Raw genomic sequence first — 288,358 nt, forward strand, 5'->3', positions numbered from 1 at the left:
ATTATGAAGAGCAAAATACGACAGCAAAGACCCCTGACTGTTGAACAAATGAAGTCGTACATCAAGCAAGATTGGGAAAGAATTCCACCTACAAAGCTTCAACAATTAGTGTCCTCAGTTCACAAATGCTTGAGTGTTGTTAGAAGGAAAAGTGATGTAACACAGTGGAAAACATACCACTGTCACAGCTTTTTTGAAATGTGTTGCAGGCATCCATTTCAAAATGAGCAAATATTTGCACAAAAACAATAAAGTCTATCAGCTTGAACATTAAATATCTTGTCTTTGTGGTGTATTTAATTGAATATAGGTTGAAGAGGATTTGCAAATCATTGGATTCTGTTTTTATTTACATTTTACACAACATCCCAACTTCAGTGGAATTGGGGTTTATATATATAATTTGAGTTCAAATCTTCTGGACATTACCTAGTTAACAAAAGCACAAATATTTTAAAACACAAAGAGACCATTTCATACGATTGTTTCTGTGCGACATAAACCACACAGCATGATTTCGTGTTAAGGTTGTGTTATTGTCACTGTGTGTCCAAATGGTATAAAAGTAGATGCTGAGCTTCAGGAAGTCAAAGTCCAGCTGTTCATTGTCATGACAAAGCCAAGGTTCAGTACACTTTGCAACTAAATAATAAATAAGAGTAATAAGCTGCGACACATCCATTAAAACAAGTCTTAAAGTTAATGTCTATTTAACAATGATTGTTGCTACAGGTTACATGGACAGTTTTACATAAGTACACTATAAAAATCTGTATCAACAACCCACAATGCAACCTATAATTGTTTAAAATAAGTTTGCAGACACTGGCAGGTTTAAAAAAAAATTGCATTCAATACAAAATACATCTGAATATGCTTTACACAGTAGATAAGACACAAACATTTTATATGAGACGAGACTGAAATACAATCATAGTATTGTGATGATAAAGCCCATATGTCTCTGTTACCCACCTGACATGCCTTGTTCATGCTACAGAGATAAGTAATGTGTCCCGTGTTACACAATCAATGCCCACACTGTAAGGTGATGTTCCATTTGTTATACGAGATTGTCGAAAGTCATTTGTGTTTGTGGCTTGTTTATTGATCCCTAATCAACTTGCTGTGGAATACGAGTCCATCAGTTCCACAAATCATTGATGTAAAAAAAAAAAAAAAAAAAAAAGTGTTTACACAGACATTTATGCTTTTGGCAGATGCTTTTATCCAAAGCAACTTACATGTACATTTGCACATTAGTACCACAAGCTTCAATGGAAGGTGCTGACCTGACGCAATACTGCTTTAAACTCTTGCCGAAGGTACTACTCTGATACTTAAGCTATAGCCGTGTTGTATCCCTGGACCTTTCAATTAGGCAACTCGCGCTACTAACTGAGCTATGGCATTTTCATTGTTAAACTTTATTTTTCAACAGAGAACGCTTAATTAAAGACAAAATGTTTTGGCTGCACTTGAAAATGGCAAATCTTTAAATTACATAAAGTAAATGAGTGACTGCTGACAAGTTTAAATTCCAGGGCTACTGGTGGTGTTTCATGTAACTAAACGGTTACAGGTCACTGCAAGTTCTCTCTTTCAGTTCTCTGAGAAATAGCTGATCGATTTCCTCTCAGCCCTTCACCCAATTCACTCAAGCTGACACGCATGAATCACAGTTACCGCAGCATCAACTTCGCATCTTATGACCCAAAGGGAAGTGATAATTTGAGACTTTAAAGCTGATGCCATGTTTTTTTTTTTTTTTTACATTATAAATAAATAAATGCCTTTGCAAAATATCCCAGGTTATAAATCCAAGTGTCATCAGCAAAGCAACAAAGCACCAAAATAAAGGCAAAATGAGGTCCAGAAATATCGGAAATTATAGCTCATTCTACAACCCCTGGCAAAAATTATGGAATCACCGACCTCGGAGGATGTTCATTCAGTTGTTTAATTTTGTAGAAAAAAAGCAGATCACAGACATGACACAAAACTAAAGTAATTTCAAATGGCAACTTTCTGGCTTTAAGAAACACTATAAGAAATCAGGAAAAAAAATTGTGGCAGTCAGTAACGGTTACTTTTTTAGACCAAGCAGAGGGAAAAAAAAATATGGAATCACTCAATTCTGAGGAAAAAATTATGGAATCACCCTGTAAATTTTCATCCCCAAAACTAACACCTGCATCAAATTAGATCTGCTCGTTAGTCTGCATCTAAAAAAAGGAGTGATCACACCTTGGAGAGCTGTTGCACCAAGTGGACTGACATGAATCATGGCTCCAACACGAGAGATGTCAATTGAAACAAAGGAGAGGATTATCAAACTCTTAAAAGAGGGGGTAAATCATCACGCAATGTTGCAAAAGACGTTGGTTGTTCACAGTCAGCTGTGTCTAAACTCTGGACCAAATACAAACAACATGGGAAGGTTGTTAAAGGCAAACATACTGGTAGACCAAGGAAGACATCAAAGCGTCAAGACAGAAAACTTAAAGCAATATGTCTCAAAAATCGAAAATGCACAACAAAACAAATGAGGAACGAATGGGAGGAAACTGGAGTCAACGTCTGTGACCGAACTGTAAGAAACCGCCTAAAGGAAATGGGATTTACATACAGAAAAGCTAAACGAAAGCCATCATTAACACCTAAACAGAAAAAAAACAAGGTTACAGTGGGCTAAGGAAAAGCAATCGTGGACTGTGGATGACTGGATGAAAGTCATATTCAGTGATGAATCTCGAATCTGCATTGGGCAAGGTGATGATGCTGGAACCTTTGTTTGGTGCCGTTCCAATGAGATTTATAAAGATGACTGCCTGAAGAGAACATGTAAATTTCCACAGTCATTGATGATATGGGGCTGCATGTCAGGTAAAGGCACTGGGGAGATGGCTGTCATTACATCATCAATAAATGCACAAGTTTATGTTGATATTTTGGACACTTTTCTTATCCCGTTCACATCTCTAACCGTTTTTCCCCACTCGACGACACACCCGCCGAGGATCAAACTCTGGTTATTGGCGACTCTGTTTTGAGAAATGTGAAGTTAGCGACACCAGCAACCATAGTCAATTGTCTTCCGGGGGGCCAGAGCAGGCGACATTGAAGGAAATTTGAAACTGCTGGCTAAGGCTAAGCGTAAATTTGGTAAGATTGTAATTCACGTCGGCAGTAATGACACCCGGTTACGCCAATCGGAGGTCACTAAAATTAACATTGAATCGGTGTGTAACTTTGCAAAAACAATGTCGGACTCTGTAGTTTTCTCTGGGCCCCTCCCCAATCGGACCGGGAGTGACATGTTTAGCCGCATGTTCTCCTTGAATTACTGGCTGTCTGAGTGGTGTCCAAAAAATGAGGTGGGCTTCATAGATAATTGGCAAAGCTTCTGGGGAAAACCTGGTCTTGTTAGGAGAGACGGCATCCATCCCACGTTGGATGGAGCAGCTCTCATTTCTAGAAATCTGGCCAATTTTCTTAAATCCTCCAAACCGTGACTATTCAGGGTTGGGACCAGGAAGCAGAGTTGTAGTCTTACACACCTCTCTGCAGCTTCTCTCCCCCTGCCATCCCCTCATTACCCCATCCCCGTAGAGACGGTGCTTGCTCCCAGACCACCAATAACCAGCAAAAATCTATTTAAGCATAAAAATTCAAAAAGAAAAAATAATATAGCACCTTCAACTGCACCACAGTCTAAAACAGTTAAATGTAGTCTATTAAACATTAGGTCTCTCTCTTCTAAGTACCTGTTAGTAAATGATATAATAATTGATCAACATATTGATTTATTCTGCCTTATAGAAACCTGGTTACAGCAGGATGAATATGTTAGTTTAAATGAGTCAACACCCCCGAGTCACACTAACTGCCAGAATGCTCGTAGCACGGGCCGAGGCGGAGGATTAGCAGCAATCTTCCATTCCAGCTTATTAATTAATCAAAAACCCAGACAGAGCTTTAATTCATTTGAAAGCTTGACTCTTAGTCTTGTCCATCCAAATTGGAAGTCCCAAAAACCAGTTTTATTTATTTGTTGTTATCTATCGTCCACCTGGTCGTTACTGTGAGTTTCTCTGTGAATTTTCAGACCTTTTGTCTGACTTAGTGCTTAGCTCAGATAATTATAGTGGGCGATTTTAACATCCACACAGATGCTGAGAATGACAGCCTCAACACTGCATTTAATCTATTATTAGACTCAATTGGCTTTGCTCAAAATGTAAATGAGTCCACCCACCACTTTAATCATATCTTAGATCTTGTTCTGACTTATGGTATGGAAATTGAAGACTTAACAGTCTGTGAGGCTTCATCACAGAGGCACTTTTGCTGCGCCATCAACTTCGTGCCAATGAATTTCGCCGCCGCCCTCCGTAAAGCTAGGACATCTTACTACTCATCACTAATTGAAGAAAATAAGAACAACCCCAGGTTTCTTTTCAGCACTGTAGCCAGGCTGACAAAGAGTCAGAGCTCTATTGAGCCGAGTATTCCTTTAACTTTAACTAGTAATGACTTCATGACTTTCTTTGCTAATAAAATTTTAACTATTAGAGAAAAAATTACTCATAACCATCCCAAAGACATATCATTCTCTTTGGCTGCTTTCAGTGATGCCGGTATTTGGTTAGACTCTTTCTCTCAGATTGTTCTGTTTGAGTTATTTTCATTAGTTACTTCCTCCAAACCATCAACATGTCTATTAGACCCCATTCCTACCAGGCTGCTCAAGGAAGCCCTACCATTAATTAATGCTTTGATCTTAAATATGATCAATCTATCTTTATTAGTTGGCTATGTACCACAGGCTTTTAAGGTGGCAGTAATTAAACCATTACTTAAAAAGCCATCACTTGACCCAGCTATCTTAGCTAATTATAGGCCAATCTCCAACCTTCCTTGTCTCTCAAAAATTCTTGACAGGGTAGTTGTAAAACAGCTAACTGATCATCTGCAGAGGAATGGTCTATTTGAAGAGTTTCAGTCAGGTTTTAGAATTCATCATAGTACAGAAACAGCATTAGTGAAGGTTACAAATGATCTTCTTATGGCCTCAGACAGTGGACTCATCTCTGTGCTTGTTCTGTTAGACCTCAGTGCTGCTTTTGATACTGTTGACCATAAAATTTTATTACAGAGATTAGAGCATGCCATAGGTATTAAAGGCACTGCGCTGCGGTGGTTTGAATCATATTTATCTAATAGATTACAATTTGTTCATGTAAATGGGGCATCTTCTTCACAGACTAAGGTTAATTATGGAGTTCCACAAGGTTCTGTGCTAGGACCAATTTTATTCACTTTATACATGCTTCCCTTAGGCAGTATTATTAGATGGCATTGCTTAAATTTTCATTGTTACGCAGATGATACCCAGCTTTATCTATCCATGAAGCCAGAGGACACACACCAATTAGCTAAACTGCAGGATTGTCTTACAGACATAAAGACATGGATGACCTCTAATTTCCTGCTTTTAAACTCAGATAAAACTGAAGTTATTGTACTTGGCCCCACAAATCTTAGAAACATGGTGTCTAACCAGATCCTTACTCTGGATGGCATTACCCTGACCTCTAGTAATACTGTGAGAAATCTTGGAGTCATTTTTTATCAGGATATGTCATTCAAAGTGCATATTAAACAAATATGTAGGACTGCTTTTTTGCATTTATGCAATATCTCTAAAATTAGAAAGGTCTTGTCTCAGAGTGATGCTGAAAAACTAATTCATGCATTTATTTCCTCTAGGCTGGACTATTGTAATTCATTATTATCAGGTTGTCCTAAAAGTTCCCTGAAAAGCCTTCAGTTAATTCAAAATGCTGCAGCTAGAGTACTAACGGGGACTAGAAGGAGCGCGCATCTCTCACCCATATTGGCCTCTCTTCATTGGCTTCCTGTTAATTCTAGAACAGAATTTAAAATTCTTCTTCTTACTTATAAGGTTTTGAATAATCAGGTCCCATCTTATCTTAGGGACCTCATAGTACCATATCACCCAAACAGAGCGCTTCGCTCTCAGACTGCAGGCTTACTTGTAGTTCCTAGGGTTTGTAAGAGTAGAATGGGAGGCAGAGCCTTCAGCTTTCAGGCTCCTCTCCTGTGGAACCAGCTCCCAATTCAGATCAGGGAGACAGACACCCTCTCTACTTTTAAGATTAGGCTTAAAACTTTCCTTTTTGCTAAAGCTTATAGTTAGGGCTGGATCAGGTGACCCTGAACCATCCCTTAGTTATGCTGCTATAGACTTAGACTGCTGGGGGGTTCCCATGATGCACTGAGTGTTTCTTTCTCTTTTTGCTCTGTATGCACCACTCTGCATTTAATCATTAGTGATTGATCTCTGCTCCCCTCCACAGCATGTCTTTTTCTTGGTTCTCTCCCTCAGCCCCAACCAGTCCCAGCAGAAGACTGCCCCTCCCTGAGCCTGGTTCTGCTGGAGGTTTCTTCCCGTTAAAAGGGAGTTTTTCCTTCCCACTGTCGCCAAGTGCTTGCTCACAGGGGGTCGTTTTGACCGTTGGGGTTTTTACGTAATTATTGTATGGCCTTGCCTTACAATATAGCGCCTTGGGGCAACTGTTTGTTGTGATTTGGCACTATATAAATAAAATTGATGATGATGATCAATTGAAAGGATGTTTGGGGATGATGAAATCATTTTTCAAGATGATAATGCATCTTGCCATAGAGCAAAAACTGTGAAAACATTCCTTGCAAAAAGACACATAGGGTCAATGTCATGGCCTGCAAACAGCCCGGATCTTAATCCAATTGAAAATCTTTGGTGGAAGTTGAAGAAAATGGTCCATGACAAGGCTCCAACCTGCAAAGCTGATCTGGCAACAGCAATCAGAGAAAGTTGGAGCCAGATTGATGAAGAGTACTGTTTGTCACTCATTAAGTCCATGCCTCAGAGACCGCAAGCTGTTATAAAAGCCAGAGGTGGTGCAACAAAATACTAGTGATGTGTTGGAGCGTTCTTTTGTTTTTCATGATTCCATAATTTATTCCTCAGAATTCAGTGATTCCATATTTTTTCCCTCTGCTTGGTCTAAAAAAGTAACCGTTACTGACTGCCACAATTTTTTTTTCCTGATTTCTTATAGTGTTTCTTAAAGCCAGAAAGTTGCCATTTGAAATGACTTTAGTTTTGTGTCATTTCTGTGATCTGCTTTTTTTCTACAAAATTAAACAACTGAATGAACATCCTCCGAGGCCGGTGATTCCATAATTTTTGCCAGGGGTTGTACATGTTCTCTTCAGGCAGTCATCTTTATAAATCTCATTGGAACGGCACCAAACAAAAGTCCCAGCATCATCACCTTGCCCAATGCAGATTCCAGATTCATCAATGAATATGACTTTCATCCAGTCATCCAGTCCACGCTTGCTTTTCCTTAGCCCATTGTAACCTTGTTTTTCTGTTTAGGTGTTAATGATGGCTTTTGTTTAGCTTTTCTGTATGTAAATCCCATTTCCTTTAGGCAGTTTCTTACAGTTCGGTCACAGACGTTGACTCCAGTTTCCTCCCATCCGTTCCTCATTTGTTTTGTTGTGCATTTTCAATTTTTGAGACATATTGCTTTAAGTTTTCTGTCTTGACGCTTTGATGTCTTCCTTGGTCTACCAGTATGTTTGCCTTTAACAACCTTCCCATGTTGTTTGTATTTGGTCCAGAGTTTAGACACAGCTGACTGTGAACAACCAACATCTTTTGCAACATTGCGTGATGATTTACCCCCTCTTTTAAGAGTCTGATAATCCTCTCCTTTGTTTCAATTGACATCTCTCGTGTTGGAGCCATGATTTATGTCAGTCCACTTGGTGCAACAGCGCTCCAAGGTGTGATCACTCCTTTTTAGATGCAGACTAAGGAGCAGATCTGATTTGATGCAGGTGTTAGTTTTGGGGATGAAAATTTACAGGGTGATTCCATAAATTATTCCTCAGAATTGAGTGAGTCCATATTTTTTTTTTCCCTCTGCTTGGTCTAAAAAAGTAACCGTTACTGACTGCCACAATTTTTTTTCCTGATTTCTTAGTGTTTCTTAAAGCCAGAAAGTTGCCATTTGAAATTACTTTAGTTTTGTGTCATGTCTGTGATCTGCTTTTTTCTACAAAATTAAACAACTGAATGAACATCCTCCGAGGCCGGTGATTCCATAATTTTTGCCAGGGGTTGTAGATGTAGGCTGACTTTAGCAGCGCTGAAAAACAGCCAAGATACACAGCAGACAGAGTAATGGTGCATTTGGTACTGAGTGTTCACATTCCTGTGGCGCTCTCCAAACTCAACAGCATTGGTTACAGCGTCTCTACTTAGAATCCATTTGGTTACAGAGCTTCTTCATTTGCAGCTTGTTCCCATGTTTATATTGGGTGAAAGGGTACAATGTGTCTCAAGGGAATTCACTGTGTTCAATTCAGTTTATTTTTTTACAGCACCAAATCACAACATAAGTTGCCCCAAGGTGCCTCAAGAGGATAAAGTCTAACCTTACTAACCCCCCTGAGAAGTGGGTCACCCCTCTTCAGTGTTTTGCTTAAAGACAATTTAATCCAGTGACAATCTGGGATTAAATCCACTGTCCCTTTGGTGAGTGGTCAACCCTCTCTGTATCTGTTAGTAGGGGGGCAATGTGCCCAAAACAAAATGTTTGCTCAAGAGCACTTCATTCCAGTCAATCTGGGACTGAACACACCAACCCTTTGGTTAGTTGACAAGCCTAGTTCATTCTTTTTTTTTTTTTTAGTCCAATCAATGTGCCCAAAAAGTTTTCTTTGTCTAACTCAAGGACACTTTAGCCCTTATTTTGATGATTTTTGGTAAATGGTCTAAAGTGCATCTTGATGATGCATGTGGGGTGTATCCAGCTCTACTTTGCTATGGACAGGGCGAGTAAGCTAAAGGCACAGGGTGCAAAGGGGTTGTATTAAAGTCACTTAATTAGTTACGAAATAAATGAATCGGACTGTCAACAGTCTGAACCTGTGCTGCTATCTTAACAATGCACCCAAATGAATGTGGTCTTCTGCGGAGTTAATGGAGCTGCATGTAACGTCCCAAAGCATGCAAGCTGAGAGCAGCTACCAAAGTTCCCTGAAGTGAAGCAGTAAGGTTAATTTTTTATATTTTTCTGTACTTGCTTAGTTTTATTTCATTTATGCGAGTCGTGAGCCCACCTATGTTCAGCATGTATAAATATTGCAAGTATAAATAATGTAGAAGAAAAACTGCTTGATTTTATAAGTTTTTTTTTTTTTTTGGTGGTCCATGGCACCACTTTCTGCTGCTTCATGACAGCAACATTTTAAGACCAACACATGACACCCATGTGTCATGGGTGAAACCGGCTCTGGGTGGAATGCAAGGCTCTTTGACTCTCTGTGGCAATAAGGGCTCAAACTGTCAAGCTTATGCTTAATTAACCCACACTAGAACATGTCCCATAACTACGCCTACACTATAGGCAGGAGTGGAATTAAGCACTGAGTAACAATGTCATTCTTTTAAGTCACACACTCAAGCCGGCAAGAATTTTACAAACTCTTAACTGCTCTTTAGACTGACATCATCCAAAAGGTCAACAGTGTCTGTATTCACAGGCCTTCATGGAAAAACAGGTTTCTGCTCCCATTTGTACCTACAATAATATATCCAGCGCCACAGCCCACATGACATGGAGGATGTGGCTTTTTCTCCTCTGACAACAGTTTATGCATTTAATAATTGTAATAAATTCTGGAAAAGTGAAATATGTCCGCTTCATTCTGGTCCCGTTTCTCCGTCTTTAACCACAGATTCTGACTGGCTTCTTAATCAACACAGAGGTCTGTGTACCAGAACACAAATGTATCTTAAGACCGAGCCGGAGGAGCCAGAAGTGGCTAATCTCTGAAAGGTCATTTGGCTAAAGTCAATCCCTCAAGTGAAACAAAGGTTGCCACAAACAAAAGGTTGAAATCATAAAGCTTCCCTCAATTCTATATTAAAAAATAAATAAAAACAAAACAATAATAATAAAGTTGCAAACAATCAAAGAGCACATACTTTAAGGCATTTACAAAAAAAAAAAAAAGCATTTATGAGCAACATCAAATCAAATAAATGTCATGACTGTATTAACAACATATACCTGTATTTCCTCCAAATGACACCAACAAAAGTGTTAATAATAAGAAAGGTGTTCAACCAGACAAGGTGTCACACTTTAATTTGTTTGTTTTAATCAAACATTCTACAAAGTGTCTGGGTAAATATATTTCTTTAGATCTTACAAAGGTAATTTGCTTCATGCAGAAATTCCAGTTTGCCCATCATTTGCTCTGAAAGAAGACTACTGAAAATGGGGCAAACAAATCTTGCATACAAACAGTAGGCACTTGATTCACTGGCACTTCTCTGATGGGCACTACATGGCAGCTAATGAAGAAAAACAATCATCACTTGGCAGGATTTCATTCCATCATAGGAGCATTACTGATTAAAAGCTCCTAAAGTTCAAAACTATTCAAAGGTCTCTCAGGTTTCTTGCATGATTAACTTTGAGTGAGTTTGCTTATGTTTAATAAAGTTTGTTCATCTATAACATAAACAGTAAAATCCACCATGGCACAAGGTACTTACTTGCCAGTGAAGGCGACATTGTACAGTTAGTGAAGAATCTGTGAAGCAAACCGGTCCTGAAAGTCCTTTGAATACATTTATCCTTACATTTCCCATGTTAAATAAACAGGGTAAAAACAAATCCACACCGAGACTGCAGGACCCAATGAATTTTTGTACATGCAATCAAAACCTGAAGAGTCCAAGAAATATGGTGCTTTTTCCTACCATACTTAAAAACTGTCAGTCACACGAGTTGTCAATAACAAATTTGTCACAGCACTGTGATCTTTATTCTCACCTCCTTCCACTGATTGACAATTGCTCTTTCAAGCTGACAAGTTAAAGCGGTGAGATCACTTATAGAACATTCTGTTGACTTTCATTACAGTAAATTTTAAGAAAGATTTTTAGATTTTACAAAAACGTTACAAAAAGTTCAATATGGACAATCTCCGCTGCTAGCCAACAAGAGGTCAGCTGACATTCCATGAGCCAATCATCTGTTGGATGCTGCTGTTGGGACGCTGCCATTGCTTACGTCTGCAAGTCTTCTTCCATCTTAATGCTCAAAGAGTTTGGGCTGAATCACTTAAAAAGTTTAAATTTCCAACTTCTGGTGTCATTTCAGTTGACATGGAATCTTGTATTATTATTATCTGTTGTGCACTTAAATTTAATCAAAAGGCCAAATGTGAAGAGAGGACATTCTACAAGAGGACATGGCTAAAGATACAAAATCCATACCAAAAGCGGTAGTGGTGGCAGGTACAAGACATTTCCGTGAACAGGGCAGCGCAGTCTTGTTTTAACCCCTGTGTGATATAATGATGATCATTATCATTTATACTTATTACACTTAGAAGTGCCACAAAATTATCTTCACACCCATTTACCTCAGACAAAATACAACAATTAATCCACAATTATTACTAGTTGAACGTAATAATAGGACACATTAGAATTAAAACAACTGCACATATACATTTGATATTGTTTTTGCGCGCTAAACTTTGGAGCAGTCCGTCATCCGAATTGAGGCAAGGTGAGTGTAGGCCACAGCAGAGTCTCGCTCAGCTGAGCTTGGGGGGGTGCTGGAGCTTGTGTCGCGCGGCCTCCCGGGAGTGGCAGAGTGGAGGCCGGGGTGTGGGTGGGGGGCGTGCGTCATGCGTGCAAATGAATTCGTATCAGTCTCTGTCCGTATATGCATAAAGTACGGCGTTGCTTTGACAACAGCAGTCTGTAAGGGAGGGAGATAAGAGGAGAGCTGAATGCTTCAAGACGGCTGAAAATCCTTCTGGAGGAAAACAAGTGGGGCGTTTTGACCTTCGGTAGCTGATAAGGCTGCCATGTTTTGGTTTAGGCAGAGAGACAAAGAAATTCCATTTGTGGCTCCTCTGACCGCCACAATCCAATTTATGAATATTCCTTGGTCTCCAACATCTTCTCTTGCAAGGCAGATATTTGCTCCGAGATGTTTTCCAACTTGCGTTTGAGTTCAAAAGTTAACGCAGTCTGAGATTGTACCGCCTTGCCCACTTCATTAATCATGATGGACAGATGTGGGGTTGTGGTTCTGGTAGCAGTCATCTTGCCAATTTTCTGGTAGGTCAGGGCAGCGCATAACCCACTCAGCCCCAGCCCTCCTACCATAAAAGCACATAAGAATAAGTCTTCAAAGTCTTCCACGGAGCGCGGTGCCAAGCATGCAACATGCCACTTCTCCCAGGCGTCGAGAACATAGCTCGCAGGATAGGTTTCATCTGGGCACGCAGGGTCCCCCAGCCCCGATTTCCTTGTTGAAAAAAATGGTGTCAATAGCATTGAGAGACCAGCTGATCAATTCCATGGTTATTCCAAATCTAGCTTGAAGAATTCAGTCTGGTGAAGTTGGGACTTTTGAAGGTTGGATCAGAGATAGGAAAACACAGAGGAGGTGACATTGCCGGATTTGACCATATCTGGAGACAGCTGGCACAAATACTGCAGCTAATGGTCTCTCCCGACAAATAGCGTCACTTCCAATGGAAAAATTGTGTACCATTTTGTTTTCAGCTGCAATCACCGAAGCAATCGCGAGAGGTCCAGTTTTTTTTGGTTCCCAGTTGAGAAGGGAAGACGAGGCAAATGGGAGAGGTTGTGTCGTTAAGTGTTAGCGAACACAAATAACCAGAGTACCTGACTATGATTTTGTAACTGCATACAGCTATAAGAAAAAAGGCTGGAAGGCATTTTTAACATGCACAGAGCAGCCAGCAGAACAACGGGCAGAGAGAATAGCAGTTGCTCCTTAATCCCTCCAATAAACTCTGCATTTAAGATTTTCACTATTACGACTGTGATGCGATTACTTGTGCAGCCCTAGTCACCGATATCTCCATTTAGCAGTCTTGCAATTCAATATTCTTACTCTCTGCAGTTCTCCAGGTGGGGCTCAAGTTTGCTCCTTATCGGCCTTCCAAAGCTGCTCTTTGACTTCTAGCGGCAGTGCGTTGAAAAGATGCTCCTCCACAACCAGACTGCTGAACTTCAACAGCCGGCACTCAGCAAGCTCCACTGGTAGACTCTCCAAACGGTTACTCCTCAGCTCCAGCTGGGTCAAGCTAGTGAGTTCTCCCAAACAGGACGGTAGCGATTGCAGGCAGTTGTTCCCCAGATTCAGAGTACGCAGCTTCTTACACTGGAACAATTCTGGGGGTAAAGTCTTAATCTGGAATGGACAGGACAGGAAAAAGAAAGAAGGAATGAATTTGCAACAAAACAGCAACACTATGTTGTTGAATTTTTAATCCACAGATTTGATTTTGATTCTATAAAACAAAGAAGAAGAATGCACAAAAAATGAAGAAGATTGCAGCCTAAATATTCCCTGCACTGGTAACAGCATGGGGCTTGCACAACAGCAAAAAAAAAAAAAGTTTATTAGTTAGTGGGCAACTCTGGTACACCAGATCAATCCCAAAAGCAACTTTATTTTGCCTGTGTAATATCCTATAAGTGTGTCTGCTCAGTCCTTCATGTCAGCATCAAATAATCTCAATTAAAAATAGTGGATTGCATTAGGGGTGGGTGATACACCAGTGCGATAATACTCTCAAAACTGACAATATAGAACACACACTGGGCGAATTTTTATTTTTCATTTTTAAGTACGCTGAGGAAAAATAACAGATGAAATAATGAAAAATAATAATAAAAATAATACATCAATTAATTTTGAGACCAATAAACATTTTGGTGCAGCTCTGATCAGAACTGTGGTGCTGCTGAAATCAGAGCCACAGACTATCATGGTCTGAGCACCCACTAAAATACTTTTCTTATACAAAACTCATTGTAAAGTAATTTAACACATGCACATAACTACAACACCAGTGCATGCGCAGGCTAAAAATAAATGTTGCGCAGCATTAGGTTTTGCACAAAACACCAGCTATGTGCAACATGGAAATGGTTAAAACTGAACCAGCAGACTTTTTGTGCTGCTGAATTATTAAAATCTTAATTGTTAATTAACTCGGGCACAGACATTTTAAATGTAAATCTGTAATTAAAAAAAGTATCAATTCATGAAGTTTTTCACGCAGATTTTAATTTGAAAGGAGTAAATTTTAAAATGAAAATAGTCCAGGTTAAACCTTTGCACACAAAAAAACAATTATTAAAAGGAGTGATATAATGCAAAACTAATAATACCATGATTATAATACCATCACCATGCAAAAAGTGAAAAATACTGTGGTATTAATTTTAGGTCACATCACCCACTTCTAGATTGTATAATTACTCAGTTCTTTATAATAGAACATAATCTATAGGCAAGTTATAGAAAGGATTTATCAATTATGTATGAAGAAGTCTGGACTGTTAATTTTCTTTTTTGGATGCCATAAAACAAGAAAATATTTAAACCCCCAGGGAAGTGAGCAGTTTTTCTATGCACTGAAAATGACGTTAAAAAAAAATCTTTGGATACTCATGTATATTATTAGCCCTCATCCTACTTGGAAGGCTTCACAGTAATAATCAACAAAAAGCTGATTCTATTAATACAGCTCTGGACACAATGTTTACAAACAACAGAATAAAATGAAAAATAAAAAACAATACTGAATCTTTTTTTGTAGCCTGAACTCCAAACATATCCTGAACCTTAAACATTTTAAAATGCTGGGATTTCAAAAAGCCAAAATAGCAACAATGTTTAAACCCTAGTCTTACGTTTATCTTTAAACCACTCCACCTCTGTTCTCATTTTACGCGTACAACACAGAAGGTTTGAGCTGACAAGAAAGAGAAGAGGGATAACAGAAACAAAGAGTGAAGAGGATGGTTTATCTCACTTCCAGTGTTGTCAGAAGGAAACTGTCACTATAATGAAAAGTGAACTGAGAATTAAAAAAAAAAAAAGGTACTTCTCACCCTGTTTGCTGTCACGGCGAAATACTGCAGGTTCTCGAGGAAGCCCACACCAGGGTGGATGCTGGTCAAATTGTTGTGACTGAGGTCTAAGAAGCGCAGCTTACGGCATAAAAACAGCTGGCTGGGGATTTTCTCGATCTTGTTCCTATTCAAATAAAGCTTTTCCAAGTTGGTAAGCTTTCCAATCTGGAAGGGGATGTAGGCAATCTGGTTGTACCACAGCTTCAGGCACACAAGTCGGTGAAGGTGCTGGAAGCTGATGATCTCCTCAACTGTCTTTAGATTGTTGTCCTTCAGGTCAATCTCCTGCAGATTGTGCAAACTAAAGATGGAGTGTGGAATTCGATCAAGATCGCAGCAAATAAGCTCAAGCTCTGTTAAATTTACCATTTTCTTCAGACTATTGAGCACAATCAGACGAGTGCCCTTGTTATTAATGAAGAGCTTTTGGAGATGGATGCCAACATCTGTCACCACCTGAGGCAGCTTGGTCAGGTTGCTCTTTAGGCGTAAAATTTTGAGGCTTTTGAATTCCCGGAGGCCATCCATAACAATGTACCCGTTGTTCTCATCACTGAGATCCCCAGTAAGGTGCAGCTCGCGGAGGTTCTTCAGACTATAGATCCACAGCGGTACTTCTTTGACATCATTGAACTTGATGTGGAGAGACTTTAATTTTTCCCTCAGGAAAGCCAGAGCTGGAGCCTCAATCTTGGCTGGCATATGGTAGAGCCACAACTCTCTCAGGTTGGAAAGCTGGGCAATTATTGGGGGGAAGGTCACGTCAGGCATACACTCCAGCTTGAGCACTTCCAGCTCCAGCAGATCAAATACAGTGTCGGGGATCCCACTGAGCATGGACAGATGCAGTTCCACTTTGTCCTGGGAGTTCCTGGTGATGTGCTGCCTCAATTTCTCCACCGTCCACACATTGTTCAGGTTCAGCTGCATTAGCTTGTGCTCGCTCACCTCTGACAGAAATACAGCAAAGCGCTTGGAGTAGAGCGGGTCATACTGATCAATCATGTGCATCATGAAGGCAAAGTCATTCTCCACATCAGGGATGTCGCTATAGCTGCTTTCCTCGTGAATTGATCCAAAGGAGTATCGTTTGAGTGAGCTCTTGAGCATCCAGTATAGGGTGTACATGCAGATGAGTCCATAAACTGCCACCAAGAAGATGTAGAAACAAGCTAAAATCTTGAAAAGAGTTGCCAATGGGTGCACACAGCGATACCTGCTGTACCCTGTTAGCTTCTCACTGCTCACAATGCACAATACACTGAACTGAATATAGTGTACATAGTACACCGTGTAGGAAATTATCAATAAAAACTTGATCACTTTGATGATAGCCTGGCGTATGTAAAGACGGTAGACTATATCCCCTTTTTCTACATGGATCCTGAACTTCTTCACCTTCTCAAAAAGGGCCTTGGCTTGTTCTCCTTCCTTTTTGTCTAAAAGCCCATTGTCAGTGCGATCTACAATTCCTTGCTCAAGTCTGGATTTTGTCCTTTGAAGCATGGGAATACTAGCTTCAACATCCTCATGTATACTTGAAGTCTTCTTGTCCATAACACCGTTCATTTTACCAGGAGGCTTCGGGTCGCTCTCCTCCACCATGGTCTCAGACAAAGCCCTCGTTGTCCACGGAGAGTCAAAGCACTTCAAGAGAATGGAGACAAAGTGCTCTAGTTTCGAACTTGTGTGTGGGAACTTGAACCAGAAGTTACTGCAGGCCAGAAATATGAGAGTATGGACTAGCACCAGATATGGGAAGTATTTGGCAAACCAGTGCAGTTTAGTCTCATAACAGACAGCATCGACATAGTTATACTGATGACGGTCAAGGTTGTACTGAATGCCCTTATGCTCCAGTGCATTGCGATTGGTCCCATTCGACATGGGGATTGTCTCACATGTGACGTTGACCACCCATTTGCAGGGCAGGCAGACCATCTTGTCCTGTGTGACCTGCAGTGTGCCGCCAAACACAGCAATCATCAGCATGATGATTGAGATGTAATCGGTGAAAACGTCCCACCATGGCTTCAGGATGCGATAAGCTGGCTGGGAGTCAGCAAAATACCGGAGCTCTGTGATGGGAATCATAATGCTTTACCTAAAAAGACAAAGACAACACAGATAAATGTCATATTTGAAACATTATGGATGGCATTGTCATTAGAGCCAACATATGCCTTAAAGTACATGGAGTAAATATTAGGCTATCAAAATACTTTTCAAAAATATGTAGAATTGATATTTGTGATCAGCCTTCTTTGAGCAGCCTCCTCCGAACTAAACTTCATAAACCACACAGGTCACCCCCGACCTTTCTTCCCTGCGCTGATAACAACACATGATGTAGACAGCAAAAATGTAGACGAGTGAGTGGGTCAGTCCATCCCAGTTACCTTGTGTAAACAGTAATTAAAAAAAAATGCTATCATCTTCTACTATCACACCAAATTAAAAGATATGAGGATAAACCCCATAGACACCCGGCCGTCCCAATACTGTGTCTTTGCATGACCTATAAAAAGGGTGGGCATGATTTTTGTATATTTGGTAGAGAATACAACAAGAAATGTTTAGTTACTTTTCACACGCAATATCTGGGTACATTAATGAGTAAAGTTTCAGTTTTTAATTCATTGTTTACATGTTAAAAAGTCCCTTTAAGCCTTGAGTGGAACTAACCAGTCGTTCCATTGATTATGAGCAATTGGCTTATGTCAGTCGTCGTACCGCAGCAGTTTTGTGACGCGTGGTGACAAAATGGCTGCCGACAGTAAAGCGGATGCATCGTCTTTGGATGAAGAAAAAGTGTATTTTATGTCTGTGTTCCCATCCAAAGTGCAAAGTTGCACAATTTTCAGAGAAAACATACATCTTTTTTTGAAGAATACATTCCAAAATAGAAGACTTTGGAAGGTGCGCGAACAGAAATTGAAAGGAGTTATGTCACTCAACACCTGGCCATGATGACAGATTTCATTAATAACGGTAAAACTACAATCTCCGATGCTACTTGCTTTACAGACTCAGAAAGGGTTGAAAGAACTACAAAGAGCATCAAAAGTAAAGCAGAAGCTACAGCTTCTATACGTAGGTAAAGTTAATATTTCATATGTAAGCTTAAATTTTATATATGATGACTCAAATGCTATGACTCACTTTTGCACATGGGTGGCTGTTTTTGATGATTGTGAAGTATCATTGTAATGTGTTTGTCATGGTGATACAAAACAATGAAGATTGTTATGCTGTCTTTTTGTCTGCATAAATTCTGTTGTTGGTTATGCATGACCCATTGATATTCAAACAAATTATAATTGATCAGGGGTTTTCAAAGTGTGGGACAGTGAGCCCCCCTCAGAGAATAAATGAGTAGCTGCAAACCCGCCCCCCCCCCAACTCTCTCTCACACACACACACAATTCCAACATCTTCATGTGTTTCTTTTTATTCTTTTACACATCTTAAACACATTTTAAAAGCATCTGTCCGTTTTTAAGGAGCCGTCTATGCATCTACACATTTTATAGCCTTTGTAAACATTTGAAACATGTTTTTAAAAAAACTTGCTATTCTTCTGTTTTTACCTTTTGTCATAATTTAAAAAATGTTTATTTTGTTTAAACATTTAAACATTGTGTGTTTTTAATTGTCTTTGGCATAACTAACACATTTTAACATAAATAATATTAATTCAACTTCAGGGATAGAGAATAAGATTTTAATCGATATGCCATTATCGATTCCGCTTATCAGATTCCTTATCGATTCCCATATCAATATCTCCTGTGAATTTTCTGTGTACTAAAAGTAGGCTTTACAGGTTTTCTACGTCAACAACATTTTATTGAGTCTTAAAGTAAATAAATATGAAAATGGTCACTGGATCCTTGATCACTGGACATAAATAAAAATAAAATATGTAGTCTTTCCTCAAAAGCATTTCCTTTCAGACATTAATGGCACAAAATTAACTCCATACCTCTGAGCTGAGCTCTTGCAGCCGACTGTGCTGCAAGTCAACATCAATTCATAAAGAACGCAGGACATCTCATTTTAGTCTGTTGTCTGTGACTACGTTTACATGCAGCCAATAACCCTTTCATAACCGGAATATTACCAATAACCCGGTTGCGCACGGCCATGTAAACACCCGCAAAAACCTGAATATGCTCATATTACAGTTTTTAAAAACCCGAATAAGACCCCTGGGTTACTCCTTTTCTAACCCGAATATCAGGTCATATAAACGCGCATCGGGATCTTGGTCTTTTGAGTACGGCAACTACTTGTATGCGGTGCGTGCAGCCCATCGGACACCACAGAAGCAGAGATAAACAGCGCATTGTGTTCTGCATCCTTATCAGGCGGGCTGGTCGCGGCACCGGTCGGCATATCACCGCGATTGCTCTGCCTCCGATGCGCTTACCGTGTCTGTGGGCTCGGTAAACGCCGCAGCGGACCACTCTCACCGCCCCCCTCTCTTCTGTGCGTAGCTGCGCCAAATCTGGCAACAGGTCCAGAGACTATGCTCGCTGTTTTGATGCGGAGGCAGCCCGCAGGAGAGAAACATGAGAAAATGCTAATGCCTGTTTGAGAAAAGTGTGTAGTGAGGGGTTTTACACAAAGCAGGATTTGCACGAACGACAGACCAAATCAAGCACCGGTGGAAGACGTGCGTTGCTGTTTAGATGGGGATATTCCAAATGATACCACTAACCATGTATACAGGAGTAACTCTGCCTGCTTAAGCATGTAAACGGGTTATTCCTAATGATTTAGAAACCGTAATATTGACCTTAACCCAAATATTAACAGCATGTAAATGTAGTCTGTGTTACCACGTTTGGAAAGAGGTGTCATTTGATTTAAACGGTGATTCACTTTGAAGTTATTAATTCCGACCAGACTCTGTCTCAGCAGAGAGTGGCGCAGTGTTTGGAGCTGTGGGAACGGAGAAGAGGACAATTCTCATTTCTTTCCTGCAACAAAACAAGAGTCCCAGATAGTGACTTTAATCCGTACAAAATGACTTGCGACTGACAGTTTTAAATGGCTTTTGAGAGGGGTTAAGAAGCGGACTTGTCGCTTCTGAAAAGCAGCGAAGCAATGAACCAATGAAGCAGTGGATCGGAGCACTGCTTTTTTGTTTCAAATTTCAAAGCGGAGCTGTTACAGAAGCGGTTGATTACAGATCCGCTGCAGGGTCTGTAATCAAAGTAAAGAAATTATCATTTTCCCAATAAAACACCCTCAAAAACAACGGCTGCTCTGAAGGACCGAAAAGGGAATTGTTAAGCAAAAAGGCTATTATATCAGTGGATCAAATAATTTCTTAATGATTCTCGAAAAGAACTGGCTCATGATACCCATCCCTGGTGCCCTGCCTGAAGAACTCTGGCGCCCCCCAGGGGGGGCGTGCCTCACAGTTTGAAAACCACTGCGATAGACCAATTACTTGATGCATCGATCAACATCATGAAAAACATGCTCACACACAGTCTTATTATTTCTCATGAGCTGACAATTCTAATTCATAAATATACCACAGTGAGTTTTTTATGCTTTACTGCTAGACATGTAGGAGAATCTCTGGCCTTTATTATTTATTCATACATTTATTCATGTGTTCAGTTATTTATATGTACTTATTCTCCAGCAACTACATGATTATTATACCATATCTCATGGCCATTCTAATTCATAGTAATACTACAGTGATTTTTTTTAAGCTTTACTTCTAGACATGTAGGAGAACCTCTGGCCTTTATTTATTCATTCATTCATTCATTCATTCATTCAGTAAGTTATTTATATATACTTATTCTCCACCAAATACATGATTGGAATACCATATCTCATGGCCATTCAAATTCATGGTAATTGTTACTTCACCACACTGGGAACCTGTGTTTTTTTTGTTTTTTTTACTGCTCAGCAATTGCGTAAATGAAATACCGCTCTCATGGCTAATTGATTTCATGGTAATTGTGATTTTATGCAGTTACGTGATTGTGTAATAGAACTTGCATATTGCACTAGTAATTGTAAAAACAACAAACAACAACAAAAAAGTAAATGCGGAGGTGCAGACATTTGTACACGTCTGCAGAACAATACTCTATGCACAGATCTGTGCAAATGTGCCAGAAATGATTGTCATAACATCACTGGATGCAATACTTGAGATAATGATGACAGTGAAGACAATTCTGATGAGGATGGCAGGGACTGAGAAATGGAGTAACTGTTCACCTTTTTTTTTTGCTTATTAGGAGGTTATGTTTTCAGTCGCGTTTGTTTGTCTGTCTGTCAGCAGGATAACTCAAAAAGTTTTGAACGGTGGAAGTGGAGTGGTTGGAAATGACAAGAGGAACAAGTGATTAAATTTTAGTGGTGATCCGGATCCTGATGCTAATGCGTTAGCATGTCTATGGCATTTTCAATGTTAAAAGTTAGCATTAAGCATTTGCAGCTGTCATCACATTCGGGTGCATTTGTTTTCAAATTGTAATATTTCTTAAATTTATTTTTGTTGACATTTTGTGGAGTGGTTGGAAATGACAAGAGGAACAAGTGATTAAATTTTAGTGGATCACGATGCTAAAGCGTTAGCATATCTATGGCATTTTCAATGTTAAAAGTTAGCATTAAACAGTTGCAGCTGTCATCACGTTCGGGTGCATTTGTTGTCAAATTGTAATATTTCATAAATTTATTTCTGTTTACATATTAATAATGTAATGATTATTATATACAATTTTAGAGAAAGAGACAAAAAGAAATAGATCACTGTGCCAAGGAGGGAATCTCTTTAGGGTCAGTGACCCTATGGCCTTGTTTAGAGAAGTGTTTCATAAATGTTAAAAAATTAATATATTTGCAGTTTAGTTGAATAATAAATTGAAATTTGTCTCTTAATTGTTTTTGTCTATAAGCACATGCAATATCAATATCAGGGCTCAGATGACAGTAGCTGCTGGGAAAGGTGCAAGTTGCAATAAACTGTGATGCCAAGCGCTAAGGATACATGCTATCCAGTCACAGCAGATTAAACATTTTTTACTACTGAGCAACATCATTGTTAGACTTTTTTAGGTTCAATGATTCGACGGCGTGTAGATGTTATGGCGTCAGTGACCCCATGGCCTTGGTGGAGGTTTGCACTCTCTGAGTGCTTCTAGTTTGATAATAAAATCCAGACATACTGATGAAAGTATTTTTAAGTCAACTGCATGCTTTCTGTGTTATTTTTTTCCTTGAAAATAACATATGCTTGAAGAATGCTGGCATTTTGGGCCATCGGTTCTAACTAATGCTCAAAATTCATGTTTGTGAAAAAAAGTATTTTGTTTTGGGCACCACAGGCTTTCATTTGGCAACATTTTCACACCAACCCCAGATGTAGGTCATCGTCTTAAAAATCCAAAGGGATATTGATTACACGACCCATGGTCAACCGATGCATCTGGTGAACTATGAGGCACCACATCAATTAAATAAGCAACTTTTACGTAATATTCCATAGACATGTCTGCCACCTGCAGGATGGTTGGTGGACACTGGATAAATGATCTAAACCAACCAACCAAAAAACTCCTGAACAATGAGCATGTGATTGCATGTCTCCCAACTAACAATTTAAGCTAGCAGCAGCAGGAACTGTATGTGCAAATACAGGATGACGTAAACAACAGAATGGCAAAGCAAAACTGGAATTAAAGAATGGGTAGAACATGTGTCTGGCATGGTATCAAAGCTGTTAATTGATAGTACAACTTGGCGACTGCTCCGGAAGGTTTCTAATCCTTTGCAATGGCTGTGTTTGAAAACGGTTTCGTTCTGGAGTCTGTGTCAAGAGGAAGACAAATGGGACCTTAATACATCACCAACCATTTCAAAACAAACGTTTTGAAATGTTCCAGATGACTGTCCCCTCTGGTGTTGAAATACAATAAAACGTGAATGAACTATGTGAATCTGTACATGGAACAGCATGTATATCGTTTGTGTTACACAATCATTTGTATGCATTTGTGCACTGATTGTGTTCATAGATTTAAGCAGTGCCTTCAGCACAATCCAACCCCACCAGATGGTACAGTTTTTGATCTTTGACTTTTTCAATTTCAATTAGACGTCTGTAGGAGCTGTAGGATCGATAAAACTCCAACCAGTATAAGCCCCGTGGTGCACTCTCAAAAAACCAATCAGATGCCTTCATGTCTAGTTCTTCCTGCTAGAGTCACCAGGCTAAACGCCCCACTCTGTCCCTCCCTCCTCCGCGCGTGCACACTCATCTCGTTTCACCGAAGAAGTTCACTTCGGTACAATGGCAGAGGGAATACAGCCGAAACTACCACTTCCACCGTTACGTTTAACGGCTCACCCCAATAGAAAGCCAAGGAAAAGAAAGCCGGAGGCAGAAAAGGCTGCAATGAAAAAGGCTCGGGATAAAGCAAGAGGTCAAATGAAAGTCAAAGCGGGATTTTCTCGGTGGAACTGAGGCATCTGAAGAGCCTGAAAAGTGACACAGAAGTTGCTCTCTTTCTGTTGGACAGGTAATTACTTTTGCTTTGGGGGGATCTGTTATTTTCATATAAGATTTGCCAACTTGGCTACTTTTGTAGCTCGTATTAGCCCAAAAGCTAGTTTGGTCGATGGTGAAATGGCTAAATCGGCTCTCCTCTGACCCGCTGAGTTCCACAGTCAGATGCGCATTCAAGTTTGTGGGGGTGTGGCTTTGGACAGAGAACTGACAAGGTAGGGGGTGGAACCTAGAGGAGGTGCTACTTTCAAATCATCCTAGCCCTCTTGCTAGCTCTCCAGGACTACCAACTCTAGCTTTAATTTCAATTATGTGGTAGGGATTTTTTAACATTCACATTAAAATGATCATTTTAATTTTTTTTTTTTTTGTTTTTTAGAAAACATATACAATTCCATAAATGCATTCATTATAAGAATACGAATTATTATTAATTATTATTCACTGTTCCATTCATTTTGTCAGGGGCATGAATTTAAATAAAAACAAGTCACAAAATGCAAATTTTGGTTAAATATGACAACGTCAGCAAAATGGAAGTGGCATCAACAGCCAGAATAGAATTTAAAATTCTTCTTCTTACTTAGAAAGGTTTTGAATAATCAGGTCCCATCTTATCTTAGGGACCTCATAGTACCATATCACCCCAATAGAGTGCTTCATTCTCAGACTGCAGGCTTACTTGTAGTTCCTAGGGTTTGTAAGAGTAGAATGGGAGGCAGAGCCTTTAGCTTTCAGGCTCCTCTCCTCTGGAACCACTGGAACTACTGGCTCCCTTGTAAATACATACATACATACATACACACACATATATATATATATATATATACATATATACACACACACACTTTTACACCTTTGCACTATGGGAGTTGTCTTTAATTTCATTGTACCTTGTGTATAATGACAATAAAAAGCATTCTATGCTATTCTATATCCACAGCTAAGCTCGTCCATGCATGGAAAATATCCAAGACGTGGAAGAAACACAAAAGGAAAAAAAAAAATGAATATTTTCAATTAAAGTTAACCATTACTCACTCTCAAAAATTATCAGAGTTTGTCCTTGGTGGTCTATAAAAGAGAAAAGATGGGAGGAGTCACTTTTAAAGCCTCCAAAAACTGTATCTGGCTGAGCAGCCTTACCCCTTACAGGAAAGGGTGAAAGCAGACAGCTGGCCAGGAGTCACAAAAAAGCCTTGTTTTATCCAGTTCAGCTCTGCCTCCTGTGCCAGGTCACACTTCAGCGCTACTCACACTCTAACAGAGTAAACACTTCTAATGGTCATCATCATGGTGCAATTCTTCTGATATTAAAAGCAATATCAATGCCAATCAGAAAGACATTAGCTGATTATGTGATTAACAGGGTGAATCAACATTTCAGATTCTGAATTAATTATTTTATTGATTAAACAACTGAAATGTCATTAGCCAGATCCTGCTTCTCAAATGTCAGGGTTAAGTGCTTTTATTCATTGGACATGTTGCCCCCTCCCAATTTTTTCAAATCTCCTCCTCATCCCCTTCTTAGGTTGTTCTTGTCCTCCCCTCCCTGTGTAGCCAAAGTTATTTCCATGCCCTTCTGCATTCCTCAATCTCCTTTAACAACAAGCACATTCAAAGAGTGCAGCACTCCATAACAGTCCAACAATCCTCCATTTGTCTGTTCTGAACTGTGTTGAAGTACCAGAAGAGGCAATCGGCGTGGAAAACAATAGGAGACATAATTCAAACATGTTCCTAAAAGTCCACATCTAGATCAGAATCCAGCTCCGTATCTTAATTAACTTCTTTGACCAAAGGTCTACCTGTACTCTATGTTGTCCACAAATATTTCCTCTTTGCCAAATGCAAGCTAATATCATTTTCATGCTGACCTTATCAAGGAAAAGACAACCAAACTGATTCTTACTCAAAAGAAACTGGATGATTAGGCCTAGTCCTCATGTGGGTGGGTACTGCAGAAAATGTAATATTTCTTATGTATTTTGGCTTTTCTTCCACATGAAAACTCTGTGCTAGGTCACTGAAAATGGAGCTTTTGCAAAACTCCAGCCAAGGAAAAGATTTTAGAAAAGGCTGGTTTCAGTGTGGGCAGCACAGTGCCTTAGTGGTTAGCACTGTTGCCTCACAGCAAAAAGGTCATGGGATCGATTCCCACCTGTGGCCTTTCTGTGTGGAGTTTGCATGTTCTCCCCATGTTTGAGTGGGTTCCTTCCCGGTGCTCCGGCTTCCTCCCACATTGAAAGACATGTGAGTTAGGTGGATTGGAAACTTGTCTGTAGGTGTGCGTGCAGGTGTGAATGTGTTTGTCTGTCTGTATGTGGCCCTGCAACAGACTGATGTCTTGTCGAGGGTGTACCGCTTCTCATCCCCTATGACTGCTGGGATAGACTCCAGCACCTCCCCCTGTGACCCTTAATTGGAGTAAGTGGTTCAAGATGAGTGAGTGAGTGATTTCAGTGTTTACATGTAAACAAGGAAAACAGCATTTCTCTCATTTTTCTCGGAATCCGAATGACCAACATGGCTATACGGTAATCCTTCATTCACATATTTCCTGTAGAAAACATGTCATGTCATCTCAGTCAATCATCATAGCATAATCACTGTCATCTACAGAGGCAGACTGCAGGTGATGCTGTCATTTTTCACTGGCAATGACACTGAAAGTAATATTCTTCATTAAAAGATACAACATCCTCATTTTAGCGTTTTGCACAGCATTATATTTAATCAGTAAGCCCCTGGCACAGATGGTTTTTGATTTTCAGTTTAATTTCAATATATTTTCATTTATATAGTGCCAAATCACAACAAAGCTGCCTCAAGGCGCTTCACACAAGTAAGGTCTAACCTTAACAACCCCCAGAACAAGCACAGAGTGGTAAGGAGAAACTCCCTCTTGTGATTTGAGGAAGAAACCTCAAGCAGACCAGACTCAAAGGGGTGACCCTCTGCTTGGGCCATGATACCGACACAATTGACAAAACAATGTACGAAACAAATATACAGGAAATTTTGCCAGCGCACAGGATGGGAGGGTTGCAGAAGTAGACAAGAGGTGAAAAAACATCCTGAAGAATAAGAATTCCAGGGTGACACTGGAGAAGAAAATGATTTTGGGCATTGAAAAAGCAAGACTCCATCATTAAGTACCACATTACAACTGAAAACAACTCCTCTAATGCCGATAGATTTTATTGAAGTGTTTATCATACAACTGCATCCCTGTTTCTGCACTGTCTTCTGATGGCCACAATCAAAAGACACACTAGTCTTGTGTCCGAAACCTGCGGAAAAGGTTCCACAGAACAGAGAGGGTCCAATTGTGTGGATGGATTGAACTCTCCACATTGCATATTACCAAAATAAACCCAGAACATACTGTATCATCAACATCTGGGATTTTTAGCAGTCAGCTGAACAAGTGAACGCTTTCACTGCAGAGCATCTGGCAGCTATGCTTTAGTTCTACATGTATTACACCAGCAAATTTTACGTTATCACAACATCACTTTTTAGTAATAATGTCACTGGAAACTGATGTTACCACAAAGTAATCTTGTGGAGCAACATTGCTACCACAGTGTAGAATGACTATGTGGAACCAATATTTTACAGGAAAATATTTGGTAGGTTTTACTCAAATAATATTGAAATCCGCTTATTTACCTTGAAAGTCATAGGAAACTTTCTATGTCCCCACCAAGGACTGAACCTAGCATTGCTCATACAACAGTCTGACTTCCTACCACTATACCACATTGGCTATCACTGAGGCAGAGGTGGTACAAAGTCACTGTCAAGTCATCAATGCAGACATCCCAAGTCAAGTCTCAAGTCAGCTTGCAAACAACTGGTGGTCATCATGACTTGAGACTTGACTTGGGACTTGCTGAATCATGACTTGAGAGTGACTTCGTCCCACCTCTGCACTGAGGTGACCTTCAATGTTCAAGCAACATTGCTGACAGTCTACAGAATGATACAGCGACATTAAACCTCAACCAAAATACAACGTTGCATTCACACAGTGTGTTTCCAGAAGTAACAGACCCCTGCATATCCATCTACAATATTTCTGTAAATATTTTCCTCCCACAGGAATGATGCACTGTAGACTACAGTTCCCCATGCCCTATCCTTTCATTCATTCATTTTCTATACCTGTTTACACCAATCAAGGGTCACAGGGGCTAGAGCCTATCCAAGCAGCCACATGCACACAGACAAACTCATTCACACCTACAATCACTTTAAAGTTTACCTGCATGTCTCTGGAAGTGGGAGGAAGCCAGAACACCCGATAGAACCCCACGCAAACACTGGGAAAACATGCAAACTCCACACTGAAAGAACCAAGCAGGAAGCAACCCCAGGACCTTCTTGCTGTGAGGCAACAGTGCTAACGACGAAGCCAAATACAAGACAACCAATCAATCTTGTAACATCTGGATGTTATGTATAGATATCACAGCATGACATCATATCATAATGTCACTAGGCCTAGAATGTCATTATCTGACAATTTGTGATGCCTACACATCATGATTACTGACATAACTAAATCATGATCAAAACCTGACATCATCTGACCATCATGCACTTGCTGGGACCTTATGACCATGATACTGTAATTCTCATGTGCTTTATTTAAAAAAACAAAGTTTCAGGAAAAGGACAGTGCCACAACTGAAAAAAATGAATGAACACCACAAGTGTGCATGCGCTAATATTCCCTTTCTGACCACAGCAAGGGTTACAATGCAACTGAATGTGGAAGTACAGCTGACTGTATAGTGTGCCCCTACATTGGTTTATAGGTAATTATATAATGGCTGAGTGGATCCTTGTCATTTGATTGGTGGCTTGTATGTCACGTGACATGGATTATTCATACCATATGCCATTGTGTTTCATTGACCATGCAATAGTTCTTTTTAAGCGTGCAATTTGGTGCTATATGAACTGTGCCATTGTACGCCCCGACCATCGCACATGCTCACATTACCAGAGGTGGTAGTGTCAGCATAGCGGAGTTTGTTTTGCAGACGGACAACAATTTGGAGCAGCTAATTGACAATGCAAATTCTTCTAACACACACACACACACACACACACACACACACACACACACACACACACACACACACACACACACACACACACACACACACACACACACACACACACACACACACACAAATCCATCACACTGTAAGCCATCTGGAGGCATGAAGAGCTGTTAGGATGAAAAGCTGGGCAAATTTCTGACACGATTTTTTGCTGGAGTGAGGAAAGCAGAAAGGAGTCTGTACATGAAGTCAGTAGACGCCATCACGGACTACTGAGAACAATTTTGGACTCCTATTTAAAGTTCGTGTTGGACTGTTAAGCGCCAGTGAGGAGCACCAAAATGTAAGTCCCTTTTCTGTTGTTTATAAATTAATAAAATATCAAATGATAAGGATCTATTTTCACCATTATATAAAACAAATAATGAATGTTTTCCATTCTTTCAGTGGAATGAATAATTCTGTGAAAGATGGAATGTACCATTCAACTCAGCTTAACCTTGTTGAATGGTTGGTTCCATCGTTCACCTCATGAAATATTTGTTCCATGTGCTACAACCCCTGGCAAAAATTATGGAATCACCGGCCTCGGAGGATGTTCATTCAGTTGTTTAATTTTGTAGAAAAAAAGCAGATCACAGATATGACACAAAACTAAAGTAATTTCAAATGGCAACTTTCTGGCTTTAAGAAACACTATAAGAAATCAAGAAAAATAATTGTGGCAGTCAGTAATGGTTACTTTTTTAGACCAAGCAGAGGGAAAAAATATGGACTCACTCAATTCTGAGGAATAAATTATGGAATCACCCTGTAAATTTTCATCCCCAAAACTAACACCTGCATCAAATCAGATCTGCTCGTTAGTCTGCATCTAAAAAGGAGTGATCACACCTTGGAGAGCTGTTGCACCAAGTGGACTGACATGAATCATGGCTCCAACACAAGAGATGTCAATTGAAACAAAGGAGAGGATTATCAAACTCTTAAAAGAGGGTAAATCATCAGGCAATGTTGCAAAAGTGTTGGTTGTTCACAGTCAGCTGTGTCTAAACTCTGGACCAAATACAAACAACATGGGAAGGTTGTTAAAGGCAAACATACTGGTAGACCAAGGAAGACATCAAAACGTCAAGACAGAAAACTTAAAGCAATATGTCTCAAAAATCGAAAATGCACAACAAAACAAACGAGGAACGAATGGGAGGAAACTGGAGTCAACGTCTGTGACCGAACTGTAAGAAACTGCCTAAAGGAAATGGGATTTACATACAGAAAAGCTAAATGAAAGCCATCATTAACACCTAAACAGAAAAAAACAAGGTTACAATGGGCTAAGGAAAAGCAATCGTGGACTGTGGATGACTGAATGAAAGTCATATTCAGTGATGAATCTCGAATCTGCATTGGGCAAGTTGATGATGCTCGAACTTTTGTTTGGTGCCGTTCCAATGAGATTTATAAAGATGACTGCCTGAAGAGAACATGTAAATTTCCACAGTCACTGATGATATGGGGCTGCATGTCAGGTAAAGGCACTGGGGAGATGGCTGTCATTACATCATCAATAAATGCACAAGTTTACGTTGATATTTTGGACACTTTTCTTATCCCATCAATTGAAAGGATGTTTGGGGATGATGAAATCATTTTACAAGATGATAATGCATCTTGCCATAGAGCAAAAACTGTGAAAACATTCCTTGCAAAAAGACACATAGGGTCAATGTCATGGCCTGCAAATGGTCCGGATCTTAATCCAACTGAAAATCTTTGGTGGAAGTCAAAGAAAATGGTCCATGACAAGGCTCCAACCTGCAAAGCTGATCTGGCAACAGCAATCAGAGAAAGTTGGAGCTAGATTGTTGAAGAGTACTGTTTGTCACTCATTAAGTCCATACCTCAGAGACTGCAAGCTGTTATAAAAGCCAGAGGTGGTGCAACAAAATAATAGTGATGTGTTGGAGCGTTCTTTTGTTTTTCATGATTCCATAATTTTTTCCTCAGAATTGAGTGATTCCATATTTTTTCCCTCTGCTTGGTCTAAAAAAGTAACCGTTACTGACTGCCACAATTTTTTTTCCTGATTTCTTATAGTGTTTCTTAAAGCCAGAAAGTTGCCATTTGAAATAACTTTAGTTTTGTGTCATGTCTGTGATCTGCTTTTTTTCTACAAAATTAAACAACTGAATGAACATCCTCTGAGGCCGGTGATTCCATAATTTTTGCCAGGGGTTGTACATGGAGAATTAACTGTGCTTGAAACGGAAGTCTGACTGGCCAATAACCTGTGTGGCACTTGACCCACTGTTCATACACAACTGGAAATGCCAGAACAACAGCTGGTATATAATACCTCCAGGCCCGAACTGATAACAACAAAAAAATCCAGCAACAGAATTTTCACAGGTTCCATCTGGCTGTTAGAGGTGGGAATGAAAGGTTTTTTTTTTTTCAACCTTATCCAGATCGAATCAGTTCTTTCAGTCAAAAGACCTTTCTCTTCTTTTTTGTAAAGGCAACATATCTGTAACAGGGGTGGTGGTCAAGTAGTTCGAGCACTTGGTTTCAGTGCGAAAGGTTCAAACTCCACCCCTGCCGGTTTCTCCATGTAATGTGGAGTTACGTCAGGAAAAGCATTCGGCGTAAAACCTGTGCCAAGTCAACATGCAAATCCACATCGGATTTTATGTGGCGACTCCGACTGAAAAACAAGAGAACAGTCGAAGGGACTTTCAAAAGGCAGCATATCTGAGCCAAGAGCCAAAACGCAAAGCCAATTTTGTGGTACATCTAGTAAAACTATGACAAGCAATACCAAAGAACAGTAGCATATGACAAATACCACACCTACACTGTAACGACACTACAAACTTTGTATTAAATATAAAAACTGAACCAGCGGACGGTTGCTGTGTGTTTCCACGGGTGTTATTTACAGTTTCAAGGTAAAAGCTCATTAGTCCTCATGTGTTTACAGCTGCTACGCCAAATTAGTGGCAGAAAGCAAGACATTTACCTGAGATTTAAATGTCGGACTTGAGCACAGACTGGCAAAATAATCTATGTGGTTTTAGGTGTTAAAGAACCTTAAATGTTCTCCACTTAAACCTGCTCAGTACGGACAAGAACCCACGCCTGTTAAATTAGCACGCAGCGGCTAAGCTAACTACCGTAGCTAGTCTAAATTAACTACCCACATTAAAAAGAAAACAATAAAAGACTCACCGCTGTCAGCTGCTCTCTGTGGTCGTTTGCAGGCACATTTCAGAACTCTCTGAGCGGCCCAGTCTTGCCGCAAACCACCGGACTGAAACTCAACACCTGAACCTCTCCCCAGAAACGAGCCATTAATGCGCCGCCTGTAGGGGGCAGTATTCACCCACTTCAACTCCAATGCAAGATGTTCTTAAATAAATGTAACTTTATTCCAGTTTTCAATCATGAACAACCATACAAATATTTACCAGGGGTAAATATATAGAGAAATAGGTAAAATAGAAAAAGTGCTTCAACAGTTCTGACATATATTAATTTTTAACTCGTTTATTTATTTATTTTTAAAGCTTTAGGGTTTGTATAGTATGGAACCGTTTGGAGATATTTTCGCATTACATAAAAAATAAAAAAATAAAAAAATCAATGGTTTTCTGTTGTAAAATGCACTTAGATAAGAAATCGATTTCTGATATGAGACTGTTTTTGGTGAAGAAATGTTAGAATGAATATGATAGATAAATTCTTTCCAGAAAATAACAGTGGGGACAGGACCAAAACAAATGCATGGCTGTTTCACTATCAAGTTCAGTTAAAATCCATGTCCTTTCTTGTTTTTGCAAATGATGTTTGTTTTTACAGGTAGCATCTGTGGAGGGGTTAGTAATAGACAGCTCTGGGTTTCTTTGTAATCAAGTATCTCAAAGATAACATCCAGATTGTTTTCCATGGGATAGTTGAAGCTACTCTTCTCCAATCGATTACATATGATGTAGTAATGTCTTTCTGAAAGTGGCATTGGATTAATAACTTTAAAACGACAATTCTGGCCAACCTTCATTGATGAATAAGCTTGGTAGAAATCAGCAAAAGGATCTGGGAGGAGAAGGCCAGTGAACATACAGGCAGATGTGGGCTTGACCCCAATGATTGGTTTTTGGCAAATTTGACCTTGCTGGGAAATTCCAGAACACACTTCCATATTGGTGCAAAAAAAAAAAAAAACCTTAAATTTTGACCTTTGATTATAATTACCTTGAACCCAATGACTGACCTTGATTACCGGGCCAAATCCAGAGCCCACCTACATATATGTACCATGTTTGGTGGACATCAGAGTATAGTACGTCCCTTCGGTTGCTCCCATGTTTTCACTCAGGGTCGTCACAGCAGACTCAAAGTGGACATGCATATTGATTTGCCATAGGTTTTACACCATATGCCCTTCAAGACAACTCCAGATTACATGGGTAGGGGTGGTTTTGAAACCACGAACCTTCTACACTGGAAACAAGCACACTTAAGGACACCAGGGACAGGAAGAAACCTGTTAAAAGGGAGTTTTTCCTTCCCACTGTAGCCAAGTGCTTGCTCACAGGGGGTCGTTTTGACCGTTGGGGTTTTACATAATTATTGTATGGCCTTGCCTTACAATATAAAGCGCCTTGGGGCAACTGTTTGTTGTGATTTGGCGCTATATAAAAAAAAATTGATTGATTGATTGATTGATTGACTTAACTGTTTGGCCACCACCACAGTGAAAATTTACAATTTTGGCTTTTGACACAATGATACTGATCTTTTCCGAAACAAACCCATTCAGGGTGTGGCACGGTAGTGTAGTGGTTAGCCTTGATGCCTCACAGCAAGAAGGTCGTGGGATTGCTTCTCACCTGGTCCTTTCTGTGTGGAGTTTGCATGTTCTCCCTGTGTTCATGTGGGTTCACTCTGGGTGCTCCAGCTTCCTCCCACTTCCAAAGATATAGAGATTATCTGAACTGGAAACTTTGGAATTGACCGTAGGTCTGCCTGCAAGTGCGGATGGGTTTGTCAGTCTACTTGTGGCCCTGCTATAGACTGGTGTCCTGTCCAGGGTATACCCTTTCTCTAGCCCTATGACTGCTGGGATAGGCTGCAGCCTGCAGTGACCCTTAAATGGAGTAAGCAGCTGAAGAAAATGAATGATTGAAACTCATTTAGGGAAATTCTGACATTGACCATCATCACATGAAGTTTGGTGGAAATTGGCTAAAGGACCTAGAAGGAATAGGGGAAGGGGTCACTTTAGACAATGTACTCTGGTTTTTAATTGCACTCCTCCCACTGCACTGTTGTTCTGTTTGTGTCATTGTACATAGCCTTTCATATTTCTATTTCATATTTTATCTTATTTTAGCACATATTTTATCTTAGCATTTTATATTGCTCTCTGTTTAATGTTGCACCATTATACCAAAGCAAATTCCTAGTCTGTGAATCCTGTTCATTGGCAGTGGCAATAAACTTCTGAGTTCTGAAAAGAAGCAGACAAACTGTTCTCAAATTAGTACGATTATATAACAAAATCATAGTTTGATTTGATTTTTTTAATGGAGTTGTTAAAATAATCATCAGGGCATATACATACACACACACACACACATATATATATATATATATATATATATATATATACACACTCAACAAAAATATAAATGCAACACTTTTGGTTTTGCTCCCATTTTGTATGAGATGAACTCAAAGATCTAAAACTTTTTCCACATACACAATATCACCATTTCCCTCAAATATTGTTCACAAACCAGTCTAAATCTGTGATAGTGAGCACTTCTCCTTTGCTGAGATAATCCATTCCACCTCACATGTGTGCCATATCAAGATGCTGATTAGACACCATGATTAGTGCACAGGTGTGCCTTAGACTGTCCACAATAAAAGGCCACTCTGAAAGGTGCAGTTTTATCACACAGCACAATGCCACAGATGTCGCAAGATTTGAGGGAGCGTGCAATTGGCATGCTGACAGCAGGAATGTCAACCAGAGCTGTTGCTCGTGTATTGAATGTTCATTTCTCTACCATAAGCTGTCTCCAAAGGCGTTTCAGAGAATTTGGCAGTACATCCAACCAGCCTCACAACCGCAGACCATGTGTAACCACACCAGCCCAGGACCTCCACATCCAGCATGTTCACCTCCAAGATCATCTGAGACCAGCCACTCGGACAGCTGCTGAAACAATCGGTTTGCATAGCCAAAGAATTTCTGCACAAACTTTCAGAAACCGTCTCAGGGAAGCTCATCTGCATGCTCGTCGTCCTCATCGGGGTCTCGACCTGACTCCAGTTCGTCGTTGTAACCGACTTGAGTGGGCAAATGCTCACACTCGCTGGCGTTTGGCACGTTGGAGAGGTGTTCTCTTCACGGATGAATCCCGGTTCACACTGTTCAGGCCAGATGGCAGACAGCGTGTGTGGCGTCATGTGGGTGAGCGGTTTTCTGATGTCAATGTTGTGGATCGAGTGGCCCATGGTGGCGGTGGGGTTATGGTATGGGCAGGCGTCTGTTATGGACGAAGAACACAGGTGCATTTTATTGATGGCATTTTGAATGCACAGAGATACTGTGACGAGATCCTGAGGCCCATTGTTGTGCCATACATCCAAGAACATCACCTCATGTTGCAGCAGGATAATGCACGGCCCCATGTTGCAAGGATCTGTACACAATTCTTGGAAGCTGAAAATGTCCCAGTTCTTGCATGGCCGGCATACTCACCGGACATGTCACCCATTGAGCATGTTTGGGATGCTCTGGACCGGCGTATACGACAGCGTGTTCCAGTTCCTGCCAATATCCAGCAACTTCGCACAGCCATTGAAGAGGAGTGGACCAACATTCCACAGGCCACAATTGACAACCTGATCAACTCTATGCGAAGGAGATGTGTTGCACTGCATGAGGCAAATGGTGGTCACACCAGATACTGACTGGTATCCCCCCAATAAAACAAAACTGCACCTTTCAGAGTGGCCTTTTATTGTGGACAGTCTAAGGCACACCTGTGCACTAATCATGGTGTCTAATCAGCATCTTGATATGGCACACCTGTGAGGTGGGATGGATTACCTCAGCAAAGGAGAAGTGCTCACTATCACAGATTTAGACTGGTTTGTGAACAATATTTGAGGGAAATGGTGATATTGTGTATGTGGAAAAAGTTTTAGATCTTTGAGTTCATCTCATACAAAATGGGAGCAAAACCAAAAGTGTTGCATTTATATTTTTGTTGAGTGTATGTATATATATATATATATATATATATATATATATATATATATATATAGGCAGCCTGGTGGCTTAGTGGTTAGCACTGTTGCCTCACAGCGAGAAGGTCATGGGTTCAGTTCCTGCCTGTGGCCTTTCTGTGTGGAGTTTGCATGTTCTCCCTGTGTTTGCGTGGGTTTCCTCCCACATCCAAAGACATGCAGGTTAGGTGGATTGGGATCTTTAAATTGTCCATAGGTATGCAAGTGGGTATGAGTTTGTTTGTCTGTTTGTGGCCCTGCAACAGACTGGCACCCTGTCCTGGGTGTACACCGCCTCGCGCTCTATGATTGCTGGGATAGGCTCCAGCCCCCCACGGCCCTTGATTGGATTAAGCGGTTGAAGATGAGTGAGTGTGTGTGTATGTATATATATATATATATATACACACACACACACACACACACACACACACACACACACACACACACACACACACACACAGTGAGGAAAATAAGTATTTGAACACCCTGCAGTTTTGCAAGTTCTCCCACTTAGAAATCATGGAGGGGTCTGAAATTTTCATCTTAGGTGCATGTCCACTGTGAGAGACAATCTAAAAAATAAAAAAAAATCCAGAAATCACAATGATGTTTTTAATGATTTATTTGTATGTTACTGCTGCAAATAAGTATTTGAACACCTGTGAAAATCAATGTTAAGTAGCCTTTGTTTGCAATTACAGAGGTCAAAGGTTTCCTGTAGTTTTTCACCAGGTTTGCACACACTGCAGCAGGGATTTTGCAAAACCACAGGGTGTTCAAATACTTATTTTCCTCACTGTGTGTGTATATATATATATATATATATATATATATATATATATATATATATAGATAGATAGATAGATAGATAGAGAGAGAGACTACTTCCTCTTTTAAAAAATTGCACAGTAAATAATAATAATAAACACATTGTGTATGATTTTATCAGGTATTTATTAAACATGCCGCAGTTAACTTAAACATTATCAGTGAGACCTGGAGACATGCTGTACAAGAATGTGGTGGAATTTGCTCACAATTAGATTGTTTTTAATGGACTTTTTGTAAAATGGCCATAGAGAAACATACATATCGTGTATGATTTTAGCATTGAATTAATAAAAATGTGGCAGGCGATACAACACTACCACATAGCTGGTGTGAGCCTAGGTTAAGACCCTGAGAAAAACATAATAATACAAAAAAAAAATACATACAGAATAAGGATTTCCACAACAGCAGCGCCCCTCAGTGTCAAAAGCCAACCCCTGTGACATCTTGGGTAATGGATCAAGTAGGGGATTGCCTGTTGGAGTGAAATACAGTTGGAACCTTGGGTACCCTGTGCCCGCTACAGTAACTATGAAGGCCCAGCAGGAATCCTGAACAGGAAACACGAAATCCTCAACGGTGGATCAGGTGGAGGTGATGGCTCGTAACCCAACAACTATGAAGGTGGATGAAGGCTGCAGCAGGTCCTCAGACCCTTATCGCCTGGGATTTCCCAGCCATCCGACCAGACTAGGGATCTACCAATGACTGTATTTTTGTCTGCATGCAACAACATTCCCACATTAAAAGAACCCAAGCACAGTCATCTCTTGGTTGACCCTGAATGTAGATATCCTGTTCGGGAATTGATCAAGAGATGATCTTCCTTACCACTGAGGGAATGCCATGACTATATGGTAAAATGTTTTTATTCTACTTGACATCACATGAATTTAAGACACAAGATCCAAATGACATGAAATGGTAATCTATCTGCTGTGCTATTAGTACTGACATGTTAATACTATTCTTTATAAGTAGTGCAACACATCAAGGTATACAACTGCATTTATACACGTCAACCCAAAACAGCATTGACACTGCATATGCAGTTCTTTTAAATGAGCGAAGGGCAAACGTGTGTCTATAGGACAACAATGCACGTTATGGGACATAATACCTCATTCCTAACTAGTAGCTAACTGAGCAGGAAATGAGACTGACGTTTATAACCTTAAGTGCAAATCTTGACATTTCATTTCACCTAATACCTAGCTTCCAGGATTCAACACAATACCTCATTTATTTATTTTGTAGTAGTAGTAGTGACTTTGACTTCTTTGATGCCAAAAGCACCAAGCAACATTTACTTTCGTAGATATGCTTCCTAAACTGACTCTCATCACAATATATCATACATAAATAAAAAGATTTACCTGCAACCTTATTTCTATTTTAGGAACAGTGACCTTGATCTATTGGCCCAAGTGATGCAACCTTTCTTATCAACATAAGCATCCTGGAAACCACGTTTCATCACAAATATGACATCTTTAAGAACGCCATTACACTAGAGCAGGAATGAGCCCGAATGCCGTATGAACAGCCCGGAAGGGAACAACAGCCAGAATTCAAGCCGCATTCGTATGGGACAGACATTCACACAGCCATGTATGAATGCCCTACCCAGAATGTGTTTCGAAGCCACCTTGAATGATTCGCGCATATTCAGAGTGCAGCAGCTCCTGAATCCAGGTCGACTACCCAGAGTGCAGGTCAAACGCAGACAACACAGCACACACACACACACACAAAAACAAAAACAAAGAATAAAAAGAAAACTGCACAAAACCCCACAATGCCGGAAGAATGCAGCAGGAATATGCAGAATGCCCCTTCAACGCCGTACATGCCACCCGATGTCTGGGTGGAAGGCAAGCAAGGGGAGGGGCGTGGCAGAGCAAATGCTATGGTCCACACTTCTGAGGCCCTGCTGTGTCCCACTGCTGGATGTCAAATGACATCCAACCCAAGAAATGATTAGATGTCGGTTCATGGGTTGGATGTCGTCCCCCCCCCCCCGTGCACTCACTCCCTCTCTGGACGTTAGCTATTTAGTGGACAAGCGGATGCCCTATTGACCACATGGGTTCACGCACGAGCGGTAAAGCGATCAGATGCGCGCGCGCACACACACACACACACACACACACACACACAGTGGGGTGTGTGGATGATCCAATCCGATGCACGCGCAGCGCTCTGACCAGCTGTTATTCCAGTCGGACTGAAAGCCACAGGAGACCATGAGATCACGGAAGCATTTCCTCGCTTTGAATGCAGCTTGACAGTGGTGTGCACGTGCTCTACATTCGGGCTGGCCACACGAATGTGCACGACTGTGTGGCGTGCACTCAAGAATGCTGTACAAGGTTTTTGAATGCAGCTCGGATTTGCCCGACTGTACTTTGAATGTCCATTCGTGCAGCATTCATGCTCACTCATGCTCCAGTGTGATGGGGAGGAGTGTGCAGGCAAAGTCAGGACATTCGGCCAGGATTCTACATGCTTGATCAATTCAAACAGCCCCTCAAATGCTTCAAATTGTGTATGAATTGCCATACAAATATTACGACTGCAGTTAACTTGTGGTACGGCTGTACCTCGACCGCCATTCGATTGTTGTGCAACACAAGTGTAGAGTGCATGTGCTCTGACTGCACGAATGTGCTGACTGCTGTAAGAATGCTGTATGAAGAGGTTGAATGCGGCTCGAACTTGCCCAATGAATTCGTGAATTCTTGAATTCGTATGGGGTGTATCACTGATGTTACAGAACAGAAATTGTTTTTCTATTTTTAGTCCTTGACCGCAGCGAACCCAAATGCCAATCCTAACCTACATTTTCACTTTTTCAGAATCGGACTTTGAAAATTTATGAGGTATGCACAAACTGTGAAACTCTGTTCTGCCAAATGCTCCACGGACACGCTGCGACTCTCTCCATCAAGCATGTGAAAGGTCTTAAACCATTGTAAAATTCTTTCCACATGAATTCTGGCCTTTGGACAGTTGGCAGACACAGTGACCTCCTTCTCAGTCCGTTGGCATCTTTCGGTTCCTTTGAAGACTGACGTGATAAGCTCGGTGCCTAAAGGCGTCATTTTGTACATGCCTGAGAAATAAAGATGTCACAGTTCACCATTAGTGAAGCGGGAATTGAAATCAGTGGATACTGTGAGTTTTGAAACTGGCATTCAAATTTAAAAATCACAATTTACCTGTGAAACCTGTCTGCCATCACCTTCCCACCGACAGCCCGAGATGCTGCCAAGACGTCGTGTACATCACATGCATGCCCACCGAACACATTAGAGACATGGAAAACTGCAGGATGTGCACTGAGTGCAACAAGGAACTTGAATGTTTCATAATGTTTGTCATCAGAATAAGAGTGCTTCTTCTCTTTAAAGTGTCCAGGTGTTTCACAAAAGAGTTCAGCGCAGTCAATGATCACACGTGCATTAGGGAAGTCAGAGGCTTGTGATTTGTTTGGATCGGGGAGTTGGAACCATTCTCGCAGCTCAAAGTACATCAAGTTGATCCACGTGGTGAAGATAGACCTTACTGATGATTCACTTACACCAAACCTTTGTGCCAAATCTCTCAGTACAAAGCCTGTTTTGAGTCTGACCATTGTCAAAAAGAACTCTTCTTGCAACGTCAGACACCATTCGACATTCCTGCCGTTCCTTCTTGGCGTTTTCTCTGCCATTTGTGTACCCATCCAATAGGTCATTGTGCTTGCTTTGTAAGAAAGCCAGCTGAACACAGCCATGAACATCAAGTGGTTTGGAAACCCAGTCCAAAACATGCACACACAGGGGTCCTTCTCGATGGTCTTTACACTGAGAATGTGGCTCTCAGCATTAAACTTCTGTTCCCTGAGTTGCTCCAGTTCCCTCATAGATGCAAGCACTCCAGGCATCAGCTTCTCTGCCTCCGCAATTTTCTCGAGGTCGTTAGGCTCCTCAGTAGTCTTGAGATAGTCATGAAGCCCAGGAGGAACTAGAGGCGTCGTACACTGTTTAACTGAAGAAGGGCGACCTGGAGGGGGTAATGGAGTGAACACGGCTGTTGCAGTACTCTTTGGAACCTTTGCACTGCTGAAAGCAAAGATTGCAGGCACATAGCTGAGTGAAAGAATGTGAAAGAAAATTTTGTGAATGATGTTTGAAAAGAACTGCTTACAGTTTAACTTTTAAAAAAGCAACATCTGTCTGGGTAAACTTTATGCTCTCTCTTTAAAGTAGGCCTATATTGGATTATCACTAAGAACCAATCCAGCATACCAAGACTAGTGTTTTTTATGTATCATAAATAACACCAAGTTAGCTGAATTATACTTACATTTGTAAGTCATTGAACATGTCTTGGACTTTATTTACATCAATCATTAAGAAATACCAACAATATGGCAAATCTTTGTCAAATAGGCAGTTTACAAAAACTGATTCTAATCCAATTACATTTGTTCCGCAAATCTGATTGGTTAATCATGTGAGATTTCAGACCATAAAATATAGCTTTGGCAAAATAATCGACTGTTTAACATCTGATATATTACTCCGCGACCTGACCGCTTGCATTGCTACACAGATGTCAAAAATAGCCCTGTCAGCTGAGAGCGAGAGGTTTCCAACTGCCATTAAACACAAAGAAGAAGAAGATGAAGAAGAGAGCGAGAGAAACTGGCGGAGCGACGACGACGCTGTTGCTACGGTAAGCTTCGCCGACTGAATTACTTACAGAAAAATAAACCGTGCAAACAATGGAATTGGATTAGAATGGGAATAATCCCTTTGTGTCTGATCATTTGTAGACGTCAATGCTGGATTACGGTCGCAAATATACATTTTACTGGCTCTGCTAATGTGTCGCCGGTAAAATTCAACTTGCGACCGTAAAATCCAGCATTAACGTCCGCAAATCAGACACAACAGGGTTATTGCCTAAGTGACCACGCTGGATTTAGACTTGTGAGGAAAACCACCAAGACACCCATGAAAGCTCTGAAAGAACAACATACTTCTGTGGATGTGAGGAGTGGTGCCACATTTGTCTGTTGCATCCCTATTCACAGCTTGAGCACATCTTATTCCTCCAAAAGGTTCACTAGACCGAAGGTTCAGGTCAATAAATGAAGATATTTTGATCCCATGTTTCAGTAGGCTACACTATTGACTCTATACTTACATGTGCTTTTTGTTTCAATTAAAAATATTTCTTTCATCTGTGATGTCAGAGTGAATGTTACTTTAAAATCCTGCAGGACAGCAAGGTCCCTCTGCTCAAGCCAGCACATGTCCAGGCCTGTTTGAAGTTCACCAGTGACCATCTGGATGGTCCAGAGGAGGCGTGCAAGAAGGTCAGTAGTCAGATGAGACCAGAACAGAGCTTTTTGGAATCAACTCCACTTACCATGTTTAGAGGATGAGAACAACCCCAAGAAAACCATCCCAACCGTGAAGCATGGGGGTGGAAACATCTTCTGCAAAGGGGACAGGACAACTGCACCGTATTGAAGGGAGGATGGATGGGGTCATGTATTGTGAGATTTTGGCAAACAACCTCCTTCCCTCAGTAAGAGCATTGAAGATGGGTCATGGCTGGGTCTTCCAGCATGACAATTACCCCAAACACACAGCCAGGCCAACTAAGGAGGGGCTCCGTAAGAGGTATTTCAAGGTCCTGGAGTGGCCTGGCCAGTCTCCAGACCTGAACTCAATAGAAAATCTTTGGAGGGAGCTGAAACTCCAAACCTGAAAGATCTGGAGAAGATCTGTAAGGAGGAGTGGACCAAAATCCCTGCTGCAGTGTGTGCAAACCTGGTGAAAAACTACAGGAAACGTTTGACCTCTGTAATTGCAAACAAAGACTACTTTACCAAATATTAACATTGATTTTCACAGGTGGTGAAATACTTATATGCAGCAGTAACATACAAAAAATTATAATCATACATTGGGCCTCATGTATCAATGTTGCGCACTTGTGGCGTAAATTTACGGCGTAAACTTGAAATACACCAATGTCGCCGTGACATGTATCAAGCAGTGCGCACCTGCCCATTTCTGGCGTACACCTGACGTGATCTTGATAAATGCGGTGGGTGGAAACGATCGTAATTATAATAAACACGCCCATAAATATTCAGACTCCGCTTCAGACACACCCTCATTTTACGACATGGAAGCCGGGAAGACGGCAATGAAAAAGAACTTCACCAATCACGACGCGTGCCAACAGAGCGTCAAAAGCAGCCGTCATATCAATTGTTTTGTAGTATATAATCAATAAAGTGTTACAGTGGTCCCTCATTAATCACTGGAGTTACGTTCTAAAAAAAATAGCCCGAAATACACGAAACCGCGACGTAGTCAGCGTTATTTTTTTACAATTATTATAGACGTTTCAAAGGTGCAAAACTCCTCACTACACAGTTTATACACTTTCTCAATCAGGCATGAACATTTTCTCACTTTTCTCTCGTGTGTAAACACTCTCAAAGTTCAAACCTTAGTAGGAAAATAATACCAAACTGTTTCAGGCCCAAACATTTGTTTGAGAAATAAAAATAGAAAGTTTTCCTATAAATAATTATGATGGCATTTAGAACTAACGAATTAATTTTAACAATCAACGAACAAGGTCGGACACATAAGAAATTATTAATAGTGACTGACCAGTATTTCACAGATCGCTCCTCTGCGTCCTGGCGCTGCGCCTTTTCCCACTCACACCTGGCTGCAGCAGGTGTTTGTTTCCGTGTAACAAACACAGTTATGAGTAGTTGTTGGCGCTCTTTTTTCCTCTGGGCGACAAGATTGTTATAAACAGATACGCAGAACACAGAACACTGTAAAAAAAAAAAAAAGGCATGCAAAATTGGACTAAATACTCCGCGAGACTCCGAGGCCACGACAGGTGAACGGCGTTATAGCGAGGGACCACTGTATTCTCTTTTCACATGTCAATAATTCTGGACATGTGGATATTTGCTCGCTCAATTAACAAGACACGCCTAATCTGTCAGATTTCTTTATTTTTTAAATGTATTTCTGTATTTATTTTATTGTGACAACCGAATGGAGATGACAAAACCTGGTTGCAGCACGGGCGAATTAAGGGAATGACGAAACTACAGTTGTTATTATCAATTTCATTGTCTAAAACGATCACACCACATAAAGTTAAGCTCAGCGCTGCTCTGGCTCCAGGCTCGAAGTCTGGAGAAAAAGGCGAGCAGCGTTTTCTTTGCAGTCAGCGCTGTAGCCATGGATCGTGCTCATAATCCCGCAAAAGCGGGATTTGTATTGATTATTATGTAGTATAATCAGGAAAGTGTTATTTATCTAACATATGCATTGATTTGTATAATGGCACTGTTTATCATGTTGATCATCTTCATTTTTATGTGGATTCCAGCGCTGGTTCATTTTGGTGTATAATTTACGCCACCTCTCGACCTGGTGTATATTTTCAGCGCAGCGTACGCCAACGACCACATTGATAAATGCCAAGTAGCGCAGCCGTTTTGGCGTACACCCCATATACGCTCAAATATCGCCGTACGCAACGTTGATACATGAGGCCCATTGTGATTTCTGGATTTTTTTTTTTAGATTATGTCTCTCACAGTGGACAGGCACCTAAGATGAAAATTTCAGACCCTCCACGATTTCTAAGTGGGAGAACTTGCAAAATCGCAGGGTGTTCAAATACTTATTTTCCTCACTATAACTCCTTCAGAGTTGTCTGGGTGATGTGGTGGCTTCCCTCACTAGTCATCTTCCAGCAGGGTCACTCACTTTTGTAAGCTGCCTACTTGACATAATTGTACTGCACTGTCTGGTAAAATTATTGTTTTTACACTACATATATACATATATATAGATATAAAAATGTTGTTGTAAAAATGATGATTTAATCCTTATACTTAGAATTTCAATTCAGTTAATTTATATAGTGCCAAATCACAACAAAGCTGCCTCAAGGTGCTTCACACAAGTAAGGTCTAACCTTACCAACCCCAACAAGAATAAACTGCCCCAGTTCCAACTTTTTTTGGAATATGTTGCAGGACATAAATACAAGAATAGATGCATTTTAACAAATTAAATGAAGCTGATGACACAAAACATGAAATATCTTGGATTCATACCGTCTATAATGAAATAGAAGTCAAAGTAAATGCAAGGACCACTAGTGATCTGCGCTTTTTTTTTTTTTTTTGCACTTACCAAATTTTCTGGAAAAAATAGTGAAAACTAGAATAGAAATAAAATGAATCTTCCAAAAAACCACTGACAAAGTGTTCACCGCAGATCCTTGAATGCTTTTAGGGAATCCAAGGTGTTCCATCTGAGTCATTCCTGTGAATTGCTTGAAGTCAAAGTCTGTTTTGGTGCTTATTCTCCAATTTCCCAACCCAAACCACATGCCGCGCAAGATTTCTCCCAGACAGGCCCTGGTTTCTCCGACGCCACTTCAACATCTCCGTTTGCCATCGCTTGTTTACTTTGTGATTTCTCTCATATTTCTTTGAAGGTGAGTATGAAACTTGTGTGTAATATAAAGTTCTATGTGTATTTTCATTTGCGCTGGTTTTTGTTAGCAATCATGTTTTCATAACGCAGTAAATTTTGAAAATTACCCTATTATTGCCCGCTGCGAAAGAACCAGTAGTCGCTTTTGCTACTGTACATTGGTCCTACAACATAGTACGAGTATGTGATTGTGCACATAGGGAAAACTGAGGTACAATTCAAGAGTCGGGTTGTCAATTTTTGCTGGTTGGTGTACACAGGAGTTTCATTTTAAGAACCAGGGGCTAATTCTGACATGAGAGGAGGCATCTTTGCATGAAAATCATCTAACATTTACTGTATCTTTTTGTAGCTCTGATTACAGAATGTAAAGGCCTCTGATTGGCCTCGAGGTCACAGTAACAGGAGGTAAAATTTACCACTTACTGGCTGATTTTGAAAATTCTGGGTGTGTCTTTGGTCACTGGTTTTGTTTTGTTTTTGGTCACTGCCTTTACACGCTGTTGATTATGACTTTGTGATAGTCACAAGCCATGATTAATGTTATTTTTGTTACATCATTGTCTCTTTTAAATTTCAGATGCCCAAACAGAAGACTAAGACTTCAGATGCAACTCCAGGCACTTCCAAAGAGCATAACAGAGGTCAAGGGATTGAATCGTCAGAGACTCAAACAACTCTGTCACCAGCACAGTACTGACACGCTAAACCTTCTGTGTCTGTCTTGTACACAAGTGGACCTGCTTCATTTGCCGACCCCTTTTTGCCAAAGAAGAGGGACTCACTCACAAATCAAGCATAAAATATATCTTTATTTGGGAGACCAGTCCAAACTCTAATATCGGGGACAGGATTCTGGCTTTAGCAGACTCCAACTCTATCTTAAATTGCCGTCTTTCCTGCTCCAGAAGAGTTTCCAAATGTTCAGTATACAACAGAACATAGTGTAAAGATTTTGTTTGTTTTTTTTGTAGTCGTGATCCATTGTTTTCCAATCTGAAGCAGAATCATCTCTCCTGTCATCCCTACCTTTAAGGATTTTGGGTCGTCCCGGTGTGTCCGGTAGCATATCGTCAAATTCTTGAAGTTTACGCTTCACAGACATCTTTTTGGGGGTTGTTTTTGGGTGGACAAAGTCATTTGTTCTCAAAGAAGTCTTTGACGCCCTTTTCTTGGGGCTTCTCTTCTCTCTGGCTTTGTCTGCCTTCCTGAAAATAGTTGGGACATATCCCAGACTTCCTGGTACATCATCTTTTTTCCCTGCAACACACGAGTCATATTTTAAATTTCACTCAAACACATGTAATTTAGGCCAAAACACCCATTTTCCCACACCGATTGTTACGGTGTACACATCAGCACTGTTCTAAATTTTGTCTGTTTTTAACTTGTATTGCACCGATATTAATAACTCTCCCCCCCATTTAAAAAGCACAGAAAATACCAGTGGTGGGCACATTTCCGCTAATCCACTAACCACTAATTAGCAAAGCTAACATTTTTGTCAGAAGATTAGCTTCCGCTAAATTTAGTTCCACTAACTTTCGATGCGCTAACATTTTTTTCCCTGGCATAGTTAGAAAAGCTTAACAGTCAGAAACATCTGTAAAACCTAAAATCCTACATGTTAATTCCTGTCATGTGTTTTGCAATAAACAGACCGCCGTGAGAAGCTCAGTCCTCCCCCAGTAGAAGGGAGCAGATCAGCTGCTCGCTACTATTGCAAAAAGGGGGGGGGGGCATTTACTTTCAACATGCCGATACTCAGACAGTGGGCAGGAGACATGAAGCGCAAAGCACCTTTCACTCATGGTTTCATTTAAAACCAACTAATTCAGGACAGTTTATTGTAATTAACAGCAACTCTGTCATTTTTATACAGTGAAAATATGATATTGCGCTTAATGCACTAATTCCTTAAGGTTTGAGTGTTAAACAGACACATGTGCCGAAAGGCATTATGGGAAAATTCAAATGATCTGCTCTCATCACTTCCATCCCCTCCAATCCCTGCCTCCGTGAAAATGCAGAGAACACTTCCATCTGCTGGATGGGAGTGTAAACAGACCAACATATTTGTAAATCTCAAACACAGTTTCACGCTCAGAACGTCTCAATATAAGTGGATCACTGATCACACGCATTGTAAAAACCAACACACAAGTTACAGTAACTTTACAGGGGGTGCCAAAATTGGCATGTTTTTTTTGTTGTTGTTTATTTCAGTTTCACGAAAGTATATCATTTTAAAGTACCACAATTTGCCCCACTGAGATATCCCATAATCCCTTGAACACCAGAGAGTTGCTGCAGTCAAAATAACACTAAGAAACTACACGATGACAATTCCAAATGAACATTATAACACCAAAATGTAACTTTTATGCCTTTCATAACATTTTTAAGAGACTGCTGCATGTGACCCTGAAAACGTGCTAAAACAAATATTCCAAATAATCCGCATCTGCTACGTTTAACCTGCATGGAATACAATAAATGCAAAATGTATTTCAGACATTTTTTATATATATATATTACTCTGGAGCAAACAGGACAAACAGTGTTGTAAAGGACAATAAGCAGGGTGTTAAAGAGCAAACTTCACTTTCCCCCAGAACGACACGAACAGGAAGCGATCACAGCTGACAGCAATTCCCATTAAAAATAACGGAGAAACACACTGAGCTTCTTGCATGATTACATAAAACTCACCAGAGTTTTAGGCACAATATACAAAGAGTTTTATGTTGCGATGTTAATGCTGTTGTCCGTGTGCAGCGGTTGCAGCCTGATCAGAGTCTTTCAATGCATTTCTCAATGTAACTGACATCTCGCAGAACGGCGAAGGGGGGACAGGAGTGTTGAGAGCAGATCATTTGAATTTTCCAATAATGCCTTTCGGCACGTGTCTGTTTAACATTCAAACCTTCAGGAAGTGCTTCATGTCTTGTGTCCACTGACTGAGTATCAGCATGTTGAAAGTAAATGTTTTGTTTTGTTTTTTGTAGTGGTGAGCCAGTTGCACAAAGACAAAGCTCTGGCTTTTTGTTTTTGTTTTTTTTTGGTTTGTGATCGCCTTTGAATTTACCCAGCAGCACTTGTGGCACTTAAACTAGAAATTGGCTTAGCTGACTGCATACTGAGTCAATACTAAAAGTTAGTGGTTAGCTGTAACTTCCGCAATTTTTTTTTAGGGGTTTATCGGTTTAACGTTATAAAATTTAACTTTTCAGTTAGCAGATTAGCGGCTATTAAAGCTAACTTCTTGGTTAGCTGTGCCCACCACTGAAAAATACCCTTTAAAAATAAAATATGTAAATATGATATACCATGACAAAAAGGATAACACCAACTACATCATAATGTGTTATGACACCAGTGACATACACAAAAATGGGCAAGTTCCACCTGCAGTAGAAATCGCCTAAGTCAGATCCACTCGAAGGTCAGTACAAAATTATTCTGTTGCCACAGAAATGGCAGCACTAAGTGAAATGTTACATTGGTGACGCTTTGGGTAAAAAGGCATGACTGTATAAGATATATAATTACCTCCTACAAAGTGATCTGAGCAGATACAACTGCAGGGCCCAGGCTCCCATTTCTCTCGGGGTATGGCTTTCAACCAAAGCTTCCTCCTTGCAATGTTCTTGGCATCATTTTTAGGGAAAAGGTAGTAGCTTCTCTTGATCCCTAGCTCCTTGCTCTGCCTGACTGGTTCTCACAGCCAGGGGCTTTGCACCAGTTTCCACTATAGCCTCCTTTATTACAACGGATCTTTGGTGAGCCCTTTGAATGTGATGAACTGCTGGTGCCACTGGCTTCAGACCTAAGAAAAAATAGAAACAAGTATGCACATGATGGTTATTTAACAGACTAGCTTTTGCAGGGATGGTAAACTGTCCCCATCTATGTTGCCAAGATTGGCGATATGAAATTTCAGTTTAATTCTTTGAGTATTATAACATAAATCAATTTTAACTCCAAGGGACAAAAATAGATCATCACACCTATCTGTAAACTGAGAATACTAAAACCATACTGCTAAAAAACAGTCTGCTAGGCCTCAATTTTGTCATTTAAATTCATGGCATGGCTGAAAAAAAAAAAAAAATCGGCTAGAGAGAGATATTGGGCAGTGATGGGTGAGTTATTGTGCAAGCCTCAGCAGTTCTTATGGAGTACAGTGCTAAAAACTCCTTTGGGACTTTGACCGAAAAATTTTGATAACCCTACCCTAATTAAAAAAAGTTCTCATTTAGTAATAAAAATAATAATAGAACGGAAACTCTCCTTGAGCCTTCTCCTCTCCATCCTCCTTCCTTTTTCTGAAATATGTCAGCAAGGTCATCTACAGGCTTGTGAGTGGCAAAGAAAGAAAAATGCTCAAATTGGCTAGGGGTCAAGACGGCCCTGGTTGGGGAGTTTGGGGGCAAAGGCCCTCAGGAGCTGAAGGGTTTTAGTCATGCTAATGCTTCCCAGAACCATTTTCTGTAATGAATTTGCAAGGAGAGACAGGAAGGATGGAGGCAGCTGTTTTCCAACTCCTCACAAGTTGGACAAAATCTATCTTCATATGCCAGCAACTCCTGTGCAGTGTAAGTCTTCTCTAAAATTAGAGAGGAGGAACAGACTCAAGCTGCTGAACAAACAAAACAAAACAAACAAAAGCCTTCTGAAGCCCCAAATCTCTATTACATACACTATTTTATGATGACACAATCAAATTATAACAAGTATATTTCTAATGTCTTTAACAAAAATAGTCAAAAATTTCAAGATGCACATAGAACCTTTAATATTTAACATACATTAACAGTGCCGGACTGTTTCATTGTTCCATGCAAGTGCTATGTTAAAAACTGGCCAGCAGATGTCGCCATACTTAATTGTATCAAATGCTTCGAAACACTGAACCATTTCAACACAATTGGTTCAGTGGTTCAAAACGCTTCGGTTTCTCCGCACTTTTTTTAGCGCATGTAAACGGATAGACATAAAAACAGAAATACTTGCTAACTAGGAAATTAACGTACGACATGTGTTTTAAATTACATAGTTTGCAACCAGTTGAAATCTGTAGTCAAAAAAGAGACCGACTCAGAAACAAGCTTCGAAACTATGCTCGAATTCTCTGAACTCCTCAGTCGCAGCTGACTGATCAGCTGCAAAGTTTTCGGTGAATCGGCAGTCAGAATGTTGTCAGCAGATGTTAACAGCTGTTTTGTGTTCCTTTCATTAAGAAACAATGCGCTGTGGTCTGGTCTAATGTAGTCATCAACAGAAAATTAACGGGAGCAATTTTTATTTGGGCATGACATTTTTTGCTTGTGCGTGAGATTGATGATGAAAGCATGTCACACCAGATGCGTGATAGTTAGCAACCCATCTTCTGCGAAGCCCCCTGATTTGCCAATTTTTGAATCATCTCTGTGCAAAATATGTTTTTCTTCCAGCCCTTCCATGAGAAACAAACAAACAAACAAACAAAGATCTTTATTCCAGAAAAACAATGCTACTATTCCTTATGTTATTCATTATTGGAAGCAGTTTGTGCCTGATATTAACTGGACTACTGTATGGACTTCATCTCATAAATACTTTATTACAAACAAAGGTTGAGATGTGTGCTTCAAACTTCTCCACAGATGCTACCATGCAAAAAAGTCTCTTCACAAGGACATGGACTGCAGCTGCTCTTTTTGTTCTCAGGCCAATGAAACTGTCATCCATCTCTTTTGGACATGCCCTCTAACTGCTGCATCTTGGAAAGATGTCATTCACTTTATACAGTCTAATATTCTTGGTAGCTTCTGTCTAATGTACTCTGATGTGCTCTTTGGTTTCTATAATGTATGTAACTCTAAAAAGAAAGAATTTTATCTCATAAATTTCTTAATTATATTTGCTAAATTTCATATTCAGAAATGTAAATTTTCAGGAAAAAAGCCCCTGTTCAAAATGTACTTGCTTGAATTACAACATTACAATGTCTCAATTCAGTCTTCATCGAACCCCAAAGCTATGAAGACTCTTGATACTCTAAAATACTTTAAGTGCTGACAGGTTATCTTTTTATATTTATTTATTTTATGTTTTTCTTTATTCGTTGACCCCTGGCATACCTTGTACTTTGTGTGTTTATCGTTAATCTTAAAAAAATGCACTGTGTTGCACAACTTCTCAATAAAAAAAAGTTACAAATGTAAAGAAAGTGTGAAGTGAAAACGAACTATTTTGTTTAACACAGAAAAAATGTTACCTCCATAAGGATCTTGAACTTTTTTTTATTTTTCTTGTATATCTCTTTGCCCTTGTAACTCAGCCACATGGGGTGTACAGCCAGTACATTCTGAGTGCCGGTCCCAAGCCCGGATAAATGAGGAGGGTTGCATCAGGAAGGGCATCCGGCGTAAAACAAGCAAACCCAACTATGCAGACTCAGAATCGAATTCCCATACCAGATTGGTCGCGGCCCGGGTTAACAACGTCCGCCACTGGTGCTATTGCCCAACAGGGTGCCAGTGGAAATTGGGCTACTGCTGGGCGAAGACGACGAAGAAGAGGAGGAAAACGTTGCCACGAACAGCAGGAGAAGAAGAAAACTAGAAGGGTGGAAATGAGAGTGGGGACTTTGAATGGTGGTAGTATGACTGGTAAAGGGAGAGAGCTGGCTTATATGATGGAGAGGAGAAAGGTAGACATATTGTGTGTGCAAGAGACCAAGTGGAAGGGAAGTAAGAGCAGGAGCATCGGTGGTGGGTACAAGTTGTTGTACCATGGTGAGGACAGGAAGAGAAATGGTGTTGGGGTCATTTTAAAGGAAGAGTATGTTAAAAGTGTGTTGGAGGTTAAGCGAGTGTCTGACAGGGAGATGAGTGTGAAGTTGGAAATTGAAGGGGTGATGATGAATATCATCAGTGCATATGCCCCACAGGTAGGTTGTGAGATGAAGGAGAAAGAAGATTTCTGGAGTGTGTTAGATGAGGTGGTGGAGAGTGTGCCCAAGCATGAAAGAGTGGTGAAAGGAGCAGACTTCAATGGGCATGTTGGTGAAGGGAACAGAGGTGATGAGGAAGTAATGGGTAGATATGGTATCAAGGATAGGAATGGGGAAGGACAGATGGTAGTTGATTTTGCAAAAAGGATGGAAATGGCTGTGGTGAATACCTACTTTAAGAAAAGGGAGGAGCACAGGGTAACATATAAGAGTGGAGGAAGGTGCACACAGGTGGACTACATTTTTTATAGGAGATGCAAGCTAAAAGAAATCACAGACTGTAAGGTGGTAGCAGGAGAGAGTGTCACTAGACAGCATAGGATGGTTGTTTGTAGGATGACTTTAGAGGTAAAGAAGAAGAAGAGAGTGAGAGCTCAACAAAGGATCAGATGGAGGAAGCTGAAGGAGGACGACTGTTGTGTGAAATTTAGTGAGCAGGTGAGAGAAGCACTAGTTGGAGGGGAAGCAATTTTGGACAAATGGAAAAGTACTGCAGATGTGGTGAGGGAGACAGCTAGGGCAGTACTGGGTATGACATCTGGACAGTGGAAGGAAGACAAGGAGACTTGGTGGTGGAATGAAGAAGTCCAGGAAAGCATAAGGAGAAAGAGGTTGGCGAAAAAGTTTTGGGATAGTCGGAGAGATGAAGAAAGTAGACAGGAGTACAAGGAGATGCGGCGTAAGGCGAGAAGAGAAGTGGCAAAAGCAAAGGAAAAGGCATATTGCGAGCTGTACAAGAAGTTGAATAGTAAGGAAGGAGAAAAGGACTTGTACCGATTGGCCAGACAAGGGGACAGAGCTGGAAAGGATGTGCAGCAGGTTAGGGTGGTAAAAGATGCACATGGTAATGTGCTGACAAGTGAGGAGTGTGTGCTGAGAAGGTGGAGGGAATATTTTTGAAGAGTTGATGAATAAAGAAAATGAGCGAGAGAAAAGGCTGGATGATGTAGTGAGAGTAAATCAGGAAGTAAAAGAGATTAGCAAGGAAGAAGTGAGGGCTGCTATGAAGAGGATGAAGAGTGGAAAGGCAGTTGGTCCAGATGACATTCCAATGGAGGCATGGAAATGTCTAGGAGAGATGGCAGTAGAGTTTCTAAACAGATTGTTTAATAAAATCTTGGAAAGTGAGAGGATGCCTGAGGAGTGGAGACGAAGTGTGCTGGTTCCTATTTTCAAGAACAAGGGTGATGTGCAGAGCTGCAGTAACTACAGAGGCATAAAGCTGATCAGCCACAGCATGAAGTTATGGGAAAGAGTAGTAGAAGCTAGGCTTAGAAAACAGGTGAAGATCTGTGAGCAGCAATATGGTTTCATGCCGAGAAAGAGCACTACAGATGCAATGTTTGCTCTGAGAATACTGTTGGAAAAGTACAGAGAAGGACAGAAAGAGTTACATTGTGTGTTTGTGGACTTAGAAAAAGCTTATGATAGGGTGCCAAGAGAAGAGTTGTGGCATTGTATGAGGAAGTCTGGAGTGGCAGAGAAGTATGTTAGGGTAGTGCAGGACATGTACAAGAATAGTGTGACAGCGGTGAGATGCGCAGTCGGAATGACAGACTCATTCAAGGTGGAGGTGGGATTACACCAAGGATCAGCTCTGAGTCCTTTCTTGTTTGCAGTGGTGATGGACAGGTTGACAGATGAGATCAGACAGGAGTCCCCATGGACTATGATGTTTGCAGATGACATTGTGATCTGTAGTGAGAGTAGAGAGCAAGTTGAGTCTAGTCTGGAGAAGTGGAGATATGCTTTGGACAGAAGGGGAATGAAAGTCAGTAGAAGCAATACTGAGTACATGTGTGTGAATGAGAGGGAGCCCAGTGGAATAGTGCAGTTACAAGGAGTAGAAGTGGTGAAAGTAGATGAGTTTAAATATTTGGGGTCAACTGTTCAAAGTAATGGAGAGTGTGGTAGAGAGGTGAAGAAGAGAGTGCAGGCAGGGTGGAGAAAGGTGGCAGGAGTAATTTGTGACTGAAGAATATCAGCAAGAGTGAAGGGGAAAGTTTACAAAACAGTAGTGAGACCAGCTATGTTGTATGGTTTAGAGACAGTGGCACTAACAAAAAGACAGGAGGCAGAGCTGGAGGTGGCAGAGCTGAAGATGTTGAGATTCTCTTTGGGAGTGACAAGAATGGACAAGATTAGGAATGAACATATCAGAGGGACAGCTCAGGTGGGACGGTTTGGAGACAAAGTCAGAGAGGCGAGATTGAGATGGTTTGGACATGTGCAGAGGAGGGACCCAGGGTATATAGGGAGAAGGATGCTGAGGATGGAGCCACCAGGCAGGAGGAGAAGAGGGAGACCAAAGAGGAGGTTCATGGATGTGCTGAGAGAGGACGTGCAGGTGGTTGGTGAGACAGAGGAAGATACAGAGGACAGGGTGAGATGGAAACGATTGATCTGCTGTGGCGACCCCTAACGGGAACAGCCGAAAGACAAAGAAGAATATCTCTTTGCCCTTGTGTTTTGTTCGATTGTTATTGTATTTGTTGAAATAAAGTTTTGGGGGAAAAAAAGTTAGCAACCAATCGACCATGTAAACACACCTTTCCGTGACGCTTTTTTGTCCATTTCGTACGAACATAAACAGTTTTAAAATACATAAAAGGAGAAGAAAAGATACTACTTACATTTCCTAACTTCTGGCACTATTTTTCTTGCTAAAAGATGAATTGATGAGCAAAAACGTCCACAGCTGAGTCGGCGGCTGACGGGGAAAAAAAAAAACCTGTCTGACGGCGCTATGGATTCTGGGATATCTGTAAAACGTTACCTTCTTTCCTTGTGCCAAACATTTCAGTCGTGAATTATTACATTGAGGAACAGAACAAAAATCACCTTTTCTTCTTGCAATTTATTGGCGGTTGGCATCCAGAATGTTGCATTACCGCCACCAACTGTACAATTGTGAAACCACAGATGTGGAGCATCGACGAAGGAGTGACTAACTAACTAACTAAATAAATAAATAAATAAAAATGTTAACTAAATCCTATCAAAAAGCCCTGTGTTCTTAAGGAACTTAAACACAAATCTAAAAATCACCTCCTGAGACCTTTGGGCACTTTATTTGAGCCTGCACAAGGCATTGTGGGATGTTGCGAAAATCAAAACAATATGTGACGTCATCAAAGCGCGCTGACAACCCTGCGCTGTGTGTTAATGACGTTGTGGAAGATGTACGCTGTCAGACGGATGTGTTTGTGTTTTCAGAACCGGTTTTTGGCAACCAGGTTATGTTCTGGATTTCATTTTCCTCCTACAGGACCACCGGCGACCACAGTCCGAAAGTTAGGAGCAGTCACTCACGACCAACGCACTTTTTCGTTCCGTAATGGCACAGGAAGTAGAAAATTTACAAGCACTTCAAGCATCAGAAGCGACGCTGTAGGGAAGATAGAATCATCACGTTATCAACTTATTTACACATGCAAGGTACCGGTATGACAATAATATTCATAAGTTGTTATCACTCACTCACTCACTCACTCACTCATCTTCAACTGCTTATCCTGCATCGGGTTGCGGGGGCAACATCTCCAGCAGGAGACCCCAACAGGACCGCATCATCTGGAAAAAGCATTGACCCTCCTCCCCCGACTACGCCTCGATATCCTGTCCATGAATATCACAAACAGGATTAGTGACAACCTGCAGGGCCAATCCCCCCCAGAGACGAGTCCGAGTTACTGCCAAGCACCCAGATTGGATGGCTCTGAGAAGGGACCCCCTCACTCCATACTCCTGCAGCACCTCCCACAGTATCTCCCGGGGTACACAATCATACGCCTTCTCCAAGTCCGTAAAATACATGTACACTGGATGGGCATACTTCCAGGCACCCTCCAGGATCCTTTTGACAGTGAAGAGCTGGTCGGTTGTTCCACGACCAGGATGGAACCCGCATTGTCCCTCTTCAATCTGAGGTTCGATTATCAGCCGAACCCTCCTTTCAGAAATATTCCAATATTGGACCATGACCATATCGGAATTGTGGTACATTGTTAAAAAAAAGTGTACACTGGTGACTTCAGGAACACCAAAAAAAAAGTGTGGGAAAAAGTGTACTGGATGAAAACAGGCTGAATCATAAACACAAAGATTTTGTTATAGCTAATATTTTTGTGCTTTCAGGTTTGCTCCACCAGGTCCATGCAGAGTATCTCCAAACTGGCATACCACAAAGGTGTGGTGATCGTGACGTGTCCGGGATGTGAGAATCACCACATCATCGCTGATAATCTCGGCTGGTTCTCAGATCTCCAAGGGAAAAGGTGAGTGGGCAAATTTCACAATGTAACCTGCAACATATCACTGTGACACTATACAGACTCTGACTGGTGATGGTCTTCCTGTTTGTGATGACTCCTGTCATTTTATTCTTGAGTCTGTTCTTGGAGCAGTATATTTGGGTTTACATTGTTTTCAGTTATTATTTATGCCTGTGTAAGTCAAGTAAAGTGCATCTGTGTTTGGGTGATTCTTAGACTACGGGCACTTACTCGTATTATGTCCTTTGATCATATTGTATGAAAAACAGAAAAAAGGGGAAATTTCACACTTTTATAGTTATCTTTACAATGAAAGTGTGTTAAGAAATTTGTTCTAGTAGTCTATGATGACTTTTTCACCTTTTTTAAGCATCATTATATGCAAATATTGCCGTTTTGTGCTTGTCCCACACCCAGACTTTTGATCTTCAATGATAAAAATGAATGGTAAAGAAACGTTTTTTCTAATCTTTTAAAATATCTCTGAATAAAATATCAGTAAAATAATCAAAACATAATTGGGGTATTCAATGTCATACAACTGTTGTGATTTTTTTTTAAACAAAATGTAGTTGTCCCACACTATTGCCGTAATTTCCACCACAACACTGTAATGTCCCTAAACAGTTTGTATGAAAGATTGTTTGGGTAGTTTCTATGGAGATAAACAGTGACATCAGAGCACATGTATATAGCGCCAAATCACAACAAACAATTGCTCCAAGGCTCTTTATATTGTAAGGCAATGGTGTGGTGGAAATTACATTTACAACGCCAATAGTGCCCGTAGTTAAAGAATCACCCGTTTGTCTGAACACATTCTTGGGTCGTGTTGGAAATAACAAAATAAATGAAGCTTTAACCCTCTGAAATAGGCACAGATAGAAAACTTTCAACTAGTTTTGAGAAGATTTAAATTAAACTTGTATTGTAACTTGTCTGTCTCTTACCGACACACTTTTCACGCTGTGGCTTGCTCCACCATCGCCTTTGTTTTCTTTATAAATTAATCAAAAATCCTTCCTGCAGGGTTGTGTGGATGCATGAGCAATGATTTACAATATAAACACTGTTTATATTGAGAATATAATATTGATAATATATACTATTGATAATATAATTTATACTGAGAATAACAGTTTTCTGATATATTTTTCTGTGGAAATGGTGTCTCTCATTGAAAAGCACACTTACTCCTAATTTCCGTCATCTATCCAGCATTTACTAAGCATACAGCAGGTGGCATGCGGTGTCAAGAAAGTATTTTTTTAATTGATCTGGTGCATCAAAGTTCACCAGATTTTAATCGGTTTGTTGTCATTACTTGTCCTTTTAATTTGGACAGATACAAGGTGATAGAATTTATTGTTTTTGAATTATCACATTAACAAACTGGAGAGGTTGGCCACGTCTTCATTCATTCACTCACTGAACTTTACAGGGTACATGTCAGCTTTTCCAGAGCCTAGAAACTTCCAAGCTTTACCAGCTGATAATACTTGCCTTGATGATGTACTGTCCCTTCCAAAAGTATTGGAACGACATGGCCAGTCCATTTGGCTTTTTCTATACAATGAACATGTTTGTGTTTGAGATCAAAGGTGAATATAAGATAAGTTTAGAGAGATTTTATTTTGTGACTTTTACATCCAGGTGTGTGAAACAACATGGAATATGTCATCTTTTGTGTCAAACTCGAAGACCATACAAAACGGACTTACATGTAATTTCTGTCTGAAATTCAACTGCACACCAGAAATTACAGTATGGTTTCATATACTGAGTTGCATTTGAGTTAATTTGACAATCTTAGGAATACAGGATTCATATTTGTTTTGCAAATTTGTGTTACACATTTTTTGAATCGTAAAGCACAACCAAAAATCGATTGCAGGAAAACAAAAAACTGAGTCTCACTCAAAGGGTTTGAGTTCAATTTTAGCTAACTAACACTAACTGTTGTGAGGTGAGACAGTCCCCAAACCTTGGTTCTGAAAAAAAGAATGAAACTAACTTTCCATGAAAATGGAACTAAATGTCAAACCTGGTTCAATTGAATAAACACATTGTAATTGCTTCTCTGCAAACTGACCTATTTATTAGAGAAATTCATACAAGTGATTAAGCAAAAGCTGTGCAGAATAATCTGAACTACTCCTGCAGTGTGCTACTTTGATCTTTAGAAACATTGAAGAAATCCTTGCAACTAAAGGAGAGACTGTGAAGAAGATTGAAGGAAGTACAGCGCTGGAGATTGTGGCAGAAAAATCGCACGAAGACACGTCGCAACCTGACGAAGACACTGAAAGAAAGGACAGTGATACAGACAAACTGTAACTCTGTTTCTGCACTATGTGTATACTGTAAAAGGTTTCCATGTAATGTTTAAATAAATACAAGTACTTTTCTGATTGTCCTTTTGTTAAAAATTCCCCATGGATAGCGAACTGCAATTACGCCTACTAGCTGTAAATAAATGACAAAATTGACTTGGCTTGTATTTGCATTACCAGGCTAAGGGCATTACATAATCAGGAAACAATATCTGAATATGAATCTATCTGCTACAGAGGGAAAAAATGCAATCTGATTACATATGCATACACCAAATTGTGGAATATTGTGTGGATTACATGATAATGTGCATGTAACCAAAAATGAAGTGATGCTCAGTTTTCCATCAGGGATGGAACAGTCACTGGAACAGTTTGCAGCACTGCTTGTCCTCAAGTTGCTTCAACAGATGAAATGTAATTATCAAACATAGATTCTGTGAAACTAAATCATACTTTTTGGAGACTTTTTTGCGGTAAATGATTGCAATGCAGCTGAATGTAAAATTGTTCCATTTCAGTTTATTTCATTTATATAGCACCAAATTATAACAAAGCTGCCTCAAGGGGCTTCAAGTAAGTTCAGAGAATTCACAAGTAAGGTCTAACCTTAGCAACCCCTAGAGCAAACACACAGGCGACAGTGGTAAGGAAAAACGCCCTCTGATGATTTGAGGAAGAAACCTCAAGCAGACCAGACTCAGAGGGGTGACCCTCTGCTTGGGCCATGCTGTCGACACACCTGACAATACAAATATACAGGAAAATTTGGGAGTCCATGCTGGTGTTCAGGATGGGAGGCCCGGTCCACAGGTCCTGTCTATTTCATGACCATTGCAGAAGAAGACACTCACTCCCACTTCTGGATGGAGCTGCACCTCTGAAAGAGAGAGAGAGAAAAAAAAAAACAATCAGGTGGCAGAAAGACTATAAATAAAGGTATAATTTGTTAGCATTAAGCAACAAGAAAAACAAAAATACTAATTGTTTTGTCCAACTTTTCCAGCAGTACTAAATGCAGCAGTGCAACACTTCACTGCATGTTGTTTGACACTTTTCACTGTAAAAAGTAGCTAAATGTGTGGATTTAAAACTCCATGGTTACCCACAAAGTTTACAATTTTGAATAGTCAACAGCAAATTGATTTTAATCGTAAGTTGGAATTACCCATATTTACAGTTTGTTCAGTTTTACAGTGCAAAGAAATAGTGTGTAAAGTACTTGAATATTTTTGGCTCACAAAAATTGAAAAGGCACTAATTTTGAACATTTTTCATACATAAAATGCATGAAGCTACTTGTATGCGTGCATATACACACATGCATATTTTATGCTTCAAATTTTAAAAACGAGATAAAATGATTATTTAGCACAACAGCGCCATCTGCCGGTCGTATCAATAACGGATTATTATGTTTTGTTAATTTTTTGCATTATTGGACGATGAACAGCAATTTCAATAATCAGTTTTTTTTTTTTTTTTTTTTGTTTAAAAAGCAGATTTTTTTTATTTGTACGCATGTTTAGTTCTTTATACCGTACGATTTTTTTTTTTTTTTACACAAACATGTGCACCCAGATAAAACTCAAAGGTATTTTACGACGTAAAATGTGGCTGTTTTACATAGGTATTTTATTTTAGTTACATTAATGATTAAAAAAAAAAAAATCTTACTTTGCCTGTCAAAGGTCACTCGTGAGTGGAAATCTCGCGATAATTTAGTTGTGTTACTTCTGATAGGATAGTAACGTAAAGCTATTCGGCTTGACCCCTTTTTTGCACAGTTTTCTCTTTTGGGGGCAGTTTTTCATGGCTGCCGTCGGAGCACTAGATGATGCGGAGAAGCCACGGCATCGGCCCTTTCTGATCGGTGTTAGCGGCGGGACTGCCAGCGGAAAGGTTAGTTCTTTTTCTACCCGAGGTGCTGGCGCGTTAGCTATCAGTTGCTAGCTGTCACATTCCCTTACAAAATGCACAAATATTATTTTCTGTCCTAATTAGTACACAGACACACAGGAGGAGACATTACGGTCCCAGTTTTCGTGAGCTGCTGTGGCGCCACAGTCAGCTGATATGATTAATCGAGAAAAGAAATATTAATCGATTGTCCATAAAATGTTAGAATTTGTGGAAAATGTGTTCTCCAGAGGCCAAGACGATGGTTACCTCCGCCATGGAGGTTATGTTTTCGGTCGCGTTTGTTTGTTTGTTTGTTTGTTTGTTTGTTTGTCTGTCTGTCAGCAGGATAACTCAAAGTTTTGAACGGATTTTGATGAAATTTTGTGGAGTGGTTGGAAATGACAAGAGGAACAAGTGATTAAATTTTAGTGGTGATTCGGCTCCAGGAAATTTTTTTAAAGGATAGGGGGAATTTTGACATTCTAGTTTCTAATTCCACAAAAACAAGGCAGAAAGGCTTGAAAAAAAATTAGGATGTAACATAGTCAAGTGTTCTATCAAACAACAAAGTTTGGTGATGATCGGAACCGGATTCCGGATCTGGTGATCCAGAATATGCAAAAATATAGGGAAAATAGAAAATGTGTCAGTGTGAGGTGACAAATGAAGCTAGAGATGCACAACTAACACCAAATTGTAACTGAATCTGTACTGATTCAGTAAGGTGTCATCAGATTTGATGTAGCTTCAAATGTTATGGAGCTAGATCCAGAAGAAAACCGCCATTACCGAAAAATCGTTTTTATACAATGTTTGAACTAATAAAGACATAAAAGTGATTCCAAGTTCTAGTGGTATGTTTTCATGGTCAAGGATGTCAAATATAAAAGAAAGAAAAGTGTATGTATCACTTTAGGGTCAGTGACCCTATGGCCTTGTTTAGAGAAGTGTTTCATAAATGTTAAAAAATTCATATATTTGCAGTTTAGTTGAATAATAAATTGAATTTTGTCTCTTATTTGTTTTTGTGTATAAGCACATGCAATATCAATATCAGTGCTCAGATGACAGTAGCTTCTGGGAAAGGTGCAAGTTGCAATAAATTGTGATGCCAAGCGCTAAGGATACATGCTATCCAGTCACAGCAGATGAAACTTTTTTTTTTTACTACTGAGCAAACATCGTTAGACTTTTTTAGGTTCATTGATTCCACGGCGTGTAGATGTTATGGCGTCAGTGACCCCATGGCCTTGGCGGAGGTTTGCACTCTGAGTGCTTCTAGTTTCAAATGTTTTGTCCACCAGTCAAAGATATTCAGTTTATAAACTGAATATCTGCTAGAGAAGTTGGTCAGTCTCTCTCATTTGTCCATATAGGTCACGTGACGATGATAGCTCGCACTAGTACCTGTCAACTATGGTAACCACAACAATAACACCTAACAAGGCTGCACTACGTACAAATAGCCACTTCCAATGATATTTTAGGACCACTTGTCAGTATCTTACATTGTGTACTGGTTCCCTGGGTCAATCAGAAAGGAATGGTGGTACTACTAATTAGTGTAGTACTCACCCAGTTACTGTATGAATGCTCCCTGTTTAACAGTTTTGTTTTTGAAAATTTTCTGCAGTCTACTGTTTGTGCCAAGATCATGGAGCTCCTGGGTCAGAACAAGGTGGACCACTGGCAGAGGAAGGTGGCCATAATCAGCCAAGACAGCTTCTACAGAGTGCTGACCCCAGATCAGAAGGCCAAAGCACTGAAGGGCCAATACAACTTTGACCATCCTGGTAGGATTTAACTCATCCCCATCAAACAAATGGATCACCAAACATTCAGTACCACTGTGTGGCCTCAACAGTCACTACTCGACAAGGCTGCACTGATTATACGAGTGTTTGACATCACTCACCTGCCTGTACAGTCCTTATATGGACTTTTTTAAAATTTTAAATCAGTTTTCCACTCACCTGTTAAATTGCTCATTGAAATGTTATTTTACTGTGTATCACATGCTGTTAGATTGCTAAGTATTTGAACAGTGACAGTTTTTTTTTTTCTGACATCAGTGTGAATGTGAGGCATAATTGTAAAGCGCTTTGAGGTTCTGATGCAGATGATAGTGTGCATATGTACCACTACACAATGGAGCTGAAATGAAACTATCAAGGTGTGACTCTAGTGCAGACTTTCAGCTTTATTTCATGAGGTTTAGCAAAAATGTTGCATGAACCATTTAGGAACTAAAGCTATTTTTGTATGCAGTACTTCTGTTCTGCACAGTTATTTGTTTAACTTGTGAATATGACCTCCATTTCTGGAAGCACCACCCAGCAACTTTGCAAAGGACTTTGTCCTGAAAGGGTCGAATCTGATTCATAGTATCATATTTGCAAAATACATAAAACATTGCGGCCGTGAGGGACACTGCTGCCTACCCCCCACATTCACATTGCCTCAATTCACCTTATTAAGGTTTCAAATCCCGCAAAACTTTGAAGAGGTCGCCGCGCTGCAAGGTCTCAGTAACATCACGCTGCACTTTAACTGCTGCACACGGACAACACGATTAACATTGAAACATAAAACTATTTTTATATTGTGCCTAAAACTCTCATAAATATATTCTCTGGGTTTATAGACGTTATTGTGCTTGTTTTATGTAAACATGCAAGAATCACAGGCTGTCTCTCTGTTATTTTCAATGGGAGCTGCTGTGAGCTACACACTTCCTGATCATGTCGGTCTGGGGAAAAGTGAAGTTTGCTCTTTAACGTCTTGATTATTGTCCTTTACAACACTGTTTGTCCTCCTTGTTCCAGACTAATATATATGTCTGAAATTCGATTTGCTTTTATTAAATTCCACGCAGATTAAATGTAGCAGACACGGATTATTTGTTATAATTGTTTTAGCAAGTTTTCAGGGCATCATGCATGCAGTCTCTTATTAATGTGATGAAAAGCATAACAAAATTACATTTTTGTAGTATAATATTCATTTACAATTGTATTGTATGGGATACATCAATAGGGTGAATTCTGAGGTCATTGTCTAGGAAGAAATTTTGTTGCACTTGTAATGACAAATCTATCATTTGGAAATTTGAACAATAATGGTGGTGCTCTGGGAGTCTTGTCTTTCAGCACAATTACAATATGGTCTGTGTCCTAGTTGGGGATAGTTGAGGTTTTCAAAATGCGTGGAACACCTCCATATTTAGATTCCAATGGGGCAGCTTCATACAAACCATCACTTTCAGTCAAAGAATGTAAAAGGATTTTCTTAAAAGAAAATAGATCAGCTCTCGGCTGGGGTCTCTTATGACCTTCTGGCCAACTGTGGCTAAAATTTCACACCTTGTTAGGAAAATACTTCTCCGTACCACTCCACTGTGAAGCTCTTTAACTGGTGATTTATTCATCTGATGACTTGGTGAAAGAAAACGTAATTTAAAATGATTTAATCCATGGATTTGGAATTGGTAGTCTGCTTTTGGGCTCTGAAAATGGAGGGACTGTTTGTAAATGAGAGTAATTCCTGAATAGTTAATGCAGTATCTGAATTAAAGCACACAAGGGTGAAAATCACTGATTAATAATGGTGTGTAGAGCTTCTGATTTATTGAGTTTTTCACTTAGACTCGACTGCTTAATGCTACATGTGCTGCGTCTCCTCTGACTTGACGTTCCCGTGTTACAGAGGCTTTCGACAATGACTTGATGTACAAAACGCTGAAGGATATTGTGGAGGGGAGGGTTGTTGAGGTTCCAACGTATGACTTCATCACTCATTCCAGGTAATAAAGAAACTGTGTCTCAGTCAGCCCATGTGATAAATAGTTGATCAGCTTATAGAACAGTCACCCTCATCCTATGCGTGTTTCACCAGACTGGAAGACACGATCACTTTTTACCCAGCAGATGTTGTCCTCTTTGAGGGGATTCTCGTCTTCTATCCTCACAAAGTGCGCGATATGTTTCACATGAAGCTGTTTGTGGACACAGATTCAGACGTTCGACTGTCTCGCCGAGGTATTCGTCTCAGCTGCACACATTATTCCAGAGGGATGTACCGTGCATCCAGAAAGTATTCACAGCGCTGCACTTTTTCCACATTTTACGTTACAGCCTTATTCCAAAAATGGATTAAATTGATTTATTTTTTCCCCTCAAAATTCTACTCACAACACCCCACTTTTGACAACAATTACAGCCTCGAGTCTTCTTGAATATGATGCCACATCTTTGGGCAGTTTTGTCCATTCGTCTTTGCAGCAGCTCTCAAGCTCCATCAGGTTGGATGGGGAGGGTCGGTGCACAGTTATTTTCAGATCTCTCCAAAGATGTTCAATCAGATTCAGGTTTGGGCTCTGGCTGGACCACTCAAGGACATTCACAGTTGTCCTGAAGCCACTCCTTTGATATCTCAGCTGTGTGCACACTTTACCCTCCTTATGGGAATGAGTGCAGAGCTCGAAGCAGAAAGCCTAGTTTAACAAAATCACAATTTCTTTTTATGACTTTAGGGTTTGTGGAGGTAGCTCACACAAAGAAAGCCTGGATATGTTGATCCTGCTTCATAGCGCAGCCCTTAGATGTGGTTGCGGTACATTACTGGTTTGACTAAACTGCTGTGTTTGGCTTTGCTGTAGTTTTGCGGGACATGAACAGAGGGCGAGACCTGGAGCAGATACTCAGTCAGTACACAACGTTTGTCAAACCTGCGTTTGAAGAGTTTTGTTTGCCGGTAAGTCAACAGAGTTCTGACAGAAAGCATTTGCACAATCAGAACTAATGTTTTATCTTCTACCACAACACTTTGTTGGGGTTTGGTTTTTTAAAACTGCATTTTGAACAGTGCGCAGAAGTAATTTTTTGGATGTCTAGCTCATGAGTTACTGGGGTCAACTACAGGATGTAAAATGAAAGTTATTCCTTATGCTATACTTTTAGCAAGCAACACAGAACATCTTTTACTATCAAGCACCACCTCCCATCATGTCTAACGAGATTTGTTTCCCCTCAGACTAAGAAGTATGCAGATGTCATCATTCCAAGGGGCGTTGACAATATGGGTAAGCCCCCCCCACTTTGGTACCCACTTTGTAAATACATTCAGTTCACACTCAGTTTGTCTCACCAGTGGCCATCAACCTCATTGTGCAGCACATCCAGGACATTCTGAACGGTGACATCTGTAAATGGCAGCGTGGATCTCTTACCAGCCAGGGGCAGAGCCTCAAACGGTCTTCTTCTGACCAGGGAGACCTACAGACAGGAACCTGTAATTCAACAGGAAAGAAGGTTCTGCTGGAGCCCAGTAGTCGCCCGCACTGACACTTCTGCAGATGAGTGAATGAAATGGTGTGAAAACGTGCAGTGAGCTGGGAATCTCTGCTACAGATAGAAAAACAAAGCTACCGATCGCACCCACTGCAGCCTTTTTTCTTTTTTCAAATAATCCACAGTCCTATTGTTGGCGATTAGCACTTTTGCATTTTAATGTTAATAAATAACCACAGAGGTGGAAAACCACAGCTTCAGTGTGTAAAAGTCTCCCACATATTTGTTTAGTCCTCCCGCTAAAACATTGTCATTTTATGCCACTTATCCAGGTTGTGGTAGCAGAACAGCGAGCAGGTCCTCCCACACTTCCCAATCGTCAGATAAATCCTCTAACACTTCCTGGGAGATCCTGAGGCATTCCCAGGTCAGCTAGGAAATATAATCCCTCCAGTATGTCCGTGTTTTCACTGCGCCTTGAAATCCTGTCCATGAACATCAGGACCGGGATTGGTAATATGGGGCAGCCCTGGTGTCGAACCAGCTGAACTGAAATGGATAAACTGTTCAGGCAGAAAGATGAGCTTAGCAGTGAAATCACCTGTTTTAGGTGCACAGATGGAAGCAATGAAGCCAGCATTTTCCACCTCTGAATAACCAGTATCGTAATAGATTGTAAACACTTAGTGTTCTGCTCTTGTTGTTTTGGTGTTACTTTTGTCACACCTGTAATTTCTTAAATTAATGGAAATTTCTATATATTTCTGCGCCCTGCCTTGTGATCTGTGGTCCACCTTATATTCACATTTGGATTGTAAATGTATTGAGGCAAACCAAACATACAATATTTTGGCCACTGGGGACACACCTAAAACACACGACCTTTGTTTTAGGGTCCAACAGCACAGCTAAAAATAACATTCTTCAGTTTAGTCAAAATGAACCAAATCTGGCATGCATGTAGACTTATGTTCTAAGCAATTCTAGGTAAGTCCTCTGGAATTTTAAGTAAAATCCCAGTGTTCTCCCTTTGCCCTACACCATCAGTTTCCCTTCATTTTGCACATCCGTGTGAAAAGTGCACAGTACGAGTATTGAGATTTGGCTATATTATCCAGGAGAGCCATAGTAAATATTTTCCAAAATGGCCATCATTCATTGTTTTTGTCATATAGGGTGCCTAAACTAGGTATCTTACCAAGACTAGTTGTTTGCGCTAAACTATTGGTCGAGGATTTATAACTGAGTGTTCATGACAGTTTAGTCTCAAACAATATTTTTGCCAAAATGGCCACCATTTTGAAAAACATGACCATAATTTTCATTTGTTGTAGAGTTTATCAGTACTATTGATGGTATCAAGACAGCTTAATTGAAATACTATGTAATACATTGGGAACAGAGCAGTAAATGCTTGAAAGCAGTTTTTGGCATTCATTGTCATCCTCAGTTATTTTTGTGGTTGGCCATGTATGGAATATACTACAGCTTCTGTTGTATGATTGTACTAATTTACAAAAGGACAAATAACCTTTTGGGAAAAACTTTTTGTGGGGGGTGGAGATTTTACTTTCTCATATCTCTAAAAACATTTTAAATTATTCCTAAATATTTTGTATGCGTGTATCCAAAATACTGTAGTTTTCCAAATTGGTTGCCAAAATGGCCACCATATTGAATATTTTGGATAAAATGACTATCGCAGAATTGAGTAGCAGTTTTATCACAGCATTAGATGAGACTGGTCCTTCTTGCTAGAACTAGACTGCCAAGGGCCCTGTGGGTTCCCAACTCAATTAAAGGCCAAGAAAAAAAAGGCCATTTCTAAAGGAACGAATCTGCCCAAATAATTTTAGGGATTGGAACGATGTCAATGAATATGTGCCTATCTGACAGTTTTTGAGAAAATTGGCTCCAAATACCCAAACTGGCTGTTTTTGGCATAAAAATGGCCACCATTTCCAAGTGAAAGAATCTGACTATAATTTTTTGACATGAAATATGTCACCCTTGACAAACTAGGAAATACAGTTTTTCATAAAATTGCCCTTAAATGGCTATTTCGGCATAAAAATGGGTGTCATTTCCAAATGAACAAATATACAAATGTGATTTTTAGACAGGGACATTGTCACTGACCCATATTATGCTCTTGACACATTTGAAAAAAGTTATTATACAGTTTTTAAAATATGACAAACGGCCGACGCCGCACTACAACATAGGTTTAACAGCCTATTGGCTGGTAATGCAAAGGGGGAAAAAATATCTACACTTGCTCTCCTGGGTGCAAAACATCTGAATATCAATATCTAGATTTGCTTAGATATCCACCTACGTGCGCCAAACTTAGTGCTTTTAGACAAAACGTAGTTTCTTCATGCCGCTGGACTAAAACATCTCTGAAAGCTTGTTTAAAGGTTTGCTTTCAGTTACACTTTACCTCACGTTTATCTCGTCTTCTGTTGCTTCATCAATTGAATAATTAACTTGTTGGTATTCTGCTTTTTTTTAATTTAAATTTTTGTACATAAAACCAGGACTGTGAATTTTAGTCATGTGGTACTTAAAATGCTACCTTGATTATTTTGGGTAACATCACAGCTTAAACGTTGGTCAGTGATTAATATCCAGTACCACCTTAAATATTAAAAAAAAATATATTTCTGCCCGTACGTGTAGAAACAGAGCTGCTTATTTATTGGAGTTTGAGAGCACAGTGTGATGTGTTGGTTTTAACCATTTATCCCCCCCAAAAAAAGGAAATCAATGATTTACTACAGCACATTTTGGAATGACAACCACACACAGACATATACGTCACTAAGGACTTCAGACACGCACGCACACACACAGACACACACACGACTGCCTTATGGTTCTCTACATTTGAACATGGCACACAATGATTCAGTATGACTTACATAGATCACAGCCTCTTTAGTAATTATAATTTTATGTTTTTTGCTTGCTTTTTTTAGTGCACATATGTATGGCACTTAGGAGAAGCTAAGCTCTTCTCAGAAGCATAAACATCCTTTTTGAGAACAAAAGGAGCACTGTATATAATACATATCATAACCGTACATGATCCTTAAGCAACATGTTTCAAAACAAACTCAAAGTTTCCATCGTCTCTTCAAGTTCAGATCCCCCCCCACGCTCCCAGCAGTTTATCATGGTCCAAAGCCTGCCAGTGCAGCTCACTGTGGACCGCCCGAGAGGTTCTGCATTTTTAGGGGAGGTTCAGGAATCGGGGGAGAAGGAGACAGAAGATGACCTACAAATGGCACGTACATAAAATAAGAGGAAGGAGCGACTCGGAGAGTGACGGATTGTTCACCTCAATGTCACACACAACACAACAGCTCCACTCTAAACCAGCGAGCCCAGGGAGCAGACATTGGTTATTTCTGTGGCGTCTCCCCGTCTGCTGGTTGATTCTTCAGCCCTCTTGGCACCAGGCGTCCTGTTTCTCCAGTCACAGAATCTCTCTGTGCTGTAATAATCCCAATTATAATCTCCCGGAGTGGCGGAGCTCGTCGTAAACCTCGATCACACTAGTTTGTTCTGAGTCTCTCGTCAGCTCCGGCAAACAACTTCCGTTGGCGTCTCAGTCTGTAGTAAAGTGGAGTTGGTGTCATGAAGCACAGCTGGAGGTCAGTCTTGGAGCAGGGGCCAGTAGACCCTAGGTCTTCTCTTCACGTTCAGTCTTACGCCTGCCGATGTTCTTGGGCCTGATTTTCACTGATAGTTCCCACAGCGCTTCCTCTGCCAGGTGGTCGCTGAAGTCATTGAAGAAAGACACAATGTCTTCGTTGCGCTTCAGCTCATAATGCCTGCATGGGGAGGGTGAAGTTTAAATAATTAAACCATTCCTGGAGAAACTTTGTCCTTAAGCAATTGCAGCATTATTTTTGCAAATCACAACAAATGTCAGCTTTCCACTACTCTGTTCAGGTCTTCTGTCCATCATGCAAAGGTTGACCTCTGAATTGACACTTGATGGGTTATTTTCTGAAGGTCACTGAGGAGAAATTCCACCCCAAAAAGGGATTTAACCTGATTTGTAACAATGCCCTCCCTTTTCTGAGTTGTGAGCAAATGAAGCAGTGGTTCTATAATACGCACCACCTTTTCTCAGCCACTCAGAAGTAAGAATTTTTAATTCAGAATTTGAATTGGCTACATTTACCCTTAACTCCATTCTTACTTGGGCCCTATCTTGACAATCAATGGCGGAGCCTCTATACCACACAGCGCGAGTGCATTTGGAGCATGCACAACTATACTTTGCTATTTATTTGCATAATAGGTCTGCAAAGTAAGGTGCAAAAGGGTTGCACTTACTCATTTAATTAGTCATGGGAACATTTGGGATGCAGTACGAAATAAACCAATTGGAGTCTGTCACTGCTCTTAAGAGACAGGTGCACCAGCAACTGGCATGATGCTCATTAGATGTGAACATCAAAGTGAGGGGTGTTCTGACAAGGACACACTTCTGTGTGCAAATCCATCAAAGCATTTAATCGCGAGCAACAGTTCCGTTGCAGCTCCGAGGTGTAACATTTACACCATGTCTTCTATGTCCTGCCACGTGCAGATGGAGGAGGACATGTCCACTTGTTATTTAAATAATGTGGAAGCTGTGTAGGGTGGAAAGTAGCCGTAGCAGGGTTTCTATCACAGATTTGCAGAAAAGTGAAGCTATTTTCAGAATGCTGACAACAAAATAATTCCAAAATGAGTTTCCATTGAGTGGCTGAATGCCACTGCTGGATTTTGTATTCTCCTGACAGATCGCTGACTTATCGAGGTTCTTGCAAGAAGTGTAATTCCAAAAGTCATGGTGACAGGTCGGCAAGTCCCGCTAAATATTGTCATTTTATTTATTTTTTTTCTAATTCAATATTGCTGTACTGTCATCTATTAGTGTTTAACAAGTGTTTAGTGTTTAACAAGCTCTCATGTGCCTCTTTCTGTACATCATGTGAGCTATAATAAAATCTTTTGTTTTTCCAAAATGGGACTTTTTTTTTTTAAATCACCTGAAAAAAACCTCATCTGAGTTTTTTTGCAATATGAGGTCCCCCCCCCCCCCCCCCCCCCAAAAAACAAAAACATGTTTCCATTAAGAACATTTTCTATTTGCTGCTTCAAATTGTGCAATATGGAGAGTAACTGAAACCTGCCAGGATTCTCCCCAGAAAGTTGCGAGTCATTTTGACCGGTTTTAGATGCACTGAAAGCAATAATAATAGACAAAAAAAAAAGACATTTATGTTATAATATCAAAGTTCTTTTTGCATGTTCCTGTCCAAGTTAATAAAATAAGTAACATTGAAAAGTTTAAAAACATGTGTGATGGACATAACATTTGCTCTCCTCTTCAAAAATGACACTGTACCTTTAATCTAGTAAGCCAGGCAGAGTTTTTCTGTCATGTTGACAGTTTAGTTTTTTCTTTTTAACATTTCTGAGTGGGATTGCATACTTTTAAAAACAATATAACCCCTAATTGTCTTGTTTGAACAACTGCTAAACCTGGACTGATTTGATTGTCAAAACAGAATCAAATTTATTGCCAAATAAGTTCTCACATACAAGTAATTCGATCTGGTGTCATTGGTGCATAAACAACAATAATAAAAAGAAAAAAAAATACTGCTGTAACAAGTAAAGAAGTAAATCTGCTTTTTAAAAGATGAAACCCTGGATGAAAAACTCAATCACTGAATCGGTTTTTCACACTTTACTGTTTTACTGACACTGTGTGGTGAAGATAATTGTTTATTAAAATTGCTTTGCTGCCTTTTTTTTTTTTTTTTTACAGTATGTAGCGTCTGCGGTTCACACTTTTTCCTCCTCCCTCCCTCCCTCCCTCTCCTCTCTGGCTCCTCCTCTCTCTGTGAGGGAACAAGAGACTCATCACTCTCACACCGTCTTTGCGGCTTATTTGAGCAAATTTTGGAAACATGAAGGCTTTTGTTTCTAAATGATTGTTTCTTTTCTTTCTTTTCTTTTGTTTCTTTAATGATTGGCAGAGATTTTTGTTTCTTTACTCTGGATGGCATTTCCCTGACCTCTAGTAATACTGTGAGAAATCTTGGAGTCATTTTTGATCAGGATATGTCATTCAAAGCGCATATTAAACAAATATGTAGGACTGCCTTTTTGCATTTACGCAATATCTCTAAAATCAGAAAGGTCTTGTCTCAGAGTGATGCTGAAAAACTAATTCATGCATTTATTTCCTCTAGGCTGGACTATTGTAATTCATTATTATCAGGTTGTCCTAAAAGTTCCCTAAAAAGCCTTCAGTTAATTCAAAATGCTGCAGCTAGAGTACTGATGGGGACTAGCAGGAGAGAGCATATTTCACCCGTGTTGGCCTCTCTTCATTGGCTTCCTGTTAATTCTAGAATAGAATTTAAAATTCTTCTTCTTACTTATAAGGTTTTGAATAATCAGGTCCCATCTTATCTTAGGGACCTCGTAGTACCATATTACCCCATTAGAGCGCTTCGCTCTCAGACTGCAGGCTTACTTGTAGTTCCTAGGGTCCTCTCCTGTGGAACCAGCTCCCAATTCAGATCAGGGAGACAGATACCCTCTCTACTTTTAAGATTAGGCTTAAACTTTCCTTTTCGCTAAGGCTTATAGTTAGGGCTGGATCAGGTGACCCTGGACCATCCCTTGGTTATGCTGCTTTAGACGTAGACTGTGGGGGGGTTCCCATGATGCACTGTTTCTCTTTTTGCTCTGTATGCATCACTCTGCATTTAATCATTAGTGATCGATCTCTGCCCCCCTCCACAGCATGTCTTTTTCCTGGTTCTTTCCCTCAGCCCCAACCAGTCTCAGCAGAAGACTGCCCCTCCCTGAGCCTGGTTCTGCTGGAGGTTTCTTCCTGTTAAAAGGGAGTTTTTCCTTCCCACTGTAGCCAAGTGCTTGCTCACAGGGGGTCGTTTTGACCGTTGGGGTTTTTCATAATTATTGTATGGCCTTGCCTTACAATATAAAGCGCCTTGGGGCAACTGTTTGTTGTGATTTGGCGCTATATAAAAAAAAAGTTGATTGATTGATTGAAAATAAAGCCTTAATGTGTCACCAGCTACGCAGGCAGAAGGAGCTCTTTTTATCGGAAGACTTTGACAGAGTTTTTGTTCTTTCACTTAGAGACGCTCTCACTCTGAGCTGCGGCACTGTGGCTCTGCTGGCTTCCGGCGGGGGAGGAGCGAGCAGGCAGCAGTCCGTTCAGCACAAACAGCCTGGCTGGATTAAAAAAAATATCAGAGCACAGCACAGTATAATGGCGCTACGCTGTTGTTCCATTGTCTGGGGAGAACCCTGCCTGCCTACTGACACTTGCACTGCTTTTGTAAGCCATAGCCTCTTAATCCCAGTTGACTAAAATCGATGCATGCACACCCGCTATACTGCCACACAGTGCGACATTAAAAGTCGAGGCCATCAACTATAAGTCTGCCACAATATTATTCATCTTATTCTCACCAAATTACTTGTCATGCACTGTGTATAATGTCTCACATTTCTACAATGTTTCTGTGAATTCATGATTTGTTCTACATAAATAAAAGTACATGAAAATACTTTTAACCCTCTGGGGCCGACGGCGTCGTATACTACGGCTGGGACCAAGTTTTACTAAATTATAAATAACTTTTTAATGATATGAGATAGAAACATACTTTTTTTTTTGCTGAAAAGTTAACTCCGCGGACTTTCAATCCACCATCGGCTATCTTTGTACTCCTCATAGAAGCTGTGTGATGACGTGCGCAATGTGAGTGTCCAATCAGAATTAGTTCACCGTCACATGGTTTTCCAAAATCCAATCATAGGGCAGATTTACCTCACGTGATAAACCAAAGATTGTTTTCAAGAGTGATATCTTACTAGTTGACCCGTTTGAATAGCCCCCTCACTCCTCCAATGTGCCCTGGGCCATTACGCACAGCAAAAGTGAAAGCAGACGGAGAGCCTCGCATGACAATTTCACATGCTCAAACAAAGAGTATGTAACTATCAGGAATGCTCCACTAGTTTTGCATTTGGATGTTACTGGATTACTCTGTAGCTCTCTCCCTCTGGCGTAAAGCACTGTTTATCATATCAATGCGTTGAGGGAGAGGGGCCACTCCTCAGACTGGAGCATAAACACATAGACCATTTTGTGCAGTCTTTCACACAAGACCTCAAATTACCTTTATAAAGTGTCAAAATAGTTGTTTATTATAGTTTGATGTGTGTTTTGAATAAATGTGTGTGGAAAGTTATTTTTCGCTTTACTTTTCCTTTGTTATTTTTGATTGTAAACCTTTATTACACTTATAAAACACAACAAAAGCATATATATTATGAAAGAACAGGTTGTCCTGAAAAAAGAGAGATAAAACTTGATTGTGGGATGCAGGGAGAACTCTTAACAACAATAATAAAATATTTATGCCAGGCGAGTGAACTGTCCAAAAAATGCCCTCGGACCCCAGAGGGTTAACAAACCAACTCTGTGTAAAGGCAAAGCTGTTTGAGGTTGTATTCCTTCATTCTACCTGCAGGAAATACCTGCAGTGAAAATGAAAGCAATGATCTATCCCGTTGATATTTAATGAAGTCATAATGAAGCACGATTCCATCTTTAACTTACACTTGCTGGAAGCGCCGCATGCTGTCTAGAATGTTGAACTGCTGCCAGCGTTTGGAGAAGTTGACCTTCCCGTCGATGAGGTCGGGGTTGCCGAGGTGGACAAAGGTCAGGTCCTGGAGAATTAGACCCCTGGTGGGCAGAGGACAACAAAAACTAAAGTGGACCAGCACAAACCGTGTACAGTGTGTTTAAACCAGTGCAGCTACTCGTTTCCGTACAGGTACGGGATGCACGGGGGTTCCACTTCAGCCAGAGCTGCTCTGTATGCTCTGAAGGACGAGGAGCTGTCGATCAATGTGCAATATTCCTCCAATCCCTGAAAAAGAGAAGAAGTCCTTCACATCATTTGAATTTGAATTTTGAATTTAACATCTTTGAAGCTGATCCAGTTGTATTTTTTTATTCTCTACATGAGTGGATGTGTTGAGTCAGTGAATTCTTGTATTTTTTTTTTTTTATTTTAATCCATCTGACACAAAACCTCAGTCTCAGCTTTTGTCCCACCTCTGAGGTCTGCTTCTGCCACTCCAGTCTCCGGATGGGGGCCGAGTCCAGGGCGGACAGTATTGCCAAGTAGGAGTTGAAATTATTCAACTTTCGTAAGTGCTGCAATAAGAATGTAATGCAGTATTATAGCACTAAAGTGTTTTAGGATTATTTACTATTAGCATTTTTAACAGTGAGGTGACCAACCTTCATAATCTTAATGAACTTCAGGAGCAGCTTCTCTCTGTCTTGGGCTTTCTCCTGCTGTATTATCAAAGAGCGCACCCTGGGGGATTAAATACAAACGTCAGCAAACAAACCTGTGTGACTGAGTGTCATTGCTGACGAACTCGTGGCCACAAAGGTGCTGGCTTCAGCTCTTTTACCAATAGCTCATGTTGTTAAAGTGCTCTGTGAACTGAGTTAAGTTTGGACTCTTCTCCTCATTCTGCTCCTTGGCCCAGAGCAGCACCTCAGGAATCTGAGGGAAAAGAGGATGAGCAGAGCTGTGATGGCACGCACTCAGAGGATTAACAAATACTGGGACACATAGAAAAGAAAAAGAAAGTGCCATACCTCAATTTTATAGAAGAGTTCAGCATCAAGTAGAGTGAGCTGATCTGCAATTTCATGACTGCGGAAGTCATGAAGCGTTCCAGGCCTGAGGGGAAACAGACACACACTCACTGAGGTCTTCAACAAAAGTAGAAAAAAAAATAAAAAATAAATTAATGCTGTATTAGGGCTCCAACAATTAATTATTAAATTAATCACCAACTTTTCTGATAATCGATTAATCAGTTTGTCTCCTCCCAAAGCCCATATTTTCTGATTTCAGCTTCTGAAGTTATTAGCAGAATTTATAGTTATGATTTACTGGAATAACTGACTAATAACACTGGTCAACACAATTTTTCTTGCAGGGAGGTTTTTTCTACGGATCTTGGGTACTTTGGGAGCATTGAATCCGAATCTGGTGTTAGTTTTTGCCAATCACATCACGCTTTTGAGATATGAAAACATATTTATCATATCAAGCACTGAAACATAAGCTGTAGTCCCACACACCTCTTTGGTGCCATAAACAATATTACGGCTCTTGTTCACATTTCATGAGCCTGCTTTAAAAACTATGGTTTTGAAGCTGCTTTTGTGCAGGATTAGTGGCATCAAACTCGCAAGTGAACATGCAACTTTTGGGTAATCCATCAATACGGAACATGCAGATTGCAAAAAAAAATGTGATGTGATAGAGGAAATCTGAGCTCAGGTTTGGATTCAGCACCCCAAAATGATTCTAAATCAGTTCTCAAAGTCCATGCAAGAAAAATGTATTTTTTATTTTGTTGTTGACCAGTGTAATAAAAGAATTACACATGCGGTGCCGCATGGCGCAAAGCAATGCCGTGATGAAGCCTCACAGGACATGTTCTGGCATGTCCAGGCACATCCACAATTTCTCGGATAATCACTCGATGGAAAAACCACAGACAGCTGTCTGAATGCCATCTCAAAGCCGTCCTGTGAGACCAAAACGGAGGTGGTTTTGTCTCGCTCCAGTAGCAAATCCATCGTGATGCGCGAAGCCTCCGCTCGGCTTTCCATGACAAAATCTCTTGTTAAAAGTGAAATCTGCCAGAAAATGGTTGATGTCCAGCTCTTGTGATAACCAGAGAAATTGCACACGATGGTCACGGATCCATACAGCCATCCCTTTAGAAATGAAATGGTCGCTCAGCCTGGCTTCGGAGCGCGGCGCACCACCAGTCGCTCTGGGCCGTCCTTAAAGCAACAGTAACACTCCGTAATCTCTTTGAAGCCCATAAAATTTTCACCAAAAACCATCTGAATTTCTCGAATGGTGTCCACTTTGATGTCCCTCACAGTTTCTGAAAAAACTTTGATCAAGCAAAGCGGCAGTCTCTGAGCCATTCCTAAACAATGAAAAAAACGACGAAAGGGGTGGACCACTCCTCACTCAAAGCCTGCTCACAGGCGAATGATGCAATCGACAGGCGTGAAAAAACTCACGCATGCGCACGAAGGTTCAAGCTTGGCTGACGCAATCACACGTGATTCAAATCCATATGGTTTTTGAAAAAATAATAAGGTCGGATACTTTTCTAATAGACCTCGTACGAGCACAACAATTTATTTCTTTTAAATGTCCAGTCAAAGACTGACTGCTGACACCTTATTTACAGCGAGCTGCAAATGTGGCAATATGGACAACGCATTCCACAGGGTTCAACATTCAACCCCTGACAGTACCTGGCTGAGACCCCGCGGGCAGCAAGTGGCTTCAGGGAGTTGGTGTAACGCAGCAGCTTCTTCTGCTCCACCTTATCCAGGATGTTCTTGCGGAGCACACGGGCGAGGCTGAGCTCGCCGTTGCACACCAGCGTGAACACCAGCTCCATCAGCTGCTTCAGAATGTCTTCAGTCAGCTCAACCAGGCTGCAGGACGAGCAAAAACAAAGGAAACAAACATCCCAGTAATTAGAAATTGATCCTTTGATGGAAAAACTGAGTGAAAAACATTTTCTTTAATGGAGCTCATTTCACACTGGAAGAAAAAGATGATTAATGTTCAGCTTTTGGGAAATTACAAACATGTTCAGGGTTTTTTTTGTTGTCAAAGTTTCTGCCATCGTCAATAATGTCACACTTAATCTTATACCGTGATTGAAAAATACTTTTCAAAAATTGAAAATGCGGCTTTAGACATGCTTTAAAAAGTGTCTAATTACCAATCATCAAATAGGGCACTGCAGTCTTGTTTGAACCCTGAGTGATATCGCAGGATTTGACCACTTATGAGGACCTCCGCTCTCGTTGCGCAATATATACACAGCATAACTTCACACGGAAAAATGGTGTACTGTTTTATTTTCGGCTGCAATCACCGAAGCAGTCGCGAAAAGTGGGTTTTTTTTCTGTTCCCAGTGGAGAAGGGAAGACGACGCGAGTAGGAGACCTCATGTCGGTAAGTGTTAGCCTACACAGCTAACCAGAGTAGCTACATTGTCTCACCTGCAAAACCGCCTCGACATGTTTGAGCTCCAGTTCATAAACAAACCGTAACACGTCCACTTTCCACCGCATCATCACTTTTTTTTTTTTGCATTTTCACTTTGCATGTAATGTGCCCAAAAACTCTGAGAAAATGCTGCGTTTTCCGTCCCTGGAAGTAGAGAAATTACATCATATGCGTCATATTTGTCATATTTTACCCCTTTAGCACCCGCCCTAAAAAGAGAATGTGTTGCCCAATTGGTCATTTACTTATAAAACTAACACACTGTAAATTCATTTTGAGATGTCATTTGTTGGCACCTCGTAGATTCTACTGTATATGTGCATGATACACATATACTGTACATTATCCAAATCACAAGCAGTCAATAGACAGATTAAAAGTTTAATGAGTATACTGTATTTGCTCTGCAGTGATAAATGCAGCAAATGGTGTCTTAAAGTGCGTATTACTAGTAAATAAAACGTCAAATGAGCTGACTAGTCTAAATAAATAATTATGAAAATATTGATGTACTGCATTTTATTTTTGGTGCCACGTGCCCTGTGAAATTATGTCACAAACATGGGGTATTTAGCCTGATTTTACCTGCTGCTGATAAACGCTCAGAAACATGAAACTATGAGGTATGTGACTTTGTGGTGGGCACACTTCCGATAATCTGATAACATAATTATCGAAGATAATGTTTTCATTACCGGATTATCTTTTTAGATAACTTTAAAAACCATTATTGGACTAATTATCTTCCGATGAACTGTCGTCCGATAACTTTTAGACCGATAACGTAGTAAACCAAGCTGAACAGCAGCAAACATTTTTAAAATTTAAAGTCAGTTGAGACCTACCTGTTGAAAGTTTAAGAGATGTATAGTTCTACCCTCTGCAAACAGAAGCGAGCTAGTTTCAGGAGAAACCACTCTACCCTCTGCAGGCAAAGAAGAACTGGTCACAAAAAAAAAGTCATTTTCTTTAACACCATACCATTACGCTGGCAATATCACCCAAGTCATCCAGAGGCATACATTTTTAACTTATGGTTCAAATTTTAACCAAACTAATTTTGGACAAGTTATTTAAAATTACTGTCATGCCTGAAGTTTTATAAAGTTACTGTCATGCCTGAAGTTTTATAAAGTGAAAACATCAGATATATGTTTTAGTTTTAAAGTAATGTGCTAATTTTTAAGGTTTTGTGAGCACATGCTGTGCTCAGCAGTGCATTATGGGTAATCTCAGTACATTCACGGCAGGACAAATGCATTTCAGACACTCTGTTCAGGCTCCACGGACAGCATTAAACTCTAGTGCCTAAAACTCTCGTGAATATATTCTCTGTGTTTATAGACGTTATTGTATTTGCGTTTGTTAAATTCCACGCATCTTAAATCAATGTAGCAGACACGGATTATCTGGAATTTTGTTTTGGCAAGTTTTCAAGGCCTCTACTGCCATCTACTGGCCATTAGTGTTCATGGCAGTATTCGCCCTAAGTACTAAGCCTCTGGGCACCAGTAGATGGCAGTGTTCTATTTATTTTGACCCTGGTTATATTAGATGGTTGTCAAATCAACATTTTGGCTTTGCAAATGGCTTTTTTTTTTTTTTTTTTTTTACAAATTAAGTTTAAAAACAACAACAACAGCAAAAAACATTACAAGACAGCTCTGCCGTGTTTGCACAGGCACAGTGCGAGCAGTTGGATGCTTGTAGCTCTTCAGCAGCAGGATGCACTCATGACGGCCAATCAGAATAATATCAAACAGGTTTGATTTTCATTTGACCATACGATCAGCGATCAGGAGGTGGTCGTGAGATGTTGAACGCAGCTTGTTACTCCATGTACACTACATGATGCAGGACATGTGATTAACCTGAAACTCGGTCCAAAAATTTCTCACACAAATGAAAAATTATCTGAAAAAAACGCCAAAACTCGCACAGTGTAAAGCCAACATTTATGTGTCAACACAATATTGAGTGCAGGTTTTACAACATCATAAAACGTGCGCACGGCACTAATAAAATCAGAGCACATTCTCTCCACATGCAAAACATTTTGCGATAACACTTCCAGGGCTCCATAAAAATGCCTGTTTTTACAAATAAAAAATTGAGTATTTTACAAAAGCACATTTATCTGTAAACACCAACACACGACACGTCACATTAACGTGTTGGTTTACATAATGAATGACTGAACCAATCAGTGTTTAGCAGAGGCACTTTTACCCAGAATCCTTTGTGATCTGTCTGTGTTTGTTACAAAACAAAGAATTAGTGCATTATTCAACATTAAAAGATATATGTTATATTTTAACTTTGTACAAATGACAGAATTGACATTAATGGAGTTATTCTATCAGTATTCACACAAAACCATAAGTCAGGATGCCTTTATTTTTCAAGACCTCCGCCTGACCGGAGTATTGTGATTGGTAGAGAGCTGGCTTTGTGGCTGCTCTCAGGGTGCTTCAGTGTTGTAGCCGTGTAGCTTCCAGAAGGGGGCAGCATGTTCAAACATAGAAGTGCTGACTCATTGTTTGGGTCTTTTGTTGCTTTTTATGCTTCCAAAAGAGATCGTGGTGTTTAAACTCAAATTCAGCTTGCTAGCAGTTGCAAATGTACCAGAGACAATACTGGAATTTATCGGTTATCTGTAACCTCCGATACATTTTTGGGTGGTTCATCGGTTTATCTTTATCAAAGATAACATTTCAGTTATCTGATTATCTGTTATCAAAGTTCATTTTTTGGTTATCTGTGCCCACCAATGTGTATTTGAAATTTTTTAGTAATTTTTATTTATTTATTCAAATTTTATGTTGACTTGTGTGAGGCGCCTTGAGCCGGCTTTTGCTGTGATTTGGTGCATTATAAGCTAATTAAATTGAAATGGCTGCCAATCTGTTCAGATGCACTCTGGTTTATTACTCGAGGCCAAGATATGGCCATCAGGTAGTGTGAGGACCTTGTGTCCATCTGTCTGTGCTCAGCACAAGTCCAGTCCTATTACTGCCAGGGTCTTCAAATTCACAGGGAATAACGTTCTTGGCACACAAACCTTGGACAAGTCCAAAGATGGCTAATGCTGACCTATTTTAAGGGGTCAAAAGGTTTTTACTCGAGGCCAAAACATGGCCATCGGGTATTGCGAAGGCTTTGCGTGTGTGCATGCGTCAGTCCGTAGCATAACTCCAGTCCTATTTACTGCCAAGGTCTTCAAATTCACAGGGAACATTTTTGAAACACAGACCTTGGACAAGCTCAAAGATAGCTAACCTTGACCTATTTTAAGGGGTCAAAAGGTCACATTCTGTTTCCTATTTTTATGCTTATAGGGTTGAGGGTATTTTAGCATTGTTATATTTACTTTTATCAACTTTATCAAGACTCACACACGATAAAGAGTAGGAAGCAATGATTTATAATCTAGTATATATTTTTTTAAAAGACAGTGTTGACTGGAGTGAGATATGCCCTTTAAATCTACAGTGTGCAGGATTTAGTGTCATCTTGTGGTAAGGTTGCAGATTGCACTATGCCATCGCCGGTCACAGTTTTGTTTCCCTTCATGTTTTCACTGCTTTGTCAACAGGAATTGGACATTTACATACTAATAAACAGATGGTTATGAATGCTATATTCTATTTCTGCTAATAAACACCCCTAAATCTTTCACACTGTTGCTTTAGGTCAGATTTTTTTTTTTTAACAATCTCATAGTTGGACTTACTGATGGCAAAAGCATCAAGAACATGTTTATTTTAATACATTCTTAAAATGCCAAACGTGCATAAACACTTGTTATCAGAGGAAAAACAAAAATATCATGTCGTACTCACCACAGCTCGTCCACCACTCGAACCAGCACAAAGAACGTGTTTTTGCTGACTCGCTTTTTAAAAGTATCCGGACTGTGGCAGAAACTAGTATATGTGCACTGTGGTTAAAGACAATAAACATGCTAGAAAGTGGGAGGACAGAGTACACACAAAATGCAAACATATGAAAACATGCTGTGGAAGGGGCGTGGCTTGTTGGTGTCTGTGTGGCGATGACGGGAAATTTCATAATGGATATTTTATTTTCCTTTTAACACTGTCTTCAGGAGGACGTGCATGTGTGCATGCATGACGTTTTCAAATTACCGGAAATGACCTCTGACCTCACGTGATGCACATGCACGCTAACATCCATAAGATGTCTTGTACATCACTTCAGAGGTGTTATTTGGTCTCAAAAACAGCATTTTTAGATTTAGATGTGTTTATTTCTTGCTAACCTTTACAAAATACATGAGAAACAGATTTATGGAGAAATAAGTTGTTTTCCAGCATCTTCCACCATCTTGGTTTATTTTGCTTGAGCGAATAAGCAGCTGACATCGCCGTGTCTCTCTACTCTGATTGGCTGTCACCATGTGCTTCCCAGCGATCCCTCTTGCAAGTTGGGGGAAGCCCCCACTTGATCTAGGTCGTTATGGTCACCATCATACACAGAATAGGTCACTACCATAAATAGTTCAAGGTAGAGTATGGTAGAGTCACCAGATGGAAGCCACTCCTTAGTAAAAGGCACTTGGCAGCCCGAGAGGCTGCAAAAAAAGTCACCTGAAGGACTCTCAGACCATGAGAAACAAAATTCTCTGGTCTCATTAATAAAAGATTGAACTCTTTGGTGTGAATACCAGGCATCATGTTTGGAGGAAACCAGGCACCATCCCGACTGTGAAGCGTGGTGGTGGCAGCATCATGCTGTGGGGTGTTTTTCAGCGGCAGGAACTGGGAGACTAGTCAGGATTGAGGGAAATACAGCTAAGACATTGATATTGAACATCTCTGGAGAGATCTGAAAATGGCTGTGCACTGATGCACCCCATCCAACCTGATGGAGCTTGAGAGGTGCTGCAAAGAGGAATGGGCAAAACGTCTCAAAGATAGGTGTGCCAAGCTTGTGGCATCATATTCAAGAAGACTTGAGGCTGTAATTACTGCCAAAGGTGCATCAACAAAATATTGAGCAAAGGGTATGAATACTTCTTAATTTCTTATTTATTTTTTTATTTTTAATATATTTGCAAACATTAAAAAAAAACTTTTTCATGTAGTCATTATGGGGTGTTGTGAGTAGAATTTTGAGGGGAAAAATGAATATACTCCATTTTGGAATAAGGCTGTAACATAGTAAAATGTGGAAAAAGTGAAGCTATGTGAATACTTTTCAGATGCACTGTAGTATGATGGTGCAACCACTTCCCAATGAGAGCATCCCAAATGGGGCATCAAATATGTGCCAAATTCAATTAACATGCAGACCCCCACCAGTTGCTGTGAGGACGCTGACCAACACAAGAGAAACCAACAGAAATTATTAATGTAAATACTGTATCATGCGGTGTATTAAACAAAACTAATTACAATAGTTTGAACTTTAACACTAAACACGTGCTTGACATTTCTTCTATATAGTGTAAGTGCAGCTACCTTGATGTTTAACTTAAACCTTAAGTCAAAATGGGAGTACCATCGTCATTAGTGTTCAAGACTTTTCACAGACACATGTTATAATTAAACAGTATACTTGTACACTTGAAAGTGTAACTTGATTTTTTTGGTTAGGTGACAGTGAGGAAACAAATGTAGATGTAGGGGTGAGTGATACATTTGTCTTATAGTCATCAAGAGTGTGATTGTGTGCCAAGATATGGATTGCAGAATGTCATCAGCACCATGAGAAATCAGTTTCCCCCATAATAGTACAGAACCTGTGTCAGGCCAGAATATTTTTTTAATAACTCTGTTTAAAAATAATGAAAAATAATGCCAAATATCCATTAATCTGGATATCAGTAATTATTCTGGCACATCTGCAGATCAGATCAGCCCTGCAGTGCTGAGGCTGTGATGATTAGAACCACAGACTGTGCTGGTCTGTGTGCCCATTAACTTTGTCCCCCTTGTTTTGCTGAGCTGAAAACGTGAGTCAAAATGCCTGTTAAATACTTTTCTTACAGATATAACTGGCTATAAAGTCATTTTCACATGAAGACATAACAGTTAAGGAAATGGTTTCACTGTGCTGCTGTTGTGTGAACCAGTGGACATTTGCGCTGGGTGCGCTCATTTAAGCCTGAATGATGTTAATTAAACACAGCCAGGAATTTGTTAAATGTAAAACTGTTTGATTCATGAAGTTTTTCCATCTAGAGTTGATCTTTGAAGGACTAGATTTGGAAATTAAAATAGTCCAGATTAAACGCTTGTTCATTGAAGATTACTAAAGGGCCCATATAGTGCACAACTAGCAATACTGTGATATAATACCATCACTGTCCAAATAGTGAAAACCAGTGTGATATTAATTTTATGTCATATGGCCCACTCCTAGCAGACAGCCCTGCAGGGTACAAAAGAAGAAAGAAGCTTCTTATTAGAGGGTACGGTTCTCTTTCACACAAATCTCACTATTATAATTGCAGTCAATACTGCGTTTGCGCATTAATCCAACAAATTAAACCACAGAGGATAAGCAATATTAGCTTGTCACTGAGCTTTAATTGGAATCCCCGTCACACAGTTTGCATCAGTAGAACTGAGTTGCTATCTTAAAAAAGAAAAGATGACACAGGATAAACAAGTCTTGAAGAGAAATAATTTCCATTTATCAAACAGTGTTAAAACGAAGAGCGCCATGAGTTATTTGAAAAGGATATCTGTAGTGCAGCTTCTTAATGAGGTCCTCGGGGGTTATAAATGTCCTATATGTAGTCAGGAAGGCTTCACAGTACAAAACAAGATCTGTCAACAGAAAAAAAGGGGAGAAGAGCAACAGATTTTACTTGCCTCAAAAACAAATCACCAATTACTCAAGTAAAGCTGAAACGCATCATCAAATGTGAAGTCTGACGGACAGATGACACATCCAGAATGACATACTGACTACCCAGCTGAAATTAAAATAACCCTTCAAATTAAATCATATTCAGCACACAAGTTAAATTAGAACTTTAACATAAATGACTGAAAACCTGTCAAGTAGCATAAAGCTGGAAAACATGTACATCTCAGCAAGTGTAATAGTCTTTCATTTAGATTCTTCTTTTTCAGTATTAATGGGTTATCTAGTGCTTTCTAAGGGACATCCATTGACTTAATGCAAGCAAATGTCACATGCTTCATCTTGATGAGAAGCTTTGTCTTATTTTTAGCGAAACAGGGACATATCCATAAAACATCCACTTGAATCTGCACGGACACATTTCTGCAATAAAGTGCACGGTTCAAACACGTGGGTGCTCAGCGTTCGGCATGAATAAGGAATGAGCCTCCAGAGCTGGAGATTATGGGTTCAAGTCCCATTTGGTCATAATTGTTAAAGAGGATTAAAAATGAAATCGAAAGACAAAGTATGGGACACACATCTTTTTTTTTTTTTTTTTAATTCTCCCAGTGGCCACGTTCAGAAAATTAATGAATGAACTTTGGTGGAGCAAATCTGAGGTTAGATCATGTCTGAAAGCATGTACTGGTACTGTACATCCCCACCTCTTGAAAGTCAGGTGAAACGTGTCACCTTGGGCACAAAGAGGAATGTGACACATGGCCAAAATGTCCTAGCTGAAGTTTCCTCACAATACAAGTCTCCCTATGTAATCGTACCCAAGTACTCTCCAAAAAGACTAACTACCCAAGACACTCAGTCACCACCTGAGGATACTGGTTACTTGTCCATGTCTCAAAAACACACAGTAAGACAGGAAGTACCAAGACCCCAAACACTTGGACATCAGTATCGCCAAACACCTCTATCCAGTGAGGTCATGACTCCATAAGCTCTTCCCAGGCTTGATCTCATAGGCTGAGGAGCCAGAAATGTGAATGTCACTGCTGAGGTAAGTGACCAAGTCCAGGTAGTCATTAAAACCCTGGATCTTAGTCTTAATCCAGGACAATCACAAACTCAAGACACTACGATTCCTCACTCAGCTTGTCAAGTACTGCAATCAGGGTATCCACCGATTCTACCAAGATCACAGCATTGTCCACAAAGTCACGGTCAGTAAATCTTTTGTCAACAAAAGCACATAAACCACTGGTTCCCCCAACCTTTCCAACACCTAGCCCTACAAGCATCAAAAATAGCAGGAGCCCAGACCAAACCCCTGACAAACACCAATGGATGATGTTCACGTTACCACTACGGTAGCAGAAATGCACATGTGCTATCACGTCATATCTATATCCGGTTAGGGAAACTCGCATGTTTGACATGTTCAATAACAGGAGCTGCCAAGCAAATTTCTCACGTGTGGTCGCCATTTGGAGCTGTAAGAATTGCTTTTCAAATGTTTGCATTATGATGTTCATCATAATGCACTGTATCACGTATCGCGCTCCCTAAGCAGAAGTCTTGGTTTCAAGATGGTGGCGCATTTTGAAAATCAAGCATTTTCAATGGCAAAGATTCAGAGTTTCTGCCCCCACTCCGTACAGCACTCATAGCACCTCTGTACTCGTATATGCTGACTATGATGTCCAGCAACTTCCTGGAAGTCCCACAAATTCTCAAGCTGGACCAGAAAGTAGGCTGAACAACTGAATCAAAGGCTTTGTGCAAAATCCATATAGGCTGCTAAGAAGTACTTCCAATATTCAAACATTTTTCTAATTATTCATCAGAGCTGATTTATTTCTGCACAGCAACCAGCTATTTTAACATTTCTCGTCAGATCAAATGATCTTGCAGCACTGAATAGATCATTTGAGCAATAGTACATCATTTTCTCCTCATATTCAGTGTTTATTCCTTGTATTTTAACATAGAATTTCTCTGTTGCATTAAATGTGAGAGTAGTTAGTGCTGTACCTTTGCGGTCTGTTTCTGTGGCATGGACTAAAAGAATATCTCCTGATCCAGCACGAACGTCAGGGCCATCGTCATTCTGGAATAAGAAGAGTAAGAGGAAAGAGAGACACCAATGGTTAGGAAAAAAAAAAATCAAACAGAAATATGGAGGGAAAGGAATGAGATGAAAAGAACATTTCTGATGATCACGCAGGGATGATGAGAAATGATGCTACTTTCAGTTTTCCTCTCTCCTTCCATCACCCTCACGAAATGCCCCTACCACTCCGTCCTGCACCACTTCCTCTGATGTCAGCGAAAGTCAGGCGTGCATGATAAAACCTTTCCAGTGTCTTCATCCACAGCTCCAAATATCACTGGGGCCAGGAACTTTTCCTCTTTTCATTTCCAGTCTTTTCATATCTCTGTTTTCGTCTCTGCTGTTCCACTGCCTCCGCCTCTGCGGAGTGGAGTGCAGCGCTGCAACACATCTGTCTAGAAGACTGCACCAAGCCGAGGAGGAGTGTTGACGGTGTGTGTGTGTGTGTGTGTGTGTGTGTGTGTGTGCAGTTTCCTCTCTGCAATTTTACAAAGTCAACTCCAGAGGGCAGTGTTTACCATCTGTGGCGAGGCTCATAATTTGCTTTTGCACCCTGTTAGCATCTAATAGACAAACCAAATATCCTGCTGCTAATCCAAAGTACTACAAAACCAGTACTCTGCAACAGGAACACCTTACTTCTTGCTTTAGTGTTATCCTGCTCATGATCTCCTTGTGGTCTATGAGGGACAGCTCGTCTATGTCCTCTTCGTCACTCTCAGCCGCCTCTGCTGATTTCTTCCTCCTAATAGACAAACGTACTGTCAGCACAGGTGTAATTGTCACACCAATGACACACAATCTCTTACACAGAAATGATTTTGCACAACTTCATGCCAGACTGACTTGATCGGATGATCTGAAAAGTGTTTGTGAGCTGAAAGCCACGTTGACAACATTGCAATCTTGCACAAGTACACCCAGATATAAATCAACCCAGAACTGTCCGTAGCACAATACCTTCCTAATGCTAAATATGGCTATTATTAGCCATGTCATTCAGCTGAATACATGAAGTGCATTTATTTCAGACTTCATGCCGATGGCCCCCTATGCTGATGATTTCTTTTCTTAGCGATTAGAGTTAAGATTTTTCATTGTCACCTGTACAGTAAAAACAGGCAGTTATACCACACAATAAAATTCTTACTTTCATTCTCCCTAAAATATCTGCATGGAGAAAGTTCACATCAGATGATTTAAAAAAAAAGTCCCACATTAAAAAATACAAATTATTAGACTAAAGAATATGTTATATACATTATTCAAAGGATGTGCAGTTTATGCAGCATTGGCACTTTTGGGCTATACTGTGCAGTATTTAAGCAGCATTCCTGCAGTGCAGGAGTCGTAAAGTGCATGGATGCACAAGTAATGAACAGAGCTATTATAATAAATACGTAGAGAATAATAATAATAATGATGAGGAGAAGAATGACAGTGAAATGACAGTCACCCAGGTGGTGAAGGAGTCAGTGTGTAAGGGAGTTACTGAGAAGCCAAATGGCCTGTGGTTCGAAGCTGTTCTCCAGCCTAGTAGTCCTGAGGCCTCATGTACAAACGTTGCATATGAACAAAAACGTGGCGTATGTCCTTCTCCATGCTAACATCCAGATGTATCAAAAGTGAAATGACCATGGAACTGCATGGAGCCAACTCCAACTTCATGGCTGGTGTACGCATGTTTCTACACCTATTGTTTCTTCAGCAACATTTAAAGAGGTGAGGCTGGGAAACTGTTAATAATGTGAAAATAAGTCATCAGAGTGTTGTGCACATCAGTGAGTAAATAGTTTATTTGTTTAATTGTCTCTAATGAAAACCAGTTCAATGCACATTTGGGCATGGGCGCAGTCAAATATTTAAATATTTTTTGTTTTTCTTTTTTGTGTTTTGCTGATAAGCCCTGATTGTCTCCCTGTGTTCAGTATTTGTCAGTAAATGCGTGCGTGAAGTTGTGAATGCCACACACTATCAGCCATGGTGCACCTCTGCATTCATTAACAGTGTGGTTCATTTAAGTGGTGTATTGTATTCTGCCTTCATCTGACCCCAGGAGACCGTGGCTACCCGTTAAGAATGTGGCTGATGACCCCTCTAACAAAACCCAATACTGACCAAGAGAGGCGGTACAATGAACTCCATTCCCACACACGGACTGTAGTGGAGAGGGCATTTGGTCTGCTGAAGGGATGATGACGCTGCCTGGACAGGTCGGGGGTGGGGGTGCCGCTGTATCGACCCGCACTGTGATGGCCTGTGGCATCCTCTACACCGCCACAGCATACCACTGCCAGAGCAAAACATCCCCCCTACCAGAGGAAATGGATGCCTGGACCAGTCAAATTCAACCCACCCCTGGAAACCATACGGGCCCGGCAGCATGTGATTTCAATGATGTAAAGAGGCAAGGACAGAATTCACTTATTCACACGTGCAATTATTGCTTTACTGATATCACTAAGGACATTAATCATTTGATCCAGATGATCTTTGATGCCACCGATTGCTCTCACAATTTCCTCTTGTGATTTCAGCACAGCACACATAAAATATCCCTGTGTCTCCACCTTCATTTACGAATATCTCTAGCTCACACTCTGTAAAATTTCTTTCCTTTGTTCATGCTGAATGATCAGACAGAGAGGGGAATCCCAGGTCCCAGGGCCTGTTTAAATACATTTGCATATTTAAAAGGGGCGTGGAAAGGGAGGACTTTGGTACTACTGCATGTGCGCTCAATTCCATGTTATTTGGAATGTACAAACAGAACGTACTTGGATCTATGCGTACGCACACTTTGATACATCTGACTTTTTTGTGCGTATGACAGTTTCTGGGTTTTAGCGTACGCCATGTTTCAGTAGGAAATCCATGCAAGTCTTTGTACATGAGGCCCCTGGACTTCAGACTCCTGTACCGTCTGCTTGATGGTACGAGTGGGAAGAGTGAGTGCTGGGGGTGTGTACTGTCCCTGATGAGGTTGTGTGTCATCTGTAAAACTCTGGTTTGGTAAATGCCCTGCTGTGAGGGGAAGGCTGCTCCAAGATGTACTGTGAGGTCTTAATCACACGCTGGAGAGCCTTCCTGTCTTGGACTGTGCCATTATTACCATACCAGACTGTGATGTCAATTGTACACCTGTTGAAGTTGTTGAGAATTTTGGCTGACATACCAAATTTTTTCAGTCTACATAAGTACATAATTTAGTACATAATTTTGGCATTTCCAACACATATATTTGAGCTTCTTCTCTATTTTAAGCACAGTGGTTTCATGCAGAAATGTCAGCGAGGTCAAAATACCACTAACTTAAAACTTGCAACGGCAGTGCACCTCTGTGTTGCATGTTGCCTTCCTCTGCGCAAAAAACTGTCGCAATGCGCAACAGACACAAAAATAGGGAACAGTTTTAGAGTAGATCTTTCAACTTCCTCTTCCACATGAGGAAAATCAGACAGACACTTCAAATCACACTACACAATGCCCACAGCTGTTTGGTTACAAAGAAATAACCATTCTTCCAGAGCAATGCTTATCAGCTTGTTACAAAATCAGAGATTTAATTTCATCATGTATATGAGGGCTGTCTGTAAAGTATAGGTCCTTTTTATTTTTTTCAAAAACTATATGGATTTCGTTCATATGTTTTTACGTCAGACATGCTTGAACCCTCGTGCGCATGCGTGAGTTTTTCCACGCCTGTCGGTGACGTCATTCGCCTGTGAGCACTCCTTGTGGGAGGAGTCGTCCAGCCCCTCGTCGGAATTCCTTTGTCTGAGAAGTTGCTGAGAGACTGGCGCTTTGTTTGATCAAAATTTTTTCTAAACCTGTGAGACACATCGAAGTGGACATGGTTCGAAAAATTAAGCTGGTCTTCAGTGAAAATTTTAATAGCTGATGAGAGATTTTGAGGTGATTCTGTCGCTTTAAGGACTTTTCACGGTGCGAGACGTCGCGCAGCGCTCTCAGGCGGCGTCATCAGCCTGTTTCAAGCTTTAAAACCTCCACATTTCAGGCTTTATTGATCCAGGACGTCGTGAGAGAACAGAGAAGTTTCAGAAGAAGTCGGTTTTCAGCATTTTATCCGGATATTCCACTGTTAAAGGAGATTTTTTTTAATGAAAGACGTGCGGACGGATTGCAGCGTCGGCTCGCAGCCGCCGCGACGCTCCGCCACAGGAAAAACACCTCTGTTGGAAGCCTTGAGGACAAGTTGGAACATCTCCAGCTGATAAACAATTTCTCATATACTCACTCCACTGAAAGCCATCAAAAGCCGCCTGGATTTTACAAATGGTTATCAACACGGAGGTGTTTTTCCTGTGCCGCCGCGCCGCGTCGGCTGCGTCCCGACGCGCGGACCCGTCCGCACGTCTTTCATTAAAAAAATCTCCTTTAACAGTGGAATATCCGGATAAAATGCTGAAACCGACTTCTTCTGAAACTTCTCTGTTCTCTCACGACGTCCTGGATCAATAGAGCCTGAAATGTGGAGGTTTTAAGCTTGAAACAGGCTGATGACGCTGCCTGGGAGCGCTGAGCGACGTCTCGCACCGTGAAAAGTCCTTAAAGCGACAGAATCACCTCAAAATCTCTCATCAGCTGTTAAAATTTTCACTGAAAACCAGCTTAATTTTTCGAACCATGTCCACTTCGATGTGTCTCACAGGTTTAGAAAAAATTTTGATCAAACAAAGCGCCAGTCTCTCAGCAACTTCTCAGACAAAGGAATTCCGACGAGGGGCTGGACGACTCCTCCCACAAGGAGTGCTCACAGGCGAATGACGTCACCGACAGGCATGGAAAAACTCACGCATGCGCACGAGGGTGCAAGCATGTCTGACGTAAAAACATATGAATGAAATCCATATAGTTTTTGAAAAAAATAAAAAGGACCTATACTTTACGGACAGCCCTCGTATACCCGTGAGGACTGTTTACGGTTTTTCATAAGGAGATAATCATTTCAGTGTAAAGTTTTCATTTCACTGTAATTTTAACCCTCTGGAGTTGTTTCACGTGGAGAGATGTCAAAAGTCACATGACCTAATTAAGCAGTCCTCCCATCAAATCCACAACACACTGAGTTTCCATTTGAATGTGTGTTGAAAGTGTGGACTTCAAACTATATACTAGTTTTAAAATTTTGTGGATAGGCCCAGTAAAATTTGAATCATGATTAAGAATTTTCAACAGGCTTTTTCCTCAATATTATGGGAATGTGAGGAGCGGTGCTTCATCCAGCATGCGTGCAAATGGGAGTTGTCTTCCTCATTTCTCCTGTCTGACTGGAGAAATTATCTATTTTTTAACCTTCATTTAACCAGGTTAGTCCCACTGAGATCAAGATCTCTTTTACAAGGGAGACCTGGACATTTATAAAGTTTCCAATCCACGTAACCTGCATGTCTTTGGTTGTGGGAGGAAGCCGGAGCACCCGGAGAGAACCCACGCAAACATGGGGAGAACATGCAAAAGCCACAGGTGGAAACTGATCCCATGACCTTCTTGCTGTGAGGGAACAGTGCTAACCACTAATCCACTGTGCAAAAAAACATGACTTTCTCTTTATAATTTGGTGGAAAATGCATGACCTAAACCAATCAAAAATAATCATCAACCCACATATTTGGTTGTGGAGGCGCTTTGTGCAGCACATACACAAACGCATTCCTTTTTTCTCCTCTTTAGCCAGAGGAAAAAAACACGACTTTATCATTGGTGGAAAAATGCATGACCTAAACCACAAAACCACCAATCCCACGCAGCCTGATCAACAACCCCATGTGGGGGTGTTGCTGAGGGGGAAAAAAAAGCCACCAAAGACAAACTGAAGTGCCAATGCTGCCTCCAGGTGGACAACGGGAGGAATGACAGGCCTGTGACAGGAACTGTTTTTCTGAGTGGCACAAATCATTTGTGTGGCATCTTATTGTTTTGTAAATAGTTGTACAAAAATGCCTGAAGCATTTCCTGCATTTTAATGTAAATAGTTGTATATAACTTTGCTGTTTGCTACATTTGTACATATGTTTTTGAAATTCACAATTTATATTTGCATTCTGTTATAAAAATGGTCTGTTAAGCATTTTTGTGGTTTTCAAATTAAGAAAAACTTTTCTATTCAGATTTTATGTTTTTGTGTGAAGTTAGGTTTATTGTGTTAATACAGTATGTCAGAATGAAAGAAAAACTGTAATGCCACAAAGATGAGGTTGTGCTGAAAAAAATGACATCAAACAAGGCAAACTGTTTTTTTTTTTTTTTTAAGGTAAATTATGAAGGTAAAACCAAAAGTAGTCAAAACGGCCAATTATACCCTGGACTCCAGAGGGTTAAACTAGCTGGCACTTGCATATTAACAGCACAATCCTTACCTTTCCTTATCCATACCCTCCTTCCTGTTGGACGATGGTATCTGAGGGGTGGGGTCTTGAATTACATCATCAGCTGTGATAGTTTCCTATTCAACAGCAAAAATACATAAAAATACATATAGAAAGACAATGAAATAAAATAAAATAATCCACTTTTTCCTGCAGGTGACATGAAACAGGAGTGAGTGGGTTCATGGATTGACAAAAAGTCTGATGAGTGTGCACAGTGGTAATACAAACACACATTGTTAATGGCATTACATCAGATTTTGTTGTGCAAAAACATATTTAAAAGGGATCTCTAGTCTTACCATTAAACAAATATCTACAATAGGAACTAAATTATCTATGTTTAAAAAAAACAACATAATGCACGAGTATTTCTTTTTCCACAATAAGGTTTCAAAGCAAATGAACATTTCTTGAAGTTAATTTGAATCAATTAATAATAAATCAAAAACAGTATAGTATAGTAGTGTGCTGTACGGTAAATCTATCAACATCAGGGCATTTTTAAAAACTGAGTGATTACACAAGAAGAAGATAAGTGAGGGAAGCCACCAAGACACACAGAACAACTCTAAAGACCTACAACCTTCAGTGGCTGTACGCACTTGGAGATTGTGCGTAACAGGGCTTTTTCTAAACCGGGAATTAGGTTTGCTTTGGTTGTGTGTCCAAGCCGAAATGCTGATTTATTCATTTTCTTATGCACTATTCCTAGCATACAGCCTTCCCCTTAGCGATCGATTCTTCAGTAAATTGATGCCAGGAAATAATAAGCTTGTTAGTAATATACAGTGTATTTTTCCAAAATACTAAAACTGTGGCAAAATGACAGTAAGAATGTGTAAACATGTCCTATTTCACGCACCTCCCATGCTGTCTTGTCTGGCCTGTAGCCAGTGGGGTTCGATCAAACCACCCACTTCGCCCACTTTTGCCACGATTTTTGTACTTGTACCTGTTCGGGGTCTCTACCAGATCAAAGTATTATTGAAGTACCAGTATAACACGTTCGGCACATGCACCTGTAATCCCTCCCTGCGTTTACATCAGCGTTTGATGCTGTGAGCTGTCAGTCTGCTGTGAGCACATTACGCCTGTACTTTACTCACTCCACTGCCTTCCAGTTCATTTTAGAATTGATTTTATGATTTTAATGTTCATTTTTTTTAAGCTATCAATGGCATTGCACCATGTTACTTGTTTCAAATTCTAATTCTCCGCACTTACAGTGGGACATTACAGGTGTCTGGTCAACTTTACTTACGTAGATGTTCTGGGGTCACAATATAAACTTTGGGGTGAACGTGTTTTTGTGGTAGCTGAACCCAGATTGTGGAATAAGTTTCCTCCTGATTTACACAATATTTCTGACCCAGAACTTTTTAAATCAAAGCTGAAGAATAATTTATTTAAACTTGCTTTTAACACCTGGTAATGTTGTGGCATGTTTTGTTTGTATGTATCTTTCTAATTCTATTGTACGTTTATTTTATTGTTGTGAATTCTTCTTCCAGGATTTTATAGTAAAACACTTTAGACACCATCTAGCTACTGTAAAGGGCTACAGAAATAAATGTTAATTGATTAACTGATGGATTGATAGTATTGATGTTACGGTCCGTAGAATGCATGCCTCATTTTGACCTCAAATTTTCCACCACTCCACACCATCCCCCACCTGCTAAATTTTCCTCAAAAAACCCCTGTATACTGTAACTTTTGTTGCACCAACAGTCAAAGCTTCTTGGTAGACTGGCACACAGAAGCACTTTGTCAAAAAGAACACATGAAATCATAGCTATATTTTGCTAAAGGTACATCAGATAATCAAGCCTAGATTTGATCTTTTTTCTTTTAACAAAGTCCTTCTTTGTTCCACTCTGCTATTAAACGATAACTGTTGAAACAACAGACAAAAATTACTCTATGCACCATCCCTCCAATCACAAGCACAGAAACTGTCAGGGGTGTCTTGGTCGCTTCCCTCACTACTCTCCTTTGTGTATGCTCACTGAGATTTTCCATATAATACAATATGGTTTATATTTCTTAATGCTTGTTTTAAATAAGCTTCAAGAGACAGTTACAGACCTGGAAAGGTCTTTGTATTCATCAACTGACTAATCAAAACAAAACTGGCTTTAAGTGGTTACTGCATTTTCTAGACTACAAGTCTTTTTTTTTTTTTTCCTTTATTTTTTTTTAGTAGTTTGTAGGGTCCTTTGACTTATTCCCAAAGCAACTTAAATATGAAACATTCTGCACCATCATCTACATGCATGACAAGGTGCCTCTGTATACTGAATGAGGTACATACTCCAGACCAGAAGGTGGTGATAACACATCATTAAGCTAGATCGGAACCACTGTAAAACAATAAGTTCTGAATGCAAGATATGTTCTTTGTTTTTGAGAACGAGTAAATGTAAAGCCACCTTGACACTTGCATGAATTTGATCCCTGCATTGCCGTGCAATTCGTCATGCCAATGAGACCCGCTTTGTCCTGCTGGATTCCGTGCTTTGTCCTGTTTGATGCTACGCTATATAAAATAATCATTTTGTAGCTGATGGCGCATTTGCTCTCAGAACTTGGTTGATGAAACCATCTCTCATCGCTCCCAGAACCACGAGAAATTATATAGCAACAGCTGCAGCTGTGTGACTTGTGCTATGGAGAATGCATTTGGAATAGTCTCAAAGGTAATTATTTATATTGTAATGGCTTGGTAAAACAGTTGCATTTTCATTCCTTCATATGAGTTAGATAATGTATCTGTAAAATTATGTTTCTTATAGATGTAACATCTCCTCATAATCCTTCAGATGCCCTGCGAGCAATGAAATGCATTGACACGCAGTGTTTTTGAATAGGTTGCACAACATTCATGATTAGTTCACAAAATGAATGCATGCCATAATTTTGAACATTTCACTTTTTTTGTGCACTGGCACGCAGCTGCGCACAGTTCACACACAGTTTATGGCAAGTTTACCACGGGAATCACATTTGTGCAAGTGTCAAGGCACCTTAAGAAATCAAACTCTCAAACAAAAGACCATCCTCTGAAATATATCTTTCATACTACTTGTTAGGACTGTGTGAGACAACAAGAACAACAATGCCAGGTCACCTAGGCTAAGCTGGTAAGGTAAGGCTATTATTTCTTCATTCTTCATTTCTTCAAATGCATCTTAAAACATTTAATGACACTGCACACTGACCTTACCTATGATCTCTGTTCAGTGGCAACAAGAAGTAGTTTACTTGGGTTTTATGCCTTGTACAGTAACATTAATTGTATCATTAGCTTTTGCTTGCTAACACCATGTTTGCATTATCAATAAATAATGTGGCAATTAAATTAATTTTGCTTCCTGTTGCATGAAGCAATGGCATGACGTTTCAACAATAACTGTGACTTATAGACCACTGTGACATAGACATTTTTATCCTTCATGACACATTGTTGGACAGATGCATCTAATACTCTGGTGTGATTATAGTCTGGAAAATACTATATATATATATATATATATATATATTTGTATCATACAATTCAGTACATTGGTGTTTATAGTTTTATTTAAATTAGATAACGCTGTAGAGTTGTATTATTACTGCATGTTTAAAAAGCATAATTTTCAGGAAAATTTGCATGCTAAAGCCTAAATTGTCTTTTTAATTACTTTATGAAAAAAACATAAAAAAAACCAATGTGCAAAAGCCCAAGTGCCCAGGAATATCTCATACACCATTTGGCAGATGGGAAAATGTGTAGAAATGTGACATTTTATTCAGAAAAGACCTTATACGTGTAGGTTAGAAAGTTTGTTGGGGAAAAGCAGCTTTACCTTGATATAAGCAAAGATAAATAACAAACAGAAGTGAGCCAATCCACAAAGGTACACACACACTGATGGGTAGAACTCCAAACGTAAAACTCCAAATGCATTCAGCCACACGTTCCCTCGATTTATTTTTCCATTCCGTCTCACATTTGCATACACACGCAAAAACAAAACAAACAAAAAAAAAACCCCGAATGCCCACACCCGTCAAAGGACATACAAACACAACTAAACAATCATACATGCACAGGGGCACAGCAGAGGTTATAAGGATGTTATGGAAAACTGAATACCAGTGAAACACCAAGAATCCCTTTCATAGCAGCATTTTGTCAGATGTTAGCTCAGAAGCTGAAGCGCTGTCAGAGGCAGTAATCACACCAGCCAGATGGACACCAGACACCAACCACAACACTAGTCCCTCACAGGCAAACCTGAAGTCATGCTCAGTCAGGTTTGGCTACATTCATGTTCCATTTCAGCGCGATCAATTCAAGAGATGAATCATTAAGAGCTGCGTGTTCCCAAATGATTGGGAATACGACCGGTGCAACGTGAATCAGCCCTCATGTCAAAATTTAACGTGGCATTCGGATTGATTCATATCCTGAAGTGATGGGACATGTGAATGGAACTGACCTTTCACCCTTGGTGGTGAGCTACTTACTCTGAGGGAGAGAGGCAGTTCCCCATTGGCATGGCTGGATGAGTACAAGTTGACGTACTCCCCCTCCCCACCCTCATCATTCGCGCTCTCGCTCTACAGGAAAAGAGGAGGGACACAAACCACATGTAAGGGAGTGGCGAGGGGCACAAAGTGTTGTTTAGGATGGGTCACATGTCAAGTAAGAAAATATGGCTAATGGCAGAGAGATAGCCAAGGTACGGCGCAATGCAGTGCTTACTAGCTCCATATCGTCCTGACCACCAGGTGGCACTGGTGTGCATCACTTTACCTACTGAATAAAGATCGTGCAGTGCAACATGCTCTACGAGAATTCTTTAAAGAGCAATCATCAGACAGCAGACAGTTTGTGGGCAGTGATGATGACAAGATCATGCCCTAAATAAGTGAGTCTCTATGACATCATCAGAGCAACAGTAATCTACCATAGAGGAAGAGTACAGCATCATATTTTACTATCCCTTTTTTATCTGATTTTTATGATTTCCTTATCTAGTGCAGTGCCATGGTGCCTCACTTGTCTTTCCATCTCGTTTGTAAGCTCACCGCTGAGGTGTGGAGAGAGTCAGTTAGAGAAGACTCAGAAGGAAGACAGATAGCCACACAGCCCAACGAACCAGCCAGGGAACCGTTGGGCCCACCCCCGCTGCCATCCAGAATGGTGGCATTAGTCAAGACAACCTGGTCCAAGCTCTGTGATTGGTGGGAAGGGGGGAATAAACAAAAACAAAACAAAACAGGAAGGCAGGGGGGAGGAAAAAATTAAAGACAAGGCTCGGGGAAGAGAGAAATGAAGAAAGAGTAGATAGAAAACAAGTGTCATCTCATTCTCCACACCTTCATCAAAGCCTGAATGGAACAATGTGCCTGAACATGAAATGTAATGCACACATACATATACCAAAAAGCAAAGCTGCAACCAGTGCCGCCAACAACAACAAAACTGCTGAAATAACAGTGGAAGTTGTCAACAAGAACAACAAAAACATGGACAATCCTGCATCACCGCCGACGTTGTATAAGCTGAGACAAAAGATGCGTCAATTAACTGTGTGCGTCTGAGGAGGCATCTGTCAGCAGGGCGGGATTTGCAACCTGTTTTAACATGCTGCACATACCAGCGCTGTGTCAGCATACCAGCATTGAGTGGCGATCACTCAAACAGTGCACACGCATGCACAAACTCATGCACACGTGCACATGTTCATGCACAGACTCGCAGAATCATCCGGTAATTAAAGCCACACAGTTACTCCCTTCTTTCCTAAGAGCAGTCGGAATAATGGTGTCAAAATTGGGAAATACTATCTGTACTTGTGGTAGCAAACACACAGAAATGGGGGCATTTCCACACGAAAAAAAAAAGAGAAGCACGAGTATTTCCATCTCTTTGAATCAAACATATGCAAAGCTCCTTTCCTTGCTTGGCTTCCCTCCCCCCATGACATCCCCCCCAAAATATCATGCCCTGCCTGAGGAGTTGAGGAATGCAAACATTCCACTGGATCAGACAAAGCGAAGGTGAAGAAGTTTGTGCGTTTGAGAAAGAGCTGGTGTGATTCATGGTAGTGAAGACCACAGAGACCAAAGCCATATAAAGTGGACAGTGAGTGATGCAGCAGGATGAAGATGACGACGACGATGATGATGAGGAGGAGGACAAGGAGGAAGATGATGCACAAAAGAGAGCAAGGAATGTGTAGTGAGAAACATCTGGTGCTGCATTCCACCGGAGATGTCCTGAGCAAGTCTATGCCGTGTCTTAGCACATACTGCTGGGTCATTACAAGTCAAACCTCACAAAAAGCCTGACAACACCAGTGCTACACACAGTAAGGGGTCCGCTACAATGACTTTGGCCCCACAGTAGGGTTGGGATGGTACACTTATCTCCTGATACAATACACTTGCGTGCAACTTCCATATGTACCAAGGTTTTTAAGAAGTGTGATTATACAAGTTTAGCCATTTGATATGATGATATATTGTGATTTTAGTTTGCTTTTGTTGTTTAGTTTGCTACTACACCATGGGAAAAGCTGAGTGAAACAAAGACTATATCAAAAGTCATATCTACAAAAAAAATACACAACACATTGCCATTGTTCACAACCATCACTGCATACAAACTGTCTACTTAACTAGCATATCACAATGCATCAGCATCATGATGCAACAGCCACTGTGCATCTGGTAGGTGAACTGTTCTTGATATCTCTGATTACCTTTTACCAACAGGACACAGTGTTGCATCCCTTTGCCAACTCTGCACTGTGCTCAGTCTCTTCCAACCCTCAACCCAGCTCACATTTGGCTCTTGAATAGCTGGTGCAACTCAGCTCTATCAGGTACAAATAAAAAGTTGCTCCATTCTTCATCTTGCACATTCTACCAAACTCTACTTAAAATGCATATTCTTCTGTGCTCAATTTGGTGTCCAAGGAAATCCCAGATGCAATCTATCGTTATTTTTTTGTCATGCCTGCTTGTAAAGAAGATGCTGTCACGTAAAACTTAGATTAGGGCTACAACAAATGCATTGCTCACTCTGCTGAATAAAGGTGGTTCTACATCCTTTCTACCTCACCAATAAGTAACTGAAGGCCTAGTTCAAAAATAATGAAGCCAAAGTGTGACATAACCATCAAAATTTAAAAGTGGTCTTTTTTGTGAAATGTTATCATTTAAGGTATGAGTTTCAATATTTCTATTGGTCTCGGTTCAGTCATTGCTAGAAATTATCAGTGCATATATACTATAATGTGCTAGAGCATAACGCTTGCGACAACAGTTGGAGGTATCTTCTTTAGTCTGCAGAAGCCTGAAACAAAGAAATTCTGTCCATTAGTTCCTGGTATTATTGAACAAGTAATATAATTATTCTATTGAAGCAGAGTAAGAGATATAACTAAGGTTCTGACACACATAAATCAAAGACTTATTCTCAGCGTTACACTTGCGACAGTTTTACCTTGCTTTAGAAACATGTTTTTTCTAGGAAATGACATTTCTACCTTTACAAAAATGTATTACTGTGTGTCAGTATGAAGCACAAACAAACCAACTGTCAAAATACAAGGTTATTTCTTTAACATTCAACTTTAAATGATAATGCTAAATATCAATGTCATACAAAATTGTTGGAAAAAAGTGCTATTTTTGGGGTAAATTTCATGCATATCTCTGGAACCGTGCAGAATTTTTCCATGAAATTTTCAGTACCTGTCAAAGAGACTAGAGACAACTCACAGATAAATCTGGATGGTGCTAAATAAAATAATGGCTTGTTCATGACAAATGCAATACAAATCAGCAGTTAGGCTTCATTATTTTTAAACTAGGCCTGAAGTTGAATTATAGCAACTGTGGACTTATAAGATTTTCATGTCATAAAAAAATTGATATTGTATCCATTTTTTTAACCACCTCTTCTACAAAGTGTTGCATTAATATGGACCTGTTAATGGTTGAAAATTTTACAAAGTCCAAAAGGGTGAATTAAAAGCTCCACGCAGAGTCTTGACAACACGGTATGATCGTTTATGAACCACAGTTAGAAACAAGCAACTGCACACATTCATGGCCACACAGTCAAATAAGCACACACGAGTCATTCCATATAAAAAGGCTAAAAAAAAAAAAGCATACATGGATCAGCAGATGGACAAAATTCAAAATTACACTTCAAACCCATCACCACCCTGAGGGCAGCGATAAATGAAAATGAAATGAAATGAATGACACTGTTTCACGAATGGAACACACACAGGTCAAGCCGCTCCTGGACCAGTCCAGGACCACACAGCACCCAGGCTGGAGTGGAGGTACATGTGTGGGGAGGACTCACCGTGGGTGTAGTCAAGGATGCTTGGCCAATCAGGTAGGAATTAGAGACGGATATGCTCAGGCCCAGCCCAGAGCCCGCCTCCTCCATGGCCGCTACAGACGGCTGGAGGTGGCAGGAGAGGGAGGAAGAGGAGGAAGAAGAAGGGGAGGAAGAGTGGGAGGCCTGAGAAGAAAACAGAAAGGAGAAAGAAAGAAACCAGAAGAATTGTCAGAAAAGAAACAAGTAATGAGAGTTGAAGGTGGAAAGACAAGATGTTAAGGTGGGAAGAAGAAAATGGGAACAGTTGATTATACTAGTAAGCAAGACTTAATTAGAGCAACTTTAAACAAAGGTCAGCAGTCGAGGAATAAAGTCAAAGTCGTGAAAGGTGAAGGTGGCCCTGGTAGTTCAGCTCAAGCCCGTTTATTCCAGACATGAGGAAATACCACAGATGACTTATCAATATGTCTGAAATAATTCATTCATGGAATCCCTGGTTCTCAAGACCAGGCACCTAAGTGGCTCTACTGTACTCTTTTCTACTCTTCTATTTTACTCTTCCTTTTTAGATATACCTTAGTATACTAGCATAGTTTCACCTTAGAACTGGAATATAATATATAAGATATACCTTACTGAATTTTCATGGAATATTATAGACTAGAGCAGTACATAAACAATTGACCAAGAAATGTTTCTTGGCAAATCTGACCATACTGGAAGAAGGAAGAAAATGGGATCAGACTGCTTCATGTGCCATAACATTTTGATCTACAACCCCTGGCAAAAATTATGGAATCACCGGCCTCGGAGGATGTTCATTCAGTTGTTTAATTTTGTAGAAAAAAGCAGATCACAGACATGACACAAAACTAAAGTCATTTCAAATGGCAACTTTCTGGCTTTAAGAAACACTATAAGAAATCAGGAAAAAAAATTGTGGCAGTCAGTAACGGTTACTTTTTTAGACCAAGCAGAGGGAAAAAAATATGGACTCACTCAATTCTGAGGAATAAATTATGGAATCACCCTGTAAATTTCCATCCCCAAAACTAACACCTGCATCAAATCACATCTGTTGCCAGATCAGCTTTGCAGGTTGGAGCCTTGTCATGGACCATTTTCTTCAACTTCCACCAAAGATTTTCAATTGGATTAAGATCCGGACTATTTGCAGGCCATGACATTGACCCTATGTGTCTTTTTGGCATCTATGGCAAGATGCATTATCATCTTGAAAAATGATTTCATCATCCCCAAACATCCTTTCAATTGATGGGATAAGAAAAGTGTCCAAAATATCAACGTAAACTTGTGCATTTATTGATGATGTAATCACAGCCATCTCCCCAGTGCCTTTACCTGACATGCAGCCCCATATCATCAATGACTGTGGAAATTTACATGTTCTCTTCAGGCAGTCATCTTCATAAATCTCATTGGAACAGCACCAAACAAAGGTTCCAGCATCATCACCTTGCCCAATGCAGATTTGAGATTCATCACTGAATATGACTTTCATCCAGTCATCCACAGTCCACGACTGCTTTTCCTTAGCCCATTGTAACCTTGTTTTTTTCTGTTTAGGTGTTAATGATGGCTTTCGCTTAGCTTTTCTGTATGTAAATCCCATTTCCTTTAGGCGGTTTCTTACAGTTCGGTCACAGACGTTGACTCATTTCCTCCCATTCGTTCCTCATTTGTTTTGTTGTGCATTTTCGATTTTTGAGACATATTGCTTTAAGTTTTCTGTCTTGACGCTTTGATGTCTTCCTTGGTCTACCAGTATGTTTGCCTTTAACAACCTTCCCATGTTGTTTGTATTTGGTCCAGAGTTTAGACACAGCTGACTGTGAACAACCAACACTTTTGCAACATTGCGTGATAATTTACCCTCTTTGAAGAGTTTGATAATCCTCTCCTTTGTTTCAATTGACATCTCTCGTATTGGAGCCATGATTCATGTTAGTCCACTTAGTGCAACAGCTCTCCAAGGTGTGATCACTCCTTTTTAGATGCAGACTAACGAGCAGATCTGATTTGATGCAGGTGTTAGTTTTGGGGATGAAAATTTACAGGGTGAATCCATAATTTATTCCTCAGAATTGAGTGATTCCATATTTTTTTCCCTCTGCTTGGTCTAAAAAAGTAACCGTTACTGACTGCCACAATTTTTTTTTCTTGATTTCGTATAGTGTTTCTTAAAGCCAGAAAGTTGCCATTTGAAATGACTTTAGTTTTGTGTCATGTCTGTGATCTGCTTTTTTTCTACAAAATTAAACAACTGAATGAACATCCTCCGAGGCCGGTGATTCCATAATTATTGCCAGGGCTTTATTGTGCATTGGCACTCAGTATAAAAAAAATACTTTCAATAAAATATGGCTTCCTTAAATGAGGCAGCCAGTGGTAGCACTACCAAGCTCCAGTTTACAGTTAGCTAACACACAATCACTGTATTTTTGTATATTTACACATAATTCATGAAATACAGTACTATGTCAAAGCTTTAAACATGCTATATTTTTAATGATATTGTGATTTTTTTGCATTATATTACAAGCCTCATTTTCAAATTAAAAGGAAAATATTTTAGCAACAAAAATACTGATTTCTTTGAAAGTGCACCGCCTGGTACATGACAACAGAAAGACAGCAGGCAATGAGGACTTAGAAAAATGACTGTAAATTGTGGTCTTCTAAATTGCAGAAGACCACCTAAAAGAATTATAGTGGTTTATTTTCTAAAAAATTAGGTGTAGTTCGTGTAGGTGCTCCTGTTTAGCTTGGAGTTGCCACATCAGATCTAATATGGATCCAGATGTTGATTTGCCGTAAGTTTTAGGCCAGATGGCCTTTTCTGATGCAACTTCAGATGTACATATACTCAACAAAATATAAACGCAACACTTTTGGTTTTGCTCCCATTTTGTATGAGATGAACTCAAAGATCTAAAACTTTTTCCACATACACAATATCATCATTTCCCTCAAATATTGTTCACAAACCAGTCTAAATCTGTGATAGTGAGCACTTCTCCTTTGCTGAGATAATCCATCCCACCTCACAGGTGTGCCATATCAAGATGCTGATTAGACACCATGATTAGTGCACAGGTGTGCCTTAGACTGCCCACAATAAAAGGCCACTCTGAAAGGTGCAGTTTTGTTTTATTGGGGGGGGGATACCAGTCAGTAACTGGTGTCACCACCATTTGCCTCATGCAGTGCAACACATCTCCTTCGCATCATCCGTGAAGAGAACGCCTCTCCAACGTGCCAAACACAAGCGAATGTGAGCATTTGCCCACTCAAGTCGGTTACGACGACAAACTGGAGTCAGGTCGAGACCCCGATGAGGACGACGAGCATGCAGATGAGCTTCCCTGAGACGGTTTCTGACAGTTTGTGCAGAAATTCTTTGGTTATGCAAACCGATTGTTCCAGCAGCTGTCCGAGTGACTGGTCTCAGACGATCTTGGAGGTGGAACATGCTGTATGTGGAGGTCCTGGGCTGGTGAGGTTACACGTGGTCTGCGGTTGTGAGGCTGGTTGGATGTACTGCCAAATTCTCTGAAACGCCTTTGGAGACGGCTTATGGTAGAGAAATGAACATTCAATACACGAGCAATAGCTCTGGTTGACATTCCTGCTGTCAGCATGCCAATTGCACTCTCCCTCAAATCTTGCGACATCTGTGGCATTGTGCTGTGTGATAAAACTGCACCTTTCAGAGTGGCCTTTTATTGTGGGCAGTCTAAGGCACACCTGTGCACTAATCATGGTGTCTAATCAGCATCTTGATATGGCACAACTGTGAGGTGGGATGGATTATCTCAGCAAAGGAGAAGTGCTCACTATCACAGATTTAGACTGGTTTGTGAACAATATTTGAGAGAAATGGTGATATTGTGTATGTGGAAAAAGTTTTAGATCTTTGAGTTCATCTCATACAAAATGGGAGCAAAACCAAAAGTGTTGCGTTTATATTTTTGTTGAGTGTATAAAGAGATAACTAATAAAAAGAATATTTAAATATGACCAGTCAATTTATACATTATTTATAAATGTTACATAGTAGGTTTTGAATAAAAAAAAAGTTTCAGGGACAGTAAATTGATTTTTTTTTTCTATTAAAGTTGTGAAATATCAGCTTACATGAGCCAGAAGGCACATGCGAGATGCGAGCCTAGACTTGACCAGTTCTCATGTGTTAATAATAATAATAATACTAAGTCCACCACGAAGCTGCATAACCTGTGATGCAACAAACAAAAGTTCTACTATGCACAATTTCCCCAATCACATTCACTGAAGCCCATAACTCCTTCAGAGTTGTCTCTGTGGCTTCTCCTTCTTGCATGGTCACTCCATTTATGAGAACTATCAATTCCTTACACTGCTGTTTGTATTTATTGCTGACTGATGTAAATGAATGTTCATGCATCAATGCCCTGGCTTGTGGAAAGAAAATTAACTGTGAAAGTGATGAGCTGCTGTAAATTCATCAGTATGTGCTAATAACTGTCATATGTACATGCTATGCCTGTATTTTTTTTTTTTTATTTGACTATTTGGAAATATTTTCTTTTGCAATTCTTGTTCAATAACTTTTGACATTTTGTTAATAAATGTCTGATTATACAAAAACTGGTTCGTTTGCATTTATTTGTGAACATATTTTTAACTACAGGGTGGCAATAATTCTGACCAGTTCTGAAATAATACCATATCCTGTGTTATTTTCCAATAATCTTTTTTTTAATTCCCTGAGCTTGAAGGGCTTTAGAAACAACAGAAATATTATATTCTAAACGGAGCCAATATGACCTACTCTACTGGGGTTTCTTTCACCCTTTTTCTTGTCCACATCAGAGCTGAAATTAGTTTTTTTTCTTTGCAAAGCTACACAAAATCCTCAAAGCATGTAAGCCTGGAACACGGATTTATCGAGGAGGCAAACAGGCTTATTCCACTGGGCAAGTAGCTCATCAAGTCCAAAACATGAGGGCAGATTAGGTCTTGCAGCAGGAGCAGAGATGAGTGCAGTCTGACTACACGCCTACACAGAAAAATGGCTGAAATAAAAGCTGGGCACATGGCTCCAAATACTTTCATGGTGGTAGAAAGAGGACAAAAGAGAAAAGGGAAAGTGTAAAGTAGCATTTGTCAACTTCCACACCACAACAAAGTCTATAGTTTTGACCAAGCATTTGGGTACCCCTGGACAAATAAACACGCATTTTTCATTTTTATTTTAATAATTCACACTTCTTTATACAATGTTTTTTTTTTAAATAAATTATACTCAAGTAAAATGTGAAAAGAAATCTGTGCAATAAGATCTAAATTAATAACAATAAAAAAAAAAACACTGTACCATTCTATACAATTCTTCCTCATCAATTTAACTAAACGCCAAAAAAAAATCTAATAATTTGAAAATACTGTTGAATCCACCTCCAGCCACAGCAATCTGGCTGTAAAAGTAATGCTTTAGTTGTGTCACATGAGGGTGCAGGTATAAATACAATCAATTATCTTATGTTAAAAATTTATATTTATTTTAGAACCATGTTGCAACTTTAACTTGGCCATCTCTGTAAATGAGACTGTGAATGTATGACAGCTGTGATAGGCTCCAGGCACCCCCAGGTAACCCTTGTCTGGAATAAACAGCTATAGAAAATGAATGAACAAATCATGTTGCAGAATTAGATTTTTTTTTTTCGGGTCCCCTATTATAAGGATTCTTCTTCCTAATATTGTTCTTGGTGCAAAGGACTCGTGTTATAGTTGTATGGATTCTACTTCTTCTTTTACTACCCCAAAAGTATTTGGTGCCAAGAAATCACAAAAGCAGCATACAAACTTAGCAAATAGGTCCAAAATCACCACTACTGCTCAAATTCCAAAAAATACACTGATTGACTTGATGGTAGCACTATAATAACTAAGTTCACCTTTTTGCTAATAACGTCTGAATTGAGAGTCTTGCAATCAAAATTGTTTCTTTCCTGGATTCCTTTGGTGCTTCTGCATCTATCCACAAAGGCCACACTCATTTCAACATGAAAATTTTTCAAGCCATTTTGAATTTTGAGAAAAACAGATTTGTTTTGTTTGGTACTTCTCTGACAATTTTTCCTCAAACTTTACCAAATGCTGCATGTACTTGAACTAGAAGTGGAACAATATTTCGTGTATTGTGACATTTGTATAGTTGAGCCTGCATTGAATTTTGTAGTTTTTTTAAATGAGCATCATGATACCATCAAAACTCAGCTACTGCATGGCAGAAATAATGACCTCTTGCAGAAAATTCATAAAGGACTTCTTAAATATACAAACAGGAAACACATAACATCAAGCATTACAATGGGAGAGCGCAGTCTCGTTTGAACCCTGCGTGATATCGTGGGTTTTGACCACTTGTGGGGACAGCTGTTCCTGTTGTGCAATATATACACAGCATAACTTCACATGGGAAAATGGTGTACTGTTTTGTTTTCGCGAAAAGTGCAGGTTTTTTTCGGTTGTCAGTAGAGAACGGAAGACGAGGCAAATATGAGAGGTCGTGTCGGTAAGTGTTAGCCTACACAGCTAACCAGAGTAGCTGTGTTCTTTCGCCTGCACAGTCACCTCGACACGTCTGAGCTCCGGGTCATAAACAAACTGCAACGCATGTCCACTTTCCATCGCATCGTCACTTTTTCTTTGCATTTTCACTTTGTTTGCGTGTAACTTGCCCCAAAACTCAGAGGTGTCATGTTTCTGTCCCCGGAAGTAGAGAAATATTTTACCCCTTTAGCGCCGGCCCTCAAACGAGACTGCAGTGCCCAATTTATACTTCAGAATAATTAACATCAAGGATTCCAATTTATACTTCAGAATAATGTTGTTCCTTAAAGTTTAACGTTTACCAGAGATTACTATTTATATAATTAGTGTGAACAGCGATATAATATAATTATGTATCAAATTGTGATAGGTATATCGTGATATGTTATCATATTATCGAGCTAGTATATTGTTCCACCCATAACTTGAACCAATTCAAACAAAAATTAACTAATAGATTTTTTTTCCTCTGTTTTGTTACAATTGCCTACCATAGTTAGGTGGGTGTGGCTTATTTCACTACATCTGCTATAGCTCAGTAATTCCACTTTTTACATCAAACTTTGTGATCAATATAGATGTATGCAAAACCTGACACACAAACTGAGCTGATGGTGGGAGGGCTATAAGCACCACAATATATGTTTGGCAATAACTACTGTATGGAAACACTAGCCAGGAAGAGAACAGGAGAGCAGGTTTATGAATGTTGTGAGGTAGGACATACAGGTAGTCAAAATGCCAGAGGAAGATGCAGTGAGAGGGCGAGATTATTGACTATGGCAAACCCTAATAAAAACATGCAAACTTTTATTGCGCTTGTTCGATTTTCATGCGTTTGATACACCCTTGTTGGCCACTGGTAAAGTTGCACAAAAGGTGTGCTGGCAGCTTTATTTATTTTTGCTATTTTTAAAAATTTCTATTGCAAAAACTGATTACTTAAAATTGTAAAAAAATTAAAGATGGACCACTTACCCTGAGATACACAAATTTCTGCCAGACGTTTGACATGAAGCAGAAGATTTGAATATATCACACCCATCTTTACACTGGCTCCCTGTCTCTGTGAGAGCAGATTTTAAGGTTTTGTTATTGGCTTATAATTTTGTTCATGGACTGGCACTAAATCTGGCCAGTCTGGTGGAACCCTACGTGCCGGCCTGCGCTTTGTGGTCGCAGGACGCGGGACTTCTCTGTGTTCCAAGGGTGAAGAAGAAGTCAGCGGGTCAAAGAGCTTTTTCTTATCATGCACCCGCTCTGTGGAACGGTCTTCCTGCGACCGTGAAGTAGTCGGAGTCTGTGGACATTTTTAAGTCAAGACTTAAAACTTATTTTTATTCTCTTTCTGATGAATAGTTTTTATTTTTTATCTGTTTTATTCTTGTACTTCTGTTTTTAATTATGTATTAGATTTTTATTTTTATATATTTTTTTTTATTTTTATGTTGAATTGTTCTGTGTGAGGTGCCTTGAGACGGCTTTTGTTGTAATCTGGCACTTTATAAACTGATTAAATTGAACTGAAATTAAATTGTTTCCGACAACTGTATTTTCTATTGTATGCTGCAATGCCCATAGTTATGTTGTGGAGAACAATGTCATCTATTTCCAGTTTACAACTGTGTCATCTTTCTTCTGTAAAATTATTCCAAAGCTTTAGACCAGGTAGAGTATTTCAATGAGGTCTAACCTCTGAGTTAACAGGCCAAATCCATTTGTAGGATTCCATTCTGTAAAAATACCAACTTATTCTACTGTAAAAACTATGATGATTCTGCAGCTCCACTCGTACTTGACTTGTTTCCAAATATACCTGTGTTGATCTGTGGGTGAGATGATTAGATGATCCGTTCTTGTCACAGTGTGCCCCCCCCCCCCCATTCTATGGGAAAGCTGACTATCAATCTTTATTTCTCAGTGTGATGGTTGTCGCAATTAACCTAGACACTGACCCAGATTAAGATAAGTGGGCTGAATCTGATACGAGGCTGATAAATGCTCTTCTTATCTTTTGGTAGTGACCAAACAGTTCCACACAAGAAGATATCAGCTCAGTTACAAAAACAGCAAAGGACGTTAGAAGAGGGGGGCTGAACAGGTGAGGGAGATAACAAGATAAGAGGAGGCTCGAGAAAATTGATGAGCATCACCACTAGAATGTATGTAAGCACAAGAATGCAATCGGCACTCTTCACTCTTTACAGCCAGTATAAAGCAAGACAAAACGGGGATCAGCACCAAGCTAGGCCCCAGAGGGATGTTTATATTGTTCGTAACTGTCCATTACAACAATGAAATTGCACTGTGGCCAGTTAACATCTTAACAGCAGTCTGTTGCACAATTCTATGTACACTATTGGATATATGGTACTATCAAAGATGGTATCTCTGTTCTGGGTTAAATTGAGGGAGGCGAGCTTCTCCAGGAATCTCAGGAATTTATGCTGCACAGTTCCTTACACAGTTCCCATTATTTAATTCAGCAATTTATTTCTATCGACTCTCACAACACCTTAATTTACTTCTGATCAATACTAACCTCACTACTTTGCAAAATACAGTGTGATGTAATAGTAATTAGCTTGTGGTTTTTTTTTCACATTTTCTGTCATTTATCACACTTGTGCGAAGGGAACAGCTTTCTTACCAGCTGCCTTTGTTTTGGGGGCAAGGCTGGGGGCTGTAGAGGCTCATGGACTGAGTCAGTGCTGCTGAAGGAGTCATTGAAGCCGTAAACCTCCTGAAAGCGCTTATTGCGCTGCTCATAGATGCTCTCGCTCTGTGGCATCTGGTAGAACACGGAGGGCTGCGGCTCGGAGTAGTCTTCCACAAACTGCATGTACTGCAAGACTGAAGGGGAGAGACAGATTTATTACAAAACCATCACAGTTTGTCAGGATTAGCGTTAAACATGGTAATGGGCAAACACACAATCTAAAAACATGGCTTCAAAAGTTTCCTTTTGACTGACTGCAGCTCCCGATTCCCACTGATTTTGCCATTATCTCCCCCTGCAATTTTATTTCAACAATCAATCCACATTATTTTTGCTGCTCAAACTACACCAGGAGACATTTTATCTTAATAATGAGAGCAGCAGAATCACACCATGTCATGTGTACTTACTCTTATCATCATCATCACAAAATACTCCTTCTACAGAGTTGATGCACACAATGTAACAACAAGTCATTAGGGTATGAGCATCCCATGATAGGGTTGGGACGACCTTATTGTATTTGTTCTGATTTTTCAGTTTGTTTCTGGCCATAAAACAGTTAAAAACTCTAAATATTAAAAAAAAAAACCTCAAACTCTCCATAGTTGCTTTCCTTGTCTCTTTGGGGAATCTCTGAAGAGGTTCTGGAGATTTACTCACCTGAAAAGTCCTGCATACAAAGAAAGCATGTGCAGAAACTCCTGCCTGTGGAGAACTGAATGATTGGCATGATGATCTGAGGAGAGATTATTGAGCCACTGTTTCACAGTAATGCTGCTTTATGCTATTTAATCTCTTTTTCTCTTTTAATGTGCTTTTACTTCCAAAATAAAATAAAATAAAATAAAATCTTCTGTTTCAAAAACTGGACTTAAAACATGCGCCTTTTTTTTTTTTTACTAATAGCCCAATTTCAAAGCCTTAAGAGTGTGCATATCATGAATGCTTGGTCTTGTTGGATTTGTGAGAATCTACTGTTACCTTGTTTCCCATGTAACAATAAGAAATATATTCAAAACCTGGATTAATCTTTTTAGTCACATAGCACTACTATTATTCTGAACACTACTGTACATGTTGGTGTCTATGTTTGTTTGACATCTTAGCTGAAAGATTCTCCAAGACTTGACATAAGCAGACCAGTACTCACAAACAGAGGCGAGGCAGCATTTGACATCTAGAGGTATGTTTATAAGATGTGCTGAACTGCAGCTTCACTATACTTGGTATCTAATTAGCCATGTTGTTAACTGTGTTAGACGTGTACTTTCCAATGGTTAAAAAAAGTGAGTCATACAGTAGCTTGGTTAGCAGCCAAGAGGCAAGACAATTATGTGTGTTGATGTGGATGAGATATAAGCCAGAAATCTAACATGACTTGAAATTCCAACTCCAAGCTCCTGCAGAAGACTGCAGTCCGATTGTTGGCATCACTGACAGGAACAGCATATGCTGACTGATGTCAAAAGTATTATATATCTGTCATTAAGGTGCTAAATCGGTCAAACATGGGAAATAAACAAATCCATGGTTATATTTCACATTTCACTCTAGTTCCAGTTTGGTATAGCCCAGACATGCCATTTACAGGACAGTGTTGAGTTATAGGCAAAATCAAAAAGCCATTTCATTTCATCAAGTGAAATTCTTAAAATGGGTGGCAATTTGACTTTTTTAAGTTCTTTTTCTCCCAGGACTCATTCCCAATATTGAATCAGCAGACAAAGTCATTCCCCTACAGGCCCTGAGGCCCATCACGGATGTCCACGGATGGGATCCCAATTCATCGTAGGTTATTTCCCCAGCTGAGGTTAGTGCCCATTTACAGCACAGGACAACGTGGCTGAAGTGTCTTGTTCAAGGACACAAACAGGTAGCTTCAGCTGACATAATACAGTAGCATGAAAGGAAGCAGCGTAGCAGATGACCAAATATTACCCCCTGTGCCCCTCGGGTCGGACCCATTGTAGCACATCTTGGTATTCATTTCCTGCTTGTACTCACAGTGGAATATTTCCTTGATAGAAGCCATGATTCAGTGAACTGAGTACAAGGTTCAGCCAGCATTCCACTATCAGTTCCTAAATCAGCGTCATCCCATTTTCCCTTTCATTAGTCTCTTTGTTCTTCATTTTTGTTGCCTCTAACCACTCATCCTACCTAAAGAAAAAAAAAAAAATCCTTTGCCTAGCCCCCTACTGCTCCCTCATTTTACACACATTCCTCTCCTTCAATCACTTACTGTGTCTACTTTTCTTTTCTGGTAGAGGCGGTGGACTGGCTGGGACATCTGCATTCTCACCGGACATGTACTGGGAAACGTACACGCCCCCATTAGTCTGGGGCATGGGCGAGATTGGTGTAAATAGGGGGAATGGTGGCGTCGGATGCAGCTCTTCTTCTGACAAGTTGTCATATTGGGAGGGGTAGCGCTCATATAGCACCCTTGACCCTCCGTCAGGAAATGGTGGTGTTTGAGTGCTACGTCGCTTTTTCTGTGGAAGGGCAGGGGGTGCACTAATGCGCAATGAATGTAAGGGATTGGTTTGATTAGGCTGAGGTGTCCAATATCCTGGTGGATGTTGAGGAGCAGTGAAACGGGGATGTGAAGAATACTGTCCGGGAACGGGGGAAGAGGACTCGCTGTGAGACTCCGGCAGGGGGCTCAGACATCCTCCTACTGGAACTGGCAGCAGATTATCCCCAGCTGATAAGTCCTCATGGAGGAAGTCATAATCCGGGTCGCGACTTTCTGGGTTGTCTGAAAAGATAAAGACGGAATAGCAATTATATTTCCATCATCATACAGTCAAACTGTAAACTTAACTGTTGATGCTTTAGCAAATCTGTAATAAGTGACATAAGCTAATACAATAAGTAGGCAAACTTTAGTACATTCATAACATGAGTGAAGTTGGGGCCGCAAATTGGCCAAAACAATGTTCGCACTTAAGTCGTATGAAACCTATAGAGTATGCAACTCAAATTTCATGGTCAAGTAGAAGCAGGAACTGGAAGTGAAACTTATTTCTAGGTCTCTGCTTGTGCTAGAGTTACAACTTGGAATGCCTTACGGCACTTGGCCACCCTGGAGCATCATCCTGGAATGTAAGAAAAATGGCCGAGCAGTTCAGAGTGACCTTGTGTGGCCGTTTCTGGCTTCATTCCCCAGGTTGTGTCAGATCAGCATCGTCTGCTGATGAACATGTGTGCAACGTCTTAAGATATGTGGCGAAGTCTTTCACAAATGTCACAATTTGTTGTAATTCAGGTTTTTCATCGACTGGTTTTCATGTTTTAAAATTCTCTGATTAGCTGCACAGGTGGCATGATGGTGAAGTGGTTAGCACTGTTGCCTCACAGCAAGAAGGTCACGGATTTGTTTCCAGATCTGCACCTTTCTGTGTTGAGTTTGCATGTTTTCCCGGTGTTCACATGGGTTCTCTCCAGGTGCTCTGACTTCCTTCCACTTCCAAAGTCACGCAGGTTAGGTGAATTGGAAACTAAATTGACTGTAGGTGTGTGTGGTTGTGTTTGTCCGTCTATATGTGGTCCTGCAAATAGACTGGAAGCCTGTCCAGGGTGTACACCGCCTTTTGCCCAATGAATGTTGGAATAGGCTCTGGCTTTACCCTCCCGTGGCCGTTAATTGGAATAAGCTTAGTCTAGAAAATGAATGAATGAATGATTCGCTGCATACCAGAAGGCCATTTATTAATGCAGATGAAGCTAATTGCCAACCCATAATCCAAATCCGAATGCTATTTCACATTACACTGTGTTGGTTTTGCTGTACCAGGTTGGACTAACATTTGTGGCTGGGGCCTTGATCGTAAAATTCTATGATTAGCTGCATAACAGAAGGGAGAACTTTATGCTCCAAATCTTGGTCCCACCTGGTACAGCAAAACCAACACAGTGGAATGTGAAAAATGCCATAAGGATTTGGATTATAGCCTGGCAATAGCTTTATCTAAATTAATAAATACACAGGTCTGCATGTTAAAAAATTCTTTGATCGAGCTTATGTCTACTAGTAGGGCCACTAAGCTTTTGAAGATTTCAGGCATGAAAAGGATTTTCTATGACACCGCTATAATTTTATTTATAAACATTTAAATAAGGGCTTCATAATACGACATTACCAATAAAACCAAAATTCAAGCTGTCTAGAAAAAAATTAATAAAAAGTTCCCCTTAAGGGTAAATTTGCAAAAGAACAGATGACCTTGAACTGGTTACGGCAGCGACAGTTGAGACCAATACAGTCCAGGACAGTGACATCACAGATCACGTGGGGGCTTCCTCAGTCTTGTGTGAGGGATTCTGGGAAGGGCATGGTGATAGCCAATCAAAGTAGAGAGTCACCGTGATGTCACTGTTTGGGTCTCTCTCTGGCTGCTAATCCAACATGGGGGGAAAATGCTCCAAAACCTCTGCATTTCTGTGTACAGTGGGGTAAAAAAGTATTTAGTCAGTCCCTGATTGTGCAAGTTCTCCTACTTAGAAGGTCTTAGAAGAGAGGTCTGTAATCTTCAACATAGGTACACTTCAATTATGAGAGACAAAATGAGAAAGAAAAAAAAAAAAAAATCAAGAAAATCACATTGTAGGATTTTTAAAGAATTTATTTGTAAATTATGATGGAAAATAAGTATTTGGTCAATAATAAACAAGCAAAATTTCTGGCTCTCACAGACCTGTAACAACTTCTTTAAGAGGCTCTTCTGTCCTCCACCTGTTACCTGCATTAATGGCATCTGTTTGAACTCATTATCTGTATAAAAGACACCTGTCCATAGCCTCAAACAGTCAGACTCCAAACTCAACCGTGGCCAAGACCAATGAGCTGCCGAAGGACACCAGGAAGAAAATTGTAGCCCTGCACCAGACTGGGAAGAGTGAGTCTACAATAGTCACGCAGGTTGGTGTGAATAAATCAACTGTGGGAGCAATTGTAAGAAAATGGAAGACATACAAGACCATTGATAATCTCCCTTGATCTGGGGCTCCACGCAAGATCTCATCCAGTGGGATCAAAATGATCATGAGAACAGTGAACAAAAATCCCAGAACTATACGGAGGGACCTGATGAATGAGCTGCATAGAGCTGGGACCAAAGTTAACAGGTTACACACTACGCACAGAGGGACTCAAATCCTGCAGTGCCAGGCGTGTCCCCCTGCTTAAGCCAGTATATGTCCAGGCCCATCTGAAGTTTGCCAGAGAGCATATGGATGATCCAGAAGAGGATTGGGAGAATATCATGTGGTCAGATGAAACCAAAATAGAACATGTTGGTAAAAACTCAACTCGTCATGTTTGGAGGAAGAAGAATGCTGAGTTGCATTCCAAGAACACCATATCTACTGTGAAGTATGGGGGTGGAAACATCATGCTTTGGGGCTGTTTTTCTGCAAAGGGAACAGGACGACTGATCCGTGTTAAGGGAAGAATGAACGGGGCCATGTATCATGAGATTTTAAGCCAAGACCACCTTCCTTCAGTGAGAGCATTAAAGATCCAACGTGGCTAGGTCTTCCAGCATGACAATGATCCCAAACACACCACCTGGCCAACGAAGGAATGGCTCCGTAAAAAGCATTTCAAGGTCTGGAGTGGCCAAGCCAGTCACCAGACCTCAACCCCATAGAAAATTTGTTGAGGGAGATGAAAGTCCATGTTGCCCAGCGACAGCCCCAAATCATCACTGCTCTAGAGGAGATCCGCATGGAGGAATGGGCCAAAATACCAGCTACAGTGTGTGCAAACCCGGTGAAGACTTACAGGAAATGTTTGACCTCTGTCATTGCCAACAAAGATTATGCTACAAAGTACTGAGTTGACCTTTTGTTATTGACCAAATACTTATTTTCCACTCTAATTTACAAATAATTTTTTTTTTAAATCCTACAATGTGATTTTCTGGATTTTTTTTTTTCTCATCGTGTCTCTCATAGTTGAAGTGTACCTATGATGAAAATTACAGACCTCTCTCATCTTTCTAAGTAGGAGAACTTGCACAATCAGGGACTGACTAAATACTTTTTTACCCCACTGTAAATCTAATTTGTTTCTCATATATTATATAAAGCTAACAAGAAATAAACACTTCTAAAACTAAAAACACCATTATTATAACCAGATAATACCTCTGAAATAATTTACAAGACATCTCATGGATGTCAACGTGCACGCTACGTGTGCACACATCACCCATGGTCAAATGTGACATCTGGTCTTTTCAAAAGCTCATGCATGTGCAAATGCACACCCTCCTGCAAATAGTGTTAAAAAGAAGAGAAAATATTCTCTTCCTTAAAATGAGCTGTATTACAAGACATTTCTAAAATAAACAGACATTATAATGCTTGGATTTCAGTAGAAACTAAATTTTTTGGTGGCCCTATACTTTTAATTCCTGACCCAAAATTTCACTTATAATCTAGGACATGCCTATTCATATTCAGGAAAATATTATGATATATGTGCAAGACCCAGAAAATAAGCAATTAAAATTTGTCTTTGAAGTCTTACCAAGTGTCTCACAGCTGGTATTACGAGAGCACTGACCGCTGTCCTGTTCCATGGAGGACAGCTGTTCATCTGACTTGCTCAGTTTCTCCATGCTACTGCATGGAGACAGGCGTGGAGAGTCACCGCCGTATGACTGGCTCCCACCAGAGAAACGCCTCTGCAGGAATTCCTGCTCATATTCCTGTCAATGCACAGGCACACGCAGACACAAATAAACTATTTTTACTTGCCGAACTTACTGACAGATTCATTTCCAAGCAAGTTTCATCTAGTAAGTGTAAATGACACTTTTACCCAAATTTAACTACGTCACTATGAGTTGATGTTACCTGTCTGTGAACAGTGCAGGGCAAGCTGGAGCCACGGCTCATTGGGGCAACTACTGCCACCCGTGTAGGCGAAGGGGCTGACTGCCGTTTCTTAGGGGGCAGAGCTGGTGGAGGACTACAGAGAGAGATAAACAAAAATAGCATATTAATAACATTACTAAAAGTTTTACCCATCACAAAGCTTCAGTCATGACAATCAGGCAAGCACACAAATAACTGGGCAGCGCAGTCTCGTTTGAGGGCGGGCGCTAAAGGGGTAAACTATGACGCATATGACGCAATTTTTCTACTTCCGAGGACAGAAACACAGCACTTTCTCTGAGTTTTTGAGCAAATTACATGCAAACAAAGTGAAAATGTGGTGGAAAGTGGACATGTGGTGCGGTCTGTTTATGACCCGGAGCTCAAACGTGTCGAGGCGGTTGTGTAGGCGAGAGAACACAGCTACTCTAGCTAGCTGTGCAGGCTAACACGACGTCTCCCACTTGCTTGGACTTTGCTTCTCCATTGGGAACCAGGAAAAAAAACCAAAAAAAAAACAGACTGCTTCGATGATTGCAGCCGAAAACAAAACAGTACACCATTTTCCCTTGTGAAGTTATGCTGTGTACATATTGTGCAATGGAAGCAGCTGTCCCCGTGAGTGGTCAAATCCCGCGATATCACGCAGGGTTCAAACAAGACTGCGCTGCCCTATTATTCTCAGACAAGTATGCACACACAAATCAACATCTAAATACGAGGTATCTTATAAAACTAACTGGCAGTTTTATATAAAAAAAAAACTATATGGATTTGAATGACATACGATTACACCAATCATGCTTGAACCCTCGTGCGCATGCGTGAGTTTTTTCCACGCGTGTCGGTGACGTCATTTCCCTGTGGGCAGGCCTTGAGTGAGATGTGGTCCCGCCCTCTCGGCTGAATTCCTTTGTTTCACACGCTGCTCGAGACGGCGCGCGTTGCTTTATCAAACTTTTTTCTGGACCTGTGAGGAATATCCGAGTGGACACTATTCGAGAAATTCAGCTGGTTTTCGGTGAAAAGTTTAACGGCTGATGAGAGATTATGGGGTGTTTCTGTCGCTGTAAGGACTTCCCATGGAGTGGGACGTCATGCAGCGCTTCCAGGCGCCGTCGTCGGCCTGTTTCGACCTAAAAACATCCTAATTTAAGGCTCTGTTGACCCAGGATGTCGTGAGAGAACAGACAAGATTCAGAAGAGGCCGGCATGAGGACTTTATGCGGACATTCCACTGTTTAAGGACATTTTTTAATGAAAGACGTGTGCGCAAATTCGCCGAGTTGTTTCCGTGACGACTCGGTGAATCTGTGTGCACCGCGACAGGAAAAACACCTCCGTGTTGAAAACCATTTGTAAAATTCAGGCGGCCTTTGATGGCTTTCAACAAGAAATTGTTTAACAGCTTGGGCATGTTCCAACTTGCCCGTTAAGGTTTCCAACGGAGGTGTTTTTCCTGTCGCGACCCCCCGCGGTCGGTCCGGCCCGGCATGCGACTCTGCCCGCACGTTCTTTCATTACAAAATGTCTGTTAACAATGGAATGTCCGAATAAACTCCTCATGCCGACTTCTTCTGAAAGTTCTCTGTTCTCTGACGACTTACTGGGTCAACAGAGCCTGAAATGTGGAAGTTTTCAACTTGAAACAGCGAGACGCTGCCGCCTCGAAGCGCAGATCGCCATCAGGCGCCGTGGGCCGTCCTTACAGCGACACTACCAGACCAAAATCTCTCATCAACCGTTAAAATTTTTACCGAAAACCAGCTGAATTTATCGAATGGTGTCCACTCAGTTGTGCCTTACAGTTTTGAAAAAATTTTGATCAAACAAAACAGCAGTCTCTGAGCCATTCCTAAACAATGAAAAAATCGACGAGAGGGTGGACGACTCCTCACTCAAAGACTGCCCACAGGCGAATGACGTAACCGACAGGCGTGAAACAACTCTCGCATGCCCATGAGGGTTTAAGAATGTCTGATGTAATCACATGTGATTCAAATCCATATGGTTTTTGAAAAAAATAATAAGGTCGGATACTTTTCTAATAGACCTCGTATATGAGCACGTGTCATAATCCCTCCTGGAGGTAATCACGAGATGAACATGAGGATGTTTCATGTTAGGATCTTTTTTTCTTTTTAATTCTAAGCCATGAAGCTGTTCTGATGGCTGCACCTTAAATCACAGTGTGAGTTAATGCCAGGTAAAAATGCGATAAGGAGTAGAACACTACGCAAAACAAGGCAACATAACAGAAGTGAGTTACACACATTCATGCATACAACAGTCTTTTGGTTGGATGATAACATTTTCAGGGAACGCCTTGATGACACAAACGTTGGGATAATGCAACCATGCAACTCAAAAGCGCTTTCATCCAATCCAGAAGCTTTATGGGGGTCTAGGGTGGGGTGTAAAAATGGAGACAGATGTTCCTCTGAGCTAACGTACTTCTGGGAAGTTCTCCTTTGGCCATCGTCAGCACTCAACTGTGCTCTGTTCTCAGAATCCAAAGAGAAACCAGATATAAAACAAGCAGCAAAGACAGCAGAAACCAGTAAGAAAGGAAAAGTCAAACAAAGTAGTAGTCAAAAGATTTTATAGCGTTAGGAATTTGAAGGTTTTGAATAAGCAGTTGGTCACATGAGACCATTAAAATACATCAGAATATACACTGTGCACATAGCTTTTTATCAAAATGTCAGTGAAAATTAAAAAGGAAATTCCCATTAGATACCCACATCCTTAAAGCATTCTTTATTCCTCATTATGTGAAATGTATTCAGAAATAGTTTTATAGGAAAAAGAGCTTATGAAACAGCTGAGATGAATATATGCAAAAGAGGCAACTCTATTTCTGTGAATACAGTAAAAAAGGGAATGTCTGAGGCCACAGAGAGCTTTTTTGGAAATGCACAAAACATTAAAAAGAAACCTTGAACTGAGAGGCAACCTCACACACTGAATCAGGAGCTTTGCAAACATGAGGAAACGCTTGAAAACCTTCAGATTTTAGCAAACGGGGCAGTTCATTAAAGATTCCCGCTGACCAGTGGTGGGCACCATTAAGCTAATCCGATAACCGATGATTATCAAAGCTAATGTTTTTGTTAGCGGATCAGCTTTTCAGATAAGTTTAAAAACCATCAACAGAGCAATTATCTTCCGATAAATTTAATCCCGATAACTTTCAGTCCGCTAACTTTTTTTGTTTTTTTTTTTCCTGCTAAAGTGAGCAAAGTTTAACGGTCAAAAACGTTTGTAAACCCTAAAATCAAACATTTTAGTCCCTGTCGTGTTGTTTTGTGGCAGACTGGCTGTTGCTTGCTGATGGCGTCATCATTAAGCGCAAAACGTGATTGGCCGGTCGGCGCAGGGAGCATTGTGGGTAGTGTAGTTCAGTTTCACTTTGGACGTTACATTGTTACCATCTGCTCGACACAAACAAAACGTACTAATTTTAACATTATTTTATTTTATTTCTTTGTGGCTGACTGGATAATTTAATCGCCAAGACTCGGTGGGAGAGAGGAGCTCTCACGGCACAGCTGTGTTACAGCTAGGGATTGGATAATTAATCAGGGCGTTTTATATGGATTATTTCTTCAGATGAATCCCACTGAAACTAACAGGTAAGAATTTATATTATTCCGCATCTTTTACTCTGCTGATCAATGCATTAACGAACGTATTTCGGTTGTTTAAGCCGCAGAGTTCAAAGCGTGTGAAAAAAGCAGCAGCTTTTAGTTTGTAAATGACGTGTATATAATACAGAGATAAACTGTGACTTCTAATACTGTGTTTTACTGCTTTTGAAAGATGATGACAGTGTTTGGGGTTTAAATTTTTTTTATTCATTCATTTTCATGCATTCTTTTTGTGTTTCTGATTCTTGAATTTACCCAGCAGCCCCTGTGGCGCTTAAAGTGAAACTGGTTTATCAGAAGCCGACAGTGTAATCTGATGTGGCCATCCAAATCAATACAAAATGTTATCTGTTATCTGTAATAAAGATTCATTTTTTAGCAGCTTAACGGTTTAGCATCAAAAAAGATAATTTGGTTAATGTGGTTATATATTTATTTCTATTTATTTTACATCAATGTTCCTCATGGGCTCAAATAAGACGTTTATATTTTTACTTTGATTCGGTTGACTGGGCTGAGATCTGGGTCATCTTGAGATTTTATTTTATTGGATTCCTAAGAAGTTACTGGACATCATAGGCAATAGCTCAGTTGATAGAGTCAATTGTTTTATGACCGAAGTGTTGGCGGTTCAAATCTGGCTCCCAACCAGATCTGCATATTGCCATTGTGTCCTTGGGCAAGACACTTAACCCACCTTGCCTGTGTATGAATGAGGTGGTGGTTGGAGGGGCCGTAGGCGTAGAATGGCTGCTACGTTTCCGTCTAACATTCCGTCAGTTTGCCCCAGGGCAGCTGTGGCTACACCAGGAGCTTACCACCACCAATGTGTGAATGCGCGAGTGAATGACTAATGCAACTTGTAAAGCACTTTGGGTGTCTTGAAAAGCGCTCTATAAATCCAAGTCATTATGACTATGAGTGCTGTGAGGGGGGGTAGAAACTGATTTTTTTTTTTCCGGTGCATACTACCATTCATCTGGGATTCATCTGGTTCCTACACTGTTCATGGCCTGGGTGTTGGTAGGGTTGTGGTAAACCAGCTGTTTAGGTGGCTTTGTGGATGACACTGGGATGTTTGTGGAATCGGTGGATGCCCAGATTGGAGGAATTGAGAAGCTGACTGAGGAATCGGAGTGTCTGGGTTTGTGTTCGTTCTGGATCAAGACAGCTTTCCAGGATTCAGAAATCAGAAGTGTATCTGTATGTGGTGAAAGTGTGGAACTTGTGAAGACATTCATGTATCTTGGCAATGACATTCATGTGTCTGGGATCTCCGCCTTTGAGATTGAGAGATGTCTGGGAAGAGCTTATGGAGTCTTGAGGTCGATGCACAGAGGTGTTTGACGATGCGAATATCGCTCAAGAGAACAAAGGTCCAAGTCTTTGGGGTCCTGATACTTCCCGTCTTAGTGTATGTTTGTGAGACAAAGGTGATAACTAGATGTCTTTGGTACTAGGTCTCTTTGGAGGAGCCTTGAGTACTGCTGAAGTGACTTTCTGTCAAACGAGCGGTTACTTTGGGGGACTAAGATGAGGAGTGTCAATAGGGTTGTGAGAGAGTGCCACCTGTGACATTTTGACCATGTGGAATGTTTATCTGTGTATGTGCCTCACTGTCGAGGACCCCAGTGCCTGGAAAAGGCCAAGGGGACACCCAAGCTTCACCCAGCTGTGGCAGATATATGGTTACTTTCGAGAGGTGGGGATGGACTGGTTGTATGCCTGAGTGACTGCCATCCAGGACCCTAGGTGGCTCCGTGGTGTGGTGGATTCAGCGACATGCAACACCAGCAGATGCTCCCAGACTTGCCTTGACCTTTGTAGCAAATAGGAAAGTGTCCATATACTAATGCTACACCCAGTAATCAATTAGACATGTCAATTCTGAAAAAGACTCAAGTTGTCCTGGAGGAATAAATTAAGTCTTCTTTTGGCTGCTCACGTTTTCCTCTGGGTTGCCTCATCCGGTATGGTTAAATTGTTAAACTTAGAAAATTAGCAACTCTGATGCTGTAGCGTGCACAGGAGCTTTCCCTCACCTGAGTTCAGCCATCTTGGCTTCAGGAAGAGGTGGTTTGGGAGGGGCTATGTCTTCCTCTGTTATGTCATAGGCAGCCTCAACAGGAGGCGCTATTGATGGTATCGTTTTATTCAAGACCTCCTGCTCCCGATCGACCATGGGCATCTCTGATGACATACTGCCATAGAGATAAAAGGGATCTGAATTAATGAACAACAATAGAGTGTGTCTTTTCTGTACAGCAGGTTTTTATACTCACCTCTCTGTTGTTGTAGCAGCAGGTGGTGCTGGTTTGTTCGGGGTGGTGGGTGATGGCTGCTCCTGTTTCTCTATGGTAAGTTTTACCAATTCCTGTTCAGAGAACCAACACAATGGCTACATCTGAATACTCATACAAGCTTATCTATAGTAGGCAAAAAGCAGTACACCACACTCTATATAGAGTATCCCAGTAGGAATTCAGCAGTAGTCACAGTATGCATTTAGTAATAGTCAAATGGTACCCAAATGATGTACTACCTCAATAGTGTGCAAACACACTATATATCCCCATGAGGCAGATGGATTCTGGCAAAGGGCCTGTCACAGTGGCGTATTCGTAGAGCTGCTCATTACAGCGTATCGTCTATCCGCCCACTTCACGAGGAGTTTTTTCTCAATGCACAGCAGTATGTTGAGGGCTACGCACGTAGGATGGAAGAAATTAAAGATGTTTAATTTTCTTTGGCGTACAGCACAGCGAGTACACGTAGCGCCGTGCTACTGTGCGCCATTTCACATCACCCACTCTCTCTCTCTCTCTCTCTCTCTCTCTCTCTCTCTCTCTCTCTAATCAGAGCTGTGACTCTTTAAATAAACGCGCACTCGCTGCATGTCAGTGCACTCATCGAACGCCCTGATCGATCAGTCTGATCAAAGCTGAAAAAAGCTGTGACTCTAAAATAAATGCGCACTCGCTGCATAAAAAAGAAAAATAATAATAATAATAATAATAAAAATGTTAAATGACTCTGTTTTTGAGCCGCACCACACCATGCAGTAGAGAACAGAGCGCACTTCCACAGAGGCAGAAAATAACACTGAAACTGGTGCGGCATGGCACACGCAACTGTGTGCGCACATTAAAATGCAAACACACGCAGCTGCAAGTACGAACGAACACTGTTAAAGGCTGAGTACGCGCGTATTTCGGGCGTATTTAAATGAAACAATGCCGCAATGAGCAGCTCTACGAATACGCCACTGTGACAGGCCCTTAACTGATGAAGAACATTCTGGGAATGAGGATAACAGCATCCAAGGGGCCATGGCATAGTACAAATATACATTTATCATTTAAAAACGGTTGCCATTGCAAGACAGAATTTTTTGCCACATATTGTGCAAATGCTTTGTCACTCGATTAAAGGACATGTCGCACAGAAATCATAACAATTTAGATTTAGGCTGTTAGTGGAGAAACAGTGACAAATGCTGTGTAAGACGCTTTCTGGAAATGAACCTGCTGAATTGCCAAGCAGAAGAGATAATTATCAATAAAATACGTCAGCGGCCACTAATTATTACCGGATGTGAGCGGACAGACTCACAATCATGAATACTTTTGCTGTGTTGCTAACCGGGATGTTGAATTACCTGCGACATGTTCTTTAAATCGGCAGCACGGTGGCTTAGTGGTTAGCACTTTTGCCTCACAGCGAGAACGTCGTGGGTTCAATTCCCGTGGCCTTTCTGTGTGGATTTTGCATGTTTTCCCCCTGTTTGCGTGGGTTTCCTCCGGGTGCTCCGGATGTCCAAAGACATGCGGGTTAGGTGGATTGGACTCTTTAAAATTGTCCGTAGGTGTGTGTGTGTGGGTGTGTCTGTGTTTGTTTGTCTATTTGTGGCCCTGCGACAGACTGGTGTCCTTTCTTGGGTGTACCCCGCCTCGCGCTCTATGACTGCTGGGATAAGCTCCAGCCCCCTGCGACCTGTAATTGGACTAAGCAGTAGAAGATGAATGAACGAATGAATGTTCTTTAAATCCCACTGCCTGATGCAAGCTTCTATGCTGGCCCACAAGACAGACACATGAAATTTCTGCTGAAAATTTCTAGTGTGACCAGGGATTTATGCTGTCTGGTTACATTTAATGATGAGGATTCAGTTTTTTTCAGATTCAGATTCACACATTTGCTCTCTCTGTTGACACAGTGGCCTACCTTTACACCATCCAGCACTGCTTTGATGACACTGGTGACTGCTGCCACATTTTCCTTGTCCTCCAAGTCAATGCCATCCAGCATCACCTGGTCTGCCCAACGGATGAGGTTGGCTAAACTCTGATACACACGATTATGACAGGAAGACAGCGCTGAGCTGTTTAATGAGGTGTGAGAGAAAAGGGATGGGAAGAGTAGAAGAAAGAGTTGGAGAGGAATGAAAGCAAAATTCAGGATAGGGGGAAAAATGAGACACGCACAACACATTTGATTTCAGGTGAGAATAATCATATAGTTACAGTATTTCAGTGCAAAGGCATATGTAGGCATAACCCTCTGTTTTTGAGGAACTATAGTAATCACTGGCAGGAAGCTTGGTGGTGGTGGGGGGACTGCTGGTTTGTGGCAATGTTGATAAAAATGAATACCCACACGGGGAAGCAGGGTATTACGGTTGCCTGTAGTAGGTGATGCATTCAGAATCAACACTAGGGTGTGGTACAGGCCTGTCCCAACATGCTGCAGTTTATTTACACAGCCAGAATGATCCATCCTCTGTCTCTATGCAGATTAACACCATGAAAAGTGCAGAAGACTCTAGCTATAGTTGGCAGAAGGGAGGGATCCAATGGATAGTGAAAGAATAGGAAGTAAGAAAAGACGGGACCATAAAGACAATTCAAGCTAAGTCCTGTTGCTTACACTTGTTGAGTGGGATACAATCTGTCTGTTACTAATCAGTAAGTACCACTGAAAAGATAAGAATGTGTTAACATGATACACTGACCTTAGGGCCCTTTCACACATAATGCAAATACGCACAACTTCAGGGCGACTCACGCCGGTCAAGCTCGTATGAGCGCACCATAAAACGCTGTGCCGATGGGCAGGTGTGCATGATGCCGGTGCGCATGATGCCGGTGCGACAGTTCGTGCACACGACGGTGTCTTTCGAGCAGGAACACAGTGCAAACAGCTGCAGCTGCTCACATTGTGTTCCATGGGATGAGGTGCACCACATCGTGCCTCTGATGTGGAGGAAAATAAAATAAAAACCAGCTGTTAGTGAATATCACTGGGTTGATATAAATAATACATAAAAGGGGACGCAATACAGAACACCGCGGTTAAATAACCCTGGTTTAAAAAAATGCCACTCACGGGATTTGAACCTGCACACTCTGATTACCAGATGGAAACTTTACCACTGCACTACAATCACTGTCTTGTAGCAGGAGTGTGAAATGGCTAAAATCAACAACCAGACAAACGTATTTTCTAATAAAAAGAAGCGCTGTGATAACTGACCAACCGTGTTGTGGGGGGAGCCTGACACTCTGGCACACCACATGTGCAACTTCACAGTCGTGGGGCACTTAGACAAATTTCACTGCCAGGTCCACAGTGATTGTCTGCTGACTGTTGTAGTGTTAATAGTAGGAATGGCCACACATTTTCTAAGTGGCAAACGAGCTTTGTTAGATGTTCGTGTGCGTCACCTGGAATTTGACCGACACCTGCCGCAAGAGGGATCGATGGGCTTGCACAGCGCACACTCTGTCTTTCAGCCGCTGGTGTGTGCAAATAGTTGTAGCAACAGGTGTATGAGGCAGCTACGATTTTAGACGTTTTGCACAGGATTCCTGCTTCATGCGCACTTTATGTGTAAATCGACCAAATTTGCACTATGTGTGAAGGGACCCTTAATTTTGTCTAATATGACCGATTTTGCTTTGCTTTTCAGAACAATCTAACATGTCCTGAGTGAGTTTTGCCACATGATCCATGGTTTTCACAACATGAAATGTGCCTTAGATATATGAGCACATAAGTGAATCTTTTCATCCATTAGCTGTTAGACAACAATAATTAAAGCAGCTTATTTGTTAAAAACACAAGAGCTTCTTTTGGCAATAGCAGGAAAATTCCCTGCATCATGGCAGCAATGGCTACATCTAGACTACAGCTAAAGCTAAACACGAGACCTCTACTGGGTTCGACTGAGGTGAAAGCCCACAGATTCAAAACACAAGAATGAAACACACAATCTGTCACCTCTGACCTCTGTACCTTCATGTGTTGTGATGCGACATCCAAAAGCAAAAAGACCAAGTAAGAGAGGTTTGAATATCTCTTACTATTCCAACAAAATTAAGGTTACTTTTACTTTAACATTTTACGATGAGAATAATTAATACCAAATAGTACAACAGATAACTGTAAGAATCGTTCAAATCTGGTTACAAGCACCGAAATTTGACTGTGTATACCTTTTTTCTACATATTGTAGAAAAATAACTTTAGCCATTTGAATTTTCAATAGGGGGTGAGTAGGGGTCAATTGAAGAATTGCACGGGGTCAAAAAAAAAGTTCCAATCATATTGAAAGTGATACCACATTATGTATATGATGACAATGATTCCAAAAAGGTATAGTTTGGATTATCTATAACTGAATGTTCTGGAGTTATGGGGTAAAAACAGCAAGAATGGTGACAAAGGTCAGTTTCAGTTTGTACAGGGGTAAAAAGTTAAAGTTTCTCCAGTTTTGGTAAAACGTGGTGCAAATTATTGGTTGAACTAATAGGATTAACAAATGGAATAGCTCTGACTGTGTTGAATGTTTGGTCTCCAAAGTAAAGGTCAAATAATGTCGGCATCCATTGAATTCTATGACATACGCGTATGTTACCCTGTAACATGATAACTAAGCATGATACATGGTGCAAACAATTCCTTTTTAAAATCCTACTAACTCAACCAATAATTTGCATCATGTTTTACCATAATTGGAGCAACTTTAACTTTTGACCCCTGTACAAACTGAAAGTGACCTTTGTCACCATGCTTGCTGTTTTTACCCCATAACTCCAGAACATTCAGTCACAGACGGTCCAAACTATACCTTTTTGGAATCCTTGTGATCAGACACATAATATGGTATAGCTTTCAATATGATTGGAACATTTTTTTTATCCCTATGCAGTTCTTCAATTGACCCCTACTTGGCCCCTATTGAAAATTCAAATGGCTAACGTTATATTTCTAAAATATGTACCAAAAGGTATACACAGTCAAACTTTGGTGCTTGTAACCAGATCTGAAGGATTCCTCTGCAAATATTCTGTTATCTGTTGCACTAAAATGACTCGTTCTGTTAACATAACTAACAGGTGATTTCACATCCTTTGGTTAAAGGTAACATTAATTACAAAACACATGATGCAGAAGACTACAGTAAGAAAGGCTCAATACTTTTAAGAAGGTTGTGATGAGTGATGGAAGTGTGAGCATGTTGTGCATGCGTACCACCATCATATATCACATTGTAAGACAGCAATTATGAATATTAATCAATAAATAGTACATTAGAAATTACTACACGAATGGGGAACGGATAATAATTAAGAATGCAAAGGTAAATTCTAATGTGTTGCCAAAAACAGATTCTGGAATTCATCAACAACTTTGAACAGACTTTTAAAATTTAAATTTTATCATTTCAAACAAGAACTCTGCTGATTCACTTTTTTTTGGGGGGGGGGGGGGGGGGGGGGGGACTGTTTTTTTTAAATGTACAAAATATTTCAGTTGTAGAAATCAGTAAAGACAAACATTCAGACTCACCTGTGTTGTATCCTGGCCTCCACCTGAACCAGAGGCAGGATGGCTTCAAGCACTTTGCTGGCAGAGCCTGGAAGCATCTCCAGCACTTTCTTCTCAACAACCATTTTGTCCACAATTGTCTTGAAGTAGCGCAGAGCACTGACCACCTCCTTCTCCTGCTCCTCCAACCGATTTACCTTCTACACAAAACAAACCACAGAGGAAACACAAAGAATTTCTCATCATTAATGGACAAAAGTAGCTAATTATACTGTACTGTATGTGGCTGAAGAATTTCATCACTTTCCCATCTATTGTCTTTGGTCAGCTTTCTTTTTTACCAATGATAATGCTGCGTTATGACACGCTGTCCCCGAGTCCACTGTATGCACTCATGAGATACTACAACGTGCCAGTTTCATGACACACTTGGGCTCAACACAAGCAAGACTCAACCACTGTACAGTGTTTCATGTTGAAGTCGGGCTGCCAGAATGAGCTAAATCTGATGTGCAACTGCAAAATGGAAATATTTATATCAAATACAAACATTATATTATGATTATAGGACAGACAACGGTCAGGACAGCACTATAAGCCACGGCTCTCCCTAAACAATGGAAGCGTGGTACAGCGCTAGGTAGCTACATTCTCAGTGCCATCATACCGACTTTCAAGTTTAGGGTGTTCACTCTGTTTTCTCTGATAATTCTGCTTAAATTTATTGAAATTTGTTGGTTTGTAGCCATACAGAGTGATTTCTCTTGTCTCCATTGATTTTCTATGTAATCTTGTGAAGCAGGCACCTCCCGATGATTCGACATGCAACAAACACAAACACCTCCAGCTGACTCTCTGCTCGTGTGAATCATCAGGAAGCACAAGCGGGAAACACAGCCTGTGGATCAGAGGACTATTTTATTGTTTTTTGTCCCATTTCTGGTGGCACCCACCAACCGTGAAACAGAGAACTGTCGGAACCTCCAGGATGCTGCGTTCAGCGACCGCGGGGGGGGGGGGGGGTGGGGGGGTGGGGGGGTGGGGTCAGAGCAGAAAGAAGGGCAGGACAGTGGCTTAGTGGTTAGTATTCTTGCTTCACAGCGAAAAGGTCATGGGATCACTTCCCACCTGTGGCCTTTCTGGATGGAGTTTGCATGTTCTCTTCCCACATCCAAAGACATGCAGGTTAGTTGGAAACTTTAAATTGTCCCGTAGGTGTGCGTGTGGGTGTGTATGTGTTTGTTTGTCTACATGTTGCCCTGCAACAGACTGGTGTCCTGTCCAGGGTGTACCCTGCCTCACACCCTATGACTGCTGAGATAAGCTCTAGCTTCCCGTGACCCTTAATTGGAGTAAATGGTTAAAGATGAATGAGTAGGGATGGGTATCAAGAACCGGTTCTTTTCGAGAATCGTTAAGAAATTATTCGATCCACCGACAGTCTTTTTGCTTAATGACTCCCTTATCTGTCCTTCAGAGTGGCCATTAGAAAAATGATCATTTGTCTATGTTGATTGCAGACCCTGCAGCGGGTCTGTAATCAACTGCTTCTGTAACGGCTTCGCTTTGAAGCTTGAACCAACAAAGCAGTGCTCTGACCTGCTGCTTCGTTCGTTCTCTGCTTCGCTGCTTTTCAGAAACAACAAGTCCGCTTCTTAACCCCTCTCAAAGCCATTTAAAAATGTCAATCATGAGTCACTTTCGTGTGGATTAAAGTCACTAACTGGGACTCTTGCCTTGTTGCGGGCAAGAAAAGAGAACTGTCCTCTGTTCCGTTCACACAGCTCCCAACGCTGCGCCGCTCTCTGCCGAGCCAAGTTAGAGTTCGGCCGGAATTAATAACTTCAAAGTGAATCACCATTTTAAATCAAATGACACCTCTTTCCAAATGTTGTAATACAAACTACAATCAACCAAAATATTTTTTTTTCCTCCCAAAATGAGACGTCCTGCGTTCTTTATGAATTACATTGATGCTGACGTGCAGCGCAGCCGGCTGGCCTCAGCTCAGAGGTATGGAGTGACATTTATGCCATTAATGTTTGAAAGGAAATGCTTTTGACTAAAATTTTGTTTATTCTATTTATGCCCAGAGATCAAGGATCCAGTGATCAATTACATATTTATTTATTTTAAGACTCAATGAAATGTTGTTGACATAGAAAACCTGTAAAGCCTACTTTTAGTACACAGAAAATTTACAGGAGGTACTGATAAGGGGATTGATAAGCGGAATCGATATCAATAAAATCTTATCAATACCTATCCCTATGAGTGAGTGAGTGAGTGTATCTGTTCAGATGAAAAGCCAGAAAACTTCCAGTGTTATTAAGCATGCTCAGCAGCACAGAAATCTCAGTACTCTGTGGTTCTATTAATCCTACGGCCTGGTCACAGTCAACTTGGGGGACAAAGCACATGATCAAATGAAATGGCTCAGAGCCATCCAGGTACTACGGCAACAGGATCTTTCATTTTCTCTTGTCTTTCACAGCAGGACTGTTGGGGAATAAACACATTACACTAAAACCCTTGAAGAGGGAGCTGAGGACTTCATTCAGGAAACTTCACAATCACATTCATGTCTTTACAGCTGCAGACACCTGCTGTACTGCAATCAACCGCTGCGGCGGCTGGGAAGCTGTGGGAACTGGTGGGGCAACCCGTACATGCAGACACAATGGAATACAAAAGCGAAAGACAGGAAAACAACAGTCATTCAGGCAGGTCGGAAACTGATGAATTTCCCACAATATATATTTTACTGGACACAACTCTAGACACACCTTGTTGACTGGTTTCTCTGTACTCTTGGCTGCTGGTTCAGGCTGCAGTTGCTTGCCCTTCTTTGATGGAGTCCTCTTGATCTTGGGAGAGTGGAACTTGTCCATTAGCTTCATAGTGAAAGAGGACAGATGGGACCGTTGCGAATCTATGGGACCAGGATAAAAAAAAACAACAAAAAAAAACAACTCAGTCAATTTTGCTCACTCACAAATAAGACGAAAACCTTTTAAAGCCATCATCTTAGTGTTCTATCTCTAGTGAAGTGAAAAGTATTCATCTTCTAAATTTTGGATCCAGTTTATTTATTAATACATTCACACTTTAGGATGTTTTGTTGACAGTGTTGTATGTTATTTTTGTTTTCCTCTGAGCCCAATTATAGTTCTAACATAAGAGTTACTGTACTTTTAACGTCTATACATTAGAGTGTTAGGTTTTTGACTTGACAGCTTCATACCTTCTGCAAACAGTATAAGATGTATTTAAAATTCAGCTTTATACCTGTGGGTATTTTCTGTTGGCTGTGAGAATTGGTGTCTTGTATTAAGTAGGCCTGGGCGATATATCGATTTTATTGATTCGAGTTTTTAGTTGCGATTTAAAAAATAAAAATGTTAGTTTTTCTCCTCTTGTTACGGCGCACCTTTTTGTCCCCAGCACCTTCCATAGCTCCCCCCTCCCTGTCCCGTTTCTTTCACACAACAACAACAACAACATGGCTAACCGCTACTGGAGAGCGAGTTTCGTCAGTGGTTTGGGATCGCTGCAACAGATGTGGAACATGTGACTGCATGCTACAAAGTTTTTCTAAAGCCCATTGCAACACAATGCAGTCGCACAACAAACTGAATCCAGCATCTAAAACAGAGGCATCCAGCCGCGTGTGAGAAATGCCACACTTTACGAGGGGAACAAGAGCGCAAACTCCCGCTAAAAAGCAGCTTACTCTGGTGGAATCATTTACCCAAGTGTATTTTTTAAAACAAAAGAACAGTTGGAGCTTCAACGCCAGGAGGCAAGTAGGGGTTAGTTTTGTTAGGTTTTTGATCAAATACACTCAACAAAAATATAAACGCAACACTTTTGGTTTTGCTCCCATTTTGTATGAGATGAACTCAAAGATCTAAAACTTTTTCCACATACACAATATCACCATTTCCCTCAAATATTGTTCACAAACCAGTCTAAATCTGTGTTAGTGAGCACTTCTTTGCTGAGATAATCCATCCCACCTCACAGGTGTGCTATATCAAGATGCTGATTAGACACCATGATTAGTGCACAGGTGTGCCTTAGACTGCCCACAATAAAAGGCCACTCTGAAAGGTGCAGTTTTGTTTTACTTGGGGGGGGGGGGGGGGGGGATACCAGTCAGTATCTGGTGTGACCACCATTTGCCTCATGCAGTGCAACACATCTCCTTCGCATAGAGTTGATCAGGTTGTCAATTGTGGCCTGTGGAATGTTGGTCCACTCCTCTTCAATGGCTGTGCGAAGTTGCTGGATATTGGCAGGAACTGGTACACGCTGTCGTATACGCCGGTCCAGAGCATCCCAAACGTGTTCAATGGGTGACATGTCTGGTGAGTATGCTGGCCATGCAAGAAGTGGGACATTTTCAGCTTCCAAGAATTGTGTACAGATCCTTGCAACATGGGGCCGTGCATTATCCTGCTGCAACATGAGGTGATGTTCTTGGATGTATGGCACAACAGTGGGCCTCAGGATCTCGTCACGGTATCTCTGTGCATTGAAAATGCCATCAATAAAATGCACCTGTGTTCTTCGTCCATAACAGACGCCTGCCCATACCATAACCCCACCGCCACCATGGGCCACTCGATCCACAACACTGACATCAGAAAACCGCTCACCCACACGACACCACACACGCTGTCTGCCATCTGCCCTGAACAGTGTGAACCGGGATTCATCCGTGAAGAGAACACCTCTCCAAAGTGCCAAACGCCAGCGAATGTGAGCATTTGCCCACTCAAGTTGGTTACGACGACAAACTGGAGTCAGGTCGAGACCCCGATGAGGACGACGAGCATGCAGATGAGCTTCCCTGAGACGGTTTCTGACAGTTTGTGCAGAAATTCTTTGGTTATGCAAACCGATTGTTTCAGCAGCTGTCCGAGTGGCTGGTCTCAGATGATCTTGGAGGTGAACATGCTGGATGTGGAGGTCCTGGACTGGTGTGGTTACACGTGGTCTGCGGTTGTGAGGCTGGTTGGATGTACTGCCAAATTCTCTGAAACGCCTTTGGAGACGGCTTATGGTAGAGAAATGAACATTCAATACACGAGCAACAGCTCTGGTTGACATTCCTGCTGTCAGCATGCCAATTGCACGCTCCCTCAAATCTTGCGACATCTGTGGCATTGTGCTGTGTGATAAAACTGCACCTTTCAGAGTGGCCTTTTATTGTGGGCAGTCTAAGGCACACCTGTGCACTAATCATGGTGTCTAATCAGCATCTTGATATGGCACACCTGTGAGGTGGGATGGATTATCTCAGCAAAGGAGAAGTGCTCACTATCACAGATTTAGACTTGTTTGTGAACAATATTTGAGGGAAATGGTGATATTGTGTATGTGGAAAAAGTTTTAGATCTTTGACTTCATCTCATACAAAATGGGAGCAAAACCAAAAGTGTTGTGTTTATATTTTTGTTGAGTGTAAAAGCAAAACTTGTTTTGAGTTATCTCTGTCATTTGTACTAAATGTTTTTTTAAAGTGGGAAAAAAATCTGAGATTTTACTTTTAGGCCAAATCGCCCAGCCCTAGTACTAAGTATATCAAAGAAACAACAAAAAGTGGATTATTACTGTTGTCCTAAAATACTCTAAACACCCCAGGAACTCTTAATGCTGTCAGGATAGACATACAGTAATTTTGGATTATAACCCAACAGCAGGAGAGATAACTGACATACTACAACAAACAGAAATGACATATAAGTAAATATCTTAGGCACAGTGATAATGTTGATATTGTTATCTCACAATGAAGGGACCAACACAGTTAATCTACGGGGATACCAGACCAGATTGGTGGTATTCTCCAAGGAGAACTGTAGAGACTTTTTTTTTTAAATCACAGATTTGTTAAATCTACATTTCCTCCATGCTGTTAGTCTCAAAAAAATAAATTTACTGGAGAGACAAAATTGCTAGCACAAATGTGTGGACACTTGACAGACAAGGACAGAGTAGAAGAGTGTGGCTGTAATAAAGTACTCTTGTTTGTGCTGAGATTAAAAAGGGTTTATAACTGAGTGAGCACAGCCTCATAACAGTGATTAAACAGAATTCTCTACTTTCATTGATAAAGGATGCTACAAGCTATCCGAGCAGCATCATAACAGTGACAAAATTACACTTTTCTGTGCTGTGATATCCCCTCAAAATTAACAGTGGCAGGATTTGGCCCGAAAGAGCAATAAACAGCAGGAAAATACCAAAAACTCATCATCTACATTGTTTCATCTGCGCCATCAATCCAAATGCCACCTATATCCAAGCTACTGTCCTCTCCAGCTCTAATCCTCATCATCCCTTAATCAAAGCAAAAGCCAACATTTACTAAGGCAGCCAAGGATGACAGTGTTTCATTAAAATTGTTGACCTTACTTGTGTGAAGTGTCTTGAGGCAACTTTGTTGTGATTTGGCACTATATAAATGAAAACAAATTGAAATAAAAAAAACAAACCCGATGTCAATCGGCATGGTTCAGTCAGTGAACTCTGCAGTTAAAACCTGCATGTCAAGTCTAAATGAGTGTTGGAATATTTCAGTTATCAGAAAAAAATAATGACCACAGCTGAGGAGGAAAACCACCTAACATGGAAAGTGTGCTTTTGACGAGTAAGAGGAAGAAAAAGACAGACAAGATGAAAAATAAAAAAATCTCAACACCTGACTTCAGGAGAATATTTAGAAATTAATTCAGTAAGAATCAGGTACAGAGATGTCATATTAATGAAATAAACACTCTAACATCACTAAAGAGGCGGATTACATGGGTAATTAGCAAGCTAGCAGTGAGTTTTATCCACCCCTGTCACATTAATGTGGTCAGAATTCAAAGTGAAAACCCACAGGGTCAGAAAACTACCCAACAAAATGCAATACACTTTTGAATAATGAATGACTTCCCTTGTAAAACCCTTTGGCTTCTCCCTTTTTGCTCGAGGTCATCACAGAGGATCTGATATGGATTTGCTTGCTGCTGACGGAAATTAATGTCTGTCTGACATGCAGCAATTGAAATGAAACTGTGTATTATTTAAGTGACAACTGAAAAATGTGCTGCTCTGTGGCACTGATTTTAACTCCAACAACCTTGCAGTTTTTAGCAGTGCGACTCGATATAATCAATTAAAAAAAGTTTGCATAAGTGATACAAACTATGGATATGTGAAGAAACAGATGAAGAGCATGCACATGAACACTGAAACTTGCAATACTGTTAACAATGTATATAACCCCTGGCAAAAATGATAGGATCACCGGCCTCGGAGGATGTTCATTTAGTTGTTTAATTTTGTAGAAACAAAGCAGATCACAGACATGACACAAAAGTAAAGTCATTTCAAATGGCAACTTTCTGGCTTTAAGAAACACTATAAGAAATCAAGAAAAAAAAATTGTGGCAGTCAGTAACGGTTACTTTTTTAGACCAAGCAGAGGGAAAAAAATATGGACTCACTCAAATCTGAGGAATAAATTATGGAATCACCCTGTAAATTTTCATCCCCAAAACTAACACCTGCATCAAATCAGATCTGCTCGTTAGTCTGCATCTAAAAAGGAGTGATCACACCTTGGAGAGCTGTTGCACCAAGTGGACTGACATGAATCATGGCTCCAACACGAGAGATGTCAATTGAAACAAAGGAGAGGATTATCAAACTCTTAAAAGAGGGCAAATCATCACGCAATGTTGCAAAAGATGTTGGTTGTTCACAGTCAGCTGTGTCTAAACTCTGGACCAAATACAAACAACATGGGAAGGTTGTTAAAGGCAAACATACTGGTAGACCAAGGAAGACAGCAAAGCGTTAAGACAGAAAACTTAAAGCAGTATGTCTCAAAAATCGAAAATGCACAACAAAACAAATGAGGAACGAATGGGAGGAAACTGGAGTCAACGTCTGTGACCGAACTGTAAGAAACCGCCTAAAGGAAATGGGATTTACATACAGAAAAGCTAAATGAAAGCCATCATTAACACCTAAACAGAAAAAAACAAGGTTACAATGGGCTAAGGAAAAGCAATTGTGGACTGTGGATGAGTGGATGAAAGTCATATTCAGTGATGAATCTTGAATCTGCACTGGGCAAGGTGATGATGCTGGAACTTTTGTTTGGTGCCGTTCCAATGAGCTTTATAAAGATGACTGCCTGAAGAGAACATGTAAATTTCCACAGTCATTGATGATACGGGGCTGCATGTCAGGTAAAGGCACTGGTGAGATGGCTGTCATTACATCATCAATAAATCCACAAGTGTACGTTGATATTTTGGACACTTTTCTTATCCCATCAATTGAAAGGATGTTTGGGGATGATGAAATCATTTTTCAAGATGATAATGCATGTTGCCATAGAGCAAAAACTGTGAAAACATTCCTTGCAAAAAGACACAAAGGGTTAATGTCATGGCCTGCAAATAGCCCGGATCTTAATCCAATTGAAAATCTTTGGTAGAAGTTGAAGAAAATGGTCCATGACAAGGCTCCAACCTGCAAAGCTGATCTGGCAACAGCAATCAGAGAAAGTTGGAGCCAGATTGATGAAGAGTACTGTTTGTCACTCATTAAGTCCATGCCTCAGAGATTGCAAGCTGTTATAAAAGCCAGAGGTGGTGCAACAAAATACTAGTGATGTGTTGGAGCGTTCTTTTGTTTTTCATGATGCCATAATTTTTTCCTCAGAATTGAGTGATTCCATATTTTTTCCCTCTGCTTGGTCTAAAAAAGTAACCGTTACTGACTGCCACAATTTTTTTTCTTGATTTCTTATAGTGTTTCTTAAAGCCAGAAAGTTGCCATTTCAAATGACTTTAGTTTTGTGTCATGTCTGTGACCTGCTTTTTTTCTACAAAATTAAACAACTGAATGAACATCCTCTGAGGCCGGTGATTCCATAATTTTTTACCAGGGGTTGTAATGTGGTATTTTTTTTTTGCCGAAAGTTATCACACTTTCAAAAATCTCATTTTGCCTAGTTTACCAGAAAGTTTTCCATACATGTTGTCAATTCCATGTGGATAAGCAGCTTGAGGGTGTTAACATTTGCTTTCTGTCTCTTTATAACAGCAGTAGAATAAACAAAATGTTAACCATTCATTCAGGCAGGATTGAGGCAGAGAGGGTGGAGACACAGAACTGATCAGAGAGCCAGTCTAGTGACTAGAAACAGCAAAAACCACACACAAGAGGACAATCACCCTCATCCACAGCAGCAACACCTTCATTAAGTATGTGGATGACACCACATTGGTAGGCTGTATCACTGGAGGAGATGAGTTCGCCTACCAGGATGAGGTGGAACAGGTGACAGTGTGGTGTAGAGAAAATAACCTGCTCCTAAATACATCCAAATCCAAGGAGCTAATTATAGACTTCAGGAGAAATAAAACAGACCTTCACCCCATTCTCAGTGGTGGGACCTGTGTGGAAATGGTCAGGGACTTCCATTTTCCAGGATTCCACATAGAAGAGAAACTGACCTGGGACAGGAACACCACACACTTGGTAAAGCAAAGACAGCAAAGACTCCACTTTCTGAGAATCCTCAGGAAAAATAACATAAACCAGATACTGTTTGTGTCTTTTTACTGCTTTACCATGGAGAGCATCTTCACATACTGGTTTGTTGGTATGTGGTTTGCCAGCTGCACGGTGGCAAACAGGAAAGAGCTCCAGAGGATGACTAAAATGGCACAGAAGATCACTAGGTGCCCTCTACCCACACTGGGGGACCTTCATGGCTCTTACTGTCTCAGAAGAGTCAACACCATCCCAAAGGACTCATCCCACCCTGGACACTCTCTGTTTGAGCTACTGCTGTCAGGCAGATGGTTCCGGGCTATTAAAGCAAGAACAAATAGACTGAAAAACAGTTTCTACCCAACTGCTGTTACAGCTGTGAATGCCACTGAAATAAAAGTCATTTCCTATTCCACACTGAAATAAGTGCAATATCCACTGCCACTGTGACATATCCACGGTTTTATACTTTTCTAATTTTTAGATATATTTTTTGCTACTATGTACTTATTTTTTAACTTACACTTCGCACATACCTTTTTTATTCTGTTAAATTTTATATTTATTTTCAGACTTTGTAAGTCTGCAATGTTGTTTATTTATAGGTTTATATTTGTACTAAATGGCTTGCACCTTACTTTTAATTGTACTTGTTACAATGACAATAAAGAACCTGAATTTGCTCATTTAACAAACTGTGTGGATCAATAAGCCACAGGGATGGGACACTACTCTGAATCTAAACAGGATCTGCTGAATCTAAACAGGATCTGAATGGCATAGTTAATGATGAAAGCTATGTTTTTTTTTCACTCCGAGGTGACAGATTTCCCACAAGCTGCAGGGCTATCGTGGCTAGGCCTCAAGTATGATCCATGTATGATCACATATGATCCACTCTATGCTACCAGTGCATAGAGTGGATCATATGTTTTTGATTACACACAAGCCTCCATATGAATTTAATGGCAGCTAATCCGGTCTGTTGGACCTTGTTGTGCATGGACTCTGGCGAACATCACCAATATACTGGACCGTTTCGCTCGATCGCTGATTGAAAAATGCCCGAAAGCTGAGTGAAGATGCAGCTGCAACACATTGTCCCAGCCCAGTTTTGAGAAACAGTGACATCAGCACCATGAGTCATCGGTCGATACAGCTGGCCCTCTGACTACATCACAGCCCTCGCGGCTCAGCTGTTTATCACAGCCACGTACACGTAGCTGGTTGCCCGTTTCCTCTGCAACCGACTCAGTTCTGCACTACCTCCCACCCTCTTCTGTTCTGAGAACAGAAACCTCTTCCTCTTGAACTTGCTGCAAGTCTGGCTGAGCCTGGAAATGACATCATCAACAGAGAGGGAGTGACAGAGAGACAAACTGAGAATGAGAGAAAGAAATTCTTTATTGTAATGCAAGCCTCTCCTGATCCATCCTCCACAGCTCAGTTATTTTTCCTGTTCTCTCCAGTTGTCTGCTAGTTGCAAGGTCATGATGTCATTGGCTGTAATGTCTCAAAAACTCAGTCCAGTCATTGACAGTCTATAATACTGAAAGAAACCACACCATATAAACATATTTCTTCCGGCATCTGGAGGCGCGGTCACACGGCACTTAAAGGGCAACGAAGCCCAAAACGAAACAAGAAATCTGGACTTTCATTGGCATCGTTTAACCTTTGTGCATCTTTGTTCCTGTAGCTGGTGCTTCGGCAGGATTTTTTAACTGTTGAAAAATTTGAACGAATGCTGCCGAAAACCTCAATTCGTCCGTATTTCGTTTTGCTGTCGTTCTTGGCATTCTTTTTTTTATAGTTTGCTTAGTTTTTGTAACGTTAATGTTTAGTTTGACTTCATTCGACCAGCTGAATGTATTCATACAGTACAGAAGTCGGTTTGTGAGCGCTCCTGCTGCCACTGTGTTCACGTACCATCGGAAACTACAGGGCAAACTCTGCCTGTTTGCTTGGATTTTTTTATCTGGGTGGGGGGTCAACTTTACTGGGCTCAGGCACCTTATATAGGCCAGAATTAATCTTTTGTGTAGATACAATAAATTATTTTACCAAAAATAAAAAGGAAAACCACGCTCCTGCTACAACTGTTGAATTTGAAACAACAAAAAAAGTAATGTAATTTCTGATGGTACTTGAACGCAGCATCAGCAGCAGCCATCGCCTCCTGCGTGCGCTTATTATTTTTTATTAAATATAACAATATGAGTGTAGGAATGACAATCCAGCCCCTTCTGTACATGTGGCAACAGGTAGATGATTCAGAAGATTATATAAGAGCTGTTCTGGAAGGAAGAATTCACGTGGATCTGTGGCAGCTGGAGGAAATAACCGCACATGGGCAGTCAATGTGAGGCGTTCACATGGACTGACCAATTTCCTGCTCTGATACATTCAATAACCTTCACATATATTTATTTCCCCATTTTGACAGTTTTCTATTTAACTCAGTATATATGGCTTAGTAACATAATACAGCGAAATAGCAGCCACCATGGCAAACCAGCGTTTTTTTATTTTTATTTTTTTTTTAATTGAAGCAAGACTGAGCACACAGCATGTCGTTAATCTGAACCAGACCGTGAGGATTCTCATGAGGAGATGATCCCTCTTTTGTTCTGGACGAGGAACCAAAGCAGGTGGATCCACTGATGTGCGCACAGATCTCCACAGTACGTCGGATCACGCACTTCTGTTTGCGGTTTTTCCAGGACTTAGGCGCTATGAGCTCTGTCCCAGTGCTGAGTCCTGGAATGCAGAGATGCAGACACACAGTGCTCCAGCAGTGGCTCGTTTAAAGCATCAAGATCAACGTTAGCTTCAGTTTTGTTTTGTTCCTCTTTCGTTCCTTTTGCGCTCTTGATACACAGGCTATTCAGTGATAAAGTTGTCCGTCAACCTTTTCTCAAGGATTTGTGACTTTTTTACTTTTTTCCCTTCATTCAGGAATCGTATGACGTGTGACTGAGCCATAGGCTACATCATGCCTTTTGCACTAATATACCAAATCCACATTTTCAAAAAATTTTTTTGTTCATAAATGTTTTTGACTGCCTCAAGGCTATAGACAATAAATTGTTCACAGACAATGGTTGAGAACTAACAGGTATCCTTTACATGCACATTTGTTTCCATAAATCACCAACATTTCAGTGAGTTATGCTGCTCATGTCCCTCTCATCTCCTGCCTTCTGCAGGAGGCAGAGTCAGCCTGCTCTCTGTGTGTGAAGCGACCAGATGGACCGGCCAATCTAACTCCATGGTGCCAGCCAGTGAGCATAGGGCCCACTGCAGGATTCCGGGCCCTGAGGCCACCCTCATGAAGTTTCTGATTCTGAACTTTTTCTTTCTAATTGTTTGGTCAGAGACCTTCACACCAGTGGCCTGCTGGAGGTCATTTTGTAGAGCTCTGACAGCACTCATCTGTTTCCTCCTTGAACAAAGGAGCAGATACTGGTCCTGCTGATGGGTTAGGGACCTTCTTTGGCCCTGTCCAGCGCTCCTAAAGTAAATGTCTGTCTCCTAGAATCTCCTCCATGTTCTTGAGACTGTGCTGTGAGACACAGCAAACCTTATGGCAATCGTACATATTGATGAGCCATCCTCGAGAAGTTGGGACAACTTGTGCAACCTCTGTAGGGTCCAGATACCGCACCATGCTACCAGTAGTGACACTGACCCTCATCAAATGCAAAAGTAGTGAAAAATCAGTCAGAAAAGAAGAGTAGAAAAATGTCAGTGGTTTCCTTCTGTAAAGCCATTCCTGTTTTGGATGCCACCTCGCTATTGCCCTTCTAGTGCACCTGTTGTTAATGTCATTAACACCAAAGCAGCTGAAACTGATTAACCCCTAAAAAGTACATTTTTTGAGCACCGTATTAACATCAAATTTTGCAATCACAAATGAAAGTCGTTTTTGCTTTGTTTTGTATAGTTTTTTTTTCCACATACTGCCAAAGGATTTAGTACTTGAATACCTAATGGATCATTTGTGGCAGTAAATGTTCTTTTTGGTATTTACTACAAACACTCATGCCAAAGCAATTCTGGGAGTATTTTCATACAAAGAGTCCCCAGAAACCCTCCAGTACCTCAATGTTTCAAGCCACATTACAAAAATACAATTCACACTCTAGGAAAATAAACTAAGTTCCACATAACACATTATTCAAAACAGCAATGCTGGCTGTTGGTGGTGGTGTGGTACCAAGCTATCAACGTACACATAAAGTGTGGAAATGCACTATAGGTCACCGCAGTCTCATTTGAACCCTGCGTGATATTGTGGGATTTTACCACTTATGGGGACAGCTGCTGCCGTGGTGCAATATATACGTACACAGCATAATTTCACATGGAAAAATGGTGTACTGTTTTGTTTTCGGCTGCAATCACCGAAGCAGTCGCGAAAACTGATTTTTTTTTTTTTCCAGTTCCCAGTGGAGAAGGGAAGACAAGGCAAATGGGAGACGCCATGTTGGTAAGTGTTAGCCGACATAGTGTTAGCCGTTCTCTCGCCTGCAAAACCGCCTCAACATGTTTGTGTTCCAGGTTAAACAGCCTGCAAAACCGTCTCGACATGTTTGAGGTCCGGGTCATAAACAAACCGCAACACATGTCAATTTTCCCACCGCATCACTTTTTCTTTGCATTTTCACTTTGCTTGCATGTAATTTGCCCAAGAACTCAGAAAATGCTGTGTTTTTGGTCCCTGGAAGTAAAGAAATTACATCATATTTTACCCCTTTAGCTCCCGCCCTCAAGCGAGACTGTGCTGCTAATTTGTGTCGAAAGGGAACTAGGCAAGGAAGACTTACATCCCCTTCTTATTTAACCTTCTTTATCAAGAGATGATCTCAACCTGAGGAGGTGATGATCTTGTGGTTAAGCGTTGAGCTTCAGACCAGAGGATCCTCGGTTCAAACCCAGCCAGACCGGGAAATCGCTTGGGCAAGGTCCTTAATCCCCTAATTGCTCTCAGTGTGTAGTGAGTGCCTTGCATGGCAGTACCCTGACATTGGTGTGTGAGCGTGTCTGTGTGAATGGGTGAATGTAAGGCATCACTGTAAAGCCCTTTGGGCTTCTGATGCAGATGGAAAAGTGATATATAAATGCAGTTGATTAACCATTTCCCAACCTTAGCCAACTCCTATGACGGTAAATGTATTTATAAATGATGTGAACTTTAATGTGTTCTGCTATACGTATGACATGTTACTAGTGGCAGCCCCTGGCCTACAGAGAGTCATAGGTACAAGACATTCAGTCTTAGAGGGATTGAACTTCAATCCACGTGCTGTGATGACTGTGATGACTGACTGAATGAATATTTGGCAAGTGTTACTTGGAACCAAAGCCTACATACACAGCTCAATGAGGTAGACAGTGTCAAGTATCTGGGCGTGAGACTCTCTTGTAATGATCCACATGACCATGTGGAAGACAGGATAACCGCATGTTGATGTGCTTTCTTCTTACTTCAGGCTGTAGGTTTAAGCAACAGAAACATGCTTGTCTATGTATGGAATGTACCAGTGAGACCAATCCTCACCTATGGCCTGAACACAATCAATCTCAATTAAACTTGCTTGTTAAATAAAGGAAAAAAAAAAAAAATATATATATATATATATATGTTCTCCACTCAGATTGCAATAGCCAATCACAGCTTAGCCTTTCAGTCCATTATTTACCTGTATTTTGGCATGCTTGGAGCCAGAAAGTTATGTTGGATCCAAAAAGGATCCAAAAAGGCTAGGACCAAAAATTATACTGGATCGGTTCCCACTGACCAATAGCGTTAGAGCTTGCTGCCAACAGCTAGCCAATCAGAGTGTGGCATACAGAGGTCAGGAACTAGGACAGTCACAATTATTACAATATTTGCGCTTATTTTTCATATTCGAGATTACCATGAATTATTTATTTTATCCACAAAGCATAAAACGACTCAGAATCTGACGTCATTGTGCTGCAGCCTCGCGCACTCTGTTTCGCTCTCGTCTTAAGTCAGGACAATAACATGGAGGATGAGGAGCGATCCGTCCTGCCGTTTGGATAAGACGGGCGATTAAAACAGTGACTGTCTTCTTAAAAAGCCGTCTAAAATGCGGAGTTTACTGAAGGAGCTGTCGGTGTGTGTGTGCGCGCGCGGAGTCAACAGGCTGTGAGGGAGGGGATGGGCACGACACATTACAGTCCGAGAACCATCAGTACACGCAGCAAGCGCGGAGCAGAGAGAGGATTTTAACCCGAGTGAACATGTTAAAAAACCAAAACCAAAACCTGGAGCTTCCTTTACTTCTCTCTGAACTTTCTCTCCCAGAGTGATTCTGCCACTAAGAAGGTAGACAAACATGCTACTGACGTTTTAAAAGCATTTATTGCATCAGAATCAATCATATGCTGTTCACAACAAAATTAATTGATCTAATTTACCTGACTCTTTGTTGTTTGCTTAATTTAGGAGGGGAGTGGAGAACATAACAATTGATGGATGGCAAGTCGTCCAACATAGAGAAATATTGGATTTAGAAAAGTTATATTGGACTCGGCTACGCCTCGTCCAACTTTTCTTCATCCAATATTTCTCTATGTTGGACTCCTTACCATCCATTATTTGTATAATATATATATATATATATATATATATATATATATATATATATATACACACACACACACACACACACACACACACACACACACACACACACACACACAAAACAAAAATGTAAACGCAACACTTTTGGTTTTGCTCCCATTTTGTATGAGATGAACTCAAAGATCTAAAACTTTTTCCACATACACAATATCACCATTTCCCTCAAATATTGTTCACAAACCAGTCTAAATCTGTGATAGTGAGCACTTCTTTGCTGAGATAATCCATCCCACTTCACAGGTGTGCCATACCAAGATGCTGATTAGACACCATGATTAGTGCACAGGTGTGCCTTAGACTGTCCACAATAAAAGGCCACTCTGAAAGGTGCAGTTTTGTTTTATTGGGGGGGGATACCAGTCAGTATCTGGTGTGACCACCATTTGCCTCATGCTGTGCAACACATCTCCTTCGCATAGAGTTGATCAGGTTGTCAATTGTGGCCTGTGGAATGCTGGTCCACTCCTCTTCAATGGCTGTGCGAAGTTGCTGGATATTGGCAGGAACTGGTACACACTGTCGTATACGCCGGTCCAAAGCATCCCAAACATGCTCAATGGGTGACATGTCCGGTGAGTATGCCGGCCATGCAAGAACTGGGACATTTTCAGCTTCCACGAATTGTGTACTATTCCTTGCAACATGGGACCGTGCATTATCCTGCTGCAACATGAGGTGATGTTCTTGGATGTATGGCACAACAATGGGCCTCAGGATCTCGTCACGGTATCTCTGTGCATTGAAAATGCCATCAATAAAATGCACCTGTGTTCTTCATCCATAACAGACGCCTGCCCATACCATAACCCCACCGCCACCATGGGCCACTCGATCCACAACATTGACATCAGAAAACCGCTCACCCACACGACGCCACACACGCTGTCTGCCATCTGCCCTGGACAGTGTGAACCGGGATTCATCGGTGAAGACAACACCTCTCCAACATGCCAAACGCCAGCAAATGTGAGCATTTGCCCACTCAAGTCGGTTACAACGACGAACTGGAGTCAGGTCGAGACCCCGATGAGGACGACGAGCATGCAGATGAGCTTCCCTGAGACGCTTTCTGACAGTTTGTGCAGAAATTCTTTGGTTATGCAAACCGATTGTTTCAGCAGCTGTCCGAGTGGCTGGTCTCAGATGATCTTGGAGGTGAACATGCTGGATGTGGAGGTCCTGGACTGGTGTGGTTACACGTGGTCTGCGGTTGTGAGGCTGGTTGGATGTACTGCCAAATTCTCTGAAACGCCTTTGGAGATGGCTTATGGTAGAGAAATGAACATTTAATACATGAGCAACAGCTCTGGTTGACTACATCAGTCAGTGTGGTACTGTTTGTAACAGTTTCTGTCTGGCTGAAGACAGAGGCCAATTTTACAAAGTTTGCACATCCAGTAGGTTGACCTCTTGCACACCTTGCAAGAACGCCGCCCCTTTGTGGATCGCTGGCAAGGTGGGTTTCTGCATGTTGGCACCGGGCAGTGGCTTGTGGCTGATGGAGCATTCACACCCACACAAACACGCACCCACACCTTCACAAATGACACTAACACCCTGCCTTTTCCTCAAAAATTACTACATTTATGTTTGCTGTCTATCTCTGTACTTTTCTGTCACTTTTGCGCTCTTTTTCATACTTTTCCCTCGTTTCAAAAGTCACCGAACGCACTTTACCATAATATATGCAACATATATCATACTGTTGGAAAGCATGGGTTCTTGGCTTGCTGTCAGTGTTGAAATTTTTCAGATTGAGGGCTTACATGAGAACTTACAGTAATGAGAATTAGCGGCGCACTAGTGCGAAACTTCCGTGTTTTTCCTCTGCGTTATGATGTCACAGGCATACGTTTACCGTAATACACCATATATCATTGGAAAGCCCTTGGTGTTAGCTTAACAATGCACTTTGAATCATTCAGATTGGACAAACTATGGCGGAGTTACGGTAAAAAAAAATACGCATATGGAAAATATGGCGTGGGCGCCATCACCGTAGATAAAGGGTTAATACACAAGATTGTCCCCCATTTTACAATCACTGAAAATTCATTCGATAGAGGCGACTAAAAACAAGAACACTCTGCTTCTGTTTAAATCATGTTCAGTAACTCCAGGGTGAGACCTTTCTACCTTCAACTGATCATGTGTATGAGTTATTGTGATGTCACAAAGGTCACAGAGTGCTCATGTGTGAAGATGTTCAAATCCAGAGACCTTGTGCATCAGATATGAAATTGATATCTGAAAACACTGTGCTATAGGCAACTGTAGTCTCATTTGAAGGTGGGCGCTAAATGGTTAAAATGAAAGAGCATAAGATGCAGTAATCCAGGGACAGTTCCATTATTGCCCACTCACTCATCTGTCCCCATCAGAAACCTGGCACTTCATCTGAGTTTCTGGGCAAATTACACAGCAAACAAAGCGAAAATACAAAGAAATTACATTCCTGCAAAACGTTTGGGCCACGGCCAGACTGACACGGCATGGTCTGTGTGTGCACTTTTTAGTCCAACTTCAGGTCCTCATTAAATCTCGTTAAAACTAGGGATGCATCGATCCACAATTTTTCACTTCTGATCCGATCCCGATACCTGAATTTGGATATTTGCCGATACCAATACTTTTCCGATCTGATATCAGAGCTCTGTTTGCTTTAATATTATTATAATTGTTGATTTTATATGAGGATTTTCTTAAAAAGGAGACCAGAAAGTTGAGCTACAATTTACCAGAAGGTGCATCTAAGATGAAAGCCTAGATTTGATGGTTTGGTGAAAGAATTAAGTACTTTTATTTTTTATAGACTTTTATAACTTCTAAGCCTAACCCTTTTTATAGCCTTATTTTTATGGACATAAACAGACAGCACTCTCTCTTCCCTTGTCTCCCTCTCTGTCTGTCTCCCTCCCTTTCTCTCTCTGCTGCCTGCCTGTGTCCTTCTCTCGCTTCCTCTCTCCCTCTGTCTCTCTCTCTCGTTTTTTCTTCCTCTCTCGCCGTTTAAGTGCTGTGCAAACTTTGAACTTTTGGTAAACACGAAGCCTTTCAACTGTAAAATAAATATCATTGACGCTCACGATTTTAATGGATTAAAGAATTTTTTATGTCCTCCTTATGCTGTCCTCCTCGGCTGCACGCTGAACTGGTGTTGTACAGCCTTGGGACAATTTAGTGGCTAACGTTTTAGCACACATTTTCAGCAACAATTCAGTTTTTTTGGAAAATCCATGCTCGAAGAAACAGACAATTTGAAGCCGAGAGCCGGGCAGAAATTTGCCGCTAACCGCCACTAGAACACTGTGGAAGAAAGCTCTCTTGAACAGCCCGGCTTCAGACAACCTTCCCTCCTCTCCTCCTCCCGCTGGGCAGTAAAGAAGCAGATAGCAAACAACAGCAGTTGAGAGGATTCACAGTGGCTCTTCTCCGGTATCGGAAAATGTCGCAGGATGGATCGGTATTTTCCTGTACATGAATTATGGCGGTATCGGAACCCGGTCCCATCCCTAGTTAAAACTTACTGGCACAACCTCTCCCATTTGCCTCATCTTCCCTTCTCCACTGGGAACCAGAAAAAACTGCATTTTTCTTGACTGCTTCTGTGATTGCACCTGAAAACAAAACAGTACACCATTTTTCTGTCAGAGGTGATGCTGTGTTTCTGAAGGCTGTCCCCGGAAGTGGTCAAATACCGCGATATTACGAGACTGCACTGACCCATTAAGGCAGCCAGGTTTTAACTGTGACCCACCTTTAACTGGTCACAAGTGTCACAAAGGTCCAAGGGCTAGAAATCTCTCATGCATGAAGTAGGGGAACAAGGGGTGGAAAGGATGCGGGCACACACCCATGTATGTAACCCATTGAATGCCCCCTTCAGGAGGACAGGAGAAAGTAAATTACAAGGCAAGACAAATTGTTTTGGAAAGGCAAATAAACCATGTTTACACCGCTACATGTTTATATGAAAATTTAGTAAGGTATGTCTTCTATAATACATTCCAATTCTAAGGTAGAACTCTACTAGTGTGTACTAAGGTATAGCTAAATATCTAAAAAAAAAGAATAGAAGAGTAGAATAGAATAGAGCCACTTAGTTGCCTTGTCTTGAGAACCAGGGAAGGTAGGTTGAAAAGCTTTTTTATCCCATGGGAACTCTCCATTCTATATGCTATCTAATGGAAACCCCAAACTAGGTACTATATATACATATCTATTAAAGAACCCATAAACTGAAAAATCATTAAAAATCTACACCATATAAAAAGGTAAATCACGAAAATAAGCTAACTATAGCTAGATGAGTTACCGTTAAACAGCCGTTAATAAGCCAACTGTACCTACTAGCCAACAAGGTAAACAAGGCTGGTAACTAGTGTATAAAGTACAATAGCGTAGTTTAACCCTACACTAATGGTAATAATAATTACATATAACAACAAATGTAAACTGTGTATTAACGTTAGCTTTTCAAAAAGAAAAGAACCGACTATATTATTTATATTATATATATCCTCGAGTTTGTTCAGGTTTTGATCACTGTACACTTCAAACTGGCAGAATTATTCAATTATATCGACATAGAGAAATATGACAAAAAGATTTTTACTGCCATATCATCCTAACATAAAGCATAACAAACAGACAGTGAAATATTGCATTACTTATAAATAACTGCATACAATGAGGAACTATATTTTCATAAAACTGAGAACATGTTGCATACATTCATGTCAGCTACACTGGGGGGGCAACAACTCCAAGAATCCGATCTCCGGAGGCAAGATCTGACTTGGAGTAAGAGAATGGTATGCAAAAACCTGAGGCACATGATGGCGGGGGTGGGAGAGAAGGAGAGAAAAAGAAAGAATTCAACAGGAAATAGTTAAGAGCTGAGTGAATTATTTATTTTCTCCTTTGTTGTGGTTAATTTCCTGCTGCCTCTGTTCTATTTTTACTAGAAATCCTCTATATGTCTCTACACTCCCCAGCCTCTTTTTTTAAAATCAGCACACAACACTGTAGGTTACAGGGCTCTGTGTGTGTGTGTGTGTGTGTGTGTGTGTGTGTGTGTGTGTGTGTGTGTGTGTGTGTGTGTGTGTGTGTGTGTATACATGCAATACACGCATGTGCGCACAAACATGTAGATGTCAATTTACTCTCCATGGATATGACAAAAGAATGCATGCCCCAGTTAATGGTCAAGTTAAGATGTCATGGAGGAAGAAGTGCAGCCATGGGTTTCACAGTTTTCCAGCTGTGCTCTTGGAGTGCGTTGGTCAACAAAGCCACAGGAAGAGGCAGTAAGAAAGAGCAAGAGTCTCCTCACTGAGTAGTAAGTGCAATAATCAAATGATAAATGTGCACTATTTACAAGCCATTATATTTCATTTACCAAATGAGTAAAGGAGAAGAAGACCGCACTCATATTGGCAATCAAATTTTCAGTGGGAAGTGACACATTCAACAACCTGCAATTATTCACCCCTTCACTTCCCAGTTACTTCCAAAGTCTTAAAATAGACACAATGAGCAAATTATTTTGACTTGTTTGACAATTAAATCGGGGAACACTGTCATGTATTAATGCACTAACGTTCTTCAGAAGATAGAATGAAATGATAGAATAACACGTGGGTAAACATGTTTTAATGTGTGTTTGCTGGCTTCATACCTGGATTACTCAAAATGCAGTTCAGGATAACAATGACCACAAACATGTTTTGTTCACACTACTGAATGTATACTAACAATGCGCTGATTACATGCTCTAACTACTGAAGTATGTTACTGAAATGGACAGATGTAAATTTCAGGCATGCAACTGGGGTGCCATTGCTAGGTACCAAACAAGAGACCAGGAAGGAAGGAAGCATATCCAGTTCCGTGTGAAACTGGGCATCACAGTCTCGTTTCAGAGTGGGCAGTAAAGGATTAAAATATGACGCAATAATCCTACATCCGGAGACAGCCCTCTCTGAGTTTTTGGGCAAATTACACTGCAAACAAAGTGAAAATGCAAAGGAAAAAGTGACGCGGTAGAAGTGGACGTGCTACAGGAGCACAAACATGTCGAGGCGGTTTTGCAGGCGAGAGAACACAGCTACTCTGGCGAGCTTTGTTGGCTAACACTTACCGACACGACCTCTCCTATTCGCCTCATCTTCTCTTCTCCACTGGGAACCGAAAACAAAACAGTACACCATTTAATTGTGCGAAGTTATGCTGTGTTTGTATTGCACAATGGGAGACTGTTCCCAGAAGTGGTTAAATCCTGCGATATCACGCAGAGATCATCAAGACGGTGCTGCCCTATTGATCTGGTTAAAGCATAATGTGCACTACATCAATGATTTTTTTTAGCATCTGTTTCCTGGTTAATATCACAGGTGTGTGGTTGAAAGAGAAAGTGATGAATTAATCAAGGTGGCTAAGGCATTTTTGGGGTCAACAGTGAGCACAGATTAATAAATTAACTCTCAGAAAATGTAGAATTCAAAAACATTTAGAACTGAAGCCAATATTCATATTTCAACGCTTTCTTATTTTTATTTTTTAAAATATTACATGAACATAACATAAAGTTTTTATATATATATATATATATATATATATATATATATATATATATATATATATATAAAACACAGAAACACTCCAAATGCATCCTTAAACACAATACCAGATCCCCCTCCCCCCCAATCATGACATACCTTTTCCTTCTGAAATATTTACAAGCCACATTTTTATGGAGCCGCTGTCCCTGTAGATATCAGTCCACTGCATAAGAGTTTAAGCAACAAGAGTTACAAAAGTTGGGGTTTTACATAAATTATTAAGATTTCACAGATGGTGTGTCTGTCAAATAGTGACACTACCTACAATGATTTAAAATCTGTACAGAGTGATGTTTTATGAGATGCAGCCGTTGTTTTTACAAAATTAATGGTGACAAAATATTGAAGGCTGTCTCATTTTTAGGTAATTATTCTAATTAAAGGCATTCCATGCATTATTTCTTTTCTAGTTTCCAAATCAGCATTCTAGAAAAAAATTACAGCACGCAAACCTAATAATGTGCGATATCTAGGCATCATATTCTACCACAATTAAGCTGAGCATAGTACCATCAGTGACATTAACTGGTGGGAATTAATTTCAACTGATCAGAGTACCTTGATTAGTAAGCCCCTTTGGCTGCTTCCTTGTTTGCACTCAGGGTCGCCACAACAAATCTGAGGTGGATCTGCATATTGAATTGGCACAGGTTTTACGCCGGATGCCCTTCCTGATGTCTTCTGACTAAAGCCCCTTTCACACCGGAGCTGCTTCAAGTTGCTTCCTATGATGTCATGGCGTCGCATGAATGGTTGCATCAGGTGCGAGCAGCAGGGGGCAGAGAGGAGGTGAGAACGCAGCCTGTAGGATCTCTGCACAGAGGAATCAGAGTGCACAGTTTGGCTGCAGCCAGACTGTGCACTCTGATTTCTCTTCTAGTTTATATTTGTTCTTGTGCTGAGCTGCAGGTATGCGCTCTGAGTTCTTTTATAGTTTATCTTTCTTTCTTTGACCGCACGTGAACGTTCGTGAGTAAATGTGGAGATGTCTGGAGTTATACTTGATGTGGACATGTCCTGTCTCTGGCATTCAGTCTGTGAGCAGGACTTATGTCCTTTTTTGTTCTTTTATTTAACACAGTGATGAGAGAGTTTGAGGGGAGAGCGAGGAGCGCAACCATCCATTTCTTTTATCTTTTAATTGTTCACACGAGCGCGCGAATCATCCGCTAGTGGACTGGAGATGTCCGGACTTTTTAATGGATGTGGACATGTCCTGTCTCTGGCAATTAGTCTGTGAGCAGGACTTTTATGGACTTTATTTAAACACAGTTGTGAGAGAATTTAAGAGGAAGAGCTGCAGCAACAGTCAGGCTGCAAAAAGCATTTTTTTTTCTGTGCTCTTTGAGCGTGTAGTTTCACTGCATTGTGTACACGGTATAAAAACAATCCTGCGTGATTTATACTGCAGGAACAATGGAACACAGCAGGAATCATAAATTGGCGTCGGGTAACGTATTGTGAGTGTGTGGCTTCCAGTCACGTTGAGTGCTGTCCTGTTGCTCTGACGCGTTGAAACCACTTAATTTCAACATCGAGCACAGGATGCAAAAAAAAATTAAACAATTTTAATTTTTGGTGTCCGATGTGCTTCGTCCTTTACGCCCCTCGTGCTGTTGTGGCATCGAGCTACATCGTCTCAGCACTAGGTTGCTTCCATGCGGCGTCATCATGACAATGCCCAATGCAACTCGAAGCAGTCCTGGCGTGAAAGGGGCTTAAAGTAAAGTCCTTCCTCAGTAGACATAATCTTGAGACGGCCATTCATGCTTTCATCAGCTCCCGACTTAATTACTGTAACACACTTCATGCTGGTGTTAACGACTCTTCTCTTACACACATCCAACTTGTGCACAATGCCGCTGCTTGTCATTTAAAGAACACTTCCAGAAGAGAGCATATTCCACCTGTACTTTACTCACTCCACTGGCTTCCAGTTTGTTTAAGAATTGATTTTAAGATTTGAATGTTCATTTTTAAAGCTATCAATGGCCTTGCACCATCTTATTTGTCTGAAATTGTAACTCTCTACACTTTAAAATAAGATATTACTGGCATCTGGCAACTTTACTTAGATGTTCTGAGGTTAAAATAAAACTCTGGGGCTTTCGCGGCAGCTGAAGCCAGACTCTGGAACAAGTTACATCCTGATTTATGCACTATTTCTGACCCAGCACTTTTCAAATCAAAGCTCAAAACCTATTTATTTAAACTGGCTGTTAACACCTGTTGGCACTGTGACATTTTTTGTTTTTATGTGCCTTTTTATGTCCATTGTATGCTTGTTTTATTTTTGTGAAGTTTGTTCCTTGATTTTACTGTAAAGCACTTTGGACACCATTTGGCTGCTGTAAAGGGCTATAGAAATAAATGCTGGTTGATTGACTGATTAATTGATTGACTGATAGCAATATTATCAAACATATATGTCAATTGTGATATCAATTTGAGGTAAAGGCAAAGAAAAGGTGAAAAAAAATAGAAATGGCACACATATTAAGCAGTACAACTAAACTGATGGAGAGAGGGAGAGGAGAGAAAATACAAAAAAAAAAAAAAAACCTCCGGAATGCATCTCTGGACATCAAAATCCCAAAATTTCAGCGGCCCCTAGATCCTGTGCTAACAAAGGTTCAATTTCACAAAAAAAGAACGAACCCCGCCTTTTCAGATCCTGGGTACAGGTCTGGTTGTTGTTGTTCCGGTCCTTCAAGAAGCTTCAGAATATCCCATTTTGACCTCAAATTTTCAAAAACTCCACTTTTTGAACTTCAAAACAATTTTTGTAAATCCTGTATGACAAAACTGGCTGTACTTCCTTTAATTTGTGATCAATGCACTGTCTTTTCCTGATCTCAGCTTCCTATACAACTTAATTCAACAAACCTTTTGCAGTATGAACAATGGACACAAACATTCCCTTCACATGTCAAAGTCCCACCAGTCATGGATCAACTCAGAAGCAAATATCAACGTGGTGATGGAGGTGCTCTCTGTGCTGGGTTGCATGGGAACAAACAGCCTGTTCAGCTACGGCTAACAGAGCGTGGCCACACACAGCAGGAAATCTACAACCCAGATCCATATTACAGAACAGCAAACCAGATCTATACCTGGCTAATGGGGAAATGTTTGACAATGAGTGTTCAGCCTGTGTGAGACACAAAGATGGAAAAGCACACGTGTGTTAGTGGTATTTACTTTTAGTCTGGAGTGGAAAGATGAGACAGGAATTATGGACAATGGTGTAGATAGTAAGGGGGAATTCCTGCCCTATAAATTATTCACCATTTCTCCGATGACTCATAACATAAAAAAGAATGACAGAAGTAACAATCAGCACCTACTCATTTGTGGTTTTGACACTTTTTAAAATCAACATGCAACAGACAAATATGACCTGATCACAAAATTGAACAAATTTACAGTAAAAGTAGACTTACTTAGAAGTGAAACATGTCTCCCATGGCACTGGATCTAGAATTTTCTGTGAGATGTAAATATGTTGTTTTGAGAGGAGATAAAAGCTAAATCCACACCAGAGACTTTGGTGACACAGCTGAAATTATTTTTTTATCATTACTTGTGTAGTGTTGCCTTTTAAAACTTTGAATAAGTGGGTGAAATCAGACAAGATGACATCATAATATTTCCAGTATAGAGACAAATAAAGGTCAACTTCACCTGCACTAATAAACAAGCTGACTAATACAGGAAAATGTTATCCCATATCAAGTTTTCTGACAAGCCCGCGTATGCCCCCTGAAGCACCTGGGTTTTTTACTGTTCAAATGCAGCTGTTTGCTGAAGGTCTGACTATGTTCTCTATCTCTCTCTCTCCCCTCACCTGTCAGGAGAGACTAATAATCACTGTAATAAGACTGACTGAAAAGATTAATAAGACTAATGAATATTTACCAATCATGGCTGTGATTGGCATTGAATAAACACATGCTGTCCTTCACTTACACTAAATGAGGAAATAAATGAGGCAGTTGTGCTTCTTAGCAGATCTGGCTGAACGGAGTGTGCAGCTGAACCATAGAAATACTTTAAAATTCACCATTTGTCCAGCTGCATGCATTTTTGCTGCGGATTCTTACAAAACATTTTCCTATAGTTGGCACAATTATTTAAATCCTTGCATAATGGTGAATTAGGGCACTGCTAGCAAGTCAGCGATTACCAGCACAGCACAGTTTAAGGGCCCTGTCACACCTTCATGATTTAGCCAGCATATGCTGACAGCCCCGTTTCCACTGAGCGGTCTGGGTGAGTACAGCACAGTATGGTACAATTCAATTCAATTTATTTCATTTATATAGCGCCAAATCACAACAAAGCTGCCTCAAAGTGCCTCACACAAGTAAGGTTTAACCTTACCAACCCCTAGAGCAAGCACACAGGTGACAGTGGTAAGGAAAAACTCCCTCTGATGATTTGAGGAAGAAACCTCAAGCAGACCAGACTCAAAGGGGTGACCTCTGCTTTGGATATGCTACCGACACAGTGAACAATACAAATATACAGGAAATTTTTGGGAATCCATGCTGGTGTACAGGACGGGAGGCTGGTCTATGGTACGGGTCGGAAACGTTAAGTCTGACTTGGCTTGCGTTTCCACCACCGGCAGAACCCTTTTGTTTGGAAGGAAGAACACGTAAATATGGGCATGCACTTCATCGAGTACACGTACACTGTTGCGCGGCCTCTCCACTCCACATGAAGGCCAAGCACAGTAATTTAACATCCATTTCCATCCATCCATTTTCTTCCGCTTTATCCGGAGTCGGGTCGCGGGGGCAGAAGCTCAAGCAAAGCCGCCCAGACCTCCCAATCCACACACACCTCCCCCAGCTCCTCCAGGGGAACCCCAAGGCATTCCCAAGCCAGCCGAGAGATGTAGTCCCTCCAGCGTGTCCTGGGTCTTCCCCGGGGCCTCCTCCCAATGGGACGTGCCCGGAACACCTCTCCAGCGAGGCGTCCAGGGGGCATCTGGAAAAGATGCCCGAGCCACCTCAACTGACTCCTTTCGATGTGGAGGAGCAGCGGCTCGACTCCAAGCTCCTCCCAAGTGACCGAGCTCCTCACCCTATCTCTAAGGGAGCGCCCAGCCACCCTGCAGAGGAAACTCATCTCGACCACTTGTACTCGCGATCTCGTTCTTTGAGGATCGGAATGTAGATCGATTGGTAAATCGAGAGCTTTGCCCCCCTACTCAGCTCTCTCTTCACCATGACGGTCCGATACAGCGACCGCATCACTGCACCGATCCGTCTATCGATCTCACGCTCCATCCATCCCTCACTCGTGAACAAGACCCCGAGATACTTAAGCTCCTCCACTTGAGGCAAGGACACTCCACCGACCTGAAGAGGGCAAAGCACCTTTTTCCGGTAGAGAACCATGGCCTCAGATTTGGAGGTGCTGATTTTCATCCCGGACGCTTCACACTCGCCTGCAAACCGCCCCAGTGCACACTGAAGGTCCTGATTTGACGAAGCCAACAGAACCACATCGTCCGCAAACAGCAGAGACGAGATTCTGTGCTTCCCAAACCAGACCCCCTCTACACCCTGGCTGCGCCTAGAAATTCTGTCCATAAAAATAATGAACAGAACTGGTGACAAAGGGCAGCTCTGGCGGAGGCCAACATGCACTGGAAACAGGTTTGACTTACTACCGGCAATGCGAACCAAGCTCCTGCTGCGGTCGTACAGGGACCGGATAGCCCTTAGCAAAGGACCCCGGACCCCGTACTCCTGGAGCACTCCCCACAGGGTGCCCCGAGGGACACGGTCGAACGCCTTCTCCAGATCCACAAAACACATGTGGACTGGTTGGGCGAACTCCCATGAACCCTCGAGCACCCGATGGAGCATGTAGAGCTGGTCCAGTGTGCCGCGACCAGGACAAAAACCACACTGCTCCTCCTGAATCCGAGGTTCGACCATCGGTCGAATTCTCCTCTCCAGTTCTCTGGAACAGACCGTACCGGGGAGGCTGAGGAGTGTGATCCCCCTATAGTTGGAACACACCCTCTGGTCCCCCTTCTTAAACAGAGGGACCACCACCCCGGTCTGCCAATCCAGAGGCACTGTCCCCAATCGCCACGCAATGTTGCAGAGGCGTGTCAGCCAAGACAGTCCCACAACATCCAGAGACTTAAGGTACTCAGGACGGATTTCATCCACCCCAGGAGCCTTGCCACCGAGGAGCTTTCTAACCACCTCGGTGACTTCGGCCTGGGTAATGGATGAGTCCGCCTCTGAGTCCCCAGTCTCTGCTTCCTCTTCGGAAGACGTGATGATGGGATTGAGGAGATCCTCGAAGTACTCCTTCCACCGCCCGACAACATCCCCAGTCAGGGTCAACAGCTCCCCACCCACACCGTAAACAGTGCTCGTGGAGAGCTGCTTCCGCCTCCTGAGGCGTCGGACGGTTTGCCAGAATCTCTTCGAGGCCGACCGATAGTCCTCCTCCATAGCCTCCCCGAACTCCTCCCAGACCCGGGTTTTTGCCTCTGGGACCGCACGGGCTGCGGCACGCCGGTACCTGTCAGCTGCCTCTGGGGTCCCACCTACCAACAAAGATAAGTAGGACTCCTTCAGCTTGACAGCATCCCTTACTTCCGGTGTCTACCACCGGGTTCGAGGATTGCCGCCGCGACAGGCACCAGAGACCTTGCGACCACAGCTATGAGCGGCCGCATCGACAGTGGAGGTGGAGAACATGGTCCACTCAGACTCCATGTCTCCAACCTCCCCCAGGATCTGGGAGAAGCTCTCCCGGAGGTGGGAGTTGAAGACCTCGCTGACAGAGGGTTTCGCCAGTCGTTCCCAGCAGACCCTCATGATACATTTGGGCCTACCAGGTCTTACCGGCTTCCTCCCCTCCCAGCGGATCCAACTCACCACCAGGTGGTGATCGGTCGACAGTTCTGCCCCTCTCTTCACTTGAGTGTCCGAGACACGTGGCCGAAGGTCAGATGATAGGACTACAAAGTCGATCATCGACCTCCGGCTCAGGGTGTCCTGGTGTCACGTGCACTTATGGACACCCTTGTGCTCGAACATGGTGTTTGTGATGGACAAACTGTGACTAGCACAGAAGTCCAACAACTGAACACCACTCGGGTTCAGATCGGGGATGTCGTGCTTCCCGATCACCCCCCTCCAGGTCTCACTGTCGCTGCCCATGTGGGCATTGAAATCCCCCAGGAGAACAATGGAGTCCCCAGTCGGAGCGCTATCTAGTACCCCTCCCAGGGACTCCAGGAAGGTCGGGTACTCTACACTGCTGCTTGGCCCGTAGGCCAAGACAACGGTGAGAGACCTGTCCCCGACCCAGAGGTGTAGGGACGCGACCCTCTCGTTCACCGGAGTGAACTCCAACACATGGCGACTGAGCTGGGGAGCAATAAGCAATGCAACCCCAGCTCTCCGCCTCTCCCCTTGGGCAACGCCAGAAAAATGAAGCGTTCAGCCCCTCTCCAGGAGTTGGGTACCAGAGCCCAAGCTGTGCGTGGAGGTGAGCCCAACTATCTCTAGTCGATATCTCTCAACCTCCCACACAAGCTCAGGCTCCTTCCCCCCTAGCGAGGTGACATTCCACGTCCCAACAGCCAGGGACGTGGAATGTCAGCCAGTAATTTAACATTTAAATTTAATTACATTTTTTGTCTTGGTGGATCTTGGGATTTATTTTCATCATATGCAGAATGCTGAAGAGTCAACTGATGTTTCAGTAAACACTGATGTGAATGAATGAGGCGCTGTGACTCTTTCAATTTTTAAAATAAGTTAATTTTCTTGTTGCAGGTCAAAGGGACCAGCGTTCTGTGGTTCAGGCTGAGAAACGCACAAAACACAGAGGGACTTCTTTTAAAATGCTACGTGTCTTCAGCCACAACAAGGAATGAAAAGTATTTTCATACGTCATTTTCCAAAATCAGGATGCTTCATGTGGATAAGTTTTCATCATGCTGTGATGATGAATCCAACTGAAACGAATAGGTAAGATTAAGACTTTATATTGACTCCATGTGTGAATGATTTTAATATTTGAAATAGTTTGAACTGTTCGCATGACTGCAGCTTTGAGTCAATCAATGGACAGCATCAATGGATGTATTTTGACTAATGAGTAACTTACAAGTAACGTGTCAACAATAACTTACCTGCAACTTAGGCTATGTCTCATGTATGCTGGACATATGAGTCATACGCTGGCATATGTCAAAAATATTGTGCATGCCCAAAATTTTTCAACGTACCCGCCATATAATGACGTATATCAGCGTGCTTCAACACGCTCATAACTTACCCAAAACTTACCCATAACTTATTAGATGTACGCCAGCGTATGCCAGCATTTTTAATACACTTGGCATACGCTGGATAAATTATCAAGGTGTGACAGGGGTGTAAAGCACAGACCTTTGCCAACACAGCGGCTTACCTAAAGTTACCTTGACATCTAATGTATCAACTGATGACTTATTGTAGCTTAGTTAGTCCAGAGTTATTGTCCAAAGCGTGCTTCTTTTCCACTCCTGTGAGGCGCTTCAAGTGCTCATCAAAACTGAAGCTTGAAGCTGCAGCTTTGAAGAATGCTTAAAAAATTACAAATAATGCTCCACACTACAAGCTTTGCTTCTAATTATGTGATGTTGTGTGACGTTCACAAAAGCACATAGACAAAGTAAGACTAAAGTAGCTGGAAATTCAACTTGGAATACAAAGGACATGACCGTGAAATTCCTACGTTGCCTGCCATGCATCAACGGATTTGCAGAGAATCTCAGAGATTAACATTTTTGGCCGTAGATAAATGGAAATCTGTGAATCCATGGAATTCCTACATGATTGATTATTTTTCAAATAAATTCATTAGCTGTTTGGTCTATGAAATATCAGACAAGGTGAAACATGTCAACCAGTGTTTCCAACACTGGAGAAAAGGAGAAACTGGGCAGAGCTGATTATGGTATGGTTGGTATGATTATGTGTAATAATATATATTTTTTTTTACAACTAAAACATTCACTCAATATTACTTTGACTGTCCGTGCTTTAATCCTACAATTCTGTACTCAGTGGAACTGAGGAGCCATATATATATATATATATATATATGAGGTCTGTGAGAAAAGTATTGTACCTTTTTATTTTTTCAAAAACTATATGGATTTGATTCATGTTTTTACGTCAGCCAAGCTTGAACCTTTGTGCGCATGCGGTTGCGTCATTCGCCTGTGGGCAGGCTTTGAGTGAGCACTGCTCCACCCCTCTCGTCGTTGTTTCATTGCGAGGAAATGGCGGAATGATTTGGGCTTTTTTTCCATCAGACTTTTTTCAGAAACTGTTAGAGACAGGCAGCTGGAAACCATTCGAAAAATTTATCTGGCTTTTGGTGAAAATTTTACGGGCTTCACAGAGAATAAGGAGTGTTACTACAGCTTTAAGGCCTGCCCACAATGGTGCACGGCGCAGCGCACTCTGAGCCGCCATCGAGAGGCAGAAACCACCACATCATTTCTAAACGGATTGCTGTGTGGAGCCGGGACCGTCGTGTGCAATTTCTCTGGTTATCACAAGAACTGGACATCAGCCATTTTCCGGCAGATTTCACTTTTAACAAGAGATTTTGTCATGGAAAGCTGCGCGGAGGCTTCGCGCATCACGACGGAGCCGCTGATGGAGCGAGACAAAGGAACACCTCCGTTTTGGAGTGCCAGAGGACAAGTTGGGACATGCCCAGCTCTCCACAATTTCTCTTATACTCACTCGACTGGTAAGCACTGAAAGCCGAGATAGACATGTCCCAACTTGTCCTCTGGCACTCCGAAACGGAGGTGTTCCTTTGTCTCGCTCCATCAGCGGCTCCGTCGTGACGCACGAAGCCTCCGCGCGGCTTTCCATGACAAAATCTCTTGTTAAAAGTGAAATCTGCCAGAAAATGGCTGATGTCCAGCTCTTGTGATAACCAGAGAAATTGCACACGACGGTCCCGGCTCCACACAGCGATCCGTTTAGAAATGATGTGGTGGTTTCTGCCTCTCGATGGTGGCTCGGAGCGCGCAGCACCGTGCGCCAATGTGGGCCGTCCTTAAAGCTGTAGTAACAGTCCTTATTCTCTGTGAAGCCCGTAAAATTTTCACCGAAAGCCAGATAAATTTTTCGAATGGTTTCCAGCTGCCTGTCTCTAACAGTTTCTGAAAAAAGTCTGCTGGAAAAAAGCACAAATCATTCCACCATTTCCTCGCAATGAAACAACGACAAGAGGGGTGGACCAGTGCTCACTCAAAACCTGCCCACAGGCGAATGACGCAACCGACAGGCGTGGAAAAACTCACGCATGCGCACGAAGGTTCAAGCTTGGCTGACGTAAAAACATATGAATCAAATCCATATAGTTTTTGAAAAAATAAAAAGGTCTGTTACTTTTCTCACAGACCTCATATATATTGTTCACATGGTTTTAAAAAACAGATTGGATTTATTTTTCTTCTGAATGCATGATGAGCTATTAAATTGTCAAGCATGGGAACTGGATTGATTTTAATATGCTTGCAATGTGCTCTGTGCAAGTGCAATATCTAGAAAAATACAAGTATTAGATCAGGATCCTGTAAAGGCAGATACTCAATATGAGAGCAAGTGGATGTGACCCCCAACTTGCCTGCCATGTTAAGTGACGTCTGGGACTAAGCGTAGAGCCTGGAACTGTCAAATCTGCTGGTGCATGGAGACACTGGGCTCATTTGCATTCAGTTATATCTTTTTAAGTCCAAGTACTTGATCATAAAAATATTATGCAAAATGCTAAATTATAAAAATAAGCAACTGCAGCCTCAAAGTAACAACCGCTGACCAGCTGCAGATTAGAGACCCCTGGCTGTCACTAAACATACTCATGCAAATATTTTGGTATGTTATGAAATTAGGTCTGTGCACACTGGGGCAATCAAAGCCATCCGGGTTTATCTTGGGGTTGCAAACCCATGATATTCCCTGTGATATTGTGCCATTTTTGTTTTCAATAGCATTATACTTCAGGAATTTAGGCTTGAGAGTGGGAAATCTCACTCACTCCCCCCCCCCCCCCCCCCCCCCACACACACAGAAACACTCACATCATCCTGGGTACCCCTCCTGTTCCTTCCCCCTTGACGCAGAGGCCACTGGCACAGTTTCCTGTCCCTTGTCTCACTCATTGGGAACCGCTCCCTCTTTTCTGGACAAATTCACAGCCCAGACCAATCACATCTGCTTCAGCAGCTCCACAATGCAACAACTTTCTTCACCTTGACAGGCCTCGCTAACTGTATAGTTACACGCTTGACAAATGCACCAGACAAAGCACTTCATTGCACTGCGCATCCATCCAACAAAGATGCTCAAAACAGTCTGACTCCTTGAAATGACCTATCTGTCTGTGATGGTTTAGTGCTTTTTTTGTAGCATTCCATTTAAAGTATGAGCGCTTCAGCAGTCCGTGCTTTGCTGAGAGCACAACAACTGGCAGGCAGCAGGTTCACCTTGGGTGAAACCAACAGACTCAAGAACCACAAAGTGCTATAAATATACAGCATGTCATTATCTCTGTCATCAAGCAGCGGCAACAGCACAGAAACACGGCGACAGCTAAATAACTCTGATCTACAGAGATAAATTCACAGTTCTCGGTGAACGGCAGCTGGTTGGCAAGAGAGGAAAAAGACAAACAGGCACTACAAAGCACTTGAGATACAAAATTGATCCTACAAACAGATGGCCACAAGAGAACCAATCACTTCATTGCCTGAGTATGAGACAAAGACATACAAGGAGACAGAGAAGCATACGCAGCGCTATTCTTATGTGCAAATAGCCTCCAACGGTGAGGAGTGGTACCATTCTCCAAGTCAGTGTGCTGCACAAAGCTGTCAACCTCTCAACCACAGCATCAAGCGGCACTGCCCGATTCTTCTCAAAACCACTTACCATCCTGTAGTTTAAATGCACCGTGTGAAAACAAAACTGAACAGCATTATGACCAAAGGGCTGAAACAATGACAAAAATATGACCGAATGATCAAGTACAGTCAACCTTTACAGGTCAGTCACCACTTATCAATGATTGGTTAAACTATATAATTATTAATTAAAAGGTTATTATATTCTCCTGCACACAAAACAACACAATGAACACTTTCACTTTATAGGTAAACTATAGAAGCAAACGGCAGTAGGAATGAATAAATTGAGCATCTGTGGAATGATCTCCCTGCGTCAATAAAACAGTCAGTTTCTGTAGAGACTTTCAAGTCCAGACTAAAGACGCACTTATTTTCCCTTTCATATGGCTAGCATACTGGTATAGTTTTGTTTTACGCTTTTTACTCTTTTAATTCATTTATTAGTAATTGGAGCGGGCCGTGGCCTCAACTTCACCTAAATTCTGGGTCTTTTAGTGAAGTTTAGGGCTAGTGGCCGGCGATCACCTTAGTATTTCTCTGTTTTTCTTGTTGTTTAATGCTGGAAAATTATACAGTATTTTTTTTTGTCTTTCTGATGCCTGATTCTGTTTTTTCTCTCTGTTTAAGGTGCAGCTCCATCCACAGATGGGAGTTGTATTCGTGTTGGCGATCCTCCTGTCCTGTGCGCCAATAGCATTTCTTGTATATTCATCCATGAACTGTTCTGTGAATTGTTCTGTAATTTATGTTTGTAGCATGGCCCAAGCAGAGGGTCACCCCTTTGAGTCTGGTCTGCTTGAGGTTTCTTCCTCAGAGGGAGTTTTTCCTTACCACTGTTGATCTGGGGGTTAGTAAGGTTAGACCCTACCTGTGTGAAGCTCTTTGAGGCAACTCTGTTGTGATTTAGCGCTATATAAATGAAAATAAATTGAAAATTGAAATTGAAACTTATTTATTTGGATTGTACTTTTTGTGTTATTCTCAGAATGTGCCATGTATGAAGGTGAATTGTGTGGTCTGCATTACATGGGCATGCTAAACTTCCAGAATAAATTAAATCAAGACATTCAGCCACAAATCGTGGTATGTTTCAGCCACACACTGCTCGTGATGGCTGCATAGCCATCTGGGCAGGTGAACTCTTCTCGATATCTGATTGATTAATTACTTAATTTTTCTGAGCGTTGTATGAAAATTGGATGTTTTCTTGCTTGCCAAGCAGCACAGTGTCTCCCCACTGCACAATCAGCCCGTGTGCAGTGCACTAAATGGTACACTCACTTCAGCCCACGTGCACAATGCTCAGACAGTCATCAGCAAGTGATGGTGGAATCATCAATCTGCTCCACCCTACTAAGCAGCATAATTTGAATAAATTACTCTGCAAAAGCTGTAACACGTCAAAGTGTGGCAATTATATTTGTCACACTACTACTGGTAATCAACTCTTTCAAGTACTAATTTGATGAATTGTACATTAAAGGTGTTGCTCAAAATGAATTAGAAATCAGATTTTACAGTCATGTCATGTAAATAAGTGAGTTCTTTAAGAACTATGGGGGGAAAGGTCTCTGGAGGAATGAGATTTATCTCATCTCAAATCAGTCAAAAACAATCAAATTTAGAACTGCAGTAGTTGCTCAATCTAAATTAATTCAGTACAGTTTTTTTTAGAAGATCATTAATGCTCAAGGTCATTAATGCAAATTTAACTGCATTCTGTCAGTTAGACTACTATGACATGTGGAACATCTAAGAGAAAGTGGTTCAAGTGAAGACAGACACACACTCAAACAGAAAGTCCACTCTCATCCATGACACTGGAGACACTGCATATTCACTGAAGCTGACTGATTAAAACTGTTTTTTGAGCTGTTACCCAATTGTCTAGTTATGCCACATATTAATACTACTTCACAAAATTTGCCCCTCAGTGTTTCAGAGAGTTATAAATTTAAAAATTTTCAGGGGGAGAATGGCCCTGTTCTCCCCTACAAAACTCGCGCCTGCATTGCTTGCTGCGCCCTCAAGAACTTTTCCCATAGCCGCGCAGCAAGCATTGGTTAAGTTTTCCTAAAACCTCCTGCAGCAGGAGAACGTGGCTATGGAAAAAGTTCTCCCACAGTTCACACCAGAGAACCTTCGTGCACTGTCCCATGGGTAAGGCACATTATGAGGACCGAAAAAAAAACCTACTGTGTGAATAAAACGCCGGAGTCCCGGTAGTCAAGATTGATATCTTTAAATGGCTTTGACAGAGGTTGATGAATAAATTGTGGATGCACTGCTTCTAAATCAGAACCAGCATGTCCGCAATCAATGTCGAGAAATTATCATTTTCCTGTACATACCCTCAGAAAAAGCATAACGGCCCAACTGCAGCACTGTTACAATGCTGGCGAGAAGTGCACATATATTTGTAAAAAAAAAAAAAAAAAAGATCTTTGCATGTATGAATTGATGTGTGGGAATTAAAATGAGAATCTTTGCAACCCAGCACTAATAAAAATGTCTAATTCCCAAATGGTTAATGCAATATTTTGTTAAACCATTTGAATTACAGCTGAAAATCTGCTTTACAAGCATATATTGATCATATCATTTCAACTCCATCATGGCGGTGTACAGAAACAAAATGACAAAAATGGCATCACTGTCCAAGAGACCTGACTACTTGTGTTTGCTCTTTAAGTGTAATTTTCATCCGAGATACCTCCATAAACTGTAATGAAAAGGTCTTTCAACAGATTCAATTAATGTGCTTTATGGAAAGGAGTCAGTTGAATCACAATGAACACTGCTCTGGGGTCGGCAGGGTTAATATGGAGTGACTTGGGCCAAGTTTGTTGTGATTTGGCGCTTTATACATAACATACTTATACATGAATTGAAATGTAATTGAATATTGAAGTGTATGTCTGTGTTGATATGTAGTGTGTTGTGAATTTGTGTATATGTTGTTATGACTGTTATAACTGTTGGACTCATTCTAGCAGGGGTGGGCGTTGATAAGCTTTGCTTCTGCCCACACCCTTTCGGACTCACAGGCTTGTTTATATAACATTCATATTATTGGTATGTTTCTGTTCTTTCGGATTTGTGTGTGTGCCGAATAAATCCATTCATTCATTCATTCACAATACAAGAAAACTTCACATCTAGGGTCGAGTCTGCCATGTGACCAGTAAACTGTAACTCAAATGTCTTTTTGTGAAAATCCTCGGGCTGCTGCGATTTGTCAACATAATTAATCATGTCAATGCTAAATGTAATGCAATGCTAAAATACTGTCAGCCATATGAGCATAAATATAGGAAACAGAAAGTGACCTTTTAATCTCTTAAAACAGGTGAAATAGCTCAGGTCCATCCTGTTTCCACTCATCAGTGGGCACCGTAAATGGCAGAACGTTAAATCGTATTACTCCCATGCCTTTTACTGACTGCAGTAAAACTTCACATCTCCACTGAATGGGCTGGCCATGAACTGATGAACAAGATAAACCAACACACTCTTACTGCCTGCTGAGCATAAGTGTACAGAATTCAGCAGGGCACACTACAGACTGTGTTCTCAAATTGAGACATTATGGCATTCACCACAGTCCACTTACACAATGATGTACACATCTAGTTTAGTTACTGAGCCTCTATTTGCTAGTAGCTCACTGGGGTGGACCTGTTCACATAGCTTAACAGGATAAGTGCAAATATTAATATACTAAACACAACTAACCCCTACATGTTGGTCAACAAACAAGCTAAAGGTACACTTGCATGACTTTGATCCGTGCACTTGCACATCATCGTGACAATCCCACCCACTGTGTTCCAAGGTGGACGCTGTGCTTTGTTCCACTGGCTGCCACATGCTGTGCGCTGGACGCTGCATATATAAAATAATTATTTTGTAGGGGATTAATCATTTTCTGTCCGAGTTAGCTGTTGAAAACGGCTCAAATCGCTTCCAGAATCACAGAGGAGCGCTCCAGCTGCTGTTTTCCTCGCGCGTGCACTGAAGGACATGGAGAACGCATTTGGAGCCGTCTAAAAAGGTAATTATTTGTCATGTATACACTATCATGGCTTGGTAAAACAGTTGCATGTTTTTTTTCCTTATTGTGTGTAGCTGTAAAAGTATGTTTGTGATAAATTTAATGCTGCGTTTACACATAACAACGGCAAGTCACAAATGCCACAAAGTATACATTCTTGGCCGCTGATCATGAATGTGATGATTCGGGGCAGAGGTGTCAGGTGTCTTCAGGAACTGCTGCAACCTGTTACAATTAATGGCACATGTTGCTAGCGAATTATCAGGAACCAGTAAGCACGGTCAACAATAATGCTTTCATCTCGCTCGTTTTCCCAAACATCAGACACAGCAGCAGCAGCAGATAGAACACCTGCAGGAGCACGCTGTGGAACATTGGAACGAAACTTTTAGCTGACTTGGAGTCACTGTCCTTCTTCAGCATACTGCAGCAATGAAACTGAATGTGGTGCAGCAAAGTGCGCACGTCAGAGAAGAACGCTGTCACGCTCTATTAAGGATCATCACTAATCAAGATGGATCAACACGCTCAGTTGCAACCTCCATGACATGAGGCTAAATGAGGGTGGTGTGTGACATTCATGGAAGATTTTTTTTGACAGCCAAAAACATGCTCCACGGAAATCACGAATATCACGCACCTACACGCCCGGCCTGGGCTTTGCGTTCTCAGGGTGCAGGACAACTTTGTGTCCCTAGGGTGAATAAGAAGTCTGCAGGTCATAGAGCTTTCTCTTATGCCCGTTTTGTGGAATGATCTCCCTGCGTCAATTAAACAGTCAGATTCTGTGGAGACATTCAAGTCCAAACTTAAGACACACTTATTTTCCCCTTCGTAAGGCTAGCATACTGGTATAGTTTTGTTTTACGCTTTTTGTCTTTTAATTAATTTTATTAGTAAACGAGCATGCCGCGGCCTCAACTTTACCTAAATTCTGGGTCTTTTAGTGAGGCTTAGGGCTAGTGGAAAGATTTTTTGAACATTTCAAAATTCTCTTTGCACAATTGCACGCGCCGGCGCCCCTCTCACATTCAGTCTACACCCATTAACGACGCGGGGGCCTTTAGCTACCACAATGAAGATGGGGTTGGCTGGATTTAAGATACCAAGACAAAATTACTATTAGTATTAATGAATTACTTTTTTGTATTGCAAAACTGGATTTAGACCACAGCAAGAAGACATACAGTTCTGAGCTGATGGGACAAAAATGCAGTTGGCTATAGCTAATGTATACAGGCCTGAAGGTGATGACGCACAGTGGAATACAATAAAGAAAGGCTGAAATTGTGCAAAGCAGCTTCTTCTGGCTGGATCCACCCAAATCTTCAACGGAGCAAATGAGCACCTTCCATAAAACCACATGACACAAAAAGCACAAGGAGGAATGTCCCCAGCATTTCAAAGTGGCAAAAAGTTGCAGTGGCAGACTTCATATATGATGTAGAAGAATGCACACACTCGATTCTCTTAACTAAAACAGAAACAGTGCTTGATAATAATGCCACATATAAAGTGAGAAGTTATGTCGTGTCTGTGCTTTCAACTGTGGGAAAATATAGAATATCAAACACTGCATGTCTTCTTCATTAGCATCATTAGCACTTAAAATTGAAAACAAATGCAAATTTATTTATTTGGGGGTAAATAAAAAGAAAAATCTGTCAGCCAGGCTACTTCTATGCTGTAAAGTTCCTGTTCAGTCACAGGGAGAAAGAGAATTTCCTGCTGGTATTACAAACTAGTCTAAGTGATTTCGGAGAGGCATGAGTTTCTTTACCTGTGTCCTCATCTAGATCACCCTGTAGAGAGGAGTCCGTGTCCTCTGAAGAGGTCTGACTCCTCCAGCTTATGTTACCCATCCCGAAGTCCAGGTGTGGTAATAATGGGTACACTTTATGTGTACTGATGACTTGCTGGTCAGTCTCACATTTTCACAGCCATCGCTCAATCGCACTGCTGACAGTTATAAGTCATAAACTAACAGCTCCTCATGATCATTCTCTCCTGACTCAGTGACAGAGTGTTGGTAGAGAGTAGCCCCACAAATCTCAGCGAGAGAAAAATAAGAAAAATAAGCCTTGTAAATATTTTGCCAACGTTACTTGAGTCACATAATCAAGGGCACAGGGAGTGTCTGACTGTGGTGGTCTACGCTCGCATCAAAGGTCCTGAAATGATCCAACTTAGTTGTCCGACATGAGGATGCACTGAAGTGCCACAAGGAATTAAAGAGGCCACCTGCAGGTTAAAATGACCTGCTTAATGGCACGTTAGCCAGTGCAGACTAGTGAACTGAGGTTATGCATCCCAGAATCAAAGTACTTTCAGAAAGAACTCTGAAAAATTGCAGATAAAAGAGGACAAATGAATACGTCCTAGAAATTGCAGACTCTGCTGGCTCCTGAGGGGAAAAAAAGTCTTGCATTGTTTCATTGAAGGCTTCAGTCTGGTTAACACTCGAAATGTATTCCCTCCATCTTTTGCCCCAATTCTCTCTGCTTGTGCAAGGACTCAATTCTATGCTCTACCTTTCTCCACCCTCTTTCTTTCCTGCTCTCCCTAAGCACTATTCCCTCCCATATTTTGCGATCCCATATACGACCCACAGGAAAAACTAAATACAACACAGCCAAACCTATATGGAACAGAAAACCTCTCATTCCACGGGAGGGGCAGAGCAAGTGTTGGCTCCTATCAAACCTCAAAATTGAGGAATATCAAACTATGACCCAATGTTTGTTAGTAATGTGCACAAACCCACTTCACTGGGGAACCCTTCTGTGCTCACACCTACTTCAGTACTGGTGACTAAAGTATTTGTTCTATTTTTGTGTCACAGACAAGAAGATATTTCTGTCTGAAGCACTGCAGCACCCACTGAGCAAACACAAACCCGCATGACTTACACTTCGGTGTTAACTCTTGCAATGCTTCAGAGTGAACTCATTGCAAAACGCCAGTGCTTTCAAAGGCAGACAGACACTCGCACGCTATGGTGGGGAGAGGCTAAATAAGGAAGTGAGGGATCAGTTCCGCTGTCATCGCTATGACTCTCCACTGCCCAGGAAGACAAGAGTCTGAAGGCTAATTATAAAACGCTGCATTGCCCCAAGTTTTTCTGTCAACACTGACAAGATAAGGGAAATTACTGAATGTCACCAATAGAGTTACAATTGCAGACTTAGGTTTACATACAGTTTTTCACACTCAATTTCCCCTCTGTACATAATCCATTTTTAAATCAAACAAGATGTGTTAAGTCAATTACAATGTCTACTTTATTTCCAGGGGTGCAAACAGTATTTCAAAGTGACAATGTTTCTTGTCAAAGTGAAAAGCTGTGTCGCAAAGTAGAGCAACTGAAAAAGAGAGGTTGGCACTACAGTATGTTTTTTTTTTTTAGAGCGCTGTGCCGTTTATTTTTGGGGGGGTTTTTTTTTGTTGTTGTTTTCTGGCCGTTCCAAGCGTTTTATGTTGAAAATCTGTGAATTTTTCAGAAAGACACTGTGTCATCACTGCAGTGCCTTTCCAGACAACCAATCAGATGGCGCAAAACCATGAACACTAACGGAGGAATATCTGTCTGCATCGAACTCAAACAAGTCTGAACAGACTCAAGAGAAATCATACAGAAGAGGAACCAGTCAGTTGTGTTGGTGGCAAAACCTTTTAGACTGCTTGATATACTGTTCTTTTACTGCATATGGTAATTCATACTCAGAAAGTCATTCCAAGACAATCAGTTAAACCATTTCAAAATGCATTTCAAAATGCACATTTTGTGACTCACTCAAATAAAAGGCTATTTTTCCAGTCATACATTTCATCATTGGTGTTTTCGTAACAGTAATGTTAAATAAAAATATCGTCTCATTCTCCTGAACCCAATATCATATATTGTATCATCTCATGGGCTGAGTGTATCATGACACCCCTATTTCTTTCCATATAAACGTACTAAAAGCTATAATTACACAATAGATTTATTTCACATTTCCTTCATTATATCCGGGCATGCACATAACTGGTGCTCATGGTGCTTGTAGTTGCTAAAAAATAAATGATGCGCAGCAGAAAACACAGAAGGAAGCGTTTGTCCTACTATTTGTTATCATTTTCTTCCTGAAAAGCACTTCCTTCCATGCTCTACTGCATATTTCTTTATTTTTAGCATACATAAACACCATTAGTGTCAGTTACGTGCATGTCTGATTATATCAGATTTTCAGTGGACTACCTATCTATATATACACCAAGATGTTTGCCATGGAAAATTCCAGAACATTTTGCAATTGATGGACTACTAGTCAAAGCTTCTGAATTACGTTGCATAGTTTTGGGTTAATTTGAGAACTTTTGGTTGTATTTAAGGTCCTTTCTTGCGTTTAACAACAGGAGGAAAAAAGGAACATAAGGACAAAGGCTTCAAGAGCATAATTTTGAATCTCCACAAATCCAGTTCCTCCTTAGAAGCCATGTAGAAAAGATTCATGTTATCACAAACAACTACACAGTCCATTATACAAAAACCAAAGTCTGGAATTCTACAGAATACATCATAAAAGGAGGCCAAAATGAACATGTAGGAATTAACTTTTTATTCCAAGGACCTACCGGAAACTCAAGATGGCAAGAGTGTCGAACATAAAGAGTAGGAAGTATCAAATACAAATGTGACATCATCCATCTTTATGAGAGAACTCCATCATCACAGCCTAAAAGGCCGTCAACCAAGGAGGAGGCCATTACTCTAAAAATCAACAAATAAAAGCTACAACCCCAATTCCAATGAAGCCTGAATGTTGTGTAAAATGTAAATAAAAACAGAATACAATGATTTGCAAATCCTCTTCAACCTATATTCAATTGAATACACCACAAAGACAAGATACTTAATGTTCAAACTGATGAACTTTATTGTTTTGTGCAAATATTTGCTCATTTTGGCTCTCACTGCGGTACTGTATCGCTTCCTGTTCCGGAGCACAGCAGTGTTTTGCTGTATCTGTTAGCTGTTTAATCTGTGCAGTTAGATTGATCTAGTTACCTAGATAACGATTTGTTTCACAGTGTAATCTTCACGTGCCTTAACTAAAGCACTCCCTCTGCTGAATCACCTCTAAATTATTTACACATTATTCACTTTGTGTGTTTTTAGGAATCCACTAGCTTAGCGCAGCTACTAGTTCTTAGCCGGTTTAGCATGGCGGCTTCTCCTGTCTCTCCTGCACTTTTCTGCTCTGGGTGTGAAATGTTTAGTTATTCCTCAGCCTCCTTTAGCAGTAATGGTACTTGTAATAAGTGTAGCTTATTCGTAGCTTTGGAGGCCAGGCTGGGTGAATTGGAGACTCGGCTCCGCACCGTGGAAAATTCTACAGCTAGCCAGGCCCCTGTAGTCGGTGCGGACCAAGGTAGCTTAGCCACCGTTAGTTTCCCTCTGGCAGATCCCGAGCAGCCGGGAAAGCAGGCCGACTGGGTGACTGTGAGGAGGAAGCGTAGTCCTAAACAGAAGCCCTGTGTACACCGCCAACCCATTCACATTTCTAATCGTTTTTCCCCACTCGGCGACACACCCGCCGAGGATCAAACTCTGGTTATTGGCGACTCTGTTTTGAGAAATGTGAAGTTAGCGACACCAGCAACCATAATCAAATGTCTTCCGGGGGCCAGAGCAGGCGACATTGAAGGAAATTTGAAACTGCTGGCTAAGGCTAAGCGTAAATTTGGTAAGATTGTAATTCACGTCGGCAGTGATGACACCCGGTTACGCCAATCGGAGGTCACTAAAATTAACATTGAATCGGTGTGTAACTTTGCAAAAACAATGTCGGACTCTGTATTTTCTCTGGGCCCCTCCCCAATCGGACCGGGAGTGACATGTTTAGCCGCATGTTCTCCTTGAATTGCTGGCTGTCTGAGTGGTGTCCAAAAAATGAAGTGGGCTTCATAGATAATTGGCAAAGCTTCTGGGGAAAACCTGGTCTTGTTAGGAGAGACGGTATCCATCCCACTTTGGATGGAGCAGCTCTCATTTCTAGAAATCTGGCCAATTTTCTTAAATCCTCCAAACCGTGACTATCCAGGTTTGGGACCAGGAAGCAGAGTTGTAGTCTTACACACCTCTCTGCAGCTTCTCTCCCTCTGCCATCCCCTCATTACCCCATCCCCGTAGAGACGCTGCCTGCTCCCAGACCACCAATAACCAGCAAAAATCTATTTAAACATAAAAATTAAAAAAAAAAATAAAATAATATAGCACCTTCAACTGCACCACAGACTAAAACAGTTAAATGTGGTCTATTAAACATTAGGTCTCTCTCTTCTAAGTCCCTGTTAGTAAATTATATAATAATTGATCAACATATTGATTTATTCTGCCTTACAGAAACCTGGTTACAGCCGGAAGAATATGTTAGTTTAAATGAGTCAACACCCCCGAGTCACACTAACTGCCAGAATGCTCGTAGCATGGGCCGAGGCGGAGGATTAGCAGCAATCTTCCATTCCAGCTTATTAATTAATCAAAAACCCAGACAGAGCTTTAATTCATTTGAAAGCTTGACTCTTAGTCTTGTCCATCCAAATTGGAAGTCCCAAAAACCAGTTTTATTTGTTATTATCTATCGTCCACCTGGTCGTTACTGTGAGTTTCTCTGTGAATTTTCAGACCTTTTGTCTGACTTAGTGCTTAGCTCAGATAAGATAATTATAGTGGGCGATTTTAACATCCACACAGATGCTGAGAATGACAGCCTCAACACTGCATTTAATCTATTATTAGACTCAATTGGCTTTGCTCAAAATGTAAATGAGTCCACCCACCACTTTAATCATATCTTAGATCTTGTTCTGACTTATGGTATGGAAATTGAAGACTTAACAGTATTCCCTGAAAACTCCCTTCTGTCTGATCATTTCTTAATAATATTTACATTTACTCTGATGGACTACCCAGCAGTGGGGAATAAGTTTCATTACACTAGAAGTCTTTCAGAAAGCACTGTAACTAGGTTTAAGGATATGATTCCTTCTTTATGTTCTCTAATGCCATATACCAACACAGTGCAGAGTAGCTACCTAAACTCTGTAAGTGAGATAGAGTATCTTGTCAATAGTTTTACATCCTCATTGAAGACAACTTTGGATGCTGTAGCTCCTCTGAAAAAGAGAGCTTTAAATCAGAAGTGCCTGACTCCGTGGTATAACTCACAAACTCGCAGCTTAAAGCAGATAACCCGTAAGAGGAAATGGCGTCTCACTAATTTAGAAGATCTTCACTTAGCCTGGAAAAAGAGTCTGTTGCTCTATAAAAAAAAAGCCCTCCGTAAAGCTAGGACATCTTACTACTCATCACTAATTGAAGAAAATAAGAACAACCCCAGGTTTCTTTTCAGCACTGTAGCCAGGCTGACAAAGAGTCAGAGCTCTATTGAGCCGAGTATTCCTTTAACTTTAACTAGTCTGACTTCATGACTTTCTTTGCTAATAAAATTTTAACTATTAGAGAAAAAATTACTCATAACCATCCCAAAGACGTATCGTTATCTTTGGCTGCTTTCAGTGATGCCGGTATTTGGTTAGACTCTTTCTCTCCGATTGTTCTGTCGGAGTTATTTTCACTACTTACTTCATCCAAACCATCAACATGTCTATTAGACCCCATTCCTACCAGGCTGCTCAAGGAAGCCATACCATTATTTAATGCTTCGATCTTAAATATGATCAATCTATCTTTATTAGTTGGCTATGTACCACAGGCTTTTAAGGTGGCAGTAATTAAACCATTACTTAAAAAGCCATCACTTGACCCTGCTATCTTAGCTAATTATAGGCCAATCTCCAACCTTCCTTTTCTCTCAAAAATTCTTGAAAGGGTAGTTGTAAAACAGCTAACTGATCATCTGCAGAGGAATGGTCTATTTGAAGAGTTTCAGTCAGGTTTTAGAATTCATCATAGTACAGAAACAGCATTAGTGTTGTGTGGGCCGCTGAAGAGGAGGTACTGCTGGCCCACCACCACCAGAGGGCACCCTGCCTGGAGTGCGGACTCCAGGCACCAGAGGGCGCTGCCGCCTAACAGGAGTAGCCGGGGTGACAGCTGACACTCATCACCTATGACAGCTGTCACCACTCATCTGATCAGCATCAGTATATCAGCAAGACGTCATCTCCACCTCTTTGCCGAGATATCGCTTTACCAGGAAGGTAACGTTCTCAGCTGGCTGTGAGATTTATTCGACAGTAACCTTTTGTGACTTTTTGTGTATCGTGTAACAGACTCTTTTTCCAACAAGAGGTGGAGTTGGTTTTCCTGCCGTGTGAATTGCTGGGTGCATACGCGCCCACCTTTAATTGTTTTTTTGTTCCTCGCCAGCAGTACCAGATCCGACACGCGGAGGCAGTGGCCACCTGGGAGTTCGGGACTTGGCGGCTCCAGTATTCCCGGGGTCTGGTGGCGGAGGAAATCGTGTGGTTCCAGTTCTACTTTGGACAGACGTCTCCTATCTTCGAGCCTGCCCACACGACACCTGTTGCGATTTGACCTTTTGTCTATTATTGTAATCTGTTGTGTTTGTTGTGCCCTTTCACAACAGTAAAGTGTTGTATTTGACTTCCTCCATTGTCCGTTCATTTGCGCCCCCTGTTGTGGGTCCGTGTACCTACACTTTCCCAACAATTAGTGAAGGTTACAAATGATCTTCTTATGGCCTCAGACAGTGGACTCATCTCTGTGCTTGTTCTGTTAGACCTCAGTGCTGCTTTTGATACTGTTGACCATAAAATTTTATTACAGAGATTAGAGCATGCCATAGGTATTAAAGGCACTGCGCTGTGGTGGTTTGAATCATATTTATCTAATAGATTACAATTTGTTCATGTAAATGGGGAATCTTCTTCACAGACTAAGGTTAATTATGGAGTTCCACAAGGTTCTGTGCTAGGACCAATTTTATTCACTTTATACATGCTTCCTTTAGGCAGTATTATTAGACGGCATTGCTTAAATTTTCATTGTTACGCAGATGATACCAAGCTTTATCTATCCATGAAGCCAGAGGACACACACCAATTAGCTAAACTGCAGGATTGTCTTACAGACATAAAGACATGGATGACCTCTAATTTCCTGCTTTTAAACTCAGATAAAACTGACGTTATTGTACTTGGCCCCACAAATCTTAGAAACATGGTGTCTAACCATATCCTTACTCTGGATGGCATTACCCTGACCTCTAGTAATACTGTGAGAAATCTTGGAGTCATTTTTGATCAGGATATGTCATTCAATGCGCATATTAAACAAATATGTAGGACTGCTTTTTTGCATTTACGCAATATCTCTAAAATTAGAAAGGTCTTGTCTCAGAGTGATGCTGAAAAACTAATTCATGCATTTATTTCCTCTGGGCTGGACTATTGTAATTCATTATTATCAGGTTGTCCAAAAAGTTCCCTGAAAAGCCTTCAGTTAATTCAAAATGCTGCAGCTAGAGTACTAACAGGGACTAGAAGGAGAGAGCATATCTCACCCATATTGGCCTCTCTTCGTTGGCTTCCTGTTAATTCTAGAATAGAATTTAAAATTCTTCTTCTTACTTATAAGGTTTTGAATAATCAGGTCCCATTTTATCTTAGGGACCTCATAGTACCATATCACCCCAATAGAGCGCTTCGCTCTCAGACTGCAGGCTTACTTGTAGTTCCTAGGGTTTGTAAGAGTAGAATGGGAGGCAGAGCCTTCAGCTTTCAGGCTCCTCTCCTGTGGAACCAGCTCCCAATTCAGATCAGGAAGACAGACACCCTCTCTACTTTTAAGATTAGGCTTAAAACTTTCCTTTTTGCTAAAGCTTATAGTTAAGGCTGGATCAGGTGACCCTGAACCATCCCTTAGTTATGCTGCTATAGACGTAGACTGCTGGGGGGTTCCCATGATGCACTGTTTCTTTCTTTTTGCTCTGTATGCACCACTCTGCATTTAATCATTAGTGATCAATCTCTGCTCCCCTCCACAGCATGTCTTTTTCCTGGTTCTCTGCCTCAGCCCCAACCAGTCCCAGCAGGGGACTGCCCCTCCCTGGGCCTGGTTCTGCTGGAGGTTTCTTCCTGTTAAAAGGGAGTTTTTCCTTCCCACTGTGGCCAGTCCCCTCGTCGGATTTTCATTGTCATAATTTTCCCCATTCAGCATGGAAATGCCCATGGCTAATAATGGCGCACAGCATAATGGATAGATTGACCCATTTGAACTTTATGTTCAGTTTAAGGCTGAAACGATTAATCGAGTAACTCGAATAATTCGATTACAAAAAAAGTTCGAGGCAAATTCTGTGCCTCGAACCTTCGTTTAACATTGTAGTACATATGCCAGGCCTGTGTGTGGCGCTGCATCGGCCGCAGGAAAAAAAACAGAAGAAGACTGGAGCATAACAGCTAATCAAATAGCAACAATAGCTACCGCTTTCCAACGTGACACAGAGTAAAATAAAGCCTTTTAAGAGAAAGATGGTCCATGCTGATCATCTGAAATAGACTTACTGTGCATTTAAAGTGAAGCCAGTGGCCAGCTGCTGTCTCTCTACCCATTGTGAGGGGCTCTCAGACCAGGTGTGTCACAGCTCTGTCCCCGGCTACATTGACAAACAGCAGAAGTGAACTCTTTCTTCTGTGTTTCCCTCAGATTCACACTGAGTGTTTGACTTTTTAATTTTTGCTTTTTTGGGCAAGACACAACACTTCACAAACACGGTAACTTAAATAAAATAATAATTAAAAAAAAAACTGACTGAGTCTTGCATGTTCAACCTCCAGCTGAAATGCCTCTGCTGAATTGCAGAGAAAAAGGGATTTAAAAAAAAAAAAAAAAAATCAGGGACCAGTCCATCAACCTTTACAAAAAAAAAACAAACAAACAAAAAAAAAAAACTTAAAAATGGTTACATTTTACAAGTTGGAGAAAACAAAACAGAAAGCCACATCCCATCGCCATTTCAGCAAAATGTCAACACTTTGGCACAGTGGCATTGTGCCATTGCTTAGGGAGAGCCCTGGACGATTGATGCTTAAAAACACAGAAGTACTTTTTATCCGATTACTCGATTAATCGCCAGAATAATCGATAGAATACTCGATTAGTAAAACAATCGATAGCTGCAGCCCTAGTTCAGTTCACACTTTGTTAATACTGTGACACTGGTTCATAACAGGAAAATTATGCTTTGATAGTTATGCAACACTAACAGAATAATAAAAAACAGCTGTTACTATGATGTGCTTTCTGCAAATGTATATGGTGCTGCCCCTAGTGGTGATCAAAAGGCGAACAGAGGCAGAGTCAACATGCTGCATCACTGTAGTAAAAACCTGGAAAAAAATCCCTGATCTTTCATGACATGCATTTGAAGGTAAACAGTGCAACGTTGCTTCTGAATTATGATACAAAATAAAAGTCTACAATTAAAAAGTGTATTGGATTGCATGGTACTGCAACAAATCAAAACTTTTCTTCAAAAAAAGTATCATCCAGCCATCGTATCACAGCCCATATATCTAGATTGGTGTTGGATCATTTTATATCAGGGAGAGATGCATCAACTACAATTAAGGGAACCAATTTTCATCTTTATTACAATAACTTAAAGCTGATGGTTGTTCAACATTATTAGCATTATACACATTTCAAAATGTGGCATTAACTCTCCTCGTTTTAAATAAGATTCGTCTTCAAACTGCAAATACCCTGACAGCCTCATTTTTGAGCCCACTGAAACGCATCCCACACAGTAGCAGAAGTGTGAACTGACAAATGTAGAACACACAACTACACATTTTCAGTCTTCTCTACCCATTTCACTTTCTCTCCATTGCAGGGAACCATTACAACAAAGGTTTGGCACTCTGTTCATTAGCTCGTACAGATACAGAATTCACAGATTATAGCTTGTGTCACTAATGAAGTAAGAGGCATGCACGAGAGTCCAAACAGATGAGACTCATTTAGAGGTGACATCATTTTATGCTGCACATAGCTGAGTGCACAAGCAAACCAAAACTGGTAACACAGTGACAATGTTTACTCTGAAAAGAGAAATAAATCACTGACTACAAAAGACAGTATTCATGATGAATAGGAAGCATGCTGATGCAGTGAGAACAAATACCGGCTGCTATGGCTTTATATTGTTTTTCAAAACTCGATATGATACACAGGATGTCCGGTGTCACAGACCGAACTGTGCCCCTAAAAATCGGTCCGCCCTACCTTCACTGCACGTCATTAGCCACGGTTCATGGATTATCACCTTGTTTCTGCTTAAACCTGCACATCTGTCTCAGTGAGATATCTGAAACTTTTCTACAACAATCATTTCCACAAAAAATTCAGCATTATTTCATCATAAAAGATGGAGGAAGCGGTCACAGCTCCACGCCGACAAAAGCTGCTAGCTGATGCATTCACTGCTTGCTGGTCATTTTATAGCGTCACAGAGTTTTGCCTTGTTTCTGTGTGTGCAAGTCAGCCTTTTAATACGCCGTTTCAGTATTTTCTTTCATTTTCACCTTTTCTTTTACCCTATCTCGAATTGACATCACACCCTACATGTTTGATAAGATTATTAATCCCAAGAAATGTTTCTGTGTAGGCTCTCAGTTGTCCTGGTGGTTTCCTTAGTAGAGAAGCTTGAATATTTGACTGGAAGCAACCCAGTCCAGTCGAAGATTCAAGCTTCTCTACTATAACCCCAAGAAAAATGATGACAAATGTGAGGATGCTAATATATCAGACTATTATCTGAATATGGAAAAACTTTTAATGCATATTCTGATCCCTTTTGCTCCATCTGTTACAGCAGGGTCAATACACAGCAGACACACTCCAAAACTAGACCACTCTGGTGTACAGAAGGCTCATGTATGAAAAGAGTGTAGGCACACATTTTATCCCAGTAATTATTCAATTTAACTGATGAATCAATTCAGCTCTAATCCCTACTGCACTTGATTTCCCTCTCTCCAAATCTTTCCCTCTTTAATTTGACCCACAAGACAGTGTATTAATCTCCTTCTGTCAAAGACTAAACTGGTGTCCCCATTCTGCAAAATGTCCACATAGGCTAAGACCACATAGACAGTTTGGGTCGGTTTTTAAACACCAAAACCTGCCTCTCTCCCTTCATTCGCTTTATTCTGAGGAAACGTTTACAAAAGGACACTGAAACTATGCTTGCTATTGCAGACCACGATGCAATGTCCTTGTTTCATCTTTCCATTTAACTGACATCCAGCATAACATGTCCTCTGGGAACACGTGAGATCGATAAGTACATGAGGAAGAAAGAAATGGAACAGCGCACAGACAAAAAGCCAACAACTGACCTAGTACAAACACAAATGGTTGGAATGAGCTCACAGTGAACGAACGGACCTCAAATACATTGTACAAAGTCATCAATTGTCATTATCATGAAATGGATCACTAGAGTACGCAAGGACACTAGCCCAAGCAGCATGTTTTTGAGGTTTGGGCCAGTGCACACAGAAAACCTTAAGGTTTCACTAACCCACCACATAAACTGAATACTGAATTTTGCAATGCAGCCACAAATGTGATTATCCAAAATCTTCATATCCGATATGCAACATTCATACTAGCCCAGTTAATTTACGTAAGCCACCAGTCTGACACTGGACAAGTATATAGAACATGTAGACCCAAAACAGTAATTTTTGACAGGTCCATCCAACACGCATGCATTTGCAAAAAAAACCCACGAGCTGTAACAGCAACAAAGGAGACATCCATTTCCAAAATTACTAGCAGACGTTTTTATTTATTTATTTTAGAATTCACAAGATGTGAACAGACTTTTGCTATATTAATTGCAATCATCAATAAATTAAGATTTCTTCATCTTTTGAAGGACGACAAGTAAAATCAGGATGGGGCCAATACACCTAATAAGCCATTGGGCAAAAACCTTGAAGTCTAAATGCCGAATAATTTTGTAAACACCTACATTTTAAAGTATAATGCAGATTAGGTTTAATGCTAGACATCCAGAAAACTGCAAAATTGTCACTGTGCACATAGAAATTATGAGCTGCCTTACTATTAGCAAATTTAGGTCTGAAAGTGAATTGGGAAGTTTTAGATAATGTCCACATCTGAACTCTGGCAAACATTGTAATCCCAATGTGCAACGTGTGGATGTTTGTGAAATAGATGAAAACTGAACTCAATGTAAGACTGCTGTGATTAGTCATAATTGATTGGCAGTGCTGAAAATGTGCTTACATCAAAATTTGTGACCTGTCTTTTCTGTTAATTTATCTTTTTGATTTGCAATATGCTTTAATTCAAATAAAAAAAGTGTTATAGCTCAACACCATGACATTGCTGCTTAACTGTGTGCCTTGCGTGGGTGACCTGAGGAGAGTCTTTTTTGGTTCCAGTCACTAGTCAACTTGGCCCAAGTTAAAAAAAAAAAAAAAAAACATGGCAGCTGCAACAAGCCAGTCAGCTCTGTGTGATGTTGACCCTGTCAGATCTCAGAAGTTGGTTATAGGGGGTCCTGGTTAGTACGTGGATTGGAGTCCAGGGGCTGTGTTTGCTTCTCCAAGTAAAACTGGAGTTGCATCAAGTAAGGCATCTGCTGTAAAACTTGTGCCAAATCCCAATGACGATCTATGTTGGATCCACTATGGCAACCCTGAACAAAGACAGCAGTTGAAAGACAACATTGCAGCTACAACGAATCCTGACTCTGGTGTTAAGAAGGTTAGTAAAAGTTCCAAAAGACTGAAGGTGTCAAAAATATGTTATTATTTCAATTAAGCTCTAAACATAAAGATGGTTTGCAGTGTGCAAACCTTCACTGGTATACCACAGCAGCACTAATGCAAGGCAAGAGCATCTGAAGAGGAAACATACAGATGCAATTCTGAATAATCAACCAGCAGAAAATGAGAAGAAAGCACTGAAAGTGTCATGTGTTCACATTTATTAAATTCAGTGGTTTCAACAATCAATGTTGGCCGTTGCCATTATTGGGCTACTTTACAATACGTGACTAATTTTTTCCCGTCTTCTCGCAGCACTTTTGTAGGAACGCACACAAAGAAAATAAACTAGTGGTCATGACAATTATTTTTAGGGTAACCATACAGTTAAAAAAGAAAAAAAAAAGAAGAAAAAAGCACCTTAATGCATGATTTTCATGTTGGTTGCCAGTGGCAATGAAAACGGTGGAACCGGATGTTCCACTGTTTTCAAAGAGGTCAAGTCAAGTGAATGTCTCTATAAGTTCAACTCCTGCACCACATACTCCTCATTTTAAGGAGTTCCTGAGCCCAGGAACTCCTTAAAAGCCAGAATTTTAGTATCAATCCAGGAGAATCTCAAACCCAGACCCTCTGATTCTTAATTCAGCTTGTCAAGTGCTGCAATCACAGCATCCACCGACTCCACAAAGATCACAGCATCATCTGCAAAGTGAAGGTCAGTAAACCTACTGCCAAAAGCAAACAATTTTCAACTGCTGCCACTTGCCACAGAGACAAGGAAAGCAGATTTTTAAAAATCTTTAATAAGCTAAAAGACAGCTAGAGGTGCATTTTCTAAAATGCAGTCACCCGGTTTTAATCAGGTAAAAGTGAATAATTTGTGTGATACTGATCGATAACCTCAGAAAAAGTTACCTTTTTAAGCTGCCATCAGATCCAGGGCTTGAAAAAAGCTAAAACTGTTGTATCTTTCAGCAAAGTAAATTATTGTCCAAGGCGTTAGCACTGAAAAATGAATGTGCCTCGTGTCACTGCCTGTAGTCTGCCATTGCAGATGACAAGAATTCCAATCTAACGACTGTATGATGGTTTTTCTACTGCTAACCTTGTGAATGCAAGGTAAAAACTAAGACCTAACCCCAGAGCTGCCAACCGTCCCGCACTGGGCAGTATTTACCCCATGTCCTGCATGAGTGCGTGTGGGACACCCATTAGTCCCGCAGTCGTGTGAACCCCTAACCGTACCACCCTCGTTACGCTTCACGCCATCTGCGCTCACGGTTAAGCTTCAGTGTCTCGCATTGGTACATTCCAATGTTGGCAGGTATGTAACCCCAATACTCTCCTTCACCTTTTCCCTTAATTTTGCACATGAATGTGTTAAACAAAGCGAAAGGGCAAAGTGGCAAGGCAAAGGGAGAGTACTGTGAATGGGCCTTAGCACTTTGTGTTCCTGCTAAGGTACTGGCTTCACCAATCACTTCTCTGTTGAGCAACCTCATGACCCCATAAGCTTTTCCCAGGTACCTTTTGATTTCAAAGGCTGAGGTTCCGGAGACATGGTCACCTCCAAGATAAGTGATTTTCTCTGGATTCAACACTTTCACAGCATACAGACACACTTCTGAATGCTGAGGTCAGGTAGCCTAGTTATTGAAAGTCTGGATCAATCAGGGATTCCACTGACTGCAAAGATCATTGCCTCAATGTCTGGGTTTCTTTTTCCTGCAATTCTTGATATCCATTTTGCAGAAAAGGTGTGAAATACAACGTCTTTAAATCCTACACGGTTTTCATTTAGCTTGACCATATGTAGTCATCTGTCTGCAACACACGACAGGAATGGGGAACTTTTCCTCCAATAATGACCGAGCTAGAGGTGGATGACACTCCCCTCCTTGCCTGTGCGTCTCTCTTTTACTGCAGGCATCATCGGGCAGGACTGTGTGTGTGTGTGAGACAGCTGGTGGAATGGGATGCAAGTGTAGCCGGAGGGTATAAAGTTTCCTTTCAAAAAGCCCACCCCGTTTCCTCGGCGCGATCTGCAGAGCTCGGACTGGCCTTCTTATAAGCTGAGCGCAGACACACATTAAGAAGTCCCAAATAACTAAATAAATAAATCAGAAGTGCCACGTGCACAACGTGGAAATAATCGCCAACACAAACACATCCGACTTGGGCGTGAACACTAGGCAACAACGTAGCTAACACAAAGCTAACTCGATTTGCTAACAGCCAAGAATGAACATGAATAATAATAATAAGGGTCAAGCACTCGTATTTTTAAAAATACTTCCAAGATAAAACACGTCAAATGTATACTAGCAGTGTTTCACACAAACCATAATAACCTTACAACTACTGCTCAAAGAAAACGCCGGTGAAGGAACGTCTATTACAATAACTAAATAAATAATAACAATAATAATAATGATAAATACAATTTAAAGATAGCAACACCCATTTTGCTTCCACTACTGGAGAAGGAACATCATCCGGTACCGATAAACAAACTCGCTCTGATGAGTAACATAAGCTAACAGTGGCTGCTAGCTAGCCGTCGGGATGACGCTCTGGATTTCGGGGGAGGAGGGAGGTGGGCGCAAACCCATTAAAGGCCCAATTAAAGCACCGAGAAGGGCTGAATACACACAGGTCCCATCGTATCCGGAGCCCCCATTAGCGTATGTGCGGCTCCGTGGACACATTTAAGCCGTTCCGTGCCGCCCCGTGTGTGGAATCCCGTTATCCGGTATCCCGAGGCGGAGCGGTGTGCGCTTCGTTCCGGCCGGGGGCCAGCACCTACCTTGCTTGCTCTCTATTTTTCCCGACATTTTCGCAGCTGTGATCCCACTCGCACTTCAACAAAAAACTGCAGCAGCTACAGTCGAGCCTCGTCGTGCGCTCTATCTCGATATTTCCCTCATTTTCGCTCCACGGTTACGTCCAGGAGATTATTCCGTTTGTGTTAATGGTAATATCTTCATAGGCGACACACGCTGGCGGAAAGAAAAAACAAAAACTGTCTCCGTCCGTCGCCGTCGGTGTGTTTCTTTTCTCACTGAATACACACGCAGACACGTTAATGTATCTTGAACCTCCACTCGGGCCGAGGGGGGGCTCTCATGTTATGGAACAGCGACCCCTGGCGTCAGGAATTAGTCGTATCAGCCTGTCAACAAGAAGATGGGTGTGTGGCAATTGAATTTTCAGTTTATGGCAATATAAATCTCCCGGGTTTAGTTTTGAAACATTTGATCTTGCAAGCTTCTGTGTCCACGCACTGATCCTGTGAAAGAACACTTTCAGTAGAGCGTGGTAGAACGCAAACTCCACATGATGTGAAATTCATACAGTAATTTCACATGGATGCATATTCCCAAACTGTCCAGCAGGTGCTCCTGTTCACCAGGTGGCAGCACAATACTTGATGCCACCTTTTCATGCGGACTCTGGAACAATATTTGAAACACGTTTGTTTTGAGTTTGCCAAGAGTCATTTGCAATTCTGACAAAAACCTTTGGTATCATCTTCAATCACGTTTTAACTAGAAGACACTCTAAGAATTTATCTACACTCACGGGCTACTTTATTACATACACCTTGCTAGTCCCGGGTTGATCTCCTTTTTGCCTTAAGAATTGCTTTAATTACCTCCGCCAAGGATGTTATGTTATCGGTCGCGTCCGTTTGTTTGTTGGTTGGTTTGTTAGCAGGATTATTCAAAAAATCCTCAGTGGATTTCAGTGAATTTTTTACCAGGGGTGTATCTTGACTTGGCCTAAATAAGAAGTCATTAAATTTTGGTAATTATCTGGAACACGATCCAGATCCAGTATTTTTTTTAAGGATTCTTTATCACTGCAGGATAGGGTCAATTTCAACATTTTTGCATCTAACTTCATGAATATGGGTCACAAAGGCTGAACAAAAATTAAGTTATGACAACAATAATTTAGCATTTGTTTCTCCTCATTGAATAAACATGTTATTAGAAAAAAATTGTGTAGTTCATGCAGTTTCTCTTTATAAATACATTTACTGAAGATCTAAGGGTTTAACCACTGAATCTGAAACATGACGGTAGATGTGTGAAATTACGTGAAATAAGTTTCTTTGCCAAAGGGTATTCCATGTGACGTCAGTGACCCTATAGCCTTGGCGGAGGTTTGCGCTCTCCGAATGCTTCTAGTTCTTCATGTTACTGATTCAACAAGGTGTTGGAGACATTCCTCAGAGATGTTGGTCCATACTGACATGAGAGCATCACCACCAGTCTCATATGGATTAAATATGAAATAATCCCTCATTTTGCAGGACATCATCCACAACCTTTTGTATTAACTGTTGCTATGTGCCAAAAATTCTTTTGAATCTCAGTTCCAGAATCTATTTTGGATCACCTCCAAACTGAATCACTTATTTACCAGAACATTATGTATCTGATAACCAAATTACAGTGGAATCTATTCATTACGTTTTGAGTTATCCTGCTAAAAGACAAATGCTGTCAAAAACATTACTTCCTTGACAGAGGTAACTACGTATTGTTTAATTCTGATTTTACTTCCCCATTCTGTTGCATATTTCATATCATATTTGGTCAAATAGTGGACAGCCTGTTTTTATTCATTGTTGCTATGTTAAATTGTTATGGCATATGAAGCCAGGAAACACATCCAGCAGTTGGCAGACATGTCCAGGGGTGCCGCCAGTGATTTTAGGCCCCATAAAAAGAAATCTTACTGGCCCACCTCCCATATTCTTTTGTCAGTATTGTAATTGTATTAGGGGCCTTTCTGGGTCCCTGTCAGTCATGGGCCCCTAGAATCCTTCTCCTTATTCTCCCCTTTTCGGTACCCGGGACATGTCTAAGGGATATTACTTAGCCTAAACAAAGTTGCTTTTTTAGTTGATCTGGTGCATTAAAATGAACCAGAGTTTAATCAGTTTGTCCTGATTACATGCCCTTTTCAGTTGGAGACATACAAGGTAATAGCATTTATTGTTTTTAAGTTACGGCATGCACAGTCTGGCTGGGATGGATTAAATCACTCACTCCCTCACTGACCCATTCATGTACATTATGAGCCCTAGTTACTAGCACAAGGAATTTTGATGTATCTATCAGTGAATGCATACCACAGTTAGGATAGTTTAACATCATCATACACAACGCTACAAGACAGAGAGATATACTAATATCAAGAGGAATCACTAGTAGAATGTCAGCTATACTGCACAAAGTTAACAGCTGTGATTCATAGTTTCTGACCTCTCCCTGATCTCAGCAGCATGTGGTGAACGGCTGGAAAAGTGCTTGTTGATATGACTCACTCAGTACAGCAGCACAGAACCTAAACTGTGTGAAAAACATAATAGAGCTACAGCTATTATTTTCATGATGAATTAATCTGTTATTCACTTATTCAAATAACAGATTAGTTTCATGATTTATAACAATGCCAGAAAATAGCAATAAACACCCAACACCAATTTGAAGTATATTTGAAATTTCAGTTTAATTGTATTTTGACAAGCAGTAAAAGCCAGTAAAATTGAGTCAGTTAAAAAGCAACAGATATACAACTGTGGAACATCAATTCAACAAGTTAAACCCGAAAACAACTTAAAAACTATTTAAAGTGGTATAAAACAACATTTTAAAAAGTACAAAAAATAAATACATACAAATAAATACAAAAAAATTTGTATGCAATGAACTCAAAGATCTAAAACTTTTTCCACATACACAATATCACCATTTCCCTCAAATATTGTTCACAAACCAGTCTAAATCTGTAATAGTGAGCACTTCTCCTTTGCTGAGATAATCCATCCCACCACACAGGTGTGCCATATCAAGATGCTGATTAGACACCATGATTAGTGCACAGGTGTGCCTTAGACTGCCCACAATAAAAGGCCACTCTGAAAGGTGCAGTTTTTTTTTATTGGGGGGGATACCAGTCAGTATCTGGTGTGACCACCATTTGCCTCATGCAGTGCAACACATCTCCTTCACATAGAGTTGATCAGGTTGTCAGTTGTGGCCTGTGGAATGTTGGTCCACTCCTCTTCAATGGCTGTGTGAAGTTGCTGGATATTGGCAGGAACTGGTACACGCTGTCATATATGCCGGTCCAGAGCATCCCAAACATGCTCAATGGGTGACATGTCCGGTGAGTATGCCGGCCATGCAAGAACTGGGACATTTTCAGCTTCCAAGAATTGTGTACAGATCCTTGCAACATGGGGCCGTGCATTATCCTGCTGCAACATGAGGTGATGTTCTTGGATGTATGGCACAACAATGGGCCTCAGGATCTCGTCACGGTATCTCTGTGCATTCAAAATGCCATCAATAAAATGCACCTGTGTTCTTCGTCCATAACAGATGCCTTGCAAAAAAATATAAACGCAACACTTTTGGTTTTGCTCCCATTTTCTATGAGATGAACTCAAAGATCTAAAACTTTTTCCACATACACAATATCACCATTTCCCTCAAATATTGTTCACAAACCAGTTTAAATCTGTGATAGTGAGCACTTCTTTGCTGAGATAATCCATCCCACCTCACAGGTGTGCGATATCAAGATGCTGATTAGACACCATGATTAGTGCACAGGTGTGCCTTAGACTGCCCACAATAAAAGGCCACTCTGAAAGGTGCAGTTTTATCACACAGCACAATGCCACAGATGTCGCAAGATTTGAGGGAACGTGCAGTTGGCATGCTGACAGCAGGAATGTCAACCAGAGCTGTTGCTCGTGTATTGAATGTTCATTTCTCTACCATAAGCCGTCTCCAAAGGCATTTCAGAGAATTTGGCAGTACATCCAACCAGCCTCACAACCGCAGACCACGTGTAACCACACCAGCCCAGGACCTCCACATCCAGCATGTTCATCTCCAAGATCGTCTAAGACCAGCCACTCGGACAGCTGCTGAAACAATCGGTTTGCATAACCAAAGAATTTCTGCACAAACTGTCAGAAACCGTCTCAGGGAAGCTCATCTGCATGCTCGTCGTCCTCATCGGGGTCTCGACCTGACTTCAGTTCGTCGTCGTAACCGACTTGAGTGGTCAAATGCTCACATTCACTGGCGTTTGGCACGTTGGAGAGGTGTTCTCTTCACGGATGAATCCCGGTTCACACTGTCCAGGGCAGATGGCAGACAGCGTGTGTGGCGTCGTGTGGGTGAGCGGATTTCTGATGTCAATGTTGTGGATCGAGTGGCCCATGGTGGCGGTGGGGTTATGGTATGGGCAGGCGTCTATTATGGACGAAGAACACAGGTGCATTTTATTGATGGCATTTTGAATGCACAGAGATACCGTGATGAGATCCTGAGGCCCATTGTTGTGCCATACATCCAAGAACATCACCTCATGTTGTAGCAGGATAATGCACGGCCCCATGTTGCAAGGATCTGTACACAATTTTTGGAAGCTGAAAATGTCCCAATTCTTGCATGGCCGGCATACTCACCGGACATGTCACCCATTGAGCATGTTTGGGATGCTCTGGGCCGGCGTATACGACAGCGTGTACCAGTTCCTGCCAATATCCAGCAACTTCGCACAGCCATTGAAGAGGAGTGGACCAACATTCCACAGGCCACAATTGACAACCTGATCAACTCTATGCGAAGGAGATGTGTTGCACTGCATGAGGCAAATGGTGGTCACACCAGATACTGACTGGTATCTCCCCCAATAAAACAAAACTGCACCTTCAGAGTGGCCTTTTATTGTGGACAGTCTAAGGCACACCTGTGCACTAATCATGGTGTCTAATCAGCATCTTGATATGGCACACCTGTGAGGTGGGATGGATTATCTCAGCAAAGGAGAAGTGCTCACTATCACAGATTTAGACTGGTTTGTGAACAATATTTGAGGGAAAAGGTGATATTGTGTATGTGGAAAAAGTTTTAGATCTTTGAGTTCATCTCATACAAAATGGGAGCAAAACCAAAAGTGTTGCGTTTATATTTTTGTTGAGTGTATATTAGGGCTGTTCATGTTATATAGTGAAAAAATAAAAGTTGTGAGAGACTTCAGGCCACATGTTGTTTTTGTTCCACTTGGGGTTTTATATGTGCAGACCGAATCTGAACACAATCAGATAACATTTAGAGGTCCCCCAGAGTGACACAATCTCCTCTCCCTCTGCTGGCAAGACAACGTCACCCTAACGGGAGAAGACTCTGATGCCATTATTTTTCTTTTACAGCAGGTACATGTGATGGCTTCTAATCACAAAAAGTGGTGGTTGATTGGTCACCCAGAGGAGAACATTACTGGAATTACTGGATTACTACACTTGCTTGTTTGGGGAAAATTGTTGCTTTGTGGGGGACCCCTAAACAATATAATAATATATAATCCGATTACAATGATATTTGGCACAGATCTTTTATTTTATTAGTGAAATAAGAATATGTGGCCCAAAAGATTTTGTAACAGATGACATTCTGAACAGTGTGTAATATATATATATATATATATATATTTCATTTGCCCCAAGTGTAACAGGTCTTGTGCATCCCGCATCGGACTTTTCAGCCACCAGAGGGCTTGTAGAAAATAAACTAAAAAAAAAAAAAAAAAAAAAAAAGGCCTTCCCACTATCCTGCCAACAATTATATATATATATATATATATATATATATATATATATATATATATATATATATATATATATATATATATATATATATATATATATATAGGTTTCCAGTGACGTTTCACCTTCACCCATACACTGATGCAAGGTGCTCATCTGCACACTGGAAGCAACTTGGGGATGAAGGACCTTGCCCAAGGGCCCTTAGTGATTTTTTTTTTTAGTTTGGACAGGGATTTGAATGGAGGATCGTCTGGTCACGTGCCCACCACTTTAACCACTTCATGAACCCGATGAACTGAAATCAGTGTTTATTTTCACCAATTTCCTTTGTTCAGTATTTTGAACTAGTTTGCTGAAAAGGCCAGTAGGTCAACAAGCATTGTAACATTTTGTTATGACTTTCTATAATAATAATAATAATAATAATAACTAGGACTGCAAGCAGTCATATACGGGCCCTTGTTCCGCGCGACCGCCTACCCAGGGCAGTGTGTTCTCTTGTGACCAGATGTGGGCATGTGCATACAGGGGCAACCACTCATCCCACAGTTCAAATTTCATGCAAATCACACAATGCATGAAGGAGTTATGACATGTTGATGGTTCATCCACTAGGGGGCGCACAGTGTACAAACAGAGGGGCCAGGTGTGTTGAGGGGCCAACTGTCATCATACATGTGAAGTTTCAAGTCAATCAGGCAAAGCATGAAGGAGTTATCATGACTTGATGTTCTATGGCGAAGGGTCAAAATGGCGGCACCACAGCGGCCACACCCTTCAACATAGAGAAAAGCTTTCGATAACTTTTGGTTAGTATCATCTCTGGATGCTGTTAAATAAATTTGAAGTGCATTGAACAAAATCCCTAAGAGGAGTTCATTCAAATACAACGTGTGGAAATCATGGCAAAATGACAAGAAAATTCAAAATGGCCGACTTCCTGTTTGGAGTAGACAAATGGTGCAAGAGACATTTTTGTACGTCTATGCAAGTCACACATGTGTACCAATTTTCATCTCCCTAGTACAAAAAAAGTTTCAAGGGGGCGCTATTGAGGCATTTTGGCCCGCCCATGGGCGACGCCCCTATGAATTGTAAGAGGTTGTCATGCTTGACCTGTGTATCAATTTTCATGATGATATGACAAAATTAAAGCCGTCAAAACAAAGAACGTAATTTCATGGCGAAGGGGGAATATTCGGCACGCCGCCACACGGACGCCGTTACTCGTAACTTCACGGCGTTCATCGCCTACGTTCACCGACTTGTTCTGCATGTTTTAGAAGTGGAATGAAGTTGATTGGGTTAAGTATGTGACATCAGGAGCTCTTAATGTAAAAATAGGACATTTCCCGCCACCACCGGGGGGCGCTATGGCGAAGGTGTGAACTTAAGATATGTAGACGTTCAGGGCGGAGCCCTCATCATGTCCAGCAAGTTTGAAGGATCTACGATGAAGTATGTGGGCGTGACAGCCATTTGAAGTGAAATGGCGTGCTCCGAAAAGCTTGCCAAAGTTTGACGACCCCTAGCAGCCACGCCTTTTGACTTAATTAGAATCTTTTGATAACTTTTGATCACCATTGTGTCGTGATGATGTGGACCAAATTTGAAGACGATTGGATGAAATCCCTAGGACGAGTTCGTTCAAATGTAAGTAGTGGAAATGGCCAAAACGGCAAAAAATACCTCAAAATCAAAACTTAAAATCAAAATGGCCGACTTCCTGTTGAGACTTTTTTGTGCATCCTGGCATGGTAAATATGTGTACCGAATTTTGTGAGGCTACAACGAAAAAACCCCAATGCGGAGGGGTTTTTGAAAATTTCTAGGGGGCGCTATTTCGCGATTTGGCTGCGACCATGTGCGCGACCCCCAAAATATCGAATTTCGGATCCGGCCGGACGACTTTGGAAAGTTTGGTGAGTTTTTGAGCATGGGAAGAGGCCGAAATTTTGATTTCAAAAGTGGCAATAATAATAATAATAACAATAACAATAAACAACGCAATTACAATAGGGTCCTCATAGGACGTTGCCTACTCTGGCCCTAATAATAAAAGCAGCTGCTTCTTTTCACTGCTCATGAACCTACAGCATTGTGTAAAATAAATAAATAAAATAAAGTGTGTGTGTGTGTGTTGGGGTGGGGAGGGGGCGGGGCAATTTTAGCTGGAAATGTTATAGTTTAAAGTGTAGGTCGACGTTGGCATGAATGGTAACAGCGCGCCCCCTGGTGGCCACACTGCACATATTTTGCTTGAATGTTTGGTGTTTTTAAATGTTATGTTTTAAACACACACCTTTCTGCTCCTGTCTTATGACAGCAGCATTACAGGAACGAAGGAGAAGCGTGTGGAAGGAGTAACGTCCGATTCCTGCCTGATTTCTACAAACTGCTGACTGCAGCCGTCGACTACTTACTGCTGCACATTATCACAGCCATTAAGGTAGAATCATCAAGATTATGGGTCTGGCATATAAAGAAGCAAGCTGTCATCCTTTCTTCTTTTGGGGGGGTTTATGAATAATTGATCTGCCTGTCAGAAGGATCTACATCCTGAGTGATCTGGGTCAGGCTGCTGCACTGCAAATGCAGTCATGAAAGCACAAGCACGCATTAAAAATCAAATAAGAGTTTACTATTGCATGCCTCATGCAGCTTTACTCTGTGGTCATCTGCATCTCATCAGTAATCAAACAGAGTCAAGTGGTCACATTTATACTAGTTGCTTGTACAGCACACACGCCACACCCATGTATAAGTGCAAAGTGCATGCTGTGTGTGTGTGTGTGTTGGAGTGGAATGCCTTCCCTGAAGCTATGATAAAGTCGTAGAAGAAAGCAGACACTGAACTCCTCAGCGGCGTCAGACTTGTCAGGACAAGATGGCCTCACAGCACAATCAGCTCCAGTCTGGGCTTTTTTCTTTCGCAGGCTGCACTCAGTCTGTCAGAGACGGAGGTTTAATCAGCCTGGGGAGTCGTCTATACCTCCAAGGCCATTTGCACAATTGGCTTCACAATGTTGGCTTTGCAAAGCTTCCAACAGGGACAACACACCATCTTATAATAGTCCAGTCATTTTATGAAAAAAAGGGGTCAACCCGGAACAAATTGCAACAGAAATGATTTTGGTGACATTTGAATCCTGAAACTGTTTTATAAAACATACTAAAAGTCTAGAAAGATAAAAAAAAAATCGGGAACACTCCCAAAATCCAAGATGGCTGTCCGAAAACATGCAAAAATGTATTTTTTCCAAAATAACTCAAAAAATATAAATATTTAAGCACATAAATGTAATTATGTTAAATATAAACTTGGGTATTGTGGACATTTTGACACCAAAATTAGGTCTCTATCTGTAACGGCTCTTGAGATACAGCCTATATGTAGTTTACATACACTCAAGGATGGCAATTTGGTTTGCGTCCTATTACATTAAAAATATTGCAGTTAAGGCCCATAAATATATTGAAGTTGAATATAAACTTGTGCATTGTGGACATTTTGGCACCAAAAAAATAGCTGTAGCTATTACAGTTTTTGAGATATGGTATAAAAATACATCTACACTCGACAAAAATTGATGAAATTGAGCATTGTTATGTTGAAACTAAGTACCATTTCTGAAATGTTCATCTAAAGAAGGTAATAATAATCTTTTTTTAGTCAATATTTCACTGGAATATGAATAGAGAAGTTATGCATATAGTATGTATAATTGTGTAGATGTCAATGCACAACCAGGGCACACTGGTGACACCACTGCTGTGTGGACTACCTGGAGAAAGGCTCAGTTCTCTCAGATACAGGCGCTTTTGTGATAAGGTTGCAACAAAGACAACTCGTGCAGCCACAGTGTTTGCCACCTACTTCGGCAGCTGCCAAGTTTCATAGTCTGAGAGTTTACTTGCAAGTTCAGGAATGGAAAGGTGAAGATGAAGGTGACAACATGCCATTGCAAGAATGGGGATGGAAAGTTTCTGATACTCAGGTTGTCCCAATCATGACTGACTTGCGAGCAGCACCAGATTCTCTTCTGCATGCTGTGAGATGTAACTGCAGTACTGACTGTAGTATACTGCGATGTACATGTCGCAAACTTAACTTAGATTGCTCAGCAGTGTGTGGCAACTGCAGAGGTACAGGGTGTACAAATGCAGGCCAACTCAATGATAACCAGGATGATGAGACTGAAATTTGAACAAGTAAAATTTCAAGTGTCATGATGTACACAATACTGATTTCACCTGAGCTTTTATTATTATCATGTTTCATTGGTTTTACTGTAAAATTAGTGTGTGATTACATCTGTGTCATTAAAAAAGTTAGTGCAGCTGACAAGCACTAAGAATATTATTATTACATTCTTTAAATGAACATTTCAGAACAGTTACTTGGTTTCAACATAACAATTTCACCATTTTTAGCCAAGTGTAGATGGCTTATGTGCTGTATCTCAAAAACTGTAAGAGCTACAGCCATTGTTTTGGTGCTAAAATGTCCACAATACACAAGTTTATATTCAACTTCAATACATTTCTGGGCCTTAACTGCAATATTTTTAACGTAATAGGACACAAACCAAATTGCCGTCCTTGAATGTAACACTACAAATAGACTGTATCTCAAGAACCGTTACAGATAGAGACTTAATTTTGGTGTCAAAATGTCCACAATACCCAAGTTTATATTTAACATCAATACATTTATGTGCTTACATATTGATATCTTTTGAGTTATTTGGGAAAAAACAAATTTTTGCATGTTTTCGGGTGGCCATCTTGGATTTTGGGAGTGTTCCCGATTTTTTATCTTTCTAGACTTTTAGTACGTTTTATAAAACAGTTTCACGGTTCATATGCCACCAAAATCATTTCTGTTGCAATTTGTTCTGGCTCAAATCATAAAATGACTGGACTATAAGCTATTTAAGGGAAGTGAAAGCTATAACCTATATAAAAAAACATTTTTAAATCGATTATTTAGCACTTATGAAAACATATTTTGACACTGAGTGACATACATCAACTTTGTCATATCAATTTCAAATAAGTCAGTTCTTTGTTGCTCTTTTGGCTGCAAAACACAAAGCAGTTTGATTGCTGCAATCCCACCGTCTGCCACATAGTGGTGCTCGTGAGCTATAGATCATTTGTGTGTGTGTTCGCGCCTCAAACGTTTTTGTGCTCAAATAAATCGTAGATGCCATTTAACAACAATCATAAAGATGCAGCAAAAGTAATGAAAAGCATGTAATTAATAAGGTATTTCCCTTAAACACGATAAATATTGTGTGTGACGGCTCTTTACCATAAAATTGATTCATTTTGGGTGAGTCGTTTTTACAAGAACATATTGTTAATCACTTGATTATTCATTAGTTATTATCACCTATTTCTAATCTTTGCACAATCACACACTGTAATCAGGTTTTCCTTAATCTGAAAAGGTATTTTGCTGGTAAAAAAAAAAATAGAAAATTCTCTGTGACAGTAGCTATTCATTAATTTATTTCATTTTTCACACTCTCACTCATCTTCAACTGCTTATCCAGGATCGGGGTCACTGGGGCAACAACTCCAGTAGGGGACCCAAAGTTCCCTTTCCCAGGCCACTTTGACCACCTCTGACTGGGGGATCCTGAGGCATTCCCAGGCCAGTGTGGAGATATAATATGTCCGCCTAGTTCTGGGTCTTCCCCAGGGTCTCCTCCCAGATGGATGTGCCTGGAACACCTCTCCAGGGAGGCGCCCGAGGGGCATCTTTATCCAATGCCCAAACCACCTTAGCTGGCTCCTTTCAACACGAAGGAGCAGCGGTTACTCCGAGCTCCTCACGGATGATTGAGCTTCTCACCCTCTAAGGGAGACACCAGCTACCCTCCTAAGGAAGCCCATTTTGGCTGCTTGCACCCGCGATCTTCATGACCATAGGTGAGAGTAGGAACGAAGATTGACCAATAGATTGAGAGCTTTGCCTTTTGGCTCAGCTCCTTTTTTGTCACAACAGTACAGTAGAGCGAATGCAATACCACCCCTGCTGCACCAATTCTCTGGCCAATCTCACATTCCATTGTCCCTTCACTCATGCACAAGACCCCGAGATATTTGAGTGCCTTCACTTGGTGCAACACCTCATTCCCACCCGGAGTAGGCAATCCATCGGTTTCCTGCTGAGAACCATGGCCTCAGATTTAGAGGTGCTGATCCTCCTCCCAGCCGCTTCACACTCGGCTGCGAACCGATCCAGTGAGTGTTGGAGGTCACCGGCTGATGAAGCCAACAGAACCACATCATCTGCAAAAAGCAGTGATGAGACCCTGAACCCACCAAACTGGAAACCCTCCTCCCCCCGACTACACCTTGACAATTTATATTTGTAGATTTCAAATGTGGCATTTTACTGATTATTTAAAACACCACATTGATTAAGCTTTTTGCAAAATGCTGTGCAGTCTGACAGGTAGGTTTGATGCAGCAGAATGTGAAATTAATGAAATTCAATTTACTTATACAGCACCAAATCCTAACATAAGTCACGTCAAAGCACAAAACACGTACCCACGGCACGAGCAAACATACTGGCCAGAATGTTAAGGAAGAACCCTTACAGGAAAAAATGTCAAGCAGACCAGAGTCAGTGGAGTGGCCATCTGCTTTGGTCTTTTATGACTTTAATTGAAAAAAAGAAGAAGAAAAAAAGTGAATCAGAACATATACTAACACCAATTCAGATTGAACAACAACCATTTTTTACAAACACACACACACACACACACACACACACTATATATATATATATATATATATATATATATATATATATATATATATATATATATATATATATATATATATATATATATATATATATATATATATATATATATAATTTATCAAATATCCAGAATGTTAAAGGGGTAATACTACACCTATTTTTACGCAAGCTAATATATGTCACAAGGTGTTTTAAAGTTATATATGATAGCTTGGAGGCCAACCACCTATATGTGCAAATATTGTCAGGTCTCTAAGACACGCTCTCTTTCTAAGACATTTATTGTAATCCTTATTATCAACTGGGTGTTGTCACACAGCACCCAGAAGTCCCAATATGGACATTCATGACATATGTCACAGATGTTTAAACTGAGCCATCTCAAAAATAAATTTTGCTTCCGGTCACTGAATTTCTGCATACACATCTCTATTGACGCCTTTACGATGTCAAATCTCACGCGTAATCACGTTCTCGCTGGGGAGGCTGAGATTTCGTTGTCAGTGTAAATAAGCGTTTGCAAGTGGTGGAATGGACAAGAACAAGCAACTTGTTTGCAACATTGCGTCGTTATGGAGGTGAGTTCAACCAAAATCTGTATTTAGGTGTTTAACTAAGATAATCGTGAGTCTTTAATGTGAGTTTCATATAAAAAAAAAAAAAGCATGTTGTTGTTAGGGTTGTGTGTCGGGAACCGGTTCTTTTTGGGTATCCTTAAAGAAATGATTTGATCCACCGACATCAGTAGCCTTTTTGCTTAACGATTCCCTTATTGGTCCTTCAGAGTGGCTGTTGTTTTTGGGGGTGTTTGTCAGGAAATTGATCATTTCTCTACATTGATTACAGACCTTGCAGCGGGTCTGTATAATCAACCGTTTCTGCAGCGCAGCTTTGCTTTGAACCTTGAACCAAATGAAGCAGTGCTTCGATCTTTGATCTGCTGCTTCGTTGGTTCTTTGTTTTATTTTGCTTTATCTCCATTTTTCCGTGCTAAAACCCTAAAGCGCATATGTCTGTGAGTATTATTTACCTTTTTTATGTTAAACCGACCTGTTATGGTCTTCTGAAACAGTTTATTGATGTATTTTATAACTTAAAAACAGGACCGATGCTAACACATTAGCATGTCTATGGCATTTTCAATGTTAAAGTTAGCATTAAGCTGAGCCATTATCAAACCTCCCTCCCCAGTGCGCAAAGGATACGCTAAAACCGTGAATGGGATTTTGGTGAAACTCACCATGAAGCCTCAACCATATGTAACTGCTAAAAGTAGACAAAAGTATTTATTTCTCTATATGATTTCTTTAAAGGGGAACCACGTCATAATCATTAAAGCAATAACTGTGCTGCCAAATGCTTGTTCTCAGCTCAAATTACTGTTATTTTAATTTTTAAACATTGAGCTTGGACAGGCACCTTTTCAAAAACAATGCAAAGCAGAAACTTGGATTTGGGCTGCTGTTTTGTATCACATTAATGAATGCGGGAAGGTTTGAGTTGGATCAGGTCTAGTGAGAGCTGGACATCGTTCTCAGTAGACAGAGCATAGAACGGAGGAGTGAGACATTTTTGTTGGCCGAGAGTTGTCAGCCAGAGCTGAGAAAAGAACAGTGTTTGATCTCTGCGGTGGTGGGTGTGTGATGCGGAGCTCAAACACAGTTTAAGGCTCTGTTAACCTTGGCCAACGGTCAGACCCCTCAGTCTGTCTCACATCTGAGAGTTGGAGAAGGAGGGAGGGGATCAGTGAGGCTTAAACAACTGAATATATTTAAGTGATGAGATGGAAAAAAAGTGCTTCCAAATATTTCAGGCATCTCTAACTTTGGCCCTTTATTATTATAGAAAAAAAGAGAGATAGTTCAGGAGTGTGTTTATGACAGAATGAAACAAACGATGTCTGGCATCAATGTGAGAGTAGATACAAGTCATATTGAAGATGGAGAGGCACGAGATGAAAAGGACGAAGTGTCTCGGTCATAACCTATTGAATGCAGCATGAAAATAGAACAATCTGTCACTGCCACGTACAAAAATGATTGGACGCACATGGACAATGTCAGGAAAATTAGACCGGGGTGGCGGTGGGGTGGTCATTGAAGAGAAGCATGGACAAAATAAACCGAGCTGCACACCCTTTCCAAAACACACAAATACTAGAAGGACATCCCATAGAATACTATCTTCTGTCAGCACCACACAGTCACTTTTAATTAAAAATAAGATCACAGACAAATTCCAGTCCGTAGTCCTCTGAAGTGGACCCCACCTTTCAAAAAATACATTTAGTCCAGCAGATCTGGATCTTCATCTGGGTCTGCACCAAAGAATATGAGTGGATGGAGACTCATGGGACCCTAAACATTCACCTTTTATCTTATCTTGACCTTGAGGATGATCTTTCACTTTTATTTCTCACTGCTTGTAATTCTGATCATGATCTTTATTCCTGATCATGTCTCTTTGATCCAGATCATTCATCTCTGATCATGATCTTTTATCCAGATCACCTATCTTTGACCTGGTGTCGCAGACTGAACGGTCCCCCCTAAAAATCGGTTCACCCTGCCTTCACTGCACATGCGTCATTTCGGAGCATCACCAGCGTTTCACCGAGTATCACCTTTCTGCTTAAAACTGCACTCCACTCATCATCTGTCTCAGCGACAGATATCGAAAGCTTTTGATTTTCACATAAATTCAGCATTATTTCATCATAAAAGACCAATCAAGAGTGCCGCAGCAGCATGAGCTGCTAGCTGCTGTGTTCACTGCGCCTCCATGATTTCAAAGCATCATTATAGTCAGGTTCATTATGTTTGGATTTTAACTTTCGCTGGATTATTTTGGAGAGTTGGAAAACTATATATTTTTGAAAAGTAGATTGTATAAGCAATCAGAAAACCAATGTTTCCATTTGCACAGGTGTCTGCATGGTGGCCATCTTGGATTTTTCAAAATGGCGTCCGAAAAACCTAAATTTTGTGATTTCTCAGCTTCTGAATAAGCTAGAACATTGATTTTAACTGCTAAACCTACATTTTCAGGGTCACTGAATCTAATGGTGGTAGTTTTGATGTTCTCAGACATTTTGTTACCACACTAGTTTAGTTGAACTGGTGATTTATAGTAGTTACAAGTAGATGCATGTCTGTCAAGCCCACCATACAGGGCCGGCCCTTGTTGATTTGCTGCCCTAGGCGAGTTTGAGTTCAGCGCTCCCCAACAACAACAAAAAAATGACCAATTCCTCAAGCTGCAGGAAAAGTCTGATTAGTCAGAGGGGGGTTGTGGAGGGGCAGGGAGACGCTTAAGTAATATAGAATCATCGTCATTATTATTATCATAGGTGTTTCTAAATGGTTAAATTAATACATAATAAAACATACCACCTTTCAGAATAGTGGACATTTTTCTCCCTCCCCAATTTCTGGCTTGTGCAGAAGCTGACCAAGAAACCAGTGACTGTAGTGACAGTCAAGGAGCTGAGTGGCTATTTCATTGACTGCCTGATGTCTCTAACACGAGATTATGATGAGATCATTCTCGTGTTTGACACCTACCTAGAAGACTCTCTGAAGAGTGCTACCAGAGACAAACGAAGACAAGGCAAAGCTCCTGTCCAGTACCAAGTCAGAGATGACACCAACATCAAGCACATCCCAATGAGCAGGTTCCTCTCTCATGAGAAAACAAAGGCTGACTTGACCAGCTTCTTTGCTGCCAAAATCCTAGAGTATAACATGGGATCCACCAAGCTGATCATCACATCTGCTTCTGGGCACACTAGGAGCAAAAAAACCCTGCTCTTTGAGGACAACAACCACGAAGAAGCAGACACACTGCTGATCCACCAGGCAGTGCTGGCATCACAGCGAAACCCACCTGATGCACAGCTGGTGTTCTTCTCACCAGACACAGATGTCCTGGTGCTGGTCACAGCAAACTATGACGTCCTGCTGAAGAACACTTCCATTTCTATGGCATCTGGTGTTGTGCAAATTGAACCACTGTGGAGAGCTCTAGGTCCAGAAAGAGCAAAGGCTTTGCCTGCCTTCCATGCTTTCACAGGGGCTGACAACACTGGGAGGTTCTCTCGCATAGGCAAGGCAACATGGTTCCAGGTGTACCTCGAAGCTGATGAGGATGTCATCAATGCTCTGCAGATGCTTCTGGATGAAGCAGAAGTGACAGAGGGAATGCTTTCAACACTGGCTACCTTTGTATGTACAGCCTACACACCCAAGGGCATCAGCATCAAGACAATCCCTGACCTACATTGGCATCTCTTCTGCAAGCACATGGCAGAAGGTGACAAGCTCCCTCCAACAATTGGAGCTCTGAAACAGCACATCCTGAGAGTCCATATCCAAACACGGGTGTGGGGACAGGCAGCCATCACTCAGCAGGATCCAGTTGGATCCCCTGGAAAATGGGTACTTCAAAGACTCAGATGGTCAGCTAAAACCTACCACCACAGAGGTCCTTCCAGCTCCGAAAGCCATTGTCGAGATGGTGAGATGTCAGTGCAAATCAGACTGTTCCTCTGCTAGGTGCTCTTGCAGAACAAAGAACTTAGCCTGTACAGATCTCTGTCAGTGTGGCAGCCACTGCCAGAATGATGACTCTCAAGACATCACGTACGAAAGTGACGATGATGATGACGACGATGAGGTGTAGAGACTGTCAAAAGACATACAAGAATTCAAGTTAACATTCCATTACACTGAAACCATATGTGCATGTCTGTAAAACAATCAGTAAAGAAAAATTCTGTATTAAAATCCATTTTGGTAAGACCTAGCCAATTTATTTTGGAGCCATTGGATTCCTTGCCCCTGAAAATGTAGATTTAGGTGTTGAAATCAAAGTCCTAGCTTATTCCTGAAGCTGAGAAATCACAAAATTTAGGTTTTTCGGACGCCATTTTGAAAAATCCAAGATGGCCACCATGCAGACACCTGTGCAAATGGAAACATTGGTTTTCTGATTGCTTATACAATCTACTTTTCAAAAATATATAGTTTTCCAACTCTCCAAAAAAATCCAGCAAAAATACATAAGGAACCTGACTAATTAGCGACTCACCGATTATCGCCTCGTTTCTGCTTAAAACAGCCTTGTTTCTGCTTAACCCCTTAACGCCTGAATTTATATAGCTGTATATAAAAAAATGTTTTGTGTGTGTTTTTGCCTTTAAGTAGATGGTAAATAATGTTGAGATTATTAATTTCACTTTTGCACAAAAACTAGATAGTAATATTGGGTATTCTGGTAATGACTTTATGTTATAATGTTATAATAATAATGATGGTATGTTGCAAATTTGCGACAACCGGCATACAGGTCAATTTGGTAAGTTGCATATTTGAGTCAGAGATTGTAGCATATATGCGACGATGGGCGTTAAGGGGTTAAAGCTGACTTTATAATGATTTAAGAGGTTTTACCTTGTCATCTGATTATTCCCTTTGATGGCTTTGGGCGAAGAGTCCATCTCAGACGAAGTGCTGTGGTCTAAAATGACATGTGCCCAGTGGGGGGAACCATTCGGTCTGTGACACCGGATTTTTATTATAACGACTCATCTTAGATCCTAACCTTTAATCCCTATCACTGGTCTTTATTCGAGATCTTTGATCAATATCATTCATCTTATATCTTTATTGCTCCTCTTTGATCCTGACAATTGATACATCTTTGATCTTCTTCACTCATGTTTTATGCCGAACTTTAATCCCTATCACTCATCTTGATCCAGTGAGCCAGTGCACTCATCTTTGAACCTGATTTTGGATCCTGATCACTGACTGTTAATGCTGATCTTTGAACCACAGCTCCCATCTTTGATCCAGATTTTTGATCCTGATTACTGTTAGTGCTGATCTTTCAGCCACAGCAATCATCTTTGATCCTGATTTTGATCCCGATCACTAATTGTTAATGCTGGTCTCTGATCCAGAGCACTCATCTTTGATTCTGATTTTGTATCCCAATCACGTACTGTTAATGCTGATCTTTGAGTCAGAGCACTCATCTGTGAGCCTGATTTATGATCCACATCACTTATCTTTGATCATATTCTTGAACAATGAGCCTCACTCAAGAGTATTTTCATGGACGTCTCTTAAAGGGTATTTCCTGCACTGGTCTGAGCCTCTCCTTGGATGAGGGGGCTTTTTCATCTGGAGCTCCTGTACTGAACTTTGTGATTCTTACAGATTTCCCTATTGCAAAATTCTGGAAATTTCTGGAAAGTCAGTATTCTCCACCATTTTGCAGTGTTATATGGGTGGTCACTCGCTATAGCCTAATAACTACTCCATATTTTAATTTTATACATCTCCTAGCTCTCTTACCTGCAGTATAACAAGTTAACCTATCTTCCACATGGAATTCTGACAATGGAGATGCAACTACCCATTAGAAATATGCATCAACAACACAACTATTACACAAGTTTTATAATTTAGCACATTTAATGCCATATTCATCATTAAGCCTTTCTTAGATGCTAAATTCATTGATGACAAAAAAGATTTCCCATTGCACAGGAACATTTCAGAATTGCAGTGTGCTCATCCAACAGCAGATCTCATATTGAAGCCATATTAAAACATTTAGTCTAGAACAACATATTCAGCAACAAAGACAATAACATGCTCAACAATATATGCATATTTAAACAAATCTCAATAAAAAAATCATTCATTTAGCCTATGACAAAAATATGTCCTTATTTTGTGAAGGGATGTTTCATTTCATATATCACATTAAAACATTTTGCATTCAAATAACACATCCAGGAGCAACAACACTTGTCTGATGCTGTGTGCTGAAGTGGAAACTATTGGTATCGTGGCCAGCTAGGCCTACAATCACATAGGCCTAACCACTAAATAAATCACGTAACCAGTGCAGTAATCGCACGTGGCAATGCTTCAAGGGGTTGATAGAGGTGTTTTAGAACTTCTCCCATAGTCCATCTACTACCGTCAGGTGGAGTTGAGTCTTTGTGAGGCACTGTGTACTCTGTATCCACCACAGGCTAATTAGTAAGCTCCAGTTGGGGTTTGATCTTTGACATGTCGAGAAGAGCAGAATCCTCCAGGTCTAATGCCTTGAGCACATCCATGACCATACAGTTGCCAAAACGGTCCTTCATTTTCCCCACAAAATGAATCAATGCAACTGAAATACAACCTTCACAATTCTGTCTCATTTTTAGAGTCTTCCTGTTATGTGTCGACGCGGGTTGAGGAGCGGACCTGCGTCTGACGGAACCCAGCGCCAAAACAACCAGAAAGCGGTTCCAATAACAAAACAATTTATTTTCCCCCTTCTGTGCAATACAAAGTGTACAAACGTAAAATGCGTCTGTCTGGCGGAGTGAAGGACGGCACGCTCTCCAGCGCCCAAAAGGATCGAAGCCCGGCGCTTCTGGACCCACGTTCACCACCAAACACCCCCCAGGTGGACACGACAAACCGACTCTGCGAAGGATAGAAAAGGTGAGGTAAGTCAGCAGCTACAACTAATATCCTTCAAAGGCACACACTATCAGCAACACATTCAGGTCTGAATTTAGGCTTTATGTAAATGAGCAGCTTCTCACAACAGGTGGAGGATCATCAGTCCGCACGCCACGGCCGTGAGAAGCGAGCTGCACAATTCTCATCAATATTCACATATACTGCATAACAAAATACCAAATTACTGTTAACAATTATTCAGACAATCAAATCATCTCTGATGTGTGCTGACAGCATGTGTCCCTCACCCGTCCTCCTTCACAGGCACGATGTGTCAAACCCAGGCGCGGTCCTCAGCGTCTCACAAACGAACATCACAAGGTCGAGTTCCCGGCAATTCTGCTTGGATCACACATGGCTTAAATGCAGAACGCCATCTCATTATCTGCTTCAGCTGAAAGTCTTTAAGGTTGCACGTGAGCATCATCCACAGGTGCTGCATATCACGTTGATGAGGGTGAAGGACTCTTCTGCCAGCACCTTCTCCACAGACAATAAATCAGTTTGCATACCACCTGGAGAGCAAAGAAAAGAAAAGAACACAAAAATGTCCAGCCAAAACCCCCCCAACACACAACAGTACCCCCCCTTTAACGGGAAGCCTCCCGGCGACCGAACAGACCAGGTCCGAGAACAGCACCTCCCTCCGGGGTCCTCGTCAGGAAGCAGACAGCGTAACGCTCCCAAGGTCCACCGCAGAAAGCAGGACAGGGCACCGCAGCTGGAAGGCCAGCTGACATCAACAAAAACCCCAAAAGAGTCCCAAGTACAACCTAACATACAAGAAAAACACAAAACCCACCCAAAACCTCCCCAGGGGACCGTCCCATCCAACCCCGGGAAGAAAAGAAAAACTCCCAAATGCAAAAACCCAACACAGCCCCACAAACACAATACAAACATAAATGCACCAAGAAAAATAACAAACAACCCCCCCAGAACGACTTGCAGAGCCCAACACCCCCCAGAAGGCCTCCACCGCCAGTTCCAGGAGAAATAGCCAAAGCCGGAATCCCACAGAGGTCCCCAGGTACACATGGAGCAACGGCGCCCCCCCAAAGGACCGTACCATCAAACCCCAGGAGGCACCCTCCCCACAACCCAGGAACCCCAGACCCAGCCACACTTGGCTAGTCGGCCCCACAAGCCAATTCCCCCCCAGAGGACCGTCCCATCAACCCTGGAGGTGGAACCTGGAAGGAAACAGAAAAAACACAAAATTCCAACCCCCGGTGGACTACATTAAACAACCCCGGGGGCAAATGAAACAACCGATAAACCCTGTTACCTTCCCCAGCACCCCGAAAGATCCCAGATCACTCCCAGAGCCCTCCGTCTGCTCAATCTTGGCGAACGGCAACAAAATATCAAGCCGGGGAAGGGAACAGGAAAAACTAACCCGGCCCCAACCCCAAGGTGCAGCGGAAAACCGGAAATACGTCCGGTGCCCCAACCTGACCATACCCCCAGCCTATCGGGAGGGGTGGAACTACCGAAATGGCGAACGGCAACAGATCGGCCCACCCCTCCGACGGAGGTATGTTCCCGCTGCACCACACCCCGGCAACACCAATGACGAACGGTACAAAGGCCCACCGAGGCTGGAGTGAAACCGGGCCCTAACCAAACCAAAAATAACGCCCCTGACAACCCCCCCCCCCCCCCCCAGGTGCAGAGGTCTTCTGAGAACGCTCAGCGTGACCAACCTGCACCACCCCACAACCCACAAGACAAACGGTCTTAGGGCCAGTGAGGTTGGGGTTAGGGAAGCAGGGAAATAAAAAACAACAAAACAAAACGACCCCATACCCAAACAGAAAATACCTAAATACAAACAATAAAAACTAACGATTAACTGAGTCCAGGCGAGCTCCGAACCGCCTGTCGTTCACGCCACCAGAACCGCCTCTGAATCCCCAAACAATTTATAATCCCTTTCAAAAAAGAACAAAACAGCCCAAATAATTTTTTTTTTGTGTATTATTTTGCCTGTCCCAGAACACCTGGAGATACGTCACCACTATTTTTCTTGACGCTTATGTGACGGGGCAATATGGCGGCTTCAGCTCGTCCGAGCTGTATGGGCTCATCCGCAAGAGGAGCCAGAGGTCGCGTCGGAGGAGTCTCAGTGGGGCGAAGAAAAGGCAGCCCAGATCTGTGTCGGGGAAAGCCCCGAGACGAAAAGACCCACTCTGATGTCCGCCCTCTCTCGCGTCCACGCTCCTTTATCCGATCATCTAGACGAATAACCAAAGATATTAGCTCATCTAAATCGTTTGGTTCATCACGGACTGCTAGCTCGTCTTTTAATGACTCGTTTAACCCATCCACAAACACTCCGCTTGAAGCTGCGGCATTCCAACCGGGCTGAGCAGAAAAAATTCGGAAATCCACAGAATAATCCGCCGCACTTCGCCTCCCCTGCCTGAGATTCAGCAACCGTTGGGCAACGGTATGAGCAAAAACCAGAGAACATTGCATCAAAAACGGAGCACAGGCTTCAGCGTTTCCCGCATAAGGCTCCGGACGACGAATAATCAATTTGGAAGCCGAATCTCTGGGTGACGGAGTTATCTGCACCGGTATCGATGGTGCCGCAGCTGGAGCAGCAGGAAGCAGAACGGCTTGCGCTGCAAGCTCCGTAACGCGGACATCTGTTTGTTTAATTTGGTTTGCGAGATGCTGTAATTGCTCCCATATTTTCTCCAAGTGTTCTTGAACTCCTTCGGCAAATGGAACCGCTTCTGCCGCTGGGTCCATTTTGGAATGGCCGGGAACTACTGTTATGTGTCGACACGGGTTGAGGAGCGGACCTGCGTCTGACGGAACCCAGCTCCAAAACAACCAGAAAGCGGTTCCAATAACAAAACAATTTATTTTCCCCCTTCTGTGCAATACAAAGTGTACAAATGTAACATGCATCTGTCTGGCGGAGTGAAGGACGGCACGCTCTCCAGCGCCCAAAAGGATCGAAGCCCGGTGCTTCTGGACCCACGTTCACTGCCAAACACCCCCCAGGTGGACACGACAAACCGACTCTGTGAAGGATAGAAAAGGTGAGGTAAGTCAGCAGCTACAACTAATATCCTTCAAAGGCACACACTATCAGCAACACATTCAGGTCTGAATTTAGGCTGTATGTAAATGAGCAGCTTCTCACAACAGGTGGAGGATCATCAGTCCGCACGCCACGGCCGTGAGAAGCGAGCTGCACAATTCTCATCAATATTCACATATACTGCATAACAAAATACCAAATTACTGTTAACAATTATTCAGACAATCAAATCACCTCTGATGTGTGCTGACAGCATGTGTCCCTCACCCGTCCTCCTTCACAGGCACAATGTGTCAAACCCAGGCGCGGTCCTCAGCGTCTCACAAACGAACATCACAAGGTCGAGTTCCCGGCAATTCTGCTCGGATCACACATGGCTTAAATGCAGAACGCCATCTCATTATCTGCTTCAGCTGAAAGTCTTTAAGGTTGCACGTGAGCATCATCCACAGGTGCTGCATATCACGTTGATGAGGGTGAAGGACTCTTCTGCCAGCACCTTCTCCACAGACAATAAATCAGTTTGCATACCACCTGGAGAGCAAAGAAAAGAAAAGAACACAAAAATGTCCAGCCAAACCCCCCCAACACACAACACTTGCTGTGTTAACTGTGCGTCTTCGTTTTGACATTGGCTAAGCACTCTGGCAGCGCTCCCAGAGTGCCACAAATTCAGTCTCAGAACGCAAATTTTCAATACATGCACTCGATAAATTGACAAATTGCACACTTGAACTTGAACTTATTTATTTGGCACACAACTTGTCAATAACAAAAACTGATATACAAGACAATTCCACAGTGACATGTGTGACCAAAAAGGGGGTGAGCAGAAGCAAAGAAAAAGGACTTGTAAAAAGGTCCATGTCCTCTGCCTGTAGCATCGCATTAGGGAGCTCCATGTGATGCTGCATTTACACATGACAACGGCAAGTCACGAATGCCACTAAGTATACATTCTTGGATGCTCATCATGAATGTGATGGTTTGGGGCAGAGGCATCAGCTGTCCTCAGGAACTGCTGCAACCTGTTACCACGCATTATGATTAATGGCACGTGTTGTTGACGAATTATCAGGAACCATTACGCACGGTCAAGAATAATGTTCCGTGCTGTTGGACGCTGTTCTGCGCTATGCTGTCACGTTGTGAATAAGGCGAATTGTCTCCACACGCACACACCATATTCATCCTACCATCAGCTGCTCAGCAATGCAGATTGCTCCAGTTTGCTCCTCAAAATCTAGATTAATCCACACCAGAAGAACTTTGTGATTGCATGCTTCATTGGGCTCTGTGGAGTGGCACAGAGAGGAGGAGGAGACTGAGAGAGCCAGATGTATGGCTCCATGCGGCTCTCGTCTCGCTCGTTTTCCCAAACATCAGGCACATGCAGCAGTTGGAACACCTGCAGGAATGTGCTGAGGAGCATTGGAATGAAACTTTTCGCCAACTTGGCGTCACTGTCCTTCAGCATACTGCAGCAATGAAACTGAATGTGGTGCAGCAGGGTTTAATTGTGCGCACATCAGAGAAGAACCCTGTCATGACATATTAAGGATCACCACTAATCAAGATGGATCAACATGCTCAGTTGCGACCTCCACGAAATGAGGCGAAATGAAGGTGGTGCTTGACATTTGTGGAAGATTTTTTTGACAGCCAAAAACATGCTGCACAAAAGTCACGAATATCAAGCACCAACACGCACTATTAAGAAACCTATTCAGATGTGTGAGAGAGTGGCAAGGTGACCACGCCAGTGTTGTACTAAGAGGTGCTTCAATCTGTATCCCTTGTAGAGAATGGCCACAGTTGATTTCTGCAAAAGTTAGACAGAAATTTGCAGGTTGTGAAAAAGTTCACTAAGGGCTGCTCTGCTGCCAGGGCATGAGTGACCACCAGGAGCAGTTGGTGATTGAAACAATGGACGTACGGTATGTCTCGGTGCAGTTTTTGTTGCAGATGTTTTTTCACCCCTCCATGCTTAGGGAGGCACCGTCATACAGTTGACTTTTTATTTTCTCTGTACTCAGTTCAGCTGTGGTTAATTCCTGTATGATCATGTCAGTCAGTGTGGTTACATCCCCTTGGTCCGCTGTGGCAATTCTCAGAAGATGTTCTTTTGGCTCATACAGTTCATTTATAAAACACACAATTATCAAAATGCTCTCTCTTCCTGTAGGGTCTCGAGTACCATCCACTTTTATCATACAGAATGATGCCCCAACCTCTCTCACAATGTACTCAGTGATCATAGTTTCCACTAATTCGTTTTGGATGTGATGGCTCGTGTATCTGGCATTGTGTGGAATGGACTGTGCTATCAGGGCCAACACAGGATCTTTCCTCGGGCTGTATTCAAACAAGGGTAAAAATAAACCACAGCCATCTTCAGACATACTGTCAAAAGCATCATGTTCACCTCTTAAAGGTAAGTGGTTTACAGTCAGGAACACAATGACATCTACTATGGATGACAAGTAATATCTGTTGCATTGCAACTGTTCTGCATAGACTAGTTATTATTTCTTTATCCACTGAAATCCGTCTCTCTTTGTCCTTCCACATAGCGTCACAAAGCAGGTGTTCTTTCGAAGGTGCATGTTTGTTAAATCCTGTCCCCATCTCCACCCTATGTTTCCAGTCGCAAAATCCAGTGAATGTAAAGGCAAAGTCTACAGCAGATGACAGTGCTCAGAACTTTCTGCACAAGAAATAAGCAGCATCTGCTTGTACAGAGTACTCCAGCCAGTCTCTTTTAGCATACCAGGCAGCATGTAAAGATCTTTTTTCGTCCAGAGGGTAAGTTCTCAAAGCCACTTGATTGGGTTTATCAAGACCCAGAAGACCTCTGCTGTGTGGTGTTAGCTTGCCCTTGGTGCCTAGTGCTAGCATCTGTAGCCCAGCTAACATTGGCATTAAGTGACTGTGACTCCTCGGAACACTTCTGGCTTTCACTGTTTCTTTCACTCTCTTCTAGGACCTTCTGTGATCCTTGACTAAAGAAATGCTGTATATCCATCTTTTAGTTCAGCATAGCTTTTTTCATGTCTCACTCTCTTTCACAACTAGGTTCAGTAGGCAACACTCTACACATATCACTTCTGTTTTACATTTCCGATGGGCCTTTCACACAGTGCACCCGCGCGATCACTCTGCCGCATTCGCTCGCGATTTTTGTAAAAGTGGATGCTGCAACAACACGTCTGGACACTCAAAGGGGGTAGAGATATCTACATCCCTATTTGGCTTTTTGAGCATCCAATGACTAATGCCAACAATCAGCATCATGGATTTGCGACAGGAAAAAGCAAAAAGCTCAGTTTGCGAGTCCTAACCACAAGATTAGGAGCAAAAAGCAGAAAAACAAGTGACAGACATCACCCTGCTGGTTGGAGCTTTTGTCAGCGACTGTTCGGAGTGAGACCAGGCAGAGCTGGTCAGAGACCCACAGACCAGAGAGAGAGAGAGAGAGAGAGAGAGAGAGAGAGAGAGAGAGAGAGAGAGAGAGAGAGAGAGAGAGAGAGAGAGAGAGAGAGAGAGAGAGAGAGAGAGAGAGAGAGAGAGAGAGAGAGAGAGAGAGAGAGAGAGAGAGAGAGAGAGAGGAGAGAGAGAGAGAGAGAGAGAGAGAGAGAGAGAGAGAGAGAGAGAGAGAGAGAGAGAGAGAGAGGAGGAGAGAGAGAGAGAGAGAGAGGAGAGAGAGAGAGAGAGAGAGAGAGAGAGAGAGAGAGAGAGAGAGAGAGAGAGGAGAGAGAGAGAGGAGAGAGAGAGAGAGAGAGAGAGAGAGAGAGAGAGAGGCCTTTATCTGCAGAATCAATCACTCAGTTAAGTTGAGTGAATGTTTTATATCTGTAAATGGTTTGATTTACTTTTATTTTTACCAAATAAATCTACACAATAGTTTTTTTTAATTAATACTGCTGTGACTACAAGAAGTCTCACCTTTATATAACAGATTTTTTTATTCATTTTTTAAAACTATCTAGTATTCTATTCCTTCACTTGTTCCACATCAGGAACATTTCAACATTTGCTGTACAGAATACACATGCGCTTTAGAACTTCCAGTCATGGAACTGAACACCAAAACCTGAAGTCCAGAAGGAAGAAGAGAACCTCTCTGCTCTTCAAAATATGAGGAAAGGGTCTCCAAAAACTCCACCAAGAGGTTGAAGCTGTGAAGGAGACCTTTGTCTGTTTAAATGTCCTGAGGGTCCAGCTCACCTGTCGTCTCTGAAAACCAACACCTGCTGCTAAGCTTTGATTAAAACAAAAGTTCTTTAAACAGCAACTATTTTCTTATTTGAAAAAGCTGTCTCCTTTTATATTTTAACATCAAATGAATGAAACATGTTCCCAAAGTCAAAGTTCATTCAATAAGACACTTGCACAGGCAGAAGCCCCACCCGTATTGTGCATTCACAATCACTAGAATAGTCAAATTCATATTTTAGTAATTACAACATTAAAAGCAATCACATAGTCAACGAGGATGTAATTAAATGTTGAAATGACTAAATTGAAAAATGTTTTCTTCATGAGGTTTATGTCACGTTGAGAAATCCCAATTAACAGACACACTGCAGTCATTGTTACATAATTTCTTGCTGTGCTAATAAGAAATATTTATATTTATTTATGGTGTCTTTTTTCCTGGTTGAAATACAGATATGAATGAATGAATCTACGTAAAATGTACACATTACTTTTCATGCTATTTTATTTGTCTAAAAATAAATCTCCAAGGTTCATAATAATGTTAATCAAGAAATTATTTAAGCCAAAACAACAACAACAGATAAGTTATGATTTTAATTTATGAACATCAAAGATTTGTAAAGAATCTTCTTTTTTTTTTTACTTAAAGCTATTTTAATACAAGTTTTCTTATATAAGAAACATTTTTTAACTTCAAAATATACAGTAATCAGAAATTAATCTTGAGGTAAAAAAAAATGTAATTATTTTCTTCAGTAAACTGCTGTGTATAAATTTGTTGTGTGTTGGGGGGTTTGGCTGGATGTTTTTGTGTTGTTTTCTTTTCTTTGCTCTCCAGGTGGTATGCAAACTGGTTTTTGTCTGTAGAGACGGTGCTGGCAGAAGAGTCCTTCACCCTTATCAGCATTATTAGCTGCACCTGTGGATGATGCTCACGTGTAAACTTAAAGACTTTCAGCTGAAGCAGATAATGAGATGGCATTCTGCATTTAAGCCATAAGTGGTTCAAGCAGAATTGCCGGGAACTCGACCTTGTGACGTTCGTTTGTGAGACGCTGAGGACCGCGCCTGGGTTTGACACATCGTGCCTGTGAAGGAGGACGGGTGAGGGACACATGCTGTCAGCACACATCAGAGGTGATGATTGTCTGAATAAGTGTTAAGAGTAATTTGGTATTTTGTTACGCAGTATATTTGAACATTGATGAGAATTGTGCAGCTCGCTTCTCACTGCCGTGGCGTACGGACTGATGATCCTCCACCTGTTGTGAGAAGCTGCTCATTTACATAAAGCTTAAATTCAGACCTGAATGTGTTGCTGATAGTGTGTGCCTTTGAAGGATATTTGTTGTAGCTGTTCACTTACCTCACCTTTTCCATCCTTCACAGAGTCAGTTTGTCGTGTCCACCTGGGGGGGTGTTCGGCGGTGAGTCTGGGTCCAGAAGCGTCGGGCTTCGATCCATTTGGGCACTGGAGAGCGCGCCGTCCTTCACCTCGCCAGACAAACCGCACATTTATGTTGTACACAGTTATTGCACAGAAGGGAAATAAATGTTTTGTTTTTGGAACCGCTTTCTGGTTATTTAGCGCTGGGTTCAGTCAGACGCTGGTCGCGCTCCTCAACTCGCGTCTGCACATAACAGTAGTTCCCGGCCATTCCAAAATGGACCCAGCGGCAGAAGCGGTTCCTTTTGCTGAAAGAGTTCAAGAATACTTGGAGAAGATATGGGAGCAATTATGGCCTCTCGTAAATCAAATTAAACAAACAGATGCTCGCATTACGGAGCTTGCAGCACAAGCCGTTCTGCTTCCTGCTGCTCCAGCTGCGGCACTATCGATACTGGTGCAGATAACTCCGTCGCCCAAGGGGAGGCGGAGTGCGGCGGATTGTTTCGTGGATTTCCGAATTTTTTCTGCTCAGTCCGGTTGGAATGCCGCAGCTTTGAGTGGAGTGTTTGTAGATGGTTTGAACGATTCATTAAAAGACGAGCTAGCAGTCCGTGACGAACCAAAAGATTTAGATGAGCTAATATCTTTGGCTATTCATCTAGATGATCGGATAAAGGAGCGTGGACGCGAGAGAGGGCGGACATCAGAGCGGGTCTTTTCGTCTCGGGGCTTTCCCCGACACAGATCAGGGCTGCCTCTTCTTCGCCCCACTGAGACTCCTCCGACGGGACCTCTGGCTCCTCTTGCGGATGAGCCCATGCAACTCGGACGAGCTGAAGCCGCCATATTGCCCCGGTCACATAAGCGTCAAGAAAGATAGTGATAATGTATCTCCAGGTGTTCTTAGACAGGCATAATAATGGACACACACACAAAAAAAAAAAAGGGGGGCAGATCTTTGGTTGTTTAGTTATTTGGGCTGTTTTTGTTTTTATGTAAGGGGTTATAAATTGTTTGGGGATTTAGATGCGGTTCTGGTGGAGTGAACGACTGGCAGTTCGGAGCTCGGCTGGACTCAGGTAATCATAGGTTTTCATTTTTTGGACTTAGGTAATTTCTGTTTGAGGATTGGGTCGTTTTGTTTTGTTGTTTTTTACTTCCCTGCTTCCCTAACCCCAACCTCACATGCTCTAAGACCGATTGTCTTGTGGGTTGTGGGGTGGTGCAGGTTGGTTACGCTGAGCGTATCTCAGAAAACCTCTGCACCTAGGGGGGGTTGTCAGGGGTGTTTTTTTTGGATTTGGTTGATGCCCGGTTCCACTCCAGCCCCGGTGGGCCTTTGACCGTTCGTCATTGGTGTTACCGGGGTGTGGTGCAGCGGGAACGTACCTCAGTCGAAGTGGTGGGCCGATCTGTGCCGTTCGCCATTTCGGTAGTTCCACCCCTCCCGATGGGCTGGTGGTATGGTCGGTTTGGGGCACCGGACGTATTTCCGGTTTTCCGCTGCGCTTAGGGGATGGGACTGGGTTAGTTTTTCCTGTTTCCTTCCCCAGCTTGGTAGTTTTGTGCCGTTCGCCAAAATTGAGCTGACGATAGGCTCTGGGAGTGATCTGGGGTCTTTCGGTGTGCTGGGGGGGAGTTACAGGGTTTGCCGGTTGTTTTATTTGCCCCCGGGGTGGTTTAATGAAGTCCGCCGGGGGTTGGATTTTGTGTTTTTTATGTTTCCTTCCAGGTTCCACCTCCAGGGTTGATGGGACGGTCCTCTGGGGGGGAATTGGCTTGTGGGCCCAACTAGCCAAGTGTGGCCGGGTCTGGGGTTCCTGGGTTGTGGGGAGGGTGCCTCCTGGGGTTGATGGTATGGTCCTCTGGGGGGCGCTGTTGCTCCATGAATACCTGGGGACCTCTGTGGGATTCCGGCTTTGGCTGTTACTCCTGGAACTGGCGGTAAAGGTCTTCTGGGGGGTGTTGGGCTCTGCAAGTCATTCTGGGGGGGTTGTTTGTTATTTTTCTTTGTGAATTTATGTTGGTATTGTGTTGTTGGGGCTATGTTGGGTTTTTGCATTTGGGAGTTTTTCTTTTCTTCCCAGGGTTGGATGGGACGGTCCGTTGGGGAGTGGTTTGGGTGGGTTTTGTGTTTTTCTTCTATGTTGGGTTGTATATGGGACTTGTTTGGGGTTTTGTTGATGCCAGCCGGCCTTCCAGCCGCGGTGCCCTGTCCTGCCGTCTGCTTTCTGTCATGGACCCCGGAGGGAGGTGTTGTTCTCGGGCCTGGTCTGTTCGGTCGCCGGGAGGCTTCCCGTTGATGGGGGGGTACTGTTGTGTGTTGGGGGGTTTGGCTGGATGTTTTTGTGTTGTTTCCTTTTCTTTGCTCTCCAGGTGGTATGCAAACTGGTTTTTGTCTGTGGAGACGGTGCTGGCAGAAGAGTCCTTCACCCTCATCAGCATTATTAGCTGCACCTGTGGATGATGCTCACGTGTAAACTTAAAGACTTTCAGCTGAAGCAGATAATGAGATGGCGTTCTGCATTTAAGCCATGAGTGGTTCAAGCAGAATTGCCGGGAACTCGACCTTGTGACGTCGTTTGTGAGATGCTGAGGACCGCGCCTGGGTTTGACACATCGTGCCTGTGAAGGAGGACGGGTGAGGGACACATGCTGTCAGCACACATCAGAGGTGATGATTGTCTGAATAAGTGTTAAGAGTAATTTGGTATTTTGTTACGCAGTATATTTGAACATTGATGAGAATTGTGCAGCTCGCTTCTCACTGCCGTGGCGTACGGACTGATGATCCTCCACCTGTTGTGAGAAGCTGCTCATTTACATAAAGCTTAAATTCAGACCTGAATGTGTTGCTGATAGTGTGTGCCTTTGAAGGATATTTGTTGTAGCTGTTGACTTACCTCACCTTTTCCATCCTTCACAGAGTCAGTTTGTCGTGTCCACCTGGGGGGGTGTTCGGCGGTGAGTCTGGGTCCAGAAGCGTCGGGCTTCGATCCATTTGGGCGCTGGAGAGTTCACCTCGCCAGACAAACCGCACATTTATGTTGTACACAGTTATTGCACAGAAGGGAAATAAATGTTTTGTTTTTGGAACCGCTTTCTGGTTATTTAGCGCTGGGTTCAGTCAGACGCTGGTCGCGCTCCTCAACTCGCGTCTGCACATAACATAAATTAACAGTTCTATGACACATTTCTGCACTCTGTTGTGTTGTGTCTTTTGGCCTGATGCTTAATTTCTACTGGACATGTGAAGCTACATCACAGTACGCAGCGGTGAAAGTTGGATTGAGTTGAACTTTGACTGTGGTGAGTTTGACACCAAGTGGCGGTGCACGCTCCCGATGGAGCATCGTGCAAGCTTGGTTTTTGTGTATCGCAGTGCGAAGCATTGTTTGTGTGACACTTGTCATTGAAAATAATGGGTTTTAGAGTGATGCACGGTGCATTTAACGTGCTCAGTGTGAAAGGCCTTTTACCCAGATCATTTCATGAACCAATCGAATCATTCACAATTATTCTAGTAAAAATCAGATACAGAACATTGTGTTTATCAATATTATTATGAATCATCTATACTGGAAATTTGTGCAAATTGTAATCATGGTAGTCTGTGATTTTTTTTTTTTTTTTTTTTTTGTGGCTGGTGGGTGACTGACAGGCTTGTTTGTCCCTGGCGGTCCCAACTGACTCCAAGGGCAGGCAAGGCACCCTAAGGCCCACCCATGTGTCGCAGACCGAATGGTCCCCTTAAAATCTGTCCCCCCGATGACGCGGTTCATGGATTAACACCTTGTTTCTGCTTCAAACTGCACTCCAGTCATCATCTATCTCAGCGACAGATATCTGAAGGTTTTGTACAACAATCATTTCCACATAAATTCAGCATTATTTCATCAGAAAAGATTGAGGAAGCAATCAGAGTGCCACGGCTACACAAGCTGCTAGCTGATGCGTTCACTGCGCGTCGGACATTTCAAATCATCACGGATTTTTGCCTCATTTCTGCTTAAAATGACCTAGTTTCTGCTTAAAACTGACTTTAGAATGATTTACCTTCATCATCTGATGGTTAATAATCCCATTAATCCATTTGGTTGCTTTGGGTGAAGAGAATCTATCTCAGACGTGCTGCTGTGTTCCAAAATAATGCATGCGCAGATGCAAAAGGCAGACTGATTTTTAGGGACGGACCGTTCGGTCTGCGACACCGGGTCAGCACGCGCTTCTGTCTCTTTAAACATAGGGAGACGCAGGGGTTTCACAGGGCAGTGCTCACATGCACAACCATGCAAGGTCATGAACCAACAACAACAGAACTAACTACTGAAAAACCTGGAATACAACACAGAGGGAGTGTTGTTTCAATCTCTGCACCTGATGTCATTTACAACGTTAAACCTTTACATATAAAATAGTTGCCCACTGCTATATTAGTTGTTTATAGGGCCTTTAACATAAAAATCATATTCTGGCAATAAAAGATCTATTTGAGCCAGAACTGTGGCCTTTGGGTTGCTTCCCTTTTCTCTAGCAAACACAGGCCGTAAGAGTGAAATATGTTACATGAACCAACAAGAAGCCATTTTAGACCAAACATAAATAGAGTTCTGGTACTTTGATGAGGATTCATATGAAACTCCAAATACATTTAACTGCGGAAAGTGTATCGTAAAAAGTATAAAGGAAACGTTAAGCATAAAAGCCAGTTGCAAGTTTCCATGCAGTGTCAAACCTGCTTTAAAAGAACAACGGTTTTGATGCAGCACAGAGCATGTGCACGCTGAAGCACACACTTTTGGATGCATGCACAGTCTAACATGTAGGAATTATTTATGTGCGGAGACAGGCATTGTTGTGCTGCTCTTTGGAGCGCAACAGGGTGGCAGCCGTGGCTTTTTGGAAAGCACAGTTGCTTGCCTTTCAAGATCGCTCTGTCATATCACCGTAACAGTGAAGGTCTAACTCGCTAAGCTCTCACTCGCTCCACTGCTTTGTCTGTCCACTCGCTTTCTCACGGCACATTCAAATGACAGGCTCAACCCCGTCTTCGCGGACGGACCTCACACTAAACTGCGTCAGCCCTTCCGGAGCTCCCGATTGACATTTAACACTTGGGGCCAAAGGAAAGCGTTCCAAAGAGCATGAAATGATGCAAGCTGCAGGGGAGCGCAGTGAGACTGACCACTCCCCCATCTCACATCACACCTCTCTTCATTAGCCATCAGAGTCTCTGGGGGGCAGCAGGCGCCCTCCGCCTGAGCGCCGAGCTCACGGCTCTGGATATAAAGGCACAAAGAGAATGGGAGTGTATAGGTGAACCCTTTGACACGCAGACCAATTACCCCTCTTTAGATTATCTTCTTAGCAGTAAGCCTCAGCTTCCTTCCACTTCCACTTTAGAGGGATAAATGTCAAAGTCCATCCTTTCCTTTATTCTGCTCAGCAGGTTAGAGACATTTAACAAATGTTGGAGGTTTTCTTCAGTGACAAACATTTTTATTTTCAACTCAAGGTTGTTTTTGCAGAAACTAATGAACTCATTTGTACTGGATCAAAGAGGTCAGGCCTGGCCTGGAATAGAAATTTTTAACAATATGAAGGCGGACATGTTACTTGTTAACGAACTGTTACAGAACTCACTGAAAAGTTTGCCAAGGCTAGAATACAGGCACACTGTGAGGTGAATCCGTTTCAAGGAACGGCTTTTTCCCTACTGCACGACTAAAATCACTAAACAGAACAGAGTCTTTAAGAATTATTAACTTAAATTGCTTTCACATCCACAGGTCATTTGTTTGGTCTCACACTGGGGACTAAAAGCAGGTAGCTCAGTAGGATAAGGAGTTTTTTCCTCAAAATTCTATACACAATGCTCCATAATGACAATGTGAAAAAGTTTTTTTTTTTAATTTGTTTTTTTTTAGATTTTTGCAAATTTACATATACAAAAAAACCAAACCAAAACAAAAGCCAAAAACTAAGAAATCACATATACATAAGTAATCACCGTCTTTGCCATGAAGCTCAAAATTGAGCACAGGTGCATCCTCTTTACACTGAACATCCTTGAGATGTTTCTACAGCTTAATTGGAGTCCACCTGGGGTAAATTCAGTTGATTGGACACGATTTGGAAACACGCACCTGTCTACATATAAGATCCCATAGCTGACAGTGTATGTCAGAGCACAAACCAAGCATGAAGTCAAAGGAATTGTCTGTAGACCTCTGAGACAGGATTGTCTCGAAGCATAAATCTGGGAAGGGTACAGAAACATTTCTGCTGCTTTGAAGGTCCCAATGAGCACAGTGGCCTCCATCATCCGTAAATGGAAGACGTTCAGATCCACCAGGACTCTTCCTAGAGCTGGCTGGTGGTCTAAACTGAGCAATTGTGGGAGAAGGGTCTTCATCAGGGAGGTGACCAAGAACCCGATGGTCACTCTGTCAGAGCTCCAGCATTCCTCTGTGGAGAGGAGAACCTTCCAGATGGACAGTTACCTCTGCAGTAATCCACCAATCAAGCCTTTATAGTAGAGTGGCCAGACGGAAGCCACTCCTGAGTAAAAGGCACATGGCAGTCCACCTGGAGTTTGCCAATAAGCACCTGAAGGACTCTCAGACCATGAGAAACAAAATTCTGTGGTTTGATGAGTCAAAGATTGAACTTCTTGGCGTTAATGCCAGATCTCATGTTTGGAGGAAACCAGGCATCATCCCTACAGTGAAGCTTGAGGGAAAGATGAATGCAGCAATGTACAGAGACATCCTGGATGAAAACCTGCTTCAGAGCGCTCTTGACCTCAGCCTGGGGTGACGGTTCATGTGTCATCAGGACAATGACCCTAAGCACACAGAGAAGATATCAAAGGAGTGGCTTCAGGACAACTCTGTGAATGTCCTTGTGTGGCCCAGCCAGAGCTCAGACCTGAACATCTCTGGAGAGATCTAAAAATGGCTGTGCACCAATGCTCCCCATCCAACTTGATGGAGCTTGAGAGGTGCTGCAAAGGGGTGGAGATGGTCTAGTGGTTAAGCGTTGGGCTTGAGACCAGAGGATTCTCGGTTCAAATCCCAGTTTGCCCTTGGGCAAGGTCCTTAATCCACTAGTTGCTCCCGGTGTGTAGTGGGCATGGGCGCCTTGCATGGCAGCAGCCTGACACTGGGGTGAATGTGAGGCATTATTGTTGTAAAGCACTTTGAGCATCTGATGCAGATGGAAAAGCACTATATAAATGCAGTCCATTCGCAAAGAGGAATGGACAAAACTGCCCAAAGATAGGTGCACCAAGCTTGTGGCATCATATTCAAGAAGACCTGAGGCTGTAATTGCTGCCTGCCCAAGGTGCATCAACAAAGTATTGAGTAAAGGGTGTAAATTCTTATGTACATGTAATTTCTTAGTTTTTTATTTTTAACAAATTTGCAAAAATAAAAAACTTTTTTCATGTTGTCATTATGATGTGTTGTGAGTAGAATTTTGAGAGAAAATTTTTTTATTCCATTTTGGAATAAGGCTGTAACATACAAAATGTGGAAAAAGGGAAGAGCTGTGACTACTTTCCGGATGCACCGTATTTGTGCCCCGAGCCTGTGCCAGACTGCCTCAACCTGAGCTGAGCACAAGGCGGCACAGTCTGTCTGCTTTTAACATGCTTAATTCACATGAAACTCTGCATCGAGATTTACACAATTATTACTTTAAAATCAAGTCACCATGACAACAAATCTGTATATCACACTATTATATTAACTTAGCAATTCATTTGTGGTTCATATGCATGCACAAACCATATGTGGTGGTCTGTACTGCTGACGAGATCATGAGGTATGACTTACAACACATTTATAAATGATCAAAAATAGTGGTGTAGCAGATCAGTGTTAAGCAGAGTTGATCTCTTGCAAGTCATCCTGCATGTTCAGAGCTACAGTACTTCCTGAAAGAATGATGTGGTTCAGGTTTAATTTTCATCTGATTCTGTTCATTGCGTCTTCCGCCTCCAATCAACCACTGACACACAAGATCCAGCTCTTTTTGTTCACTTCAAACTTTAAAATTAACACTTTAAAATTCAATGGGTCACCACTGACACATCACTGTCCTACTCACACGTTTCCGTCCGACAGACACTACGCACAGCTCATGTCGTTATTTCAGTCCACATTACAGGTCAGTTGTACCGGGCGGTGCTGTGAGTAGGCATGGCAAGAGACCAGCATGCGTCACTATTTAATTGCACTAGTTCAGCCCGTTTTAGATGCTACCACGCTGATTGAACTAGTTGCACAGTGAGATGTTCTGGTCTGTGGGTGTCACACAGTGAGGCCGGTGTAAGCGGGTTACTGTGTTGCCTGTCTGGAAACGTTTGCGACTTGGTTCTGCTGCTTCATCCACACAAAGACCGTTTATCAGGCTCAGCGATTAAAGCTGTGAGTAAGTGAATTAGGATTGTGTGGCCTGTAAAAGCCGCCTAATAGAGACTTGGATGGATTAAGGGGAGGAAGTTTGTTGGTAGGTGAAGAGATGAGAAGAGCAAATGTTTCATTCAAAATTCTCCATGAAAAATGACAGATTTGACTTTAACAATTACATACCTACATGTTGGATCAAAATCTCGAAAGCATTTATAATACAAGCATCAAATTCACTGTTCTACAGTAGATGATGCCAACGGTGGAGGCTAGAGAGCAGAATTTTGTTTTTATTTATTTTTAACTTAAATTGCTCAGGGAGCCAAAGTTTCCATTTGAGCCAACTGAAAATGTTGGTTTTGGTCCAAGACAAATGACATTATATTACACAAGTGGTGGAAGACTATCTGACTTCTACCCAGTGAATTCTGGCGTTCATCAGGGATGTGTTCCGGCTCCGGCACTGTTCAGTGCTTGCATGGAGTAGATGTAGGTTGGGTTATGGAGTTCAGCATCCTCGGTGTATTTGTCAGGAAGGAAAGGTTACTAACCTTAACTTTATGGATGATGCTGTGATCTTTGCAGAATCAATGGATACCCTGATTGTAGCACTTGAAAAGCTGATCATTTTAACCAGGAACCAGGAACCAGGGCAATTCTGTGTTGTTGTGGATGCAGTGATGCGCGGCACCAGTACGTTTCCAGACCTGACCTGAACTGTGTTCCCTGCAGGTTGCAGGGTAAGAATATACAGTAGTGTTCAAAATAATAGTAGTGCTATGTGACTAAAAAGATTAATCCAGGTTTTGAGTATATGTCTCATTGTTACATGGGAAACAAGGTACCAGTAGATTCAGTAGATTCTCACAAATCCAACAAGACCAAGCATTCAAGATATGTACACCCTTAAGGCTATGAAATTGGGCTATTAGTAAAAAAAAAAAAATAGAAAAGGGGGTGTTCACAATAATAGTAGTGTGGCGTTCAGTCAGTGAGTTTGTCAATTTTGTGGAACAAACAGGTGTGAATCAGGTGTCCCCTATTTAAGGATGAAGCCAGCACCTGTTGAACATGCTTTTCTCTTTGAAAGCCTGGGGAAAATGGGACATTCAAGACATTGTTCAGAAGAACAGCGTAGTTTGATTAAAAAGTTGATTGGAGAGGGGAAAACTTATACGCAGGTGCAAAAAATTATAGGCTGTTCATCTACAATGATCTCCAATGCTTTAAAATGGACAAAAAAAACAGAAACGCGTGGAAGAAAACGGCAAACAACCATCAAAATGTATAGAAGAATAACCAGAATGGCAAAGGCTCACCCATTGATCAGCCAGGATGATCAAAGACAGTCTGGAGTTACCTGTAAGTGCTGTGACAGTTAGAAGACGACTGTGTGAAGCTAATTTATTTGCAAGAATCCCCCGCAAAGTCCCTCTGTTAAATAAAAGACATGCAGAAGAGGTTACAATTTGCCAAAGAACACATCAACTGGCCTAAAGAGAAATGGAGGAATATTTTGTGGACTGATGAGAGTAAAATTGTTCTTTTTGGGTCCAAGGGCCGCAGACAGTTTGTGAGACGACCCCCAGACTCTGAATTCAAGCCACAGTTCACAGTGAAGACAGTGAAGCATGGTGGTGCAAGCATCATGATATGGGCATGTTTCTCCTACTATGGTGTTGTGCCTATATATCGCATACCAGGTATCATGGATCAATTTGGATATGTCAAAATACTTGAAGAGGTCATGTTGCCTTATGCTGAAGAGGACATGCCCTTGAAATGGGTGTTTCAACAAGACAATGACCCCAAGCACACTAGTAAACGAGCAAAATCTTGGTTCCAAACCAAAAAAATTAATGCCTCGCAGATGTGAAGAAATCATGAAAAACTGTGGTTATACAACTAAATACTAGTTTAGTGATTCACAGGATTGCTAAAAAAGTAGTTTGAACATAATAGTTTTGAGTTTGTAGCGTCAACAGCAGATGCTACTATTATTGTGAACACCCCCTTTTCTACTTTTTTTTTTACTAATAGCCCAATTTCATAGCCTTAAGAGTGTGCATATCATGAATGCTTTGTCTTGTTGGATTTGTGAGAATCTACTGAATCTACTGGTACCTTGTTTTCCATGTAACAATAAGAAATATACTCAAAACCTGGATTAATCTTTTTAGTCACATAGCACTACTATTATTCTGAACACTACTGTACAATTCATGCATGTCCAGTTTGGTGACCTCAGAATTACATCTCTGCTTTTTGTGGATTATGTGGTTCTGTTGGCTTCATCAGATAGTGACCTCTGATGCACTCTGGTCAGGTTTCAGGGTCAAGTGTGATGAGGATCTGAACCTCCAAATCTGAGACCACAATCCTCTGTCAGAAAAGGGAGGATTGTCCCCTTTGAATCAGGGGAGAGTTATTGACCCAAAGAATGGAGTTGTGAGATCGACAGAGGAATTGGGGCTGCATCTGAGGTCCTGCAGATGCTGTACTGGGCCATCGTGGTGAAGAAAGAGCTGAGCCAGAAGGCAAGACTTTTGATTTGCTAGTCGATTTATGATCCTGTCCTCAATTATGATAATGAGCTTTGGGAAATGACCAAAAAAGAACAAGGTTGTGGATACAAGTGACATATGAGGTTCCTCTGTCGGGTATTTGGGCTTAAACTCAGGGACATGGTGAGAAGCTCAAATATCTGGGAAATTCTTGGAATAGAACCCCTGCTTCTTCACAATCAAAGGAGCCAGCTGAGGTGGTTCAGGCATCTGATGACGATGGTCCCCTGGTAGTCTTCCTGGGAGGTCTTCCAGGAAGACTCCAGGGAAGAAAACGGACACGCTGGAGGGATTATTTTTCTTAGGTGGTTTGGAAAAGACTCTGGATCCCCCAGGAAGAGCTAAAGGACTTGGCTGAGGATTGGGAAGCGTGGGCATGAGCTACTTGGTCTGCTGGCCATGACTTGGACCTGGATAAGTGGAAGAAAATGAATGAATGAAAGCATATATGGAGTTTGTCACTCAGTGTGTGGTTCTGCATAATGTCTGTAAGTAACTATATAAATAATACTGCATATTCACTTTTGATATTTTGAGTTTGGAGAGATACAATTGAGAACCAGTGAGCCTCTTATTTTGGGCCATGCTGGTATCTTTTATTGTGCAAAATGACAATAACATAAATTGAAGAACTATGGACCTATAAAGTTCCTTTTTCAAACATCATCACGGTGTCCTGGTGGCCACAAAGGCCAGTGTTGCTTGTTTCACCATCAATACTCTAAAATTGTTTCACTGAAGACATAAACATAACATAATGTAGAGGCCCACAGTTGTACCTATCAGACAGTGAAGATGAGACCCATACCCTTTTTACTGAGCTTCAAGGATGTATTAGTTAGTGCTGCACATGTGGAGGGCCACAGGATGGGCAGGGTGACCAGTTCCTTTCCTTACCATCTTATAGCTTCCTCATCTATAAGTCAAGTACCACTTTTAGTGTTGGGTGGACAGCAGGCGGAGCATCAGTCCCAGCCTGAACTCGAATCGGCAAACTTCTACACAGATTGCTGGTGCTCTAATCACTGAGTCAGTTCACCCCAAGGATGGAGTAATTTGACACTAAATCAAGAATGTACAAGCAGTCCAAAAACATGTATGAATCATGACTTGCAACATCTTGAGCCATGTACTTTTTAATAAGTGAGATGGGGGCATTTTGGCATTGCCTTTAACAAGTTCCTATTTGGATTCACATATTGCCTAGCTAGGCACATTTAGAGAGAAAAGTTGTTCGCATATTTCTAAAGATGTGTTCAGATTGTAATACAGTCACATTGAAAAAGTGGCAAAAGTAAATTGAATGCATGTTAATTCATTTCATTTTAACAAAGTAACCAAGAAACAAAGAGAAATGGAGTGGCTGCACTGGAATTAATTCATTCTTGACAGCTGTGAAAAAGTTCCAGTGTTAGGATATTACCTTTTTCTGTTTATGTCCTCTGATATTCTTCCTTTCTCCTGCAGCATTTGTCTTGTGAGTCTTGGGCTGGGCATGACTGAACTGCTAGCGACCTGCACCTACAATTAATCATCTACTCCAGTGCAGTTTAAAAGACCGGCTCATTCATCCACTCTTCACTAGTTCATTGACTTACCTCCTGTGCTGGGTGTGCCTAGCCCTGCCAATTGTTTTACCAACACTGAGCCTTCAGATCTGCTGGCTCTCTGCCCATGGCTGATATACTTTGGACTGTTTTGACAGATCCCTAGCTTTTGGACTATGACTTTTCTGTTCTGGTAAATAAAATCATTTCTTTCACCTAGCAAGTATGGGGTTGACTGTATTTTGGGTCCAATTTATACATCTGCCTCACATCCGGAGTATTATAATATTAACAATTTGATGAAAAAGTAAGCTTTTGCTGAGATCATTTTCCAAATTTGAAACTGGCATTTACGTAATATTAACACTTAACTGTTTGTCAGCACATATTTTCCATTACAATAAAACACCAAGACCAAGTTTTCTTTAAGAATATTAACCAAAACTAAGCAAGCCAAAACAAAACACTGGTATGCAACATATTTTTATGATGCGATTCGTATGACATCATAGGAAAAGTTAAGCGAGATAAATGGACTGCATTTATATAGCACTTTTCCATCTGCACCAGACACTCAAAGTGCTTTACAATAATGCCTCACAAAAAACCCTGATGTCAGGCTGCTGCCATGCAAGGCGCCCACTACACACCGGGAGCAACTAGGGGATTAAGGACCTTGCCCAAGTGCCCAAGGGCCCTTAGTGATTTTCCGGTCAGGCTGGGATTTGAACTGAGGATCCTCTGGTCTCAAGCCCAATGCTTACCCACTAGACCATCACCTCCCCTGAGATATTTTGTGCATAGTCCCAGTGTCCCACCCATGTTAGGGTTTGGGTTCAGCTTGGAATAATATGAAGATGAATTATTGTCTTTCTTATGGAGGGAAAATCCTCCATCTTGTTTTTGGTGATGTCATCATGATAAATAAATGGGATATGTACAAATTTTTATGCATTATTTTTTTATATGTTTTCCTTAGTATAACCTGTATTCTGAGATGGACCACATATTATATACTTTGCAGGGTTTTTTTTTTTTATGTCAAACTGGGACACAGTTTAAGTCAGACCTAATCACTCCCTCTGCCTAGAAAGAATACACTCTGACAGGCCATTATTAATGTAGATCTGCCCTACTTACCTATACACACTCAGACATACACACACCTACTGTATTAATGCTCACACTGGCAAGTTTCACCTTATTTCACCAAATTTTGACAAAAACTGTATGTACGGGAGATGTAATTACATATAAAAGGAGAATTTTGCTCTTTAACACTATGTTGGCTGACTTCTTCTAACTGATTAGAGGTAGCTCTTATTACAGCATGCACTTCACAGAAGGTAACGAAAGCCCAGAACATGTTGCCAGTCTACCACAGAGCCAACGCAGATTGACAGATATACACATGCACACACCCATTCATTCCTGTTGGAAATTTAGATTCCCTCATCCGCCTGATTGTATGACTGTGCACCAAGGGAAAAATTTGAGGCATCAAGAAAAAATCCACTCAAGCAGAGGGAGAGCAAACACAGAATGCAAGAGAAGCTGGGAATTTAAAATGATGGGACAGTATCAGACTTTGGCCAGTTCATGAGTCCAATAGGTTAAAACGTTTATTTTTTTCCCCGACTTGGCATCTACATTTTTATTTCTATAGGTGTCTGTGTAAAAGCCCTGCAGGTTTTTATTTTGAAGGCTCAGAGAGGACCCCTTTTGCAGCTGCTGAGGTCCTCAACACTAAGGCTCCTGCATGGTGGATCGTGCACAGAGAAAAGTGCCACATGGCCAAAATGTCATCGTCCACATACTCCTCATCTGAATCTAAGTGACTGCTTGTTTGACACAAAGTCATTCCAGTGATACCAAAGGATCCTCAGACAAGACCTTGTACCAAAAACATCTTGTCTCACAAAAAAAAAAACAACCAAACAACAACAACCACACACTAAGAAGACCTACATGCATCATCGTACCATGCAGAGAAACATGCCACATGGTCCAAATCTCATAGCTGAAGTTCCCTCACCATGCACATGTGGTGGCCCATCAGATTCCCAGTGGTAACCCCTGAATCCTCCCATGTTTTCTTTTTACATCCCCAAATCAGAAGTAGTTGGGACAGTAGTGATTCTTACATTTACTTTGACTTCTATGTTATTGCAGACCATATGAACCCAAGACCCAAGATGCTTTGTGTGGTCAGCTTCATTTAATTTGTTAATATACATCCATCTCTACATTTCAGGCCTGCACGACATTAAAAACAGGGGCAATTTAGGATTTGTAATGAGGTGAAATAAATAATTATGTTATTTCAAACTGGTGATGTCAACAAGTAATCATTAATCTATATTATAATAGCCAAGTGGCCTCTGTGTGTGCATGTGTATGGCTTCAACTGCGCAAAAACCGGGTCGAGCTGACATTTGCCATTTGGCATGTTCATGTATTTTGGGTCAAGGATGAATGCTGTGAAAACATAAAGTTGACAGGACAAATATTTTTGGAGAAATGGCCAATTTTAGCTAACCAATAAACAATGGATGCTGTGCTGCAATGCACCATGGGAGTCCAGGGTTTTGAGGTTTTAAATGTTTTTATTGTTGTTTATGTTAGTTTAAAAGTGTTGTTAGTATCATTGATTTATTGTGTTTTTGCAGCTCAATTGGTTTAGTCAGTTTAGATAAGTCTCATGTTGCTATTACCATGAGTTAGGTTTCATGTTGGTACCACGAGTGAAATGTTTAGTGGTTTTAATGTCTTCAGCCACTGCCTTTGTTTGTCAAATTAAAACCACCCCCTTACAGCAACTGTGCATGCGTGCATATTGCTAACTACTTTCTGGACTCATGCCATTCCAGCAGGGGCAGTAAGTCATCTTTATATTAAAAACATGAGGGGGGGTATGAGTGATTTTAAGTTCAATATAAGGACATGATATAATTGTAAATATGTTAAAAATACATGGATGACACAAGAAACACTTATTTCCATTGTGGTCCATTTAAAAATCAAATGACAAAATAAAAGTAAAAATAAAATGTTCAAAAAATTACATAATTAACAAGAAATAAAATGGTTGAGTTCTTCTACAAAAATTGTTGAGGTCTATTGTTCTAAAAATATTCTGGACTCACATGCCGTTCCAACTCATTATACAAGCTTTGCTTAATTTATTACCACCCTTAACATAAAAATATCAGCTACCTATTTTATAGACACTACTCAATCTAGAGCCCGTGGATCCCCATGGGCAACACGCTAGTTTGGTATCAAAGCAGTATCCATGAATGACTTTGAGGAGCATAGATGGGCCAAGGATATCCAGTTTGTCAACAAATGCAATACATTTGCAAAAATTTCCCAAAAAAGTTTCATGTTATCATTATGGGGTATTGTGTGTAGATGTTTGAGGGAAAAACATTTTTTTTAATCCATTCTATAATAAGATGTGGAAAAAGCGAAGCGCTGTGAATACTTTCTGGATGCATCATGCACCATATATTAACAAATGAAATGAAGCTGACCACGCAAAACATGAAATATCTTGGGTTCATAATGTCTGCAATGAAATTCAAGTTAAAGTAAATATGAGGACCACTGCATTTTTTATTTAAATGTATATTTTGTAAACTGCATCAGAAGATAAACATATACAGTGATGCTTCATGATTATCAAAATACTGTAGCTCCAGTACATTTCGCTATCGTCTTCTGACACATAATGATGTTTATGCTTAAACAACAACAATATATAACACTATATAATAGCTAATACTGCTAGCAGGGCATGGATGTCGGGACTAAAAGAAAGCACAGCCTCCTCATTATCTCTGCTATGCTCACACAGACAGCAAACACTAAACACAAACAGAAAAAAAAGGCAACTATAACAGACAAGGAGAGAAGTAGCGGTTCTGGCAGAGCTGTGTTGACAACTTTTCAGGAGTCGATTTAACGAAGAAAGCTACATCTGTTGAGCTCCAGTGACAACCATTGCGTTGCTTGAGCCGCTTCATCGCTTATGTGCTGCATGCAACTATTAAAAAAAGCCGACAGAGTAACCTTGCTTACTCTGACCACTACGAAGAAAGCAACCTAGAAACCCGGAGTTCCTCTGCTCAAGCATTATATTGATATTACTGTGTGTTTAATTGGCAAAAAACAAAAACAAAAACCAAATCTGCCAAAGAAACATCCTGCTGTCGCACTGGATGTTGCACATGAGAATTCAGTTGCCATGTCTCTGCAGGGTGAATCAGCAAGTGGAGCTGCTTTTAAAAGAAGCCAAGTAAGGGCACAAAGGCAGAGAAGAGTAAAGCCTTCAAAGGAGGGAATGTTTGGACAGCTTGTCGGAGCAACATGTTTGCTCTTGGGAAAAGGTCAGTGCATTATAACAGCGTTTATGGCGCAAATGAGGGGACTTGTGAAAGTAGAAAGGCTGTCTACATGTGGAGTTCAGGTGTGTCAGGTATAAAAAGTGTGGAGTGGCGGCTGCAGTATGATACCGTTTTTCTCAAACTATTATGGTTCATCATCATGGAATACCCTGCTACGATTTCTGTTATGCAAATAGGATTACTTGCACATTAAAGTTTGTACAGTTAAATTGGGCAGCGCAGTCTCGTTTGAGGGCGGGCGCTAAAGGGGTAAAATATTAGGGATGTCCCGATCCGATCACGTGATCGGAAATCGGGCCGATCACGTGGTTTCAGACTTGACCGAAATCAGACGTTGCATCCCGATCAGGAATCCGATATAGATTTTATCCTCATTATTTTGATCAGCGCTGTTTCAAGTTCATTATTGCAGATTAATGGGCCTTTCATGCGTCGGAAGCGCCAGAGGCAGCAAAAATCGGCCTAAAAAGCATTATTTTCAATGAGACGTGTTGCCTTTTGGAGGCATCAGAAGCATTGCGTCAGAAGCTGAGCTAAAGTGACGCTTCTGACGGGAGCGCGCATTGCCACTTGTCGACAGGCTGACGCGGTCAAAGTTCAACCCAATCTTTTTTTTTTTTTTTTAATGAACAAAAGAAAAAACATAAGTTCAACCCAATCCAACTTTCGACGCTCTGAGCTGTGACGTAACTTCACACTGTCCAATAGGAATGACGCGTAGTGGCAGAAACCACTGATCTCTATAAAACAGATTGGTGCAGAAACCAATGATCTGTACAAAACAGAAATGTGTCACAGGACTGCTCATTTATAGAGCAGTTTTCTGAAGAAAAATCCTTGGAAATGTTTTTTTTTTGTTGTTGTTTCTTACCTCAAAATTTTTGATTACTGTTTAAAAAAAGTTTAGAACACTTGTAATTAAAACAGCTAAATCAATAAATGGTTCTTTAGAAACCTTTCATCTGTAAATTAAAACCACCTGTTATTTCAGATTAGATAATTTCTTGTTTAACATAAGGAACGTTGGACATTTATTTTATACAAATAACATGGAAATTTGTACATTTTTAAAAGTCTGGTAGATTATTACTTGATTGTTATAGCTACCTCAAGGAGAAATGCACTGTTTAAGTGATAAATAATAAAATAAGGTGATTAAAATGAAAATATTAAATATTTACCATTTGTTCATTGTTCATTCAGTTTTTTAAAGTATAGTCGGATCGGGGCCAAAAAAACCTGATCGGGACATCCCAATAAAATATGATGCATATGACGTAATTTCTCTACTTCCGGGGACAGAAACTATACACTTTCTATGAGAACTTATCAGCACGACATCTCCTATTTGAGAAAGACAGAAGAACTAGAGTGCTGATTCCTCCCTTGAGGCACCAGCACCATCACCAATTGAGCAAACTTGCACTGTTAGCCATAAAGTTGTACTACTTTATGTGTGTAATGGTTTGAGCATGACTGGAGACCCCTCGGCAGAGAACGACACAGTGCGATAGGTAGAACAGGATTTACAACGCACAACCCACCGGACACCACAGAAGCAGAGGTAAACAAGTATGGGGAAATCCAGACGCAGCAGCACAGCACCACACTTTTGGAGCGAGGAGGAAACCGAATACTTCATTAGTATTGTGAAAGACATGAATATAATGTCTTTTATTGACGTTAGAAAGAGGAAGAAGAAACAGAAATGTTCTCTGTGCGTCTGGACGTTGTCCATGCGTCGCTGTTTGGATGGGGATATTCCAAATGATACCAGTGACCATGTATACAGGAGTAACTCTGTCTGCTTAAGCATGTAAACGGGTTATTCCTAATGATTCAGAAACTGGAATATTGACCTTAACCCGAATATTAACGGCATGTAAACGTAGTCACTGATATTCTGCAGGGCATTCAGTTCGAAGAACTCTCACTGCACGACAGTTGATGGATGTCACCAAAATGGCACACTTACAGAGAAAAGATGTGATGCAATCTGGATGCAGATCACCTCATCTGACAGCCAAAATAGTGGTTTGAGTGATAAATAGATGGAATTACCCCATGCATAGTTCACAGGCCCGCTGCCCCACTCTTTGATCTCTGGTCCTAATGAGCTCTCAGAACTGAACGAGAGATGAAATGTACTTTTTCAAAAGGACCCTTGATTCTGAAGGGAGACCTGGTGTAAGAACTGCTATGTGCAGGCATAAAATGTTGCCTCAACTAACATTATTAGTATTCTCTCAAGTATTCCCAGCTACACTTGTAAAACTTGCCCGCTCAACTCTCCAGAGCAAGGTCACTGTGGTAATTACTAGCTAAGTTGTAGCCTACAGAAAGCTTATAGGAATGGAAACCATGCATTTGTTTATGATACAAAATGCATTTTACGCTGTAAACAGTGAGCTTAATAATGTCAATAATTCCCTTTGTAGCAATGGCAGCTCTCCTCCCACTCATGGGTGAATCTTGTAGTTGGATTTGTTGGGAAGGATTAAGCACTAAAACCACCAGTGGGCTTAGACGTTGCCAAGGGAAAAATATTTGTTAAACTGGAACGTGCTTGTGTACAGCACATTTGGTTAAAAGCAAAATCCCTCTATGCAGCTGGATATGCAATCAAAAAGAATATTTAATATCTTCCCCCTCGTTCCGATTCAGCACACGGTGCACTCCGAAATGCCCGTGCTCTCTGTTAGCGGTGACAGGCATATATTAGCCCACCATAGACCAGCCTCGCCATCGTTTGCATGGATACACCTGCACATCATTACCGAACACAAGCTGTCGCTTTAATGAAGCAGGCGTCAATCACGGAACAATGCTAAAAAAAATGGTTTGGCTAATCACAGGCAGGCAATTTAGGGACAAATCAGTTAAATAAAATCCAAGTGAAGTTCCCAGTTAGAGGAGAGGGTGCCTGCTTTTTGAGGATGATGAAAAACTTAAGGGATCCAGTCATCTTTCTACGTGCGACTCATTGAAAGTGCTTAACGATACCCGAAGCCTCCCGACGGCTACAGAAGCAGCGGGACATCAAAGAGCGCTTGACAGACAGACAGATTCCGAGTTGCATGTTAAGAGGCCATTCCTCTTTAAAATGAAAATAAGAATGAAACGCGGGCACATCGCTGCCCCGCCCAAAGATCCCATCATTCTCGGCAACCTATCGGGGCTGAAATACCATCTCCACCTGAACACACATACTGTAGGCATCTCCATCCATCTTTCTTCATATTTTCATTTAATTTTTTTCCCCCCTTCGTATACTCTTCAAACGGCTGGCACTCAGGCAAAGCCGGGCATGTTTTTGCATCATTAGAGCTAGTGGGTGTGTTTGGAGACAGACTAATGACAGCACAGCTTTCCGGTTCAAACAAGAGCCATTGCTCATTTACCCAAACAGATACACAGATAGATTAGGGGGTTTAAAATGATGTAGCCTTATCAGATTCTCTCCAACACAAGCCAAACGACACAGCTTCACGCCCCGGCTCTTTATATTGCAGTCACAGATTTATTACGTGACAGCTGATTGGCACGACAATGTGTATTTTTCTGAACAGTAAATCAGTTGGGCATCAACGTGTACACGCTGCTGTCTCTCAGGATGAATGGTTGGAATGATCAAGAAGAGCAGTGAAATCGAATGAGGAGTGCTGTATTATCTGATGTGATAAATTTACTGGCATCCATGAGTCACAAAGGACAGACTCCGAGAGATGCCTTCCTCCCAAGACTTAAGATTTGGCAGTGTCCTTTGCAGTGCATCTTTCTCTACATTTATCTCTCCCCAATGTGCCTCTCTGTCTGCCTCTGTTCGCCATCCAAACTCCAGTACAGATTGTTTACAGCAACACAAACTTACTGTAACACATTACATAAAAGCGTGGCTGTGGATGACGGCCAGGAATCAACACTTTTTTTGTTCCCTTTTCATTTCTGTATTTTTAATCTTACCCCAGACCAGAGGCTAGAAACATGGTGCTGCAATTTTATTGCAATGGCATATTTCTACTCACACACCGAAAAACACACAACACAGACATCCGGGATTCTACAGCGCACGGTTGAAAACTCATGGTTAAAAATGTACAAAATGGCACAAATCCATCTGGAGTGTGTCCAAGCACACATTGCTATCTAGGGGGCGCATATTCGGAGGATAAACTGGAAAACATGTTGTTGACCTACTGTACTGTAACGTTTCTCCTTTTGATATTTATGTATGTTATGTCACCATTCAACTCGTACAACACCATTGTACGGCAGGGCCCGATTAACCATAGGGGCATGGTGGGCAGTTGCCCATGGGCCTCCACAAATAGGGGGCCTCCACAAAAAAATTATTACTATGACAAACCGTCGAATCAGTGTCGTCAACTGTGTTGATGACATTACCAATTCGCAATATTACATCTTACAAGTTACACCAAATGTAACAGTTTCAGCGTAATAGCTTCAAAACAGTAATAGCTTCTGGTCTTATTCATCGAGTACAATCTCAACCGGAGGTCGGTATTCCCCAGTGTTCTATTACTACGCCACCTGGTAAACAATTTTGTCCAAAAATCAATAATTCCCATTTCCTTTTTTCAGCATGAGTGGAAGCCAGCAGCAAAACAGACACAAGGGTGTCAGGACTTTTCAAAGTGGGGCTACAAAGACACATTGTGGCTGATTTTTCTAAACGTAAAGCTAGAAGAAGTTTGATTTAGGTTTTGTAAGTGATATGTGTGTTTGTATATAATAAAATGTTTTTAAGCAAAATTTCATTTTCGAGTTCTGTTACTAATGTGTTAGGTCGCACGTACTGTAGGGGCCTCCACACCTCACTTTGCCCCTGGGCCTCCACAACTGTAAATCGGGCACTGTTGTACGGGAGAACTGATTTCTTTTTTCTCTGTCCGAGATGCGTCTGGTTCCACGTGCTGGATTGGATGATTTAGACTCCACTGTAGGAACAGATCCGAGGAATGGCTCAATGACCCCGCCTCTGCAACCAGTGGCGGCGCCAGGAAATTTTTTTGGGGGGGGCTGAGGGGGGCTGTGGTAAAAGTTATATAGTTGGCTGAACAACGATATACAGCTTCTGTATATTCTGTGTTAGTGCGCGGCTGCGGCCGACATGCTTCATGAATTCCTGCACAAAAAGTAGTTCCCAGATAATTGTGACATATTCCTGTGAGATAATAAGTATAGCTCATCTAAATCAATTCTAAATTTGCCAGTAATAAAATTATGAAGATAAGTGAAATTTTAAGTGGCTGAGAGAGTGGCTGTAATAAATATTTAGGAAACCTAAATTTTTGGAGTATGGAGTTAAATTTGTCTCATTAATACTTGCAAATGCACAGAAGGTGATTTACAAATATCCTTTGATTTGTACACGTGCTTTGTGATCCACAAACACAAATGTCTAATTTGTAACTTGTGTGTGGGTTTTGACAAATAAATGTTTATTTGCAAAACTGAAAATTCTATTTGTGAAGGATGGTTTTTGACAGCTCTTGCTTGCCTCTACTGGTGGTTGGCTCTCACTGCGGTATTGTATCACTTCCTGTTCCGGAGCACAGCGGTGTTTTGCTGTATCTGTTAGCTGTTTAATCTGCGCAGTTAGATTGATCTAGTTACCTAGATAACGATTTGTTTCACAGTGTAATCTTCACGTGCCTTAACTAAAGCACTCCCTCTGCTGAATCACCTCTAAATTATTTACACATTTTTCACTTTGTGTGTTTTTAGGAATCCGCTCTTAGCCGGTTTAGCATGGCAGCTTCGCCTGTCTCTCCCACACTTTTCTCCTCTGGGTGTGAAATGTTTAGTTATTCCTCGGCCTCCTTTAGCAGTAATGGTACTTGTAATAAGTGTAGCTTATTCGTAGCTTTGGAGGCCAGGCTGGGCGAATTGGAGACTCGGCTCCACACCGTGGAAAATTCTACAGCTAGCCAGGCCCCTGTAGTCGGTGCGGACCAAGGTAGCTTAGCCGCAGTTAGTTTCCCTCTGGCAGATCCCGAGCAGCCGGGAAAGCAGGCCGACTGGGTGACTGTGAGGAGGAAGCGTAGCTCTAAACAGAAGCCTCGTGTACACCGCCAACCCGTTCACATTTCTAACCGTTTTTCCCTACTCGACGACACACCCGCCGAGGATCAAACTCTGGTTATTGGCGACTCTGTTTTGAGAAATGTGAAGTTAGCGACACCAGCAACCATAGTCAATTGTCTTCCGGGGGCCAGAGCAGGCGACATTGAAGGAAATTTGAAACTGCTGGCTAAGGCTAAGCCTAAATTTGGTAAGATTGTAATTCACGTCGGCAGTAATGACACCCGGTTACGCCAATCGGAGGTCACTAAAATTAACATTGAATCGGTGTGTAACTTTGCAAAAACAATGTCGGACTCTGTAGTTTTCTCTGGGCCCCTCCCCAATCGGACCGGGAGTGACATGTTTAGCCACATGTTCTCCTTGAATTGCTGTCTGTCTGAGTGGTGTCCAATAAATGAGGTGGGCTTCATAGATAATTGGCAAAGCTTCTGGGGAAAACCTGGTCTTGTTAGGAGAGACGGCATCCATCCCACTTTGGATGGAGCAGCTCTCATTTCTAGAAATCTGGCCAATTTTCTTAAATCCTCCAAACCGTGACTATCCAGGGTTGGGACCAGGAAGCAGAGTTGTAGTCTTACACACCTCTCTGCAGCTTCTCTCCCCCTGCCATCCCCTCATTACCCCATCCCCGTAGAGACAGTGCCTGCTCCCAGACCACCAATAACCAGCAAAAATCTATTTAAGCATAAAAATTCAAAAAGAAAAATAATATAGCACCTTCAACTGCACCACAGACTAAAACAGTTAAATGTGGTCTATTAAACATTAGGTCTCTCTCTTCTAAGTCCCTGTTAGTAAATTATATAATAATTGATCAACATATTGATTTATTCTGCCTTACAGAAACCTGGTTACAGCAGGATGAATATGTTAGTTTAAATGAGTCAACACCCCCGAGTCACACTAACTGCCAGAATGCTCGTAGCACGGGCCGAGGCGGAGGATTAGCAGCAATCTTCCATTCCAGCTTATTAATTAATCAAAAACCCAGACAGAGCTTTAATTCATTTGAAAGCTTGACTCTTAGTCTTGTCCATCCAAATTGGAAGTCCAAAAAAACAGTTTTATTTGTTATTATCTATCGTCCACCTGGTCGTTACTGTGAGTTTCTCTGTGAATTTTCAGACCTTTTGTCTGACTTAGTGCTTAGCTCAGATAAGATAATTATAGTGGGCGATTTTAACATCCACACAGATGCTGAAAATGACTGCCTCAACACTGCATTTAATCTATTATTAGACTCAATTGGCTTTGCTCAAAATGTAAATGAGTCCACCCACCACTTTAATCATATCTTAGATCTTGTTCTGACTTATGGTATGGAAATTGAAGACTTAACAGTATTCCCTGAAAACTCCCTTCTGTCTGATCATTTCTTAATAACATTTACATTTACTCTGATGGACTACCCAGCAGTGCGGAATAAGTTTCATTACACTAGAAGTCTTTCAGAAAGCGCTGTAACTAGGTTTAATGATATGATTTCTTCTTTATGTTTTCTAATGCCATATACCAACACAGTGCAGAGTAGCTACCTAAACTCTGTAAGTGAGATAGAGTATCTCGTCAATAGTTTTACATCCTCATTGAAGACAACTTTGGATGCTGTAGCTCCTCTGAAAAAGAGAGCTTTAAATCAGAAGTGCCTGACTCCGTGGTATAACTCACAAACTCGCAGCTTAAAGCAGATAACCCGTAAGTTGGAGAGGAAATGGCATCTCACTAATTTAGAAGATCTTCACTTAGCTTGGAAAAAGAGTCTGTTGCTCTATAAAAAAAGCCCTCCGTAAAGCTAGGACATCTTACTACTCATCACTAATTGAAGAAAATAAGAACAACCCCAGGTTTCTTTTCAGCACTGTAGCCAGGCTGACAAAGAGTCAGAGCTCTATTGAGCCGAGTATTCCTTTAACTTTAACTAGTAATGACTTCATGACTTTCTTTACTAATAAAATTTTAACTATTAGAGAAAAAATTACTCATAACCATCCCAAAGATGTATCGTTATCTTTGGCTGCTTTCAGTGATGCCGGTATTTGGTTAGACTCTTTCTCTCAGATTGTTCTGTCTGAGTTATTTTCATTAGTTACTTCATCCAAACCATCAACATGTCTATTAGACCCCATTCCTACCAGGCTGCTCAAGGAAGCCCTAACATTATTTAATGCTTCGATCTTAAATATGATCAATCTATCTTTATTAGTTGGCTATGTACCACAGGCTTTTAAGGTGGCAGTAATTAAACCATTACTTAAAAAGCCATCACTTGACCCAGCTATCTTAGCTAATTATAGGCCAATCTCCAACCTTCCTTTTCTCTCAAAAATTCTTGAAAGGGTAGTTGTAAAACAGCTAACTGATCATCTGCAGAGGAATGGTCTATTTGAAGAGTTTCAGTCAGGTTTTAGAATTCATCATAGTACAGAAACAGCATTAGTGAAGGTTACAAATGATCTTCTTATGGCTTCAGACAGTGGACTCATCTCTGTGCTTGTTCTGTTAGACCTCAGTGCTGCTTTTGATACTGTTGACCATAAAATTTTATTACAGAGATTAGAGCATGCCATAGGTATTAAAGGCACTGCGCTGCGGTGGTTTGAATCATATTTATCTAATAGATTACAATTTGTTCATGTAAATGGGGAATCTTCTTCACAGACTAAGGTTAATTATGGAGTTCCACAAGGTTCTGTACTAGGACCAATTTTATTCACTTTATACATGCTTCCCTTAGGCAGTATTATTAGACGGCATTGCTTAAATTTTCATTGTTACGCAGATGATACCCAGCTTTATCTATCCATGAAGCCAGAGGACACACACCAATTAGCTAAACTGCAGGATTGTCTTACAGACATAAAGACATGGATGACCTCTAATTTCCTGCTTTTAAACTCAGATAAAACTGAAGTTATTGTACTTGGCCCCACAAATCTTAGAAACATGGTGTCTAACCAGATCCTTACTCTGGATGGCATTACCCTGACCTCTAGTAATACTGTGAGAAATCTTGGAGTCATTTTTGATCAGGATATGTCATTCAAAGCGCATATTAAACAAATATGTAGGACTGCTTTTTTGCATTTACGCAATATCTCTAAAATTAGAAAGGTCTTGTCTCAGAGTGATGCTGAAAAACTAATTCATGCATTTATTTCCTCTAGGCTGGACTATTGTAATTCATTATTATCAGGTTGTCCTAAAAGTTCCCTGAAAAGCCTTCAGTTAATTCAAAATGCTGCAGCTAGAGTACTAACGGGGACTAGAAGGAGAGAGCATATCTCACCCATATTGACCTCTCTTCATTGGCTTCCTGTTAATTCTAGAATAAAATTTAAAATTCTTCTTCTTACTTATAAGGTTTTGAATAATCAGGTCCCATCTTATCTTAGGGACCTCATAGTACCATATCATCCCAATAGAGTGCTTCGCTCTCAGACTGCAGGCTTACTTGTAGTTCCTAGGGTTTGTAAGAGTAGAATGGGAGGCAGAGCCTTCAGCTTTCAGGCTCCTCTCCTGTGGAACCAGCTTCCTATTCAGATCAGGGAGACAGACACCCTCTCTACTTTTAAGATTAGGCTTAAAACTTTCCTTTTTGCTAAAGCTTATAGTTAGGGCTGGATCAGGTGACCCTGAACCATCCCTTAGTTATGCTGCTATAGACTTAGACTGCTGGGGGGTTCCCATGATGCACTGAGTGTTTCTTTCTCTTTTTGCTCTGTATGCACCACTCTGCATTTAATCATTAGTGATTGATCTCTGCTCCCCTCCACAGCATGTCTTTTTCCTGGTTCTCTCCCTCAGCCCCAACCAGTCCCAGCAGAAGACTGCCCCTCCCTGAGCCTGGTTCTGCTGGAGGTTTCTTCCTGTTAAAAGGGAGTTTTTCCTTCCCACTGTCGCCAAGTGCTTGCTCACAGGGGGTCGTTTTGACCATTGGGGGTTTTACGTAATTATTGTATGGCCTTGCCTTACAATATAAAGCGCCTTGGGGCAACTGTTTGTTGTGATTTGGCGCTATATAAATAAAATTGATTGATTGATTGATGATTCAGCATTGGTGGATCATCGAACACACACATTCATCACTTTGCTCAGTTACGCAATATTGAGACATTCTCAGTGCAAAACTGCAGCTGAGATCCACAAATATGTCAGTCGCTATTCACATTATTGGCAGAATTATTGGGGGGGTGGGGGGGGCTGAGGGGGAGCTTGGCTCATAATTGGGTGCCACCACTGTTTGCAACCCCCTCCCTCCCTGATGGTGGACTGGACACCTGCATGGACTCTTGTCAATTGTTGTGTTCTGTATTGTAAACCGTTTTGGTAGAATGGCCCAAGCAGAGGGTCGCCCCTCTGAGTCTGGTCTGCTTGAGGTTTCTTCCTCAATATCAGAGAGAGTTTTTCTTTACCACTATCACCTGTGTGCTTGCTCTAGGGATTGGTAAGGTTACACTTTACTTGTGTGAAGCACCTTGAGGAAGCTTTGTTGTGATTTGGCGCTATATAAACTAAGCGTACAACACTGTTGAGCCGTTTTATGCTTCTGCTACTCCGTAACTCCATGGGCACACAATCACTTTGACGTGGTTATGAACCTTTCAAAGTTTTCCGTCGGGGTTGGTGGGTGTCACAATGCAATTCACCGCCAGAGCAGTCGGGGGGATGACTTTTTTCATAAAGATTGGCCCACTATCCCATGAAAGTTGTTGATTGTGAAACCGTAAAAGTGAGATTCCAGAAAAATTATGCAGTAATCAGACCAATCACAGCTCACGTGGTCTCCGTACACACTCCGTCATCTCGACATGAAGTTACAATTTTTAGGAGGTGCACATCAGGCTATGGTGAGGGGCTCGGAGGGGGTTCGCAATGACGTAGAAGGCTCCGCGTGGCTACAGAGTAGTATAAATTAGGCTTTACTCTAATTTCAACTATGTTGCCATAACATTTTTACTGAAATAATGTTAGTGTAATGTAAGTGATTTTCTTAGCTCACATAGGCTGAACCTATTGTACCTACTGTATTTGAGCATATTTAAAAATAAATAATGGAATTGCTAAAAGAAACACACGATTATTGAAATGTCAGGTAAAATATCTAATCAATTCAATTCAGTTTATTTATATAGTGCCAAATCACCACATACAGTAGTGTTCAGAATAATAGTAGTGCTATGTGACTAAAAAGATTAATCCAGGTTTTGAGTATATTTCTTATTGTTACATGGGAAGCAAGGTACCAGTAGATTCAGTAGATTCTCACAAATCCAACAAGACCAAGCATTCATGATATGCACACTCTTAAGACTATGAAATTGGGCTATTAGTAAAAAAAAGTAGTAAAGGGGGTGTTCACAATAATAGTAGTGTGGCATTCAATCAGTGAGTTCGTCAATTTTGTGGAACAAACAGGTGTGAATCAGGTGTCCCCTATGTAAGGATGAAGCCAGCACCTGTTGAACATGATTTTCTCTTTGAAAGCCTGAGGAAAATGGGACGTTCAAGACATTGTTCAGAAGAACAGCGTAGTTGGATTAAAAAGTTGATTGGAGAGGGGAAAACGTATACGCAGGTGCAAAAAATTATAGGCTGTTCATCTACAATGATCTCCAATGCTTTAAAATGGACAAAAATAAAACAGAGACTCATGGAAGAAAACGGAAAACTACAATCAAAATGGATAGAAGAATAACGAGAATGGCAAAGGCTCACCCATAAACTACAATCAAAATGGATAGAAGAATAACCAGAATGGCAAAGGCTCACCCATTGATCAGCTCCAGGATGATCAAAGACAGTCTGGAGTTACCTGTAAGTGCTGTAAGACAGTTAGAAGACACCTGTGTGAAGCTAATTTATTTGCAAGAATCCCCCGCAAAGTCCCTCTGTTAAATAAAAGACATGTGCAGAAGAGGTTAGAATTTGCCAAAGAACACATCAACTGGCCTAAAGAGAAATGGAGGAATATTTTGTGGACTGATGAGAGTAAAATTGTTCTTTTTGGGTCCAAGGGCCGCAGACAGTTTGTAAGACGACCCCCAAACTCTGAATTCAAGTCACAGTTCACAGTGAAGACAGTGACGCATGGTGGTGCAAGCATCATGATATGGGCATGTTTCTCCTACTATGGTGTTGGGCCTATATATTGCATACCAGGTATCATGGATCAGTTTGGATATGTCAAAATACTTGATGAGGTCATGTTGCCTTATGCTGAAGAGAACATGCCCTTGAAATGGGTGTTTCAACAAGATAGTGATCCCAAGCACACTAGTAACCGAGCAAAATCTTGGTTCCAAACCAACAAAATTAATTCCTCGCAGATGTGAAGAAATCATGAAAAACTGTGGTTATACAACTAAATACTAGTTTAGTGATTCACAGGATTGCTAAAAAAACAGTTTGAACATAATAGTTTTGAGTTTGTAGAGTCAACAGCAGATGCTACTATTATTGTGAACACCCCCTTTTCTACTTTTTTTTTACTAATAGCCCAATTTCATAGCCTTAAGAGTGAGCAGATCATGAATGCTTGGTCTTGTTGGATTTGTGAGAATCTACTGAATCTAGTGGTACCTTGTTTCCCATGTAACAATAAGAAATATTGTTATATGTCGGACGCAGCCCGGAGAACCGACCAGCGTTTGAAGGACCCAGTATAAAATAAGCAGAGCACGGTACAAAGGATAACTGAATTTAATACATAACAGTGATGTGATAAAAGATATAACAAATAAGTGCGCGGTCTGGCGTGGTAGAAAAGCGGTGCGCTCCCAGCAGCACTAACGGTCCAGAGCCAGAACCAGTTCGGACCCAAGGACCCCGCCGACACCCTCCAGGTGGCCGCGACAAACCGAGCCTGTGAAAGAAGAAATCATTATGTGAGTCCACACTCCACACACAGAGAGACCGCTCAAAGGTTTACAAACAGCAAACACTTCCTGGCTTAATTACTAATCAGCTTCCCACCCTGCAGGCATGGAACACCCTGTTCACAAACTCCACTGCAGTGGAAGCTGATTAAACGACTAACATACAGCTCAATATAATAAGGTGTGAGGGACACCACATTTACTGACTGTACAAATGTTAGTCACAAAACCTAACGTACCTCAGGAAGTGTGCTGACGAGCGTGAGACCTCACCCCCTCCTCTTTCACAGACCATGCATCAAACCTGGACGTTCTCTGCATCCACTGATGATGAGATGGCTCTCAAGACGAAGATCTCACCCGTCTGGTCACAAGGTCGAGTCTCTGGCAAATACACAGTGTGTACTCCAGACTTAAATGCCACCTTGTTCCAATCCGTGTAGATGCACCACAGCTGTGAGTCCTGACGAGCCGCACCTGATCAGCCTCAGGTGATCAGGGTGAGGTCCTGGTAACTCAGCCACACAGCCACTCAGTCCCAAATGCGCACCACCTGGAAGGAAAACCAAAAGACAGAAACAGAAGACAAACAAAAGCCAGCCAGGCACGCCAGCCACAACAAAATATACTCAAAACCTGGATTAATCTTTTTAGTCACATAGCACTACTATTATTCTGAACACTACTGTAGGTCACCCCAAGGTGATCACATGGGTAAAGTCTAGCCTTATTAACCCCCTGAGCAACAGTGGTAAGGAAAAAACAAATAGATTTTGAAAGGTGATGAAATTAATATCAGCCAAGTCTCATCTGAAATTAAATTACTATTCAGTGTGATATGACTTTCTTTAATTAAAGGCAAAGGGTTGATTGAAAATATTTAAAAAAGTGTTTGTCATGTTCCTGAGTATTTGTAATAGGGATCAATTTTATTTATATAGCGCCAAATCACAACAAACAGTTGCCCCAAGTCGCTTTATATTGTAAGGCAAGGCCATACAATAATTACGTAAAAACCCCAACGGTCAAAACGACCCCCTGTAAGCAAGCACTTGGCGACAGTGGGAAGGAAAATGTCCCTTTTAACAGGAAGAAACCTCCAGCAGAACCAGGCTCAGGGAGGGGCAGTCTTCTGCTGGGACTGGTTGGGGCTGAGGGAGAGAACCAGGAAAAAGACATGGTGTGGAGGGGAGCAGAGATCAATCACTAATGATTAAATGCAGAGTGGTGCATACAGAGCAAAAAGAGAAAGAAACACTCAGTGCATCATGGGAACCCCCCAGCAGTCTAAGTCTATAGCAGCATAACTAAGGGATGGTTCAGGGTCACCTGATCCAGCCCTAACTATAAGCTTTAGGAAAAAGGAAAGTTTTAAGCCTAATCTTAAAAGTAGAGAGGGTGTCTGTCTCCCTGATCTGAATTGGGAGCTGGTTCCACAGGAGAGGAGCCTGAAAGCTGAAGGCTCTGCCTCCCATTCTACTCTTACAAACCCTAGGAACTACAAGTAAGCCTGCAGTCTGAGAGCGAAGCACTCTATTGGGGTGATATGGTACTATGAGGTCCCTAAGATAAGATGGGACCTGATTATTCAAAACCTTATAAGTAAGAAGAAGAATTTTAAATTTTATTCTAGAATTAACAGGAAGCCAATGAAGAGAGGCCAATATGGGTGAGATATGCTCTCTCCTTCTAGTCCCCGTTAGTACTCTAGCTGCAGCATTTTGAATTAACTGAAGGCTTTTCAGGGAACTTTTAGGACAACCTGATAATAATGAATTACAATAGTCCAGCCTAGAGGAAATAAATGCATGAATTAGTTTTTTCAGCATCACTCTGAGACAAGACCTTTCTAATTTTAGAGATATTGCGTAAATGCAAAAAAGCAGTCCTACATATTTGTTTAATATGCGCTTTGAATGACATATCCTGATCAAAAATGACTCCAAGATTTCTCACAGTATTACTAGAGGTCAGGGTAATGCCATCCAGAGTAAGGATCTGGTTAGACACCATGTTTCTAAGATTTGTGGGGCCAAGTACAATAACTTCAGTTTTATCTGAGTTTAAAAGCAGGAAATTAGAGGTCATCCATGTCTTTATGTCTGTAAGACAATCCTGCAGTTTAGCTAATTGGTGTGTGTCCTCTGGCTTCATGGATAGATAAAGCTGGGTATCATCTGCGTAACAATGAAAATTTAAGCAATGCCGTCTAATAATACTGCCTAAGGGAAGCATGTATAAAGTGAATAAAATTGGTCCTAGCACAGAACCTTGTGGAACTCCATAATTAACCTTAGTCTGTGAAGAAGATTCCCCATTTACATGAACAAATTGTAATCTATTAGATAAATATGATTCAAACCACCGCAGCACAGTGCCTTTAATACCTATGGCATGCTCTAATCTCTGTAATAAAATTTTATGGTCAACAGTATCAAAAGCAGCACTGAGGTCTAACAGAACAAGCACAGAGATGAGTCCATTGTCTGAGGCCATAAGAAGATCATTTGTAACCTTCACTAATGCTGTTTCTGTACTATGATGAATTCTAAAACCTGACTGAAACTTTTCAAATAGACCATTCCTCTGCAGATGATCAGTTAGCTGTTTTACAACTACCCTTTCAAGAATTTTTGAGAGAAAAGGAAGGTTGGAGATTGGCCTATAATTAGCTAAGATAGCTGGGTCAAGGATTGGCTTTTTAAGTAATGGTTTAATTACTGCCACCTTAAAAGCCTATGGTACATAGCCAACTAATAAAGATAGATTGATCATATTTAAGATCGAAGCATTAAATAATGGTAGGGCTTCCTTGAGCAGCCTGGTAGGAATGGGGTCTAATAGACATGTTGATGGTTTGGATGAAGTAACTAATGAAAATAACTCAGACAGAACAATCGGAGAGAAAGAGTCTAACCAAATACCGGCATCACTGAAAGCAGCCAAAGATAACGATACGTCTTTGGGATGGTTATGAGTAATTTTTTCTCTAATAGTTAAAATTTTATTAGCAAAGAAAGTCATGAAGTCATTACTAGTTAACGTTAAAGGAATACTTGGCTCAATAGAGCTCTGACTCTTTGTCAGCCTGGCTACAGTGCTGAAAAGAAACCTGGGGTTGTTCTTATTTTCTTCAATTAGTGATGAGTAGTAAGATGTCCTAGCTTTATGGAGGGCTTTTTTTATAGAGCAACAGACTCTTTTTCCAAGCTAAGTGAAGATCTTCTAAATTAGTGAGACGCCATTTCCTCTCCAACTTACGGGTTATCTGCTTTAAGCTGCGAGTTTGTGAGTTATACCACGGAGTCAGGCACTTCTGATTTAAAGCTCTCTTTTTCAGAGGAGCTACAGCATCCAAAGTTGTCTTCAATGAGGATGTAAAACTATTGACGAGATACTCTATCTCACTTACAGAGTTTAGGTAGCTACTCTGCACTGTGTTGGTATATGGCATTAGAGAACATAAAGAAGGAATCATATCCTTAAACCTAGTTACAGCGCTTTCTGAAAGACTTCTAGTGTAATGAAACTTATTCCCCACTGCTGGGTAGTCCATCAGAGTAAATGTAAATGTTATTAAGAAATGATCAGACAGAAGGAAGTTTTCAGGGAATACTGTTAAGTCTTCAATTTCCATACCATAAGTCAGAACAAGATCTAAGATATGATTAAAGTGGTGGGTGGACTCATTTACATTTTGAGCAAAGCCAATTGAGTCTAATAATAGATTAAATGCAGTGTTGAGGCTGTCATTCTCAGCATCTGTGTGGATGTTAAAATCGCCCACTATAATTATCTTATCTGAGCTAAGCACTAAGTCAGACAAAAGGTCTGAAAATTCACAGAGAAACTCACAGTAATGACCAGGTGGACGATAGATAATAACAAATAAAACTGTTTTTTGGGACTTCCAATTTGGATGGACAAGACTAAGAGTCAAGCTTTCAAATGAATTAAAGCTCTGTCTGGGTTTTTGATTAATTAATAAGCTGGAATGGAAGATTGCTGCTAATCCTGCGCCTCGGCCCGTGCTACGCGTGTTCTGGCAGTTAGTGTGACTCGGGGGTGTTGACTCATTTAAACTAACATATTCATCCTGCTGTAACCATATTTCTGTAAGGCAGAATAAATCAATATGTTGATCAATTATTATATCATTTACTAACAGGGACTTAAAAGAGAGAGACCTAATGTTTAATAGACCACATTTAACTGTTTTAGTCTGTGGTGCAGTTGAAGGTGCTATATTATTTTTTCTTTTTGAATTTTTATGCTTAAATACATTTTTGTTGGTTATTGGTGGTCTGGGAGCAGGCACCGTCTCTACGGGGATGGGGTAATGAGGGGATGACAGGGGGAGAGAAGCTGCAGAGAGGTGTTTAAGACTACAACTCTGCTTCCTGGTCCCAACCCTGGATAGTCACGGTTTGGAGGATTTAAGAAAATTGGCCAGATTTCTAGAAATGAGAGCTGCTCCATCCAAAGTGGGATGGATGCCGTCTCTCCTAACAAGACCAGGTTTTCCCCAGAAGCTTTGCCAATTATCTATGAAGCCCACCTCATTTTTTGGACACCACTCAGACAGCCAGCAATTCAAGGAGAACATGCGGCTAAACATGTCACTCCCGGTCCGATTGGGGAGGGGCCCAGAGAAAACTACAGAGTCCGACATTGTTTTTGCAAAGTTACACACCGATTCAATGTTAATTTTAGTGACCTCCGATTGGCGTAACCGGGTGTCATTACTGACGACGTGAATTACAATCTTACCAAATTTACGCTTAGCCTTAGCCAGCAGTTTCAAATTTCCTTCAATGTCGCCTGCTCTGGCCCCCGGAAGACAACTGACTATGGTTGCTGGTGTCGCTAACTTCACATTTCTCAAAACAGAGTCGCCAATAACCAGAGTTTGATCCTCGGCGGGTGTGTCGTCGAGTGGGGAAAAACGGTTAGAAATGTGAACGGGTTGGCGGTGTACACGGGGCTTCTGTTTAGAACTACGCTTCCTCCTCACAGTCACTCAGTCGGCCTGCTTTCCCGGCTGCTCGGGATCTGCCAGAGGGAAACTATATAAATATAGTGCACAACAAGAAAAAAAATCTCATGAAAAATGCAGCTTTGATGCCTGAGCTCGACGAATCCATTTATTTGATAGTTTGTTAGGAAAACTTAAAAGAAAAGACTTTTCAAAGTCTTGATGCCTTAATTGTTCTCAAATTCTGCAGTGCCCCATATGTTTTAGTAGACACCAAATACGATTTTATGGCCCATTGTAACATTTGATTATTTATTTATGTTTTTGGAGATTAACATTTGGTATATTTTATGTAGAATAAGGGACAGAATTAGTCTGCAGACTGAAATCTGGATGGAACAGCTGCAGGTAGGTAGGAGCTGTGTGACTGAAGAATTAAAGCAGGAGTAAAAACTCAGGTTAATACAACAGCTATAAGACCAGTGATGATATATGGGGCCATGGCATTGACAGTGAAAGGAGTGTAAGAGGAGAAGTTTGATGTGGCAGGAATAAGAATGCTGAGATGAATGTGTGGAGGAACAAACCTGGACAGAGGAAGAAATGAAAGAATCAGAGGTACAATAAAAGTAGGAGAAATATATATATATATATATATATATATATAAAAAGTACAAACAACTAGGTTGAGGTAGTTTGGATATGACAAGAAGAGAGGAGGAACATGTTGGTAAAAGAGTGATAAGAATGGAAGTATACAGAGGAAAGAAGGAAGGGAAGGTTGACGAAGTGGATCGATTAGAACAAAAGAAGACTTGAAGGAACAATTGACTGTTGGAGAGCGAAAGTTGATCAGAAACATTGATTCCACATAGAGAGATGAAGGGGAAAAGAAAATTAATACGAGGGTCGGCTGAGAAGCTCTGCCTCCTATACCAGATTATTTTAATAACAAGCAAGATACTCACATGAATCACATATATGCCTAAAGCTTTTAATGTTCTCTATCAGGCAGTGCAATCACTTTTTGAGGTAGTCTCCTCTTTCCACACACCTACGCCAATGCCGGACAGCTTTCTGTGTACCATATGTGAAGAAATCAGGTGCCTTCTCTTGGCACCAGCGACGCACAGCTGCTTGCACCTCTGCATCATTAGTGTTAAAGTCTCCCTTCAGGTGTTCTATCAGTTCTTCAGGTGTTCTTCGCGAGATCCAGTCTGTAAGACAAGTATGGTAAGATTTGAGCCGCTGCATTGCATCCTACATTTTAGTGCAGCAGATAACTGAAACAATCCTTCACTTGGTGATGTAAACATCAGATTTGGCATGAATGTTCTTTATAAATCAGTGTTTGAGAAAAAAGTGTGGGCCTCTTGAAAATCCAGTATGGCGGCCAGGTATGGATCAATGAAGAATTACACAGGGGTCATAATTTAAAAATGCTCCAATCATATTGAAAGCTATACCGCATTATGTGTCTGATCACAAAGATTCCAAAAGTGTTTCTGTGTACTAAAAGTTGGCTTTACAGGTTTTCTATGTCAACAACATTTTATTGAGTCTTAAAGTAAATAAATAAGAAATTGGTCACTGGATCTTTGATCTCTGGACATAAATAAAAATAAACAAAATCTGTAGTTTTTCTCAAAAGCATTTCCTTTCAAACATTAATGGCATGACTGTCACTCCATACCTCTGAGCTGAGCTCTTGCAGCCGGCTGCACGTCAGCATCAATGTAATTCATAAACAATGCAGGATGTCTCATTTTGGGAGGAAAAAACATTTTAGTCTGTTGTAGTTTGTTGTCTGTGTTCCAGCATTTGGAAAGAGGTGTCATTTGATTTACAACAGTGATTCGCTTTGAAGTTATTAATTCTGTCCGGACTCTAACTTGACTTGGCAGAGAGTGGTGCAGTGTTTGAAGCTCTGCAAACGGAACAGAGGACGAGTCGTGTTTCTTGCCCGCAACAAGACAAGAGTCCCAGTTAGTGACTTTAATCCACACCAAAGTGACTCACGATTGACATTTTTAAATGGCTTTAAGAGGGGTTAACAAGCGGACTTGCCGCTTCTGAAAAGCAGGGAAGCAATGAACCAACGAAGCAGTGGGTTGGAGCACTGCTTCGTTGCTTCAAGCTTCAAGAACAGTTGCTGCAGAAGAGGTTGATTACAAACCTGCTGCAGGGTCTGCAATCAACGTAGAGAAATTATTATTTTCCCAATAAAACACCCCCAAAAACAACGGCCGCTCTGAAGGACCGATAAGGGACTCGTTAAGCAAAAAGGCTATTGATGTCGGTGGATTGAATCATTTAACTATTCTCGAAAAGAACCTGTTCTCGATACCCACTTTGAAAACCACTGGTGTAAACCATACAGGAAGCACCAAGACCCTACTGTACAACCTTTCCCAAATAAACTAGATTGTATAGATTATCTGTATCTGTGCCGTAGAAATACTGTACAAGGCATTTTTCTAGTCATGTCAAAGCATACCGGCGTTGAGCAGTTGTGGCATTCTACACAAGTAAGGAGGGGTGTTATTTAAAAAAAAATTGGAAATCTAGAAATGTTTACATGGAATATGGAAATATACGCGGAATAAACCATAGCAGAATAAACATAGCAGAATAAATTTTGGGTCATTTGGTTCCAAAACCCATATGGATGGAGCCAGTGAAGATATCGGGTTCAAAAATCGCCAAAAATATCGACGAAAATGTCATATCTTGAGAACCGCTGCACCTAGAGACTTGAAATTTGGCTCCAAATGTTGCTTGACCCCATGTTTATACTCAACCTCAATAGTAACAATAAGCCTATCTGGTGATTTTTAAGAGTAATTGACAAAAAAAAACCTAATTTCAGTACATATGTTAGGATCAATTGTAACAAACAAAATCTATGTAGTTTTTATTTCAGGAACATCAGTTGAGTATAATCATCACATGTAAAGAATGACATGGCCACAATGAACTAATTATAAGCAACAGAGTGTTTTTTTTACGTCAACAGCACATATACGACACACGCTTTACTGGAAATTTTCAAACGCTCCGTACATATGGGTTTTTGGAACCAAATGACCCAAAATCGATCCTGCTATGGTTTATTCCATGTTTGGAATATGTTTCCATATTCCATGCAAACAATTATAGATTTCCAAATTTTTTGAAATAACACCCCTCCCTAACACAAGCCTGGTCACAAAAATGAACTGACATAGCTGGAAAATGATTGCAGTGAAGTCTGATTGTTCTTGGTTATTGTAAGTCTGTGACGGTACCATCTTATAGTTGCGTGTAGATCACATCCAGTCTTTTTTTTTTTTTGCGGCCAGTCTTAGCAATTTGTCTCTCAAGTCCCTTAAAAAAAGATGTCACTGTCCAAGTGCCTGGATGGACTTGGCCTGCTATGGAAAATGAACAACAAAAATGTACATGGACCTGTGTACCTGGATCAGCACAATTTGGAATTACATGTTGAAAACACTTCATAAAGTGCACCAAAACCCTGCACCTGTGGTCACTCAGAGCGATATAGAGTGTAATATGGATTGATCCCTGCTCTCCCTCACTTTAATGTCTTTTAACACATAACGTGTGTGTGTGTGTGTGTGTGTGTGTTTAAGGGGGCATCTGTGTATACACCCATGTGCTGCAGGATTAGTCAGTTTGTGCCAGCTTGTTTCTGCGCCCAGCTTGCTTTTTTTTTTTTTTTTTTTTTTAGTTTATTTTCCCCAGTTTTTATTCTTGGTCATTCTGTAAGATTAATTCCTCTCTTCCCATCTTTGGGCTGTCAGCTCAGGGTATGGAGTCATTTTTAAAGGCCGCTGTTCCTGAGGACGGTAGACTGATTGAGTTTCGGTCTTTTTCCGAGAGGGTGAAGAACAGGATTAATGTGTAACATGAAACCTTCTTATTGGGGGAAGAAGATGAGAAAATGTGTTCTAGTTGAGAGTTTAAGAATGAAAAATTATTAACAAGAATATTATGTTCTGTATTATGCTGATTTTAGATACATCATGGGATTGAGAGTTGGTGTAATCCAGCCAATTAAAATGAATGAATGAGTGACCAACAGAACAATGTACTCATCTATTTTCTAAACCCACTTATTCCAGTTAAGCAGCAAATATTACAGCAAATATTACAAATTATAATACATGGGGAGGTGATGGTCTCGTGGTTGAGCGTTGGGCTTGAGACCAGAGCATCCTCGGTTCAAATCCCAGCCTTACTGGAAAATCACTAGTTGCTCCCAGTGTGTAGTGAGCACCACCCTCACATCGAGGTGAATGTGAGGCATTATTGAAAAGCGCTGATTGAAGAGCGTCTGATGCAGTTGGAAACGCGCTATATACAGCAGTGTTCAGAATAATAGTAGTGCTATGTGACTAAAAAGATTAATCCAGGTTTTGAGTATATTTCTTATTGTTACATGGGAAACAAAGTACCAGTAGATTCAGTAGATTCTCACAAATCCAACAAGACCAAGCATTCATGATATGCACACTCTTAAGCAGTGTTGCCACAGTTACTTTGAAAAAGTAATCCAATTACTGATTACTAATTACTCCTTGAAAAAGTAACTTAGTTACTTTACTGATTACTCAATTGGAAAAGGAACTAAGTTAGATTACTAGTTACTTTTTTAGTTACTTTCCCCAGCTGCCAACAACAACCCTCTGCCACCTCAACATGACAATGATACTTGTTTGGCCAAAACTCACTTTATAGTCACCCTTTCTTGACTTCAATGAAAATAAATACTTGTTTTAGAAAAAGTAAAACAAAGACCTCTTTCTTGACCTCATATTTAACTGTTGACAGCACTGTAACAGTAAAACTTGCAATTTCTACCCTACATTGTTTATAAATGTAACTATTAAATTCTTTCTAATATTTTTCTAACATTTAAATTCTCTCTAAACATTTTACTTGTCGAAATTATTATTATTTTAAGTAGTATTAGTAGTTGTAGTAAAAAAAACAGCTTCAAAACTGGACCTTTAATCTAGGGGTGTTGTGGGGGGGGCACATCCCTGACCACGCCCCCATTCCATCTGGATTCGCCCCTGCTTTGGCGTTTGAGCACAAAGAATGGATAACATTTATTTATGCAGGAAACATGACCAGATTTACAGGTAAGAAAGTTTTATTGTGTTTTCACATCATGTGGTCCTCAGAAAGAGAGTTTAGGTGCATTTGAGTGGAAAATAGTGTTAGTTGTTGACGCGTCGCGGAGGATCAGCTGTTTTTAGCAGCAGATACGAAGCGGCTCTGAGAAAAAAAGCATAAAAATGTCTTTGTAAAGCTCAGTGCAGGTGTGCGTCATAGCTGCTGCAGAAAACCGCGGACGAAAAGCTCACAGCTCGCTTAAAGTGGGCAGTTCAGTCGAACACCGACCTCCTGCCCACAGACCAAGTTTAATGCTGCTGTCGACCCACAATGCAAAAATAATAGTAACGCACAGTGATTTGGAGAAGTAACTTTAATCTGATTACTGATTTGGAAAGATTAACGCGTTAGATTACTCGTTACTAAAAAAAGTGGTCAGATTAGAGTAATGCCTTACCGGCATCACTGCTCTTAAGGCTATGAAATTGGGCTATTAGTAAAGAAAAGTAGAAAAGGGGGTGTTCACAATAATAGTAACATCTGCTGTTGACGCTACAAACTCAAAACTATTATGTTCAAAGTGCTTTTTTAGCAATCCTGTGAATCACTAAACTAGTATTTAGTTGTATAACCAGTTTTTCATGATTTCTTCACATCTGCGAGGCATTAATTTTGTTGGTTTGGAACCAAGATTTTGCTCGGTTACTAGTGTGCTTGGGGTCATTGTCTTATTGAAACACCCATTTCAAGGGAATGTCCTCTTCAGCATAAGATAACATGACCTCTTCAAGTATTTTGACATATCCAAACTGATCCATGATACCTGGTATGCGATATATAGGCCCAGCACCATAGTAGGAGAAACATTCCCATATCATGATGCTTGCACTACCATGCTTCACTGTCTTCACTGTGGCTTGAATTCAGAGTTTGGGGGTCGTCTCACAAACTGTCTGTGGCCCTTGGACCCAAAAAGAACAATCTTACTCTCATCAGTCCACAAAATATTCCTCCATTTCTCTTTAGGCCAGTTGATGTGTTCTTTGGCAAATTCTAACCTCTTCTGCACGTCTTTTATTTAACAGAGGGACTTTGCAGGGGATTCTTGCAAATAAATTAACTTCACACAGGCGTCTTCTAACTGTCACAGCACTTACAGGTAACTCCAGACTGTCTTTGATCATCCTAGAGCTGATCAGTGGGTGAGCCTTTGGCATTCTGGTTATTCTTCTATCCATTTTGATGGTTGTTTTCCATTTTCTTCCACGCGTCTCTGGGTTTTTGTCCATTTTAAAGCATTGGAGATCATTGTAGATGAACAGCCTATAATTTTTTGCACCTGTGTATAAGTTTTCCCCTCTCCAATCAACTTTTTAATCAAACTATGCTGTTCTTCTGAACAATGTCTTGAACATCCCATTTTCCTCAGGCTTTCAAAGAGAAAAGCATGTTCAACAGGTGCTGGCTTCATCCTTACATAGGGGACACCTGATTCACACCTGTTTGTTCCACAAAATTGACGAACTCACTGACTGAACTATTATTGTGAACACCCTCTTTTCTACTTTTTTTTTTTTTTTACTAATAGCCCAATTTCATGGCCTTTGCTATAACGTGATCCAATGACTTGAAAAAAAGTTATTGCATCTAATTTTGCCAAAAGCTTGGTAATACCCAAGCGGAAACCATTCACAAGATTCAGCAGGCTTTTGGCTGTTCCCCAAGTTCAATACGACAGTAAAAGGGACTTGATTCTAGTTGTGAGAAGACATCATGCGGAACGTGACAGCCCAGCTAGACACCATTAGAAAAGAGGCCTTCCAGCAATGCTTCCAACAATGGCAGAATTGATGGGAGAAGTGTGTGCAGTCTGAAGGAGACTATTTCAAATGGAATTAGGGTTTCAGACCCCCATGTGAGTAATTGTATTTTTCATGGCCAAAAATTGTATACTTTTGAATACACTTCACATATGCTAGCATGGCTGGCATAATGATTTATGTCATTTGAAAAATAATTAAAAGTTAATCATCTTGAGAAAGAGTGACTGACAAGTTAGCAAACTCAAAGTACCCTCCAACAGGCATTGTTTGGTGAAATATACTCTTGAAGGTTGAGGTTTACGAGACACAACCATAGAGATTAAAAATAAAAACCTGCAACGGACAGCAAGCTCATTTCTGCAATATTTTTTTCTGCCATCTTGTGTAAGGAATTGCTTGGGCATTTTTGGGTTAATAGCAATTAATTATAAATGGAGTCTGGTAGCCTTCTCTTTAAACAACTCATGTATGGGTATGTTATTTTGATAACTGTGTTCTTGAGCATTGAAAGTGAATATTTATCACTATGATGGCTTCAAACTTTCAGATGCCACTGTTATCATCCATGCAATGGCTGTGACTTTGATATGAAACTGAATCTGAAACACCCAGTAGTTAGCGAGTAGACTGGATGGCCAGCTACCACCCCCCACTTTTGTTTTGTGGAGTAAGCATTAAGTATTTGCTTTTGTTTTGGTATTACTTATCTAAAACACGATGGCGGCCTGAGCTACCCATTACTGCTTAGTTCAGTGAATGATGATGCCTGCTGTAATCCTAATTTAATCTCAGTGGTCACAATCATTTAAATATGGGGAAAAGGAAAGATATTTCATATTTTATCAAGTTATCTTTAATTTGCTTATAGTAGGCACGATTTAACTGTCCAATAAGGATGCCAGGCAGCTAGCAAGCTCTGTTATGCTATCAGGGTAAGCAGCGACCCAGACAGACAATACAAGATATTAAATCAACCCATCGAGCTACCTTCTAAGATAATGTCGAACCTGCTATGGTTGAACTCTGACACATGAAAGATTAGCCTGTTAGCTCTTAGCAGATCAAGAAGAGTTCAACGGTACAAATACAGTGCACCTAGAAAGTATTCACAGCACTTCACTTTTTCCACATTTTGTTATGTTTCAGCCTTATTTCAAAATGGATGAAATTTGTTTTTTCTCAAATTTCTATACACAATACCCCATAATGACAATGTGAAAAATGTTTTGAGAATTTTTTGCAAATTTCTTAAAAATTAAAAAAAAAAAATCTAAGACATCACATGTTGTATTCACAGCCTTTGCCATGTAGCTCAGAATTGAGCTCAGGTGCATCCTGTTTCCACTGATCATCCTTGAGATGTTTCTACAGCTTAATTGGAGTCCACCTGGGGTAAATTCAGATGATTGGACATGATTTGGAAAGACACACACATCAAATCAAATCAATTTTATATAGCGCCAAATCACAACAAACAGTTGCCCCACGGCACTTTATATTGTAAGGCAAGGCCATACAATAATTACGGAAAAACCCCAACGGTCAAAACGATCCCCTGTGAGCAAGCACTTGGCAACAGTGGGAAGGAAAAACTCCCTTTTAACAGGAAGAAACCTCCAGCAGAACCAGGCTCAGGGAGGGGCAGTCTTCTGCTGGGACTGGTTGGGGCTGAGGGAGAGAACCAGGAAAAAGACATGCTATGGAGGGGAGCAGAGATCAGTCACTAATGAGTAACTGCAGAGTGGTGCATACAGAGCAAAAAGAGAAAGAAACACTCAGTGCATCATGGGAACCCCCCAGCAGTCTAAGTCTATAGCAGCATAACTGAGGGGATGGTTCAGGGTCACCTGATCCAGCCCTAACTATAAGCTTTAGCAAAAAGGAAAGTTTTAAGCCTAATCTTAAAAGTAGAGAGGGTGTCTGTCTCCCTGATCTGAATTGGGAGCTGGTTCCACAGGAGAGGAGCCTGAAAGCTGAAGGCTCTGCCTCCCATTCTACTCTTACAAACCCTAGGAACTACAAGTAAGCCTGCAGTCAGATTATTCAAAACCTTATAAGTAAGAAGAAGAATTTTAAATTCTATTCTAGAATTAACAGGAAGCCAATGAAGAGAGGCCAATATGGGTGAGATATGCTCTCTCCTTCTAGTCCCTGTTAGTACTCTAGCTGCAGCATTTTGAATTAACTGAAGGCTTTTCAGGGAACTTTTAGGACAACCTGATAATAATGAATTACAATAGTCCAGCCTAGAGGAAATAACTTATAAATAACTTCAGTTTTATCTGAGTTTAAAAGCAGGATATTAGAGGTCATCCATGTCTTTATGTCTGTAAGACAATCCTGCAGTTTAGCTAATTGGTGTGTGTCTGTTGTGTGTTGGGGGTTTGGCTGGATGTTTTTGTGTTGTTTTCTTTTCTTTGCTCTCCAGGTGGTATGCAAACTGGTTTTTGTCTGTGGAGAAGGTGCTGGCAGAAGAGTCCTTCACCCTCATCAGCATTATTAGCTGCACCTGTGGAGGATGTTTACGTGCAGGCCTAATGACTCGCAGCACCTGTGGAAGATGCTCACGTGTAAACTTAAAGACTTTCAGCTGAAGCAGATAATGAGATGGCGTTCTGCATTTAAGCCATGAGTGGTTCAAGCAGAATTGCCGGGAACTCGACCTTGTAACGTTCGGTTGTGAGACGCTGAGGACCGCGCCAGGGTTTGACACATCGTGCCTGTGAAGGAGGACGGGTGAGGGACACATGCTGTCAGCACACATCAGAGGTGATGACTGTCTGAATAAGTGTTAACAGTAATTTGATATTTTGTTACGCAGTATATTTGAACATTGATGAGAATTGTGCAGCTCGCTTCTCACTGCCGTGGCGTACGGAATGATGATCCTCCACCTGTTGTGAGAAGCTGCTCATTTACATAAAGCTTAAATTCAGACCTGAATGTGTTGCTGATAGTGCGTGCCTTTGAAGGATATTTGTTGTAGCTGTTGACTTACCTCACCTTTTCCATCCTTCACAGAGTCAGTTTGTCGTGTCCACCTGGGGGGTGTTCGGCGGTGAGTCTGGGTCCAGAAGCGTCGGGCTTCGATCCATTTGGGCGCTGGAGAGCGCGCCGTCCTTCACCTCGCCAGACAAACGCACATTTATGTTGTACACAATTATTTCACAAAAGGGAAATAAATTTGTTTTGTTTTTGGAACCGCTTTCTGGTTATTTTAGCGCTGGGTTCAGTCAGACGCTGGTCGCGCTCCTCAACTCGTGTCTGCACATAACAGTAGTTCCCGGCCATTCCAAAATGGACCCAGCAGCAGAAGCGGTTCCTTTTGCTGAAAGAGTTCAAGAATACTTGGAGAAGATATGGGAGCAATTACGGCCTCTCGCAAATCAAATTAAACAAACAGATGCTCACATTACAGAGCTTGCAGCGCAAGCCGTTCTGCTTCCTGCTGCTCCAGCTGCAGCACTATCGATACCGGTGCAGATAACTCCGTCACCCAAGGGGAGGCGGAGTGCGGCGGATTATTCTGTGGATTTTCGAATTTTTTCTGCTCAGTCCGGTTGGAATGCCGCAGCTTTGAGAGGAGTGTTTGTGGATGGTTTGAACGATTCATTAAAAGACGAGCTAGCAGTCCGTGACGAACCAAAAGATTTAGATGAGCTAATATCGTTGGCTATTCGTCTAGATGATCGGATAAAGGAGCGTGGACGCGAGAGAGGGCGGACATCAGAGCGGGTCTTTTCGTCTCGGGGCTTTCCCCGACACAGATCAGGGCTGCCTCTTCTTCGCCCCACTGAGACTCCTCCGACGGGACCTCTGGCTCCTCTTGCGGATGAGCCCATGCAGCTCGGACAAGCTGAAGCCGCCATATTGCCCCGGTCACATAAGCGTCAAGAAAGAGAACAATGACGTATCTCCAGGTGTTCTTAGACAGGCATAATAATGGACAAAAAAAAAAAAAAGGGGCAGATCTTTGGTTGTTTAGTTATTTGGGCTGTTTTTGTTTTCATGTAAGAGGTTATAAATTGTTTGGGGATTTAGAGGCGGTTCTGGTGGAGTGAACGACTGGCGGTTCGGAGCTCGGCTGGAGTCAGGTAATCATTATTTGAATTTAGGTAATTTTTGTTTGAGGATTGGGTCGTTTTGTTGTTTTTATTTCCCTGTTTCCCTAACCCCAACCTCAGATTCTCTGCACCTGGGGGGGGGTTGTCAGGGGCGTTTTTTTGGGTTTGGTTGATGCCCGGTTCCACTCCAGTCCTGGTGTGCCTTTGACCGTTCGTCATTGGTGTTACCGGGGTGTGGTGCAGCGGGGACGTACCTCAGTCGGAGTGGTGGGCCGATCTGTGCCGTTCGCCATTTCGGTAGTTCCACCCCTCCGGATGGGCTGGTGGTTTGGTCGGTTTGGGGTACCGGACGTCTTTCCGGTTTTCCGCTGCACTTAGGGGATGGGACTGGGTTAGTTTTTCCTGTTTCCTTCCCCAGCTTAGTAGTTTTGTGCCATTCGCCAAAATAGGGCTAACGATAGGCTCTGGGAGTGATCTGGGGTCTTTCGGGGTGCTGGGGGGGATAACAGGATTTGCCAGTTGTTTTATTTTGCCCCCGGGGTGTTTTAAAGAAGTCCGCCGGGGGTTGGATTTTTGTGTTGTTATGTTTCCTTCCAGGTTCCACCTCCAGGGTCGATGGGACGGTCCTCTGGGGGGGAATTGATTGTGGGGCCGATTAACCAAGTGTGGCCGGGTCTGGGGTTCCTGGGTTGTGGGGAGGGTACCTCCTGGGGTTGATGGTACGGTCCTCTGGGGGGCGCTGTTCCTCCGTGTAAACCTGGGGACCTCTGTAGGATTCCGGTTTTGGTTGTTCTCTCCTGGAACTGGCGGTAAAAGTCTTCTGGGGGGGCTCTGCATATCGTTCTGGGGGGGGTTGTTTGTTATTTTTCTTTGTGAATTTATGTTTGTCTTGTGTTGTTGGGGCTGTGTTGGGTTATTGCATTTGGGAGTTTTTCTTTTTTTCCCGGGGTTGGATGGGACGGTCCCCTGGGGAGGGTTTGGGTGGGTTTTGTGTTTTTCTTCTATGTTGGGTTGTACACTCAACAAAAATATAAACGCAACACTTTTGGTTTTGCTCCCATTTTGTATGAGATTAACTCAAAGATATAAAACTTTTTCCACATACACAATATCACCATTTCTCTCAAATATTGTTCACAAACCAGTCTAAATCTGTGATAGTGAGCACTTCTCCTTTGCTGAGATAATCCATCCCACCTCACAGGTGTGCCATATCAAGATGCTGATTAGACACCATGATTAGTGCACAGGTGTGCCTTAGACTACCCACAATAAAAGGCCACTCTGAAAGGTGCAGTTTTATCACACAGCACAATGCCACAGATGTCGCAAGATTTGAGGGAGCATGCAATTGGCATGCTGACAGCAGGAATGTCAACCAGAGCTGTTGCTCGTGTATTGAATGTTCATTTCTCTACCATAAGCCGTCTCCAAAGGTGTTTCAGAGAATTTGGCAGTACATCCAACCAGCCTCACAACCGCAGACCACGTGTAACCACACCAGCCCAGGACCTCCACATCCAGCATGTTCACCTCCAAGATCGTCTGAGACCAGCCACTCGGACAGCTGCTGAAACAATCGGTTTGCATAACCAAAGAATTTCTGCACAAACTGTCAGAAACCGTCTCTGGGAAGCTCATCTGCATGCTCGTCGTCCTCATTAGGGTCTCGACCTGACTCCAGTTCGTCATCGTAACCGACTTGAGTGAGCAAATGCTCACATTCGCTGGCGTGTGGCACGTTGGAGAGGTGTTCTCTTCACGGATGATGCGAAGGAGATGTGTTGCACTGCATGAGGCAAATGGTGGTCACACCAGATACTGACTGGTATCCCCCCCCCCCAATAAAACAAAACTGCACCTTTCAGAGTGGCCTTTTATTGTGGGCAGTCTAAGGCACACCTGTGCACTAATCATGGTGTCTAATCAGCATCTTGATATGGCACACCTGTGAGGTGGGATGGATTATCTCAGCAAAGGAGAAGTGCTCACTATCACAGATTTAGACTGGTTTGTGAACAGTATTTGAGGGAAATGGTGATATTGTGTATGTGGAAAAAGTTTTAGATCTTTGAGTTCATCTCATACAAAATGGGAGCAAAACCAAAAGTGTTGCGTTTATATTTTTGTTGAGTATATATGGGACTTGTTTGGGGTTTTTGTTGATGCCAGCCGGCCTTCCAGCCGTGGTGCCCTGTCCTGCTGTCTGCTTTCTGTTATGGACCCCGGAGGGAGGTGTTGTTCTCGTGCCTGGTCTGTTCGGTCGCCAGGAGGCTTCCCATTGATGGGGGGGTACTGTTGTGTGTTGGGGGGTTTGGCTGGATGTTTTTGTGTTGTTTTCTTTTCTTTGCTCTCCAGGTGGTATGCAAATTGGTTTTTGTCTGTGGAGAAGGTGCTGGCAGAAGAGTCCTTCACCCTCATCAGCATTATTAGCTGCACCTGTGGAGGATGTTTACATGCAGGCCTACTGACTCGCAGCACCTGTGGATGATGCTCATGTGTAATACGATACGATACACTTTATCGTCCCCTCAGGGAAATTTGTCTTGGACTCATGCTAGGTGCCTTACAAGAAAAGAGAAAACAAACAATACAGATAAAAACACAACCACATCCATAACAAATTAACATGACAGGAGTCAGGAGAAACACCATAAATATTGCATAATTGCATAATCTTAAAGACTTTCAGCTGAAGCAGATAATGAGATGGCGTTCTGCATTTAAGCCATGAGTGGTTCAAGCAGAATTGCCGGGAACTCGACCTTGTGACGTTCGGTTGTGAGACGCTGAGGACCGCTCCTGGGTTTGACACATCGTGCCTGTGAAGGAGGATGGGTGAGGGACACATGCTGTCAGCACACATCAGAGGTGATGATTGTCTGAATAAGTGTTAACAGTAATTTGATATTTTGTTACACAGTATATTTGAACATTGATGAGAATTGTGCAGCTCGCGTCTCACTGCCGTGGCGTATGGAATGATGATCCTCCACCTGTTGTGAGAAGCTGCTCATTTACATAAAGCTTAAATTCAGACCTGAATGTGTTGCTGATAGTGTGTGCCTTTGAAGGATATTTGTTGTAGCTGTTGACTTACCTCACCTTTTCCATCCTTCACAGAGTCAGCTTGTCGTGTCCACCTGGGGGGTGTTCGGCGGTGAGTCTGGGTCCAGAAGCATCGGGTTTCGATCCATTTGGGCGCTGGAGAGCGCGGCGTCCTTCACCTCGCCAGACAAACGCACATTTATGTTGTACACAATTATTGCACAAAAGGGAAATAAATTTGTTTTGTTTTTGGAACCGCTTTCTGGTTATTTTAGCGCTGGGTTCAGTCAGACGCTGGTCGCGCTCCTCAACTCGGGTCTGCACATAACAGTGTTCTCTGGCTTCATGGTTAGATAAAGCTGGGTATCATCTGCGTAACAATGAAAATTTAAGCAATGCCGTCTAATAATACTGCCTAAGGGAAACATGTATAAAGTGAATAAAATTGGTCCTAGCACAGAACCTTGTGGAACTCCATAATTAACCTTAGTCTGTGAAGAAGATTCCCCATTTACATGAACAAATTGTAATCTATTAGATAAATATGATTCAAACCACTGCAGCGCAGTGCCTTTAATACCTATGGCATGCTCTAATCTCTGTAATAAAATTTTATGGTCAACAGTATCAAAAGCAGCACTGACGTCTAACAGAACAAGCACAGAGATGAGTCCACTGTCTGAGGCCATAAGAAGATCATTTGTAACCTTCACTAATGCTGTTTCTGTACTATGATGAATTCTAAAACCTGACTGAAACTCTTCAAATAGACCATTCCTCTGCAGATGATCAGTTAGCTGTTTTACAACTACCCTTTCAAGAATTTTTGAGAGAAAAGGAAGGTTGGAGATTGGCCTATAATTAGCTAAGATAGCTGGGTCAAGTGATGGCTTTTTAAGTAATGGTTTAATTACTGCCACCTTAAAAGCCTGTGGTACATAGCCAACTAATAAAGATAGATTGATCATATTTAAGATCGAAGCATTAATTAATGGTAGGGCTTCCTTGAGCAGCCTGGTAGGAATGGGGTCTAATAGACATGTTGATGGTTTGGATGAAGTAACTAATGAAAATAACTCAGACAGAACAATCGGAGAGAAAGAGTCTAACCAAATACCGGCATCACTGAAAGCAGCCAAAGATAACGATACGTCTTTGGGATGGTTATGAGTAATTTTTTCTCTAATAGTTAAAATTTTATTAGCAAAGAAAGTCATGAAGTCATTACTAGTTAAAGGAATACTCGGCTCAATAGAGCTCTGACTCTTTGTCAGCCTGGCTACAGTGCTGAAAAGAAACCTGGGGTTGTTCTTATTTTCTTCAATTAGTGATGAGTAGTAAGATGTCCTAGCTTTACGGAGGGCTTTTTTTTATAGAGCAACAGACTCTTTTTCCAGGCTAAGTGAAGATCTTCTAAATTAGTGAGACGCCATTTCCTCTCCAACTTACGGGTTATCTGCTTTAAGCTGCGAGTTTGTGAGTTATACCACGGAGTCAGGCACTTCTGATTTAAAGCTCTCTTTTTCAGAGGAGCTACAGCATCCAAAGTTGTCTTCAATGAGGATGTAAAACAACTGATGAGATACTGTATCTCACTTACAGAGTTTAGGTAGCTACTCTGCACTGTGTTGGTATATGGCATTAGAAAACATAAAGAAGGAATCATATCCTTAAACCTAGTTACAGCGGCGGCACAGGAAAAACACCTCCGTGTTGATAACCATTTGTAAAATCCAGGCGGCCTTAAGGCTTCCAACAGAGGTGTTTTTCCTGTGGCGGAGCGTCGCAGCGGCTGTGAGCTGCCGCTGCAATCTGCCCGCACGTCTTTCATTAAAAAATCTCCTTTAACAGTGGAATATCTGGATAAAATGCTGAAACCGACTTCTTCTGAAACTTCTCTGTTCTCTCACGACGTCCTGGATCAATAGAGCCTGAAATGTGGAGGTTTTCAGCTTGAAACAGGCTGACGACGGCGCCTGGGAGTGCTGCACGACGTCTCGCACCGTGGGAAGCGACAGTATCACCTCAAAATCTCTCATCAGCCATTAAAATTTTCACCGAAAACCAGCTTAATTTTTCGAACCGTGTCCACTTCGATGTGTCTCACAGGTTTAGAAAAAATTTTGATCAAACAAAGCGCCAGTCTCTCAGCAACTTCTCAGACAAAGGAATTCCGATGAGGGGCTGGACGACTCCTCCCACAAGGAGTGCTCACAGGCGAATGACGTCACCGACAGGCGTGGAAAAACTCACGCATGCGCACGAGGGTTCAAGCATGTCTGACGTAAAAACATATGAATGAAATCCATATAGTTTTTGAAAAAAATAAAAAGGACCTATACTTTATTGACAGACCTCGTAAGATATGATTAAAGTGGTGGGTGGACTCATTTACATTTTGAGCAAAGCCAATTGAGTCTAATAATAGATTAAATGCAGTGTTGAGGCTGTCATTCTCAGCATCTGTGTGGATGTTAAAATCGCCCACACACGTCTACATATAAGGTCCCAGAGCTGACAGGAAATGTGAGAGCACAAACCAAGCATGAAGTCAAAGGAATTGTCTGTAGACCTCCGAGACAAGATTGTCTCCAGACACAAATCTACGGAAGGTTACAGAAACATATCTGCTACTTTGTAGGTCCCAATGAGCACAGTGGCCTCTATCATCCGTAAATGGAAGAAGTTCAGATCCACCAGGACTCTTCCTAGAGCTGGCTGGCGGTCTAAACTGAGCAGGGAGGTGACCAAGAACCTGATGGTCACTCTGTCAGACCTCCAGCATTCCTCTGTGGAGAGGAGAACCTTCCAGATGGACAGTTACCTCTGCAGTAATCCACAAATCAGGCCTTTATGGTAGAGTGGCCAGACGGAAGCCACTCCTGAGTAAAAGGCACATGGCAGTCCACCTGAAATTTACCAAAAGGCACCTGAAGGACTCTCAGACCATGAAAAATAAAATTCTCACGTCTGATGAGACAAAGATTGAACACTTTGGCATGAATGCCAGTCGTCATGTTTGGAGGAAATCAGGCATTCCTACAGTGAAGCATGGTGGTGGCAGCATCATGCTGTGGGGATGTTTTTCAGCAGCAGGAACTGGGAGACTAATCAGGATTGAGGGAAAGATGAATGGAGCAATGTACAGAGACATCCTGAATGAAAACCTGATACAGAGTGCTCTTGACCTCAGACAGTGACTCTAAGCACACAGCCAAGATATCAAAGGAGTGGCTTCAGGACAACTCTTTGAATGTCCTTGAATGGTGCAGCCAGAGCCCAGATTGAACACCTCTGACGAGATCTGAAAATGGCTGTGGACCGACGCTCCCCATCCAACCTAATGGAGCTTGAGAGACACTGCAAAGAGGAATTGGCAAAACTGCCCAAAGATGGGTGCACCAAGCTTGTGGCATCATATTCAAGAAGACTTGAGGCTGTAATCGCTGCCAAAAGTGCATCAAGAGAGTATTGAGCAAAGGCTGTGAATACTTATATACAAATGATTTATTTGTTTTTTATTTTTAATAAATTTGCAAAAGGGTTAAAAAAAAAAGTTTTTATGTCATCATTATGGGGTGTTGTGAGTAGAATTTTGAGGGGAAAAAAATTACTCCATTTTAGAATAAGGCTGTAACATAAGATGTGGAAAAAATTAAACGCTGGGAGTACTTTCCGGATGCACCGTACAGATCTGAGCATAGTTTAGTAACAGTACAAAACTAAATCAGTTTAAATAAATAAAATGCATTTGTTACGTTTGTCAAAATGAAAAAATAATAGGACAAGCTTGTTTTTTATGTAGCTTTTACGTGACAACTGGTCTATAAAATTATGGAATACGTGCATTTTAATATTTATATATTCATAAATGAATAACCCAATTTTGTCACATTTTACTGGGTCTTTTTTTTCTGTGTGATACGAGAAAGTCAAAGTCGTGGAGATGACTCTGACTAATTCCTGGTTGGTACTATTATAATTGCAAAATATGTGTAAAAGAATGTTAATTCCATCACTTATTGACCCGTTCATAGAACCAACAAATATTTCCACATTTACCGTGTCCTGTAGCAATTATTCAAATTTTACTAGCTATGTCAAAACATGATGGCACTGCAAAGGATCATAGAATTAATGATGTCGAGCACAAATTTTCCATGGAATAGTTAGTAGTTAGTAATGTCAATGCCACCCACCACTGTTTATTCTGCATATGATTTTCCAGAGCAGCAGCAACAGCAGCTCATTTCATTCAGTAACCAAACAACAGACTGGCTGCCGCACTGTGTAAAACATTGTTAATCTACATTCACTCAGGGGTTTCTGAGAACCAATGTTCTCAACAAAAAAGGGAGTGAGTCAGAGGTTGTGCGTGCACTTTCTCATGAACTCCTCCCAGCACTCTCTCCCTGCTCCCTTGCTTCCCTCCGGTATTCTTCCTGTGGACACTCAGAGACGCATAGCTGGAATAGCTGATTAAGCACACATTGATTAACGCGGCCTCATTAGCATCCGGTTTGCACCGATCCCCCCCATCCCCACCACTCCTACCCGCTCCCTCCGCTTCACCGTTCCCCACTTGCACTGGCAAACACACATACTCTTCGTCTTTCGTACAGCCCGCACCCCTATTACCGCTCTGACTCAAATGGATTAATAAGCGCAATATTGCTGCCAGGGACAGAAAATCACTGAACAGTTGTCAGAAATCCTGTGATCAAAGGAACTGACATCGGTGACCTCTGCCATCCATATGCACCGCGATAACACACCTCCGCCCCACATGCCCTCCACATTTCCACCATGCCAACACTGCCACCTACTCAGCTGTGAGCAGATGTTGAGCTCCAAGACGGCCTCTTTGTGCTCTTGTTGACACACAAACACACACATATATGGCACATATGTCATATAACATCCCCCGTCACACATCTGTGCTTGTACGGCAGACACCAACACCATCCACCCATCAATTTTCTATACCCGCTTACTCCAGTTAAGGGTCACAGGGGGGCTGGAGCCTATCCCAGCAGTCATAGGGTGTGAGGCGGGGTACAGTCTGGACAGGACACCAGTCTGTCACAAGGCACATAGACAAACACATTCACACCAGCATGCTCACCTACAGACAATTTAAAGTTTCCACTCCACTTAACTTGCATGTCTTTGGATGTGGGAGAAAACCGGAGCACCCGTAGGGGAACAGGGGAGAACATGCAAACTCCACACAGAAAGGCCATAGGTGGGAATCAATCCCATGACCTTCTTGCTGTGAGGCAACAGTGCTAACCACTAAGCCACCATGCTGCCTAAACACCAACAGATGTATTTTTATGTTCCACCACTATGTGCAATATTTGGATCTGGTTCTGTGTCTCAGTGTGGGCACATTATTGTGAACATAATCACAATTTTCTGGTAGACTTTTGACTGCCAGCTAACCCAATCAGTAGAAGATGTAAGCCCTATATACGCCCGGAGGCCTGTTGGTGCCGATGCTTATCTCTGGATTTTGCAGCATGAATCAGTTGGGATGCCAGTTTGATGCCAGTTACTTCCCCAGCCAAGGACAGCACACACTTCATTTGGGTAGGTTGGGACAATACAGTTAAGTGTCTTGTTTAAGGACACAGCTGGAGTGAGTGGAAATCAAGCCCAGGTCTTCATATTGCTAGACCAAAGTAATATCCCACTGACCTACTTGCTACATGGCATAATGTGGGGTTATTTGGGAATGTTTGAGTATTTTTAAAGGCTTTCTTGTAGAACCAGTGCCTTTTCTTTTTTTTTTTTTTTTTTAGTAGGCCAGGTCAGGGCATGTCTGGGAACATGCACTGGCACCATGCATCATTGCATCCATTACAGTATACCATGATATTGCACCAAACTACCTGCTTTATATTAATATAGAACAGGCTGGTAAGGACAAAGTTTTTGAACACAGTAACACAAAACAGTGCATAGGTACTGTATACATAGGTACCCCTGAGCTAATTAGATTTTAGGGTTGTTTGATGCACATATCTATGTATTACTATAGATGGTGGTTGGTTTTTTTTGTTAGAAAAACTGCCATTACTCCAGAAGGCTATTGTAGATGCTATATATCCAGACTGCCAACACATGCTGTGTGTAAGAAAGGTTAGAGCCAACTGTACTTCCTCAGGAGGCTCAGATCTTTCAATGTCTGCAGAAATATGTTGCAGATGTTATGTCTTGGTGGTCTCCAGCGTCATCTTTTAAACGGTAGTGTGTGCTGGACAGCAGTCTGAAGGCAGCTGACACAAACAGACTCAACAAACTCATCAGGAGAGTTGGCTCTGTCCTGGAGGTTGAGCTGGAGTCTGTGGTGGAGGAGTCAGAGGAGGATGCTGAGGAAACTGCGCAACATCCTGGACAATACTGCCCACGCCCTGCATGCCACACTGATGTCCTGTCAGAGTACCTTCAGCCATAGACTGAGACCACCGAGGTACACCACAGAACACCACAGGTCTTCACTACCAGTGACAATTAGACTGTATCAGTCCTCCCCCTTCTGCAGGATGAATACATAATGAACACAGTTATTCAGGGTTATTCTGTTACTCAGAGTTATGTGCAATATTATCAAACATCTTGTGCAATAGTTTCCAGTCATTTCATATAATTTTTGTGTACTTGTATTTAATTTCCTTTGGGAAAAATAGTGTTGATTTTATCTTACAAATAAATAACAAACAGGTTAACCCTTTGGGGCCGACGCCATCATATATGATGGCTAAGACCAAGCTTTACTAAATTATAAATAACTTTTTAATGATATGAGATAGAAACATACTTTTTTAGCTGAAAAGTTAACTCCACATACTTTCAAGCCAGCCATCAGCCATCTTTGTACTCCTCATAGAAGCTGTGTGATGACGTGCACAATGTGAGTTTCCAATCGGAATTGGTTCACCGTCACATGGTTTTCCAAACTCCAATCGTAGGGCAGATTTACCTCATGTGAAAAGCCAAAGCTCGTTTTCAGGAGTGATATGTTACTAGTTGACCCATTTGAATAGCCCCCTGGCTGCTCCAGTGAGTACATACTATTGGGCTCCAAATGCGCCCTGCGCCATTACGCACAGCGATCAGTGAAAGCAGATGGAGCAGATGGAGAGCCTCTGATGACAATCTCACGTGCTCAAACAAAGAGTGTGTAACTATCAGGATTGCTCCACTAGTTTGCATGTGAATGATACTGGATAACTATGTTGCTTTTACCATGAAGACAAAAAAACAAAACAAAACGCATAGACCATTTTGTATATATTGTTCAAAATGTGCATTTGTGGTTATTGTTTGAACCTTTTTGTTGTACAGTCTTTCACACAAGATCTCAAATTACCTTTATAAAGTGTCAAAACAGTTGTTTATTATAGTTTGCTGTGTGTTTTGAATAAATGTGTGGAAAATTATTTTTCCTCTTTACTTTTTCCTTCCTTATTTTTGATTGTAAACCTTTATTACACTTATAAAACACAACAAAAGCATATATATTATGAAAGCACATGTTGTCCTGAAAAAAGAGACATAAAACTTGATGTGGTATGCAGGGAGAGCTGTTAACAGCAATAATAAAACATTTATGCCAGGTGAGTGAACTGTCTAAAAAATGCCCTCGGACCCCAGAGGGTTAAGCTAGCCTGCAAATTTACGTATTCAATGTCAACGGTCCCAACTGTCAAGAACATATTCAGAATGGTGCTTTGGCACAGACATACTGTATATGGAAGTGATTTACAGTTACGATATTTTATCAAAATTCTGGAATTCCTAAAATTTAGCAGGACATTAGTCAAGTCATTTACCTCTCATTTGTTGGGTTCTTATTTGCAACACACATCATCACCGGCAGCAAGCGTGTCTCTACAAATTAAACGCATTAAACCACAACTCACTCAGGTATGTGTCTGTACTTTGTGGATGTCTTCATGCATTGTTCTTTTTGCTTGATTGCATAATTTGTGGTTTACATAAAACCTACAATATAAAACTGTCGTTTTGTGAAAAAAGCAACTTTTCCAAAAAGCGCTCATTTTGACTTCTTTGGATGATGTAAGATGAAAATATCTCCACTGGAACAGAATCAATAAGTCCTAAAATATGCGTGTTCGGGTGGACGTCCAATTATGACACATTTCTGTTAAAATAAAGGACAGAGAAAATAAACGTGTTGCTGATTTCTCCATCGGCCATCTGTTGCTGGAAGATTCACACAGAGAGAGAAAGGGAGAGGAGAGGGGAGGGCAACTTTGAAGAATGAGTTAAATGCATTTTGTATATTTGTGAGCCATATTTTAGTTGGTTTTTGACTCAACTTAATATTTACAGATGAATTCTGTAGCAGCCTTTGAACATTTTAAATGTTCTTACCAAAAAGCAACACCAAAGCACCGAAGAACAAAATAGTGGTATTATAGGAGAAAAACAACAATGGCTACGCCCTTTAATCTGCAAGCATTCACCCTTTCACAGAGGCTTCTTTCCTGGATGCCGTGAGCATTCCGGAGTGTGACAAATAACCCAGCAGGTCTGGAGCCCACAGCTCAGTGAGCATTCCAACAATGCCATATTACTGCATTAATATTTAAAGTCGAATGTTTCCCTAACTGGCATTCAGACAACTGGCTAAAGGCCCTCATCTAAAAGCATGTCAGGAGAAGCACTCAGTGGAATGTCACAGGTATGTTGAGAACTTGGAAAATTTCCATGAATGTAATGAATTTTTTAATAAAATATCTTTGTGCTTTTGATTGCCAATACTTGGACCCAAGGTTTGCTTAGCTGCACACAAATCAAAGATGTCTGATTCATGCCTTTGTTTCCTCCAGATTGGATTATTGTAATGTCTTATTTTCAGGGTTGTAGAGAAGCTTGAATCTTCGACTGGACTGGGTTGCTTGATGCGAGGACATTTCGCTTCAAACCGCAGAAGCTTCCTCAGCTAAAATTCTTGCTCTGGTGGTTTGACTTCTGTCTTGACTCTTGTAGAGAAGAATAATCTAGAAGTCACAAAAGCTGGAGTGTTAAACCTAACCAGACCCCTCCTACCGAGAGGCAGACTGCTATAGGCTAGTGACTAAACAATAGCTCTAATTAGCACCTATTGTGCTCTAGTTAGCACCCTCCTAATGACAGGGCAGCTGTCCCTCCTAATGATGGGACGGACCCTCTCCCGATGGCATGGCTCCCTTGACGACTCTGCTGATGACGTGAATGACTCATTACCATGAACAAAAGACTGAAACTGCTTTGACCTGAGTACCCTATTGTAACAAGTTTATTGTATTGTAACAAGTTTGTAACAAGTTTGGACATGCCTATCTCAGCTTTCAATGCTTACCAGTCCAGTAAGTATCAGAGAAATTGTGGAGAGCCCGGCATGTCCAAACTTGTCCTCTGACACGCCGAAACGGAGGTGTTCCTTTGTCTCGCTTCCACAGCGAATCGGTCGTTACACACAAAGCCTCCGTGCAGCTTTCCATGACAAAATCTCTTGTTAAAAGTGAAATCTGCCAGAAAATGGCTGATGTCCAGCTCTTGTGATAACCAGAGAAAGAGCACATGACAGTCTCGTATCCACAGAGCCATCCGTTAAGAAATGATCCGCTGGTTTGTGCCTCGTCGTCGCAGCTCGGAGCGCGGCGCGCCAACCGTCCTTAAAGCAGTCCTTAAAGCTGTACTAACAGTCCTTATTCTCTGTGAAGCCCGTAAAATTTTCACCGAAAGCCACATAAATTTTTCTAATGGTTTCCAGGTGCCAGTCTCTAACAACTTCTGAAAAAATTCTGATGGAAAAAAAGTCCTTTTCATTCCGCCATTTCCAGACAATGAAAATCCGACGAGGGGGCGGGACCACTCCTTCCCAAGGCATGCTCACAGGCGAATGACGTAACCGACAGGCGTGGAAAAACTCACACATGCGCATGAGGGTTCAAGCATGTCTGACGTAAAAACATATGAATGAAATCCATATAGTTTTTGAAAAAAAATAAAAAGGACCGTTACTTTATTGACAGACCTCGTACGAACACCCGAAAGCGGCTTGTAATGATGGTGATTTTGCTAATCCAGATGAAACTTTTGAACAGTTCGAAAATTTGATCCCATTTTCAGAAGTGCTGCTGATGATTGCTGTAACTACTACGTATACCAAGTTTGTTCAAGATTGACAAATATGGATCAAGAAGTTACTATGATACCTCAAAACATGCCCCGATTTGCTATGTAGGCTTAAAGTGAAAGGAATGGCACTCTCTGGAATAGCCCCATTAGCTTTACCTTAGTCTTGCCATCCTCCCACATTGTGGCTGTCCACATGGTGCAAACCCACTGAGGACCAAGTAAGAGCTTGTTTTGTAAGATCCAGCCCTTGCTTCACAGTCAGATTGTTAGTGCTATGTGACCAGCCACAATACAGGAAGATGGCTTGGCTAAGGTAAGGCTAAATGTATAATTAGTTGTTTTAAAATGCTTATATACATTTAGTGAGGTAAATATTAGCACTGCACTGAAGCGTTCCTTGTAACTGGACACTTCTCGTGACTTTTTTTCTATTCAGTGATGACAAGAAGCAGCTTATTCTAACGTTTTAGTGCCCCATCCAGTTACATTTAGTTATCTTCTGTTAGCTAACACAGAGTTTGCATTCTAAATTAATAATACTGTAATTAATAATAACTGTTAAGATAGGCTCCAGCTTCCCAGTGACCCTTAATTGGAGCAAGCGGTTGAAGATGAATGAGTGAGTAATTAATAATAATGCCCCCCAAAACCTCTAAAAATACAGCATATAGGTTGAACAAAGCCAAACGTTTCCTTGAAAGTGGCTCAGAGTTTTATGCATAAATACTACTTATTTCATTAGCACACATCCTTTCTTCACACAAAATCATTTTTCTCTTTATGAAGAAAGTAATAATGTTTCACAGATCAGGCTGCTTAATATCTTGACCTCCTCCTGCCCTGCAGGAAAAAGAAACTGAAATTAAAAGATGAAAAGAAGTATGTGGGATGTATTATGATGCTGAGAAAAGTATGGCAGATTTATATGTGTATCAATCAAGTGGCAAACTGAGACTGTGTGAAATGAGGTCAATGCAGAAGTGCAGTTCCTTGACTGGCCGCTTCAGGTTGGCTCCAAAACAGAGCACTTTCCCATGTTAAAATGTCCAATTTTAGAGGAGAAATAAACATGTTTTCAGCCTGGTACCGCTTGATGTGGCTGGTTAGTGGTGACTGTGTGTTGTTTTGGAGTACTGAATTTCTTGGAGTATAAGTCGCACCAGAGTATAAGTTGCACCTGTCAAAACATGCCTCTTGAAGAGGGAAAAAACACATAAGTCATACCAGAGTATAAGTTGCACTGGACAATAAGTCACACCTTTTTCTGTGTTATGAGATCATTAATTTGGATTTTTGTGTATTGTTGTAATGTATTTTTTATTACTGGTATTTATTCTTTAATTATCTGAGTTTATTTTTTCTAGTGCTTTGATTCTTGGGAAAGGTCTATATCCTCCTGACTACCTTCCTGGTAGTCATTATAATTACTATTATTAATAACAAACTTGTGAATTTTAAAGTCTAACTAGTAAAAACAAAAAGTGACTTATACTCCGGAAAATATGCAGTTTTATTAAAACGCCTGGAATAATACGGCGTGTTGTGTCGTGTAATGTCCTAACAGATTTCTAAGATGTTTCTGTTGCAATATTCACACTGAGTGAAATTCCCGCTGGATTTAATGTTTTATGCTAACAGTGTTAGCACTTTTAGCAACTGTTGGTAGCTTCACGTGTTAGGTCCACTTAATGCACAATTACTGAGAAAATACCCAGCTCAGACATTTTAATGTGCACAACAAAGTAAACCGTTGGGAGAACAACCGCGCACTCACCAAAAATGTGACTTAATAAACACCCAAACCTAGGTTAGGTGACTCGGACTGTGGTGACTCGGACTGTGTGAGGCTGTAAATGCTGTGGGCTCAGAGCAGCGCACACACACTGACGTTAAAAAAAAGAAGAGGTGCGCTGCAGCTGACAGTGTGTGACATTCACAACTTTACGCACACGTTTATTGACAAATACTGAACACAGAGACAATCGAGGGCCTGTTAAGAAGCTCTGCAGCTCTAGATTCACCATCAAGAAACAAACAAAGAAACAAAATAATAATAATGATAATAATAAAAACATACTTGAATGCACATATTCGCAAATGTCCCCACGCTGATTTTAATTTGAAACAATTATACAAATAAACTACTTACACACCAAGCAACCACCCATTGCGCACCGTGCCAGTCTTGAACCTGTTCCCAACCCAATGCATTTGCGTGTCACATATGATTTGAGCACTGATGGACTGAAAATGTTTCCTATTAACAAAAGCAAATTCATCATATGATAGCGCCATGATAGTGCCTTTATAGCGATATGTGTGCAGTCAATAACTCCCATTACATTATGGAAACTGGCTCTTGCTGCAAATTGTGCTTTAATGTTACAATGTGATGTATCTGGATGACATTCGGATGATTCTGTCCCACACAGCTGGCTCCTGCTGGAATGCCCCTGTTGCCAGGAAGTGCCACGTGGTTAGCACCTGTGTGGGCACAGACAACCCCTGGCTCCTGGCCGTTGCACTCTGGGACAGCTGCAGTTCTGCGCACAACTGCAGTCACACTGGGCTTGGTAAACAAAATCGGCCAATGAGACAATTATCATCCTTTGCAAGTAAATCCTTGCCTTCCCTGAATGCATGCTCACGTCGGATTGCACCATTTTCACGGTCTTCTAACAAACAGCCATTGTTGGTGCCATTTTCTTTATCACTTTGCACGTGCTTTTATAACCATTCATATAAATGGAAACACGTGGGTGTGTTAATTGTTCATCAGTTTGTCTCTGATGTGCACATCACTCTGACGACTTCTTGTTTTCACACTATTAACGGTTCCCAGCATCACCTCTAAGTGTCGCCAGAGGAACAATAGCTTTAGAAACGTGCGTACGGCAGCCATGAACTTGCCGTGGGGCACCACATAATTCTACAGTCATTTCACTTTTGATACATCTGAACGTTAGCGTGGAGAACATGAGGCCGCTGATCATCTGTGGAACTTAATTACTGTCTTTACCCTTCATTGCATACTTTTTGCCTACCTCTGTCCTACAGTGCCAACAAAGCAGTGATCCTGATGCAGTGTTTTTTATTGCGTTATTATTGAAATAATTAATCAATAACAGTTCAAAAGCAGTGACAGATTATTCCACCTAGTGTGTTTATTAGCATCTGTTCAATTTTTACTTTGATATTACATTCATTCATCATGTCAGGTCAGGTCTGGGAGCATGTGCTAGGTGCTACGGAACTGCCCTGGCAAGCACCCAGGCAGCAGTACGTATCCACCTCCACCATGCGATTGTATTCATCTACAGCATTCGCAGCAGCCAGGTGATGCAGATGGGTACACGTGGGGCAATAGGGGGTATAGCGGCAATGACACACTTGTAATTTTGCGTCCGTAAATGATCACAATGAATTTGAAATTAAGATTTAAAAATGTCAGAAAACAGTCCCTGAACACATTGCCTTGCACACTTAGTCTTGATCCAGAACAATACAAACCCAGACACTCATGTTCCTCACTCAGCTTCTAAAGTGCTGCATTCAAGGAATCCATCGATTCCGCAGAGATCACAGCACTGACTGGTCTGTAAATCTTTCTTCACCAAAGGCACAGAAACGGCTCTTTTTACACAACCCCACCCAACACCCACTCCATGCAAACACTGAACAGTGTAGGAGCAACAACACTGCAAATAGTCTGCAACTGCAAATATTTTTTGTGCGACAAATGTCGTTATCACTGACATATGATCAGTGTCATGGCCACAGCTGGTGAGGACTAAAAATACAAAGAGAGAGCCCCAATTCTTTTGTGGGAAACAATGTTTCCATATATGTACAGTAGTGTTCAGAATAATAGTAGTGCTATGTGACTAAAAAGATTAATCCAGGTTTTGAGTATATTTCTTATTGTTACATGGGAAACAAGGTACCAGTAGATTCTCACAAATCCAACAAGACCAAGCACTCATGATATGCACACTCTTAAGGCTATGAAATTTGGCTATTAGTAAAAAAAAGAAAAAAGAAAGGGGGTGTTCACAATAATAGTAGTGTGGCATTCAGTCAGTGATTTTGGTCAATTTTGTGGAACAAACAGGTGTGAATTGGGTATCCCCTATTCAAGGATGAAGCCAGCACCTGTTGAACATGCTTTTCTCTTTGAAACCCTGAGGACAATGGGACGTTCAAGACATTGTTCAGAAGAACAGCATAGTTTGATTAAAATGTTGATTTTAGAGGGGAAAACCTATACGCAGGTGCAAAAAATTCTAAACTGTTCATCTACAATGATCTCCAATGCTTTAAAATGGACAAAAAAAACAGAGATGCGTGGAAGAAAATGGAAAACAACCATCAAAATGGATAGAAGAATAACCAGAATGGCAAAGGCTCACCCATTGATCAGCTCCAGGATGATCAAAGACAGTCTGGAGTTACCTGTAAGTGCTGTAAGACAGTTAGAAGACGCCTGTGTGAAGATAATTTATTTGCAAGAATCCCCTGCAAAGTCCCTCTGTTAAATAAAAGACATGTGCAGAAGAGGTTACAATTTGCCAAAGAACACATCAACTGGCCTAAAGAGAAAAGGAGGAATAGTTTGTGGACTGATGAGAGTAAAATTGTTCTTTTTGGGTCCAAGGGCCACAGACAGTTTGTGAGACGACCCCCAAACTCTGAATTCAAGCCACAGTTGACAGTGAAGACAGTGAAGCATGGTGGTGCAAGCATCATGATATGGGCATGTTTCTCCTACTATGGTGTTGGGCCTATATATCACATACCAGGTATCATGGATCAGTTTGGATATGTCAAAATACTTGAATAGGTCATGTTGTCTTATCAAATCAAATCAAATCAATTTTATTTATATAGCGCCAAATCACAACAAACAGTTGCCCCAAGGCGCTTTATATTGTAAGGCAAAAGCCATACAATAATTACAGAAAAACCCCAATGGTCACAACGACCCCCTGTGAGCAAGCACTTGGTGACAGTGGGAAGGAAAAACTCCCTTTTAACAGGAAGAAACCTCCTTATGCTGAAGAGGACATGCCCTTGAAATGGGTGTTTCAACAAGACAATGACCCCAAGCACACTAGTAAACGAGCAAAATCTTGGTTCCAAACCAACAAAATTAATGCCTCGCAGATGTGAAGAAATCATGAAAAACTGTGATTATACAACTAAATACTAGTTTAGTGATTCACAGGATTGCTAAAAAAGCAGTTTGAACATAATAGTTTTGAGTTTGTAGCGTCAACAGCAGATGCTACTATTATTGTGAACACCCCCTTTTCTACTTTTTTTTTTTACTAACAGCCCAATTTCATAGCCTTAAGAGTGTGCATATCATGAATGCTTGGTCTTGTTGGATTTGTGATCTGCTGGATCTGCTGGTACCTTGTTTCCCATGTAACAATAAGAAATATACTCAAAACCTGGATTAATGTTTTTAGTCACATAGCACTACTATTATTCTGAACACTACTGTACGTATTAGGTTTTTCCTGATTATGGTGCTTGGCTCTGCATTGAAAAAGTGCATGGCCTCTGTGAATTCTCTTAAACTCAAACCCAGCCGTGCCGATTCCTAACTCGATTGAAGCGCTTCAATCAGAGTATCAACTGGTTCCACAAAGTCAAAGGTCAGTAAAACCTATTTGACCTTGCAAAAGGTCACAAAGAGAAGCATGAGTGACTTCCATTTGTGCCCTACTTCATTAACCTTGATGAAACATTTGAAAAGTTTAGCTTTCATTTAAATTACTGCAGTAACATCAATGTATCAACAGCCCAAAAACAAAGCATGGCTTATTATCTTTGGCCAGTTTCAACTCATTTGATGATGCTGATTTGGAATCTTGCGTTCTTTGCCTCCATCTGACCTTGACTCACAAACAACCTTTTTGGACGTCACCTCTGAAGTCATTATCGCTCCGAGAGCCACATGTTAGCACATTTGTGACCAGACTAATTATAAAAACATTTATGATTTGAGAAAAAAAAAAATGTACTGGAGACAGAAACACATCATCTTCAGGCACACATTACAGACCTTATGGCAACATGTTTCTGTGCTGTTTACACCCTCACCAATGAGTCTGATTTTCTCCCGTCTGCTTCTCGGTTTCAGGATCTGCAGTGCCTTCTCTGCCCTTTCCTTAATCCCCTGCCAGGTGACAGCTAAACAATTAAATCCCGATGCCAGGATTACATTATAGCAAAGGTTGTGGCCATCAACAATTATGTGTGGGTGTAATGTGATATTATGTAGGATTACAAAAACGGGTGAGTGAGAGAGCTTTTCAGTTACAGATACAGTCAGCGTGACACCAAACCAGAGTGGAAGCTGGTGGGATCCCAAACCTGGAGGCTAATTTTGTAAACGGGAAGGTGGAACATTGGGGGAAGAGTTGCTGATGCACTCTAACTGAACCCAAATCTACAGATAAGCAGCGGCTAGTCTCTGACGTATGTGTGCATGTGTGTGTGTGTGTGTTTACACGCGCGTAACCTCGTATGTGTATGTTTTTGCGTGCATGCATGTGTGTTGCAGGAACGTTTGCCATAGCTACGGTGGAAGGAACAGATGGGCGGGGGAAGTGGACTCCTGTGCCTGAGGAATACTGTGGCGCTGAGGATCATAGTGCCGCCTACGTTCCACCCTGGGCCCCAGTTACCCACTACAGCACATGGAGCCCATCCTGGATCAGCCCCCCGCGCCATCTGTCTCCTAGGACAGACAGCTCCCCCACCACCACCGCCGCCGCCACCATCTCAGCGTCCTCATCAGCACCGCTCCTTTGCCGCCACCCCACCCCCATCCCAACACAAGTGCTATGCTTTTCTTTTTCTTTCAACAAAGACAGAAGGAATTTAGAGAGATGTGTCAAGGGAAGGATGCAGAGCCAAATACACTGAAACCCATAAATAAAATTGATTATTTGTTTAATAATACATATCATTGTGTTATATGGTGGACAGCACAGTGGCTTAGTGGTTAGCACTGTTGCCTCAGCAAGAAGGGCATGGGATCGATTCCCACATGTGGCCTTTCCGTGTGGAGTTTGCATGTTCTCCCCATGTTTGCGTGAGTTTCCTCCAGGTGCTCCATCTTCCTCCAACATCCAAAGACATGCAGGTTAGGTTGTTTGGAAACTTTAAATTGTCTGTAGGTGTTTGTGCAGGTGTGAATGCGTCTGTCTGTCTCATGGGCGCAATTTGGTGGGGGATAGGGGGACATGTCCCCCCACCTTTTCAACCAGTGGGGACAGAATATTGTATGTCTCCCCACCTTCTGACATATATGTGTGTACTTGAAACATGCTATGCCAGTCTTATGTGCAAAACCATGTCAGAATAGTATCTTTGTTTCTGAAAGTTTGTATTTTTAGCAGCATTGACTTGTTTACAACACCTGTTTCTTGTTTGTCACATTCGGAATTTTCTGGGACTGCATTTGCCCAGATTTAAAACCAAAAATAGTTGCCTCTAGGGACTAGCGTCTACACATAAGTATCAATGGACCATATGCTACTTTACTAAATTCTGAAAGTTAGAAAAGGAAATCAGAAAAGCTATCTGGGACCTCAGAAAGCCCATCTGCAATTACGTATTGCTTGATCTCCAAAATCAGTCTATACAAGCAAAATAATGTTCAGTATGAGTGCCGTCATTAGTGCCACTTCGAAAATTAAATTCATGATAAGTAATTAATCCTAAACTTATGATCTGTTGTTTTTTTCAAACTTATGCAAAAACAAATATTGAGAAAAAAATACAGTATGCGATAGTTAGCCTCTTCTTTCATATTTATGAATACATTTTACCACATTGCAGTTGTTTTTTTTTTAAATGAAAACTCAACCTATCATTGTTTTTGAGTTCTACACATGTGGTGATACCTTATTTACACCAGGATGTTAATAAAATCAATGCTGGCTATTCTCAGAATAAAGTACTTATACTCAAATGGTGTCCACTTTATGGTCTTCTCAAAACATTAAAATTACTGTTCTGGATGCTCAGAATGCATCTGAGCTTATCTAGAAACTGTTGGCTTCTGGGGGCCTAAAGCGGCCCCCAGACCCCCGGCCTATGGGCTCGTACTTTGCCCCCCCCAATTTCTAGTTCTAAATTGCACCCTTGGTCTGTCTATATGTATGACAGACTGGTGTCCTGTCCAGGGTGCACCCCACATCACGCCCTATGGCCACTGGGATAGACTCCACCCCCCCCCCCCAACGACACTTAATTTGAATAAGCAATTGAAGACGTGTGCATATGTGTGTAATATGGCCATATCTTTGGAGTGGGTGGAATATAAATAAACTTCACATTATTTTGATCCAAAAAATTTCTTAGAGTCCATAGACAGCTGCTCCACAGGTTATTGGACCTGACGAATTCTCAGATTCAGTGAAACTTGTACATTGTGCACAAATCAGTCTGCCCATGTATGCATGTCTCTGTCAATGTCATAGCACATCTTAGGAACTGCTGGTCATACTGTGCTAATTTTTGTGTTTAATAATTTTCAATATGCAAATTATTACACGGTCTAATGGAACACTTTGTCAGAAACTGAAGCATTTCATTGTTAATGGCTGAAAAGCAGCAAAATTCATCCAGGACCAATGAATAGCAGATTTGTGGCATAAATTATTCAGTGACCCCAAGTTTCCATTAGATTATATTGAATATTTTCCTGAAAATGACTCAAAATGCTAAAATTTTGAGTTCTTGCCAATATACAGCAACTTCACACAGCCACTGAAGAAGAGTGGACCAAGATTCCACAGGCCACAATCAACAACCTAGTTGTACTGCATGAAGCATATGGTGGTCACATCAGATACTGACTGGTTTTCTGACCTCCCCTAATAAAGCAAAACTGAACATTTTAGAGTGGCCTTTTATTTTGGCCAGCCTAAGGCACACCTGTGCAATAATCATGCTGCCTAATCAGCATCTTGATATGCCTCACCTGTGAGGTAGGATGGATTATCGTGGCAAAGGAGAAGTCCTCACTAACAGATTCAGACAGATTTGTGAACAATATTTGAGAGAAATAGGTCTTTTGTGTATACAGAAAATGTTTTTGATCTTTCGATCAAATGGGAGCAAAAAACAAAAATGTTGCATTTATATTTTTGTTCAGTGTAGTTTAATAGAAAGTGGAATGGCTGAAGAAGTACCAAAATATAGACCACTGTGTCTGCTTCAGGGTACCTGTCTGTGTCCTTGGACAAGACATTTCATCTGCATTGTCCAATTCTCCCTCAGCTGTGAATGGGGAGTAACTTGTGATGGACTAGCATCCCATCCAGGGAGCGTCTTGAACTCTTACCCACTTCACGCCCTCGTCTCTGGGGATAAGCAGAGTCTCAGGGCCTGTATCAGACTTTCTCCCTCTTAATGGTTGAGTAACACATCTAGTATGTTAGTGTTGCTTGTTGTGTGCGTTTCGTCTCTAGCTTTTAGCTTTCACCGTTGGCTAACAAAGCTGCTTGAAGCACTGTGAAAAGGGAGCCAAGTGCAGCAGTTGCTCCTGCCAGTACATATCCTGTCAATAAGCCTCAGTCAATGCCTTCTCATGGAGACAGATAGAAACTGGGTACCAAAAGATTCCAGGCTAACCTGAGTGGGACTCGGAGGAGGATTGTGCCAGGATGTGCATGAGCCAAACCCCAAGCTATGAGTAAATTGCCTCAGTATGTGCGAGAGTCCAGGAAAAAGGCTAAAGCTAACACAAATCTGTAGATGGCAGCACTGAGTACCAGTGTCCTTCTCAGCAACCCCTGCAGTTGGTGCCAAATATGTACAACTTAGACTTTTATAGACCTTACCCTGGATTGTGCCCTGGAGAGTAAGGTTGCCACCTTTCAGAAATGAAAATAAAGGACGGCCACCACGGCTCTTCAGGGCTACTACCACCACCCAATGAGTGGTATACTTAATTTAAAAAAAATCATTTAGACATAATTAAAGCTGTAATTGCTTTATTAACACTAAACTATGCAGTAACTGAAGTGTGCAATAATAAACATAAATATTAAGGAAAACAGACCAATAATTTTAATCTTTAAAGTGAGGACATGTTTACTTTAAGAGGAAATAAAAAATAAAAATACTTGTTTGCCTACAGTTTGCCTTGTACCCATTGTCACTGACGCTGACAAGCCAGGGGTCCTACTCTTCCCACTCATGTCTGTACATTTGCAAACGTTTTTTCTTCTTTGGATGTTGTGGAGTTTCCGCGTGACAGGACCCGACGCGAGATACAGAGATGACATTGGCATGTGTTTTATTTTGTTCATTATTGTGTGAGGGACATTTACAGTATGAAAATATGGAACAATTTAGGTCCAATATGGGACGCAACAATTAATTGTCAAATAAAGGACAATTCTGTATTTTAAGGGATGGGTGGCAGCCCTACTGGAGAGGCAACTTCTTTCAGACTGGTTACAGTGGAAGCACAATGTAGGACGATGCATTGTTTCCTGCAGGAAACACAGAGACAAGATAGAACACCAAGAAAAAAAAAAAGCCTTTTATAGCACAGGTATGGAGACTTTTGAGACTAACTACTTTACTGCTATGTTCATAGAGCTGGTGGCTTTAGGAGTCAAACACCAGTTCAGCCAATTGGACCAATTGTTTAGGACCATGTTGATATTTTGCAGTTATTCTTCTATATATTAGTTTAAACAGGACTGATGGACTAGTGGTGGGACATGTCCGGGCTTGTTTAGGCAGACATAAACGCAACACTTTTGGTTTTGCTCCCATTTTGTATGAGATGAACTCAAAGATCTAAAACTTTTTTCACATACACAATATCACCATTTCCCTCAAATATTGTTCACAAACCAGTCTAAATCTGTGATAGTGAGCACTTCTCCTTTGCTGAGATAATCCATCCCACCTCACAGGTGTGCCATATCAAGATGCTGATTAGACACCATGATTAGTGCACAGGTGTGCCTTAGACTGTCCACAATAAAAGGCCACTCTGAAAGGTGCAGTTTTGTTTTATGGGGGGGGGGGGATACCAGTCAGTATCTGGTGTGACCACCATTTGCCTCATGCAGTGTAACACATCTCTTTCGCATAAAGTTGAAGAGAACACCTCTTCAACGTGCCAAACGCCAGCGAATGTGAGCATTTGCCCACTCAAGTCGGTTACGACGACGAACTGGAGTCAGGTCGAGACCCAGATGAAGACGACGAGCATGCAGATGAGCTTCCCTGAGACGGTTTCTGACAGTTTGTGCAGAAATTCTTTGGTTATGCAAACCGATTGTTTCAGCAGCTGTCCGAGTGGCTGGTCTCAGACGATCTTGGAGGTGAACATGCTGGATGTGGAGGTCCTGGGCTGGTGTGGTTACACGTGGTCTGCGGTTATGAGGCTGGTTGGATGTACTGCCAAATTCTCTGAAACGCCTTTGGAGACGGCTTATGGTAGAGACATGAACATTCAATACACGAGCAACAGCTCTGGTTGACATTCCTGCTGTCAGCATGCCAACTGCACGCTCCCTCAAATCTTGCGACATCTGTGGCATTGTGCTGTGTGATAAAACTGCACCTTTCAGAGTGGCCTTTTATTGTGGGCAGTCTAAGGCACACCTGTGCACTAATCATGGTGTCTAATCAGCATCTTGGTATGGCACACCTGTGAGGTGGGATGGATTATCTCAGCAAAGGAGAAGTGCTCACTATCACAGATTTAGACTGGTTTGTGAACAATATTTGAGGGAAATGGTGATATTGTGTATGTGGAAAAAGTTTTAGATCTTTGAGTTCATCTCATACAAAATGGGAGCAAAACCAAAAGTGTTGCGTTTATATTTTTGTTGAGTATACATAAGGTAGGCCTTCTATTTGCATGTTCCTTGTCTAACACCAGCATTTGGATGCACCCAGTGACGGCACCAAGGGGGCTTGGGGGGACTTAAGGCCCCCAATAATGAGCCGAGCTCCACTCAGCTCCCCCAATAATTCTGCCAATAATGTGAATAGCGACTGACATATTTGTGGATCTCAACTGCAGTTTTGCGCTGAGAATGTCTCAATATTGCGTAACTGACCAAAGTGATGAATGTGTGTGTTTGGTGATCCACCAATGCTGAATCACACTTCACAAACAGAATTTGCAGTTTTGCAAATAAACATTTATTTGCAAAAACCCACACACAAGTTACAAATCAGAAATTTGTGTTTGTGAATTACAAAGCACGTGATTCTAAGTGATGTGTGTGTGCATTGATACCACATTTTAGAGGAGCACGGGTGACTAAAACATATACCTTGGTATTTATAAAGCAATTTACTATATTACCCAGAAGGCCAAGGTCTTGTCAAATGACCAATCTACCTCTAAAGTCCACGGATAGTCAAATGACTCCAAGATCCCCTGTGGAGAGTTACTTCTGTTATGTAAACAAGGAAGTCTCAGAACACCTCAGGGGAGGGGCTGACTTGGCTAGCCACATTCTTGTGTTTGCATATTTAATGCCTGAAAGGGCTGCTGATTTGTGCTTAGGTGGATAAATAACTTTATCCTGGGGGAGAGATGAAATTTTGTTTTCTGAATTGTATTGAAATGTACCAAAAAACACACCAAAAGAAAACTTCCTGGGGGAGAGATGAAATTTTGTTTTCTGGATTTTATTGAAATGTACCAAAATGTACCAAAAAACACACCAGAAAACCAAAATATATACAATAGGTACAAGTTACAGTCACTCACAATGACTAACAGTCCCCACACTGTTATTATGTCATTATGTCCACATGATGACAGCAAGCAGACACACATGCATCACAGTGGGCAGTTGTTAGTTCATGTCTATCCAAACACAGTACATGTTGTCCAGCTGGGACATCCAGAATGACAGATCTTTCAGCCGTTGTGGTGCACAAATAGTTGTAGCAGTAGGTGTACTAGGCAGCTGTAATTTTACACGTTTTGCACACAACTCCTGCTTCATACGCAGCCCTTTCAGCTAAGCAGTCAAGTGACTCCAAGATCCCCTGTGGAGAGCTACTTCTGTTATGTAAACAAGGAAGTCTCAGAACACAGACAGCAAATATGCAAACACAAGAATGTGGCTAGCCAAGTCAGCTTGCCAGGGTCATTTGACTCTCCATGGGCTTTATGCAAACACAAGAATGTGGCTAGCCAAGTCAGCTAGCCAGGGTCATTTGACTCTCTGTGGGCTTTACAGGTAGAAGAGAAAAGCTTGGACCTCATTGTTCATTTCGACGACATTTTGTGGAGCCCCTACAACTTTTACCCCAGCCCCCCAACAAAAATTTCCTGGCACCGCCACTGGATGCACCACAGTCTGTGGGGTTTTTTTTTCCTGCAAACTTTAATATCCAAATTAAAAATCTGTGTTTGAGTCCCAAGAAATGTATTATTATTTTTTTTAGTAATGTTTGCATTCCTTAGGATACCAAGGGATGAAGCGCTACAGGTGTTTTGTCCCATTCTCCCTGCAAACACATCTTCAAGTGTGCAACAGTACAAGGTTGTCGTCGTTGCTATTTTTGTTTCTAAATTCTCCCCATTTTATGTATTGGGAACAGGTCAGGACGACACAGCCTCCTCTTCAGCAGCCATGCTAGTGTAACGTGTGCACAGTGTGGTTTTGCAGTGTCCTGGAAAAATACACAGACTTTCCTAAAAATGTTAAATTAAAGTAAAAATTACCTTTGCCAAGGGCTCTGACACAATCCCATATAAGTTTGGTCCTTTTCATCCTTGTTCTATAGCACAAGGCGTCCATTTTTTTCCACATAAAAACATTTGGAATACTGATGCGTCCGACAACAATACACATTCCATCAGTTCCCAGAATCCTCTGAGCCCAGAAATATTGATGCCGCTTCTGGACAATGTCAGCATAAGGCTTCTTCTTTGCATAGTAAAATTTAAAGGGACATTTGTAAATGTAACTCCATATTGTAGTGCTTGACAAAGGTTTCCTTAAGCAATGCCTTGTCCATGTGATTAAATCAGCTTTTGATTGACTGTTGACTGTTTTTGATGCTGTGCCACCTCAACTGGTTACTTGTGATTTGAAGAAGCAGCGGCTCTGCTCCAAGTCCCTCCCAGATAATTGAGCTTCTCACCCTGTCCAGGACT

The 288,358-nt window shown here is 41.3% G+C and overlaps 5 protein-coding genes and 2 long non-coding RNA genes across 15 annotated transcripts; 3 read left to right on the forward strand and 4 right to left on the reverse strand.

The window, feature by feature from the left end:
- Nucleotides 1–10,168: 10,168 nt before the first annotated feature.
- Nucleotides 10,169–32,074, reverse strand: lrrc8aa (leucine rich repeat containing 8 VRAC subunit Aa). Its single transcript, XM_034192373.1, has 3 exons — nucleotides 31,934–32,074; nucleotides 15,053–17,177; nucleotides 10,169–13,340 (listed from the first exon to the last, which is right to left on the reverse strand). The coding sequence occupies exons 2-3, from the start codon at nucleotides 17,165–17,167 to the stop codon at nucleotides 13,065–13,067; spliced, it is 2,391 nt and encodes a 796-aa protein (XP_034048264.1). The 5' UTR covers nucleotides 17,168–17,177; nucleotides 31,934–32,074; the 3' UTR covers nucleotides 10,169–13,064.
- A 4,906-nt stretch (nucleotides 32,075–36,980) lies between these two features.
- LOC117530048 lies at nucleotides 36,981–41,430 on the reverse strand. Its single transcript, XM_034192983.1, has 3 exons — nucleotides 41,417–41,430; nucleotides 40,063–40,974; nucleotides 36,981–39,956 (listed from the first exon to the last, which is right to left on the reverse strand). The coding sequence occupies exons 1-3, from the start codon at nucleotides 41,428–41,430 to the stop codon at nucleotides 39,878–39,880; spliced, it is 1,005 nt and encodes a 334-aa protein (XP_034048874.1). The 3' UTR covers nucleotides 36,981–39,877.
- Nucleotides 41,431–46,265: 4,835 nt separating this feature from the next.
- On the reverse strand, nucleotides 46,266–55,430 carry LOC117530134. The gene is made up of 3 exons (XR_004566190.1): nucleotides 55,024–55,430; nucleotides 48,943–49,219; nucleotides 46,266–46,650 (listed from the first exon to the last, which is right to left on the reverse strand). It is a non-coding gene; the product is annotated as an uncharacterized LOC117530134 (long non-coding RNA).
- Nucleotides 55,431–55,552: 122 nt separating this feature from the next.
- Nucleotides 55,553–59,057, forward strand: dnlz (DNL-type zinc finger). The gene is made up of 3 exons (XM_034193095.1): nucleotides 55,553–55,828; nucleotides 56,528–56,667; nucleotides 58,848–59,057. Exons 1-3 carry the CDS (start codon nucleotides 55,556–55,558, stop codon nucleotides 58,999–59,001), a joined length of 567 nt encoding a protein of 188 aa, XP_034048986.1. The 5' UTR covers nucleotides 55,553–55,555; the 3' UTR covers nucleotides 59,002–59,057.
- Nucleotides 59,058–60,739: 1,682 nt separating this feature from the next.
- On the forward strand, nucleotides 60,740–68,937 carry uck1 (uridine-cytidine kinase 1). The gene is made up of 7 exons (XM_034193094.1): nucleotides 60,740–60,899; nucleotides 62,533–62,692; nucleotides 64,605–64,701; nucleotides 64,794–64,936; nucleotides 65,557–65,651; nucleotides 65,931–65,979; nucleotides 66,048–68,937. The coding sequence occupies exons 1-7, from the start codon at nucleotides 60,810–60,812 to the stop codon at nucleotides 66,239–66,241; spliced, it is 828 nt and encodes a 275-aa protein (XP_034048985.1). The 5' UTR covers nucleotides 60,740–60,809; the 3' UTR covers nucleotides 66,242–68,937.
- Nucleotides 68,938–69,145: 208 nt separating this feature from the next.
- Nucleotides 69,146–186,494, reverse strand: rapgef1b (Rap guanine nucleotide exchange factor (GEF) 1b). Of its 9 annotated transcripts, none has more exons than XM_034193087.1 (27): nucleotides 186,260–186,494; nucleotides 132,580–132,725; nucleotides 129,815–129,993; nucleotides 126,188–126,344; nucleotides 124,246–124,337; nucleotides 124,006–124,164; nucleotides 120,768–120,812; nucleotides 118,293–118,407; nucleotides 117,964–118,147; nucleotides 113,668–114,186; nucleotides 111,354–111,556; nucleotides 102,104–102,265; nucleotides 98,803–98,949; nucleotides 98,239–98,331; nucleotides 93,712–93,797; nucleotides 87,971–88,076; nucleotides 87,253–87,328; nucleotides 85,100–85,184; nucleotides 82,230–82,322; nucleotides 77,619–77,804; nucleotides 75,924–76,008; nucleotides 75,734–75,828; nucleotides 75,555–75,633; nucleotides 75,366–75,467; nucleotides 75,080–75,177; nucleotides 74,862–74,990; nucleotides 69,146–70,026 (listed from the first exon to the last, which is right to left on the reverse strand). In XM_034193087.1, the coding sequence occupies exons 1-27, from the start codon at nucleotides 186,285–186,287 to the stop codon at nucleotides 69,876–69,878; spliced, it is 3,600 nt and encodes a 1,199-aa protein (XP_034048978.1). In that variant the 5' UTR covers nucleotides 186,288–186,494; the 3' UTR covers nucleotides 69,146–69,875. The 9 variants fall into 9 exon arrangements, with proteins under 9 accessions (XP_034048978.1, XP_034048975.1, XP_034048974.1 ...); XM_034193084.1 differs by lacking the exon at nucleotides 186,260–186,494 and adding an exon at nucleotides 170,453–170,659 and having other exon boundaries at nucleotides 117,964–118,144; XM_034193083.1 differs by lacking the exon at nucleotides 186,260–186,494 and adding an exon at nucleotides 170,453–170,659.
- A 99,262-nt stretch (nucleotides 186,495–285,756) lies between these two features.
- LOC117529414 lies at nucleotides 285,757–287,774 on the forward strand. Its single transcript, XR_004566011.1, has 3 exons — nucleotides 285,757–285,771; nucleotides 286,654–286,656; nucleotides 287,663–287,774. It is a non-coding gene; the product is annotated as an uncharacterized LOC117529414 (long non-coding RNA).
- The last annotated feature ends 584 nt before the right edge of the window (nucleotides 287,775–288,358 follow it).

This window comes from Thalassophryne amazonica, chromosome 17 (genome assembly GCF_902500255.1).
Source record: "Thalassophryne amazonica chromosome 17, fThaAma1.1, whole genome shotgun sequence".
In the NCBI taxonomy this organism is placed as follows: Eukaryota; Metazoa; Chordata; class Actinopteri; order Batrachoidiformes; family Batrachoididae; genus Thalassophryne; species Thalassophryne amazonica.

Coding starts and splice junctions, on each gene's coding strand:
- lrrc8aa (XM_034192373.1), bottom strand. CDS start 17,167: ATGATTCCCATCACAGAGCTCCGGTATTTTGCTGACTCCCAGCCAGCT. Junction 13,341..15,052: donor TCGCCGTGACAGCAAACAGG/GTGAGAAGTACC, acceptor TGTCCATTCCAG/ATTAAGACTTTACCCCCAGA.
- LOC117530048 (XM_034192983.1), bottom strand. Junction 39,957..40,062: donor ATGGCAGACAGGTTTCACAG/GTAAATTGTGAT, acceptor TTTATTTCTCAG/GCATGTACAAAATGACGCCT.
- dnlz (XM_034193095.1), top strand. CDS start 55,556: ATGACGTTGTGGAAGATGTACGCTGTCAGACGGATGTGTTTGTGTTTT. Junction 55,829..56,527: donor AACTTATTTACACATGCAAG/GTACCGGTATGA, acceptor TTGTGCTTTCAG/GTTTGCTCCACCAGGTCCAT. Junction 56,668..58,847: donor TCAGATCTCCAAGGGAAAAG/GTGAGTGGGCAA, acceptor TTTGATCTTTAG/AAACATTGAAGAAATCCTTG.
- uck1 (XM_034193094.1), top strand. CDS start 60,810: ATGGCTGCCGTCGGAGCACTAGATGATGCGGAGAAGCCACGGCATCGG. Junction 60,900..62,532: donor GCGGGACTGCCAGCGGAAAG/GTTAGTTCTTTT, acceptor AATTTTCTGCAG/TCTACTGTTTGTGCCAAGAT. Junction 64,702..64,793: donor GACTTCATCACTCATTCCAG/GTAATAAAGAAA, acceptor GTGTTTCACCAG/ACTGGAAGACACGATCACTT.
- rapgef1b (XM_034193083.1), bottom strand. CDS start 170,534: ATGGGTAACATAAGCTGGAGGAGTCAGACCTCTTCAGAGGACACGGAC. Junction 77,805..82,229: donor CGAGTGGTGGACGAGCTGTG/GTGAGTACGACA, acceptor CTCGTCCTGCAG/CCTGGTTGAGCTGACTGAAG. Junction 76,009..77,618: donor GCCCGCGGGGTCTCAGCCAG/GTACTGTCAGGG, acceptor GTTTCCCCTCAG/GCCTGGAACGCTTCATGACT.